This window comes from Panthera leo, chromosome D1 (genome assembly GCF_018350215.1).
Source record: "Panthera leo isolate Ple1 chromosome D1, P.leo_Ple1_pat1.1, whole genome shotgun sequence".
Taxonomy (NCBI): Eukaryota; Metazoa; Chordata; class Mammalia; order Carnivora; family Felidae; genus Panthera; species Panthera leo.
Window position 1 is genome coordinate 65769946 of NC_056688.1, and position 219843 is coordinate 65989788.

Consider the following 219843-nt stretch of genomic DNA (forward strand, 5'->3'; position numbering starts at 1 on the left):
CAGGCTGGAGAAGGCTATGGGGAAACAGAATCCTCCTGGGTCTCAGGTGGGTGCATGATGCCTGAAGGGCTCTCCCACCCTCCCTTCCTTCTTTCCTGCTCTGCCTGGTCACAGCATGGGTGCAGAGGGCTCCCTTAGGGAGGATTGGGAAGGAGGAAGCTGAAGTTTCAGGTAAGGCAGCCCCTTCTGTGGACTCCTTTCCACCACGGCCCCCTTGAGGAGGAGTGAGAACCAGGAAGGACAGGTGAGTCTCATCTGAGCTGACTAACGTCCAGCTCAGCCAGCCCTTGATGTCCCCAAGACATCCACCCACCGCAGTGAAAGATGGTAGGACTCACTGCCATTCATAACCCATGTCCACAATGCTGGGAAAGAAAAACCAAGTTCAATTTACCAAAATATCTGTATTATCTATAAAAATTGAACTCTAATGAGTCACTGCTACTGGAGGCAGCGATATCCGACTATGTTGGCTGCATAGGCAGATGGCTGCGTCCCAGCAGCCCACAGGCAGATCATGGCACTGAGTGGCACGTGGCCCGGCTCATTTGTAAGGCCTCAAGAACCTGGACACTTTGGAACGTAGCAATCGGATGAAAGATCTTGGGAACATCTCTCGGGATTCCTGGGCTGTGTACTTGAAATAGTTCTGGGGGTGGGCCAGGACATCAAACAGAGCTTTGATCAGCTTCTTATCCTAAAAAGAACACAAGTTTTGTTACTGGGCCAAAATACTTAAACATTCCAACATTTTGCCAATGGAACTATAATGTCCCAGTGTTGGACAGTAGGTTGCTGAGCTGAGAAACACTTAGTGAAAATTGTTTCCTCTGATTTTTATCTCTTTTCCAGTATTTATTTTCCCAAAGTATCTACAAAAAACATGGGTTACCTTTGTAAAGGAAAGGGTAATATATAAAAAATGGTTTTCCTTTTCTAAACCAGATGAGATGCAACACTGGAATCTGGGGAATATTTACAGGGTTGGTGAGATGGCAAGTGTCTGATAAGTACTTATAAGCATCTAAAATTTGGTGGACTTTAGGCTTGAAGGATAAACAAGGAGTCAATGATATTCAGTTATTTGGAGAGTGAACATGGAACCATGATTTGCCACTGGCCTGGATTTAGAGTAAGCAAGTTTCCCACTGTTCCTCCACGCATTTCCAAATTTAAAAAAAAAAAAAATACAGTTTCACTTGACAACACCGAAGAAAGCCATCTGAATATTTGTTTTAATTAAGTCTGGTGAAGATATAAAACTGACCTCAGCCCAGAGCAGGCTTGGTGTCTGAAAGGTGGCAACATGGAGCAAAAGGAAAACCTTCCTCCAGTGGTGCCTGGGAGCTCCATGGGTGACTGCAGCATCCCCCTTCACTATGTACCTACCTTAAGTATTTCCTGATGGTTCTCAGATGCATAGAGCCTGCCATCTCGAACTATATCTTCAATGAGCTCCTGATAGTCCTCTGTTGGAATAAAGGACATGATTGACATTCATGGGATTTAGTTATTTCCAAACTCACTCTTTCTTTCATTTTTAAATAAGGTTCTGAGAAATGCCTCTTCTGCAGCTGCTATCAGAACAGTGACCGCTGTGATACTGAGAAGGTGATCAGAAGAGAACTTCCACAGACTCCCACATCCTCTCACCTACCAGCCTCTGCACCCACCTCTTCTGTTCCATCTTCCCTTGGATGAACCCTCTGTGCATCCAGTCAACACCCTTCCTCCACTTTTTCCACTGGCTCCATCTTCTCTCACCAAGTCAAGGGCATTGTTCCAGCACTTCTGCCCTTTCTTTCCTACATGATGACATTTTCTCTCTCTATTGGGCCTTCCCCATCAGCATGTAAACATGTTATTATGTCTGCAATCCCAAAAAAGTCCCCGCCTTGACCTCATTTCTCCCTCAGCTTCCATCCTACATTTTTTCCCTCTTTATTGCAAAACTACTCAAAAGAATTGTCAACACTCACTGTCTCTAGTCACCCCTCCTCCTCGATCCACTTCTTCACTCAGCTTCCGGGATACCATGCTTTCAGGTTTTCCTCCTACCTCACTGGTCACTTTGTCTGAAGTTCCTTTGCTGTTCTTCCTCCTCTCCCTGACCTCTTACTATGGGAGGGTTGTAGGGCTCAGAGCTTGGTTCTCATCTCTTCCATCTATACTTGCTCTCTGGTGAGCTCACCAGCCTCAGGGCTTTTCTCTTCTTCTCTACTTTTCTCCCTTCTGTCCTCCCTTTTTTCTCTCTGCCCTTGTATTATGTAAAACAATCAAGCTTCTTAGTACCAAGCAAGACTCTTCTTTCCTTTTTTCGTCTTTTTTTTTTTTTTTTTTTTTGGAGGGGATGGGGAGAATTTCATTGGTTAAAGAGGGAAGAAAGCTATGTTCATTTTCTTATTAGTTAATTTTTGGTGTTGATGTACATAGTAAATGCAGTGCACACAACGTAAGCTGTCTCCAAATCTAAATCCCCACCTTTCAAAGTCTAGCCTACTTCCTAGTCATAATTCAAACCAAGCACATGCAAAACACAATCTTTTCCAAATTCCAGGCTGAAAAGAATGCCTCTTTGTATGCATATCATGTACAAACAAAACCAAACAAATCATAAGAACATCACTGGAACTATGTGGAAAGAGTGCTTGAAAAAGTTTCTCCTAGTCAAGTGGTGATTAATGAACATTTATTAACTATTGTATGGTTCTCATGATTACTAATTTAATATAGGTTCAACCTCACTGGTGCTCTATTCATGTGGTATCTTCCTTCTTATTCTTCTACTTTAGTGAATATCAAATATGAGTAAGAGTACATGTTTATCTTGAATTCCTTTGTTGCAGAGTCTCTTCCTCAGAGAACTAGCTCCTCTTGATGATGGGTGTTCACCACTAGGAGGACCAGTTGCTGTGCCATGTCCTAGTGTAAGAGAGAACTGAAGCACTATTTGCCACCACACCAAATACTCCCAGACTGCTGTCTTTTTTAAATGTTTACTTATTTATTTTGAGAGAGAGTGTACAAGCTGGGGAGGGGCAGAGAGAGAGGGAGACAGAGTATCCGAAGCAGGCTCTGCGCTGTCAGCACGGAGCCTGATGCAGGGCCCGAACTCATGAACCATGAGATCGTTACCTGAGCCACCCAGGCACCCCAGACTGCTGTCTTTTAAAAACATTCCCTCCACTATCAAGAACTACCATGTTTTATCCCTTGCTACAACTGTCATGAGAAAAGCAGTCAAGAGTCATAGGTAAGAACTCAGACCCTGGAGTCCCAAAGATCTCTGCCACTTTGTCCTCCTGACCTCAGGCCAGTTAGTCTAAGTTAATCTCTAAGCCTGAGTGGTCTTGTCCATAGAATCAGGAAAGAATCGTGTCTATGGCAATTATGAGGGCTGTGCGGTGTCAAAGGCACTCAGCACATGCCTGGTACTCAGTACACGTACTCAGCGCAAGTTAGCTGGGACTACAGTTCTCCCCGTCCTCCAGTGGTCAGCAAGCCACTCTGTAGCAGCCTCACTTGCCCCTTCTAAATGTGATTTCTATTCTTCCGGGCTTGGAAACCAGCTATCAAGCTTGTCTGAAATATATGTTCAAAAAAAAAAAAAAAAAAGATGAAATAAGCTCTGAGTAAAGACCTAAAAGGCTTCTATATTACTAACACAGCAATTTTCAACTAGTATCTGCTGTGACATGTGTAAGACACACTCTCATGGGCCTCAGCAGCTTTATGTGTAATTTCCCTGGTTCAAGCTACAACTCTTTATTTGAGAAAATGAAAAAAAAAAAAAAAAGGTGTTTTCATGCATCACAAAGGTAGAGTTGAGAACAGCCAAGCAAAAAGATGTGAGCTTTAGTGATATTTATTCTGGAGTCTCCGTGTCTTTTTTGGTTCTTTCACTGATTCCAGATTGGGGGTAGGGGGGCTGTTGGTTGTTTGCTTTCAGGTAGATGAGGTGTTCTGTCTCTTTCAGCAGAGCCACATGGGAGGCATTTGTGTCCACCTAGGGCTCTGATCCTAAGAGCCCTTATCAGGAGGGATTTGGCATGGTTTCAGGCACAGAGTTGATAATCCTGGATTTGGAACATGTTATAAATGTGAAATGCTTTTATAAAATCCATAGAATACTATCTGTCCAAAACATCTACTGTCAACACTTGTGTAAAAACCTTCAATGGCTCATGGCTCCCTGTAAGATTAGGTCCACCCTTCTGAGTTTAGCACTCCAGGCCCTTCACCACCCAACTCCACATGCTTCTAATCTTATCTCTCACTGCTAAGCCCCATGCACCCTACCGACTGACCAAATCAGGCCATTAATCAGTCCCCATACATGCCAGGTACTCTATCCTTTGGCCTAGATCATTCTCTCTAACTAATGTTCTTCCCATTATTAAAAAAAACACAAAACAAAACAAAACAAAACAAAACACACACACACACACACACACACACACAACTCATATGTTCTTTCAAGGCCCAAATCTCTTGAGATTTTGCTGTATTCTTTCCAGTGCATTTTGTATTTTAAGTAAATATTTATCAACCAAGTCCCAGACCCAGGTAGGCCCCCAGGGCTCACAGGGGGCACCCCTTCACCTAACAAGAAGCAAATGAAACCAGAGAAGTCATCTGATTTGCCCAAAATTACACAGCAAATTAGTAGCAGAGACAGGACCAGAACTTGGGTCTTTCTCCCCTGCTCCTCAGGATTCCATGTAATAAAAGTCACAGTCATAATTAGCTAGTATTTACTGAGTATTTACTATGTGCCTGGCACTGCACCAAGTCCTTTGTGGATTATCACATTTAACTGCCATGTTAGATCTAATGATTATCCTCATTTACACATTAAGAACATGAGACTTAGAGATGGTAAGTAACATACACAAAGTCACTGAAGAGATTAGGTCGAGGCTGGCCCATATGCTTCCCCACCAAGCCATGCTCACTTTTACTTATTTTCTAAAACATCTTTTCATCCCTGTAGTCAGTGTCCCCAAATGCTTGTTTAAAATTTGACACATGTGAGTCAGCAGTGTCCTTTCTCCTTATTCCACCTGCCTTTCTGAGCACATGTGCTTGTCAGCAATCTACCAGCTGGCCCAGAAGTTGGTTCTCCTGAAAGCAGAGAAGCTCCTTGGGCGTGATGCAGCCCAAGCTTCACAGCGCTTACCGTCGTATGTCACATACGGGACCTGGAACCCTCTGGCGCTGTTCCCTTCATTGGACTTAAACTGAATCCACAGCTTCTTTGACCTGGAGGTGAAGGCGATGGGGCGTTCATAGGTCTGACAGGTTTCGTATGTTGTCACAGAATTCGATGAAGCTGCCAAGGGAAGTTAGAGAGGGCAGGGTTCAGGACTCATCCTGAGCAGCAGACAATGAACACTCATCGTTTCAAATGAAAACACCGTAAAACAAGTTATGCTCCAGAGCTCTTTGGGCTCAGCTCATAAGAGCCAAAGTCCTGGGAATTGACTGGACTCCACTGGTGATTGCAAGCCCCCAGAGAAGGCTAACTGAAACGCCCATGGCTAGGCAAACAGCAGCAGCCCAGGCTGCGGTGCTCACTGCAGGGGCTAAGGAGAGGCCGTCTAATTCCAGAGCTACCTGCTGTCATCCAGCAATAACCACCCCCAATCCCCGCATGCTTCCAGAGACTAGGTGGTGCACTATGCACTTCATGGACTTTATCTCACTTAATCCTCTGAAAGTCACAGGAAGTCGGTGCCGTTGTTAACTCATTTACAGAGTTTAAGCATTTGCCCAGGGTCACAGAGCCAGTGTGTGAATAGGTCAGGATTCAAACCCACACCTGACTTCAGACACTGTAACCACTAATAAGAGTGGCAAACACAGTGGCTCCATGTGTCATTATTATTCTAAGTGCTTTATGTACATGAAGTCATTTACTCCTCATGATAACCCTATGAGGTAGCAACTATTATCATCCCCATTTTAGCAGATGAGAAAAAGGAGTTGCAGAAAGAATCAGAATGTATGTCCAAGATCACGGAACTAACAAAAGGTGAAGCTGGGTTCAGGTCTACGCAGTCTGGCTGCTGAGCTCACTCACTACACTGCCTTGAAGTTGTGTTGCTGGCAGTGTCCCTTAATGGGCACTGGGTCATGCATCAGGATAGGAGGAGGGTCCCTCCTGGCTGGACTATGACTTTAGCCTCGGTCAGTCCCAAAGCCACGAGTGGCTTCCCACAGTGAGACAACGGTCTGGGGCCTGGCTTCCATGAGCTTCATTGGCTCTGTGTGATGTTGTGGAAGAGGGTCCCCGGCAAGCCCGGGGAGGGGGAGACTGACCTGCAGAATCACTACCTCTGGGATTCAGCAAGAGGCCTCAAGGTGGGTTTGTCTAAATTTTGTTTCTTGGCAAACACTATAAACTCATGTCCCATCTCTGTTCTAATACAGAGGTGACACTAGCCTTGCTGCTCACATTTAAAGCTGGGGAGCATGCCAGCAGGCTTCCACGCTAGCCTTAGAGGGGAGGGGAGAGAGGGGACGCACAGGTTTTCCGCATCACCAGGTAGTCTCCACAGTCATCTTCTATGGGCAGGAAGATCTCAGGGACCACAATCAAGATTCGGCGCTTGGGCGGCGGGTTGATGGTCCATGTACACTCCGTGTTGGCTGGGTAATTGCCTGGGTAGTTTGGGGATTCAATGTATCCGGTGAAATCTCCCAGCTCCCCTCCACATCTTCTGTCTGGAAGAGGAAATGCCATGAGTTATGAAGGCACAGCATTTTCATCATTCTGTCATGGCCACCAGCAGCTCAATTGAGGAGAACCACTGCATCCTCTTGCCATTGAGGAATGGCACCATCCCAGGAATTAATGTGTCCTGTAATGCCTACGGTCGCCCGTGGGAGCCTAACTACACTAACTCCCCACACAGAGCTCACCCCACTGAGTTCCCCTCTGAGTTACCATTTTCTCTTTAACTTGAAGGTGCTCAAGATCAGAGGAAGGCATTCATGAAACAAAGGATGAATTTGGTTTTCAATATTTTGCTTACAAAGTCTAGGTGCCAGGGGAACCCATGACATAGAATTTCTAGGTCTTTAAAAATAGGGAGAACAGAGCTGACTGCTAACTAGAGGATATGTGACCCTTTCCTAGAGACCTTAATGAATTTATGATAGCCATATTCTTTCTCTTTTCTTTCTGGTCAAGACCACATTTTACTTTTGGTGCAGAAGAAAATTCCAATTAGGTCTCAGTCAATATGGGGCTTGCTGGATACTCACCTCTGGGAGCAAAGATCAGGAGCACTCGCGTGTGCACACACACACACACACACACACACAGCCCTCAGCCATTGAATCTCCATTCATCCAATAAATGTTAGCAAAAGCTCTGGGAGTTCAGAAATGAGAAAGACACAGTCCTTGCCCTCAAGGGGCTTATTGTATAAAACTGTCAGGTGCACCTGTGCGGGAGAGGATGTTGAAGGCACTATTTTTTTCCTCTCTAATTGTAACTGGCAATTATTTTTTTTAATGTTTATTTATTTTTGAGAGAGAAAGTGTGAGTGGGGGAGGGGCAGAGAGAGAAGGAGACAGAAGATCCTAAAGCAGGTTCCATGCTGTAGGCAGAGAGACCGATGTGGGACTTGGATCCATGAACCATGAGATCATGACCTGAGCCAAAGTTGGATACTCAACCAACTGAGCCACCCAGGTGCCCTGTAACTGTGAATTATTATTCCCACTAAAAAAATTTCTTCTTGGAAGGGGGTGGAGTGGGGAGAGCCATGGAGTTGAGAAGGACTCAACTTCAAGTCTGAAGGACAGCCTGAAGATCCGTGCCATGTGGCTCCTAAGGGCCAATGAAGGGTTGGGGATGGGAGGACAAGGAAACAGATTTCATCTGGGTACAGGGAAGAATTTTCCAACACTGTGAACTTCAATCCCAAACTCCTCCAGTTTGGGAAGGCCTCCTTGCTCCCCTACACCACTGTGTTAATGACAATGAGTCAGCTGAGATTCACTTCTGACCTTTAGTAGAGAATTTTACATAATGGTTAAAAACCAACCAACCAGCTAAATATACAACAAGTCCTTGAATGATCTGCTCCCCATTCCTACAGGACACAAATAAAATTCCTTTGTGTGGCATTCAAGGCTTCCCTTCCTGCTCTGCCTCAGATTCCACTCAGACATTCCATGATCCAGGTCCAGGGGGTCTCTTAAAAAGCCTTTCATTTTTCCGAGTGTGTGTTTCCTTCCAGCTGTGGTCTTGGGTATAAAGCTCTTTCTCCTGCTCTCCCCCCACCCTCTCCATCAAAACCTTCTCATGCCTTCCAGAAGCCTTCCCTCATCTCTCTAGGCAGAGTTAATTGCTCTTTCCTCTTCAATCCTACAACCTGTGCTGCCTGCAGGGCAAGGGACTTATTCTGCTTGGAGGGTCTCGCATATGACAGGTCCTCAAACAATGTTTGCTGAACTGAAACTCTGTGGGAGGAAATTTCAGCGAGCATAGCCTGTCAATGTGCCCAGAGAAGTAGCCAGGATCAACACAAGTAAGTACCTGAGAGCCAAGCCTGGCTCTCCTTCGGTGCTGACCTGCAGTGCCTGAGCTGGGTTAACCGTGTCCTCATGGTTCTCAAGGCACCTGGGACCGCTGCACCAACCCCCCTAGTCCCAGGTGGACCCAGGCACCTCCCTCTTGGTCAAGACTGTGAAAGCCTTAGAGAGACCTACCTTTACATTGAGTTATGTTTGTGGAGCCATCAAAGTCAGTGGTAGTATTTCCTGGGCAAGAAACACAATTATTTTTTCCAAATTCAGGTTGATATGTTCCTGCTGGGCAACGAATACATCGGTGAGTGGTGGTGTTGTAGAAATGTCCAGGTGAACATTGAACTGTGGGGTCGGGGGAGGGTGGAGAAAATGAAAAAAAAATTGTGTTTTCATCAACAGTCACATAAAAGTTTTCACAGTTGGTGAAATAAATTTGTATGCCCAAATGAAGTACTGCTTTCCTACTAATCTGGGGCTAATCAACACTTAATTCCCTAAATAGCCAGCTTGGGTGGGACCTGTGACTCACAACACTGAGCAAAATACAAAGGGAACAAAGTATGGGTGTATCTTCACAGAGTTTACAGTCCATGCAGAGTCAGGCATAAATGAGCACAGCCTGAGTTCTCATGCAAAGCACGCTTGTGAGCTGTGAGAGTGCTTAACTGATGCCAGGTCCTGGGAGAGGTGGCAGTGGGTCTCTGGGGAAGGGCAGGACCTATATGGGAGGGGGGCCAGGGGAGGGCGCTGAGAGGTAGGAAGGCTGGAAAGAAGGAGCCAAGAACCTGTTGCATAAAACCTGTTCACTTCTCCCAGACCAGTCAGCCCTGTCTGAAGGGGGCCAGGTGGCTGGGGGAGACCACATCTAGGGAGTTCCCATGCTCCTTGTATATCCTGCAGGAGTGGATGGTGCTGGGACCTGACCTCTCAGCTACTGGGACACCACACAAGGCACCTCTGGGCTGGGCTTGATAGGAGCTTTACCAGACGCCCACGGTTCTCAAAAGGGAAATTCAGCTCTGGAAAAAAGCAAGCTGCGAAGTCCTCACCTCTGGTTTCACAGTCCTGGAAGGAAGTGGCTCCCAGATGTTTGGTAGGGAGGCCTCCTCCACAGGGGAAGCAGGAAGTACGGCCGGCCTCAGGCTGGAATGTGCCCAGGGCACAGAGCTGACAGGGTGCAAAACCATCTGCAGAATATTCACCGGGTTGGCACAGACCTGGGGAAACCAATGACCCTAAGTGAGCAAGGCCCCCTGGGCAGACCCTTTCCCATCTCTCTGTAGATGAGCTCAGAACTTGGTGAGACCTATTGCCCTATGCTGACCTGAGCTCCCACCTCTGTGAGAGGAGCCCTCTCCTGCCCTGCCACTGACCCTGAGTAGGTGGCATGTGAGTGCTTGATGTTTACACACAGAGCTACAAAGCATGGTGCCAAGATGGAGACCAAGGAGCCAAGTGTTAACTGCTTCCAAAGTTGGGATGAGGCCTGCATTTGCTTAAGGCTTAGGACTACACAGTGCCCAGATAGCCCCTGCAGTGCAGGAGCCCCCAGAGAGGGTTCTCTGCTCTGGAATCAATCTGGTAATCTGTCCCAGAAGTACACTCTTACCCAGCTGCTACATCCTAGTGATATAAAGACTCTTCTGGTCATGAAAGAAAGAGTCTCCCTGTTTTATCAATTATATACACTAAGTTACATCTTACACTAGAGTGTGCCCTGGACTTCCCCTACTAAATCCAACCAATCGAATCCACATTGATAGAGGGACCCAGTGGGTCTTTAAGCACCAGAGGGACTTTAAGCACCTTACTTTATTATTTTTTAAGTTTATGGCAAGAAGCACAGCCATAAACCAAAGGATTTCTAAAAGCACATGTTCCTTAGGAATTAGCTTGTCATTGCCAAGGTATTATGAAAATCTGTTGACTCTTGTACTGCTGATCTCTCCCTTATTAATTTTCACAGTCTTCTTTCTACCTATAAGTTCTAGATATAATGACATTTAATGAACACACACCCAGGGGAAGAGTCTGGAATCTGTCAGACCTATGTTCTGATGCCAGATCCTCCACTCTTTGGCTGTGTGACCTTCAGTGAGTTACCTGACCCTCATAAAGTTGTTGTAGTGATACAACAAGCAGAGGACTAATTCATGTAATATACTTTGCCTATGCCTGGCATAGGTAAGTACTCAATACATGTTAGCAATTATTATTATTATAATTACTACTAACATTATTATTATAAATATATCTTAATAAGGTCACATACAAGTATAAATAGATGCTCCAAAGTGCTTCCTTATCAACCCACAGTTGGTCCTAGGATTTCATAACAGGCCAAAGATATGGTAGGAGTCACGCAGTTAGTCTGAGGCTCTGATTTTTAAACCCTTTGAAAGATCCCACAGTTGAGTCGGGAGTCATGTAGGTGGGAACTAAAGCTGGCTCTGGGAGTCACTGGGAGGAGAGGCAGGGGCCACCTGCTCTCCACCACAGACATCACCTACAAACTACCGTGTCAGATCACACCTTCTATGTGAGCCCACAGAGCGTCAATACAGCTGGCCACTTAATCAAAAATCAAATATCAAATTATTTTATTAATAAAATAAATAGGAAATAAGCCCACAAAAATCTAAATCAACCTGGCTCTAGAGTTAACATAAGAGACATGAAAAACTCTTCACAGAGTTTTAACAAAGTCACCAAATGGTTACTCCTTAAAAATCAATACGGTATGAATTTGAGACCAAAACTGGACAAACAGTGAGAACCACTTTCTCCACTGTAACAGTACACACTGAGAGATCATTCAGGTGTCAAGGTATATTTATTTACAGTGAGTAAAGTGTGCATTAGCAACGCTTACACCTTCTTTTCTGACAATGCCTTCTATCAACTTTTCATTTATTTGTCCAAGTGAGCATCACCCCAGCATGTGTTGGGCACCAAGGTAGGCACTCGAGCCAAAGATAAACCCAATGTGGTCCCTGCCCATAGGAAGCCCATGGTGCACTGAAACGTTACTTAACACCTTCCATCTAAGCAATATTGGAGACCGGAGGAATAAGAAGGAGCAGATGGAACCCTTACCTCCACATTCAGATATATTCCAAGCTTCTGGAGTCTTCAGGGCTCCTGGATTTTCTGGTCTTGGGCACGGTTCACATGTGATTTGTCCTTCCTCATTTTGGAAGGTTCCATTTGGACATAAAATGCAGCGTTCTTGTGCTCCATCATAATATGTCCCAGCCCTGCAACTGACTAGCCAAAGTGGGAAATGATCTGGTCAGTGAGGGGACAGAGGCCAAGGAAGGAAGAGTGCTAGAGATAACAGTAAACAGATGGCATTGACCCCACACTCCTTCATACAAACCCCTGAATACAGAATGTGTGCCACCTTTGGGTTTTCTGTGCACACCCCTCTGCCATGATCTCTATGGCCCACTGTTAGAGGTGTTTACAGGTTTTTTCTCCATAGACCATGAACTCCTTGGAAGCAGGGATCACAGTGGTCTTAATTACCTTTGAGCACAAGCACTTGATGACTTTTGCTGTTTCACAGAGCTGTCAGAAGGATTATAAAGTGAAAATCATTCACTGAACATAGGCCTAGCGCTAAAGGAATAGAAACGAGGGTGCTATTAATTCTGGCTGATGGCATCCCTGAAGGCTTCCTAGAGGCCACATCTGTGTGCGACATTAAAGGATGAATAGGATCTCCCCAGGAAGAAAAGGGGGCAGGTCATAAAAGGTCATGCTTGACATATAGGAAGAGAGGGAAGAAAGGAAGCTTAGGATAGATTTTAAAAATTCTTGAATGCCAGGCATTTGGATTTTATTATTCAGGTAGAGGAACCATTGAAACATTCACTCTCTGGTGGCTGTGAGGAGGGTGATCTCAAAAGTCTTACCAATAAGCTCTCCAACATAGCACACTTCATGTTTGTAATCAAATTAATATATTATAAAGAGGAAACCATGGTAAATGTCTCCTGAAAGACTAAACTACAAGGAAATTAATAAACTATGCTTCTGACTTTATTTCTTGTATTAGTAGTTATTAAATATAGATTTATATCTTATTTTAGAATATAAATATAAAATAAATATGCTTAATTGGGTTCTTTAATATCATAGTCAAACATCATCACAACCATCAAAATAGCCTTTCTAATGGCTAACATTTACTAAGTACTTAATATCTCCTGTTAACCATGCCCAAATCTTTACGTACATTATCTCATATCCCCCAAAACAACCCTATAGGGGTGCCTGGCTGGCTCAGTCAGTAAAGCATGTGACTTTTGATCTCAGGGTCATGAGTTTAAGCTCCATTTTGGGCATGGAGCCTACTTAAAAACAAACAAACAAACAAACAAACAAACAAACACAACCCTTAGGATCTAACAACCCTAAGGAGTTAGGTACTATTTTTAACTACATTTTACAGAAATAGAGACTTAAGGACGTGAAATAATTTGGCCAAGCTCCCACAGCTAGTCTGTGAAATACACCTACAGTGAGATTAAGAATCTTGGATTTAAGGGGAAGAAAGTTCTCTAACAAAAGTGCAGAATCATAATTCAAGACTTTCCCAAGGATTCTCTATGTGGCATTAGGGGAGCTTGACTAGAATAAACATATTCTCTCTCTCTTTTTTTTAAATTTATTTATTTATTTTGAGGGATGATGGTGGAAAGAGAGCACAAGGGAGGAGCAGAGAGAGAAGGAAAGAGAGAGAATCCCAAGCAGCCTCTTTGCGGTCAGCACAGAGCCCAATTCAGGGCTCGAAACCACAAACCATGAGATCATGACCTGAGCTGAAACCAAGACTCAGACATTTAACCAACCGAGCCACCCAGGCCCCCCTCTCTTTTTTAATGTTGACTTATTTTTGTGAGAGACAGAAGGGGAGAGAGAGGGAGAGACAGAGAGTGCACACACAAATGAGCATGAGTGGGAGGAGGTGCAGAGAGAGAGGGAGACAGAGAATCTGAAGCAGACTCCAAGCTGTCAGTGCAAAGCCCAGTATGGGGCTTGAACCTATCAACCATGAGATCATGACCTGAGGTGAAGTTGGATGCTCAACCGACTGAGCTACCTAGGCACCTCAACACATTCTCTTTTCTACTGAAGCTGCTAAGAAATAGAAAACAAAATGTCACATGATAAAATTAGCTATCATATCTCTTCAATGTCTGTGAGGAGGAATATCTGTTTTCATGCAATTTTCATTTATACTTTTAGGGTTAAACATGGCAAGGCTCTCTATTACCATTAATAAAAACGTCTTTTCATTATTCACTTCAAAATCTAAAAAAGAAAAAAAAAAACCCAAACAAGGTTTTTTCTAAATCATAATAAGCCAAAATATAACATATTTCAAATATTATTTCTACAATGAAATTTCATCAATCAATAAAGTATACTCTAAATTCAAATTTTTAATACTTTTTTATATTGTTTGGATTGCCTTTTATAACATTCATAGTATCATTTTATTTAATTTTATCATATTTTTTTAAAAATTGAAAGTGAACCAAGCTCTCTTGCTTTCCTGGTAAATGTTATAATGAGTCTAATGTACAGATATGCGGCCGACAGAGTCTATAATTCCAGACCTAATTCTCGAATAGGAGAACCACTGGATAGTGGCTTCCATAATGACTCTGGTTTCAGTTCATCTCCCATGAAAAGTGGTGCTGGATTATGTACTAGGAATTCCTGACTTCTTATCCTGTGTCCCTCCTGACTGACCTAGGATGGGCCTACAGCAGGCCAGTAAGTGAGAGAGTAATTCCTTCATGGCTCTACCAAGTCAACTGTCATGAAGTCTGGCAGAAAGTAAATAAAACCCGGGCTGTCTGTCCGGATTCCCTCCAGCCAAGTCATTTCCATTTCTGTAACATGCATGTGCCTAGAGGGATAGTACCAGACGGCGGCAATGATTTCAAAGCCCCAAGAATCATAACTTTGAGTCAGATCAGCACAGTCTGTTCCATCATAGTTGCCCTGGTGGATAACGGATCCCTTCCATGGATGGACAGGAATGGCTCTTGTTCTCACTGGAATGAGTAACTGGATGGGCTCCTGCTGCTCTGGGTTTCCACTCTTCCTCAGAACAATTTAAACCCCCCAAAGCCTTTTCAAGATTACATTTTGAGAAGCCTCACAATGTCCCACATCTGTTGCAATTTTCCAACTGAGCAAAGGGCTGAGAAATGGCCCCTTGGGCTGCCCTGCAGAAAAGAGGGCACTGGTTCTTTTTTCTCCCAGTGAAAGGCCTGCTTCACACAAACAAACTCATATTGTCACTCACAGTTTCCATTTTCCTTCCAGAAAGACCTACAGAAATAATTCCTGCCAAGCACCTTCCAAATTAATTTGTTTCTTTCACAAGGGAAAAATGAGCTAAACAGTAAAAAGTGATGCTGAATGTCATGAAGAGATGCCTGAAAACAGCTTTTTGCAAATGTGCTGAAGATCTGGCCTAAAGAGGCCTCAATCACGCGTTCCAGTTGGTTCTCTTTTCTCCTCCAGCAGCCAGCTTGTTTTGCTGCCCCAGACAAAGGAGTCAATTGCCCCCAGAACACTTCACGATCACAGCAAAGCTTTTGTGTGTCTTCAGTGACCATTAAAATCCCATTCTCAAATCCCACACAGCTGTTTTCTCCCTCTATTAAAAAAAAAAAAAATACAAGAAAGCTTTTCTGATGCAAAAAGGAGAGACCAGCAGGGACCAGGATTAATGGCGACAAAGAGACCTGAAGGCTCACCCTCTTTTCAACACTATGGCCTTTGAGTATTTCAGGCTATGGACAAACACTATGGTCTCTCTGTGGTGAAGATGGTGAACCTAATAAAAGAGGTCACTCTCTAGCATCTGACTTGTTTTCTTACGAGGCACGCCTTGACTTCTGAAGGAAAGCCACAAGCTGCCCACGCCGGCCGATTCCCAGGGTGTTCTGGAGCTGCTGCTTTGTCACAGCTCAGAGGCTAAGACAATGCTGTGGCCTTGGGATTCTGGTTTGAAGCTCTTTTAAAGGAGCTGTTCAGAATAACAGGAAAGAGCACCCCTTCAGGCTGAGAGGCTGAGCTGCCACACCCATCCAGGTTTCTGGTGTGTGCTCAGGTTTGCTGTTTGAAAACGTTCTTAGAGTTGGGGCAGAGAGATGAGTGCAGCTGACACCTTCCTGAGGGGGCGGGGGGGGGGGGGGTTCCCCAAGGCATGCTGTGTTCTCTTCCTGCCTAGTCAACTGGGGCTGAGATGTCACTTCCTTCAGAGGGCCTCTTTTGCCCTGGATTTAAATATTTCCCCAAAGATTTGCCCTTTGCCCTCTTTTGTTTTAATGTTGGTGGCTATCCTTGGGATTTCATCTGTTGTCCCTGTGAAAATTCATTACTTCAGTTAAATGCTTAGCATTAATGATGTGCTAAGCACTGTTCTAAACAGAACTGGAGATATAGCAGAGAAGACAGATAAGGTCCTGCCCTCAAGGGGCTCTCATTCTAGTGGAGAATAGGGACAATAAGTAAGCAAATAAATAAATATATAGTAGAATGCTACCTAGAGGTAAGCATGAATGGAGGAAAGTGCAACAGGGTAAGAAGGTAGGAGAGTGGTGGAGTGGGGGTTGTATATATGTTGTCTTAAAGAGCATCCAGGCTTTCCTCTCTGAACAGAGACCAGACTGAAATGAAGGAAATGGCCTTGTGATGGGATTGCCTAATGGAAAAAAAAAAAAAAAAAGCCAGTGTAGCAGGAACACAGTGAAAGGGTCAGGGTGATAGGAGAGGAATTCTAAAAAGCAAGCAAGGGCCAGATTACATAGGTTCTTGAAGGTCACGGTAAGAAAATTAGATCTTACACAAGGTATATTGGAGGCTTCGCATAGGGGAGCCACATGATCTGACTTATGTTTTAACAGATCGTATGGCTGCTATGTGGAGAACACACTGAGTCAGGCAAGGGTAGGAAAACGAGTCAGAGCCTGTCACAATAGACTGGGCCCAGGATGATAGTGACTTGGAATAGAGCGGTAATGATGGAGGAAGACAAAACTATGTAGATCCAGGATATAATCTGAAAGCAGATATGATAAGATTTGCTAATGGATTGGATGAGAAGCATGAAAGAATGAGAGAGGTCAAGAAGACTGTGAGGTTTTCAATTTGAGCAATGAGGTAAATAGAAGTGCTATTTGCTGAGATGAGGGAGAAGCAGGTTTTACTTGGGAGGGAGGGAGGGAGTAGGATAAAATGTTTTGTGGAGTTTAAGATGTCTGTTGGCCATGCAAGTATTGATATTGAGAAGGCATTGGTTTTACTATTGGTCTCCAAGGTAGCATATTACACCTCGGGGTTTACAAAATGATCCACTGGGTGCAGACAAAGCATTTTCCCATCTATGCCTATTAATTTTTACCTAAAAAAAAAAAATAAGAAATAAAGAAAGGTTCACTGGTTTAGTGTAGGGTATAAGATTGGTCCCACAGTCTGTCCACATCTCCATGAGTCAGAGACACATGGGAAGTAACAAGGTCTCCAAGGAAAGGGAAAAACAGGCATCCACAGCTCTGAAGGTGGGAAGGTACTGACTGCTTTGCTTCTTTTCAAAGTATTGAGAATTACAGTTTGCCTAGTTGAATAGATCATTTGATTATATTATCCAGTTTCAGCCAAGCTAACTGGCACAAAATAGAGAGCAGCTTCATACAATCATACAGAAACCCTGGACTGAGCAGGTATGGGTAAACAGCAGGGAAGAGCCAGGTGGACATGCCTTTCACTACCGAACTAGTTCTCTGTCAAACATCAAGAGATGGAAACAGTAATGATTTCATCAGACCTGACAAGAGTTGAGCCAAAACACTGGCAACTCACAAAAAGACTATTTGAAAGATGGCTTTATAACCACTACTGTTAGCAATGAACCTTTCCAAATTATAAATATGGTACCTTAAGATGCTGGCCAGTTATTTTTAAATTTTGTTTACTTAATCTGTAACTCATTCTTCTATCTTTTATGATAGGCATAATATGTTAGCCAATAGTATAAGTATGTGACTTTTACACAAACATTCATAAATTCAAAAATATTTCACTGTGTGTGTGTGTGTGTGTGTGTGTGTGTGTGTGTGTGGTGAAGACCATTGAACACACCTGAGATAAAGAAGTCCATAATTCAAAAGAGAGGTTAGAGCTGGAGAGGGCAGTTTGGCAGTCACCAGCACATGGTGGTATTTAAAGATCTGGCAGCGAATGAGGTCATGTAGGAGAGTGTGAAGATACAAGATGGGGGACAGAGGACTGAGCCTTGGGATATCTGATGTTTAGAGATCAAAAATTAGGGGAGAAGCAACATGTAAAATAAAAAAGGAGCAGCCATTGAGGTGGGAGGAGAGCCAGAAGAGTGTGGTGTCTGAAACTCAGGAGAAGAGAGTGCTTCCAGGAGGAGGGAGTGGAAATAAGTACCTGGATGAGAGTTGGCAACTGGAATTGGTAACATAAAAGTGGTTCAAAAAGCGTCATAGTGCTTTTCTTGGGAAAAGCAGTTTCAGTAGAGGGGTTGGGAACAAAAACCAGACTGACTAGAGTTGAGGAGAAAATGGGAGGGGAGGACGCAAAGACAGCAAGTTTAGATAACTTTTTCAAGGCGTTTGGCTCTCTGGGGGTGGGGGGGGGGGTGGTCAAAGAAATGAGGCAGTATTTGGAGAGAGGCATGAAGTCAAAGGAGGGTTTGTTTGGTTTTTCCGACAAGAGATAGGTTTGTGTGCTGTTGGAAATGATCTAGCAGAGAGGAAGAATTCTGAGACGAGGGGTCACTGGGGACAATAACAGAAGCAATGTTTTTGAGAAGGTGAAAGCAAATGGGCTCCAGAGCCCAACTGGAGAAGCTGACCTTGGCAGGAGCATGGGATATTCATCCATTTTTACAGGAAGTGGGTCAGAGTATGTGTGAACAGATGCAGGACAGGAGGGCTGGTCTGTACATGATAAGATAAAGTTATTTTCCTAGCCTCCCAGAAGCTCATGGACATCACTGCCTGGAAGTCTTGCTGCAACTCAAATTTAACTTGCTCAAAGGGAATGCTTCTCTTCCCCTCCCTGCCCAGTCCTTCCTACCCCTCTGGCTTTGCTCTTTATAAATGGCATCTCTACTCCCCCAGGCACCAAGACTCCAACCCTTGCAATCCCACACGTAGTTATTATTCCAGACCTATTTCCTCCCTGCCCCATCAGTCAGCTGCAGCATTCTGCGGCTGTGTCTTTTGTCCATCTGCTAATCCTCACCTCTGTGGAAGTAGGGTCCTTTGATCCTCACCATCTCCTATCTAGAGATGAATAACCTCCCAACTACTTCCCTTGCCTTCTGTTCCTCCCTGCTTCAGCCCTGTCACAGCATAAAGTCATGCTAAAGTACTTCTCGGACTGCTTCCCTCCCTGACTCCAAAACCTCCTTGACTTGACTCCCAGCACTCCTCTTAGCATCTTTGATTCAGAACTCAGCCTTTAGTCTCCTTTTCTGAGTTTTCTTTCTTTCTCATGCTCTCTCAAGAGCCTATTTTTTTCTGCTTTTCTTATAAATCTTTTCTGATTATTTCTTCCCCAGTGATCACATTCATCCAGCCACTCAACCAACCCACAGGCTTTTTCTTCGTGCCTCCTTGCATATGCAACGGGGCTGGGTGAGATTAAGGACCTATGCGAATGAAATGAAGGATCAAGGCCAAGTCAGAAACCTCTGAGCTCACACTGACTTTTCCTCTTCTCAATCCCTAATCCAATTTATTACCAAATGTTACTCACATTTCCTGCTAAGTATTTCTAGAATCCATCGCTTCTTTTCTACTCCATCTAGTGCCTTCATGTTCTCAACGTCTCTCATGCAAAGCATTCAAAGCCTCCCAAGTTGGGTTTTCTGCCTCTGATCCTGACTCTCAATGCAGTAAAAGAAATCTTTCTAAAATACAAGTATGACCTGGACATTCCCTGATTACAAGCACTCTAATGGTACCTTGTCACCTAGATATAAAGTCAAGGCTCCTTAGCAACATATTCAAGATCTCTCATGACCTGCATGCTTTTCCCACTAGCCTAGCTACCCACCACATCCTACCTTGTGCTCTTGGTTTGGTAATACTGAGGTGTCAACCACCCCCAGGGGCACATCTTGCTCAGTCTCATTCCCCAGTGCTACTCCTCTGCCAGAATACTCCTCCCCATTTACACGTCCTCTGTGCCTCCTTTAAAACTCAGTGAAGGCTTCTCTTTGGGGAAGGCTTCTCTAACTCTTCCCTGGGAGGCCTAAGGGTGACTTGAGGGATTGTGTCTTATTTATCCAGGCCTCCTCAGCACCCACTGCAGAGCTGGCCCATTGTGGGTTCTCTATATGAGTGCTATAAGAGTTAGAGAATCACACGACACAGGCTGTACCCGGAAATGAGAGCATTCACACTGAGAGAGGAACACAGGCTCTTGAGACAGATCTGGATTTGAACCCTGGCTCTGCCACATTGGCAAAACTCCTTACCTCCCTATGTCTTAGTTTCCTTATCTGTAAAAAAGGCATGATGCAAATAGACTTGCAATGAGGACTGAAGGACATAATATATGTAAAGTGCTTAGCACAGTGCCAAACACATTGTAAGTGCTCAATAAATGTCAACATTTTGCCAAATTCTGTTTTTTAAACTCTTTTAATGAAAAGAATTTCCTACTACTTGTTGGGATGAGCACTGGGTGTTTGTATGTAAGCGATGAACCATGGGAATCTACCCCAAAAACAAAGAGCACACTTTACACACTGTACGTTAGCCAATTTGACAACAAATTATATTAAAAAAATAAATAAATAAAAAATAAAAGAATTTCCTACCAAGTCTGTGTGATAAGTATTGGTCTAATATTGGTCCATATTGCTAATATAAGCTTTATAATTTCCATGATTTAAAACAGATACGAAAATTTCTGCGTGTTCAATTCCAAATAATTTCTCAATTCTGAAATAATTAATAAGAAAATGTCTGGCTCATTCCTGCCTCAGGCCATTTGCACTTGGTGATCCCTCCTCAGCCAGAACTTCCGTTGCCCCCATCAGAGCTTTACAAGGCCAGCTCCTTCTCATTTAGGTCTTAGATCAAATGTCACCTGCTCTGAAAGCCTTCTTGAACAACTGTGGAGAGTAATCCCTCCTCCCTTCTGTCCTCTGTATTATTATCTTCATAGCATTTTTAACTTCTGAAATTATTTTTTTCTTTACTTTTTTATTGTCCATGTCCTTCTGTTAGAATGTGAACTTCATAACAGCAAGCTCCTCACCCATTATGTTCACTGCTTCATCCTAAGTTCAGAGTGGTATCTCAATAAATATTGCTTGAATTAATTTTTCTCAATTGCTGCAGAGGAAAGTTACTGCTGTTGAAAGTTGAATTAAACCTTCTCAGTTTCTCTCAAGAACTCAGGCACAAAATTATTCCCAGTTTTCCAGTTGCCTGGATTGTGTCTTCTAAAAATTTCAGCAAGTTTTCAGAATAATCAAATATAAAAATATATATTTTGGCAAGTGTATTCCTTAAATAATTCATCCTTTATAAAAGGATAAATGGCTATGAAAGAAAAATAGAAATCCATGTCATCTTTATTTTTTCTTTAGGTATAAAGGGCTTTGTGAATTTTATGGAGCTTAAGGAATTTGTTCCTCAGAGAATGTAATCACTATTTTTTTTTGACATCAAGCTAGAATTGATAACAGATGGTACAAAGGTCACCTGCAGCAGACTGTCCCCAAAGTTCTTAAATGCCAAATGAATGAGACCTTTCTATGCAAACATAAGTACAATAAATAAAGTGTGTTATGGGTCAGAAGTGATTATGTTCTTTGATGTAACTTAGGACTTTAACACTTATTTTTTAAGTGATATTGGAAAAGCAACAATTTGGTGGAAAAATAGGCAAAGAATGCAGATATTCCCAGAAGAAGAAATCCAAATGGCCACAGACGTATGATAGCATACTCAGTTTCACTAATAATCTAAGAAAAACAAGTTAAACTTGGTAGAAGTAGACTTCTATGACATTTCAAACCTACAGGCCACGTGCACAAAAAAGGATATTCACTGCAGCATTTTTTGTTGTTAAAAAAATTAGGAACAACTTAATTAAATGTTCACCAATGTGGGTATGGTTAATAAATACTAGTATCTTAGAACAAATACAGACTAGGAAGCTTTAAAAGAAATAAACTTAGCTCCTCTATTAGCATGGAAGGATGTTCATGATCTACTCTTTTTAGAAACAACCCAGCACTATTCAAATTGTATTGATACATTTTTTTAAAAATGTTTTTTTCATACATCAGCCTATAGCTGCCAGTTATCCTTTTAAGACATGAGTCAGAAACCCTGTTACTCCTCTGCTTAAAACTTTTTGCTGATTTTGTTTCTCACTCAGAGTCAGAGTCAGAGCCCTCACCCAGATTTCCATCCCCACCTGGTCTGGCCCTTGGCTACTGCTCTGACATCCTCCCTTTACCCTCCCTCCCCCACCTATCTTCCTGGCCTGCTTTCCCTTACCTTGGGGTTTCAGTACTTGCTGTTTCCTTGATCTGGGACTCTTCCCCCAGATATTCCCATAGGTTGCTTCTTCCATCTCTAACATCTCTGTCCAAATGACACTTTGCAACAACCACAGTCCCTGACCATAGTCTACATTAGGGGAGAGTATGTTCCTCCTCAGCCCTCCCCCTTCCCTGCCACTTTCTATTCCACTTCCCTGCTTACCCTTCATACCCTTATCACCATCCACTACACCATGTATTTCCTTCTTTATTTGTTTGTGGTCTGTCTTCCTCTTCCAGAATTGTAAATGCTAGGAAGGCTAAGATTTTTGCCTTTTTGTGTCATTACTGGATTCCCAGCTCCTAGAATAGTACCTGACACACAGTAGGTGCTCAATAAATATTTACTAAATAAATAAAATTTCATTTTTATATGTATATAACAACAGATATAGAAAAATACATAGCAGCCTGTTGACAGGAATTCTTTCCCAAGAGTAGGATTAGGAGAGCTTTTACTCTTACTGTATACATTTCTGTACCACTTGAAACGTACACTAATTTGGTAATGGAAAACTAAATAAAAAATATTTTAAAGGAAAAATGTAATGGTTCCATATGTCCTCCCAGTGACTCAAAATGTTTTTGGGAGCTCCTTTCTGCTGACATTGAAAGTAATTTCCAAAAAGAACTACCCTAGGCATGTCTCCACTGTATATACCATCCAGAGTTCAGAAAATACCAGTAAGCTTGGGATTTATGATGTTCAAATAGTCCAGGAATATAAGGAACATACGACAAGCTCCCCCGTCCCCCCTCACTCACTCCCTGCCCCTTTGCCCATGGCATGTGTCTTCTGGGTAAAAAAAAAAAAAAACACCTTTCTAATTAACATATGCAGCCCCTTCTTATACACACTTTCTCCCTTCACCAAGGAAGAAATTTCACTGATAATTCTTTGTGCTGTTTTCTCTACATGGTAAAATCTTCAACACTGCTGTCAGGGTGAACCTGATTTGGTTCCATGTGGGCTACAAAATTCATCCATTGCTAGAGGGAGCTCTTGAGACAAGACACATTGCCTCTCAACAACAAATTCAACCTAACTTAGCATGACAAGCATCTCAGGACACATTAATACACACAACGGCGACATAAACCCCGTACCAAGTGTCTTTCACAAGTTGTCATGGTCCTGAGGCCTCTGTTTAAGTAACTCTTGATCCTCGTTCTTGAGCCTTTTCCATGGGAGCACAGCCATGGTAGTATTAGTAATACTTTAGTTTTTCCTGATTTCTTCACTGGCCACAAAGCTCCTGGCAAGCCCATAAGGCCTCCTCTACCAGGATAGCAAATGGGGAAAGGGGATGCAATTTAGCTCTCAGAGGCCAGCAGGAAGACTGGTCTGCCTGTCCCTGACAGTTTCTGCAACTCACTCCGTAAAGTAGGGCAGCAACAGCCAACTCTCATCACCATTTTGGTATGGAAACAAACTTCTAGAATTTTAAATGAGAACAAACCAACCAGCTGGGTTGTTTCTTAATTTTTTTTTTCTTTTTAAAAGAGTTAGCTAGAATCAAACTCAAGACTATTTGAAAACCAGCCCCTGGTGGACAATTACACTTGATTTTATACTTGATTTTTACTTCATTTTGAGAAAGCAACAGAGTTGGGGTTATTGCCCACAACTCTTCTGAATGAGTGCCCTGGGCTCAGCTTTGCTTCTTGAAAAACACTGGCTTATTACTCCTTAGCACAAGCCTCATTTCTAGGGTTTTGTGATTCTAATGCCACTTGAGAAAGGACAGCAATTTTTCTGGAGGGGTCTGGTTATCAAAATGCACCTTACTTGAGACCAGACCACAGGCTTGGAGTCAGACCATCAGTGTGGTCTAGAGCCAAAGAACCTGGCCTTCTGAGCTCCAGATTGTTCCTCTGTTCAATGGAGATAATAAGACCTACCTGGTAAGATGACTGGGTTAAAGGAGATACTACAGATACCGCGCTTAACGTCGTACTTGTGTCAGATGAAAACTCAGTAAATCATTACCATGATTATTATAATGTGAGACTATAAAGTGATTACCTATAAAGCTAGACTCTCACATTATTGCCCAAAACAGCTCCTCTCCACCAACAAATCTCAAGACCGACCACCCTTAAACCTCCTGCCTAGAACTTCATCAGGGAAATAGAATTGGCGTAGTTCAAATGCCGGGACTCAAACTTAATTCTGAAACACTCACACAGACACACCCATATATGGAACTGACACTACTAGGAGCCTTGGGCTGAAGCTCAGGGATCTCATTAGGCTGCCAAGTGCCCCCCCCTCCAGGCTTGCCTCTGCACAAAACTATGGTCAGGAGATTGTTCATTGCCAACACTGTTCATTGCCAACATCAGTCGAGCCAGAGGGAGACAATGGGGAACTGACAGTGGAGCGTGCAGAAGGCTCAAGGGTGCCTTACACCTATAGTCCTGCCTCTTGCCCGGGACCACAAGGCTCTGAAGATCATCATCGCTCAGACCCTTTAAGGTCAGCACTCCCTCTTGTCATCAACCCTACCTCTTCCTTTCCATCCTTCAATCCAGCATTTATTAAGTGCCCACCAACAAGCCAGACACTGTGCCAAGTGCTGGGGAGCTCCTGGTCCAGCAGGTACATCAGACACCAACATATAGATCCCAAGTAAGAGTGGTGTCTAGGGTGTTCTCTGGAGTGAGTCCAGAGAGGGAGAATAGGCCACACTTTGGGTTACCCTGAGTCTTCATGGAGATCCAAACAATTCCTTTAGCGAGAAGGTCCTGGCCAGCAGGTCACTCACCACATTGGTGTCCTGCATGGCCCTGGCCCACTCTGCAGGACTCTACTCGGTGTTCAGATGTTCTGGGAGACTTTTTTGCCACTTCAAGGTCCATGCCCGAGAGCTGGAGGTGAAACTGCTCCCTGTGGGCAGCCTTCCGGAGTGCGCGGATGGCTTTCCGGAGCCGCTTCTCAGTTCGCTTTACGATGCAGCTCAGGTCACAGGAAGCTACGGGAATGAGAGGGACAGCAGTGGGGAAGGAGGTCAGGCTGCAGGATATGAGGATGTCCAGACACCCGCTGCAGGACCCACCAACACCCGCTGTTCCCTGTGGACAGAGTGGGGGGACACCTGGGGCTGGGCACCTAGCAGGCTGGGCAGCATTTGATTCCAACAGAAATTTGTTGACCAAAACCGAAGCTTTGAGTTTTTATGGAGCAGGTTAAATCATGAGGTTCCAAACCAATTCAGTCTAGTTTGGGAGTGAAAAAAATCAAAAAACAAAAAACAGGAGATACTTCAGTGGTTGCAGTACTTTTTTCCCCCAAGAATGATGAAAAGTGAAAGGCAAAAGAGTCAGGAGCAAGCTGTGAGCAGCCTGACACCAAAGACTGTGTTCAAACCAACCTGTCACCTCCTTTTGGTTAGTTTCAAGTTCAAACTCAACAGTGATAAACATTTCCTTAGTGGCGCTTGGTCGGCCAGGGGCTCCTGGGACTTGCTTGCCAGAGCTGCATGTAAGGTTTGCGTAGCGGAAGCTCTCTTTTACTGAGCTGTGCTTCTCTGTATGAAGAAACAAAATTATCGGAAGCCAGATCCTGGCAAAGCACTCAGTTGAACATTCGCTAGAGCTCAGTAAACATTTCATTAAAACAACTCTCAAGGGACTAAGTGATTAACTCCAGATGCCAAGACGTTGCAGCTAGGAGCACGATGACATTTTAAATTCAAAGAGCCAATATTGCCTCCTATATAACTTAACAATTTAGCCCTTGAAAATTATTTGCATGGGTGAATGCTAGATGTTTCTGACTGACCAGCCACATTTGTGGAAGACAGGACACCAGGGTCGCCTTGCATTCCTAACTGACAGTCTGCTAAGGTGTGCTCGTGTTCTCACAGTTGGTTTCCTTAGAGCTGGACTGTGATGTACCAAGCAGGGGCTGAGGCTTCAAATAGGGAACGAGCATAAAAGTAGAAAGAAAACCAACTCCTGCTTTCAGGCAAACTGACCTTGGAGTAATTCTAACCTGAAGGGGAAGCTGGAAAGCACATTAACAGTGAGGTCTCATTTTGAAATAACCAGGAGCAATATACGGCACAAAGCATCTAGAGAACCAAACAATATCATGAAGGCATCTAGGGTGGGAGGGAAAGTGTTGTGTAAGGCAAGGCTCTGCACATCCTTATTCCAGACTCTGGCCATCTCTCCTCCTCCCCTCCCATGGCTTCCAGTGTATATTTTAACTAATGGCTGTTAACCCAAACCACATTATCATCCACACAACTGATTTGTCTGATTTTTAAAGTTTTAATGTTTATTTATTTTTGAGAGTGAGAGAGAGAGAGACAGAGCACAAGTGGGGGAGGGGCAGGGAGAGAGGGAGACAGAATCCAAAGCAGGCTCCAGACTCCGAGCCCAACATGGGGCTCGAACTCACCAACCGTGAGTGACCTGAGCTGAAGTCGGAGGCTTAACTGACTGAGCCACCCAGGTGCCCCTGATTTATCTATATTTTAAACTCTTACTTTACTCAACTGATGTATCATCTGTATCATATTTTTCTTCAACACTACAAGGATGTTCAAAGCAATGGGTGATCAGGAGCCAAAGGAAGGAGGAGGCAGATTAATTCTCCCTCACACCTAAATTTCCCCTAAAAATCCATCTTACCTTTTCAAAAGGCTAACTTCAAATCTCAAACTAAACAGTCATTTTGAATATTTTTCTCCTTCAATTTTCCCAAATCTATATTTTAAACTTTTTATTTTGAAATAAGTTTAGATTTACAGATAAATTGCTCAGATAGAACTGAGAGTTCCCGTATACACTTGGTTGTTTCCCCTAATGCTAACATCTTACATTAACATGTATATTTATCAACACTAAGAAATTAACATAGTATAATACCATTAAAGAAACTAAAGACCAAGTCTCTTTTAAAATAATGCTTTTTCCCTCTGATCTAAAAGTATAAATGCTCACTGTGGAGAATTTGGAAAATGAAAAAAAAAAAATTAAAAATTAAAATCTCCTGCATCCTCCCACCTAGTTATTACTACTACTGATGAAATGGTGAGTTTCCCTTCTTTTCCATCTAGTCACACTTTTTCTTACATAGTTTGGGTTGTTTAGATACACAAAATCTTACTCTCCCCTTCTCCATCTTAGCATTTTATTACAAGAACATTTTCCTATGTCATTAAACATTCTTTGGAAACACATAATTAATAGCTGCATAATATCCCATCAAATGGGGGCACCTAGGTGGCTCAGTCGGTTAATTGACTGATCTCAGTTTCAGCTCAGGTTATGATCTCATGGTTCATGAGATCGAGCCCCGTGCTGTCAGCACAGAGCCTGCTTGGGATTCTCTCTCTCCCTCTCTCTCTGCCCCTCCCCTGCTCACATGCACGCATGCACACCTGCACTCTCTCTCAAAAGTAAACAAATAAACTTAAAAAAAAATCCCATCAAATGGAGGTACCAAAATTAATCTCAATTAGTTTCTTAAAAAAAAACTGGCAAAAGTGACTACAGTGAGCTTTGTTCATTTATATGATTTATTAGAGGTAAACTAAGGAAAGAAGCATCTCTAATCCATGAATCCTGATTTTTTTTTAATCTCTAAAATTATTCTATGAAATAATACTGGAAATGTGAGCTGCGGAAGGAGTGTTGCGTTCTGTTCTCTAAAAGGTCAGTTCTACTTGGATGGTGTTTGTTCTGCTGAAGTTAATGGAGTCACTGCCTCCAAAGACTGGATCCAGCAGGAAAGCTGGATATTACATCTTAGTTCATCAAAGATTATCCTGAGCCAAACCTCTTTCATTTCTTTGGCTTATATTCCAAGTGACTCTAAGATCTAGAAAATTTAACCCAATATGATCACAAATTGACAATGCATCTTAAAGTCCTTATTGATTCCTGTGAACTCATATGTTACCCCAGAGCTTTACCATCTGTACCTGGCAAAGGAAACCCTGAAGTATAACTCCAGAACTATACAGAGGTGCTAGGTTAGCTCCTCTTCCTCCTGCGAAGAGAGTCCTTGCAGATTCTGGACTGTTCAATCCCATCTGAAGGGCTCGGCTTGTTACAGGCCCTTTTCCCAACATGCAGGCAAGCTCCCTGCACCAGCCATCTGATTCCATACCTGGTAGTGCTGGCCGCAGACCCTCGGGAAACCGCTCAGCCTTTTTCAAACTACACTTGCCTTCATTTAGTTTAAAGGTTACACTTGTCCTGATGGTGGCGACATCTTCAGAAAGAAACAAGTGAGAGATGTTATCTTCAGAGACAAAGGAATGGAAATACCTGGTGGGTAGTGGCAAGCTATCCGTAGGCTATACACTGCACACCCTGAGCTCCTCTCTTACCCTGAGACCACAAAAGATTTGGATCATGGAGTGCCCGTTACCCTGAGGCTGCGGACACCAGGAGCCTCCTAAGAGTTACACTTATCCCTTCATCTGAAGTGAATCCTGTGTTCGAATATAATAAAGAGAGAACCTAAAACAACCTGAACGCTGAGATGAACCATGAAGTCACTTTTATGCCTTCCCAAGAAAGAAGACCAGAATCTCCTAGTTCAAATTTAAACAAGACTGCTGATGGAAATGGTGAAGGGCAGATTCTCCTGGATAAGTCTTTCCTGGGAGGACAAGGTTGAGGGAGCAGACAGGGATGGCACTCACTAAATGTGGCTAGGATGTTCAGGGTCTGGGGAAAGTGACAGTCCCACTTTTAGGGCCTCTTGTGCAAAATTCTGCTCTCCCTCCCACAATCAGTCTTAATCATATGTCAAGTTCTAGAACCAAAGACCAGGATTCATGCTTTAGCTCTTTGACTTATGATGAGAACTTAAGCAAGTTACTAAAGCTCCCTAAGCCTCAGTTTCCTCATTTGTAAAACAGACAAAATTGGGGTACTTACATGAGGATTATGTAATCCTTATGAGGATTAAATGAGATAATAAAAAAATAAAGTTTATCCTACTGTCTGGCACAAAGTAAGAACTGAATGACTATTAACTATTTGCTTGCCCATCCTGGGGGTGGCATAAATTTCCAAGTGCCCATCACTGAGGGATTTGGTGAAACAGACCATGATATCTGTTCTGACTGGGTCCAAATGTTAGGCAAGAGAGGCAGTGAAGGATGATGCTTACGACTCTAGATCTAGACTTCTGGTTAAAATCCTGGCTCCACTATTTCCTATCTGAGTCACATTGGGTATATCATTTCACCTCTCTGAACCTCAGTTTCTTCATCTGGTTAATGAGGATAATAGCAAAATTGCGCCGAGGGTTGCAGTGTGGATTAGATCAGATAATACATGTAATACAGAGGCTGGTATGTTTTAACTGCTCAATAAATATATTCGAGTATTCTTACCAGCTAGCTCTGCTCATGTATGTAATACAGACATCAGGAACTATTTGCTCATTCAGATATTCTCATGACATAATCATAGAGATATCTAAATCAAGGAGGACAAGGCTACTTAAAAGCTTTAAATTTCATTCTTTGTCTTTTGACAAACGAGAAAGTGTTCAGGCCTTTTTCTCTGGAGAGAATCCTTGCGCCCCATCATGCCCATGCCTATCTCTACCAACTCCATGTGCTCCAGGCACACATTGCTTTCTGGGCCTTTCAGGTGCTCTGGGGTACAGGGAGTTTGGGAGACCCGAATCTCCAGATCTCAGAGTTCTGTGCACCTCTGCCCAAGATGACAACCCACCAGGGCTGAACACAGAGCATCCTAGCACACGGTGGACAGTCAGTAAGTATTTGTTACACAGTGAGTCAGTTTTCAGGCACAAAGGCTGTGGGCAAGAACATCCTGTAACGCACTCACAGCAATGAGGAGATTAAGAGAAAAGAAAATAAAGCCAGCGCCCAGAACTGCACCTCAAGAATGAAGCCCATTTAACACAGTGAACCCCAGAGAGAACACGCAGATTTGGTAATTACCCCCGAAAGCAGAGTCATTGGATTTTTGCTGTTTGCTCCTGAGAGAAGAGGAAGAGCCGCAGGTGACAGAGTAGGCCTCTTGCAGTCCTGACAGACAGAATGTGGGTTGTCAACATGAAAGCAAGGTTACGGTCTCTCCTGGTAGCAGCTAAAATCACCCCCCACCTCCCATTCCACGTGGACCACTAGACAAATGCTCAGCATATGGGTGTCAAGGCATGGGCCTCTGGTGGTCAAGGGGCAGCTGGTCAAACACCTGGAAATCCTTTGAGGGTGTTTAACACCTAAAGGCCAGGAAGGCCTGGTTCTGGCATGAGGACTTGCCCCAGGGACTGAGACCCACTCACCTGAAGAGAGGTGAATGCCAGAGTGACATCTGAGGAAGCATCTGTCTCCTCCACCACTCCTACCGCAATGCAGGGACACATGGGGTGATACATTAGTGGGCAGGACCCCCTTCACTTCTAGACAGGACAAAAAGCAGACACTTATAGAAAGAGAAGGACACTTCCAGGCATGATAAAGGCAGCTGAGTTCCAGACATCCAAGGCCCCAAGAAAAGAAGGTGGAACTGATACCCAGCACAGAACACAAGACACAGGGTGCCATGTCCCTCCAAGGTAAGGAAGCCACTTGTGTGCTATTTTTTTCCATGCAGAAAAACAACCAGAAAAACAGAAGTGCTCCAACCTACACAGAAGCACAGAAGGAAACACCAAAGAGCCTGTAAAGTATCTCCTGTTTTTGAACTATTTAAAGAATGGCTGCTGCCACTGAGGGGAGAAGAATCAGTGAAGGGATGGTCAAGTGCACTCCGGGCCCAGTTGGACATGGGAGAGAGCTGCCAGTGGCAGTGTGAGCCCGCTGACTGTGAGCCTCGGTACCCCTTACCCACACAGTCTTTTTTATTCCAGTGGAGCTTGTATGCAGAGTGGCATCGGCATTCATAGCTGCCCACAGTGTTCACACAGACCTGCTGACAGCCTCCATTGTTGACGCTGCACTCGTTGGTGTCTGTGGAACAAAACACTCTCCTGTCACAGCAGCCCATGGATGACCGGGCTGGTGCTGTCCCTCCCTTGAGGAAGTCACATGGTTGAACTCACTAAGCAAAGGGAAGGTGCTAACTGCCTTCAGGATGTGCACCTGGCACCAGCAGACCCCACTCCCCACTCAGTGGATTTCCTGGCATAGGCCTCGCCAGGATGGTCTCAAGTTCCGTTCTTGACCAAACATTTTCCCCATTCAGGATACTCAGAAGGGCGGCACACTCTACTTTCAGATGTCCAAGCTCAAGCACTGCATAGCCCATCCTCCTGGGCTACATACCAAGGGAGATAGAATTAGGATTCTTCACTTGACAGTTCATATTCAGTAGGTGGAATATAGAAAAGGAAAATGACTTGCACTAATTCCCATCAACCTGAGACTGAGTCTAGGTTGGAAGGTGGTCCATCAAAAACCCAGACACACATCCATATTCAGGGAATATTTTCTTGAATATATTCTTGGTGGACTGGAAAAGTACATTTTTAGCCATGCCAAGGATGTATCGAAAAGAAGAGAGACAATACTATCTATACCAAATCCCACTACGCTCCATTCTTATTATGTATAGAACACAAGGATTGGGCAGGAAGTATTTAGGCCAGTAGTTCCCAAATATTCGGATACTCAGTAATACCTTTAAGAAGCCCAAGTCATTCAGAATTGTGGGGGGAGTCATTTGATGTCAAATCTTATTTATGCCATAATCTACACGAGAATAAGGACAAATGACATCAGAACATGCTGCTACATGGGCACAGCACAGAGAGATCAAGTTGACGGTCCCACTCCCAGCTCAAAGACCTGTCCAAAGACTAGCTCCAAGCTTTAAAAAGGCTTTTCAGCTAGCTCCTGTGCACAGCAAAGCTGTGGAATTGGTTGGTGCCCTCTCTGAGGACTGTGACTTTCCTATCCACTGGGAAGTTCCAACAGACAGGATATCAGCTCCTGAGAGACCCTTCCACTGAATACAACTATGTCAATAAAGTCAACAAAGAATTCACAGTTGATTAGCTCACTTCTTCTCTCTGCTCCATTTCACACTCAACACGTTAAAGGGATCAGTGTGATAGATTTCCCTTAGCAGATGTTTCCCTTGAGTTGATGAAGTCACTACGACTATACAGGGACTAAAACATCCCATTCACTCCCCAATATAGGAAAATTGACCCTGATCTGGAGAAACCTTGGGAGCTAGGCCTCCCCTGCAGGCCCAGGTTCACCTGACTCTAGAGGGACATTCTGCTCACCTCCACAGTGGGTGAAGCCATAGAGGGTGTACCCTCTGTTGCAAGCACATGCGAATGTGCCAGGGTGGTTGATGCAGCTGTGGTCACAGGTCCTATCCAAAGAGCATTCATCCACATCTGTAATTGTCAAAGGGAGAGGGGAGCTGAAACCAACTCTGAGGGATGAGTGGAAAGAGCATTTGTAATTCCACCTATTGACTGACAACAAAAACAACATAAACAGAATTTTAAAAGTATCAGTTCTCTTGCTCACTTGTGTTTAGACAATGTTGGGCAGCCTACAATAAGTATACTCAGAACCAGAATCCTTATTTCCAAATTCTGTTGCAAACTGCACTCGTCTTTAGGCTCAGTTGGTCTTTCTCACATGCCTATTTGCAAAGCTGAGTAATTTAAAATATTTAAATGAAGCTAAATGAGACAGCATACCTTAAAAGGGTTTGTAAACTATAAGGTGCAACCCATACATTATTGTTGTTATGTTACTATTGGTAAAACAGCAGTACTAATTATATAAGCTCTAGCAAATTGAAAGGAGAAAACAGCTGGGTTGGAGATAAATCTGGTTCCTGTCTTTCCAGAATTAGTCTTCTGGCCCCAGGAGTCCAATTTATCCTCGGTTTTAATGTCCTCTGCACTAAAAGAATGCATGAACACAAACATCCTCAGTGAGTTTCTATTGCAGACACGAAAATTTGGTGTTTAAGCTCCAAACTGGATCCTCTTGGCCAATCCCTTGGCTTTGTTCTTCTGCCATGGTTCAGCCCCACAAGGCCCCTCCTGTCCTGGTTCAATGTGGAGGCACTGCTGGCTTCAGCTGAGGTCCTGGAAACTAGCCTCAGGAGGCTGCCTTTGTCGATTTAATCATCTCTTCTTCCCTGGTCTGGTCTTCACATCTTTCCTGTAGACTAGAATTTCAGTGCTTCATTTCCTCAACTCTTTGGAGGGTTTTTTTTTAAATAGAGTTACGACTTGTGTCTCCAAATGGATAAACCAGGACCAGTACAGAACTCAGTGGAAGCCAATTAGCCCAGAGCTAGATCTCTTTTTCAACACCAAATGTGCCACAAGAAACTATGTTAATAAAAACCAAACATTTGGAAGGAACTGGAGGAATGAAAAGATGAAATTAGAAAGGGCAAATTCTTACAAAATCTCTTCATCATTTGCTTTTCCCAGAAATCTTGGCAATTTCCTCAGTAAATTTGTTCTGTGAAAATATTTGTTCTGATCAGTGAAAAATAGGAAAAAAATCCATTTCTTCCCTAGTAATTGATGTCACTCTCTGAATTCTGTGATTAACATCAACCAGTTGTTGGGAATGTGGACTTGTTCAGTAGCTGGCTTTGGCTGCGCATGATGGGCTGTTGCTTTGCCAAAAATAATGAGATCACTTTTCTAATTCCTTTTTAATGTGTTTACACAGCTTAAACAGTATTTCTTGCCCTATACATTAGGAAACATTATGTGCAACATCAAATTTGCTTTCCAAGTCAAGTAGAAGAAAGCCATGCAATACTCATCTAGAATGATCTTGCTGAATTTAAAGAGGGCTATACTTGAACTGCCTGACAAATTATGTATTAGGAGGAAAAAAAAAAAAAAACAAGAGAGAAACCTAATTCATACCATAAGGCTAAAAGAAGGTAATGTTCCATTTTTATTACCTAAAGTGAAATCAGATATTATTTTCTGATTTTAGTTTAATTCTGGGATTTCTAACAAAATAAGTTAGGCTGTTCTTATTTCCAGAAATGGAACAAGAATACATGACAGCACATCTTTCCTGAAAGCTGCTTCCTATATATCCATAGGGCATAAAAGGTGCTCATCTGAAACTAGATATGATGTTTCTCACCCAACAAAGCTTACTCCCATCGGTAAGAGTTATTAATATCAACAACTGCTCCCCAAAGATGCTCCCTTACCACACCTCTTGTGTGGGAGGAAAGCATGTAAGAGGGGGTCTGCAATCCTGCCCGAGGACCCACCAGCCTTGCCTCCACTCAATTCCCCTTCCCTCTCCACCGTTCCTCTCCCCAAGCACCAAAGGCTGGTCATTAAAACAAGGGCTATAAGGAAGAGATCAACTGGTACATGACCTTGATTATGGGTTGACCCCAACTTTTCGCTAGGAAAAGGTAAGGTATGTTAACTCAATCTATATACTTTTTCCACCAAGTTTTATTACAAAATCCTCAAAATTAAAGGAAATTTTTAGAAAAGAAAAATTCCTCATAATCTCAACACCCTAATGCAACCCTGTTTACACTCTGTGATCCATTCCATTTCTAGCAGCCAGCTCTGCTGTAATCACACCAGATGGATTCTTTAAGGTGTTCTCTAATCGTTAATACTTGTGAGCTACATTGGTGTTTTTACTCTACCAACAGATGAAATAAGTGAAGCATGGACTGGAGGTTGGATTAATGACTCCATCAAGAAGCCCAATGAGCCAGTCTCTGCCAAAGTGGGGTTTCGTCTTCTCTGCTCCAACCAGCGGGCATTGCACAGCACAGCTATGTTTCAGCACATACCTTGGCAAGACTTCTCATCTGTTAATAACTTAAATCCCTTTCTGCAGCTGCAGTCAAAACTGCCCACGGTGTTTTTGCAGAAATGATCGCAACCTCCATTGCGGGTCTGGCACTCATCAATATCTGTAACAGGTAAGCATCGGCAAATCAGAGAGCGATACTTGCCTGGTTTTCCACAAATCCCTGAAGTGCTATTGTGTGCGTGCTTCATTACTCTCTGAAACAAAAACAGACCCATAAAAGCGTTTAAGGATGTTTGCTGATGTTTTTAATCTTACACATGTTTTCTAGTCTGGCTTAACTGATTTGGAAAGACAAGTGTCTTGTCCCCTTGAGAACTCTGACTTGTGCTACCCTGGACTAGCATTAAGGACACATATTATGGGAAAGAATGGTGATGTCCTATTATAGTTTCATTCTTGCCCTGCTCTCTCAAGATAAGATGGCTCCCTTGGGCATACTTTCCATTCCAATTTAATGCTTCAATTTATAAGGAATTAGAACATTTGCTTTGGCAAATTACACAACAATCAAGTAGTCTCAATGCTTTTAAATGATTCCTGATACTCAAATTAATCTTATCTTCTCTCAGTTTCATCTGGTAACTGGTTGTCTACTTTTTATCATGTTAAAGAACTAAGCCTTTGTACTCTTGCCCATGAAATGCTAGCAGGTCACTGAGGTATCTATTCATTAGTAAAAGATAATTTTATAGTTATTCATTATGTTCTCTGGATAATAATCTTGGCTGTTATTTATAAATAGTCTCTAGATTGTTATTTATAAGATGTTGATATTATCACCTGCAAATGAATGTTTTCTTGAGCTTCTGCCTTTTTCTAATAAGGCCCTACCTGAAATGTGTCATCTGATGCTTGCTGAAGCTGACCTTCTCAATAGTTAGTGTAATTAAGTTGGTTCTAATTAAGCTTACTCAATTATAACCTTCCACTAGTCCAGGGAAGAAAAGCTTCGATCAATATGAATCATAAGCAAATCCGGAATCACTCAGGAGATATGGAGGGGAAGAGCTTCCTTCATCCCCATACATTAGCAGCATGGAGAGGCACAGGCTACCTTTACAAGTCTTCCCATCCAACTGGAGGGTGAATCCAACGGGACAACTGCAATGAACACCTGTTGAAGTATCCTTACAGGTGCGATCACAGCCTCCATTGTTGACAGCACACGTTTCTGACAAGGAGGTAAGAAAAAGACAGTTAGCTTGCTAAAGAAATGCTGATACAGCTGGGAGGAAAGGATATCGCTGCAGTATTAATAACTGGCAAAGTTCATGAAATCCAAGAAGCATGGTGGGGTACTCACAGTTGTATCCCAAGTCTCTACCACCTGCAGGTGAGCTAAAGAGACAGCAGGTGCAGCTCCTCTCTCCCATCTAAATAAGTGACATCTCCCAAAGAAGCTTGATACAAGGCTAACAATGTCTCTCTCGCCAACTTGCTGAGCCTTCCCAATCCCCCACTGGCAGATTTGAAGCCACTAAAATTTCCTATTGATCCACAGCCAGTGACCTGCTAAGCGTGGCTACATCTGGCAAGCTAGATGTGAATGCAGAACAGGGCAAAGGGGGATGTCCCTTCCTCGATCCTGAACCCTCTCCCTTCAATATAAGTAATAGGAGAAGCAAGAGAGGGCAAGCTTCCCCTACCCCAACTATTCCCTTGCTGCAGAAGGGAAGTCATTGGACTTCATCCCTGCAACTGCCAATTAACTCAGATTAGAAGTTTACCTTTCGCTGAAAGGAGAAAGACCTGTCAGAAGTACATGAAAAAATCAGCCAAAGTTCTTAAGTCACAACTAAAGAGATGGGGAACAACAAGCAAATGTCCTTCTAGTTTCACTTACTGCTTTTACTTCCATAGCTACCTCACTGTAGAGCCTTGGGGGGAGAAGCTTAGTTCTAATTAAATAGGACAGTAGAATAGGTATATCTGTTTCCTCTCAAAACCTAACATGAGAGTAAATAGATTTTTTTCAAGTATAAATCCTTGGGGCACCAGGCTGGCTCAGCTGGTTAAGCATCCAACTCTCAATATCAGCTTGAGTTGTGATCTTGCAGTGGTGAGATCAAGCCCTGCAAAGAGCCTGGTGTTGGGCTCTGCACTGTCAGTGAGAAGCCTGCTTGGAATTCTCCCTGTCTCTGTCCCTGTCTCTGTCTCTCTCTCTCTCTCACACACACACACATACACACAACAAACAAAAAATAATAAAGTATAAATCCTTAAAAACTGGTGTAAAAGAGTATGGAGATTCCTCTAAAAGTTAAAAATAGAACTCCCCTACAATCCAGTAACCACACTACTGGATATTTACCCAAAAAATACAAAAACACTAATTCAATGGGACACATACACCCCATGTTTCTGGCAGCATTATTTACAATAGCCAAATTATGGAAACAGCCCAAGTGTCCATCAGTTGATGAATGAATGAATAAAGAAAACATGATACACACACACACACACACACACACACACACACACACACACACACACACTGGAATATTATTCAGCCATAAAAAAGAATTAAATCCTGCCATTTGCAACAACACAGATGGAGTTACAATACTCTATACTCCGAAGACACTTAAATTTTTTTTTATGCTAAGCTAAATAAGTCAGAGAAAGACAAATACCATATGAGTTCACTCATATGTGGAATTTAAGAAAGAAAACAAATGAGCAAAGGACAAAAAGAGAGAGACAAACCAAAAAACAGATTCCTAACTACAGAGAACAATGGATGGTAACCAGAGGAGAGGTAGGTGGGTGGATACGTGAAACAGGTGATGGGGATTAAGGAGTGCACTTGTGATGGGCACCAGGTGTTGTATGGAAGTGCCGAGTCACTATATTGTACACCTGAAACTAATATTACACTGTATGTTAACTAGACTGAAATTAAAAATTTTTTAAAGTACAAATCCTTAAGGACAAAGAAAATGGAAGCCAAGACAATATAAACATCCTGGAAGTGGCATATCAGTGGAGGAGCAGTAATGGGCACAGCAGAAAGATAAACCCTAGTGGTCTGCAGAGGGGGTGCCAACAGGTGGTAAGCTCATATGAGCCACAGAACCCCAGAAAGGCCTGGGAATTGGAGATACGAAGTTACTCTAGAGGCGGAGGCGAGGAAGGAGCTAAAAATAGGAAGATTGATTATAAGTCTGTGAAAGAAACAGATAAACCCTCAGATCCCCTCCTAAATTTCACAGCCAGGTGACTCCCCCTTCCCTATTCGGGCTACAACAGAGAAATTTATCCTCTGGAGAAGTGGGACCAGAGAAGTACTGGGCTCCAGGGAACCAGGAATAGCAGAGAGGGAGGAAGAGACACTGTTAGGTAAAAATCTATACCCTGAAAAGAGAGATCTCAAAGTCTTACCACCACCACCATCATCCCAGCTCTGGGAACACTGACAGGCAAGACTATGCTTGGCAGGAGACTGAACTGGCCTGCCCAAGTGAAAAGACGTATAGATATTAGCATTTGAAGATCTCCAGATGAAATGGCTAAGTCACTGCCTAGTCATCCAAGTATAAAGCCTACCAACTGATAGAATATCCAATTGGCTTTTTAGTATTTCACTATTAAATATGAAAACTCAACCTAGAATCACCAGACAGTTCAAGAAGGCCTTTAAAATTAAACAAATGCACCAAATCAAACAAACAAGGAAGAGGGAACTTGGAAGAAACAAAGCTAATACAGGGGGAAAAAAATAAAAGTTTTAAAAATCTTGTAATTAATTTCCTCAGAGAGATAAGAAAAGCATTCATGAAACATGAATATGTACCTACAACAAAAGACCAAAGTAAAATTCTTGAAAAATTACAGTATGAAAACAGAAATTTAAAAAGAAATCCTGGAGAGGATTAGAAGAAAAAAATGGAAAATCTCCTAGAAATAGAACAAAAATTTAAGAAAAGAGAAGAAAATTAGAGGAGTTAAACAGCCAACTAACACAAGTTCCAGAGAGAAAGAACAGAGAATACGGAGTGAAGAAAATTATCAAAGAAAAAATATAAGGAACTGTCTCAGAACTAAAGGACTCAAATATCCATATTGAAAAGGCCAACTGAGTGGCCTTCAGCATAACAGGTGGGAAAAGTCCCATAGTGAGGGTCATTATTGTGAAATTTCACATCAACAGGGACAAGGATAAGACCCTGAAAACATCCAGACAGAAGCTTTCATAGATTCCATTCAAAGGATCAAAAATAAAAATGACTTTAGATTTCTTAAAACAACACTGAATGCCTGAAAAAAATAGAGCACTCACTACTCACAACTCGGAATTCTATACTGAGCTAAATTCTCAATAAAAGGAGAGTAGAAAGGCATTCTCAGGCGTGGAAGGCTTTTAAAAACCTATACCTACCCGTGTAAACTAACAAAAGAGAAGACATGAGGTCTACTGACACAGGAGCATGGTGAAGGGCATTCCCAGGCTGGTGCTAATGGGAAGGCCCAGAGGAGAAGTGTACAGCCAGCCTGAAGAATCAGGCCCCTCTACGGCAGGGAAGCCTCATAAGACACTTTAAAAACATTTTTTTAATGTTTATTTATTTATTTTGAGCGGGGAAGGGGCAGAGACAGAGGGAAAGAGAGAATCCCAAACAGGCTCCGCTCCATCAGCACAGAGCCCAACGTGGGGCTCAATCTCACAAACCGCGAGATCAGGACCTGAGCTGAAATCAAGAGTCAGAAGCTTAACTGTTTGAGCCACTCAGGCACCCCCGGAAGATACTTTTTAAGAAGGAAATGGAGGTGTTGTATGGAAACCAATTTGACAATAAATTTCATATACTGAAAAAAATAAAATAAAATAAAAAGAAGAAAATGGAATTGATAAGACAATTGTTGTATTTGAACACATTGAAAGGGTTTTAGAACTCTGCCTGAAATTTGCAAAAGAACTGCTAAGAGGTACTTAGAAAACTAAGCAGAGAAAATAATAATCATAGCACATTACATGGTTCAGGTGAATCATATTTAGATATTCATAATCACAATGATGTAAATACATAATATTGATTTAAATAGTGATAAAACCACATTAAGGGTATGGGAGAGGGAGTGTATGCATTAGGGGAGAGGGCAGAAGAGAGCTAAAACTTGTTGTGTCCTGGAATAGGAAGTCAAAGTAAATATCTAAAACTGACACAACAAGAAATAAGTGTATAATGTCACAATATACGTGGGAAAAAGAGAAATAACTATATATACTTTTCAGAAATATGGTGGAGGGCAAGTTAGAAGAAGAAACAACTAGGAGAAATGAAAATTGTTGCCTTTGTCAAATGGGATGAGGGAAAGGGAAGTTTTGAGGCAAGGAAATGATGTATTTCATTACATGCCTAATAGCACTGATTAAAGTTTTTAAGGTTTTTTATACTACTCGTATGCAGTATTTTAATTCAACGCAATTAAATATAATTTTAATAGGGTAGAAAAGAGCTCAGAAATGTCACCTGCCTGGTGGCCAATGTCTGCTCAATATATTACCTGTTAAATATAGAAGCTATCAAAAAACTGGTTTTGTTTAGGTCAAGCCAAGCTTTCTCCAGAATAATAATGTGCCAGAGGATCTGATTGCTACCCACACAGCCACTGCCTCTACTTCTGTTCCCGTCTCCAGCTCTGCTGGCAGATCTGCTGGCAGACCTTCTTATATCCCACAGCCAAGTGCCACTCTTCTCCATTCATCTCTTTTGCCATTACCATGGGCTGAAGTCAGAGAGAAGATGACTCGGCTGACAAAAACCCAGACAAATCACCATGCTAAGCTAGGGGCTGCCTGCCCAAAGTGCCTCCCTGGTCAGTCAGTTACTCAGAAGGACAGGAACTGACATTCACTGACCACCCACTAAGTCCCAGGCATTGGACTATGGCCACTTTTGCATATTATTATCATAACTGAGCTTCCTGATAACCCTAAGAGGTAGGTTTTATTATATCCGTTTCAAAGAAAGACCAGGAGACCGAGGCGCAGGGGGATTTGCCCGAGTCTCACAGCCAGTTGGGGGCAGCGCTAGGAGGCTAACTTGCTTGTTCTGATTGCTGGGCCGGTGCCCTTCCCACAATTCTAGAGTCCTTGGATGGTGACTAAGTAACAGCAGTGGGTGAAGAACAGACACAATGTGGCTTGACAGGAGCTGCTGACCCAGGTCCAGCTGGTCTGGGGGTGTAGGGGCCCTGATGTAATAAGTTAGGCCCAGGTTCAGGCCTGATGTAATAAGTTAAGGGAAAGGGACAGGACAGTGGCCAAGGAAGAGGTTGCAGTGCCTACCCATGAGCAGCCGCCGTTTCACCCGTTTATCACTGTCCACCACTGATGTGGCATTGCTCTCTGTCACCTCCAGGGCAGCGTCCTCTTGCTCTATAAGAGACGCAAAACAGCACAGTTCTCAGACTGAATGAATCAGATTATTCATCCCCTGCACAACCCCTTCTGCCGAAACCCCAGACACGAGAACAATGTAAGATGTGCCACTCTGTTCCCTCAATAAAAACGTGTTGTAAAGAGGCTCTGCGGGAAACACAGTATGTTGAATGGCTGCAGAGCCTTAGTAAACATTAAATATGGAAAAGATTTTTGAAGCATATTGCAGTGACCAAAGAGACACTAGGGAATGTAAGCTTCAGATTCACTCCAGTACCCTCAGTCCAGGACAAAAAGAACCTGGGGCCTGGGAACCTCTAAAATGGAGCTAGCAAAGGACAGACCATGAAGTACAGGATAGCATCCCAACAGAAATAGGCAACAGGGGCTTCTGCTGACCATAAGGGCCACTGTGTCATCACAAATGGCTAGCTTTAACTTCATGTCGCCCTGGACCTTTAGGATGTATTGTCCCAGTCTCCAGAGTACCATCTTCAGGAGCCCCCCTAGTCTAGGAGAAGAGAAAGGGCTTTCCATGGTGGCACAGGGAGAGAGGGGACACCCTCCCAGGACTAGACTACTCCCACCACCACATGTAAAGCATCACAGAACCCATCTGGAGGCAAATGCTCTGGAAATACCCTGAATCTGGTGCTAAACACCATTAACAGTTAGGTTCAGTTTTGGGGTTAGGGGTGGGCAGGCTGGGGCAGACCCTCACCAAGTGTAGGGGTCACTCACCGAGGCAGCTCCTTCCATCTGTGTGCATCTTGTACCCTGGGTGGCAGCTACACTCCGGGCCTTCGGTCGTGTCCTCGCAGGAGTGCTGGCACCCACCATTCCCATGGTTACAGGTCACTAAGAGGAAACCCAAGCAACACACTGAGCACTGACTTTTCCACAACCAGGGATGGGTTTGCTTCAGAAGATCTCTGCTTGTCATTCAGCAAGCTTTGAACACCTAGTGTGTGCTAGGCACTGCACATAAAAGAAGTAACCCTGACTCAGAGCCAGACGCTGTCTACGTAAACAGATAGTCACAGTATGAATTCAAGAAATGCTGGGGCACCTGGGTGGCTCAGTAGGTTAAGCATCTTGACTCTTGATTTCAGCTCAGGTCACAATCTCGCAGTTCGTGAGTTCGAGACCCACATCGGGGTCTCCATTGTCAGTGCAGAGCCCACTGGAGATTCTCTCTCTTTCCCTTTCTCTCTGCCCCTCCCCTGCTCTCTCTTTCTCTCTCTCAAAATAAATAAATAAACTTAAAAAAAAACATTAAAAAAAAGAAATGCTGAATGACAGATTTGAGCAGTTATACAGGAAAATGGCAACAGGAAGGTAAGAGAGATTATCACTATTCCAGGGGAATTATGCCAAAAGATTCTAGACTACTGCTTTGTTCTATCAGGAGAAGTTTTGCATATTAATACAGCTATACTGGGGCTTTAGAAAATGTTCTAGCACTTTACTCTGGAAGAAACAGATAATACTTATTTGTACAAATACGTTAGAATCTCTCTCATCAGATTCTATCTAGATTAGTTAGAAGGGAGGGAATGTAGAGGAAATGATGACTGCACATATTTAATGCAACATTAACCAACGATTACGAAGACTGTATGAACTCACTGATGATAAGCCAAAAAAAAAGCCAACTCAAAATGATCTATCATCAAACTGAACTGTGGTTACCTCTGGCAAGAGAAATGGGAAAGGGAAGGTTATAGATTTTCTTTACACACTTAGGGCTGTTGAAATTCTTACATAAGCATTTCTAATGTTTCCAATGTGAAAGAACGAAATACATATTTGTGACGTGAGAAAGAAACTGTTCTGTGGTCACAGTGGTGTAAAAATTGCGTATGTCTGAGAACAACTAAATGGGAATATGGAAAAAGTGAAGGGACATGAGGGAAGAGCAAAAAACAAAACAAAACAAAAAAACGGTGAAACAGCTGGTTATGTGGTGGAATTCTTCTGTTTTTCGTTTTGTTCTTTCCTCAAATGTGATTATAATAATATTTGAGGAAGTGACATCTCAAGAATATTTTAAAATTTAAATTCCAGGTATTCTACTAGCCCCTGAAAAACTGAACTGCCAAAGAGTCGCACTCCACAGGTGAGTCTCCTCTAGAGACGTGGGTCCTCCTTGTGAAGGCACCTAGTGGAGCCACTTGGTTCAGCCCACTAGAAGCTTGCAGGGACAGCCTCACTTTTAGGAGTCCTAAGAGTCTGTCAGAATCTATTTCTGGTGGTGGCACCAGCCCTGGTTTGGCAGGTTTCAGAGCTGCACTCTGCTTTGTGATGGAGACAATGGAGAAAAGTCTCTCACCAGAGAAACTACCTCCTCATCTCTTAACCACTCAGGTCGACTCACTGTAAACAACCATCCCCCGCAAACTGCAGGGGAATTATAGAAAGTCCATGGCTTTGGGAAGAGTTGCTAAAGGAAAACCATCCGTGTCTCCTCTGGCATAGATAGTGGTTTAGGAACACCTTTAATGGCAGGTTGTTTCCTATTACCAGTGGAGTTTCATTATTGTGTTTCATCGTTGTATGGCAGCTATGTCCAGACTGGGTACACCATTGATCCATCCATTCATAAATAAATATGTAGTGAGCACATCCTGTGGTAGGCACCAGGGGAAGACTAAGAGGCAAAAATAAGACAAGGTCCCTGACTGTGGGGGCTCACAGCTGGGGAGACAGACACATAAATACACAATTCAAGCCTGGTGTCGTGTGCTATAATTGAGGAATCAACAGTGCTGTGGGAGCCAAAATACAAAATGGCTGCCCAGTCTGTCAGGGCTTCTGGGGAAGTCTAGCAAAGTGCTAAAGAGCCTTCGAGCTAGATCGACACCCAAATCCTAATTGGCCATGTGCTCCCTGTGTGACCTTGTTGCTTTACCTTCTCCATAATTTTCTCAACTAAAAATGAGGATAATAATACTTAGCTCATAGGGTGGTGATATTAAGAATTCAATGGAATTGGTACATCTTTGGACAAGACTTTGCACACAGTAAATGTTCCCCAAAAGTAGCTATTATCCTTATCATTATTAGGCGTTAGGCAGAATATTAAAAACTGAGTGAGAATTCACCAAGCCAGGTGAGGAGGAGGGCTTGGAGAAGGCTTGGAGGCATGAAAGAACATGGGCTGTTCTCCAGCAGGCAAATAGGTCGGTGTTTGGGAAAAGGAGGTGGATGTGGCTTGTACAAGAAGCAGGACCAGGTAGCAAAGAGCTGTGATTGCCAGATGACAACATTTGGTTTCATTCTGTGGGAACAGGGAGACTGGCCCCCAACATTCACAGTCCTCACTCCCAAATTTTATTTCCTTCTGATTGGTTCCCTTAAAAAGTATAATTTCCTTTCCCTATCAGAGACTACCCTTGTGCAGCAAACTTAGTCCTCAGTGAAGGTCAGTATCTTAAGATGGCTGCCTTTCCTGATGTGATTGCTCCACCATGAGGTGGCATTTCTGATCCTGGGCTGCTGAAGACAACCTGTGGAGTAGGATGGTTCCCAGCACAGGCGTGTGCCAGTCTGTACTTACGGATGCAGTCTCTCTGATTCTTGGCCAGCTCAAAACCTGGCCTGCACTCACAGGCGACGCTGCCCTTCGGGGCCTCCTTGCAGATGTGACCACAGCCGTGATTCTGATTCATGCAGCTCAGACCCTCTGCAAAACAGCAGCATGCAGCCAGTGAGCAGGCTGTAGGCACAGTCCTGAGCCCCAGGGGCACTGCAAAAGGCTGGGGAGAGGGGGGACCTGCCTGCCTGGGTCTCCATCGGCCCCACATTTTAAACAAACATGTCATCCAAATCCAGTCAGGTCAATTAACAGAGACATAAAAAATTTTTATCTCACCCAAGAGATACAAAGTCTGAAGTCTCCTAGAGGTAGGAGCCTTCCTAGTACACTGAAAAGAAAGCACAAGAGCTCTCTGGGGGGTGTGGAACCACAGCCTGCAGACCCCGGGAACTGCTACCTAGACTCTCACCTCTGCTAGGTTGTTACCCATGCTGACCAAGGATACAAAGAGGGGACAATCTCTCTAAGGAAATCTGCAGAGACGAAGATTCCCAACTTGTTCACATACTCTTGAAGATGATTTTCTGAAAATGTCAACTCCCCTCTCTACCCCAACCAAATCCACACTTTGGAGGGGACTCTGACTACTAGCTTCTGGCATCAGCATGTGAACACCAGCCCAGGGGCCTCTCTTCTGTGACCACCCTCACCTAGTCCCTGGGCCCTCCCTCAGCAGGTTCAGAGCATAGCAACAACACAACAGAGAGAACAGAAAGAGACCTCACACATGTGCTGTAAAATCCTTTCCAGGTATACTATCATTTCCATTAGGTCCAATCTTGTGGTAACAGAGCTGGGAAGAAGATTCTTTTCCTGGCTAGTTTAATATGCATTTAAATGATGGGGTCATAACATAGTGTATATCTTTGTGGTTTGCCAGAATCCTGCCTCTTCTCAAAACCAATTCTTTGAGACCCTGCTACCTGCCAGAACTCTGGAGGAACTCTCATCACACCCAAGAGTATTCTCAAAACCTCTGCTCAGTTTGTACTGCATTATTATATTAAATACATGCCCATGTGATGCTTCTTTGCCTCTGTACAATAAGTGTCTTTGAGAGTAGGTTTTTTTGTTTTCAACCAACAAGACACTCTCTAACACTAGAAGTAGAAATTTAAAAAAAGTTTTTAACGTTTATTTATTATTGAGAGTCAGAGAGAGACCGAACATGAGCATGGGAGGGGAAGAGACAGGGGGAGACACAGAATCTGAAGCAGGCTCCAGGCCATCAGCACAGAGCCCGACACGGGACTTGAACTCACAAACTGCGAGATCATGACCTGAGCCGAAGTCAGATGCTTAACTGACTGAGCCACCCAGGCACCCCAAAGTAGCACTGTTTTAAACATGAGTACAAAAAGTTTTCATTCAACTTCTCTAGGATCCTACACTGTTCTGTATTGTCCCCCTAAAATCTTTTGACTTAATTAGAATCAGTTGGTCCTAATTAAGTCAAAAGTCACTTCTCGCTAATTCTCGCCATAGAGTCGTTGATCTATGCTTAACTGGAATAGCTGATTTAATACAAACAGATGTCATTCCTATTCCAAAAGACAGCGTAACTGTTAATACATCCCATATTCTCTTAAAGCCATTTTGTTTTTTATCTGACAGTTACAAGCTGTTTGAACTCCAGCACTCAGTCTGCTGGAAGTTGCTGAGATTCATTCACCCATGCCAAGGCTGCTGTCAGTTAACACAGAATGGGGCTTGTACTAGATCAGAGCAAAGCTCTCTCTTAGTTCTGGCTGGTGATTTTTGGAAATGTTATTTGCTCCCAATACTGAGACAGCACAGGAGGTGAGAGCTGTCTCCAGAAGCAGCGCCCTGTCCTCCTAGGAAGGCCCAGCAAGAATTACATTTGCTCGTGGATCAACAGAGCATTTGGAATGACAGGCACCAGGAGTACCAGGGCTAAACATAACAGTGCCCAAGAAAAGGAAGCAGGAATACCTGCAAAGTACGCTCCCCAAACAGGTCAGCTGCTGCTTCTCTTCACTCTGTTTTCAAGTCTAAGACATTTGCAAAGTGACCTTTACCACCTCAGAGGAGCAATTCACTTACACAAGAAATATTTCATAAGAATTGACTGTAAAAAGAAAGAAAGAAAGAAAGAAAGAAAGAAAGAAAGAAAGAAAGAAAGAAAGAAAGGATTGACTGTGTCAGATGCCATGGGGATACACAAAAAGTTGCCCCCCATGTCCTATCATATCAAGCCAGACCTAAACTTACCAGGAGGTAATAGAGGTTAAAATGACTCTGGAAATGCTGGGGACTTTTCAAAAGGTGCCCCCCAAGCTGTTCATAGTATCCTGACACACACAAAAAAATGCCACTGCTAGGGGAAGCAGATGGGTCTGGTCCCAACTGGGAGGCCCAGCCAAGATTCTGGCTCCCCCCAGAAATTGGGCTGGCAGTCATGTTTAGGGTTGTTTAGTTTACCGGGAGTGAAATAGCTCGCAAAAACATTAGAAATAGCCTATTGCGGTGGTCCCCAGCTCAGAGTCTCCCTGAAGAATATTTCTGGAAACTGAATTAATATATGCCTTGTGAACAGAGCAAGAAATGTTCTACCAAAGACAGACACAGGCCCTGTTGAGAGCACAGCCCCTTCCTCACTACCCTGACACCTTCCCCCTACTCTGCAAGGGCAGCGATGCAAGCATCGAAAAATATTCTCAGACCAGACAAAACAAAAGAGGAATGCTCATTTTGAGAGCCTGAGCACCCATGAATGGGGACAAAGGCCAGCCGGGTCAGTATGTCTCTCTCCAGCCTACCCCCATTACATGGGTGAAAACACACAGTCTCTTTATCAGAGCTTTGGGGTCTCTAAGAAGAATAATTTTAAAAAATCAATAGCTTAAGCTTTCCCTCAGAATCATCTATTATGATCCCCTAAATTGAAGAACATTTAGTAAATAATTATTAAAAGTAACCACAACACTAGAAAATACTAGCTTGTAATGTCACCTTCTTTTAACCAATTTTGGAGTATCAACAATGGGTTTTAAAGTCCATTTTAATAACAGGTTCTAAGGGTTTCATGTGCACATCAAGAAGGAAATCCTAAAGGAACACTGTTTACAGACTGATCTATTTGAAGAGTTAAAACCCTAGGATGGACAGGGTCTCAGTTACAGACTGCTATAATCTGTTGGCTTACACTGCCCTGAATTCACCAAGCAATCAGGTTGAAACACCACGGAAAATCACAGAGAGCACACTTAGACCACAACTCAAATTCTTGGATTTTGGCTTTAGCTCCAGACAAATAAGTTCATTTTAAATACTCTTCAGGGAATCCAAGAATGTCTGAATTGTTAAAAATTTAGAAAACACAGATTGCAAAAAGGGACTGCTTTTGTATTTACTTCTGTTATGAAGAGCCTGTGTCTGTAATCAGTCTGGAGGTCTCGCCAGAGGGGAGAAAGGGGCTGAGCTACTGCTTTGGAAGTGCAAGAGTAAGAGATAATCTTAATCACCGTGAACTGCTTTGTGACTGGGTAGGATCCATACTGTGTTCAAGCAATGGCGTGACCTACAGGTCCCCACCCCATTCCCCACCACCTGTAGGGAAAGCCGAGTGACTTCCCAGGAAGCAGCTTTGAGCAACCAAAGAGGAGGTGCCCAGAGATCCAGATCGCTTTTAACTGCTGGAGTCTTAATCCTGCCTATTCCCAGATGTGGGGCTCACAGAAAAGTCCAGAGCACCTACCAGGAGCTTTAAACCCAACTGTTCCTCTATCAAGTGCCATGCTTGCATGAGATAAGAGATCTGCTGGATTAGAACCAGTATTTGTCCATCCCACCCAAACCCTGAGAACTAGCAGGCTCAGGATGATAAGACCCCTCAAACCCACTGGCCCATGACCATTCTTCTTACTACCCAAACAGGCTTCCTAAGTCAGGTACAAGGAAGGAGCCATCATTCTTGGAAAATGAGGCAGAAATCATCCTCCAAAAAGACACCCTTGGAAAGTCACAAGAACCATGATTTAACAATAAATCTACAAATGTGTGATGAAATAGTAGAAGAACTTGAAATCACCTCATTCTTAAGTTATGAGAATGAACAAGCAGCACCACATGCCAAAAGGAGTTAATAGTCTAATGTTTAGAGCATTTCCCTCAAAAACAGACTCAGGCAACCCCAGGAGAAATACAGCCACCAAAATGTGGTTCTTTGGCTTAAGAAAGTGCAGAGAATTAAAAACATGTCATTCAGTTAAAAGTGGCTGACTGGCCACGTGTTCCTAATGCCTCTCCCTCCTAAGAATCCACTGAACTAATAGAGGAATTAAAAAAAAGTATAGGCCCAAAGCAAAGAGAACAAAAGGGAGGCCATCAGAAGAGTTGTCTACAAATTTATGAAGGAATCATAAGCAGCCACACAGGAAAACCACAGCATAGAAAGCCCACTTGTAGGGAGGGGGTCCTAGAACGCCAGAGGCTCAGGGTTCAAAAATGGGAAACACAGGGAAGGCCAGTTCTGGGTCTGCAAGTCCTTATAAAAAGGCTCCAGCCCCTCCCTGCCCACCCAGAGCTCAGAGCAGGCTCGCACTTGGGGCTGTGGTTTGCAGCACCGTTTTGAAAAACTTGGCAGATTGTCCATTACATTCTTCCTGAGACACCTAGTCATGTTTGAAATGTTCTCTATTTAAAGATTAGAATCAGGAATGTGAGAGTTTAAAGAGCTCTCAGAGCTCACCCAGCCCAACCCACTTATTTTGCCAGGTGAGGAAGTGGAAGCTAAAACAGCTTGCCCAGGGTTCACCCAGTAGCAGGGTCTAGATTCATCCACAAGCCTCCAGAATGTCTATACTCTGTACTTCCCCTCTAAACTCACTCGGGGTGAGGGGTTTCCTTGCCCCCTGCACCCTTCCCCCCCAGGCCCACAGCAGAGCAGAGGCACCTTCGGAGCGGTGAATGCATGTATGCTGATTGTCACTCAGGAAAAATCCCTCCTTGCAGCGGCACTCATAGCTCCCCATGACGTTGACACAGGTGTGCTGGCAGCCGCCATTGTTCTCCAGGCACTCGTCCACATCTGGAGGGAGAGGAGGATTAGCCTTTGCTTTTGTGACTGTTTCAAATGCCCACCCCTCCCAGCATCTCAGGACACCCGCTAAGCAGAGATGAGGTCCCTCTTCCTTCCCTGCATCACAGAAACTCTCAGAATTGACGTTAGCAGGGACCCAAGACCACAAAGTTCTGGGGCTCACTTAAGCAGGCCCTCCACATGAATACAAGATAATATATTCAGTAAATATTTATTGAACACCTTCTCTTTCCAAAGTATGGTGCTAGAGGGGACAGTAAAACACAGATAAGTAGGATCAAATTCTTTTGCTCTAGGAGCATGGCCTTCAGCAAAGGGAAAGAGACAAACGTACAAGTAATTGTGAGATACAGTAAAAGGTGGTACAAGGGAAAAAGAGGCCACCTGGTTGTGGGGTATCAGGTTGGGTTTTATGGAAAAGCTGATGGAAGATGGGCCCTACAGGATGTCTTCAGTTCTAAATCAGGAGAAGGGACTCTGGACAAAAGAAAGAGTATGAGCATAGCACAAATGCTGGGGAGCATGGAGCATGTTCAGATAAGGGTGAGTCATTTGTTTGGCTGGAGCATGGGTACATGCAGGGAAGTTATAGGAGATAAAGCTGGGAATAGATTGGGTCACTCTGTGGAGGACCTTGAATACCTGTCTCTTAATCTAAGAGGCAGTTGGAACCACTGTAGCAAGGGTGGCATGGCCAGACCCTGGAGTTAGGAAGAATAAGGTGATAGCCAAGGGTAGGACACAAGGAAGGAGAAGAATCAAAAGCCTGGCTTCACATGTAAACCTGAAATAGCCTCAGCTGGTGCTAGTCGGGGACAGGGCCTGGGGCCTGGCTGAGGGGATGCCTAGGAAGGAAAAAACAGAAGCACTGTGGGCAAGGTGCCTGCAGGGTGGAAAGCCACATGGGCATCGGGTAGGGTGGCCAAGAAACATGGTGAAGACCAGAGCTGGGTAGGGAAATTGGGATGGGGATGTGGTTGACCCCCACCACGGTAGGGAGGTGATATATGTGAGATGCTGACATTCAGGCCCTGGTCCAGTAGCAGAGGGAAACCTGAGTCTGGTGTTGTAAAGACACCTCTGAAAGTCATTTACTTGTGGTGGCCTTATAAAGTGGTGGATGTAGATAAGAAAGCCCCAGGCAGGAGTGTGGGAAGGGACAGAAGGGTTGCAGAGAGCACATAGCCAGAGGTAGAATTCGGGAGAATACCAGCAGCAGGAGGTAGGTGAGACAGCAGAAGCCCCAGAAGAGGAGCCATCAGAAAGACAGAAAGGGGGTGAATCTTCCTCTATCTGTCTTTCTGTGCCCCCCAGGATGGAGTTAGGGGACTTTCCTTCCACTGTGTCATAAATTACTCTGTGCATGGCTCTACCAATACACTTACCATAGTGTATTCTCAAAATCTTCTTTTTTTTGATTTGTACCTTTGACCCCTCAAAATATTTTACCTATCCATCTCCACTAGACTGTGAACTCCGTGAGGACAGAGACCTTTGTTTTATTTAGCATAGCCCTGGAACTTCAGGTGCACATTAATTGTTCAATGCATGAACAAAAAAGCAGGAGAGCACAGCATCACTAGAGCCAAATAAGAGGAAACTTCCAGAAAAATCTCAGACATGACAAAGACTCAAGGAGAAGGCTGATATAAAAGCAATTTATTTCTCTAGCCTGATTTCCCATGTGCCTATCATTAGCTTCTGGGCACATCCATAACAAGAAAATTCACATTTAAATATCTGTTATCTGGTTTCAAGCTTCTGATCTTACAGTCATGCATCCTCCCACACTACCAGGCAGATGCCTTTCTAAACTGATGGGACCCGAGCCATCCCCTTAAGCCTAACAAACTTGCCCTTCTCTATGCCAAAGGGTGAAGGGAGCACATTCCAAAGGATGAGCTACTCTGGAACACACCTGGCCAAGGTGTTCCATGGTGAGGACTCATGGTGGGCTGGAGAGATCTGTTTCCCTGAACACCAAATCCTGGATTGGTTTTGAGTAAAGGTGTGCTCCCCTCTGAGCCATCACCCACCGACCGTCCATTTAACCCACTATTCCTTTCTCCAAAGCAATTAGAAATGTGCCATTGAGTGACACACTCTGACTGAATTAATACAAAAGTGTGTGTGTTCACATGCACAAAGAGGTATCACTAGCCTGGCGAGTTTCTCTAGACTGCAAAACAGTGGTTCTCCACCCTGGCTGCATGTTAGCATCCAGATGCTTGGACCCCACCTCCTGAGACACTGACATAACTAGTCTTGGATGAGACTTAGGCAGTGGTGTTGTTTTAAACTTCTCCAGTGATTCTAACGTGCAGCCAGAGTTGAGAACCACGGCCCCCACACTGAATAGCTACAATGCACTCCCAGACACTCAAAAAATGGAAACCGAATTCAGGCAGGTGAGCTATGTGGAAAAGCTACATTTCATTTTTCAAACTCAGTGGCATTCAGGATCTTGGAGAAGTCTGGGTTTGGTGCCAGATGTAAGTAGTATTTGTACTGTGTATATTCTGGTATATTGTAGCTAGTATGTGGTAAGGGGCTGAGGAGAGGCAAGGGGTCATCCCAGAGAACACAGGAAAGTGCTGCTCCTGAAAAGTTCTGGCTCTGAGCTTCCTTGTCACAAAATGCTTCAACCCTTTCAAGTCTAAATGGCAGAGAAATCTCTGTATCTGCTGGTCCTGCTCTTCTAACTATATCACTTTATTTCTCATGGCTTCCTTTAAAGAATCGTTTGCCCCTTTGGATACACTCAGTGGATACTCAGGATCTTTCTGTCAGGAAAATCCTTGCTACCAAGTCCACAAAGAGACCCCAAAGAGGGGGAATGGAGAGAGGCTGCTGAAATATCTGTGTTAGCAGACAAGGCAAGGAAAAGACTCCTGGGCTGAGGATTTCTGAACTGGCCTTTCCTCAAAACCACCTGACCCAACGCTGGCCCAGGTGCTTAAACTCTGCATAGTTTGGCCTGTTGCTCTTAAGAATCTTACACATTCCCCCAAGCACAACTTGGGGTTTAGGCAAAACTGTAATGACTAGATCTGCCATTAGATATAAATTCCCAAAATGCCACTTTTGGCAAACCAAAAGGACATGTGAGATTTACCCCAGATAATGGTAAAAAAACAAAGCCAAACCCTCCAAACATACTGCATGCTTCCCAAAATATTACACACTGAAAGTGACTTCATATTTTGTTCAGTTTTTAATTAATCTCAATTGATTATTGTTGTCATGATGGTCTCTCTAGTGTCTTTTTGAGGCCTGGCTGCCCTAGACAGTCTGCAAAGGGGTTAGTGAGCCCCCAGCCCTCAATCAAATCTTCCTGACAGCTACAGGCTTTGAAGGCCAAGTGGTCTGACCCAAAGACTGACCTCTCACACAGAGCACAAATAGGAAGGGACAGAATCTATTTCAGGATGGGGTTCCAGGTGACAGTGAAGCGGGATAAACATCATACAAGGATTGATTCCCAGAATCAAAAGACTTTGGAAAGACTTTCCTTCTCTACCACTCAAAAAACAAGTTCTGTCTGTACTTATCTATGCTGATCTCAAAGCATTTAATCAAGTGGCCATTCCCCCTGTACTATAAGGGAGCATCTCAGTAGCTGTCCACTCTGTGTCAGGACCTGGTTCAAGTTACTCCTTGGTCGGCCAAGCAGATATCAGCAGGTTAACTGCATAAAAGGTCATCAGCATCAAAGGACCCTGATGCCATCTGTGTCCCATGATGTCCTCCTGCACATCTGATAACACCAGCCTTAAAATGCAAACAGACCATGAATACCTTTCTGCCAAGTGTGCTACATCCTCTAAGACTATTCCACACCCAGTCCCATCCAGTTGCTTGCTATTTCTGAATTCTGTTTATTCCTGGCATAAGCAACGAATGTAAACAATGCTCTTTGCAGTCCGTAACTCAGGAACTAAAACTCCGACAGATGTTTCTGTTTTGTGGGATAATAGGATGATGTTAATGGAAGGTTTCTGTTTGAACTCCTTTGCCTTTCAAGAAAAAAGGAGGTGGGGTTACCTGGCTGAAATCCAATCACATATTTAGAATTTTCAGAATAAGTAGTTTTACCTAATTCTAGAATAGAGATACTTACAGCATTAAATCAAAGATCTTACAGGTGACAAGTCAATGCTAGAAGGTCAATACGTAGTCACAATGATGTTGTCCATATCCTTAGACTAATGGAGAATTTACATTATGAATGATTACATATAAACCAAAGCACTTTACCTGGTTTTCTCTCAGGGACTATGATTTTGAGGGGGGCAGAAAACACAAGTCTCTGATCGCCTTTTTGTTTTCATGAGTATGTTTTCATCAAAGGAAAGAAAAGGGTGGGGTGCCGGAGGGTAGGTAGAGTAGAATTGCGATTTCCAACTGTTTTCCTTACCAAGACAATTATGACCATCATGAGCCAACATGAAGCCATCAAAACAAGTACAGCGATAATTGCCTGGAATATTCAAACAGTCATGGACACAGCCTCCGTTGAATTCATTTTCACATTCATCAATGTCTGAGGAATAAAACAGAAGTAAGCCAGACAGGTGGCATCTCTTTAGTATGGAGATATAATGTATTTACCTTCCAACCAGCCATCCCACTTCTAGGACTCTATCCTCAAGATACATCTCCAACAACAGGAAAATAAATATGCACAAGGTAATTCACTGCAGTACTGTTTGTAATCACAAAATACTAGAAACAACCAAAATGCCCATACATAGGAGAGAGTATTTGAAGAACTACGGTACATTTATTCGATCCAATACTGTGCAGCTGTTAAAAATTAATTAATTAAAAAAATAAAGAATGAGAAAGATTTCTATGAACTGATTTAGGGTGATTTCTAGGATATACTACTAAGTTAAAAAATCAAAATGTGGGAGAGTACCCGTAGTTTATTATCAGGGAAAAAAAATAAGGGAATATGAAAAAACATACACATGAAATTCCAGCATGTTTTTTGACAGAACTTGACAAGCTTATCCAATTTATATAGAAATGCAAAAGACTCAGAAGAACCAAAACAATTTTGAAGAAGGAGAACAGATTTGGAGGACTTTCACTTACCAAAAATCTATAGTTATCAAGACAGTGTGATACAGGCATAAAGAAAAACAGATCAATGGAACAGAATAGAGTCCAGAAATAAACCATTATATTTATGGTCACTTGATTTTAGATAAGAGTGCTTTAGCACTCTTGTCTAATTTGTTGGGACAAATGATCGTCTTGTCCAATTTGTTGGGAGAAATGATAGTCTTTTCAACAAATGGTGCTTAGACAATATCCATCAGCAAAAGATGAATTTGGACCCTTACCTCATATCTCCACAAAAATCAACTCAAAATGGATCAGAGACCCAAATATAAGAGCTTAAACTATAAAACTTTAAAGAGAAAACATAAAACTTTTATGAGAAAATCTTGAGACCTTGGATTAGGTAAAGATTTCTTAGATACAACACCAAACACACAATTCATAAATTTTAAAATTAATAAGTTGGACTTTATCAAAATTTACAACTTTCATACTTATGAAAATAAAGACAAGCCACAGTTTGGTGGAAAATATTTGCAAATCACATACGTTATAAAGGACTTACAAAGGACTCTTACAACAAAGAAGACAAACAATCCAATTTTCGAATGGGCAAAGATTTGAATAGACATGTCACCCAAAGATGATATACAAATGGGTAAAAAAGCATATGAAAAGACGGCCGACATCATTAATTATTAGGGGAATTCAAATTAAAACTGCAGTGAGATACCATTTCACACTCACAGGAACAGTTATGATAAAAAAAAGACAGACAATAGGGGAGGCTGGGTGGCTCAGTCAGTTAAACAAGTGACTGACTTCGGCTCAGGTCAGGATCTCACAGTTCATGAGTTTGAGCCCTGCATGGATCGGGCCCTGTGCTGTCAGTGCCAAGCCCACTTCAGATCCTTCTCTGGCCTGCCTCCACTTGGGCTCTCTCTCTCTCTCTCTCTTTCAAAAATAAATAAATAGTTATTTTTTAAAAAGACAGACAATAGGATGTGGAGAAATGGGAACCGTTATATACTGCTGATGTCAATGTAAGATGGCACCACTTTGGACACAGTATAGCCGTTTCTTAAAAGGTTAAACATAGGGGCGCCTGGGTGGCGCAGTCGGTTAAGCGTCCGACTTCAGCCAGGTCACGATCTCGCGGTCCGTGAGTTCGAGCCCCGCGTCAGGCTCTGGGCTGATGGCTCGGAGCCTGGAGCCTGTTTCCGATTCTGTGTCTCCCTCTCTCTCTGCCCCTCCCCTGTTCATGCTCTGTCTCTCTCTGTCCCAAAAATAAATAAAAAACGTTGGAAAAAAAATTTAAAAAAAAAAAAAAAAAAGGTTAAACATAAATTTACCATGTGTGATCTAGAAAGTTCACTCCTAGGTATATATTCAAGAGAAATGAAAAATTATGTCCATAACAAAGACTTTGCAGGTAAATGTTCATAGCAACATAGCCCAAAAGTAGAAACAAGCCAAATGTCCATCAACCAGTGAATGGATAAACAAAATATAGTATGTCCATACAACAGAATGCTAGTTAACAATTAAAAAATAAAATAAAATGCCAGTACAGGCTACAACATGGATGAACCTCAAAAACATGCTGGGTGAGGGGCGTCTAGGTAGCTCAGTCGGTTAAGCAGCCAACTTCGGCTCAGGTCGTGATCTTGTGGTTCACAAGTTCGAGCCCCACGTTGGGCTCTGTGCTGACAGCTTGGAGCCTGGAGCCTGCTTCAGATTCCGTGTTTCTGTCTCTCTCTGCCCCTCCCCTACTCACGCTCTGTCTCTCTCTCTCAAAAATAAATTAAAAAATAACATTTAAAAAAAAATTTTTTTTAAGAAACCAAAACCAAAAGACCACATGTTGTATGATTCTATTTATATGAAATATCCAGAAAGGCCAATCTATAGAGACAGAAAGTAGACTAGAGGCTGCCTGGAGCTGGGGCTGGGAATAAGGATTAACTGTACCTGGGCATAAGGGATCTTACTGAGACAAGGGAAATGTTTGAAAAGTGGATTATGTGATGGCTGCACAACTCAGCTAATTTACTCAAAATCATTGATTTTTATACTTATTTAGAATTGGTGTCTTTTATGGTATACAAATTAGAATTCACTAAAGTAGTTAAAAGGAAAATTACACATTTGCTGCAAAAGAAATGTAGGAGGCAGGAGAATAAATCAGAAACTAAAAAAGATTGGTAATCAATCCATGGTATGTGGGAAAAGGATGAAAAGAAGGAATGAGGGGCACCTGGGTGGCTCAGTCGGTTTAAGCATTAGACTCTTGATTTTGGTTCAGGTCACAATCTCACAATTTGTGAGATTGAGCCCCACGTCTGGCTCTGCCCCGACAGTCCCTCCCCTGCTCTCTCTCTGCCCTTCTCCTGCTCACATGCATGGTCTCTTTCTCTGTCTTTCAAAATAAATAAATAAATAAACATTAAAAAAGAGAGAGAGAGGAGGAATGAGGAACAGAGGAACAAGAATAGGGAGAAGGAGTAATACTTCTCTGAGTGTGCCTTTTAATTTAATTTAATTTTATTTTATTCTATTTTATGTTTAAAGTTTATTTAAACTTTAAATAGAGAGAAAGAGAGAGAGAGAGAGAGAGAGAGAGAGAGAGAGAGAGAATCTCAAGCAGACTACACACTGTCAGCACAGAGCCCAATGTGGGGCTTAATGACACAAACTGTGAGATCATGACCTGAACCAAGACCAAGAGTCAGACGCTTAACCGACTGAGCCACCCAGGCGCCCCTGAGTATGCTTTTTTATATAGTTTTGACTCTCAGCACCATAGTGATACATGGATGAATACATACATATATACATAAGTAAATACATATCTTCTTATGTACATACATATATAAACTAGTATACAGAGGTGGGGGAAGAACACATAAAAAATAGGATACAAACAGAAACAAATGAACTCAACTGTATTACAAATGAATAACAACCACACTGAAAGAAATGTAGAAAAAAAAAGTACTAACCAAGTGACTTTGAAAACCAATATATTAACTGAATGTTGTAAGGCTAAAAATAAAGATAGCTACAAACAGATACTGTACTCTCGTAAATCTGTTTTACTTGCAAGGCTATAGATTAATAGTGTTGTAAATTATTTATGTGTATACTTGGATTCAACAAACAAGTAACTATCTTGCAGATAATGAGAGCCACCTTTCTCACTGTTGGAAAAAGAAGTTATGAATAACCAAAGAGGGAGATTCAATGAATCTTGTGGCATTGTTTTGGAATCCAAAGCATCATCAGTGTAAGTCATTGTTTTTAATATATATACAAATGGATAAATATAAGCAATAAATATAGATAAATGTGTATATGTGGGTTAGAATACATACATATGTTTCCTAGTTCTGTCCAGTGAGATAGCCTAGGAGCAGTGACATCCCAGTAACAGTAAGAACACCAAGCATTCAGATCTTGGTTGCTATATACCATTTTCCAATAAAAGAAACCAGGGCTCCTTAAAGAAGTGGTTGGTTCCAGGGCTGGGATGGGAAAATACAAGATGAGTCTGTGGTATCTTATGGTACCAGAAAACAAAGAACTGTCCCCAAAAAGGATGGGGGCATGTCAAAAGGACACAGGAAACAATGTGAAGGAGCTCTCAATGGCTAAAGCTGAAACAATTTGAGCCCAAAATAAATAACTATACATATAATTAAATATCTACCAGTCCATACTGGCATAAATACATAAATCAATGCATAAATAAATGGGGGAGAAGCAACAAGTCTTCCTTACAGAAGAATCTCAGTTAATAGATGTATATGGAATGAGGGAAATACAAAATTACCAATTATTACATCATAGTAATAATTGTTGCAGACAAGATCCACAGTTGGATGCCAAAATCAGTGGGCAAAGACTTGAGAAGAGGGGCTCCTGGGTGGCTCAGTTGGCTAAGCTCAGCTCAGATCATGATCTCATGGTTTGTAGGTTGGGGCCCTGCATCAGGTTCTGCTCTGACAGCTCAGAGCTTGGAGCCTACTTCAGATTCTGTGTCTCCCTCTCACTCTGCCCCTCCCCTGCTTGCTCTCTGTCTCTCTGTCTCTCAAAAATAAACATTTTTTTAAAAAGATTAAAAAAAAAAAAGACTTGAGAAGTAACAGAATATTAGCACAGGATGAATGTATCTACCTTAAGATGTGTGTTATTGCAAAAAGAAAAAATAGTAATTTTGCAACAGAGAAACCCAGGATGCACCATCTTTTTTTTTTTTTTAATAATTTATTGCCAAGTTAGCTAATACACAGTGTATACAGTGTGCTCTTGGCTTCAGGAGCAGATTCCCATGCAGATGGGAGCTTCAGGCTTCAGGAGCAGATTCATCACTTACATACGGCACCCAGTGCTCATCCCAACAAGTGCTCTCCTCAATGCCTATCACCCATTTTCCCTGCCCTCCCCACCCATCAACCCTCAGTTTGTTCTCTGTATTTAAGAGTCTCTTATGGTTTGCCTCCATCTCTGTTTGTAACTTTTTTTCCCCTCAGGATGCACCATCTTAACCAGGTGATCAAGGTTAATATCACCAGTAGGGGGACATATTAACATCATGTGTCTCCTCCCCATGTAATACAGTAAAAAGTATATAATAGCACTTCCATAGTAGACTTGACAAAAGCTTCTTTTACTTTTTACTTTTACTTTGTGTATTACTACAAATGCATAACCTTAATTTTATTGTGAGGAAACACAGGACATTCACTTATTGTGTCAATTCCTACCATATCAATTCTTATAATGAAAAAACATAACTTCATATGTATTCAAAAGTATTACAGGCATTTAAAAGATCAAATCCCTCTAGGGGCTCCTGGGTTGCTCAGTTGGTTAAGCATCAGACTCTTGATTTCTGCTCAGGTCGCGATCTCATGGTTTGTGAGACTGAGCCCTGAGAGAGTCCTGAGATCAAGCCCTTCAAACAGTCCCTGGTAGGGTGCAGTGCTGACAGCAGGGAGCTTGCTTGGGATTCTTTCTCCCTCTCTCTCTTTCCCTCCCCGACTCATGGCATGCTCTCTCACTCTCTCTTTCAAAATAAATAAATAAACTTAAAAATAAATAAGTAAAAGATACTATTTCATACATTTTCTGTATTGTTTGACTTTTATACCAATAATATATATTATCATTTTAGAGCCAATTTAAATATATAAAAGCAACAATTCCAGTCAATCATTTTAGTTATTTTAAGCTAAATAGTAGGCTTTTCAGCTATAAACTGTCAGCAATTCAATTCCATGTGTCATACGTCAAGCCCAACAGCTAAGAATAAGGAAATTCCTGCCACTTGTCATTCAACATCATTTACTAAATATGTATTCTAACTCAAAGAAACCATAGCACAGTTTCTGCCCATCTCCACCCCCAGAGAGTATACAGTGACTGGAAAACCAGTGAAAGAGTGAACATTTTTTCCCCCAAGCAGGGTACCAACATGTGTGAATTCCAGTACTGTAAATAGAATATTTAATACAGTGAGAGTGTGGTATGGAGGAACCTGCAGAGAGATGTCTCAGGGAGAGGTAGTCTTTCGGTGAGAGATGGCTGCCTATCTCTGGGAAAACACAAACTTGAAGAAACACAAGGGCTTTAAGGATAGACTACCAACCCCATTTGCTACGAACCTGACCAGGAGCACGTCTCCTCTGATAGGAGAGGCAAGTTTTGCTCCTCATGCACAAAGTATAAATATCAGGATTTATCACCAAAGAAGGACATCAGGAAGCTGAGTGAATACAGGAGATATGGGTCCAGGGACAGAGATAGGGTAAACATCTGACTTTCTTTCACTTTTCTTTTAACTGTGTTATTATGGCCACAAGCCCCCCTCTCAATCCCCAGGGGCCTCAGGGTCTCACATCTGAGCGATAGGAATGTCAGAGCTCCCCTGAAGAGCCCTGCCAGTTCCAACATGCCATGATTTCCATCCCCAGGAATAGCCTCCTCCTTTCAGTACCCAGTCTCTGGCTAGTTCTGAATTCCAGAATTCATGACACTGGCCCAGAACACAGGATGACAGAGATCAGACTTTAGGCTCAAAGATCTGGAACTCCAAGGGCTCAAGGTATCCCTCTGCCTACATCTTTCCAGGGTGAACATGCAGCTTCAAATAAGGCTGGCGCTTGGTGTACCTCTAAAGTTTGGGAGGTCACAACGCCAGCCTGAAGCCAAGAACAAGATGGAGCCTCCAGAGCCAGCAGTGGAGGGAAAGACTCCTGCACTCAGACTCCTGGGCGAGGGTGTAAACTGCCCCAGGGAGGCGCAGGATCAGCCCTTCCCTGGCAGGCACAGCTCTCCTGATTGGGGCTTTCTGCTCCCAAACTGATAGGCACCAAAAATACTAAAGCACCTCTTTTCTTTTTCACAAGCCAGACAAAAGGACATTTCGGAACCACATAAAACTGTATGATCAGCTCTAGGAAAGACCTGATGTTCCTAGTGCTTTAAGGGTCTGAAATGGATTTTGGGGGTGGGTGGTATGACCTGGGGGGACAGAGGAGCAGCACTTTTACCAACATGAGTGGTCATTACAAGTGCTGAGGAGGTAGGGAGCTTCACCCGCTGGCCCACTCACCACAGGTACCCCAGTCACTTACCCTCACACTGCCTGCCATCCCCTCGGTAGCCAGGCTTGCAGGAGCACTTGTAGGAGGTGAGTGTATTCTGACAGAGGGCATTGGTGTGGCAGTCATCTAGCCCTTGGGCACACTCGTCCACATCTGCAAAAGAGCATAGCAAGCACTTGGTATGGTGCCCCAAGCCCTCTGTGATCTGGCCTTGGTCCTCTGGTAGCTTCACCTCCCACCAGAAACCCCCCTTCACTCCTCATCAGCTAAACTCTTTGGGAACCCTGGGATGAACCATACCACTTCCAGGCTCCTTTCCCAGGCACAGCCTGTTCCCTTTGACTAGACTACACCCCCCCACACACACACACTCTTTCACTCACCTTCTCCAAGAAGCCTACCATGATCCCCCAGTGTAGGTGGGTGTCCTCCACGACCTGCTCCCATATTTATCTCCTTTCATAACACATATCACACAGAATTGTCACTCTCTGTTTTCCTGCCTGTCCTCCCCTCTAAATGGTGTCTTGATTACAGACTGAGTGGGTGTCCCTGATGCCAAGCACAGTGCCTGGCACATGAGTAGGCAATAACAAATGCCTGTTGAAGGAAAGACCAGGTTGGCAACAAAACAAAACAAAACACTGTGAAAACCAGGCAGTGTCAGCTTTCTCAGGGTTTGGGGGATGGGGGAGTAGCTTGCCCTGGGCTCTGACCACACCATCCCCAGCCCTCAGATGGAGGTGCAAAGTGGGAATGGTTCCCACACCCCATCAACCAGCTGCTCACCCTCTCAACCTGGAAACCGGCCTTGGTGGAAGTATTTCCTGGGTTGATACCACTCCAGGATGTTAATTAAAAACAAAAGTTTTGAAAATATTACGAGTCCTGTTAATGCAGAACGTCCAGAGTACTTTTCTCTGGCAGCAGAAAACAAAACAAAACGAAACAAAACAAAAAACCCAGGTTTGTTGCGGCTTACGGGGTATTCCCGGATGGATCCTCAACCGGCAGAAAACTCTCCGGAGCCAACCCTGAAGCCGGCCGAACTTCCCGGCCCCAGAAGAAAAGCAGGAGCAAAGCTGCCGAGACCTCACGGACGTACCCCGCCCGGGGCCCTCAGTTTCCCCATCTACACAATGAGGAGCCGGACCCCGGTGACTCTGGTGCCCTCCGTCTTTCTCAGCGGGTGAGAGACTGACTACCAGGCGCTCTCCAGGGACCCCGGGCGGCGGGACCGGGCTGGGAACTGTCATTAGCCCCGTGTCCGAGGCCGGGCCGCAGCACTCAGGCCCTGGGCCTCTAGCCCAAGCGGTGGTGGTTCCGTGGCCTGGCCCGCGGGTGAGGCCCCAGGGGAGCGGGGGCCACGCGGAGCTTCCGCAGCCGAGCCCGGGGCGGGCCAGCGCGGCGCGACCCCACCAGGGGACCCGGGACCCCTTCCCGCCGCCGGCTCCGCATGCCCCTGCCAGGTGCGTGCCCGAGGCTCCGGAGGTGCGGACACTCACCCTCAGGCGGCCCTGGGGCGCGGCTCCGGCCGGGCGGGACGGCCGCGGTCAGCAGCAGCGGCAGCAGCAGCGGCAGCAGCGCCCTGGCCGTCCCGGGGCAGCCGCGGCCCAAGACCCCCATGGATGGCGCGGCGGCTGCGGGCAGAGGCGGCGAGCGTGGCGGCGGCTCCGGGAGGTGTGTGCGGGCGCCCTGCCCGCCGCGCTCTGACACCCCCGGCCCGGCCCCGCCCGGCCCCCGAGCCCCGGCCTCATTTTCACACGGTCCTCCCCGGGCCGGGGCGGGCGGCGCGGGGGGCAGTGCCTCCCCTCCAGTCCCCCTCCCTTCCCCCTCCGGGCTCGGGGTGGAGGGGGCGCGGCCGTGGTGGCCGGAGGGCGGCTGTCAGCGTCCCCAGTGCAGGCCCCGTCGCCAAACCCGCTGCTCCTGCACCCCCGCTGCTCCGTTCCAGCCCTCAGAGCCTCGTGCTCTGCCTGTTTGCAGTGCCCTACAACTTGACCCAGTCCCTCTTTGTGAGGACAAATAGCACTCTGGCCTGAAATATTCAGACGGGAGGCTCCCAGAAAGTGACCTGTGTAGCTCAGAATCCTATACTCCCTGAACTCCAAGGCCACCTGTAGGGCTTTCCCACCTCTCCACTTGGGGTGAGTAATGTGGTTGGACCCTCAGGAGATTCAGGGGAGACAACCCCAGCTTCCCCACTCACCTTCACACACACTCTGCACCCTTCTCCATTCTGTCCAGCCCAAGCCTCCTGTGATCCCCAGCCCCAGGCAGTGTCCCACCTGTCCCACTGAGGCACTTGCTTAGACTGTGCCTCTCTGGTGCACTAATGGGCCAGGAATCACAGCAGAAGATGCTCATCTCACTGAACACTAGTTCAACGTGTATGTACAGGGCAGCCAAAACGTGAAGGGAAAGGGGGCTAGAGGTCAAAGGTGAGCACCAAGGACAAGAAACCACCAATTTTGCCTGAGGCACAGATGGTATCTATGACCACCTGAACTCATAATGTCAGATTGGGCCAGCTGCAGATGCAGGTGGCAAATGTGAGCTGGCCCTCCAAGCAAGACAGTCCTGACAAGGGAACCCATGTATACAGGGACTTCCCATACCCCCCTTGCCATGGATGACAGAGCCCACTACACTCAGCATCACTCCAGGAACAAATGCAGCTACAATTTCGAGATGCAAGAAAATACTGAGTGGTTTTAATCAGAGCTCCTCTTTATCCAATTTTCTCCTGTAAATATACATACGTACATACATACATACATACATACATACATACATACCTATGTGTATGTGTGTATATATTTACAGGAGAAAATTCAATAATGAATATATATGAATAGTGTATATATAGATCTATCTATTCACACACACAAACACACCTTTGGTAATCAGAAAAAAAATAAACATCACAAAAAATACCCACCTAACTCATGCACAAAAACATGTCTTCCTGGGGTCCATGCCCTTCCCAGAGCTCTCCACTCTGTAGCACTACACCCCAACTGCGGCCCCTGTCCTTCCCATGCCCATGGGCCTAGGTGAAGACTGCCTCTTTGGGCCTTCATTGTTAGTGCTGCTGCCTGATGAAGAATCTGAGAAAATAACTTTTCTGTGGTTGTTTTTCTTTTGACCTTTTCATCCCCAGTGAAGGCAGGCAGGTTGCATCCCTCTTTCTGTCTTTGCCCCTCCCTCCTATCCCCTTTTGTTTGGTACCGAGAGACACTCCGCTATTTTTAGTCATAAGGATGGTTTTTACACATTTGTAAATCTTCACTTAGTGAAATGTTCCCTCCGCCTTTGTCTTTGTGTCCTTAATGGTAGCCATAAATTACCGCTTTCTTTTCTCTTCGCTGCATCAGGCTTCATTGCTTTTGAAATGATCAAAGTTATTTTCTTTTAAAATCCAACTAGAAACTGCCCATTGTGTGGCACAGACCTCTTTAGCTCCAGTCAAAGCATAGAAATACATAAAGCTGCCCATTAAACTCTATGGGAGCCTCCTCCAGCCCCTTGTGCCTGGTAAAGAAATAAGACATGTGCTGTTCTTTCCCTTCACCATTTCCCCAAGTTTATGTTTCAGGAAGAATACAAATTAATTATGATAAGACCCAGTGTTTTGCTTAAGAGGGTCAGTTTTGTCATGTTTCCTGGAAAAGTTCACCACTGGCGCAAATCTCAAAAAATGTTCTGAATCCTATTTTGTTTGCCCCGACTTCCACACAAATGTGCTTTCAGCTGGTTGGCTCCCAGACTCCTGGGCAACCTTTCTGACACTTCAGATTAAAGTCAGTATGGTTTACAACTGGAAATTTCCATAGGGGAAAGGCTCCAGGGGAAATTTGTGTTCAAATGTCAATGTTTTCAGTGTTCCAATGTCAGGAGGGACTTGGTGAGCCCTGCACTAGCTGCCATCTGCCCTCTATTGTCCAGCTGAGGTCTCCACAAACTTCTCTGAGAGGCCACAGCCACTGTCCCTAGACTGAGGCTGTATCTCCCTCCTCCTCTCCTTCTCCCTTGCCTCAGGCTGAGAGGCCAGTGAACAAGACCTGAGAGGGAAGATAGCCCCAATCAGCCCATCTCACCCGTGTGGGCTTCTAGCACAGAAAGACTGTGGAGACAGAAGACCCTGGGTGCCTCTGCACCATGTATGGCTAGGTTAAACTCTGTATTCACCGGACCCCTTTCAATGCCCATCTTTTTTTATTTCTCAGCAGCTTTTGGAAACTCTTTTTGGAAACTCCTTTTCCCTGGATTTTTATCACAGCAGGCCAAGCTCCTGATTTTTCTCCTACCTCTCAGGAAATGCCTTCTCAATCAACTTTCTGGGATCCTCTTTCTACATCCCCTTTCTGAAAGTTCACCCATTCCCTTGTTTCCATCACAGAAATCTCCAGCTTGGATCTCTTCCCATAACATCAGTTCCATGTATCCAATTGCTTACTAGATACCTCCACCTTGATCTCACATAGGTCTCTCAGATTCAAGATGTTCAAAAAAGAGCTCATCTTCTGCCTCAAACCTGCTCCTTCCTAAGTGCTCCCTCTCTCAGAGAAGGGTGCTGCCATTCTGCCAACACCAAGTCAGAGACCTGGCGGTCATCCTAGACTCCATTCCCTCCCTACTACATGCAAACAACCGTGTCAAGTCTATCTTCTTATCATCTCTCAGAACCATCCTCTCCCTCCATGCAAGCCTCCAGAACTCAGGGCCTCATCATCCCTCACCTGGTCTATTACTCATAGTCTGTGGTTCCTTACTAGTCTGTCTACAATCTCACCCATCTTCCATAGGGGATGCCAGAGTAAAATGTAAATTTCACCCCACTGTTTCCAGTCATCCTCAGGCTAAAGTCAAAACTCCCTTGATGCAACCACCCTGGAGAACTGTTGGGTGGTAGCTACTAAGACAAAAACGTGCCTACACACTTCTAGGTATATACCCAAGAGAAATGAGTACACATGTTCACCAAAAGACATGTACAAGAATGTTCACAATAGCTATAGTCACACTAGCACAAAACTGGAAATAACCCCAATGGCCGTCAACTAGAAAATGCATTAGCAGATTGCTGGATATTCATTCAATGGAATACTATGGAGCAATAAAATGAACATAGTCTCAGACGTTCAACAACACAGAGATATCTCATGACCATCACACTGAGTAAAAGAAGCCAAACACAAAAGGCTAAAATTGTACAAGTCCACTTCTCTGAAGTTTAAGAACAGACAGAACTAATTAACAGCAACTGAGGCCAGAATAGTAGTTCCCTCTGAGGATGGGGATTGACTGGGAAAGGCATGAAGGAAACTTCTGGAATGCTGGAAATGTTTTAGGTCTTGATCTGGGTGGTGGTTGTATGGATTTATATACATATGTAAAAATTGAGATGTTGGCTTAAGCTTAATGCACTTTACTGTGTTTTACCTAAGTAAGCTGAAACAAGAACTGCCTAGTCCAAGACTTTTATGATCTGATCCCATTCTACTTTCCAGCTTCTCTCCTATCATTCTCTCACAGGCTATGCGCTCCAGAGACATCAAACTACTTATACCAGTAGTTTATCATTTTTCTTCCATACATCTTTTCTTTTGCCCACACTCTTCCCTTGGCCTAAAAAACATGGAAGTGGGTCTCAAATATTTAGGGGTGCCTGAGTGGCTCAGTCAGTTAAGCATCTGACTTCAGCTCAGGTCATGATCTCACAGTTCATGAGTTCAAGCCCTGCATTGGGCTCTCTGCTGTCAGCATGGAGCCCGCTTCAGATCCTCTGTCCCTCCTCTCTCTCTCTCTGCCCCTCCCCTGCTCACATGTGTGCACGCACTCTCTCCCTCTCTCAAACATAAACAAAAATAAAACTTTAAAAACTAAATATTTAGCGAATGAAATGATACATCTTATCCAGTAATATGAATATTACTATACCTCAGAGAAAAAGGTGTTTGCTGAGATGTCCCCCCAAAAGCAATGAGGTATGGATGAAAGTTCCGAAGTCTGCAGGTTAGCAGTTCCTAAGAATTAATGCTAAAAGGAAAACCTATCTGTTCTTGTTCACCTGTTAATTTCTCCTCCATGGATGGCTTTCACATCTCCTGAAAAACTTTTTCAATATGTCTGAGCTGGATGTGAGGTAGCAAATGTTTCTAGTTGCCTACTCATCCCCATCTGCTCCTTTCTCTTTCCTAACAGTTAGTCATCCCTTCCTAAGGCAGGCCACGTTCCTGAGGGAAGCTGCCCCATCCTCAACTTCAGGCTCTGGACTTGGCTGAGACAGTATCTTTCATTCTATCCCCCTTGCAACAGTCATGGGTTCAGGAATAAGCATATGACAGCACTCTAATCAGTCCCTTTGCTTGAAAGGCTGGAATGGAAGTGTTCTCTTTTCTTCCGGGGATGTGGTTGCAGTGAGTGAGAAACTGTAGTAGCCATCTTGGTACCAACCTGAAGAGGGTAAACCAAGGGAAACACTAGAGCCAACCCAGAGGCACTCCCCATCTCAGGGTCTCTAGTTCTATGTGCCAGTGCACATTCTTATTGTTTGAATTGGGCCTGTTTCTTTGTTTTCAAATTGTGGTAAAATATATGCAACATAAAATTTACCATTTTAACCATTTTTAAGTGTACAATTTAGCAGCATTGTGCAACTATCACCACCATCCACATTCAGATCTTTTCTCATCTGCAAAACTGAAACTGTTCCCATTATACAATAACTGCTCATCCCCCTACCCCAACCCACCCCAGCTCCTGGCAACCACAATTCCACTTTCTGTTTCTATGAATTTGACTACTCCAAGTTTCCTTATATGAATGGAATCATGCATTACATGTGGCTGGCTGGTTTCACCAAGCATAAAGTCTTCAAGGTTCATCTATACTGTAGCCTGTGTCAGAATTTCCTTTTTTGTTTTTTAAAGTAAATGCACAATTTTTTAAAGTTTATTTATTTATTTTTGAGAGAGAAAGTGTGTGTGCACATGTGCGTGCAAGTGGGGGAGGAGCAAAGAGAAAGAGGGAGAGAATCCCAAGCAGGCTCTGCACAGCAGCATGGAGCCTGATGTGGGGCTCGAACTCACGAACTGTGAGAACATGACCTGAGCTGAAATCAAGAGTCAGGATGCTTAACCGACTGAGCCACCCAGGTCTCCCTTTCCTCTCTTTTAAAGTCTGAATAATATGCCACTGTATGTGTATTTCACATTGTGTTTATTCACTCATCAGTGGGTTGCTTCCACCCTTTGGCTATTGTGAATAATATGATTATGAGTATGGGTGTACAAGTATCTTTTTATGTCTCTGCTTTCAATTCTTCTGAGTATATATCCAGAAGTGGAATTGTTGGATCATAATAGCAATTCTATTTTTAATTTTTTTAAGAACTTCAATACTGTTTACCATATCAGCTACACCATTTTTCATTCCCACCAGCAACGCACAAGAATTCCAATTTCTCCATATCCTCACCAAAACTTACAGTCTGTTTTGTTTTAATTTTTTTTAATGTTTATTCATTTTTGAGGGAGAGAGAAAGAGTGTGAGCAGGGGAGGGGCACAGAGAGAGGGAGACACAGAACTTGAAGCAACTCCAGGCTCTGCATTGTCAGCACAGAGCCAGATGTGGGGCTCGAACCCACAAACCATGAGGTCATGACAGGAGCCAAAGTCAGCTGCTTAACAGACTGAGCCACCCAGGCACCCCTGTTTTGTTTTGTTTGGTTTTGTTTGGTTTTGTTTGGTTTGGTTTGGTTTTAAATAATAGCCATCCTAATGGATGTGAAGGGGTAGTTCACTGGGGTTTTTTTTAAATTAGGTTTTCTGTTATTTACAGCCCCCAAATATTCCTATTCAGTTCCATATAAGCCTCCACTGGGAAACTTTGGCTGAGTAGCAGGTGATCCTCTCAATGAAGTGGAAGAAAGATAGTTGGGTAGAATTGAATCCTCTTAGGAGCCTAAGAGATAAATGATTATTTTATTTACAAGGTTGATGTTATCTTGGTGTAAATGCCAGGACTCCATTTATTTTTTTCAATGGTTCTAAAAACCACATCAACATTCTCTTTTGCTTACAGAGGGTTACAAATCCTTCCAGTAAATACTTACTTAAAAATGATAATACTTAACATTTGAGTGAATACAAAATGTCAGATGCTATTCTAAGTACTTCATGTGCATTAGCTCATTTTATCCTCATAGAAACTCTGTGAAGTGGATATCACCATTATCTTTATTTTACAGATGTAGAATTTGAAGTGAAGAGAGGTTAAGTAACTTGCTAGAAAGTGGCAGATCAGGACGCAATGCCAAAATGTCTGCCATCAGATCCTTCTTCACCACTGCTCTGTACAGCCCACATGTGCCAGGCATTGTGTTAGGCATTATACAAGACACAAAGATGAGTCAGAGGCAAACCCTGCCCTCAAAGACCTAAAAGTCCATTCTCAATACCTCTTCCAAAATACACAGTGACAATTCCTGCTTATGGGGCACCTGGGTGGCTCAGTAGGTTAAGTGTCTGACTTCAGCTCAGGTCATGATCTCACAATTTGTGAATCTGACGCCCTCATCGGGCTCTGTGCTGAAGCTCAGAGCCTGGAGCCTAATTCAGATTCTTTGTCTTCTTCTCTCTCTGCACCTCTCCCACTTGCACTGTCTCTCTAGCTCTCAAATAAACATTAAAAAAAAAATTTTTTTTAATCTTTAGTGAAATCAACTAGAAAAAATAAATTAGAGGTATAAAAATTAGAAGAGAGGCATATTGTAGGAAATATAATTGTATATCTAGAAAATCTATGAAAATCAACTGAAAAACTGCTACAAGCAATAAGAAATGCAGTAAACTAGTAAGGAACAACATCAATATACAGAAATCAAGTTTTCTCAATATAAATGATGTGATAGAAAACTACCCTATTTATAATAACAACAACAAAAAATTAAATACCTTGAATGAATACAGAAAGAAATATTCAAGCCTATGTGAAGAAAAAATTTTAAATACTACTAAAACACCATCCAAAAGAAAACTTGAACAAGTAGAAATATAACATGCTATTGGACAGGAATACTTGACATCATAAAAATGTCAGTTTTCTATAACTTAATTAAAACTTTTAGTGTAATCCAAGAGGTTTTTTTTTTAACTAGATAAATTGATTCTAAAGTTTACACAGAAAAATAAAAGAGCAGGGGCGCCTGGGTGGCTCGGTCGGTTAAGCGTCCGACTTCGGCTCAGGTCATGATCTCACGGTCCGTGAGTTCGAGCCCCACATCGGGCTCTGTGCTGACAGCTCAGAGCCTGGAGCCTGTTTCAGATTCTGTGTTTCCCTCTCTCTCTGCCCCTCCCCTGTTCATGCTCTGTCTCTCTCTGTCTCAAAAATAAATAAACGTTAAAAAAAAATTAAAAAAAAAAAAAAAAAAAAAAGAAAAATAAAAGAGCAAGAATAATGAAAAAGTGTGAAAAAGAAGAGCAATGGTGGGAAAGGTGGATCCATACTACCACATATTAAAAGATGTTACGAAACTCAGTAAGCAGACAGTGTAATGTTCGCATAAACAGAGATGGAGTGCTAATGGAGTCGGATATAATATCCAGAAATAGCCACAAAATTATACACAGATACAATATAATAAAGCTGACATCTCATTGGAGAAAATATACACCACTAAATAAGTGGTATTGGGACAAATGAGTAGCCACTTAGACAAAAATGAGGTCGAATCCATTCCTCATGTCTCCCTGAGTTAATTTCAAATGCATAAAAGACTTAACTTTTCTAAAAATTCCAAAAGTACAGAAAGAAAAATGGGAAAATACCTTCATCGGAAAGTCTATCACCCAAAATCCAGAAACCATAAAAGATTAAGAAGTTCAACCATTCAGGGGCACCTTCGTGGCTCAGTTGATTAAGCGTCCAACTCTAGATCTCCACTCACGTCATGATCTCACAGTTCAGGGGATCAAGCCCTGCGTTGGGCTCTGCGCTGGCAGCCGAAGCCTGCTGGGGATTCTCTCTCTCCCTCTTTCTCTGCCCCTCCCCAACTTGTGCTCACTTTCTCTCTCTCTCAAAATAAATAAACTTTTAAAAAGGTTCAACCTTCCAAAAATATACTCTGATTTTTTTAATGTTTATTTATTTGAGAGAGAGAGCGGGAGCATGAGTGGGGAGGGGCAGGCAGGGCAGGAGAGAGAGAATCCCAAGCAGGTTCCACGCTGCCAGCACAGAGCCCAACACAGGGCTTGATCTCACCAACCATGAGATCACAACCTGAGCCAAGGTTAAGAGCGGATGCTTGGGGTGCCTGGGTGGCTCAGTCGGTTATGCACCCGACTTCAGCTCAGGTTATGATCTCCCGGTTCTTGAGTTCAAGCCTGCATCGGGCTCTGTGCTGACAGCTCAGAGCCTGGAGCCTGCTTCCGATTCTGTGTCTCCCTTTCTCTCTGCCTGTTCCCTGGTCGCACTCTGTATCTCTCTCTCTCTCCCCAAAATAAATAAAAACTAAAAAAAAAAAAAAGTCGCTTAAACCGACTGAGCCACCCAGGCACTCCACTCTGATGTTTTAAAAACATTATAATTAAGGTCAAAAAATCAATAATAAACTGGGAGAAATATCTTCATATCAGGTCACAAAGGAGTAATATCCCTCATACATAAAGAGCCATTAGATATCAATAAGACCAGAAGTCCAAAAGGAAATAGGCAAAGGATATGAATTAAAAGAAATATAAGTGAATCTTAAACATATGAAACAAGAATCCAAAGTTTGATTATACACTCTCCTTGCAAGACTAGGGAAATGGGTATTTCAAACATTAGTGGTAAGAGTGTATATGGACATAAATTCTACAAAAAGCAATCTTAAAATATTGATTTAAATAAATACATGTATATATAATATGGATTGACTCTCATGTCTAAGAAAATGACATCTGGACAAAGCCATTCATTATAGCCTGTTTGTGGCAGCAAAAGATTAGAAGCAACTCAAATGTCCATCAATAAGTGGCTGGAAATAGAAATTATGTGACATCCATAAAATAGAACATTATGCAGCTGCAGAAAGGAATGAGGAAGCTCTATACATTTTAATAGGGTTTTTTTTAATGTTTGTTTTTTGAGAGAGAGATAGAATGCAAGCAGGGGAGGCACAAAGAGAGAGGGAGACAGAATCGGAAGCAGGCTCCAGGCTCTGAGCTGTCAGTACAGACCCGGATGCAGGGTTTGAACCCACAAGCCGTGAGATGATGACCCGAGCCAAAGTCAGATGCTTAACCAACTGAGCCACCCAGGAACCCCCATTTTAACAGTTTTAATACGGAAAGATCTCCAAAATATACTTTTTTTTTTTAAAGTAGGTTCCACACCCAGTGTGGAGCCCAACACAGGCTTGAACTCACCACCCTGAGATCAAGACCTGACCTGAGATCAAGAGTTGGGCACTTAACCAACTGAGCCACTCAGGAGCCCCTGCAAGATATACTTTTAAATGAGAAAAACAGGGGCACCTGGGTGCCTCTGTTGGTGGAGCATCAGATTTGGTTCAGGTCATGATCTCACTGCTTGTGAGTTCAAGCTCCACATCAAGCTTGCTACTGTCAGCACAGAGCCCACTTTCAATTTTCTGACTCCTCTCTTTGCCCCTTCCCCACTTACACTCTCTCTCTCAAAAAAAAAATAAATAAATCTTAAAAAAAAATAAATGAGAAAAACAAAGTGCAGAATAATGTAGATATTCTGCCACCTTCTGTGTAAAGGAAGAAGAAAAACAAGAATCTGTATTTGTATTTGTTTACATATACATAAAGAATCTAGAAAGATATACAAGAAATTAAGGAAATGGCTGGATAGATGGAGGTGGAGGATGGGAGGGAGGTTTCCAGTGATTATCTCTTTATATGTTTAGGTTATTGAGTCATGTGACTATATTGCCATAGAAGAAGAAGGAAAAGAAGAACTAGAGTGGAGGTGGTTTTTATTATCATGACCACCAAAGTAACTGAAAATTGAATGAAGTCTAGATCCCAACAATTTTTGAAAATCATGAAAATTTTCAGTGTGAAGTTTGTTTGTAGTCCATTTTCAGCCATAAAGTATAAGTGAATTTTTCCTGCTGCCCTAGAATTGTTGACACCTGACTATGGTAAGTTATCATCCTGGACCAATTTAGGTGAAAGAGGCAACAGGTAACATTTTTTTTAATTCTTGTGCAACATTGCTAACTATTGCCCAAAGCCTGTGGGAAGAGAATGGGAAATCAAAATACACACACACACACACACACACACACACACAAAACTGGTCAGTCTTTAAAATTATCATATAAGATTACTGATATTAGAGATACTATTATCCTTTTAAATGAGCTCTTAGAGCCCATTAATAATAAAGTAATATGTCAAAGTGTGACCTAGGATTCCTTGCAATTACCTGCTTATCCATTCTGCAATTTCCTTGCAGAAAACTAACAATGCCCTTTCATTTATTACTAAGTCAACACAAGCAAGTTTGTCAATTATTTATTTTATTTTTTAAGTTCATTTATTTATTTATTTATTTTGAGAGACAGAGAGAGAGAGATGGAAGGGGCAGAGAGAGAGGGAGAGAGAGAATCCCAAGCAGGCTCCCACTGCCAGTGCAGAGCTCCACACTGGGCTCGAACCCATGAGGTCATGAACTGAGCTGAAATCAAGAGTTGGCCACTTAACCAACTAAGCCACCCAGGCGCCCCAATTATTTCTTATTTCTAAAACAGTATTCATGCCAATATTCAAGAAAAAAAGAAAAGAAAAAAATAGAGTTCATATATCGTATATCAAAAACTGGGGCAGCATATGTAATAGAAGAAACAGGGACTTACAGTTAGGTAAATACATTTGTAGAAAAAGTAGCCCTTATTTCTGTCTTGCTACCATGACACCAAAGGGATGATGATGAAGTTTCTACAATGAACATGTATTACTTTTATAATTAAGAAGACAGCTCAGGTCATGATCTCTTAGTTCGTGAGTTCAAGCCTGCATCAGGCTCTGCGCTGATAACTCAGAGCCTGGAGCCTGCTTCTGATTCTGTCTCTGTCTCTCTCTGCCCCACCCCCACTCGCGCTCTGCCTCTCTCTCTCTCTCAAAAATAAACATTAAAAAAATTTTTAAAAAAAAGAAGAGAGAAGATTTTTTCTAATGTAAATTAGTATAGGTTGAGTGTGCAGACAGCCCTGAATGTTAATTCTGATCCTGTCATTATTATCTGTGAGATCTTGGTCAGAGTCTCAGTTTTCCAATAGACAAACTATAGATACCTGCTTTGCTGGGTCAAAGTTACGGATGACACTGTGTTTGTGAAGCGCTGAGTACAGGTTCTGGCACAGAGTGGGCACACAGTGAAAGAGAGTCTCATCCCCCACACACCCAGTAGAGGTAAGACCCATGGAAGCAAAGGCTGGCTGGTACCATATTCCTAAGTTCTTCTATTTGGGCTATTCTATGACTAATGCAAAGCACAGGTACTTGCCCCTGCCTGTTGCAAGAAACCTGATTATGAATCCATACCCGTGGCATGAATGTAATTAGGAAACTTGGAATTTCTGGAGATAAGCTAGCTCTGTTCAGATCCCAGAGGGTGTTTCGCTTTTTCGTGCTAATGAGGTTTCAATGCAGGAAACTGAATGGCTCTAAAATTACCTAATATAGAGAACTGAGAACTCATGAAATGCTTGGAAAAGCAAGAGGGCTAGGCTTCAGGGATGATTCCCAAAGACACCAGAACTCATCTGCAGGGAAGCCACCATTTCTGCACAACCAGGGCAAACCTCAAGAACTCTCCAAGTAGCTGTGAATTCAGATACCTGAGCTTGAACTCTGTCACTTGTTATCTATGTAACTTTGGGCAAGTTACTTAACCTCTCAAGAATCAAGATAACGAAGTTGCCATCATAGTATCTGCTTCTCAACACCTATGGAATTATTTCTACAACTTTGTTTATGAGCGAAAACAAATAAAGCCAAAAGCTAATGGAAAATAGCCTCTGTCTCACTCCTACTTTTCAAATCTCGCATGAGTACATTTCACTAGCAGAATATAGGTCACATCCAGGACCCTAGCTGCAAGGGAGCCTAGAAGAGCTGTTTATGCTGGTTTGTTTTTTGGGGTTTTTTTTTTTTAGCTTGGCAGACTATGCAGTGCTGGAAGGAATACTAGAGGGACTTGGAAGTCAGTGCTGACGACCAAATAAACAAATCTATCACAGAAAGAGTTATTTAGTTCCTACTAAACTGGGGCAACTTCTGTCAATAGGGGGATCCAAAAGTAGTCAAGGCCAAAGCTCATTGTGCTCACTGGAAAATGTAGCAAGACATTTTTTTGGTTGTCTCTCAAGCCTCCATAACCCATTATCTACTCCTAACAACGCACAGATTTTCATTCATTCATTTCGTTCAGGTATCCATCCACCTCTCCCCTAAGTAACTCATGTGCTTTGGAAAACTGACCCAAATTCCATCTCCAGGAGTTGGCCCTAATTGGTTTATATAAATTAGCACATTCCATCTTCTTGGCCACAGTCATTGGTACAAGGACTAGTCTCTCCCAAAAAAATGATTTAAATTTCACATTCCCTCTCCACACAGGATCCAAGTGGTGAGAGTAAAATTTACAATTCATTGTTTTCAACTATAGATTTCTTTGCTGTTTCTTGTTCATCTTCATCCATTCCTACATCCATTTCTTCTTCTTCTTCATCTTGTTCTGTGTCTTCTGTTGTGTCTTCTGTATATACATAGAAAATGAAATATTATTCAGCCCTAAGAAACAAGAAGATCCTGCAATTTGTGACAACATTGATAAACCTGGAGGACATTATGCTAAGTGAAATAAGCCAGATAAAGAAATAAAAATACTATGTGATCCCACTTGTATATAGAATCTAAAAAGCTTATATAGTATCAAAGTATATATAGTATATATAGTTAAAAAGTATATATAGAAGTAGAGAGTAAAATGGTAGGTTACCAGGGGAAGGTGCATGGAAGAAATGGAGAGATGGTTAAAGAGTACAGAGTTACAGTTATGTAGGATGAATTAGTCTAAAGATCTAATGTACAGCATGATGGTTATAGTTGACAACACTGTATTTTATACTGGAAATTTGCTAACAGAGTAGAATTCAGGTGCTGTCACCACACACACAAAACTCAAAATTTTCTGTTTATCAAAATTCACCATTAACAGAATAAAGGTAAATCACAGAAGGGAAGAAGATATTGCAATATCTATTAATAACTAATTGGTCATATCCAGAATATACAAAGAACCATTACAAGTCAATAAGAAAAAGAGAGACAAATCAATTTTTAAAAATGAGCAAGAAACTTGAACAGGCACTTCATCAGAAAGGATAGCCAAGTAGCCAAAACACAAATGAAAATGTACTCAATATCATCAGTCATTTTAGGAATGCAAATTAAAACCACAATAAGATACCACTGTACTCCTATCAGAATGGCTAAAAATAAAAGAAGATTGACAATATTAAGCGTTATCTAGTATGCACAGCAAGGAGAGTACTCCCACCCTGATGGTGGAGTGAAAATTGATACAATCACTCTGGAAGAGTTTGACACATGTAGCCTACCAGCAATTCCCCTTCTGCATATATATATATAAATCCATATCCAGTAGAAATATATGCACATTTTCACTCAGAGACTTTAAAGGAACTTCCTTAGCACCATTATTCATAGTAACCAAATCCTGGGAACAGCCCAAGTGACCATCAATAGCAGAATGGATAAATAACTTCATACTACATAGTGTACTGTTACTATCAGCAATTAAAATGAATGAACTTCAGCTACATTAAGAAAAAAAAAAAGAAGATAACCCTCACAAAGTTAATGTTGAACAAAAGAAACCATACACAAAAGAAGAGGACACATTGTATGATTCCATTTGTCATCAGTTAAAGAATAGGCCAGCAGTTCTCAAAGAGCTGTCCCAGCTCAGCAGCATCAGCATCATCTGGTAACTTGTTAGGAGGGAAAACTCTCCACCTTCAGTACACACTGAATCAGAAATTCTGAGGATGAGTTCCAGAAATCTGTTTTAACAAATCTTCCAGCTGATTCTCACGTACACTGCAGTTTGAAAACCACCGGAAACAATAAAATTGATCTATGGTGTTAGAAGTTAGGATAGTGATTGCTTGAGGGTGTGGAGAGGAGGGAGGGCCATGTGAGGATTGAGAGCAGCAGTAATGTTGCATTCCTTGGCCTGGGTGGGAGTTACACAAGTGTTTTCAGTTTCAGTGGTGGTAATTTGCTGATCCAAATGCACACTTGTGATCTGTGCACATTGTCATTTGTGTGTTATATTTCATTTACAAAACCTACTAAGTGTTACATGATAAAACTGAGGAAATCTTCCCCAAAACAAAGACAAAATGATGGGAAAATGAGTGAGTAGGAAGATGAGGTACAGGGCATATAGTATCTCAATAACAGACATTCCAGAAAGAGAAAACAGAAAAAGAAGAGGAGGAAAACATCCAAGGAATAATTTAAGAAAATTCCCTGGAGGGGCAACTGGGTGGCTCAGTCAGTTAAGCGCCCAACTTTTGCTCAGGTCATGATCTTGCAGTTCGTGGGTTCGAGCCCTTTGTTGGGCTCTGTGTTGACAGCTCAGAGCCTGGAGCCTGATTTGGACTCTGTATGTGTGTGTCTCTCTCTCTGCCCCTCCCCTGCTAACACTCTGTCTTTGTCTCTCAAAAATAAGTAAACATTAAAAAAAGAAAAGAGAAAGAAAGAAAAAGAAAAAGAAAATTCCTGGAAATGAAGCCCATTAATCCAAATTAATTGAAAGGGCCTATTAAGTGCCTAATAATGGATGAAAACACACACACACCTAGGCAAATTTCATCATCAGAAATAAAAAAAAAGACGCCACAAGCTCCCAGAAGGAAAACACAGGTCACATACAAAGGGTCAGTCGTCAGAATGGCTTTGGACTTCTGAGTAGTGACCCTGGAAATTAGAAGGCACGAGGGAATGCATCTTAAATTAAGAAAAAGTATTTCCAAGCTAGAAGTCTATATTTTTCCAAACTAGGAATCTGTAAGAACAGAATAACATTTTCATACATGTAAGATCTCAGAAAATGTACAGCTGATTGCTTCCTAGGGATGTTACCGAAAGAGATGTTCCACTAAAACAAGGGAATAAACTAAAGAAAAGGAAGGCATAGGACCCAGGAAGACAGAATATTTAATACCGGAGAGTACAATAACCACAGCCTCTATACAGTGAGGCTGAGTGTATACAGTATACAGTGAGATGCCCTGCAGCCAGGATGATGGTGAGAGGAGACCTCAGGATGACAGTGGGCCCCAGGCAGTCACCAGTCCAGCCTGGAGCAGGTCCAAGGATCCAGGAGAGACTTCTTTAAGAAGACAGGGATGCACTGAACATCCTGGTGCAAACTAATGCATTAAGAGGAGATTTTTGACAACTAGCTAAGGGTTCAAGGTTAAATTAGTGGTTAACGCAAGGATGCTAAACAAAGAAACTCTGGAGGAACCACTTGTAAGGACCACTCTAGCCCCAGAGCTCCCATAACACCAGTCAAGGCTGAGCTCATATCTTCTCTCTCTCCCAAATCCCCAATTTATCTTCTTCCTCTCTATACACAGGTGTTGATCCTAAGGGTACTTTCCCTAATAAATATCCTACACACTAAGCTCCGTCTCACAGTTTGCTTTCTGGACACACCAACCTACAATGCAAGACAACTCCAGAGTAAAGAAAATTTGGGGAGGGAAGGACAATCATCATATTTTACTATACTATGCATCTATCAATAAAATTTATATAACGATAATAATGTAAACTTTACCTATTGATCTACCCAAAACTACCATATCATTTTATCAAGAGAATAGGAGAATGGGGAAATGTGCATATGACTTGGAAGTATAGGAGGAAAGAGATAAATCCCCAATTTCTGTAGCAAAAAATCATAGCAACCTATCAAGAAATAAAACCTAAGATAAAAAAATCAATAAGAGCAATTGTAGGCAGTTATTTAGAACCACAGGGGTAAATACCAAAATAATTGGCTAAAAAGGAGATGCAAGTGGTTACATTTGCTCCCAGGCAGAGGGAGAGTAGGTAAGGGATTGACTGCTATTTTTCATAGCAAATTTTATAGAATTAGTTGGTTCTTCAAACTTTGAGCATGTCTAACTATCATAAAAACACAGCTAAAATTGTGGATAAAAAGGAATCCTTGTGCACTTTGCACTTTTAGTGGGAATGCAAACTGGTGAAGCCACTCTGGAAAACAGTATGGAGGGTCCTCAAAAACTTAAAAATAGAATTATCATATGATCCATAATTCCACTACTGAATATTTACCCAATGAAAACAAAAACACTAATTCAAAAGATACATACACCCTTATGTTTATTATAGCATTATTTACAATAACCAATATATGGAAGCAAACCAAGTGTTCATCCATAAATGAATGGATATAGAAGTGGTACATATATACACACACAGTGGAATACTACTCAGCCATGAAAAGAATGAAATCCTGTCATTTGCAACAACATAGACAGATCTAGAGAGTATTATGCTAAGTGAAATAAGCCAGAGAAAGACAAATACCATATGATTTCACTCATATGTGGAATTTAAGAAACAAAACAAAGAAAAAAAAAGAAAAAAACCTTTTTTTTCTTTTTTTGAGAGAGAATGCTGAGTGTGGAACTTGACCTGGAGCTTGATCCCACAACCATGAGATCATGACTTGAGCCGAAATAAAGAGTCAGACGCTTAACCGACTGAGCCACCCAGGTGCTCCTAGACTCTTAAGCATACAGAACAAACTGGTGGATGCCAGGGGTGGGTGGGGGGATGGGTGAAATAGGTGAAGGGGATTAAGAGTACACTTATTGTGATGAGCACTGAGTTATGTACAGAATTATTGAATCACTATATTGAATACCTGAAACCAATACAGCACCGTATGTTAATTATACTTGAATTTTAAAAATTTTAAATAAAATAAGGGGCACCTGGGTGGCTCAGTCAGTTGAGCAGCTGACTTCAGCTCAGGTCATGATCTCACAGCTCATGATTTCGAGCCCCATGTCGGGCTCTGTACTGACAGCTCAGAGCCTAAAGCCCGCTTCAGATTGTGTCTCCGTCTCTCTGCCTCCCCATTGCCCCTGCTCACACTCTGTCTCTCTCTCTCAAAAATAAAAAAATAAACATTTAAAAAGAAACTTTAAAAAAAATTTTTAATAAATAAAATGGATGAAAATAAAACACATGTAGCTAAAATCAAAATATCAAGACTTGGGGCGCCTGGGTGGCGCAGCCGGTTAAGCGACCGACTTCAGCCAGGTCACGATCTCACGATCTCGCGGTCTGTGAGTTCGAGCCCCGCGTCAGGCTCTGGGCTGATGGCTCGGAGCCTGGAGCCTGTTTCCGATTCTGTGTCTCCCTCTCTCTCTGCCCCTCCCCCGTTCATGCTCTGTCTCTCTCTGTCCCAAAAATAAATAAAAAAAAAAAAAAAATATCAAGACTTGACTGTGTGATCAGGTATGTCAACTATGGTATCTCCATACAAGATACCTAGAAATGATGCCAAGATGAATATTATTGAAATGGAAGGATGTTAAGTGGTAAAAGCAGACTTCAAGATGACATGCACAGATATCTCCCATCTCTGTATCCCCAAGTCTTCTGGCTTCACAGGATTACCCTTTAACATTTAAATAAAAATGGCTGAGGGGCACCTGGGTGGCTCAGTTCGTTGGGCAACCGACTCTTGATTTCAGCTCAGGTCATCTCACAGTTCATGGGATCAAGCCCCACATTGGGCTCTGCACTGACAGCACAGAGCCTGCTTGGGATTCTCTCTCCCCCACACTCTCTCTGCCTCTCCCCCACTCACACTCTCTTTCAAAATAAACAAACATTTAACAAATGGCTGAAATCTTCATCCTATATACTGAGGAAAGTATATAGCAAATATACTTAAATGTAAGCAAATATATATAAGCAAATTCTGATGCCTTCCCCCAACACTAGTGCAAACATCCAGGTGCTTAGTTCTTATGTTTACTACGATTTCCTCTTCCTGCCACTCTCAGTTACCGTGGCATCCCACTTTCTGCAGCTGCTCCCTTTTCTATGTCCCTAGTAAACAAATATGGAACACTGACCCTTTTCCTTGATTTCCCCAAAGACTGTCTTACATGAGGCACTGCTGAGGGGGCTAAAGTTCTACATGGCACAGAAGACAACTTAAAATCAGCAGGAGGGGGGCACCTGGGTGGCTCAGTTGGTTAAGCATCCAACTGAGGCTCAGGTCATGATCTCACGGCTTGTGGTTTAAGCCCCACATCGAGTTTTGCACTGACAGTGCAGAGCCTGCATCAGATTCTCTGTCTCCCTCTCTCTCTGCCACTCCCCTGCTCATGCTCTCACTCTCTCTCTAAAATAAACATTAATATCAGCAGGAGGATTCCTGTTCCTACATGTCCTGGCTGACCCTGCTTCTTGGGGATTCTCACTGGACATTCTTCTCCCATCCCTGCCTTTCACCAAGTGGCTGGAACCCTCTCTAGAGGTCCTTACCTGCTACCAAACTACCAAATCTTTCAAGTCCTTTGTTTTCTTATACAGAGTATGAGGCCTCCTTTGAGGAATCTACTTTTCCCAGCAGAAAAATCTTGACCTTTCATATGCACAAGATGATCAAGAACCCTTTTGGGGTGCTTGGGTGGCTCAGTAGGTTAAATGTCTGACGCTTGATTTTGGCTCAGGTCATGATTCCAGGGCTGTGGGATCAAGCCCCTAATCAGGCTCCACGCTGCTTGAGATTCTCTCCCCCTCTGCCCTTCCCCTGCTTGCACACATGCTCTTTCAAAAATAAAATAAAATCTTAAAAAAAAAAAAAAAAAAAGAACTCTTTTAAGAGTCATTTCCTCCAACCTGAAAAAGCAGCCAGAGCCAGTTCTTCTGTTTGTCTTCCCATTACATGCGTAATGACTGTGCATTTTCTATAATAACTTTATGTATCATTTTGTAATTGTTTTGCAGGCTGAGCAAACTTCACAACGAGGTGAGCTACTGTGGTGGGCTGCGCTCACTCAATTCCAACTCTCACCACTATTGCCTCCAATCCTCAAAACTGAAACAAGAGGCACGAATTATTTTCTATAGGAGAGATACCACAGAAGTCAGGAGTTCAGCCCATGAGTAAGTATAAATGTCAAGTCCCATGACTGCAGCAACCACCCACAACTCCATGCCAGGCTGAGAAGACGCTCATTAGCGCAGTGTGGAATGTGGAGGCCAAGGGAGGTCCAGAGTTCCATAAGGCTGCTGAGCGCAGCGTGAACAGGTCAGCAACAGAACTCCAAGGACACATTTGGCCTGTGCAAACAAGCTGAGACCTTGTCCCAGGGGACCATGATGCCTTCCCCTTTCCTCTCTATTGATATCATCTGCCCAGGCCTGGCTCAGATGCTGTTCCCTTCCCTGGAAGCCTTCCCTGAAAGTCCTCTCTCTCACTAGCTCTGGTACAGCTGTGTGTCAAGTTAGTCCACCTTCCCCACAGTTTCCTCATCTGTAAAATGGGGGATAACAATATTTGTGAGAATCAAAGGAAAAATACTTATAAAGTAGTTAGAATGGTGCTTGTTTCAGGAATTAGTACTCCATAAGGTTAGTGAGCATCATCATCATCATCATTATTATTGTCACTATGTCCACAGACTTTGTCCTTGACCAAGGCATCTTACAAGCATATGTGGGAAGCTCTCCAGGCCCAGGGCAGGGCCTGGTATGATTTATCTCTATTCATCACATCCAGCCCAGGTGCCAGCACAGAACTTGTGCTCAATGCCGACTTGATTAAAACTTTGCAGAGAAGAAATAGGCCAACTAAGAAACTACACATGGGCATTACCTGCCCTGAAACCCAATTTGAATTAATTTTTGTATGTGATGCAAGGTAGGCATCCAACTTTATTCCTTTGCATGTAGATATCATTGTCTCAGCACCATTTGTTGAGACTATTCTTTTCCCATTGAATTATCTTGGCACTCTTGTCAAAAATAATTGACTGTGAATGTTAAGGATTTATTTCTGGACTCAATTCTACTTCACTGATCTACATGTCTGTCCTTCTGCCAATACCACACTGTCTTGATTACTGTGGTTTTGTAGTAAGTTTTAAAATTGGGAAGTGTGAGTTCTTCAACTTTGTTCTTCTTTTTCAAGCTTGTTTTGGCTATTTTGGATCCCTTGAATTTCCATATGAATTTTAGAATCAGTGTATCAATTCCTGCAAAGTCAAATGGAATACTGATAGAAACTGCAGCGAACTATATAGGTCAATTTAGGGAGTACTGCCATCTTACCAATATTGTCTTCCAATCCATGAATGTGGATTTCATTCTATTTACTTAGGTCTTCATTAATTTCCTTCAGTGATGTTTGGTAGTTTTCAGAGTATGTGATTTCTTTCATTAAAGATTCCTAAGTATTTTATTCTTTTTGGTACTATTGAACATAAAATTGTGTTAATTTAATTATCAGTTTGTTTATTGCTCCTTTATAGAAATATAACTTGTTTTTGTATATTGATCCTATATCTTGAAACCTTACTAAGCTCATTTATTAGTTCTAATAGCTTTTAGTAGACTCCTTAGGATTTTCTAAATACAAGATCATGTCATCTGCAGATATAGTTTTACTTCTTCGTTTCCAATTTGGAAGCATTTTGTTTAGTCTTCTTGCCTAATTGCTAGTGACTTGTTTTGGAAAACCATTTACTTGCTAGGTCTTTTAATCTTCAGCACACACCAGTAACAGGAGGTTAATGTGCTCATTTTACATATGAAGAAACTGAGAACAGGAAGGCACTCTACTTGAGTTTGTGGGACCCACAGTATTTTAAGACTGCAACATAGCTGCTTCAGCTTCCTAGATTAAAGTCTGCATTTGGGATTCAGCAACCTTATTCTTTTTTTTTTTTTTTTTTTTAATATATGAAATTTATTGTCAAATTGGTTTCCATACAACACCCAGTGCTCATCCCAAAAGGTGCCCTCCTCAATACCCATCACCCACCCTCCCCTCCCTCCCACCCCCCATCAACCCTCAGTTTGTTCTCAGCTTTTAAGAGTCTCGTATGCTTTGGCTCTCTCCCACTCTAACCTCATTTTTTTTTTTTCCTTCCCCTCCGCCATGGGTTTCTGTTAAGTTTCTCAGGATCCACATAAGAGTGAAAACATATGGTATTTGTCTTTCTCTGTATGGCTTATTTCACTTAGCATCACACTCTCCAATTCCATCCACGTTGCTACAAAGGGCCATATTTCATTCTTTCTCATTGCCATGTAGTACTCCATTGTGTATATAAACCACAATTTCTTTATCCATTCATCAGTTGATGGACATTTAGGCTTTTTTCACAATTTGGCTATTGTTGATAGTGCTGCTATAAACATTGGGGTACAAGTTCCCCTGTTCATCATCAGCAACCTTATTCTAAATAAAGAAATATCTAAGAGAATCACCTTTGTGAATTCAGTAAATTGAAATATGTTGCAAATAAAACCAAGCACCAATGTAATTCAAACTTCTGGTTGCTTTTTGCTACAAAACTGTATAAATCCATGTTGTCTCATCATGCTAGAGGGTTAAGCTTTGCAAACTGCACAATTAGGTGAGCAACTGTGGTGGGCTAAGGTCATGCAACTCCAGTTCTCACCAGTGTTTTCTCCAATTCCCAAAACTGAAATAAAGAGGCACAAACATAAGACCAGGAAGCTTTTACAAAGTCTTACAAGATCTTACTTAAAGGTTTCTTTATTAGGAGGCCTAACCCTGGGGCACCTGGATGGCTCAGTCAGTTGAGCGACCAACTTCAGCTCAGGTCATGATCTCACAGTTTGTGAGTTTGAGCCTTGCATTAGGCTCTATGCTGACAGCTCAGAGCCTGAAGCCTGCTTTGGATTCTGTGCCTCTGTTTCTCTGCCCCTCCCCTGCTTGCACTCTTTCTCTCTCAAAAAAAATAAATAAATAAACTTTAAAATAATAGTAATAATAAATAAACATTTTTTTAAAAAAAGAATAAGACCTATCCCTAATGTGTTCAATGTTTTTGGTTCTCAGTTGTAACATCAATGGGAACAGCAACATTTTGGAAAGTAGAACATTAAGATTCAAAGAGTTGTCTGGCCCAGGACTGCCCACAGAGGAAGGGAAGGTATTGTTTGCCCCCAAAGCCAGAACTTACCAAAGATGGAGCCGGAGATTAGGAACCAAGAGTTGGACCAAGATGAAAAGTAACATACAGTTTGATCAGTTTGGTCTAGGAATGGCTCTTGGTCAAGCACTGAGGTCAGCAATCAAGCAATTGAAACCAACCTTTCAGCAATTAATCCTGTAGTTCCAAGGTTGCCATGCAGCTCGAGTTAAAGGTCAGACCCTACAATAAGCCTCTTTCGGAAGTTGAGATCACTGCAACCCCAGTCTGAGGACAAAAGCAGAAATGTTCAGGGCCTGCCTTACCCTGGAGGAAACAGTAGCATGAGGGAAAGGCAGGGAGGAACCTCAAATTCCAAGGATTCTCGAGTGCTCAGCCAGCCCCACCTCCCTCAGAATCAATATGAGCAAAAGAAGTTCAAAAGAGCTTCAGGGTGTCCCATGGGTGACTGGGTCAGTAAGCACGGATATACACACCAACCCATACATTTTAATTTGGCTAAAAGCACAAGTCTGCACAGTGAACTGAAGTGTAGACTATGCATGCCTAAGGCCTAGGAGATACCCTTGACAACTCTTCTTTCTCAGCCTGTACCCAATCCATCACCAGGTCCTTTCAGTCTTGCCTCTGAAGCAACTCTAGACTCCCTTCCCTTTAATTCCACCATTCCTAGTCCAAGCTTCCATCATCTCCCCTTTGGCCACTAACTGGGATCCTCACATCCCTTCCTCAAAATGAAAATCTGGACATGTCACCCACCTCCAGGAAACTTTTGCATGACTTCTCAGAGCACAAATAGTAAACATAGAAGTCCTTCAGGTGGTCTCCATAGCCCTGCATAGCTGGGCTCCCGCTCTCTCTCAGCCTCAGCCCCACCACACTCCCCATTATCTTCTGCTCCAGTTGTGCAAGCCAGCCTTTGGAATTGTACGCTCTATGCTCCTTCCCAGCACAGACAGTTGGTATAACGTTGCTTCGTCTACCTAGACAGTCTTCCCTTCCTCCCCACTTGCCCAGTCAATTTCAACCTTCAACCTCAGGGAAGTCCTCCTGACCTCACTGAGTAGGCCAAATCCCCTAGGTTCTCATAGCACTGGGTGTCTTCATAGAATTTATCACAGTTGCAACTTAACATTTGAGTGACTTTTTAAAAATTGATATCTATCTTTGTTAGACTACAAACTCCATAAAGGCAAGAACCGTATTTATTAAAAAAAAATTTCAATGCAAAATTTAATGATGGGAATGCAAGCTGGTGCAGCCACTCTGGAAAACAGTATGGAGGTTCCTCAAAAAACTAAAAATAGAACTACCCTACAACCGAGCAACTTCACTACTAGGCATTTATCCAAGGGATACAGGTGTGCTGTTTCAAAGGGACAAATGCACCCCCATGCTTATAGCAGCACTATCAACAATAGCCAAAGGATGGAAAGAGTCCAAATGTCCATTGATGGATGAATGGATAAAGAAGATGTGGTGTGTATGTGTGTGTGTGTGTGTGTGTGTGTGTGTGTGTGTATACACATACACATACATACATACATACAATGGAGTACTCCTCGGCAATCAAAAGGAATGAAATCTTGCCATTTGCAACTATGTGGATGGAACTGGAGGGTATTATGCTAAGTGAAATTAGTCAAAGACAAAAATCATATGACTTCACTCATATGAGGACTTTAAGAGGCAAAACAGATGAACATATGAAAAGGGCAACAAAAATAATATAAAAACAGGGAGGGGGACAAAAGAGAAGAGACTCATAAATATGGAGAACAAACTGAGGGTTACGGGAAGGGTTGTGGGAGGGGGCATGGGCTAAATGGGTAAGGGGCATTAAGGAATCTACTCTTGAAATCATTGTTGCACTATATGCTAACTAATTTGGATGTAAATTTTAAAAAATTAAAAATGAAATTAAAAAAAATATTTAATGAGTGTCTGTGTACTTCATCCAGCTTCAACAATTAGAAAGTATCACAAAGTAGGCCCCTGGGATTCTGGAGCAAAACCATGCCATGTGCAACAGAGAATTATATACCTTTTGTGAAACAGCTCTTGGCACATGACTGGGCCCTGGTTTAGATGAAATGCTTGACCATGAGCATCAAGTGACAATACATCAAGAACTTCCCATTATGAACTGGGTTCTACCAAACCATAAAGTCGGGTAGTTCACTGTAAATGGAATAGTAGTTCACTGAAAAATGGACATGGTAACCAAGCTTGATTAGCTGATGGTCAGCTTCGTATGTGGGTGGAAAATAGAAATGGATAGTGGCTACATGACAATCACATTCAGGGACTGCCTTGAAAGACAGTGGGAAGCAAAGAAAAGCAAGGGGAAATCTTCCCAACGAGCAGAGCTGCAAACGGTACACTTGGTTATGGAAAGAGGGTTATATACAGGAGACTACATGTACATTCCTTAGCAGTGGCCAACGGTCTAGCTGACTAGTCAGGGGACTGGAAGAAAAACATCAAGAAGACTGGAGACAAGAAGGTCTGGGGAATAGGCATGTGGCTGGACATTTAGGAGTAGGCACAAAGTATGAAGATTTTTGTATCACACGTCAGTACACACCAGAGAGCATCTACCACCAAAAAGAACAACTGAGTAGATTAAATGACTCAGCCACTTTGTCATTGGCCATCCTGGAACTGGCACAACAGGCATATGAATGGAGTTGGTTATAGTGGCAGAGATGGAGGTCACACATAGGCGCAACAGCACAGACTCCCATGTTCCAAAACTAATCTAGCTACTGCTGTCTCTGCATGTCCAATCTGCCAGCAAAAGAGACCAATGCTCAGCCCAGATACAGCACTATTCCTTGAGGAAACCAGCCAGCCACTTGTTGGTAAATCAACTACATCAGGCCCCTTCCATTCTGGGAGGGCCAGCACTTCCTCTTCACAGGGATAGAGATATATTCTGGGAATAGGTTTGCTTTTTCTGTCCATAGAATCTCAGCCAGCACCAATATCCAAAAGCTTAGAGAATACCTAATCCTCAGGTACGGAATTCCATCCAGCATAGCATCCGACCAGCATACTCATTAGACAGTAAAGGAAGTTAGGGAGTGGGCCATAGCATTAAGTCATATATACCATACAGGTCATATAATACACTGCACCATCCAGATTCTGTCAATCTCAAAGAGAGCTGGAAGGGCCTACTGAAGGCACAAGTGAAGCAGTGGCTTCGATCATCTGAGGCAATAATCTGTAAGAATGGGGTGCCATCTTTCAGAATCTAGTATTTGCATTACATCAGAGACTTTTATGTGGGGCTAAGTCCCTAAGGAAAAATACTCAAGTCTAGGAACCAAGAGGCAGAAGAAAGAGTGACCACACTTACCATTACTTCCGAGGACTCACTGAAGGACATTGTGCCTTGTATATCTGCAAGTTACATATAAGTTCTGCAAAGATGGAAGTAATGGTCCCCAGAGGAGTCACAATCTTGTCAGGGGACACAGAGCTATTCTGTAGGTCCCAGTGCATTGAACAAGTGTCAGCTGCCACCATGGTACTTCGGACTTCTTGCAGCAGAAGACAAGAGACACCATCTTGGCAGAAACCATTGGGCCTGAACAACAGGAGGTGGCAGGGCTGTCTTTATACATTAGGGATGGGTAAAATACATGTGAAACCCAGAGAAATTGCTTCATAAATAACTGATTTGAATCCTGGGACAGAAAATGTACAAGATGAGCCTAGGTCATCTTGAAATTTCAGAAAGCAACTGCCAGAGTCATGTCAACCAACTCAGGAGGCAATTTGAAGAGGCTCCCAACAGGCAAGACGGGACAATAAAGATAGTAAGTGCAATGGAATGAAACCCATGAAATACACTTAAGTCTGTGAGTTCACAAAATTATTTTTAAAAAATAGCCACCTTCTGGGGCACCTGGGTTGCTCAGTTAGTTAAGCATCAGACTTTGGCTCAGGTCATGATCTTGCAGTTCATGAGTTCGAGCCCCACGTGGGATTCTCTCTCTCTCCCCTCTCTCTTCCTGCCCCTTCCCACTTGTGCTCTCTCAAAATAAATAAATAAACTTAAAAAGAAAAGTCACCTTCCAGGGTGCCTGGTGGCTCAGTCAGTGAAGCGTCCAACTCTTGATTTTAGCTCAGGTCATGATCTCATGGTTCATGGGATTGAGTCCTGTGTTGGGTGCTGCACTGACAGCATGGAGTCCGCTTGGGATTCTTTGTCTCTCTCCCTCTCTGCCCCTCCCCTGCTTGTTCTCTCTCTATCAAAAGAAATAAACTTTTTTAAAAAACCCTAAAAAATAATAATTAAAAAAATAGCCACCTTCTGATGATAGCAGGGAACCAGTCCACTACATTATCTTAAAAGTTAATAAAAAGAAAGAATTAAGTAAGTAAGCACTTACCCCACCTTTCCTATACACTCTACTGAGAAATCAAATACATGAAGGGCAGCATCTCCTTATAAAATTATTCCACCTAATAAATGAAACAAAATGATAGATTAGAATATCCCCATGTTGCAACCCCCCAGGGAATTACTTACAGGATGACAGCTGCTAATATCAAAAAAAGGGAACACTGGGGCACCTCGGTGGCTCAGTCAGTTGAGCATTTGATTCTTGATTTCAGCTCAGGTCATGATCCCAAGGTAGTGGGATCGAGTCCAGGGCTCCACAGTGAGCATGGAGCCTGCTTAAGATTCTCTCTCTCCCCTTCTGCCCCTCTCCCTGGCTGATACCCTCATTCTTTCTCTCTAAAATAAGAAAATAAGAAGAAATTTAAAAAGTGAACACCAGATATGACATGCTTTCTGATGAATGAGTATACCACCACCTATAGGGTCTCATCAAAGGGATCAAACCTGAGGCAAATCAGGTCCCTGGATCTAGCCGCTGATTCACAGGAAATGCAGAGAATGAAGGAGCACATTGAACTGAACCACCAGCATGAAATTAGCAAAATTCAAGCTGTGGGACTACATATCAAATAGCCCAGGTTCTTCCAGAGACAAACTGTAAGGAAAATAAAGGGGTAGAGGGGACCCCTTCGATTAAAAGAGACTTTAAAGATGTATCAAGTTAAAAACCAGTATGACTGCTATAGCATGTAGGGGTGTACACTTGAGTTACACAACAATAAACTTCAGGAAGTGGTTATTATAAAGGTCAAGAAGTTGGAAGGAAGGAGTGAGCTGAGACTGGGAACAAGGAGGACTCCAGGAAGGCTGATAAAGCTCTATTCTTGACCTGGGTGGTGGTTACAAGGGTGCTCACTCTGCAATAATTCACTGAGCTCATTTGTGTGCTTGTTTATTTATCAGTCTCTAAAATCTTAGAATCTGAGAAGCAATGAATTAGAGCAGGTGCAAATGCCGAAGCAGGCAGCACTTGAACTGAATGCATTGATCTACCCAGAGCTACTGGAGAGGCAATTGACTCAAGCATCCTTGAAATACTGAGCTACTGAACACGTCTGCTCTCTTCAATCACACATCATTTCAAAAAGGATTTGCAGATTATAAAACAAAATACAGTAGAAAGTGAGACATTCACAGCAGAATCAGCTGTTAGAAGGAATAGAGAGATAGATGGTCCCAGAAGAGTCTTGATTATAAAACATGATTCATACTCACTCTCTCAGCAATGACTGCTGGAAAAGGTGTTGCTCCTGCACTGTTTTGGCTGCCCGAGGCCACTAGCACCCTCCACTAAAGCACATATCCAAGTGCTGGGTGCTGTACACCCACCATACAGAACCATGAATGACTGGATAGTTCTATAAGTTAGACTCATCCCCACATACAGTGTCATCTACCTTTGACTAGCATGAGCACCTAAAAACTGGAAGACAAAGAAGTACTCCTAGGTTGCCTAAAAGAGACTCCCTCCCCTTATCCCCTAAGATGCAGGGACCTATTGTGGGTGAGTCTGTTGTGTGTTGTAATTTTTCAGGTCACACACTGCACCGGAGATACACAGTTGTCATGCCTCAACCCAGCAGTTGTGCTCTGACCACAGGTGTCCTCACGTCACACAGGAGGGCTGAAAGTGGCAGAAATATTCTTCACAGGTGGAAGTGTGCACTGGGAACGCCACATGCAGGTGACACGGCTCTGGTTTTTGGGTCAGCAGCATGTGGTCTTTCATTCAGCCCACATCTACTGAGCACAAGCAAAGTTCAAGGCTGTGGGATACTGTCAGCCTTTTCCTTGTCTCCTACTTTGTGGGTGTGGAGCCCCCAGATCTGCTCCCCTCCCCATCTCAGACTTGACTCTAGCACTAGACTTCCCCAAACTTTTTAATCTCCATGCCTTTGCTCACACTGTTCTGTCTATATTCAACATCCACTCCTTCTGACAATCCCCTACCCTGAGCACAACTCATCATGGTCAATACCCTCCCTGGTGTCATACTCCCCCACAGCACTTGCCTCTGAGTTCCTTGAGGACAGGGGGTCTGGGTCTCAGGAACGACAACAGGGTTTGATACAATAGGGTAGTAAGAACAACCAATATTCATCTAGCACTTACTACACATTTGACCCTGTTCCAGACATATGTATAGTCAACTAGTAACCACAACTCTAGTAGATGCAGGCACTATTATTATCATCATTCCCATTTTACAGATGGGAGTAAATGGAAGTTCAGGAATTAAGTAACTTGTTCTAGGACACATTAGCAGTGCAGGGATTTAACTGAAGGACTTTTGGCTCCATAGTCTGTCATCTTAACCACTGCCAATGAATTCATTTATTCCACAGATACTTACTGGGTACTTACTATGTGCCAGTTGCTACTTTGTGTCCTTCCCTCATAAAACTAACATTTAGAATTAGCAAATAATTAGTACAATGATTGTAGGTGTTCACAAGGAAAATAAAGCAGAATAAGGGGATAAAAGTGACTGATGGGATCTGTTAGTATTTTAGAGTGGTCGGGATGGGTCTCTCTGAGGACATCTGAGCAGAGACCTGAATCAAGCAAAGTAGTTGTCAGTGGAAAAGCCACAAGCTTGGAGACAGTTCTGGTAACTGCAAACTATTTATTGGATGTGTGGCCTTGGGCAAGTAAGTATACTTCTCTGACACTCAATTTCCTCACTTATAAACCAGCAATAATCTATACTTGCCTTACAGAGTTGTGAGGAAAAGGGGTAAGTCTGTGTGTAAAACACCTAGCTTAAGGTCATCTCTGGCCTAGGCCCACAACAGACATACATTCAGTGAGTTCCATGCTGCCCCTCTTGTCCAGCCAGGAATCTCCCTTCCCACTCCAGAAATGCTGCCTACCTCCCCAACTTCCAAAACACTGGACTCCCATGGCCCGTTCACACCACCTGCTGGCAGGATATTGCACTGCAGCTGTCCTCAAAACCAGTCCCTTTCCTCATCTCTTCAAAGGCCTTAGGTAGGCACTCACCACCACCAGCCAGTCACCAGGGATGGAGATGAAGGACAGACTTGCTCTGGCCCCTCCAGGAGCTCACAGCCTAGGGAGGTAGGCCCAACATGAAAGCAGCAATGATAATCCAGATAGGAGGTGCCAGCATCTAAGCAACTACAGGAACACAATGACGGAATGATTAACTGCGCCCAGGGAAGATTAGGGAAGGCTTCATAGTGTGTGACTCCCAAAGTGACCTTGAACAATGAACAGGAAGTAGGCACCAGGGGAGACATTCCAGGCAGAGAGAATAGTACAGGCAAAATCACGGAAGCATAAAAGAGGATATGAACTGGTTTGAGCCCACTACCTACCTGACCATGCTACATTTCTGGAACTTCCTGCAAAAGCAGCTTGGTTGAAGAATAAAACTGAAGGAAGCTGGTTTCCAGGACTCTCATAAAGCTCTACCACCTATCATCCTGGGAAAAACAAATCCTTCTCTCAAGAAAAACCTTCCCCCCCCCCCCCCCCCCCCCGAGGGCAGATACGGTCTCATGTGCCTTATGTTTCCACCCCTGGTCTTCCTTACCCTTCAAGAAACACCCACCCTTGTCTCAGTCAAGTGACAACCTTTGAAACCTTGGCCAGGTCTTTCCCCCTCTGTGCCTCAGCCTCCTCCTCTGTGGAGTGGGAAAATAACCCTTATTTGCATCCTTCTCAAACAGCCATTTAAGTTGACAACTATGAAAGCTCATGGTGCTGCAGTGGGAAGGACCCAGACCCAGGAGATGCCAGGTCCTGAGGGGCACCCTGGGCAGCTGCGGAGGGAGGAGCTCGCACTGGTCCTCTCACACAGACCAAACCGTAGCCCCCCACCACCCATTGCTCATAAACCCCCATTAAAGTCAGGGATCCATGCAGTTTTGTTTCAGGTGTTTTATTAAGTGGGCCATACTGTAGCTGGTTTCTAGGTTGCAAAACAACATAAATTTAACAATAATAACATAGCCAGTTAGACTGTGACAAGCTTTTTCCTTCTTTAAAAAAAAAGAAAAGAAAAGAAAAAGAAAGACTTAAAACACACAATGGAGGGTTAAATAAATAGGAAAAAAAAGAAAAAGAAACCCTGTTAAGACATGCTTATGTTTACTTCTGTGCAGCTGTGTGCCAAGAGGAAGCATGATCTTCTGCATGATGGTGCATCCCGGCATGTCTCCGTTCCAAATAATACTGACAGAAACAGAAAAGATGTGGGACTGACTCATCAGTGCTTACAGAGGCACTGCTAAAAATCCCTTTGATTGGAGCTTGGGGCTTCCCACCCAGCACACCTGTGTGTGGCCGGTGAAAGCCAAATATCCGTAACAATGTTAATCTAGAAAACATTAGTTTAAAAACAATGTGGAATGGCCTCATGACCAGCGCAGTGAGGAAGCAGAACTGCCCCGCCCGCGACGCAGGCTCAGTCTGGGGAGGCCGCAGGCTCCCAGCAGCGGCCACGGCGAGGGAGGGCACCAGCTTCAAAATAAGCGGCACCAACCTCGTCTCCCTCTCCCTATCACTCTTTCACATGAAAGTGTGTAAAAAGCAAATCAGCAAATAAACTCTAAAATAGATTATTTATTCCAAAAATCCTCTACTTTTCTTTTTACAGTGAGTGTACATCTCCTCTCCGTCTCCTGCTCAACTCGCTTAAATCCCTTTGGGTAGAAGGGTCAGAGCTGCAGGGTGAGTCTCTCTCGGTCCTACTGCTAGCTGGTGCTGGGAGGTCAGATGTCGATGCCCTTGACAAGGGACGTCTCCAGCGTGATGTTGAACTCCTGCAATGTCTGCAGCACGCGGATCAAGGAATTGACAAGTGTGTGGTCTTTGATGAGCGCCACATCTTCATACATGTGTGCGGTGATGGGACAGTCGGCCAGCAGGGCAATCCAGTGGTGTAGGAGGTGATCTCTGGCAGAGAAGGGTCAGTCCAGATGGGTCAGAAGGGAAGTGGAAGGGAGACAGTTAGTACAAGGCCAAGGAGGAAACTTGCTCCATCACTCCTTGAACAAAGTCTAAAGCTGGAGAAGTGGATAGCTTCCCCAACCCCCTTTCCCTCCCCTAATAGCTCTTGGCAAAGAGGCCTTACATCGCTTTAAAAGGCTCCTATTAGGGACTACTCAGTCCCAGGGACAACAACCCAATCTGAGCCAAATCAACCCAGTTACCTGCCACGAGGCCCACACCTCCTCTCCTGTCTCCCCCTGCCTCCCTAGACCAGCCCACCACCAACCAGACTCCAGGACCAATCAACACCACCTCCTCCATCTCAACAGCCCATCTGTCCCAGAGCACTACTCCTCCCCAGAGCTATCACCACCAGGAATAATCCTAAGAGCTCACATCCACATAGCATTTGGCATGTGCCAGACACTGTTTTAAGAGATTTAACCTTCATAACAACCCTGTGATATGAGGTAGGTGCTATTAGTGCTATTACTAGCCCCACTTTATAGATGAAGAAATTGACAAAGGTTAAATAGCTTGTCCAAGTTCATATGGCTAGGAAATGGCTGATCTGAGAATATGAACCTAGTGAATCTGGTTCCAGAGTCCGTTTTTAAGTACAACGCCAACTCCCTCTCTTCCCTGGCCCAAATAAACTACTGCCTTAAATTTATTTGGTTTTCACACCCTCATGTCACCCACTGGAATAGTCCCTAACAATCTTATCCACTCTGATGCATACCACCCATGGTATCAAATTCATATCATTTCAGTCGCCTGTTTAAACAACTCTGTTCTGATATGGAAGGGTTCCCTGTCCCAGCTCCCCAAGGCCCCCATCCTTTCAACTGTTTCCTACAACTGCCCTTCCCAAGTTTACCTGTTATTTCCTAACCCCACACTCTTTGCTTCCTTTAGGGCCTCTCTGCTAGTTCTGTCTGCTTCAAACTCTCTCCCCACTTCTACCCTTCCATTAAGGCTCAACTCAAATACCACCTCCTCCCCTCTCTGATCTTTCTCCTCTACAGTTTCAGCATACCTTATGAATGCTCCTTTTGGGACTCTCACAACCTTCTGCCTTATACTGTACTTAATTAGGACAAGTAAGCTTCTAAATGGTAGGGACCATGTTTTATTCAGCTCATTCCCACTGTCTTCCATCAGGCCTGGAACATTTGAATGGTTGTTGGAAGGAATGACTAGATATACTCTACTTCAAATTTCACCAGTGGGATGGTTTTATTCCTTCCCATCAAAATGGGCCTCCACCCAGTTACACACACCCTCATTGCCACCCCTACACATCCCCACACATAGGCTTGGTACATGAAGGAAATTAAGGGTTTCCAAGGTCTCACCTGTTGGGCGGCATCTGGTCATTAGCTGCTCCCACCCCCTGCACCACACTAGGCTCCCAGCACCACCTCCAAGGTGGCGCCGTGCACTCTGGGCCATGAGGCTGCAGTACCTGGCTCCCAAGCACACCAGCATCTGAAACTTGCCGTCCTTGCCAATGTTCCGGGGAGTATTATTGATTGCAGTGACAAATCGGCAGAAGTTCCGGGCCCTTGTATGCCAGTTTTCCTCAGGGACAAGTTCGTTCTGCTCCAAAGTCTCATAATAGGTTTGTGCTTTTTCTGTGAAGAGCAGAAAAGTTTGCCAGTGACAAAGGCTCTCAAAACCAACCCATCCATGACTGCCCTGCAGGCCACTAGCCATGGGCCTCTCCATGTTGGTGCTAGGTAACTTAATGTGAGTAACATGAACGTTTTGACATCATTGGTCACATTTCAAAATGTAAAGTCCCTGTTCTTAGGTTTTAAATTTCTTTATGTGGCCCTTGATAGAAAATGGTCCTTTCTCTACTCTGAAGATAAAAAAGAAAAAAAAAAAGAAAAAAGAAACCCTTAAGGGAGAAACTTCTTGTATAAAAATTCTTCAAGTGGGTACAACACAGTGTTTGGGCTCCAAATGCTATCAACTGGCCTTTTGGACCTACAAGGAGAAAGTGTGAGGACTGAGTAACTTCAAGAAAAGTCAAGGCAAACAAACAACAGATCTAATTTGAGAGTCACCTGGTTGGGCTTCTGCCTCTCAGATTCCAGCGTTCAGCACCCACATTATGTTGGTGAGTTCCCATGTCTCTGCATGCTTTCCCACCCTCAGACCCTGGTCCAACTCACCCAAGAAATCCCAAATGAAGACATTTTTGAAGAGCCGGGGGGATTTAAATCCATGTTGGAAAGCCTGTTCCAGGGCCGAGACAAGGCCACATTCTCCACAGAGCAACAGCGTCAGACTGCCTCGCTATGGAAGGAAACAGGAGAGAGTGCCAGGCTTGCCTCAGCCAAACTGCCTTCCCACCACTGCTTCCCCAAACCCATAGCCCACAGCTGGGAGGGCAGCAAAAGATAGGCTGGGATCCTGTCTATTTCCCCCAGTACCCGGCACAGTGAATGACACAGAGCAGCTGTCAGTGAATAGCTAATGAACAGATGATGGATCTGGGTCCTCAGAAGTGGGACAAAGCCAGAGTGACCTCCGTTCAGCGAGGCTCAGACAAATCCAGAAGAAGACAGGAATACACACTGTTCATGAGGGGCCCAGGGACTCTGTTGGGTCATCAGTGTATAGTGAAAACAGGGTAACCTAAGGCAGAGGCCCCTGAGGAAACAATCTGCTCAATGTCAAACTGAGACACACACTCTAGACTCTGCGTTGCCCATAGTACATGGCCCTGGAAAAAGATCATTCTCTTTTATTCAATATAAAGCCCAGGTTTGGAGGGCAGAAAGGCTCACCTCTTTCTCAGGCTTATGGAAGTGCTTCACAATTCCATTGACTGCCTCCCCGATGGACTCCTGGATCTGCCCAGTGTTCAGCTCTGATAAAAATCAAGAAGACATCCCTAACCAATCTCAGAGGCTAATAGTGCTTAGCTGACTGAGCACAAGACTGAGGACATAGGAAGGGCTCATGGGAGAAGCAGGACACTGGGAAGCTGGACCCTGGAAACAGTGGCTCTTGCCTATCCAACTTTGCTAAGCTAGCCCTTCCTAAAATCTTGGGGGGAAAGCAAAAGCTAATACCTTAGAGTTCCGTCTCTAAAAGATACAGGTAAAGTTTATTTCCCATTTTACCCTGGAATCTTTGGCAACCAAAAGAGGTCCACAACTTGTCTGCGAGGCCCAGGAATCATGAAGGACAAGGCCAGAAAGTAGATCCCTCTCCTTTCTAGAATCACAAACAAAATGGTACAGAGGACCAGGGCAGGCTGTATGAACTCTCCCTTCTCCTTCCAGACCTCTAAGAAGTGTGACACCCCCTGAGCCTGACACACACACACTGATTCTTGAGAGGAAGGTGACAAATGCCTAAGGCTACTTTGCTAGAACAGCTGGTTCCTGAGGCAGCTGCATAGGCTGGGATCTGGACACCCATATCAGGGCTTCCAGAGATGTGCCCACATCCCCCACCTGGGTAGCACAAGGGCCCAGCCCTCCTCCCACTTACTGGGCTTGTTGTTGGGTGAGATGGTAACGAGCCTCCGGATGACACTAGGGGACTGCTGCAGGGGCGGGGTCCGGCACGGTCTCTCATCCACCTCAGGCTGGGACGTGAGCAGCTCCCCAACCAGGACCCGCTCCAGGCTCCCGTCGTCTATGCCCTTTCCCAACCACCGGCCACATGGGAACCTAAAGGTCAGGCAATGGCCTGTCAGAGCTGCCAGTTCCTCCAGTGTCCCTTCTCCTTGCTGCTCAGCAAAAGCCATCAAAAAGCCAAACCTTGGAGACAGGCTCTGAAACCAGGCTAGGGATCCCTCAAGACCCTGCCCATTCATCCCACTGTGCATCATCGAGAAGCCACCTGAATGATGGGTGGCCTGGAACCTGTGTACAGCAACATCATATATCTTTGCTTGGAAATCTCTCCTAATTCTTTTCAGGCACGTAAGACAGGGCCAAACAGGAAGTTACCTCAGTCCACCACAACCTAAAGAGTCTTCTTGAGAACTCTACATACCCACAGATCAAACACAGCCCCTGGCACCTGGCAGTACACCTTGCCCCACTATCTTAGATATCTTAGCCGAGGGAACACTTACTTGTAGGTATGTCCTGTGATCTCATTCCTGACCATCACATATTCCACCAACCATTTGGCATACAGTCCAGAGTTGTCATGGCCTATCTGTACCGTAGTGAGCTTCCCCAAGTTCTGGCACTGTGAAAGAACAGTCAGATAAAGAAGGTGCGTAGGTCAAGAAAATAAGAGAAAAGAAAGGCATTGCTCAGAGGCACAGATCTGACTGGTTGCCTGCAATCTGGCCCCTCAGCATCTGCAGAGGAAGAACTCATGGCTCCACCTACCACTAAGGCTGGTAGTACAGCACTGTCTCATGAGGGGGAAATGACTGAGAAAGAAGGTGCTACTACCTAGAGGAAGAATATGGCCTAAGAGCAGAAGCAGTCTGAGATTCAGAGCTGTCTGTGACACAGGCTCAGCAACTGAAAGAATTCTTGGGGATTTCTCAATACACCGTGGGCAGGGAGACACGCAAGTCCAGATGAGTAAGTGCCTTCCAGCCAGAGACCACTTAGACAGGGTGGGCTCCCTCGTCCTTGGGCCAATCCTTGACTCCGGCCTCTGATCATCTCAGGACAGGTCAACTGTGTTGATGCATAATACCATAAGGGCAAGACCATCATAAAACCCTGCAGAAAACTTCTGTAGGCAGCTGTTACAAACTCAGATCCCCACTGAGCCTAGGGTTGTGGTCCCTGGATAACACATACCTCAAAAGTCATCTCTAACACGTTCCTGGGAATCTGCAGGATCTGTGTTTCACCCAGTTCTCCAGAGATGCAGATCCATGGGTTGGCGGTGAACATGGAGCCTCCCAGCTTCTTGCTTGGTACAATCAGGATATGGTACGGGATCACTGTTTTGGGGAAGCCACAAAGGCATTGAGAAGGATCAGGAATCCCTCCCATACCTGAAAGGGCCCTGACCTGTCCAGGTGTGCTGGCATAACTGTGGCCCCTATTGTACTGGCCCCAGCGGAGCTGGGAGCAGCAGGTCCCAGGACCTAATCTCTGGCTGGCTTAGAATATTAGCCAATCCTACCCTCAGTCTCACTCCTCTTAGGGTTACTACCCAAACATCAAAGATCCAAACCCATCTTCAGGCCCAGAGCTAAGTGAACTTGTTCCCTAAATAGTATCACCAACTCCATGTTGTATTGAATTGCTTTGGAGAGCACTTTTCAGTCTATAACCTCATGAACTCTAATAACAATCTCCAGAGAGGCCATACCGGTCTTACAATGCCTTTTCTGAGGTACCGAAAGGGAAATCGTTCCCCTGAATCTCCTAAGCTCCAGTACAGTGTTGTTTCTCCTGTAGCCTATAAACCCTCATCTCTGAGAGGGAGGATGGGTGTCATGTAGAAACAAGATTCCACACTGCTGAAGCTGCTGAGTCACTGGCCACACAATGAGCCATGGGGCAAATTCAGAGACTACCCCCTACTGAACAGGGCATCCTGGCACCAAAGAAAGGTAAGGCTTCAAGGCCCTTCCTTAGACCATACTGAACCCTCTTCCTCACTCTGTAAACAGAGACTTAGGCCCACAGCAGAGATCAACTCTGCTCACAGAAATATAATGAGTTAGGACACAGCAAGGCCTGGACCCAAATCTCCCACCACAACCTAGATTTTTTTCTGCTACTTCAGGAAGAGTTGTCTTTCCCTGTGGGCTGGTCTGAAACCCAGGATGCTGAATGATTCCCTCAGCCCAAAACAAAAGGGAGATTTCTTTACAGGTGTACAAACAGGGCAGTGAACTTCACCAACCGCCCAACTCCACTCCACCTTCATTGCCTTAGGTCCCCAGAGCAGTACTAGGACAACAGTAACAACACGATGGCCAAAAAGACTGAACTTCCCAGTTAAGAACAAGAATAAGAAGCTTTGGAGAAAAAACAACCTCCAAGGAGGGCTAATGCACCTCTCTGCCACAGAAGCAAAAGGCAAGTAGAAAGTGCAAGTGGCAATCTTCTTTCTTTAAAAAGGGGACAGTGAGTTAGCCTCCAGCAAGCTCATGAAGATTGGCATTGAGAAGGCTAGTTGGGGAACACAGGGCTACTCACGGATAGTTGTGAAGACATTGGTGAAGCAAAAGTAATCAACGGCATTGAAAGAGAGGAGGTGATAGAGGAACTGCTCCTTCTCGTCGTCACAGCGCAGGAAGGCATAGCGCTTGTACAACTTTCTGTCGGAGAGGAGGCAATACATCAGTCCCCCAGCCAAAAGGAGGGGAAAGAGACTAGAATTACTCAGTTCTGGAAGGAGACAGCTAAGGGAAGAGTAAGATGTCAAGCTTCAAGTTCCTTAGAGCCACCTAAAAAATGGAACAAAGCCGGCTTCTCCATTGAAATGAGGGCTAGAGGGAAAGTGGCTGAAACTACAGCAGGAACAATAAAAACCAAACTCTACCCGTGTCTAAGGGTTGATGCTACTATAATGCGGTGTCAGAGGTCATGGGACCTCCTTTCCTAAACTGGGGGCTGGAACTATCACCCCTCAGGGATGACACAGGCCTTCTCAGGCTTCTAGCTAAGGCATCACTAGCTAGTGTGTGCTGTGGGAATAGCAATGGCAGAAGGTCTGTGACTGCCATTCATTACCAGAGCCAGCCTCACACCCTCAGCAGACCTAAGACCCCTGAGTCAGAACACTGTTCTGAATGTGAATGTAAGCACAGGACAGTTTCAGAGTTAATAAAGGGAATAACCCAGGTCACAGGCAAGGAAGAGCTGCACACATCATGTCCTTCCCCTCTTTTCAAATTTTCTCCTATCCCCATCCCCATCCTCACTTATTTATCAAAGGCCAACTCCTTTGCCTGACATTGTAGACACTTTGCAACAGTAATGATACCTTCCCCAAATAGAGGGGACATAAATAGCCATGTGCACAGGCCTTCAGCACAGAGAAACACACAGAGAATCCAAGAAGGTAACCATCTTGGCTGCCAAGACTGCAATCACCATGGCCAAAGAGGTAGAGATTTAGTAAACCTGTGAGGTTCTATTTATAAGGCACACCCAAGAGATTAATTCACCAGCCAGGGCCTACTATATGCAGGTGCTGGAGAGAGAAACACCTATCCTCAAATACAGTCCAGGTGAATAAATTAGGTAAAGGCCATGGTATAACACTGCCCATAATGAGGTGCAAGTGAAAGGCTCTCTCTGGGAATTTAAAGAGCAATAAGCTTCAGTGGTCCTAGAAAAGGAGAGGCCTAAAGGACAGCATGAATTTAGACAGGTGTTGCAGAAGAAAGAGGACGGGGTGTGAAAACCAGTTTGGCTGGAGTTGAGGACCCAGGGAGGTGATCAGTTAGCAATGAGGCTGAAAGGTTAGGCCACAGTCAAATGAAGAAAGACTCTAAATATTCAGGCTAAAGAGTTTGCAACTTGCCCTACAAGTAGTCAGTTTTGGCAATTTACCTTAGAAGTAGAAAGCCACAACCAGTTTCAGAAAATTTCATTTTAGTGTAGCTGAGGGGTGAAAGGGCATATGAGTAAAACTAAGACAGCAGCACCAGATAAGAAAACAGGTGGAGGCAGAAGTTAAGGACCTGAAATGTGCATGTGGAAGGTAAAGCAAAGCAAGGAGTCAAACTAGACACCAAATTTCAAAGCAGGTTCAGAGAGAAGAGTGGTGACATTAACAAAAAAAATTTGAAAGGTGGTTATGGTGAAGACTCTGTGGAACTTGGTTTTGTTCTCTCTGAGCTAAAGGTAAGATATCTGAATGGAAATAAATGCAGGACTGGAGCTCAGAAGAAAAGTCAAAGCTTGAGCTTCAGATGTGGAAGTCACCGGATAGGTAACAGAAGTCATGAGAATAGGTGAGATCACTAAGTGAGAGAAAAAGCGTGAAAAGAATGTGTGTGCATGCAGAGAACTGGGGAATGTGGAAGCCAACACCCTGGAAAGAGTAGGGGGAGAAAAAGAACAGGATGATATAAGGTCACGGCAGTCATGCAAAGTGAGTGTCAAGGTAGAGCAGCTACCACACAGCATCACTGTAGGGAGGTCAAGGAGAAACCACGTGAGCTCACTGTATAGGAGCTAACTTTTCCCCCTAAACTATACAGCTCCCTTATCCTGCCTCAACCTTACCCCCTTCTCCAAGCTGTCAACAGTGTTGGAGGCTACCTGGAAATCGCAGAGTCAGGACCATTGTATCAAGATACACTCTCCAAGGCTACCTCCTCCTGTCTGTGCAGTTATGCACACATTTTATGTGCCCAATTTAATACCTTCTAGGTGCTAGGCAGCATGTTCATTCATGCCCTCAATGAAAGCAAATTGTAATAAGCAGCAAGCAACTAGATAATAATACAGCCCATCAGTGGTGAAGCAGGTTTGAACAAATACTGTGACAAATGCTATGGGTGCCTGGAGGAAGAAGAGACCAAGTCTCTGGAGCATCTAGGCAAACTCTGGCAAAGAAAACTTCCGACCAGGCCCTGAAAGGACTAAAGACATCCTGAGAAGGGTGAGTGGTATGATTATGATGTGGCTAAAACTTTAAGTAGACTGAAGAGAAAGATAAGAGAGAACAGAATACGGAGAAGGAGTAAGCAGGTTTTGATGAAAGGCCCCTTTTTTCTCCCCATACCCCATCCAAAATACAATCTGTGGCAGCAAAACTCATTTTCCATTCACTGGAGCAGCACTGGGGCCAGGATATCAGATGGAAAGTTTCTAGGACTGAGTAACTTCTGAGCTTATTTCCTCTAATAGGGCTATGGTTTAAAGAAACCAAAATTTAAAAAAGAAAGAAAAAGAAGAGAAGAGAAGAGAAGAGAAGAGAAGAGAAGAGAAGAGAAAAGAGAAAGAGAAAGAAAAATTAGCCTCCTGACCAAAGTCTGTGCCTTATTTGCTATTGCCTAGGCCTTTAAGATCAAACATACCCTAGACCTATACACTGCCCCAGACTTCACAAAGTTCTTATGCTTGACCCCCTCTCAGATGCCTCTCTGTCCTCCTGATGATGATGTCCACACTGGCCAGCAGGAAAGACTTGCTGCCCTGTCCTGCTACACTGATTTTTTTCTTTTTTTTTAACCACGCACAATTGTCCCCAGAAGCTGGATTTCAAACATGTCCATTCCAAATTCCACACTTACATGTTCACTTGTTCTCTTTTAATTTTTCTCCCAATCTCCAAATTTTATTCCTAAACCCTTATGTATCTATAGGCAATCACATTTAAGTGCTTTAATGGGGCGCCTGGGTGGCTCAGTCAGTTAAGCGTCTGACTTCATCTCAGGTCATGATCTCATTGTTCTTGAGTTCAAGCCCCCGCATCAGGCACTATGCTGACAGCTCAGATCCAGGAGCCTGCTTTGGATTCTGTGTCTCCCCTCTCTCTCTGCCCTTCTTCTGCTTGTGTTCTGTCTCCTTCTCTCTCAAAAATAAACATTAAAAAAAATTTTTTTTTAATTTTTAAGTTCTGTAAGAATTGCTGTTTTAAACTCTAACCTATCAAAGTTTTAAACCTAATTCTTGCTTGTTATTTATACACAATAAACAATCTAAAAATTTTTATTTTCACTTTGAATAAAAATAGATTCTGCAGGTTTAATCAACTGGCTACACTAAATTTCACCAAGGTCCACTCCTCTGCTTTATCATCCTTGGAGAAGTCAAATAATAAAGGACACCATGAAAAGATGTCTACGGAAATGTTAAACAAAAGTGCCCAACAGGCTTGCCAATGAAGAAAGAGCCAAACATAGAAAAAGGTAGAGAGGTGGTAGTCCAAGAGGCAGAGAAGGACAGCCCTCCTTCCTGCTCCTCCCCTGGTAACTAGGGTACAGAAAGTATACAAGGAATATCAAATCCAGAGAAGGGAACTGTAGGCTAATGGCCCCTGCGAGTGTGAGTGTGATGGAATCTCTCCCCTTCCTCTTTCTAGGTGGAAAGCGTGGAGGGAGAGGGTCTAGGAAGGTTAACTGAAAGCCCTTTTGAGCTCTAGGGAGACTCAGACAGGGTGGAAAGAGAAAGAGCAAGGACTTGGGCTGGCCCTGAGCTCAGGAGAGAACAAAACAGATAAGGGGAGCTCTTAGAAGTTTTCTTTTCATTCTCTAATCCTTTCCTCCCTAGGACAGGAAAGAGACCAAAAAATGCCCTGTGCCTAAGAGGTATACAAATCACCTGGGTGCAGTAAGGAGAAGGGAGCCCCAAAACTCTCAAGTACCCAATAAGGACCCCATCCTTCTCATTATCTCTTTAAGAAAGCTATTTGAGGACATGCAGATTAAAAAAGGTAGGAAGAACAAACACAGAATTTTCCCTCTATAGATAAAGAGGGAGAAGAGGAAAAGCTACAAAACCTTCATATGCAATTTGAGTTCAGCTGAATACAACAGAAATGATGTAGTGAATAATCTCCCTTCCCACACAAGAGTTTCCAATCTCTCCCCACCATTCCTGGGAGCCTGGTTCTAATCTAGGTGGAATGGCCTTACTTGGTGAGCTCATGGTCTGAGAGAAGCTGCTTCAGGTGTCTGGAAAGTAACTTTTTTTCCATTGACAATCGCACCCACGCTCTAGCCTTTCCCACATCAGTCTTGATTTCCCCGATGTTCTGGATGTGCCTGAAGGGAGAATAGAAAAAAGGAGATGGGGAGTGGGGTAGAAAATGAACTGACTACTAATACCTCCCCTGTAAAGTCAAGGAAGCCTGGTGAGAGCCCATCTCTCTTGTTCTCTAAATCCTCAGCTTCCATGTAGCTTTGCAGATAGGCTCACTACAATTTGGGGGGCTGAGGGGGAATAACACAGTTCTCAAAAAGCCAAGCTAACCCTGGAACCCTAAGGTCTTGTGATAACTCTGGTATAATTCGCCAAAACTGTCAGGAAACCCAACTGCTTGTATAGCTCTACAACAGCATCATGAAGCACAAGACCAATAAGGAGGGCTTCCTGGTTAACAGAGAGGCTATAGAAGCCCAAGTCACTGAGACCCTGCTATTTAAAGTAGATACCTGGGGTGCCCGGGTGGCTCAGTCCGACTCCAGCTCAGGTCATGATCTCATCGTTCATGAGTTTGAGCCCCACATCGGGCTCTGTGCTGACAGTTCAGAGCCTGGAGCCTGTTTTGGATTCTGTGTCTCCCTCTCTCTGTATTCTATCCCCACTCACACTCTGTCTCTCCCTCTCTCAAAAGTAAATAAAGATTTAAAAAAATTTTTTTAATTAAAAAAAAATAAAGTAGACACCTAAGGAGTAACTGAAAACAGGCTTTTAGTGGTTTATTATATATGAACCCAGACTGACCTCATATCCTGAATGAGGGAGACTCGCAGGGGAGACATGACTGAGCTGGCATCAGACTTCCTCCGTTCTGAATCAAGAAGTATTCCTAGAACAAAAAAGTTGTTCATGTCTCAAGAGATAGGATTATCCAAAGAGCTGATTACCCAAATTTGTACAGGAAATGGTTACTTTGGTAACACTTAGCATTTCATGAATATTTATTAAGTACCTACTAGGTATCAGATGTTATACTCTTAACCCGTATTATCTCATTTAACCCTCTAAAGTTAGATAGCCAAGGAAAGTATCACAGAGAAGGGAACTGATTCAGAGAACACTGCTTTGCCTCAGTCACCAAGTGGCAAAATCAGGACTGGAGGGAACACAGATCTTCTGGCTCCTAATCCAGCATGTTCTCATCACTAACCTTTGGAAGCACTATTTCCATTTGGAGCTACTACTCATGTACTTGGTCTTGCCTCAAAATGGGCTACAAAAGAGCCAAGCAAGTGCGTAAAGAACATGTTCCAGAATGCTTAGGATCTCTAGATACAAGCATACCTCATTCTATTATGCTTTGCTTTATTGTGCTTCACAGATACTGTGTTTTTTGCACATTGAAGGTCTGTGGCAACGCTGTGTCAAGCAAGTCTACTGGCACCATTTTTATTATCACTATTGTTATTTAATGTTTTTATTTATTTTTAAAAGAGAAAGGGAGAGAGCGGGGGAGGGGCAGGAAGAGATGGGGACAGAGGATCCTAAGCAAGCTCTGTGCTGACAGCAGAGTACCTGATGTGGGGCTCAAACTTGTGAACCATGAGATCATGACCTGAGCCAAAGTCGGGTGCTTAACCGACTGAGCCACCCAGGCACCACTATTATTATTATTTTAGAGAGAGAGAGAGCACATGAGCGGGAAAGAGGGGCAGAGGGAGAGAGAGAATCCCAAGTAGGCTCCATGCTTAGTGCAGAACCCGACACAGGGCTCAATCCCACAACCCTGGGATCATGACCTGAGCCAAAATCAAGAGACTCAAGACACTCAACCAACTGAGCCACCCAGTTGCCCTGGCACCATTTTTCTAACAGCATTTGCTCACTTCATGTCTTTGTGTCACACTCTGGTAATTCTCACAATATGTCAAAATTTTTCATTGTCATTATATTTGTCATGGTGATCTGTGATCCATGACTATGACTTGCTGATAGCTCCAACTGATGGTTAGCATTGTTTTTAGCTATATTTTTAAATCAAGGTATATACATTTTTTAGACATGTTATTGCACACTTAACAGACTTCAGGGTAGCATTAATATAACTTTTATATGCAATGGGAAACCAAATAATTCACCTGACTCACTTCCTTATAATATTCAGTTTTTTTGTGGTACTCTAGAACCAAACCCACAATATTTCTGAGGTATGATTGTATATTTATATCCATATGTCTGGTCCAATACATAAAACATAGTATCTTCATCATTTAACTGTTGAGAATTTTTGGCTATATAGTCTATCCCTCAGCAGTAACTTCTATAGCCTTCCTGAGAAGAATTTTTGTTCTAATATCCAGAGAATAGATGAAAGAACTCCTTATCAAGCTGCTTAGGAAGCTCTTGTACCTGGTTTCCAGCCAACTATTCTCCCCACTTTCAGTGCTAGCTGAAGTCAATTAGCTCAAGAGGAAAGAAACCACGGAATTCATGCCTATCTCTTTACTTCCATTTGAACTGATCTTTACCATTAGGATAAGAATACCCAAGAAAAGTAAACAAACTTCCTGGCAGAGAGAAGAAAATGAAGGATGATGCAAAGGGGAGATGTTGCCAAGAAGTAAAGGAAGGAGGAGTATTGTCTTGGAAGGGGCACTACAGAATGAACACCAGACCAGGAGACAAGAGGCCTGGCTCCTAATCTGGCCTCTTCCATGAATACCCTGTGTGATCCTGAATAAATTCATTTCCTCCTGGATCCCGGTTTCCTCCTCTTGTAAAATAAAGGGGCTGGACTAAATAATCTCTGGGGTCCCTGCCAACTCTAATATTTTTATTAAATTAGAAATGGAAAAAGAAGCGTTAAGGGATCATTCACATCAGGCCTTGACTCTGAGGAACTCCAAGGTAGAACACATTGACAAACAGGCTCTCTTAACTGATAGATCATCTCAATGCCCATTTCAGAGAAATAAAACAAAAAACTATGAAGACAACCTATTCCAAACACAGGACACCAGAACACACAAATTCACTGAAAACCTAAATTCATTTAAACACTGGCCTTGGGCGCCTGGGTGGCTCAGTCGGTTAAGCGGCCGACTTTGGCTCAGGTCATGATCTCGCAGTCCGTGAGTTCTAGCCCCACGTCGGGCTCTGTGCTGACAGCTCAGAGCCTGAAGCCTGCTTCAGATTCTGTGTCTCCTTCTCTCTGACCCTCCCCTGTTCATGCTCTGTCTCTCCCTGTCTCAAAAACAAATAAACGTTAAAAAAAAAAAAAATTTATAAACACTGGCTTTTTGCTGATATAAGTCACCTATCTCACTCATCAAAAGGGTGTAGAGACAGGGACGCCTGGCTGGCTCAGTCAGTAGAGCATGCGACTCTCGATCTTAGGGTCACGAGTTTAAGCATCATGTTGGATGTAGATTTTACTCAAAAAAAAAAAAAAAAAAAAGTATAGAAACACATCATGAAAGCAAACCCCACTGCTTTGGCACACTCTGTGGTCAGAGAGCCAAGTAGCTTAATATTTAAAAAAGAAAACATTTCAGACAAAGGCTTCATTGACCTGGAATAGTCTACCGCAGATGATCACTCCAGTGGGAGATGGGAAAATGGATGAAGGGGACTCTCCCCAATGCTACAGAGACCAACTTACCTGAGGTACTGAGGCTTCCTGATGTGAGTTTTCTCTGCCGGTTTTCCTGATAATGTAACAGGTGGGACCACAAGGCTGATTTCCCCTGGAACCAACACAAGGGAGAAGAAACTCCTGTCAGTTAAAAAAAATTTTCTCTAATATTTATTTTTAAGAGAGAGAGAGAGAGAGAGAGAGAACGCATGAGCGGGCGAGGAGCAAAGAGAGGGAGACATAGAATCCAAAGCAGGCTCCAGGCTCTGAGCTCTCAGCACAGAGCCCAACGTGGGGCTCGAACCCATGAACTGTGAGACCATGACCCGAACGAAGTTGGGTGCTGAACCGACTGAGCCACCCAGGTGCCCCGAAACTCCTGTCAGTTTAGATTTCAGAGGCTAAGGCATCCAGTGAACAGAGTCATAGATAAAACATATAGATATGGGCTTTTAGTAAAAAATATCTGTATTATGTCTTATCTTGATGTACACCTAGTGCAACATATACAAATATATCCCCCTACTAAAATGCAGAGGAAATATAAAGAAGAATGGAAGAGAGAAAAGAGAAGTGGCCCACCACTTGAAACAGGAAGGAGGACATGGCCACACAGAATCTGTGAATGGGCCAGTTTATAAGAAAGAAAAAAGCAAATAACCTATCAACTTCTGAGTTGGTTAAAGGCCAGCTTGGGTAGAGCATGATGGCTTTTGTACATAGGAGCTAATACCCAGTCTATAAGATTCCATGACAACTCCTGAGTTTCCTTAAATATTTAAAGGCATTATTGTCTTTAGTGTAGGCTGAGGAGAAGCTGTCACTAAGATGAAGATTTACTCTTGAAGGTAAAGTTGAAGAAGGCTGAAGGTACTTAACTACAGTCAGTGTAACAGAACCTTAGCATTTGGAAATGTAAGAGTTGCAGTTTAAACTAAGACATGTAGCAATTTGTCATTTTACCAAGGCACAGATTTGATTAGCATTTGCAAGCCTGATGTGAGGGAGCAATTTACCTAGGTGGTGAGTGAGCCCAGCTGGCCATCCAGTAACTGTTTTGTCTTTTTCTAGCCCTCCTGCAGTACACAGTGACCCTTGTATGTGACTTAAAAAAAAAACTTTACATCAGATTCATGGTAAATGTTTCTATATAGCTGACATAATATAAATGTAGTATTATGTTTGTTTTAGTAGAATTTATTATAATAATTTTATAAATGACTTTAGTTCTGTATTTTAAAGAATAGTAATAATAGAAGTTACCATGTCTTGAGGCTTGCTATAAACTAAGTACTACATTAAATGTTCAAAATATATTTTATTCAATGCTCTCAACAATACTACAAGATAGGTAGCTCTATCCTCATTTTCTTTAGAAAAGGTCAAATTGGGGATCAAAGATTAAGTAACATGTAAAAGATCACAGAGCTAGTAAGCAGAGTGTTGGGATTCAAGCTTCAATCTATCTAATATCAGAACCACTGCTATCAATAATGATGCTATACAGACTGTCTAAAAGAGATTTAACTTTTGAAGTTATACTTTCTGAAGAAAGTTTTATGCTCTCAAATGAATGCGAGGATTTTAAGGTCTCAAGATTTGTCCCTTGAGAATACTGAGTATTTATTTTGTTTCCATCCACCAACTTGATCTATCTTAGGAGAAAAAAGCAAGCATTTGAATGGAAGAAAAACCCTCATCTATAAATCAGCAACTTGTTGACATAAACTTGCTGTATGTTTGGATATCCTACAAGATTTAACCAGCTTTAAAAAAAAAGAAAAGAAAAAAGATTTAGACAGCTTAAAACAAAACCCAATAATCATCATGGCATTTTTTTTAAAAACACAAGTTAAAACTAGAAATGACTATTTTTTTATTCATCAAAAAAACAAATATTTGGGGAAAAAATAATGTTTAACAACATCAGTGAGACTTACAACCCCTATACACTAACTGGTATATTAATACAATAAATATGAAAGACAATGCAAGAGCTTAAAATACTCACACTCTTTGATTTAATAATTCAACTTCTAGAAATCCATCCACTTATCCACCAAAACCATTAAAGTAGGCTCCTGAAAGGGACTTTGACTTGTCACTCGTATCTCAGAATCTAGGAAGACCAGGAAGGCAGCCTCCCTTAACAGAATTGTGTGAATGTGACACACACTAAATATAGCTGGTCACCAGAGAGGCAATGATACTGAAGAGCCAAAGGCTAGAGCAACACCAGGCTGCCATGCCAGGAGGATGCCCTGGCTCACAGTGATTTTACTCATGAGGAGGGAGAGCAAAGGCAGGAGTGAGAGAGCAGCAGCTGGGCTGACGGGTCTTTCTAGTTCAGGAGACATGGATTATTCTTTTTCCTCTTTTGAAGAGGCTGATTGAGACTGCAAGGTTCAATTTAGCCTAACCACCCATTTGGGGTAGTTATATAGAGATAGCAAGATCTAAGTAGTACCAGATTCTCCAGGGATGTCATATATATGGAAGGTACGAAACAACCCCTTCTCACTTATCCCAAGGGCAGCAGTTACAAAACCAGTATGAAAAACCAAACCTCACCTCTTATTGTCAGAAGAATATACTAGAGAAGGATACACATCTCCTTGAAAAATGTCACTGAAAGCCAAAGAGAGCTGTGAAGATAACAGAGCTTAAGAGGACTTGCTGAAGGCAGCCCTGCATGTAGACAGTCGTATGGCTAATAACAAAATTTAGAAAGCTAGCAGCAAAACCTGCTGTTTGGATTCCCTCTACTTTCTAAGTAGATAAAATAGGTAATTGATCAGTAAGGTGCCCTCAGAAGGGGGCAGTAAAATCACCTTCTGAGAGTAAATTTGGTCACTGCAAGACCATGCATAATCTGCATGATGGAGACCAGGTAACCAGGTTATAGCTTTTGGATTAGGACATAACCAAAGAATGTCTCAACAGGAGAGAAGCGCTCTACACACAAGCTAGCAAAGTAGAGGCCTAAGGAGGACATGCTGTAGAAACCCAACATAGATAGTCTTGGTCAATCCTCAGCTGAACATCCATGTGTCTTTGAGGGTATAAATGACCTGCCAAAAAAGCACATACCCTTGCTTCCCTCTGGTGACACTGTTAGTGCTTTATTTCTAGCACTCCAAATGCAGACTTCAGAACAAAATGGGACCTCAACTGAAAAGTCCCCATTATTTTGAACTAGTTTCTCACTAAACAAATAGCCCCTATCCATCCAAACTGAGAAGGGAATCAAATTGGCTCCAAAAGATATTCCTTATACTATGGGAATTTTTGCAGAATATGGCTACAAAGCCTCAGAGGACAGGTTTAGAACATGGTATGGTATTAGTTCTTAAACTGCAGGAGAAGTCTCACTAATGCTCTAGAAATTTTTATGGCAAATATTAAAAAGTTTTGGTGGCATATGTTTTACCAAAAAGCTGAAGAGCTCAACTATAGTGCCAGGCTCGCTCAACTTCAAGGAAATTGATAAAATGATTATTTATATTCTATTCATTTGTTATAAAGAAAAGTAAAGAAACAAATTCTTCATGTAGAACTTAGCATAATAGCTTTCATATGTTATATACCTACCACACGCCAGGTTATTTGTATTATATCTAATTATCATAACCCTCAAAGGTAGACTTGATTAACTCTGTAGTATTGATAAAAAAAATGAAACTCAAAAATCACAAGTTACTGGAAGTCAGCCAGTGGAGCTAAGATTCAAAAATCCCAGGCCTCCTGACTCCAAAGCCCATGGTGTTGCTGTTATACTACAGGAATCTCAAAATTTTAGGAATTTGGTGATGCACAATTTTTAGCATTTAAAAAATTTTATAATCACATTATTGTTTATAATATTAAAAAATCAGAAATAATCTAAATGACCAGTAATAAAGGATTGATTCAAATATGGAAAATGTATACAGTGGATACAGTAACTAAAACTGAGATCTGAGAAGAGTAATGACCATAAACATTTACAAAGCATCTCCCACATTCCAGGCTGAGTTCAGTGCTTGACATGAACTATCTTAAATCCTCACAAGAATCCTATGGAGGTGGGTACTTTAAAAATTCCATCATATATAGGAAGAAACAGAAGCCTGGAAAAGCTACATATCTTGATCAGTCTTATAAAGTTATTAACTGGGAATCAAACCCATGTCTATCTGATTCCTAGTTTGAACTCTTAAACATTACAGTATCACCTAAAAATTAGATAAGGACACAGAAAAAATATTCTGAGGTTAAAAAAAGAAAAAGCAAGTTACAAAACATTATGTACAGTAGGATCCCATCTAGATTTTTGTAAAAACAGTTTTACTGAGATATAATTCACGTTACCGTAAAATTCACACGTATAAAGTTATACAATTTTCTGTAAAAAAAAAAAAAATCCAGCTTTTAGTACATTCACAGAGTTGTGCAACCATCACCACTACCTAATTTTAGAACACTGTCATCACCCAAAAAGAATTATCAGTCACTCCCTATTCCTCCTTCCCTCCTGCCTCTGGCATCTCCTAATCTACTTTCTGACTACGAATTTGTCTATTCTGGACATTTTATATAAACAGGATCATACAATATGTGGTCTTTTGTGACTGGCTTCTTTCACTTAGTATGTTGAACCATCTATCATCCTTCATTCCTTTTACTACTGAATTAAATTCCATTGTACAGACATACCACATTTAGTGTATCTATTCATCAACTGATGGACATTTGAATTGTTCTACTTCTGGTCTATTAGGAATAAGGCTGCTATGAACATTTGAGTACATGTTTTTATATGGACGTCATATTTCCATTTCTCTTGAGTACACAGCTAGAAGTGAACTTGCTGTGTCATATGATAACACCATGTTTAACATTTTGAGGAACTGCCAGACTATGTTCCAAAGTGGCTGCACCATTCTACATTCCCACCAGCAATGTGTGAAGGTTCTAATTTGTCCACATCCTTACTAAACTTGTTTTGTCTGTCTTTTTTTTAGTTATCCTAGCGGATGTGAAAAGGTATCTCACTGTAGTTGGATTTTTAAATATACACTGTATATGGGTATATGTGCATAGAAAAATGTCTTGAAGAACAGATGTAGTAAACTGTCTCTATACCCATAACAATGACAACTCCAGAAGGGCAGAGATCTTGGTCTGTTTTGTTCACTTAGGTATCTCAAGTGCCTACAACAGTGCCGGACACCGTTGGCTCTCAAAAAAATAGTGCAACATACTTACATATATTTTCTAATTTATCCATATTAAAACTGCTTTTGAAAAGATTTCAAGTTCTTTTCAAATTTAAAAATGTATAAAAATAAAAGTTGTCCATCTTAACCAAATATTCATTGTAGAGTATTCTGAAATAAGGAAATTCTCTGGTATTCAGCAGTAAAAATCAAACTTACTGTCATTCAGTCCTTTCTCAAATCTTTAGATAGTTAAGCTATCTGCATATAAAAGAAATGTTAATGACAGACCTTTTTCCACTGGGAATGTACAGTGAAGGACCTTTAGAGGACATCTGGTACTTAGGAGTTCCAAGTTCTCTCTTTTGTGTTCCATTTCCAGACTAGGGACAGATGCCAAAAAGGATCTATCAATTTGGCCTTCAGCTCTATTCACAAAAAGGAAGATGCCACTCTAAAAATGTCTTCACAAACACACAGGTTTATGAAGCAAATTAAAAAAAAAAAAAAATAGCTTGGATCATATTTATTTACTTATTAGTTTGTTTAGCTATTTCAAGTCTCACTCCACCATGCCATGCACCATTCTTCAAAGCCAGCCAGCTGGAGAAGTATGGGAAAGCTAGTAAGTGAAAACAGAAAGACAGTTTGCTCAGCAGGGAGAGTCTACACATTCCTTACCTGCTTTACTTGTAGTCCATGACTCCAGATCCTCTCTAGGAGGTCACAAAGGCTGGCAATCAAGGTGTTCTCCTCCACCCCTGTGATGTTCACCTCCCCGTGCCCTAGCTCCACAGCCTCTCGGCCCATTTTCTCCACCAGCATCCTCTTGGTCTACAAGGAATCAGTCAGCAGGATTAGATAACCCAGTGAGCAGGATCATATGCAACTAGAGAGGGTTGTGGCCACCTGCACAGCACATCTGCTGGGCTGGGAAGGACAAGATGAACAAGACCAAGAGACACAGTATATTTATTCTCCACCATGTACGTCAGGTTATGGTACATTCTTTAAAAGTTTAGTTATGGGGCACCTGGGTAGCTCAGTTGGTTAAGCATCCAACTCCTGATTTTGACTCAGGTCATGATCTCACAGTTCAGGAGATCGAGCGCCAGGTTGGGCTCTGCACTGACAGCACAGATCCTGCTTGGGATTCTCTCTTCCTCTCACAGTAAATAAATAAATATATATATTTTTAAAGTTTAGTTTCAAAGATAAGAAAACAGCAATCACTGTATGATCCTGGGCCTACTTCTTCTTTCTGTGATGTCCTCACTCTGGATTCAGTTTTTTCATTTATGAACTGAAAAAAGTTAAATAAAATTGGTCATGCTCACTTCTGAGATTCTCTGATTCTCATTGTTTAACTGATCTTACCAAACAAACCTTCAAGTATTTAATGCTAGAAATACATCTGAAGTACCTGTCAAAGGGATCAAAAATTAAGGACAAATGATTTACTTTTAAGTAAAATTTCCAAATGCTTATTATAAAAAAAACAAAAAACACACACTGTGTAATGATCATTGTAACCTTTATTACTGTGTACCAGGCACTGTATTAAGCACTACAACTCTATGAGTAAGTATTATTATTGTTCCCAATTTACTAATAAGGAAACTGAGGTCAGAGAACTTAAGGAACTTGCCAAAATCACACAGCAAAGAAAGAGAAGATCTGGCCTCTGAATCTAACTCCGCATGAATACTGAGTTCAAGTCCTTAACTAACACTTATTTAGTTATGTTATAAATTTGTGACATACAAAAATCTAAAGAACAGGAAGAAAATCACCCCTAATTCTGCCTTTCAGAAGCAACAATCCTTAATACTTTGGCATATTTCTTTCCAGTGTTGTTATTTTTAATACTTTTTCTGTAAAATATATCTCATATACCTGTATTATGTGTGTGTGTATATGCATGCATGTGTATGTGTGTTATATATCACACACACTATTACAACCATCACCCAAATTAAGAAATGAAACACTGCCCATCCATATCTTTGAAGCGTTCCATGTGTCCTCTCTCATCACCTCCCCACTCTGGAAGTGCCTACCATCCTGACCTACACAACAGAACTATACAGAAAAGCAAAGAAATGCTTATCACCTATATTTGCATTGCTAAACAATGTAGTTTAGTTTTGCCTATATGTTTTCTTTTGTGATCTGCTTTTTCATTAAACTTTGTTTGTAAAATTCACACGCATTGATGGGTATAGCTGTTGTCCATTTCCATCACTGTATAGCATTCCAACATATGAATATACTCACAATTTATTTATTAATTCTCTTACTGATTAGCATTTGGATTGTTTCCTGTTTGGGGATACTACAAAGAATGTTGTAAACTACTTGTACATACCTCCTGGGTTATACTGTTCTCTAGGGAAAAGATCTAGGAGAAGAATACTAGATAATGTTACACCGTTTTCCAAAGTGGTCACACTAATTTATACATCCAACAGTATGAGAACTGTTGCTCCACATGCTAACCAACATTTGGCACTGCTAGACGAATTATGTACATTTTTCTCTGCATGTTAACATCTCTGAAATTGGGATGTATTTCATAGTCATTGTGGACCAGACAGTGGACATAAGAAAGGTGTCACTGGCTAGGCAGGCACCTCAAAACTTGAGAATAAATGTCCTCAACTTGGAAAACAAAACTCAGAGACAAGAGAAAAGGCTTCTTTCAAGAAAGGCGGCATCACCTATGCTCTTAATAGCAGAGAAGACAACATTGTATGGAAAATAATGGATACCAATGGCTCAGAGTGAGCTGATAGAAGCTGTTTTTTTAAATACCTGAATTCAAAATATCAGTACTGATATATCCATCTAATTTGTGACTGTAATAACGTCTTCTGTAAAAGAAAGTATATTTGATTTCATTCTATAAATGACCACCATTAACAAACTGAAGATGCAGGAAAATCTTTTTTCTACTGATGAATAAACAAGATGTAGTAGAGACCAAGCTAGTTGAATTGTCCTAAAAAGTATGGTACACCGACTTGGTTGAAAGGCTATTTTTATTAGAAACTACATTCATAACTAAAACATTAAAAACTAAGAATGATTATATTTTAATCCAACAATCCTTCTTCTGAGTATATATCCCAAAGAACTGAAATCAGAATCTCAAAGAGGTATCTGTACCTTATGATCATTGCCACATTATTCACAATAGCCAAGATATGGAAACAATTCAAGTGCTCAAGAATGAAATCCTGCCATTTGCAGCAACCTGGATGAACCAGGAGGACATTATGCTAAGTGAAACAGGCCAGTCACAAAAAGACAAATACTACATGATTCTACTTATATGAGGTATCTAAAATAGTCAAACTCACTATTTGACTGTAGGTATAAAATTTCTGTAGGTATAAAATTTCAGTATGTGAGATGAGTAAATTTTAGAGGTCTGCTGCACAACATAGCATCTATTATTTTTTTTGATTCCAGTATAGTTAACAGTATTATATTAATTTCAGGTGTGCAGTATAGTGATTCAACAATTCTACACATTACTCAGTGCTTGCTCATCATGGTAAGTATACTCTTAATTCACTTCACCTGTTTCACCCGTTCCCCCCACCCACCTTCCCTCTGGTAACCACCAGTTTGTTCTCCATAGTTATGAGTCTGTTTTTTGGTTTGTCTTTTTTCTTTGTTCGTTTCTTTCTTAAGTTCAACATATGAGTGAAATCATATGGTATTTGTCTTTCTCTGACTTCTTTCACTTAGCATTATACCCTCTAGATCCATTCATGTTATTGCAAATGGCAAGATTTCATTCTTTTTTATGGCTGAGTAATATTCTAGTGTGTGTGTGTGTGTGTGTGTGTGTGTGTGTGTATGTGTGTGTGTGTGTGTGTATACACACACACCATTTCCTTATCCATTCATCTATTAATGAACCTTTGGGCTGCTTCCATAATTTGGCTATTGTAAATAATGCAGCTATGAACATAGAGGTACATAAATCTTTTCGAATGAGTATGTTTTGAGTAAGTACCCAGTAGTACAATTGCTGGATTATAGGGTAATTCTATTTTTAACTTTTTGAGGAACTTCCATACTGTTTTCCACAGTGGCTGCACCAGTTTGCATTCCCACCAAGAGGGCATGAGGGTTCCTTTTTTTCCACATCCTTGCCAACACTTGGGTGTTTCTTGAGTTTTTTATTTTAGCCATTCTGACAGGTATGAGGTGATATCTCATTGTGGTTTTGATTTGTATTTCCCTGATGATGAGTGATGTTGAGCATCTTTTCATATGTCTGTTGGCCATCTGTATGTTTTCTTTGGAAAAATGTCTGTTTATGCCTTCTGCCCATTTTTAATTGAATTATTTGTTTTATTGGTGTTGAGTTGTATATGTTCTTTACATATTCTAGCCCTGTATCAGACGTCATTTGCAAATTATCTTCTCCCATTCAGTATGTTGTTACCTTTCAGTTTTGTTAACTGTTTCCTTTATTGTACAGAAGATTTTTATTTTGATGTAGTCCCAATAGTATTTTTGCTTTTGTTTCCCTTGCTTCAAGAAATATATCTAGAAAGATGTTGCTATGGCCAATGCCAGAGAAATTTCTGCCTGTGCTCTCTTTCAGTTTTATGGTTTCAGGTTTCACATTTTGATACTTAATCCATTTTGAGTTCATTTTTGTGTATAGTGTAAGAAAGTAGTCTAGTTTCATTCTTTTGCATATAGCTGTCCAATTTTCCCAGTAGCATTTGTTGAAGAGACTTTTTCCCATTGCATATTCATGCCTCCTTTGTCAAAGATTAGTTGACCATATAGTCATGGGTTTATTTCTGGGCTCTCTATTCTGTTCCATTTACCTATGTGTCTATTTTTTTAACACAGTACCTATTATTAACAATAGATTATTGGGCACTTCACAATATGTTAAGAGACAGATCTCGCGTTAAGTATACTTACCCACAGAAACAAACAAAAACCAAAAAAATAACACAAGGAAATTTTTGGAAATGATAGATACGTTTAGCATCTTGACTATGGTTGATATTATCATGGGTGTATACGTATGTCCAAACTTGTCAAAATGTATACATTAAAATATGTGTGTAATTTTTTTGTGTATCAAGTATACCTCAAAAAAAGCTTTAAAAAATTACTGTCTGTAGAATTGAGAAAAATATGCCAACAACACACTTTGGCCTGGCACACAGTAGGCACTCAGTCAATTCTTGTATCTAAATAATGAGACCACTTCTATCAAATTAAAACAGAGAGGCAAAAACATTTTCGTGTGTGTAAGACTAATCTGTTGAAGACAATTCAACTATAAGGATTTTATATAAATAGTATAAGATGTCTAAAATTGAAAACTATATCTATCTTTCAGTTTTAAAAAATATATGTTAATATCAATCAAAGTGTGCTTGCTCTCTGTTAATGGTATATTTATTTAAAGCAAATACACCTAATTCTAAGTTAACAGAATCTCAACATCAGTAGTATCCCATTATATTAACAATATTTTTAAAGCCAAGAAAGAGTGATCAGGGCCAAGATGTGTCTCCCCGTGGCTCCCAAGGGAAACAACACACACACACACACACACACACACACACACACACACACACACACACAAAACCATGGCTCACCTTGTTGCGGCACTCCTTCAGCAGGCCCTCTACAAACTTCCAGTTGGTTTGAGCAATCACTGACGGGGAGAGGTTGGACAATTTGGGCTGGCGGATGGTGCTGCCCATATTTCTGGCTTCCTGGATGTACTTCTACAGCAAACGGAAAAATCAAAAGCTCTTTGTGTCTACGCACACAAACCATGGGTGACCAGTACTAATGAGAGCCTGAAGAGGGCACTATTATCACCTGCACTTTCTTATTGTCTCTTTCCTATGCTCAAAGTTGGGAGTGGCAAGTTTAAAACACAACTCTTGCAGCAAAGAGAAAAACAGACAACATGAGTTCTGTTTTCTTTGATGTAAGGCATTCCATGAGTACTGTAATTACCTTTGCTTTAATGATAGAAGAGGTAAAAAAAAAAAAAAACACACATGGTTAACACAGAGCTAACACATGGCTGCAACATGTATAGTTCAATGTACAAACCCACCCAAATTTCAGAGTACTACTGAGAAAATCATTTTCTCCAACAAGCTGAGAGGAATTTAACTCCTCTGCCCATTTCAAAGGTATCTACCCTTACTATCATAAAGTATAGCCTTGCTAAATTAGAGCCTAGAAAAGAAGACTGCACATTTAATAGAAGACTGCACATTTAAAATAATAACTGCATTTTCCACTTTCCTACAATGTGCTGGTGATTTTCCATATACTATTTTTTTAAGTTTATTTATTTATTTTGAGAGAGAGAGAACAGGGGACGGGCAGAGAGACAGAGGGAGACAGAGAAAATCCCAAGCAGGCTCTGCGCTGCCAGTGCAGAGACCAACACGGGGCTCAAACTCACAAATGATGAGATCATGACCTGAGCCGAAATCAAGAGTCCAATGCTTAACCAACTGAGCCACCCAGAGGCCCCACTACTGACATCCTCTCAGTATCTCAAGTTCACAACCAATATTTTTACCCCAGACTTTATTCCAGTAGTACAATTGTGTCCATTCTACCTTCTGGTCCCTCAATCTGCTCCTACTACCAACCCCCAAGGTTAGGCTTCAATTCTCTCACCTGGACTACCTGCCTCCTAGTTTGTTACCTACCTCCTGTACCTCCTTACTCCAAAATATTCAGCCTACAGCCTCCATTACAAGACAAATACCAAGTGTTTGATCCTGCATTTATTTCTTCCACTTGACTGCTCTTTGTCTCTCAAAACCCTATCATCCTCCCAGACTTAAAGAGATGATGGCTCCATCAGTCTTGTTTGAATAATACCCCAGGTAGAACTGACCTCTGCTTTCTCTAATCAGTGATCAAACACTGACTTGCCTCTCATAGGATCCTTCCAAAAGACTATTCTACTAAAGTTATTTGTGTATCTGACTTTGTTCCCTAATAAACTGGTATCCCTGAGGACAAGCCTATCTCCTTCTCATCTTTATATTTCAAAGTGCTTATTACAACGATTGGACCAAGTAAACATGCTCAATAAACACTGTTGAAAGAATATGGAGGTGAGATGGAAGACCCAGGGGACACTTCTAAAATAACACCAATACTCAACACTTCATTTCCACCCTCATACAAACAAAAACTCTAAGCACAAGGATGCCTGCGTGGCTCAGTCGGTTGAGCCCCTGACTCTTGATTTTGGCTCAGGTCATGATTTCACAGTTTGTGAGATCCAGCCCTGTGCTGGGCTCTGCACTACCAGTGCAGAGCCTGCCTGGGTTTCTCTCTCTCCCTCCCCATCTTTTTCTGCCCCTCCCCCCACCCAAAAGAAACCAATAAACATTAAAAAAAAAAAAATGCTAAGCACAATCATATCCTATAAATCAGCAGTTAAAAATTCATAGCCAGGGTTGCCTGGGTGACTTAGTCAGTTAAGCGTCCAACACTTGATTTCGGTTCAAAACATAATCTCACAGTTCGTGAGTTCAAGCCCCACATAGGGCTCTGCACTGAGCACAGAGCCTGCTTGGGATTCTGTCTCCCACTCTCTGCCCTCCCCCAACCCCCTTTCTCTCAAAAATAAATAAACATTTTTTAAAAATTCATTGCCATACCTTGCAATTCTAATTTATTCCTTTAAAAAACAGCAAAGACAAAATAGTATTTATTTTCCAATTCACTGAGGTGTCAGACTAATATGAAAACAATATGCTTTAATAGGTTTTAAATGTATAAAATGCAAATTGCAGGTTCTTTTCTCAAAGAGAAGTTCCTGAAATAGGTTTCTGAAGGTGAAGCCCCATTTTTACAACTTCTCTGCAACTAAGGCAGGGTCTCCATCCTGAGGTTTAGAAGTAGAAACTTCACTGGGAACGAGTTATAGTAGAGCTGAGAAACTCAGCTGGTAAACTCAAGTCAATTCAGGAATCCCGAATCCCCAGGCACCTAATGATAACATTCCTCTCTTTTGCTTCTCTAAGAAAAAAAGTCAAGATTATTGGTTTTAGGGGTGCCTGGATGGCTCAGTCGGTTAAGCGACCAACTTTGGCTCAGGTCGATCTTGGTCCGTGAGTTTGAGCCTCCTGTCGTGCTCTATGCTGACAACTCAGAGCCTGTAGCCTGCTTCAGATTCTGTGCCTCTCTCTCTCTGCCCCCCTCACACGCTCACTCTCTCTCTCAAAAAATGAATAAACATTTAAAAAAATTTTAAAGAAAAGATTATCTGTTTTAAATTAATACACAAAAAATAGAAGAAAAGTCCTCCATACCCATTTCAGAAATTCACAGCATTAACCCAAGTTCAGCTTTTCTTCCTTCTCACTTTAATAGAATTAACTTTTTTCTACCATATTACACACACACACACACACAAAGTCTCACAAATTTTAAAAGAATTTCTTCCAAATCTCAGACTCTTATCTTCTGAGTTTTCCTGTCACACTCCCCAGGGAGCATATGCATGACTGAGTACTGAAAGGACAGTGAAAGCCTGGACATTACTCCTGATAGGGCTGCAAACAGGGCCTGGCTCAGAGAGAGGACCTACTAGCGGTCACTTGCAAAACATCATATATCCTAGATTTGTCATAACCAAGGCCCAGTATCAGGTATCGGGAACTAACCCTAGTATTAACCCATCTTTATGGGAGAGATCACTACTAAGACATTTGAATCAGATCAGAGGTCATGAAAATGGGAAAGAGAAGTAGAGTGTAGAATAGTCAAGAGCCACTGTTTGTCACCCTTAAGATGTCTTACCTCTCTCTGGTCATTATCTAAACGCAGGTGTTCTGTGTGCTGCTTCTGCCTATCTTTCCGCCTCCACTGAGCAGGGGCATTCCTTTTTGTCCACCTGACAGAATCCAAGCAGGCAATTATGAACATTGCACTAAGAAAATAAGGTCAGGTTACTGATAAGAGAGAACATGAATGTCTAGGGAATAACTCTGGGCATAGGAAAAATACCTAACAGTGAACAGAGATAGCTCAGAGACCTTGAGGAAAAGTAGCTGAGAGCTCAGTGACTGGGCAAGAAAGAGAAAACTCCCCAGGGGAACATAGACATATCTCTCTTAAAACACATGCAAAAACTTCACATGCAGACCCAAAACTATACTCCTTCTCTGTCTGGGCTTTGACACACTCATCTCCAAAAGTAACTAAAAAAGAGCAACCCCACTAAGGTATCTACTTTTGGTTCAGACTCCAATTATTTCAACCACCACTTATTAAAGACACAATGCTAGCTAGCTAGGTGTGGTATGGGATTTAGTTGAGAGATGACTGCAAGCTATCTGTAGTCTGGCTTTTTGTAGCTTCTGGGCATGTGGAGCTATCCCAATTTGCAGAGTAGAGACAGGAATGAATTATACTTTGTCACCTGTATTCTTGTTCAAACAAATGAACAACCTGGATGGTCTGTGTCATCTTCATATTTGCTTTACAAAATTCCAGGGATCTTCCACAAGCTCAGGCCCTGATATGGGAGAACCCTCATCACTGTGGTTAGGGAGCTGGATCAGAGAATCCCTGGGGTTGACTCACTTGTTGCTGGCTGGCCCAGTGGAAAGCACATCAGACTGCAATTTAGGGAAAAAGCCTGGCTCATATTTCCCTTGTCCAATCTTCATATCAAGTAAGTGGGGGTGAATCGCAGTATGGTCAATTTTTGCCAGACGCAGTTCAATTGCTTTCTCTGAATGAGAACAACAAAAAATAAGTCAAACATTTTCTAAAATATACCATATTCTGAACCATAAGTTTCAATACATTTAAGATAATTTGAATCATACAATTATGTCCTCTAACCACAATAATCAAAAATAGCATCTTGAAACTAAATAGCATGCTTCTATATAACTCATGGGTTAAAAAAGAAACCAAAAGAGAAAGTTTGAAACTGAAGAAATACGAAAACACAAAATATCAGAATACGTAATTAAAATATTACTTGAGAGGAGATTTACAGCAATAAATGTCTATTTTAGAAAAGAAAGTTCTCAAAACTACTGACCTCAGCTTCTACCTTAAGAAACCAGAAAAGGACATGGACATTAAATCCAGAGTAAATACAAGAAAGGAAACAATAAAGGCCAGAGTAAAGTCAATGAAAGAGAAGAGAGAGAAAATTAATAAATCCAAACAATGGTTCTTTTAGATCAGTAAAACTAATGTAAAATGTTGGACTAATTAGCATAAAAAGAAAAAGACACAAATTAACAGTGTCAGGAATGAGAGAGGTAACATTGTTACAGATTCTATAGATATTAACAACAGAATATTACAAATAATTTAATGTCAACAAATTTAACAATAGGTTAAATGGAGAAATTCCTAGAAAAACACAAACCACAAAAGCTCACTCAAGAAGAAATAGATAATCTGAATAGCCCTATATATGTTTTAAAAATTGAATTTGCTGCTGCTCGGGATTCTCTCTCTTCCTCTCTCTCTGCCCCTCCTTCTCTATCTCTCTCTCTCAAAATAAATAAATAAACATTTCTTAAAAATCTTGTGGCAACTCGGTGGCTCAATCAGTTGAGCATCCACCTCCTGATTTCAGCTCAGGTCTGATCTCACATTTTGTGAGATCAAGCCCCACACTGGGCTCTGTGCTGACAGTATGGAGCCTGCTTGGGATTCTCTTTCTCCCTCTATCTGCCCCTCCCCTGTTTGTGCTCTCTCTCCCTGAATGAATAAACAATAAATAAATAAATAAATAAATAAATACATACATACATACATACATACATACATAAATACATAAATAAATAAATAAATAAACAAACACAAACAAACAAACAAACAAATAGCTTTATAAAGCCTTCCCACAAAAAAACTCCGGGTCCAGATGACTTCAGTGATGAATTCTACCAAATCTCTAAAGAAGAAATAATCCAAGAAACTGAAGAGAAGAAAAATAATAGTTCCCAACTTATTCTTGGAAGCCAGCATTATCCTGATACAAAATCAGACCGAGACATGTACCAATAGCCCTCATGAACACAGATGCAAAAATTCTATAAACAAGTTTTTGGTAAATCTAATCCAATAATATACAAAAAGGATAATATGTCATGACCAAATACAGTTTCTCTCAGGAATGTAAGTTGATTTACATATTCAAAAATCAATGCATATCACTCACCAAATTAAAAAACCAATTCTAATAACCATATAATTACCTCAATAGGTGCACAAAAAGCATCTGACAACATACAACATCCACTTCTGATAAAAACTCTCAGCAAACTAGTAACAGAAGCAAACACCAACCAATAAAAGATATCCCTTGAAAAACTTACAGCTAACATCATACTTAACAGCGAATACTTTCCCTCCAAATCAAGAATAGACAACACTGCCCATTATCACCATATCGGTCTCACACTATAGTAAAGGTTCTAGCCAGTGCAATAAGACAAGATAAACAAATAAAAGGCATCTGGATTGGAAAGGAAAAAGTAAAACTATCATTATTTGCAGGCAATATTATCTATATATAAAATTAGCTAGATGTACAGAAAGCAATTAGAAAAAAGTATGGTATGGTTGCAAGGCACACATCAACATACAAAACTCTATTGTATTTCTATATATTTGCAATGAACAATGAGAAATTAAAATTTTACAATACCATTTAAAATAACATCTCAAAAAATGACATACTTAAAAGATAAATCTGACAAAAGATATGCAAAACTTGCACACCGAAAACTATATAAGACTCTTGAAAGAAACTAAAGGTCTAAATAAATGGAGAGGTATGCTGTGTTCATGGAACATAAGACTCAGTAATGTTAAGACATCAATTCTCCCTAAACTGGTCTACAGATTCAAGGCAATTTCAATAGAAAGAAAGAAAGAAAGAAAGAAAGAAAGAAAGAAAGAGAGAGAGAGGAAGAAAGAAAGAAAGAAAGAAAGAAAGAAAGAAAGAAAGAAAGAAAGAAAGGAAGAAAAATGGAAAGAATGAATTTGGATCCTTAGCTTACACTATCTAAAAAAATTAACTTGAAGTAGATTATAGGGGTGGCTTGGGTGGACCAGTTGGTTAAGTGTTCAACTCTTGATTTTGGCTTGGGTCATGAACTCCCAGTTCGTGTGATCAAGCCCCACACTGGGCTCCATGTTGAGAGCTTGGAGCCTGCTTGAGATCATCTCTCTACCTCGGTCTCTGCCCAACCCCTGCTCATGCTCTCTCTCTCAAAATAAATAAACTTAAAACAAAACAAAACAAGAAATGGATCATAGACCTAAATATAAAGCCTGAAAATAGAAAACTCCTAGAAAGAAATACAGAGGGGAAAAAAAATCTGTGGGGCACCTGGGTAGCTCAGTCAGTTAAGCATCCGACTCTTGGTTTCCACTCAGATCATGATCTCACAGTTTGTGAGATGGAGCCCTGCCCTGGGCTCTGCACTGAGGTCATGAAGCCTGCTTGGGATTCTCTCTCCCTCCCTCTTTGACTCTCCCATATGCGCATGCGAACATGCACAATCTCTCTCTCTCAAAATAAACACTAAAAAAAAAAAAAAAAGATCTGTGACCTTGGATAGGCAAAAATTTCTTACATATAATAGCAAAAGTATAATCCTTTTTTTAAATGTTTGTTTGAGAGTCAGAGTGTGTGAGTAGGGAAGGTCAGAGAGAGAGGAAAGAAAGAATCCCAAGCAGGCAACACATTGTCAGTGCAGAGCCCAATGTGAGCCTCGATCTCATGAATCATGAGATTATGACCTGAGCTAAAATCAACAGTTGGATACTTAACCAACTGAGCTACCCAGGGACCCCATTCTTTTTTTTAAGATTTCTCTTAAAGTTTATTTATTTATTTTGAGAGAGACAAAGAGTCCGAGTCAGGAAGGGGCAGAGAGAGAGGCAGAATCCCAAGCAGGTTCCATGTAGTCAGTGCACAGTGCCCAACTTAGGGCTTGAACTCATGGAACTATGAGATCATGACCTAAGCCAAAATCAAGAGTCAGAGGCTTAACTGAATGAGCCACCAAGGTGCCCCTAAGATTTTATTTTTTTTTTTCAATGTATGAAATTTATTGTCAAACTGGTTTCCATACAACACCCAGTGCTCATCCCAAAAGGTGCCCTCCTCAATACCCACCACCCACCCTCCCCTCCCTCCCACCCCCCATCAACACTCAGTTTGTTCTCAGTTTTTAAGAGTCTCTTATGCTTTGGCTCTCTCCCACTCTAACCTCTTTTTTTTTTTTTTCCTTCCCCTCCCCCATGGGTTTCTGTTAAGTTTCTCAGGATCCACATAAGAGTGAAAACATATGGTATCTGTCTTTCTCTGTATGGCTTATTTCACTTAGCATCACACTCTCCAGTTCCATCCACGTTGCTACAAAGGGCCACATTTCGTTCTTTCTCATTGCCATGTAGTACTCCATTGTGTATATAAACCACAATTTCTTTATCCATTCATCAGTTGATGGACATTTAGGCTCTTTCCATAATTTGGCTATTGTTGAGAGTGCTGCTATAAACATTGGGGTACACGTGCCCCTATGCATCAGTACTCCTGTATCCCTTGGGTAAATTCCTAGCAGTGCTACTGCTGGGTCATAGGGTAGGTCTATTTTTAATTTTCTGAGGAACCTCCACACTGCTTTCCAGAGAGGCTGCACCAATTTGCATTCCCACCAACAGTGCAAGAGGGTTCCCGTTTCTCCACATCCTCTCCAGCATCTATAGTCTCCTGATTTGTTCATTTTGGCCACTCTGACTGGCGTGAGGTGATATCTGAGTGTGGTTTGGATTTGTATTTCCCTGATAAGGAGCAACGTTGAGCATCTTTTCATGTGCCTGTTGGCCATCCGGATGTCTTCTTTAGAGAAGTGTCTATTCATGTTTTCTGCCCATTTCTTCACTGCGTTATTTGTTTTTCGGGTGTGGAGTTTGGTGAGCTCTTTATAGATTTTGGATACTAGCCCTTTGTCCGATATGTCATTTGCAAATATCTTTTCCCATTCCGTTGGTTGCCTTTTAGTTTTGTTGGTTGTTTCCTTTGCTGTGCAGAAGCTTTTTATCTTCATAAGGTCCCAGTAATTCATTTTTGCTTTTAATTCCCTTGCCTTTGGGGATGTGTCGAGTAAGAGATTGCTACGGCTGAGGTCAGAGAAGTCTTTTCCTGCTTTCTCCTCTAGGGTTTTGATGGTTTCCTGTCTCACATTCAGGTCCTTTATCCATTTTGAGTTTATTTTTGTGAATAGGGTGAGAAAGTGGTCTAGTTTCAACCTTCTGCATGTTGCTGTCCAGTTCTCCCAGCACCATTTGTTAAAGAGACTGTCTTTTTTCCATTGGATGTTCTTTCCTGCTTTGTCGAAGATGAGTTGGCCATACGTTTGTGGTTCTAGTTCTGGGGTTTCTATTCTATTCCATTGGTCTATGTGTCTGTTTTTGTGCCAATACCATGCTGTCTTAATGATGACAGCTTTGTAGTAGAGGCTAAAGTCTGGGATTGTGATGCCTCCTGCTTTGGTGTTCTTCTTCAAAATTACCTAAGATTTTATTTTTAAGTATTCTCTACACACAAGGTGGGGCTTGAACTCATAACCCTGAGATCAAGAGTTACATGCTCTATCAACTGAGCCAACCAGGCGTCTCATTTATTTTTTTAAAGATTTGATCCATTTTTTCTTAAAACGATAAATCAGGCCTCATCAACATTTTAAAAGCACTGTTTTTCTTAAACACTGCTCTTCAGAAAACAGTAAAGAGAATGAAAAGACAAGCCACAGAGTAGGGGAAATATTTGCAAATTATGTATCTGATAAGGTACTTGTATGAAGAATGTATAAAAAACTTGGAAAATTCAACAATAAGAAAACAACCTCCAAAAAGGGGAGAAATATTTAAATAAGCATTTCACCAGAAAAGATGAATGAATGAATGAATGCCAAATAAGCAGACCAAGAGATGTTCAACATCATTAATCATCAGGAAGACCCAAATCAACACATTCTAATAGGTTTGTAGTGCTATCTCATTGTGGTGTCACAATGTGACATTGTGGTGTCACAATGAGATATCACTACAAACCTATTAGAAGGGTTAAAATTGAAAAGACTGACCATAAAAAAATGTTAGCAACAATGTAGAGGAACTATAATTCTTATGCACTGCTAGCAGGAATATAAAATGTGCTGTGAAAGACAATTTGTCAGTTTCTTTTTTTTTTTTTAATTTTTTTTTAACGTTTATTTTATTTTTGAAACAGAGAGAGACAGAGCATGAACGGGGGAGGGGCAGAGAGAGAGGGAGACACAGAATCGGAAGCAGGCTCCAGGCTCTGAGCCATCAGCCCAGAGCCCGACGCGGAGCTCGAACTCATGGACCGTGAGATCGTGACCTGAGTTGAAGTTGGACGCTTAACCGACTGAGCCACCCAGGCGCCCCAATTTGTCAGTTTCTTTAAAAAAGTCAACATACAGGGGCACCTGGGTGACTCATTTGGTTGAGCGTCCGACTTCAGCTCAGGTCATGATCTCACTGTTCGTGAGTTTGAGCCCCATGCCGGGCTCTGTGCTGACAGCTGCCCCTCCCCCACTGGCACCCTGTCATACATGATCTAGTCACTCCACTCCTAGGTATTTATTCAAGGGAAAAGAAAACATGTAAAACAAAACAAAACAAAACAAAACAAAACAAAAACTGTTCATAGCCCAAACGTCCACCAACAGGAAAAGAAATAAATTGCAGTAATATCCATATAATGGAATACTACTCAGCAATAAACAGAATATAAATGAACTTCAAAGTAATTATGCTGATTACAAGAAGCAAGACAAAAAAGAAAAGAAAGAAAGAAAACAATGTATGATTCCATTTATATAAAATTCCAGGGGCTCCTGGGTGGCTCAGTCAGTTAAGTGTCCGACTCTTGATTTTGGCTCAGGTCATGATCTCAGGGTTGTGTAGTATTTCAGGGTTGTAAGACCAAGCCCTGCATCAGGCTAAGTGATGGGTGTGGAGCCTGCTTAAGATTCTATCTCTCCCTATCTCTCACTGCCCCTCCCCATTTCTCTCTCAAAAAAAAAAAAAAAAGAAAGAAAGAAAGAAAAAAAGTGCCAGGTGCTACTCTAGGCCCTGCAGATATAGTGGTGAATCAAAGGAATGTCTTTATCTATAAAATTAGTGGGTGAGTAGAATTGATTGCCATCAAGATCCCCCTATTTTAGTTATTTATTTAATTTAAATCTGACCTAGTTAACATATAGTATAATAATGACTTCAGGAATAGAATTTAGTGATTGATCACTTACATGTAACACCCAGTGCTATCCCAACAAGTGTCCACCTTAATGCCCCTTGCCCATTTAGCCCATCCCCCCACACAACACCCCTCCAGCAACCTTCAGTTTGTTCTCCATATGTAAGAGTCTCTTATGGTTTATCTCCCTCTCTGTTTTTGTATTATTTTTACTTCCTTTCCCTTATATTCATCTGTTTTATATCTCATATGTGGAATTTATATTATATGATATATATATATGTCATATGATATTTGTCTTTCTCTAATTTCTCTTAGATTAATACTTTCTAGTTCCATCCACATTGTTGCAAATGGCAAGAGTTCATCCTTTTTGATCACCAAGTAATATTCCACTATATATATATATATATATATATATATATATATATATATATATATATATACACCACATCTTCTTTATCCATTCATCAGTCAACAGACATGTGGGCTTTTTCCATACTTTGGCTACTGTCAATAGCACTGTTATAAACACTGGGGTGCATGGGCCCCTTCAAAAGAGCACTCTTGTATCCTCTGGATAAATACCTAGTAGTAAAATTGCTGGGTTGTAGGGTAGTTCTATTTTTAATTTTTTGAGGAACCTCCATACTGTTTTCCAGAGTGCTGCTGCACCAGTTTGCATTCCCACCAGCACTGCAGAAGGGTTCCCCTTTCTCCACATCCTTGCCAACATCTGCCATTGCCTGAGTTGTTAATGTTAGCCATTCTGACAAGTATGGTATCCCATTGTGGTTTTGATATGTATTTCCCTGATGATCAGTGATGTTGAGCATTTTTTCATGTGTCTGTTAGCCATCTGGATATCTTCTTTGGAGAAGTGTCTATTCATGTCTTTTGCTCACTTCTTCACTGGGTCATTTGTTTTTTGGGTGCTGAGTTTGATAAGTTCTTTATAGGTCTTGGATACTAACCCTTTACCCTATGTCATTTGCAAATATCTTCTCCTATTCCATCGGTTGCCTTTTAGTTTTGCTGATTGTTTCCGTTGCTGTGCAGAAGCTTTTTATCTTGATGAGGTCCCAATAGTTCATTTTTGCTTTTGTTTCCCTTACCTCCAGAGACATGTCAAGTAAGAAGTTGCTGAGGCTAAGGTCAAAGAGGGTGTTTCCTGTCTTCTCCCCTAGGATTTTGATGGCTTCCTGTCTTACATTTAGATCTTTCATCCATTTTGAGTTTATTTTTGTGTATGGTGTAAGAAAGTGGTCCAGGTTCATTCTTCTGCATGTTGCTGTCCAGTTTTCCCAACACAATTTCTTCCATTGGATATTCTTTCCCGCTTTGTCAAAAATTAGCTGACCATGTAGTTATGGGATCATTTCTAGGTTCTCTATTCTGTTCCACTGATTGATGTGTCTGTTTTTGTGCCAGCAGCATACTGTCTTGATGATTACAGCTTTGTAATACAGCTTGAAGTCCAGAATTACGATGCCTCCAGCCTTGGTTTTCTTTTTCAGGACTGCTTTGGTTATTCGGGGTCTTTTCTGGTTCCATACAAATTTAGGATTCTTTGTTCTATCTCTGCGAAGAATGCTAGTATTATTTTGATAGAAATTGCATTGAATATGTAGATTGCTTTGGGTAGATTGACATTTTTACAATATTTGTTCTTCCTATTCAGGAGCATGGAATGTTTCTCCTTTTTTGTGTGTGTCTTCTTCAATTTCTTTCATAAGCTTTCTATAGTTTTCAGTGCATAGATTTTTCACCTTTTTGGTTAAGTTTATTCTATGTATTTTATGGGTTTTGAAGCAATTGTAAATGGGACTGATTCCTTGATTTCTCTTTCTGCTGCTTCATTAATGGTGTATAGAAATGCAACCAATTTCTGTACAGATTTTATTATCCTACAACGTTGCTGAATTCATGGATCAGTTCTAGCAGCTTTTTGGTGGAATCTTTTGGGTTTTCCATATAGAGTATCATGTCATCTGCAAAGAGTGAAAGTTTGACTTCCTCCCTGCCAATTTGGATGCCTTTCATTTCTTTGTGTTTTCTGATTGCTGAGGCTAGGACTTCCAATACTATGTTGAGTAACAGTGGAGAGAGTGGACATCCCTGTCATGTTCCTGACCTTAGGGGGAAAGCTCTCAGTTTTTCTCCAACAAGGATGATATTAATGGTGGGTCTTTTGTATATGGCTTTTATGATCGTGAGTTATGATCCTTCTATCCCTACTTTCTTGAGGGTTTTTATCAAGAAAGGATGCTGTATTTTGTCAAATGCTTTCTCTCCATGTACTAAGAGGATCACGTGGTTCTTATCCTTTCTTTTATTAATGTGATGTATCACATTGATTGATTTGCAAATACTGAACCAGCCCTACATCCCAAGAATAAACCCCACTGATCACAGTGAACAATTCTTTTAATGCATTGTTGGATCTAATTTGCTAGTATCTGGTTGAGAATTTTTGCATCCATGTTCATCAGGGAAATTGGCTCTGTACCTCTCCTTTTTAGTGGGGTTTTTGTCTGATCTTAGAATAAAGGTAATGTTGGCCTCGTAGAGTGAGTATGGAAGCTTTCCTTCCATTTCTATTTTTTGGAACAGCTTCAAAAGAATAGGTGTTAACTCTTCTTTAAATGTTTGGTAAAATTCCCCTGGAAAACCCTCCAGCCCTGGACTTTTGTTTGTTTGGAGATTTTTAATTACTGATTCAATTTCTTTACTGGTTATGGGTCTGTTCAAAATTTCTATTTCCTCCTGTTTCAGTTTTGGTAGTTTATGTTTAGTAGTTTATGTTTGGTAGTTATGTTTAGTTTTGTCCATTTCTTTCAGATTGCCCAATTTATTGGCATATAATTCCTCATAATACTCTCTCATTATTGTTTGTATTTCTGTGGTGTTGGCTATATCTCTCCTCTTTCGTTTGTAATTTTACTTATTTGGGTCCTTTCCTTTTTCTTTTTGACCAATCTGGATAGGGGTTTATCAATTCTGTTAATTCTTTCCAAGAATTAACAAGCTGCTGGTTTCATTGATGTGTTCTACCAAGGTTTTGTTTATTTTTTAAATTTCAATATCATTGATTTCTGCTCCAATCTTTATTTCCCTTCTTCTGGTTGTAGGCTTTATTTGCTGTTCTTTTTCTACCTCTTTTAGGTTTAAGGTTAGGTTGTGTATTTGAGACCTTTCTTCCCTCTTTAGGAAGGCCTGGATTGCTATATGCTTCCCTCTTATGACTGTCTTTGCTGCATCCCAGAGGTTTTGAGCTGTCATGTTTTCATTTTCATTGGTTTCCATGTACTTTTTAATTTCCTCTTTAATTTCTTGGCTAACCATTCATTTTTTAGAAGTATGTTCTTTAATCTCCAAGTATTCAGGGTCTTTCCAATTTTTTTCCTGTGGTTGATTTTGAGTTTCATAGTGTTGTGGTCTGAAAATATGCAATGTATGATCTCTATTTTTTTTGTACTTGTTGAGGGCTGATTTGTGTCCCAGTACGTGATCTATTCTGGAGAATGTTCCAAGTGCACTCAAAAAGAATGTGTATTCTGTTGCTTTAGGATGAAATGTTCTGAAAGTGTCTTAAGTCCATCCGGTCCAGTATGTCATTCAAACCCATCGTTTCCTTGTTGATTTTCTGCTTAGATTATCTGTCCATTACTTTAAGTTGGGTGTTGAAGTCCTTACTATTATGGTATTATTATCAATGAGTTTCTTTATGTTTGTGATTAACTGACTTACATATTTGGGTGCTTCCACTTTGGGGGCATAAATGTTTACAATTGTTAAGCCTTCTTGATGGACAGACCTCTTAATTATAATATAATGCCCTTCTTCATCCGTTGTCACAGGCTTTATTTTAAAATCTAGCTTGTCTTGGGGCGCCTGAGTGGCTCAGTCGGTTAAGCGTCCAACTTTGGCTCAGGTCATGATCTAACGGTTTGTGAGTTCGAGCCCTGCATCTGGCTCTGGGCTGACAGCTCAGAGCCTGAAGCCCACTTCAGATTCTGTGTCTCCCTCTGTCCGCCCCTCTGCTGTTTGCACTCTCTCGCATTGTCTCAAAAATAAATAAACATTAAAAAACATTTTTTTAATAAAAATAAAAAAATAAAATCTAGCTTGTCTGATATAAGTATGGCTATTCTGCCTTTCTTTTGGTGACCATTAGCATGATAGATGGTTCTACATCCCCTTACCTTTTTAAAAACATTTTTAATGTTTATTTATGTTTAAGAGAGAGAGAGCATGAGTGCACAAGGGGCAGAGAGAGAGAGGAAGACCCCAAATCTGAAGCAGGCTCCAGGCTCCAAGCTGTCAGCACAGAGCCCAATGCGAGGCTTGAACTCAGGAACCATGAGATCATGACCTGAGCTGAAGTCGGACGCTTAACCGACTGAGCCACCCAGGCACCCCGTATCCCCTTGCTTTCGATCTGCAGGTGCCTTTAAGTCTAAAATGGGTCTCTTGTAAGCAGCATATAGATGGGCTTGGTTTTCTTATCCATTCTGATACCCTGTCTTTTGACTGGAGCATTTAGTACATTGACATTTAGAGTGAGTACTGAAATATACAAATTTAGTGCCATTGTGTTGCCTGTAGAGTTGAAGTTTCTGGTGATGTTCTCTGGTCCTTCTAGTCTTTGTTGCTTTTTGGTCTTTTTGGGTTTTTTTTGCCTTTTCTCCACTCAGAGAGTCCCCCTTAAAATTCCTTGCAGGGCTGATTTAATCATCATGAACTCCTTTAGTTTTTGTTTGTCTGGGAAACTCTTTATCGCTCTATTTTGTTTTGGGGTTTTTTTTTAATTTTTTTTTTAAATGTTTATTTATTTTTTAGAGAGAGAGACAGAGTGCAAGCCAGGGAGGAGCAGTGGGAGGAAGACACACAATCCGAAACAGGTTCCAGGCTCTGAGCTGTCAGCACAGAGCCCAACGCAAGGCTCAAACCCACAGACTGGGAGATCATGACCTGAGCCAAAGTCATACACTCAACTGACTAAGCCACCCGGGCGCCCTTTTATCGCTCTATTTTGAATGATAGCATTGCTGGATAAAGAATTCTTGGCTATATATTTTTCCAATTCAGCACATTGAATATATCTTGCCACTCATTTCTGGCCTGCCAAGTTTCTGTGGATAGGTCTGCTGTGAATCTGATCTGTCTTCCCTTATAGGTTAAGGACTTTTGTTTTCCCTTGCTGCTTTCTTAAATTCTTTCCTTGCCTGTGTATTTTGTGAATTTGACTATATGCCTTGCTGATGGCAGGTTTTTGCTGAATCTAATGGGAGTTATCTGTGCTTCTTGGATTTTGACATCTGTGTCCTTCCCCAGATTAAGAACGTTTTCCACTATAATTTGCTCACATAACCTTCTGACCCTTTTTTTCTCTCTTCATCTTCTGGGACTCCTATGATTCAGATGTTATTCCTTTTTAATGTGTCACTGAGTTCTCTAAGTCTTGTATCATGCTCTTTTCCCTTTGTTTCCCTTTTTGTTTCATTATTCTCCATAATTTTGTCTTCTATATTGTTGATTTGCTACTCTGCTTTATCTATCCTTGGCATCATGGCATCCACTTGAGATTGCATCTCACTTATAGCATTTTTAATTTTGTCCTGATGATTTTATTTCTTTTATCTCTGCAGAAAGGGATTCTATGCTTTTTTTCAACCCCAAGTAGTATTCTTATTATCGTGGTTCTAAATTCTAGTTCAGATATATCTGTGTTGAGTAAGCCCCTGGCTGTTATTTCTTCCTGTTCTTTCTTTAGGGGTGAATTCCTTCATTTTATAATTTTAGAGGAAGAAAAAAAATTAACAAAATTAAAATTAAAAAATTAAAAACAAAACAAAAAAATCAAATAAAGGAAGCTAGATCCTCAGTGTATTTTGGGCTGCTTGTTGAAGGAAGCTTGACAGAATAGAGAAAAAAGGGAAAGAAAGAAAAAAGGTAAGAAAAAATTTCAAAAGTAAAAATATATATATAATGAAATAGATTAAATGAAATAGAATTTAAAAAATTTAATTAAAAATGTAGTAAAATTTTTTTAATTTTAATTTTCAAAAAAGAAAATAAATTTTTTTCTTTCTGTTTCTAAGAAAAAAAAGAAAAATTTAAACAAAGACAGAAGCAAAGAAAAAACAGCACAAATAAATGAACCAGCAAACAGAATGAAACCCGAATGAAGTTATATCCAGTTTCCTCTAAAACTCAAACTATGAAGCACTCTATAGTCCATACACTAAGCAGGCAGAGAGATTTGTGCTGGTCTTCTAGGGGATGTGCTTAGAGGGTGCAGCTGGGCAGGGCGTGGTGTAACGGCTCCATTCTCCAGTAGATAGCGCTGCTTAGCTTACTGGGATTGATCAGTGTGGCGCACATGCACTTGCATGCACCTGAGAGATGGAAATGGCTTCACCCAGCTCCCTAGTCTCTGGCACAGGAACTCTGCACTCTCACCAACCTGTGATCAAGCACCCTTCCTTTTTCTCAGGCCTCTGTCCACTCCCCACCTTTACCCTGTCCATGTCCAAGCCATCAGCTTGCCAAGCAGCACCTCCCTCCAGAGTTTTACCTCAGATGGGGATGCATTTCAAACCCCTCATTTCAGAGACCCCTACAACTTGGGGAGGGTCTCACTGAGCAATGGCTGGGTGCCGGCTTGCCCCAGAGAACGTTTGTGCGATCATACGGCAGCAAGGTTCAGAGATTATGGCAAATCACAACAAACAGCTGGCACCAGGTTTCACCACATGCTGGTGTCTTTGTCCCAATACCAGCAAATGTGACTGCTCTCCGGGGTCCACTGGGACCTTTGCCTGTGTGGAGGCTGTATGGAGTGAAAGCCAAATGCTCTACACATATGGGAACCACTTCTTCCGCTGTGGCAAATGGACCCCTCAGACCCCAGTGCCTGCTCCTGGGGATTCACCTGCTTCCTCACCAGAACACTGCCGGGCACTGACCTCCAGAATTTCAGACTCTGTACTCCACTGTTTATAGAATCCTAATGGTATTGAAACCCTCTCCTTTCTCTCCGTCAATGGTTCTGGGGAACAGATTTCTTGTTCAGTCCCCTGCAAGTGCTTTCACTCTTTCTCTCTCTTTCTCTCCAACTACTTTCAGGGGAGTGCTTTTCTCTCATGATCCCAAATTGTCGCACTCTCCCCATTGCTCTTTCTCTGCCCTCTCTCCGCAAAAACAGCTTCCTACCTTCCACAGCTTTTCTCTCCCCCAGTTCACCTCTCCGCACTGGGAACTTGCTGCGTTCTGTGGCTCAAGTTATGCAGATTGTTGTGTTAATCCTCAGATCAATTTCCTAGGTGTGCAAAATGGTTTGGTGCGATCTAGCTGTGTTTCAGGGACAAGAAAACCTGAGTCTCCATGCTGCTCTGCCATCTTCCCGTTTCCTCCCCTTTTAAAAATATTTATTTATTTTTGGGAGAGCACAAGCAGGGGAGGGGCAAATAGAGGGGGACAGATGATTCAAAGCAGGCTCCATGCTGACAGGCTGACAGCAGCAAGTCTGATGCGGGACTTGAACTCACGAACCGTGAGATCATGACCTGAGCCAAAGTCAGACGCTCAACCGAGTCACCCAGGTGCCCCAAGATCCCTTTTAAATGTAGCATTTTAAAGGATCTCCAAAAATATCCCCTTATTTATGTGTTTACCATTTTCCAATAAGCCTGCTTCAAGATGCTAAAGTGTAAGATGGAATGAGGTGACTGAACTAGTCCTCCAGGCTAGAGATCTGAGGCCAGTGGCAAGAACCCTGCTCTAGAATGTTTAGAGTACAGCGGCACCTGGGTGGCTCAGTCAGTTAAGCATCTGACTTCAGCTCAGGTCAGGATCTCATGGTCCATGAGTTCAAGCCCTGTGTTGGGCTCTGTGTTGACAGCTCAGAGCCTGGAACCTGCTTTAGATTCTGTCTCTCCCTCTCTCTGCCTCTCACCTGCTCACGCCTATCTCTCTCTCTCTCTCTCTCTCTCTCTCTCACAAATAAACAAACATTAAAAAAAAGTTTAGACTATTTGGAGTACATAGAGTTGCCTAAGGGTCTGTGACACCAATTTTGCTGAAATTAATCATATGAATGAGGGTTAGTTGACTCTCCTTCCATATTCCATGAGAATAGACACAAGTCCTGGTCACAACTGAGACCAGAGTAATTCAAATCAGCATGCTTCAGTGTTTGGTGTTCAACAAATGGATTAGAGATGGGCTGAGAACTGACTGCCTAGACACTTGTGACAGATGGGCAAGGCCTCAAGTGACTAGAGCTGCTAGCTCCATAGCCTCTAGCTATAAGCAAACTTCTCCCTTTATTCCAGTGAGTCATATACAAATATTATCATTTTCAAAGGTAGCAAAATATGAAAAGATCAGGAAGTCCTGATTTAAGCTGATGGCCTGGGAGATGTTTCTCTAAACGTTTCCACATTCTTGTAAAAATCTGTCAAGCTTCCCAGGACCAAAACCTTAAGCAGGGTTCAGGAATATGAAGCCTGATGTGTTCCAGAAAGCAAGAATGATTGTGTTAGAGCAGTCCACTTGCATAGGCAACATGTCCTCATTAGCCAAGAGGACTGTCATCTTAATGAAAGGCTTAGAACAAGAGCTACAAGGTAAAGACAGAAGGCTAGAGAATGTAAGGTTGATGAAGGCAGGACTTTGTCCAAATTGTCACCAGTTTTATCTTCAAAACCTAGAGAAATGCCAGGCACATTCATTCACTCAGTAAATATTTGCTGAGCACTTACCATATGTTGAACGTGCAATAGGTATTATGCAATTTGTTAAGTAAATGAACAAAATACACAAAAAGGCTACAACAAGGACACTCAACAACCCACAAAGAAGTGAACACATGACTTAATCTGATACCTCAGATGAGACTATTTTCTACCTAAACTGATCTAGACAGGGACTCTGAACAAAAAAGTCTTTTCAATCATGCATGTAGCAAACAACTTTTAACATCTATATGTGCTAGCAGATTAGGGGTAAGAAAATGAGTAAATAATCTCTGCTCTCAAACTGTTCCCATAATAGCTCAAATGAATAGAGATTATAGAGAAGAGGCAACAACAAAGCACCACAGGAGCACTGAGGAGGAATTCACTGACTCAGTCTGAGGTCATCAGAGAAGGCTCCACAGAGGAAGAGACATTTCAGCTAAGGCACACCAACTAGTGTCTAATCACAACTCATTCACTGCTTCTTTCTCGCTAATACAGCCCCGATATCATTCAGGGTAATATTACACCCAGTTCAATACTCACTTTCACAGCCTCCCTTGCACTTAAGGATGGTCATAGAACATGGTTGTAGCCTATGAGACAACAGAAGTTGTTGGGAATTTCTGGGAAAGCTTTTGTTTTCTGATACAAGAGGGAAAATACCGCTGGCATCAACCTTCCCCTCTTCTTGCCCTGAATGTAAACATAGAAAGCCTCTTGTAACCATGAGGCAACAAGTATGAATATAAAAGTCAATATGCTATGGATAACTGAGTAAAAAGTAGAATCTCAGTTCTTGATTACATTGTTGAGCAACTGAGCTAACACCAGAAACCACCAATTCTGCACTCCTTGCTAATTTGAGAGAAATAACCCCCATCTGTCTAACCCAAAGTTGATTAGATTCTCTATTACAGCAGGACCCATTCCTAACTGACACAGTGTTAAAGGAGACGTTTGCCAGGCAAAACAAAAGGAAAGAGTATTTCAGGCAATGGGAATAATTTATGTAAAGCAGAAAAAGGGAAAGAAGTTGGCATATTTAGAAACAGGGACACTTTAGTGACATAATCCAAGAGGAGAGTACAGCAACAAGAAGGCCTCACCTGCTTCATCCACAGTGGTACACTTCTGGTACATGGATGTACGAAGAGTAGGTGTCCGAACATTCAACAGCCTGATTTTGTCTACTCGAGAATCAAATACACGGAGTACAGGGTCTTTATCATCATCATCATGACACATGATTTTGTTGTCAATGAAAGAAGCAAACATCTGGGTCTCTAGGAATCTTGAGAGGAAGGGCAGATATGGCTCAGGCTGGTCTGACAGAAAAGATGCCTGATTGGACCAAAAGGAAACACACAGTCATTGACAGCCTTGACCAGCAAAGGCAACACACCGAAGGGATCCAGTAGGTTAAATTTTTTCTCAAGTTTCCTAGGTCTTTATGAAAAGCAAACAGCAAAATCTCTTCATTTATTTTAACACTCATATAATTTCAGATATCCTGAAATTTTGACACACTAGCTCAAACTTACTCAGGTGACCTACTGTGGCAACCAATCTTCCCAGAATCCTGATGTTCAACCTGCACGTGCACCTTAACCTAAGAGAGCTCTGTTTCCAGCATATATGTATAATGAAAGAAAAACTCATCTTCAGTTAAATCTTCAAGAGGGTCTGGCATATTCTCATTTCTCACCACCTCGCCAGCAGGATTACTCACTTTATCAAAGTTTTGCATCTGCTCCCTGTTGGTAAACCAGGACTCCTTATCCTGGCTGGGCTGAATAACAAACACCTCATAATCTGCAAACATCTGAGTGAAACGATTTGCAAAAACTTCCCGGATCTGAATGTTTAGCTGGTAAATCCTCAGTTCTTCCTCATCACATTGAACCTTCAGGTCCTTATTGCTGCTGGGGTCTTCACGTACTTCCAGCTACCAAAAATCAAACAACAGTTGAAAATATAAGCTTTTCCTTTATCCTCCCCAAAATGCAACTCATCCGTTCCACCCCCACCCCCCTTCCAGTGGTCACTTACTTCACAGCAAATGGAGAAAAGAAACAAAAGAGAAAAATATCAGAAGGAAAAAAAGAAAGAGATTCTGACATGCAGAAGAGAAAAATGAGGGTGTTCCACTTGCAGGTACCCAGGAACTTAATGAAAATAGAGATTAAGATTACAGGCAGAGAGAGATTCAGCAATAAAAGAAAAGCTGCTACTTATCTTGAGGGTCAGAGAAAGGAGGGAATCTGGGAAGTCAATGAGAAAATGATAATGCAAAGCAACAGAGTAAGACTCTGGCTCTCCCTTCATCTCTTTGATTTTCTCCCCCACATCACTCTCCTTATCTTTCTCCCTAAGAACTTTTCCTTACTGTGTCCAACCTCTCTAAATATTTCCCTGCTCCTCTTTAGCCACAATTTAAAAAAAAACAAAAAACAAAAAGTCTGCTCTACTACCTAAATAGAACAGGAAAATGAAATGTTTCACACTTCACTAAAAAAAAAAAAAAAAAAAAAGCCAAAGTGATTACATTGTCCCATTTGCTTATACATAATTTATAAAAATAATTTAACAGTGAGAATGGAGGAGGGTGAAGAGATGAGTAAAAAACTACAGAAAGCTGACAGTCTCATCAAAGTCAAGAAATGAAAAACTAACTTCATCCCCAAAAGAGCATAGGACTAACATTCAAGAGTGATGAGGGAGCTAGGGGCAGGCTGAGAGCAAAATGTAGGCTAACAACATTCCCCACCCCCCAAGTGGGACATGTATATATAATATTTCTTGGACACTCCAAGCTACCCCAAAACAGGAAAGGACAAAAAACCGAAATGGTTAAACTGATAAGAGTCTCCACCAGTTTACCAGAAAAAGGCAATCCCATCATAGCCTAAAGTCTAAGAACTCCCAACTGTCTTAATGTTAATGCTTTGCTAGAGGGAAAAACAACCTTAGCTTGACAATAGTAGGCCTCCAGTACGTGTTTAGCATGTAAAAGTCTCTTTGGAAACTCCTATCTCCTCCCCTCCCCCCTCCATAAACCGGTCACCCTACACACACACACACACACACACACACACACACACACACACACACACACACACACACACTTATAGTACAGCTCTTTCTGCTCACAGGTCCTGTCCCCGTGCTTTAATAAAATCACTTTTTTGTACCAAAGACATCTTCAAGAATTCTGTCCTGGCTGATAGCTCTGGACCACCCCACCATTACCCCAAAATTTAATCATAAGGCACCCAGTGTGTGGGGCGATGAGTCTTTTCATCTGGACTCTGAGTTTTGGTGTAAATTTGGTGAGCCCTTTCTCTTTTCCTCCTTTACTCTCATGGTCTTTTGGAACACTTTCATGTTGGCTGCAATCCTCTAGCCTGTGGCTACTCTATGGGGTAGCCTGCCTTCTGACTGTTAAGTTAGTACCCTGGCTGGAATGGTAATAAGACCCAGAAACTTGATGCCCTCTCTTTATTCCTGTCCTTATACAAAGTTGTCTCTCTTGGGCACAGGACAGCCACCTAAATCACCAAGATGGCTACCAATCTTAAGACTCCCGTGTGAAGTTCCCTCCTCAAGGTCTCTGGTCCAACAGCTTCTGGCCTTGAGATCTCCACTGGCCAAAACCAGTACCCAAATGAATTAAAACCCTACCGGGGACCATTTCCTAAGGAAGTTGGCTATAAAGACTGTGTGTGTTGGAACCTTACTAAGATCATAATAGATTTCTATCTGTGCTGCTTTCCATCAATGTCCTCTATCAACTACTACTTAAATTACAAAATTGGGGAATTCCCCCTTGTAAAACTTTTCCAGTGTTTTCCATGGGTTACAAAATGGTGGTTTCTTGGCCTTCTCAGCAAGGCAAACTTGGTCCAAACGCCAGGCACCCATCTGTAGCCTAGGATGCAAAGTGCAAGCAGGGGGACGCTAGCATCCCTCCTTCAGGAGCCCTTAATCGACTGATTGGTGGTCATAGTGATTTCGTTCGAGGGACACTTGGGGTTGCTTTGACACCAGGAACCTCTGACATATCCTGCGCATGGGATACCACCCAGGAATCAGGGGGATTCTCAGGGGTAATGGACCTTCTTTCTACTTTCTCTCTACTTTTCTGTCTAGGAACAGGGGAGCTTCTCCTCAGTCCCCAAGGACTCTCTCTTGGGATGCCTTTTAACCCAGTGGAAATAATTTGGTTTGCAAAATGTAGAAAAGAACTGATCTCCTATAACACTGCATGGCCTTAGTAAACAGGGCAAATGGATGGAGGTACCCTAGGTCCAGGCCTTCATGGCTCTACCCGGACCCAAGAGCCTCTTGCACAATGTGTTTGGTCAGTAACCAGGCCAGTAAACTCCCTCCTGATATACTGGATGATAACTGTCTAAACGGGCCTCCTCCTGATAGTACCCAGGTTGCTGGAGGAAACACAGGCCATCCCTGACAAAGGGGATGCTCTTTCTCTTTTTATTTTTAATTTTTTTAATGTTTATTTATTTTTGAGAGAGAGACAGAGACAGAGACAGAGTACAAGCAGGGAGGGACAGAGAGAGAGTGAAACACAGAATCCAAGGCAGGTTCCAGGCTCCAAGCTGTCAGTACACAGCCCAACGCAAGGCTTGAACCCACGAACCATGAGATCATGACCTGAGGCAAAGTCAGACGCTTAACTGACTAACCCACCCAGGCGCCCTGGGATGCTCTTTCTCTTAAGTGGACACATATGAAACAACTCAGCGTTTATTTAAACTAATTTAAGTGTGCTGGTTTAATTAAAATAGACATGTCTTCAGAGTTATCAGCATTAAATATGAAACTTGTATTCTACCAAGGTTTACTAAAGGTCAAATAAGCTCATGTTATCTCTGTTGCAATTTGTTAGCAAAAAGATGACTTAAAATGATGGTTAATTTTGTCTGTTTCAAAGTTTTCATGGGTAATTGTTAAGAGCTTTCAAAGTCTTTGGTAACCTGAAACTTTGAAGTTTTGCTTGCACAATAAACGAGATTAAATTCATTGGACATCTAGGTCTTTTCCAAATAGGATAGAGTGCTAAAACTTTGATTACTGAACATAGGTTTGTGCTTTTAACTCCTTATTGCAGAGAAACTAAGGCTATTTGGGTCTATTGGAAAACATGCTTTGTGCTTAACTGGTTCATGAATTTGCCCTCTAAAGAACTCTGGTGTAATGGTTTATGATTGGTTACTAAGTTTTCATTGGAGACTAAGGTTTCCAAGAGTTAAAATTCTGCTAAATGTACTTAAGACTGATGGAAATAAGAAAAGCCAACTCCATATGTAGGTAAGTAGGAGATAATATAAAAAATATATAAGGAATGGAAATATATTTTTTGTTGAAGGTAAAAGAAAATAATTTTGTCCTAAATGAGATTGGTTGGAGAGAAATGGCTTGGGACAAAATTTGAAGGCAAAGGAAAGCTGTAGAAGGTTCATGAAGGAAAATCTTGAAAAGGAATTTATGTGTAGTCAGGATGGACTAAGGTTGAGATTAATATAGTTTAAAAGTACACTGGGGGGCACCCTAGTGGCTCAATCAGTTGAGCATCCAACTTCAGCTCAGGTCATAGTCTCACAGTTCATGGGTTCGAGCCCCGAGTTGGGCTCAGTGTTGACAGCTCAGAGCCTGGAGCCTGCTTCGGATTCTGTCTCTCTCTCTCTCTCTCTCTCTCTCTCTCTCTCTGTCCCTTCCCCTACTCATGCTCTGTCTCTCTCTCAAAAATAAACATTAAAAAAAAATAAAAATTTTTTAAAAACTTAAAAAGTACACTGGTATAAGGTTGAAATTCTGTTTTTCTCTCTTTTCAAAAGACAAAGTTTTCTTAGATTGTTGATCTGCTCTCATTAAGAAAATGTAAACAAAGGTTACATTAGGTGATATTACGTTTCATCTTTATCAGGTCTTTGATTACTTAAAATTGCTCATATTAAAGGAGCTAGGTTTTGCTAACAACTGTATAATACTACCTATTTGCCTTTAGGATTTCTTATTGCCAGCTTGGGTAAAGAAATAAGATTTGTAATGATCTGTAATCCTATTTAGGATGTGCTTTATAACTTTCTAAATTTTAACAAACTTCCCAGGATTTAAAGGGTAAATGAAGTCTTTTTGACCAATTAGGCCTTTCTATTTTATATGCTAAGTTACTTGGAAAAGCATTGTCAAATAATGGTTAACCTTAGGTTGTATTGCATGTGTAAATGCTATAACTGCTCAAATATATATGAAATTCCTAAAGTTTTAATGCTTTATCACTTGATATTCTGATTATTGAAATGTGTTACAGAAATAACCGAATTTCCTTGTCAACTGCATCATAATGAACTCTCATCAGATCTTTAACAATGTCCATTTCTGATATTTTGTCACTTATAATTGTTCTTATTCTCTCACAAAACTGCTTCATCTTCAAGGAGATTCATAAAAGGGACTTTTAGAACAAATATTTGACATCTTTAAGATTAATACTAACATGGGTAAGAACTTCCAGAACTAAAAACTGCATTCAAACTGAACAAGAATTAGGAACATGGGACTAAATAAACTAAAGAAGATTATAGTTTTTGTGATTCGTTCGAAATATTGCTGGTTCTCTAATGTTTGCTCTTCCAGATTAAGTAAACTTCCTTTTGAGATATGTATAACATATCTCAAACATAGAGATGTCATAAAGTATTCATTTGTATACAATTGAATACAATATTCAATTGTATTCATTTGTATCTCCTTTTGAGATATGTATAACATATCTCAAACATAGAGATGTCATAAAGTATTCATTTGTAAACTGAAGCATTTATCTTTTCTCTCTACCTAAACCCTCTGAAATTAAAAACCTCTCAGTATTCTTTCTTTCATGGCAATTACAATTGTTTGCATAAGTTCAATAGGAATCTGTTCATCTTGTAACAGGACACCACTGGAAATACTGGTTATTTTACCAAGGCTTTAACTAGAATGTCCTATTTGAATGACATGCATAGACTCAGATATGACCCTAAAGCTTTAAGGAACCAAGGTTGAACTTATGAAACAGAACGATAACGCCCCTTGGAAATGTTGGCCTGACACCTTGTTTACAGAGTTCCCAACAGCCTTACCACGTGAGTAAAGAATGTCACTTCCTGACAGGTGCAGGAACCTCAGGATATCTTGGGGACCTTGTGAAGAGGAATTCTCCCAAATCTACAGGTATTGCAGGCATGTCTGATGGCAAGTACTTCACTTGGCTTCTGGCCTAGAGAGGCAACTAAAAGTTCAATCTGGAGATTTCTTATAAAAAGGCTCCAGCAAAACAAACTGTAAAAGATCCTTATGATCAATTGCTATTCTTGCTGAGTTTATGTAAATAATTAGGCCAAGTTTGTTAAAACTGAACTTGTACTACAAACAAAGTCTTGATTTGGCTGTTTCTGGAAATGAAGGTTTTTTGAGAGAAAAACGATGTTTCAATAACGCACCGTTATGGATGTTAAATTCTAGTTCTGATGGTCTTTAAATGTTTGTTGTTTGCCTAAACTAGACAACTTGAGGTAAAATTCAGAAAAACTGTCACAATAGCACAGGTATGGACAATCTCCTTGCTTGTCATTCTGTGAGAAAAAAGACCCCATGGACATATTATTTAAACAACTGGAAAATGGGATGGATTCCCTCAACAACTACATATAAAAAGACTTTTCTCACTGTAAACCTATCAATAGATAAAGACTATAGTATTTTACCAAATTATTCACTTGAGGCCAGGTTAATTCATAAACCTCTAAATATTGCAAAACATATCCTTTCCAAACCCAATCTGACAGTTACTAGAAACCCACCCCATATAAATCCAAAAGACCTGGTTTAGTTAAAGGATTAAAAGTCTAATACAGCAGGGGGCTTAACTCCAAAATGAAAAGGCCCCTATTGGGTCATATTATATACTCCCAATGCAGTAAAATTAGAGAGGCATTCTTCATAGGTTCCCATATCTAAATAAAATCTATACCCCCTTTACAGGGAATCAATAAGGAAACTAATGTGCCTTCTTATTCCTGTGAACCTGTGGAAAAGCTCAAATTTCTCTTATGATGGTTGTACCTTCCTTTTACATTCTCCTTTCCCCAATTTCTACTAACAATTCCTTCTTACAATGAGCCGTTCAAAAGGATCACCACAGACATGTGAGTTACAAACCAGAAAGACCAATTGGATTCCTGCTGCCTGTTCCCACTCCCATCTGAGGATGGTTCAAGTCTCACATCTAAAAATCTCACTGGCAGCACTGGCAGACACAGGGTTTGTAATGTGCTCTAACCATTAACCTGTATTTTTCTTGTTTCTATAAAAGTACATCTTATTAATTACCTAATTGCTTACTACACAAGAGTCTATAGGATGGCTGTTTACCACCTACTACACAGTTAAAGCCTTAAATGACTCTCAAAATAACATTATATTAAATACTAAAATAACTCAAATGCCTAAAACAGTTCTACAAAACAGGATGGCATTTAGATGTTTTAATTGCTGCACAAGGTAGAACTTATACTTTCATAAAAACAAAATGCTGGGGTGCCTGGGTGGCTCAGTCAGTTAAGCATCCGACTTCAGTTCAGGTCATGATCTCACAGTTCGTGAGTTCAAGCCCCACATCGGGCTCTGTGCTGACAGCTCAGAGCCTTAAGCTTGCTTCTGATTCTGTGTCTCCCTCTCTCTCTGCCCCTCCCCTACTCGCATTCTCTCTCTCTCAAAAATGAATAAACATTAAAAAAATTAAAAACAAAACAAAATGCTGTGTATACATTCCAAATTACCACAAAAATATTTCTGGATTTCTAACTGACATGAATACTCAAATTGGTGCTTTAAACATCCCTCTCTTTCCTTTAATGATTGGTTAAACTCTTGGACTGGATGATTTCTGTCAGCTACCAAAGGACTTTCATTTGGGCCAATCTTTCTAGTTATTCTAATTATGTTTTGCTATTTTCTCCCATGCCTCTCTGCCTGGTGCCAAGACTCCATCACTGCAATAACTTCAAGCTAACAGATGATCCTTTCTACTCAAGGAGGTTCATACATGTTGCCCACGTTGGATTCAGCTGCCTCTATGTTTTTGTAACCCTCCCTACATGTTCCCCAAGTGACCAATATTGACCCATACAGGTAGGGACAACTCTACGCCCCTACTCAACAGGAAGAAGCTACAGAAGATAAGGCCTTCCACCTTCAGCAACCTTAAAGATGTAATGGTCAAAATTGTTCAGGGGGGATATGATGAGGGAGTGTCAGGCAAGCTGAGGGCAAAATACAGGCTGGTACCACCACCACCGCCCCCCACCACCCAAGGTGGAATATGTGTGATATTCCTCAGACACTCCTGGCTACCCAAGAACAAAGGAAAGGGTTTTAAGTGCTTGCCATGGTAATGTGGGAAATTAAGGCAAATGAAAAATTAAATTCCTTTACTGCCTACAGCCCATTGACAAGTCCTTGAGACTGGCATAGTGACCTCCCTCTAAGAACTCAGCTGCCTCAAGGATGAAACTCTGCTGGGGTGTAAAAGACAACTTTGGCTTAACATTATCCCAATCTCAAGGATCCTGTAAATCTACTTACTTTATCTCAACTGCCCCAAGATATATGCCAGCAATCATACTCCAAGCTTCTGACCCCTCAATATACATCTGAAGGGTCTCATGACTGAGGTTTTATTAAATGGTAACAAATGGTATTTCCCTCACAACAGCTAGGCCCTCAAGTTCCTGGAAACCTTGCTTCCAAAATTCCTTGGAGACTTACTCTATCCCTGACCCCCTTCCAACCTGATGATACATAATGAGTTACCCATCATGACCCCAGTGCAGCTCTTCCTGCCCACAAGTCCTGTCCCTGTGTTTTAATAAAATCACCATTTTGCACCAATGATGCCTTCAAGAATTCTTTCTTGGTTGTCAGCTCCAGACCCCATGAACCCCCCATCACCCTCAAAACTTCATCAAGAGGACCAGGATCTAGCCTCAGCTAAGCCACTTACCAGGCATTTAATCTTGGGCCACTCAGGCTCTCTAAGCCTTGGTTTCTTGAGCTATAAAGGAGTTAACAATATCTGCCCTGTATGCTATAGGTTGCCATGAAATTCACAGGGCAATGGATTTTAAAGAGGTCTGAACACAAAGATTACCACTGTCATCCCTCCAAGTCACTCTGCTGTCGTGTTCACAAAGAATGACAGTAGGCTCTCCTTGATGTCCAGGTGAGAAGCTACCCAAATTTAGATCTATATAGCATTTACTAAGATAATATATGCAAGAGCTAAATCCAGTCTCCCACACAAGAGCATTCTTTCACTGCTCGAAAATAAGCCTTGCCCTGAACTAGGTGCTTTCTCATCTCACACTTTATTTCAGCAGGACAGCCCCCTAGCACAGACCAAGCCTGTCACAAACTCATATACAGCATCTTACCTTTTCCAGACTCACACCAGTCCTCTTAACCAAGGCTTGCAGCCGGGCAATAGTTTCATTCTCCTTGAGGAGCTCGTAGGAATGCAAAGGGGAGCCTGCGATGTTCCCATTCCTCTTGTCAGAGACAAGCTCAGAGGCCCGAAGCCTCTTCAGCTTGGAGGCACTCTCGCTGCAATGAAGGTTTCCTTCAGGGGGAATGCCAAATGCCATGAGAATCTCAGAGACTTCCTGGACAAATTCCAATTTGTTGGGAAACTGAGGCAGGTCCTCTGGCAGCTCAATGAAGTGGTTGTCAATGTCCACAAAGCAGAGGTTAGCCTGGCAGTCAAAACAGGATGAGTATGAACAACTCCAGAGCATTAAGAAGAAGCTTCAGAAAGGATAATGAACAGGAGAGGGAAGAGGAAATATTTGAAATAGGCATATATGAGATATGATATAAAGAAGGTGGGGCTCAGGAAGGAAATAGACCTAGGTTCCAATCTTCCCCTGCCACTTTCTAGGGAAAGTTACTTAATCTTCTGATTCTGTCTCCTCAGTTACAAATGTTATAAAGAGATAAAAACACTTATCTTAGAGAGGGGTAGGGATTCTGTGATGACACAGATGTTGAGCATCTAGTGCAAAATCCACACATACAGTAAATGCTCATAAAATGTTTGATGAATTCATGAATTCTTATAATAGTAAAAAGAACACCAGGAGTGAGTCAAAAAGTCTAGGTTCCATATCTCACTCCATCACTATCTCCTTTTATGACCCTGAGCATACCATCATCCTTTTCTGAGCCTTAGTCCTGATTTGTAAGATTTGGTGGCTGCTCTTACTGATTTCTGTGATTCCTTCTGGTTTTAAGGTTGCTTTTGAGAGGACCTACAGAGACAGCACTCATACACTGCTAGTGAGGTAGGTAATCTAGATTAACATAGAACAGTTTGGTAATAGCCATCTATCCTCATTTTATAGACAAAACTGACATAAAGAGGTTAAGTAACTTGTTCAAAGTCACACAGCTAGTAAGTAGTAGAACTGAGATCTAAACTCCTCTAGCCTGACTTCAGACATACACTCAAGCTCTTAACCATCCACCCTTCTCCTTAGAGGTCTTACGCGTTTCTTATTCAATTTAACTTAAATATATTATAGTTCCTATTCCCGTTGGAATTTCTTTGTAGCAATACATTAGAAAAGGCTTTTTAAAAAATATTTATCTCGGGATGCCTGGTGGTTCAGTTGGCTGAGCGTCTGACTTCGGCTTAGGTCATGATCTTGCGGTTCCTGAGTTTGAGCCCCCCATCAGGCTCTCTGCTGTTAGCACGGAGCCCATTTTGAATCCTTTGTCCCCCTCTCCCTGCCCTTCACCTGCTGGTGCTCTCACACACTCTCTCTCTCAGAAATAAACATTAAATATATATATATATATATTTATCTTATAACCATGAACCTGTCTAGCTAGCCAAGACAACTATTATTTCCTCCACTGCAGTGTTTAAATGCTTAAGAGTATTTCTGTTTTGTTCATAACAGAAATGATAATATTACCTATACCATAAATTTGAGGATTATGAGACAATAAATGTTGAGATTTATAGCTAGGCTCAAAGTACATAACAAATGCCAATTAACATTGTTATCACTGTGGAATAACTTCAATCAATGGATATCATAACAATATTACTAGGTAGAAAAATTCCATATTGAAAAGATGCTAATAATGCCCCTACTTATTTGTAAGTTTAATGTAATTTTTTTCAAAATCCCAGATTTTTGTTTTAAAAGGAGTGTCTGATGAACTGATTCTGAATTTTGCCTGAAAAAATAAAACAGCCAAGAAAATTTTAAGAAAACACTTGCCTTACTGGATTCTAATATAAACATAAAACAGTAATCTGTTGGAAAAAGAGAATCTTGGGGTACCTGGGTGGCTCAGTCAGTTAAGCGTCTGACTTCGGCTCAGGTCATGATCTCACAGTTCGTGAGTTCGAGCCCCGCGTCGGGTCCTGTGCTGACAGCTCAGAGCCTGGAGCCTGCTTCAGACTCTGTGTTTCCCTCTCTCTTTCTGCCCCTTCCCCACTCACGTTCTCTCTCCAAAATAAATAAACATTAAAAAAAAAAAAAAATGAGAATCTTGAACAGACCCATTTATTGTGGATGGATTGTTGAATAAATGTTTCAGGGACAATGGCTGTACATTTAGAAATGTTAAAATAGAATACCATACTCAAAAATAAATTTAAGATTGAAGCTTTAAATATAAAAAACAGGGGTGCCTATGTGGCTCAGTTGGTTAAGTGTCCAACTTTGACCCAGGTCTTGCTCTCACAGTTTGTGAGTTTGAACCCTGTGTCAGGCTCTGTGCTGAGAGCTCAGAGCCTGGAGCCTGCTTCAGATTCTGTGTCTCCCTCTCTCTCTGCCCCTTTCCCACTCACGTTCTGTCTCTCTCTTTCAAAAATAAATAAACACTTAAAAATAATAAAAAAAAAAAGCTACCTTATTTTCTCAAAAAGAGTATCTTTTAGAGATACAAACTGAATATATTTCAATAACATAATAATGCTGTGTGAGATCTGTTTCAAAATAATCAAGTAAGGTGAGTGGGGAGGAGGAGGGTAGAGAAAGAAAAGTGGCCATGAGTTGATGATTGTCATAAAACAATGGATGCTAGTCCCTTTACTCTTACACGTGTTCAACATTTTCCATTAAAAAAGTTAAAAAAAGTTAAATAAACCCACAAGGCGCGCCTGGGTGGCTCAGTCGGTTGGGTGTCCGACTTCAGCTCAGGTCATGATCCCGCAGTCCGTGAGTTTGGGCCCCGCGTCAGGCTCTGTGCTGACAGCTCAGAGCCTGGAGCCTGCTTTAAATTCTGGGTCTCCCTCTCTCTCTGCCCCTCCCCTACTCATGCTCTGTCTGTCTGTCTGTCTCTCTCTCTCTCTCTCTGTCAAAAATAAATAAACAAACATTAAAAAAAATTAAATAAACCCACAAAAGCATTAAAAGAAACTATAAAAAGTTACTATTCTATCTTAAGGTGGAATGGGCTTCCTAAACTTTATATAGAGCTAAAAACAAAGGTAAATACTGCCATAAAAAAATTAAAAGATAAGCAATCTAGGAAACAGTAATTGTTATGTATAACATGTAAAAGGTTAATAACCAAAGAAATCATTAAGATAAAAATAAATTCACCCAACTGAAAAGTAGAAATTGGTTATGGAAGGCAAACACAGAAGAACTTTCTTTCACCTGATTAACATCAAATATATGAAAAGATGTTCAATTTTGCTAATAATCTAAGAAATAAAAACAAAATACTTTTCATCTACTGTGCTGACAAAAGATTTACAAGATTTATAATGTCCAATGCCAGCCAAATAACAGGAAAACAAACATCTCAAACACTGTTATTACGAATGTAAACTGGCAGCACCTGGGTGGCTCAATGAGTGAAGCATCCAACTTCGGCTCAGGCCATGATCTCGCAGTTCTTGAGTTCGAGCCCCACATCAGGCTCTGTGCTGACAGCTCAAGAGCCTGGAGCCTGCTTTGGATTCTGTGTCTCCCTCTCTCTCTCTGCCCCTGCCCTGCTCTCATTCTGTCTCTCTCTCAAAAATAAACATTAAAAAAAACTTAAAAAACAAACCAAAAAAAAGGAATGTAAATGGAAAACTTTCTGAGGACAATCTTAAAGACATTCTTTTCCTGCCCAATCCAAGAACTAGAAAATTACCAGATACTTTATCTATCTAATCCTCCCCAATACCATCCCCAACCTATACATTCCCATTCCCCAGGTAACCACTATCCAGAATTCTCTATTACCTTTTTGGCTTTTGTTTTATAATTTATATATGCCTTTAAGTTTTTGCTTGTTTTTTAAATATATGAAAAGATTACACTCCTTAAGGAATGTTATGGCACTACTTTTCTTCACTCAACAGGAGGTTACTAAAATTCAGCCATTTTGTTGTATGTAGCTATGTTATTCATTTTCACTCTTATATAATATTCCACACTATGTGGATATAACACAATTTATTTATCAATTTTCCCAATGAAGGGCATTTAAGTTCTTTCCTGTTTACTGCTTTGGCATTTTTACACGTTTTCTTGGACACGGATGCAAGATCTTCTCTTGGGTATACCCTAGGAATGGAACTGCTGTGTGGTAAGCTATGCAAATGTTCAACTTTATAAAATAAGGCCTAGCTGTGTCCAAAGTGGTTATAACAGTTTATATTTTTACCAGCAATCTAAAGTGATCCTATTGATCCAAATCCTTCCAAAACTTGGTATCATCATATTTCCTAATTTTGCCACTGATTTGGGTGCATTTAATTTACACTTCTCTGGTTGCTAGTGAAAAAATGTGTATTTTTTGTGCAATACCTGTTCATGTCTTTAACCCATTTTTCTACTGGGTTGCTTATCATTTTACTGGTTTGTACAAGTTCTTTACAATCTCCTAATGCTGACTTTTGTAGGTTATATATGTTACACGTATCTTCTAGTTTTTATCATATCTTTTTATTTTAAGATGTCTTTCTCTTAATTTAAAAAATCAAATTTATCAATCTTTTTTTTAATTTTTTATTTTTTATTTTTTGAGAAAGAGAGTGGGAGAGAGGGGCAGAAGCGGGGGGTGGAGAGAGAATCTCAAGCAGGGTCCACACTCAATGCAGAACCCAGTGACGGGCACAATCTCAAAACCCTTGGATCATGACCTGAGTTGAAATCAAGAGTCAGACACTCAACCAACTGAGCCACCTAGGCTCCCTTCAATCTTTTATTTTATGGATAGTGCTTTCTGTATCTTGTTTATAAAGTCCCTACTCAGAGGTTAGAAATACATTTATTAATATTATCTTTAGAAGATTTTAAACTTTTGCTTGTGACATTTATCACTTCTTAATCCATCTCAAGTTGATTTTTGTTACAGTAGAATGTGGGGATCCTTTTTTATTTTTTCTCCTTATGGACAAGCAATTTTTCCAGCTCCATTATTAAAATGGATGGCACCTCTATGTTATATCAAAGTGCCGATCCATTGATCCTTCTATTTTTCCCCATACCAATAAGTCTTGCATCCTAAAAGAAGAGGCAGGAGGGTAACATAAGTCTAGCTAAATACAACTATTCCACAAGCTCTCAATCTATTAAAACTGCATGTTTTAACATGTCCATGCATAAACATCTGCTGGGTGCATGACTATTCAATTTACCAATCTATAATCAAAAAGGAGAACTTCTGGGGTCCCTGAGTGGCTCAGTCAGTAAACGTCCAGACTCTTGGTTTCGACTCAGGTCATATCTCACAGTTAATGGATTCAAGCCTAATGTCTTGGCTCCACACTAAAGCAGAGCCTGCTTGTGATTTTCCCTCCCTCTCTCAGCCCCTCCCCGGCTTGCTCTTTCTCTCTTTCAAAATAAATAAAGTTAAAAAAGAGAGAGAGAGAACTTTCTCTTATCTAAGATACAAAGATTAAAAGAAGAATCACTTTAAAATTCACTTTTTGTAATTCCTCCACTGAATAACAAGTTTGAGCCCTGCCTAGAAAAAGGGCCAGTGAGTGTTTAACACCTAAAAATTGGCTTTTTGTTTTTCCTGTTAAGATTTTAAAATTATAAGGGTGACTGGGTGACTCAGCAGACTACGCGTCTACTTCGGCTCAGGTCAGGATCTTGTGGTTTACCAATTTGAGTCCCGTGTTGGGCTCTGTGCTGACAGCTCAGAGCCTGGAGCCTGCTTCAGATTCCTTGTCTCCCTCTCTATCTGCCCCTCCCCGACACATGCTCTGTCTCTCTCTCAAAAAAATAATAAAACATTTTTTTAAAAAAGATTTATTTAAAATTATAAATGCTTTCACATCAAGCCATTAAAAAAGATAGTAAAACAATTAAATCTAGTCATGAAGATCACCTGCCTCATAAGCCCCGTCAGAATAAAGCTCTGTAACCCACCACAGGCAAACAATGCAATCATTTACCCCACTGGTTCTCCTCTTTTTATAGAAAAAAAGCATTTTGTTCAATTGGAAACACAGAAGCATCTAAAAATAACTGCATCCACTCAACAATGCTTGGTTGGCTTTTCTCCCACTGATGTGAGCCAAATACAGAATGTCTGTAAAGAATTTTATGAACTCCACATGCTATGTCCCTATATTATAGATACACTCCTCGTAGGAGGTAGCTAGAGGAGAGAATACAACTCAGGCACACTTTAGAGATGGGCTAGATTAGATAGGCACCTCTGAGTAGACACCAGTATAGCCATTCTTTGCAGTGTTGGGCTGAAGAAGGTAGGAATGAAAAGGTAAAGTGAAATAGGACGTCATTCAAATACTAAACTCATACATAGCCTCACACTGTTTCCTCACAGCACACTGAGGGCTCTGGCAAACAGAAGTAATTTGCAAACCTACCTCAAACTCCTCATGCACCCCTTTCCTCAGCTAAGAGGGCAAGTCCTACAAAACAGCTTGAGGGACAAGAAGCCTAAAAGAGGCACTGAACCCACATGATCAGTTTTCCTCAGTTAATTAACCTCCTGTGTTGTTTGGAAGAAGCCATGAGAAGACCTAGCTGCTCTGGGTAATAACCACATGGATCCCCCAAATCCCAGAAAGTCTCCCAAATCTTTTCCTGCAGGAGGTCACAATGCCCCTTCCCACCCTGAGTTCCCAACACCAAATCACAGCCAGCCTCACCTCTAGTCTATCTCCATGTTATTCACTGAGAGGGAGGAGCTCAACACACACACATTATTGGGAAAAAAGCTATTGAAGGAGTGTCCTGAGAAAGGAGAAAAACCATGAGGAAAGATGGACCCAAGACATAAAGAAGTAACACACACACACCCTTTATTCTAATATCCTCTGCCTGCTTCCCCTGACATATGGATGACATGACTCCTTCCTGGACTCACACAACAGCACCCAAAAGAGAAGCACAGGACAAAGAATGCCTCACAAAGGCAGCTCAGCACTTTCCCTTGCTCAGGGACAACTGAACTCATGTGTTGGTATAAAAAGAAACAAAGGGTTTTTTCACAGACTTCTGATGCCCCAAGATGAGGCAGCGACTCATGAATTCTGATTTAGGGATCCAGGAAATGTACAGTCTCCATCCCTCTGGAGAAAGTCCCTTTTATAAATCAAGCTTGCTCCACTACCCTGATGATGCGCCCTTGCACAGGCCCCTTAGTTCGGCCTCAAAGTCCCTCCAGCAGTGTAAAGATACCTCAGGATGTCCACCAAAATGTTAAAAGTAGTTATCTCTGGGTGAAAAAATTCGAAGTAATTTTTACTTTATTCTTTTTTTAAAAGGAAGGTTTTTTCAGTGTTTATTTAGAGAGAGGGAGGGAGGGAGGAAGGGAGGGAGGGAGAGTAAGCTCACAAGTGTGAGCGGGGGAGGGGCAGAGAAACAAGAGGAGAGAGAAATAATTCAAAGCAGGCTCCACGATCAGCAGGGATCTCATGACCACCAAGATCACAACCTAAGCCAATATCAAGAGTTGGATGCCTAACCGACTGAGCCACCCAATAAAGCCACCCTTTATTCTTCATAGGGGCACTGTTAGAATTTTTTACTATAAACATATCATTCGGGGTGCCTGGGTGGCTAAGTCGATTAAGCATCTAACTTCAGCTCAGGTCATGATCTCACAGTTCGTGAGTCTGAGCCCCACATCAGGCTCTGTGCTGACAGCTCAGAGCCTGGAGCCTGCTTCCGGTTCTGTGTCTCCCTCTCTCTGCCTCTCCCCTGTTCACACTCTCTCTCAAAAATAAACACTAAAAACAAATTTTTTTTAATATATCATTTATGGGGCACCTGGCTGGCTCAGTCCATAGAGCATGTGACTCTTAATCTCCAACTTTATAAGTTTGAGTCCCATGTTGGGTGTATGGACTACCTAAAAATAAAATCTTAAAAAAAAACAAAAACAAAAACAAAAAACCACCATATATCATTTGTGAGACATCCCCAAGTTGTCTTACTATAACTGTGTATCATTTGTGAGACATCCCAAAGTTGTCTTTCAGAGATATTATTTATTAGTCTTCATTCATTATGTATACCTTTCATGGTGCTTTACTCCATGAGAAAGTCAGTTCTCCCCAACTTAAAGTTCCCCATGGGGAACTATCCAGGCTCAGATATTCTACAGGTTATCTGCTAAAAATCAAGGTAAATATCCAGCTACCAAATACCCCACACAAATATGTCACCCTCAGAGGGCCAGTCTGGATGAAGTGGGACTCTGAAATCCTAGAACTACTTATTAAGTATGCACAGGTATTCCACATGCCTCCCTTTCCCAAGCAGACCACAAGGAAAGGCAAAGGATGTAGCAATGATGGGGAATACTGCAAAAGTGGAAGCAGCAGCAACATCAGAACAGAGTGAACTTTTGGGTTTCTCAAACAACACTTGGTTTCTCAGTCTCACCGAATCCCCCAGTTAAGAAAATTGCTGCGCTCCTAGCAGCCTCTTCATATACCCATATACATGAGGCACCCAAAAAATGATGCTGAGGGATCCCACAGGGAACAGAACTTGCCCCAAACATATGTCAAGTTGGTGCCAAAGATAAAAATAAAACTGAGAAAAGTGGCTTCTTGCCTAGAGTCCTACTCATTAGACTGGTAGGTAGCACACCTCTTTAGGTTTCCCACCTTCTACCATTTTTTGTTCTTATTCTTATTTTGACTTTACAAAATTATAATTAGGTTTACTATGAAGAGGTGTCAATTTAAATTATGCCTTTGTTTAAACCATCAGGAAGGAGCACCTGGGTGGCTCAGTTAAGCATCCTAACCAACTCTCAATTTCAGCTCAGGTCATGATCTCATGGTTCAGGGGTTCGAGCCCCACATTGGGCTCTCTGTTAACAGTGCAGAGCCTGCTCAGGTTTCTCTCTCTCTCTCTCTGTCTCTGTCTCTCTCTCTCTCTCTGCCTCTCCCCTACTGGAGAGCATGCTCTCTCTCTCAAAATAAATAAATAAACTTAAAAAAATAAAACAAAGCAAACAGAAACTCCCCAATCTCCAATCTTCGATAACTACTCTTCATGTGTATTTACCAGTAAAACAGACAAACATACATAAAAACCTAATACCCCAACTCAATGATTTTCTCTATCATTTAGATCTTTTCTTCCTTAATCAATCTTGTCCTACTCCAAACAACACAAAGCTCTATAAAACCAAAGAAGCAAAGGGGGTGGAAACAGAAGAAGCTACGAGGAAGACATTTTGATTGTAAAACCAAAGGAGAGAGAAAAAAAAGAGATGCATTTGACTATAATTTAAATATTACAGGTGTGATCTAATTATCAGGGTTTCATCAGGGATGCTGCCCAGACATGCCCAACGACATGAATGAAGCTCAGAAACAAGCCCGTGAGACTGTTCTCTTCTTTGGAGGTCTCCTTACTAATACTAATATTACTCAATTATGCAAAAATCTCCCTCCAAAAACATTTTGATGAAGTGAGGAAATAAAGCCATGTTAACACCAGTGTATGTATCCTCCAAAGTCTTGTTCCCAGGCCTTTCTAATGACTGAGAAATTCAGTGTACGAAAGCCCTTTCCCCAAGTAGTTTCATACCAGCCACAAAAGGACATAAAAAGGTAGACCAGTTCTATGGATAATTCCAGAAAAATAAGGGGCGCCTGGGTGGCTCAGTCAGTTGAGCATCCGACTTCAGCTCAGGTCATGATCTCACAGTTTGTGAGTTCGAGCCCCACGTCGGGCTCTGTGCTTGACAGCTCAAAGCCTGCTTCAGATTCTGTGGCTCTCTCTCTCTCTCTCGCTCTCTCTGCCCCTCCTCTGCTCACATACACACACTCTCTCTCTCTCAAAAATAAATAAACATTAAAAAAAGAAAAAAAAGAAAAAAAAAAGAAAACAATCTTATTTTAATCATGCTTTAAGTATATTTTAGAATAAAGTAGAAAATAAACAAGTAAATACATATTTTTAATTAATTCTTTGGTATTTGAAACAATAGGAAAGAGGAGGAGACCATCCTCATAGCAAGAGAGGAAAAGCATCCTCTCAAGGTCTTCCTTATCTTGAAAGGAAAGTTTTCAAAGCTGGTTCAGCACCACAAGAATCACTATGATCAGGTCAACTATTACATATAAACTTGGCCTATAAAAGAAACTCACTGATTTATTAATACTTGGTGTAATGAAGTAATTATGAAATTATATTATGTGGGATTTCCTTAAAATAATAAGGGAATGAGAGGTATAGAATTAAAATGCAATTTAGGGGCACCTGGGTGGCTCAGTCAGTTGAGTGGCTGACTCATGATTTGGGCTCAGGTCACGATCCTGGCATCATGGGATCAAGCCACACTCAGCATGGAGCCTGCTTAAGATTCTTTCTTTCTTTCTTTCTTTCTTTCTTTCTTTCTTTCTTTCTCTCCCTGCCCTTCTCCCCACTCAAGCTCTGTCTCTCTCTAAAATAAAAAATTTCTTAAATATAATTTAATATGTATAACTGCTGAAGCTAGGTGGTAAGAACACAAGAATTCATTATGCATTGTGTATATTTAAAAGTTTTACATAATAAAATGATTTTCTAATAAATGTCTTGAAAAGTATGTAAAATACTGGCTTGAAAAACTACATATGGAGTGCCTGGGTGGCCTGGTCGGTTAAACATCCGACTCTTGATTTTGGCTCAGGTCATGATCTCACAGTTTGTGAGACGGAGCCCTATGTCGGGCTCTGTGCCAACAGCATGGAGCCTGCTTAGGATTCTCTTTCTCCGTCTCGCTCTGCCCCTCCCCCACTGGCGCACATGTGCACTCTCTCTCAAAATAAAAATAAACTTAAAAAAAAAAAGAAAAACTGCAAATGAAAAAGGCAATTCATGATAGTATAAACACAGGGATTACAATGTATGTATGCCATATAATAAAGATGACAAGTGTTTCTGGAACAACATAAACTAAGCTAAATGTTCATCATTTTTACTTATTTCCTGGAAAGTAATTTATGTTCCTCAAAATAAAATAAAATAAACTTGGTGACACCACCCTGGGCTCATCCCAAAGCCATCCTCCCTCCAATCCTGGATTGGGACCAAAGGCACCAGCACTCAAGCTCCGCATTCCTCTTACCTCTTGAGGCAGCTCCAGCTTTGACCGGTCATCCAAGCCATTGGAATGCAAGCCCATCAGGTATGGAACAGGAGCATCTAAAAAATGTAGGAGAGAAGCCGGGAGAATAGGGACATAGACATGCTGCCACTGGAAAGGAAACATGAGAGCTGTAATTGTCTCCGCCACAGTCATCAGTCTCTGGTAATCTAGGTAAAAACAAAAAACAAAAAACAAACCAGTCAAAAACAAAGCACCTGCTTGCCAAATAACAAGTTAAAAACTTCAATACAATTTCACATTTAGAAACAGTCAGGATAAACTTCAGCAAGGGTATGCTCAGAGTGTGATTCCCTTGTGGGTACCAGAAAGACAACCCAGAGACCTCAGTGGACCACAAGCTGAAATTTAACCCTCACATACAGGTTCTCACAAGTGATAAAATTTAGTGTGGAAATACAGTAGAAATCCTAAATACCACCTTGCTCCAAATACTAAACCAGAATGTTAAGTAGATTCTCTTAAGTAGAAAGGGGTTGGGGAACTGGAACAACAAAAAAAAAGGGTCTTCATTCAGCATGGAAGCCAAAACAGGCTCTTTTACCACTCAGATATGTCTGCAGCCTATAAGGAACTAATGTGAGCTCTGCCTTCAAGATCAAGACCAAAGAACCACACAGCATGCAGCAGCTGGTTTTCTACACTAGCCAAGTCTGTCTTTCACCTGGAACTTTTCCTCAATGGGAACAGCACAAATATGTCATTTTAACAGATCAATGAAAAGCTTCCCGAGGATATGAAAGACTCAAAACATTGACTTTCAGGCCTCAAAACTCTTAACTCTAGGTCAGGGATCTTAGTTTGGGAGGAAAGGCTTGTGTTCAAAGTTTTGCTTTCCTTTAGAACACAATTTCTGGGCATGTTTTACAAAACAATAAGTAATAAATACACTGGCAAAGCCAATAAAATGGACAGTTACAAGTAAAATTTTAAAAATTATTCTTCACAGGGGCACCTGGGAGGCTCAGTCAGTTGGGCAGCCGACTTCGGCCCAGGTCATGATCCCATGCTTCATTGGTTAGAGCCCCGCACTGGGCTCTGTGCTGACGGCTCGGAGTCTGCTTTGGATTCTGTGTCTCCCTCTCTCTCTGCCCTTCCCCCACTCGCACTCTGTCCCTATTTCTCTCAAAAATAAATAAACATTAAAAAAACTTTTTTTTAAATTACTCTTCACAAATGGTAAAATGGTTTCAGGCATTTAAGGACAAAGCAGGAACATAAATTTTAAAATCATGAGTAATATCCTTTGGAATGGTTGATTTCAAATGAGCTTTCATTAGGGTTAAAGTGGTTTCATATACTAAAAACCCACCCCATCATTTAAACAAATCACAGCTTGGTTCATAAAAGAGTTATAAGTAACAAAAAGCTTTCCAGAAAATGAGGAAGGTTGAGTAAAAATGAACAAAAGCTGATATGTACCAACTATGTAGAAGTTCAGTAAAGTACCCTACATTTGCTCACTAATAAAGCTTTGAAAGCTGCCTATCACCTTACTCTCAGCTAAGCAAAAAAGAGCATGACCTACAAATAGTCTTTTAACTAGTAATGCAAATAAATAGAGATTAATGACTAAAATTTCATTATGTTGAACATTTTAAAGGTACTACAGGAAAATGCCTCATATGCTTCTTTGGGGAAACTAAGGCACTTGACAAATGAGTGATATAACCAATCAGTGCATAAAAGTAAACTCAGAGATTTGATCATCAATTAAAAAAAAAATGGTTTAGCAGAAGGACAAAAGAACATGAGCTTCTCATATTCACTAAAGATCAGGGCAAACTAATAAGAGTTCAAGGAGAGAGTCTGTCTCATTTTTCATTGTGCCCACACAAAGCATGGTCATTCCTGTATTAAAAACTATTTAGTAAAAGGGTGCCTAAGTGGTTTAGTCGGTTAAGCACCCGACTTTGGCTCAGGTCATGATCTCACAGTTTGTGAGTTCAAGCCCCAGGCCAGGCTCTGTGCTAACAGCTCAGAGCCTGGAGACTGCGTCAAATTCTGTCTGCCTCTCTCTCTGCCCCTCCCCCACTTATGTTCTGTATCTCAAAAATAAATATTGAAAAAAATTTTTTTTTAATATTTAGTAAATAAACTTTTTTTAAAAAAACTTTGTGAAGATTCTCCACCTCATTCAAGCAACAACAAAAACATTTCCCAAATTAAAAAAAATAAAAAGCAATCTTTGAAGAATTAAATTAGGTTTTATATAAATAATATAAATAATTTCAGAAAAAGTATTTAGTCCCACATGAAAGTAAACAAAAACTGAGTAACAAAATTTACACCATTGCAAGCTCTATCTTCAGTCTCTTCTTCACCTGATACCCCAATTCCATGGGACACCATACAACTTACTATTTTATCTTTCTGCTGAGATTCTTCTGCTCAATGACTACTCCAACAATCATTATTTTTTTAATGTTTATTTATTTTTGAGAGAAAGAACGTGAGCAGGAGAGGTGAAGTGAGAGAGGGGGATAGAGGATCCAAAGCAGGCTCCACCCTGTCAGCACATAGCCCAGTGTGGGGCTAGAACCCAGGAACCACGAGACTGCAACCTGAGCCAAAGTCAGACGCTCAACCAACTGAGCCACCCAGGCACCCCAATAATCATTATTAAGACAAATTCTCATGATTCTCCAGATGAGACTTCAATTCTTATATTCTTCTACATGTGAATGTCTGTAAATAATCTACTCAAGAGCAACAATCTTGAGAATCTCAGACATCCTAAGAATTTATTTTAAAATTCAAAATTAAGATGAATCAAAAGAATGTAAAAGCGTGGGAGAAAACCTTCAAGTGGTATTTAAAGCTGGTTTAGTCTTACTACTATGTCTGAACACTGGCTCTCAAACACGTATTCTGAATAAATATTCATTGAAATATCCCACCCCCATTTTCAGTGTGTGTACACACACACACACACACACACACACACACACTTCTGAATCTTAGGGGGTGGGGGGCAGAGGTACCAGAGGTCTTTTTAATCATGAGAAAACCAAACAACTTCCTCCTTCCTTTACCCAAAGTCAGTAAAGCAGGTGTTTTATGTGGCTGGCATTTCTGGCATGTCTGCTCAGGGACAGTAACATCTCACAGAAGGCCAACAGACAGTCTAAGTAAAGGAGTCCCAAAAATGCCTCTGTCATGAGACTTCCTGGCACTGGACTACTATGTATGGTTCCTAGCTGCAGTGTCTGGGAACATCTGCTCTATAACCATAACACAGAGCATGCTAGAGTCTGAAGAAAGAGGCCTTCTCTGCTCCATCAAAGCAAGTTTTTCAGTATCACAGAAATCTAGTTCTGGTTTTTCCCTACTCTTCAGGATAAATGTAATCTAGCATCTAAAAGTCAGACCACTTATTTTTGTAAGAGTGGATAACTTTATTTGCTTCAGATTGAAATCTCTGAAGAATTCCTTGTGATGCACTTGAAATTATGGGATTCTTAGAAACAAAACACTTTTTGAGGTCAGACATAATCTCCTCTCAAGACTAAGCTGCTTTCCATTTATGTGGCTTAACTTTATTGATACTAGAAACGTGGAATTGTACGGCCTTTCTGGTCTATGTGAGTTCTGAGTTTCTTTTTCTCTCTATATTTATATTTTAAAAAGCAACATTCCACCTGAAGGATGGCCTAGCAAACAATACCTCAGGGTTCCAGTAATCTGTGGTACCCACACTAGGATGCTGACCTCCAAGAGCTGTATGCAATAGCAAAAACCCGTTTGTGTACACAGCACAAATGATCAAATCAGCACTTCCTTTGCCATTGCCTGTGTCTGTGCTCATCATTCCAAGAAGGCAAAACCAATAAATAGGATGCAGCTGAAGGTCATGTGCATCCAAACCATTTCAAACAATCAAATCAACTGGAAACACTTCAGCTCTAGACAACTGTGTTCTCTTATGGCTCCCCTAACATTAACTGAGCAATTAATTTTAACAAAAAGAGGTAATAATGCAAAGCATAGTGGGATTACAATGACCACTGCTTCGTGGTGAGGAAGGAGGGAGGAATCTGCTTGTCTTTATGACTTGTCTCTGTGCAGAGAAAGATAATAGCTTTGGGAACACTCTACAGATAAGTCCACTCCTAAACAATCTACAGGGCAAGTCCTGCACATTAGAAACCAAATCATAAACTGCCCTTGCATACTCACACTTCTGTGAAAACTATATGAACAAGGATGTTTCTTGTGTATTCTTTCTTCTTAGGAAATAAACTAATCTCTATGTCCAATATCTCCAAGATCCATTATTAAAGAAAGTGCAAAACAATGATTAGCATGCTCCCATTTGTGTTGTTTCTAAAAAGCATATATGCATGATTATGTCTGGAAGGAAACAGGAGACAGTGGTAATCTCTCTAAAGGATAACCAGGGGTACACTTCATTATATAACCTTTAGCAATGTGTTAAAATTCCTATCACATAACTGAAAAGCTTTTTTCTAAGTTTTAATATACCATATTTAAAACATATACATATGTATATTAAATTTTAGCATCAATTTTTAATATACCATACATGTATCATAATGTATATGTATACTTTAAAGAACATTACAATTAATACATATGTACTCAACACTTAACATAAAAATAGTTAATTGCTTAAAAAAATCTAGGGGGGTGGAAGGCACTAAGAAATTAAGAAGTCACTTCATAGAAATAGAATTCTAGGTGAAAAAGGGAAATTTTCAACGTTCTTTGCCTTGTTTGCCCATACATTATTTATTTGTTTTTTAAAAACTACTTATTTATGGGGCACCTGGGTGGCTCGGTTGGTTAAACATATGATTCTTAATCTTGGCTCAGGTCATGATCTCAGTTTGTGAGATCGAACCCCGTGTCAGGCTCTGCGCTGGTGGCACGGAGCCTGCTTAGGATTCTCTCTCTCTCTCTCTCTCTCTCTCTCTCTCTGCCCCTCCACCGCTCTTTCTCACACACACACACATGCACTCTCTCTGTCGCTCAAAATAAATAAATAAATAAATAAATAAATAAATAAATAAATAAATAGACATTTTTAAAAAACTATTATTTTCACTAGGGATATACAAGAAACTTGATCTCTTGCTAGCACCGGTGGGAGAGAGGAAAGGAGAGTTCATTGTATTCCCTTTGGAATTGTTTTGATTGTATGCCTTAAGCAGCATGCATTACTTTTGCAATAAAAACTAATGTATGCTTATCAAAAATCAGTTACATTTGTTACAAGACTTATCTGCGCTAGTTCAACTAGCGCACATAACGTATCTGTGTACACAGATAAATTATATAATTTAACCAAATATTATGTAAATAAATGGTGAAATGAGGACAAAAAAAAGAATTTTCTCTGAAAACAAAATTAAATGCTTTAAAAAGACTGAATAATGCAAAGTGGCTAAAAAATACTATAATTGAATTAGGCATATCATGAGGCAATTAAGCACAAAAAACTAGGGAAAACTACAAAAATCTACAGGTAGTCTCCATTCCAGTTCTTTTGTAGAGTTCATTAAGTTCTCACTCCCCTTTAAAAAAAAATGTATCTGGAAAACCTAGTTAATGAATTATAGGTGTGGTTTATGCAAGAAAAACAGTGCAGACATTTGATTAGTGGACCCATAATCCAAGGAAATAGCTAGACCCTTCATCAAAAGACTAGTGACTATACAATCATGTTTTACACTAAAATACAATGTTTAATGGATATATGTATCATTTTTAGGATTCTCAGACTGGAATGACTTTTCCAATTATCCAATCTACTACCCTACTAACTCAGATAAAAAACTTCTGCTCTATGTACAATTTTGCCCCAACCAGTGAATAATATGCTATTAAAGGGGCACCTGGGTAGCTCAGTCAGTTAAGTGCCCAACTCTTGATTTTGGCTCAGGTCATGATCTCGCAGTTCGTGACATCAAGCTCCATGTCAGGCTTGGCGATGACAGCATGGATTCTGCTTGGGATTCGCTCTCCCCCGTGTCTTCCCCTCCCCAGCTTGTGCTGTCTGTCTCCCTCTCTCTCAAAATAAATAAATAAACATTTAAATATTTTTTTAAAAATAAGTTATTTTAAAAAGCTATATATGGACCAAAGAACAAATATCCAGGAGTAGGTAAAATGATCTGTACAAGTTAAAAATTCCTAAAAATGTCACTTCAGTCACCCAGTGGATTATATTTTGAGATTCTTACAATTTTGCCTGCATTCTTTTTCCTTAAGTAATGCTTATTTTCTATTCAGAAGGCAGGACAAGCAGCAGTCAAAACTAACTGAGTGGTGATGACATGTTTTTGGAAGTCCAGAGTGATTTTCATCTACCTAAGGCCTTTGAATCATAAATAAAAACTATTTCAAGAAATCCAACCTGAATTGTTTAAAGTACTCTATTAATACAGAACATAACCTACAGCCAATAGAAGGCCACTGCATTTTATGGTCAGCCATGCTCAACAATGTCCAGGAATTTTTTGGAAAAAGCTTTTTCTTGACCTTACTGTAAACATGACTTTGGATCCTGAATTCCATTTGATTCTATACACAAATCTTCTAAACTGCCTTCAAACCTCTTTAAAATTCTTATTATGGATACAATAACCCATATTCTTGGAAAATAAGAAGAAACTCTGATGGAAAAATGTCACCTTTCATATTTCTGGTTTTAATCCTCCTTTTTCCACCTCTATAACATTCGCACTTCATTACAGGTATCTACGCTACTGAATAAAATAAAAATCGGGGCGCCTGGGTGGCGCAGTCGGTTAAGCGTCCGACTTCAGCCAGGTCACGATCTCGCGGTCCGTGAGTTTGAGCCCCGCGTCAGGCTCTGGGCTGATGGCTCGGAGCCTGGAGCCTGTTTCCGATTCTGTGTCTCCCTCTCTCTCTGCCCCTCCCCCGTTCATGCTCTGTCTCTCTCTGTCCCAAAAATAAATTAAAAAACGTTGAAAAAAAAAAAAAAATTTAAAAAAAAAAAAAAATAAAAATCTAGGGCGCCTGGGTGGTTCACTCAGTCAGTTAAGCATCCGACTTCAGCTCAGGTCATGATCTCGAGCTTTGTGCATTCAAGCCTCACATCTGGCTCTGTGCTGACAGTTCTGAGCCTGGAGCCTGCTTCAAATTCTCCCTCTTTCTCTCTGCCCCTCCCCTGCTTGTACTCTGTCTCTCTCAAAAATAAGTAAATAAACATTAAATATATATATATATATATATATATATATATATATATACACATATATATATATGTAAAATAAGATAAAATAAAATAAAAATCTATGAGCCCATATAATAATAAACAAAGGAGAATGAATGTTATTCCCTATAGTAAAATGCCAACCAATAAATATAGATGTAGCTAGAAAAATCACCATTTTGTAACCATCATGGTAATAACTAATTCAGATTAGAATCATTAATGGATGTTAAATCTACTGGGCAAACTTCAAAGTGGAGTAGTATGCTTACATTGCTTCAAATTAACTCCCCACAAAGTACTTATTAATTACAAAGGGAAAAAGGATAACTTTCCAGTTAAGAAACTTGGCAGGGGCGCCCGGGCAGCTCAGTCAGTGAAGCATCCGACTTCAGCTCAGGTCATGATCTCATGGTTCGTGGGTTCTAGCCCTGTGTCGGGCTCTGTGCTGACAGCCCGGAGCCTGCTTTGGATTCTGTCGCCCTCTCTCTCTGCCCCTCCTCTCCACTTGTGCTATGTCTCTGTCTCTCAAAAATAAATAAATGTTAAAAGAAAAAAAAGAAAGAAAGAAACTTGGCAGACATAACCTTAACCAAGTGATCAAATGAACATTACCAAAGATGGGCAAACTGACATCAAGTGCCTCCTGATATAACGCACTGAGAAAATCACAACATCACTTTTGTGTATTACAGCCAAAAGTTATATAACCTGAGTCTAATCATGAAGAAACATCAGACAAACCCAAATTGAGGGACATTCTACAGAATGCCTTGCTACTCTTCAAAAATGTCCATGTCATGAAAGACATGAAGAAGTAACAAGTAAATGTAATGCATGTTACTCAACTAGATCCTGGATCAGGAATTAAAAAAAAAAAAAAAAAAATTATCAAAGCAGACATTATTGGACAATGGTAGAACCTGAATAACAATATTGTAACAATGTTATGTTTCCTAAATGTGATAATCAGACTATGGTTATGTAAGAAAATGTTCCTGTTCTTATGAAATGAAAGCTGAAGCATTTAGGAGTCAAGGGCCATGGTGTCTGCAATGATTCTCAATGGTTCAGTTATGTGCACACATATACAGAGAGAGAATGATAAAACAAATGTGGCCAAATGTTAACAATTGGTGAATTGTGGGAGAGCATACAAGAGTTCTTTGAACACTTCTTGCAACTCTTCCATAGCTGGAAACTACTTCAAAATAAAAAGTCAAAAAACTTAAAACCTACAATGACTATGCACTCAGAGTAACAAAGTCCTTATGAGACTATAAAATCTAGGGGCACCTGGGTGGCTCAGTCGGTTGGGTGTCCGACTTCAGCTCAGCTCATGATCTTACAGCTCGTGAGTTTGAGCCCCATGTCGGGCTCTGTGCTGACAGCTCAGAGCCTGGATGGAGCCTGCTTCGGTTTCTGTGTCTCCCTCTCTCTCTCTACCCTCCTCTGCTCATGCTCTGTCTCTCTCTGTCTCAAAAATAAACAAACATGAAAAAAATTAAAAAAAAAAAAATCTAGGCTGCTGTTAAGTCTCTAATATCTGCTTCTATATCCCTGCTCTCTCACTCCATTCCATCCACACAATTTTCTCACTGTTCTTGAACATAACAAGCACATTCTTGTCTCAAAACCTTTATATGTCCTGTGCCCTTTGCTTAGAATATTTTTCTTACAGATATGACATGGGTCACTCGGAAAAGGCTTGAACTAATCACTCTGTTAAAATTGGAACTTCCCTTCTCCAAATACCATCCTCTTTCCTGTTTTACTTTTCTCCACAGACCTTATTAACACCTTACACACTATAAACTTTATTTATTTATATAATCACCTCTTCTTCCCCACTAAAATATCAGTTCCATTATAGGAAGGGTTTTTATCTGTTTTGTCCATCACTGTGTCTCTAGACCCTGAAACAATGCCTGGCACACACTAGGCTCTCAATAAATAAGTACTGAATGAATACATTTTATGTTACTCTTCTGGTTCATTTAATAAACATCTGTTTCCTTCTGATCTACTTTACTGTTTTGTCCAAATCTGCTGCTCACATTCAGTTCACTTCTCATTTATAAAAAACAATTCAGTTATAACAAACAACAGAAAGAAGCAGCAACACATTCTCCTTTTAGCAAATATATTTTTTTTCAAATATATGAAGGATCATTGTTTGTGAATCCTCAGTTTTACTGTCAGGCTGTGGAAGGGGCAGAAATAACTCTGCAGAATGTTGGAAAGTCAGCTTCCCAGAACCATCACCTCCTACCCCTCTTTTCAGCATCAACTAGAAGGGATGTCAGAAAGCAGGAATCCCCTCCTAGACTGAAGTGTCCAGCAAAAGGCCATGGTGATGATAGCCAAGTAAAAACTGTGACCCTCTTGTGTTCTATCGGTTTTCCATCTACCACCTACCTGCAAAAGATCTGAGTTTCGCTCAAATTTTAACAGCCCTGGACCTTTACCATCAGTGCCACTGCATTTGATACGGAAAGAAGGGAGGCCCTATGCAGGGAGAGAACTCTAGTAAGCACTGACTTACGCTGTGAGTAGAGCAGGATTTGAAACTCCAGAAGAGCACAAGTAAAAAGCTGAAACACATTTTCCACCCCAAGCAGTTCAAAGACCTCTCTGACAGGAAAGTCAAATAAGGGAAGCTCATTAGTACTTGGTCTCTGGCAGATTATTGGCCCATAAACTCCAGAAAATTTCAAGGACCGGCCAGGAGGTGGAAGTGGCACCTCATAGAGTACATTGTATATGTAGCTCTCAAGGGGCAGTGGAGGGGGCTGAGGTGAAGTGACTGCCTGGTGAAGTTGTTCCAGCACACTCCGGCATGCTTTCATAAAGGACATGGGTGTTATGAGGCAAATGCACTTAGAGACGTAGAGCGTGTCCCGGCTAATGTCATAGGAGTTGAAGCGCTGAAGCTTAGTCCCAGGAGTGCCTTCACCATCGTCCATGCCACTGTCATCTTGGCCATCAGCAGACGGAGAATGTAGGATATCATACTCAGCATTATGCATGTGGTAGAGGGTCTGCATTGCACTGCAGATCTGTTTGCTAGTCACCTCCTCATAAAATGTGAGGGCAAACCCAAATGTCCGAGAGCCATCCTCCCTTGTGATAATAAAGGCATGGAACTGGGGCTCCCTGGGATCAGCCTGGGTCTTGAATGCCAGCCCTTTGGGCATGCATAGCTGCAAAAGACAACAAGGAAACAAGTGGTGAGAACTCACTGTTGGTCCTCTTCAGAATACCATCGCTATTGATTTACTCACAGAGTACCTATTATGCTAGGTGTTTGAGAGATCAAGATTAATACAGGAAAAGATCTGTCCTCAAGATCGTCAATTCTAAGACGTGCAAGTAAATAAAATTACAATGCGGTTATCAGGGCTATCCAGAAACAAAGTGCTAGGGTAACACAGAATGGACAACTCAACCCAAAAACATCAGAAAAGGCTTGTTGATGAGGTTATGTTAGAATTCATGAGGTAGACAAGGGAGAGAAGGGTATTTCAGGGACAGGGAGAAAATGCCCAAAGATAAGGAGGTAAGAGAAAGCTTGGAGAATTTAAGTAGGTGGTTAAGCATGACAGCATTTATTGGGAAAGGATGCTAGAAATATACCTAAAAACTAGACAGATAAAATTTTGCACCTAAAAATAAACATAAAGTTTTAGATTCTTATCAGCTCACAAAATTCTGCCATCAAGAGAACCTTCTCTTTTCACAGAAAAAAGGGAGCATTGCACATAAAGGAGATGACATAATCAGGATAAAGATGCAGTTTTTTTCACTTTAACTCAGATGGGTTATATAAAGAAACTTGGATAGCTAATCAACTGACCTACATCAATTGGTCCCCATTTTCCAGGCTTACAAAAACCAGGCTATACAAATGATCTACCAGCAGCCTGGGTTAACAAATAAAAGGATATAACATATAACCTTATGGTATATCCATTACCTTTGGACTTGACTTCCCAAAACCTAGATGTTTCTAGAATACAGCATGTCAAAAATAAAATAAGCACTGAACCAGGAGTCAAAAAACTTGAGGTTAATACTCAGTTTCTTCATCTGTTAAATGAAGATAATACAGTCTACTCTGCCTACTTCACAGGGTTATTATGTGCATCAAACAAGATCATCCTCTAAAAAAGTACAGAAAGCTATTAAGAATTAATATAGGCAGTACAAAGATGTGATGAAAAGCATAGCACTGGAACCAGACTATGGCATAGTGATCAAATTGTAGCTCAACTGCTTCTTAGTCATGTGACTTTAAACACATCACTCTTTGGATCTTAGTTTCTTCATGTATAAATGTGTGTGTGTGTGTGTGTGTGTGTGTGTGTGTGTGTGTGTATTTAATATCATCTACGTAAGGGGTATTATGAAGATTACGTGAGTTAATTCATGTAAAATGCTTATCACACTGCCTAGCACAAGGTGAATACTCAATAAAAGTTAGATTATTCACAGTAGTATTCTTCTACATGAGATTTAAAATGTTGTCCTATCTAAAATTATGATGAAACAAAATACCCATTTCTGCAGTATCACTCAGACATATATACAACCCAGATTGAGAGAAAACTGCTTTAAATCGGACTCACTGTGCAATCTCAATGCTATAAGCAACCAGGAGCTCAGTACCACAAAGTTCAATGACCCAGTACTATGTATTTGTCTGACAAAACAGAAACACACTGTGACTTTTCAGTGTATTTCATACATCCTGAATATCTGATTTGTTGATCAAAATGTAGAATCATAAATAATAATCATATAACCCCTTCTTCAAAAGTTCCTGGTAGTTAGTGGAATCACTGCTACCACAGCCTGGACTCACAATTCCACTATAAATTACTTTGTAAATTACTTCATACTTGTAGCTAACAAATACTAACCATTCCCACTGCATCTTGGTCAAAGGGATTCCATTCTACATTCTCAGGGTATCGGGCAAGGACCTTGGACTTGAATGTTCGTCTCAGTGGTGTCTGCTCAAAATTTTCTCCTGCAAGAAAAAGAATGAAGCAAATCATCTCTACAAAGTCCCTTGAAATCACAATGTTATGAATGTCTGAGCTTGGTAGTCCAGCAAGGTACAGAAGTAAAGGCAAAGGGGTTAGGTTAGTATGCCAACCATCTAAGAACAGGAAAGGTATTAAAGTCATTAGGTAAGCAAGAAGCTGAAAAGGTTTAGCATGGTTAATACTGGACACAACTAACTATCTTTTCTTTTCTTGAAAATGAATTATTACTACAAACCCAACGGTTAACCTTCCTGGGAGAGTGGAGAAAGTGCAAGGAATGAGAAAAGGATTATATCCATCCTTTTTTCCCCCCAAAAAAAACACAATTTAGTTTGCTTTAAGTCAACTGATAACATAGAAGCATAAATGATTTTAAATTCAGAATCAAGTATGCATTTCTATGATCTCAGAAAAAAAACACAAAGGGACTAAAAGATTCAAGAACATTAAGAAAGCAGATTTCAGGGTAAATCTAATGAGCCATTTTGTCAATTCAGAATCATTTGAGATTCTGAAATTCTCCTTTGTTCCTCCTTTCCCCCTAAAAACAGAGTATACTGAAATAAAGAACATTAAAGTGAAAAAAGGAAGAACCAAAGAACCCACCACCTAGAGGGACACAAATATGAAAAACCTACTGGTCAAAAAAGGCACAAGAAAGTTAGAAGGTCAAAGGGTACAAAAATGCCACTGTAGAGACATATGTAAGAGCCACCAGAAAGCTTTGGGTGTTCTCAATTTTGTTTTGTTTTTACCTTCAGTCGTACTGGAAATGAAAGGGCTGGCACCATCCCTGGCTTTAGAAGCCTGTATGTACTGGCATAATGCTATATGATAAATGAAATAACAGAGTATTACAATAAAGCAATGTTATTCAAACTTTTTTGACCATGACTCCAGTATGAAACAAGCTTCACATCATGGAGCAATAAATACATACATGATGCGTGCATATAAATTTGCCTAAAACAAATTTCGCAAAATAATACTTACCTTACTTTGTGGGATGCCCTCTCATAATTTCTACTCTATATCATTAAAACCAAATATACTAATTGCAGACCTACTAACACAATGCATAGTTTGAAAAAACATTACAATACAGCATAATAAGATGAAGCGCTCAACAGATATAAAATTACTATAAAGTCACTGGTACTTTATCCAAAAGTATCCTGTCCCAAATACTGCTTTTCCAAAGGAGTTAAGGAGTAGGGGGCAAATTAAATGCACCTAAATATTTCAAATAAATAAATTTAGTAGGACTCATGGAAAAATATGTGGAAAACATGATCAAAAACAATTCAATTGAATTCTATACCTGTTTATTGAGTAATTATGTCATACAAGGGCCCGAGGTACTGTGGGAGATAGCAATGAACCAAATCAAGTACCCATCCTCAGGACCTTATACTCTTAACTGTATAGGAAAAAGAACATACACAAATAACCACTTCACAGAGAGGTTACTATCTGGCAGGCTCCAGATTTTTAGTCTATGTGGTCCAACCATTCAGAGCACGCTTGTACAGGACCCTGTTTACATGTTCTAGTTGATAATATAAATTCTATTCCAACTACAGTTTTTCTAAGTTGGTTTGGAACCCAAAGGACCTGGTGATTAAGGAAGACATATTGTCCACAAACACAGGGCTGGGATAAATGTAAAGTCAGATAGTCCTTCACTCTAAATCATCCCAGAGGCATCTCAAGTTTCTAAAGAATTTATAACAATTCTGAGGTGCCTGTTCCAGAAATTAATAATGATTCCAGTCAGAAAGTTATCACTTTTATAACTAAAACCTTCACTTCCACTTTCTCTCAGGTTTTGTCCATCATCAGAAGTCCACTTATTCATAACTTTCAACTTCTGACAAGACTCAACCTTCCTTCTATTAATAAAGCCAGTAGCGCAATTTCAATACTTCCCATTTCCTGATCCTTCTTCCAAACTTAGTTTTCTGAAGCTCTTCTCCAGCAAATTTCATCTCTCAAAATACATCTGGTAATCTTCACTAAAGAAGAGTGGCAAAATCAGCAGGCAGCTGGTAACAGTGGTAGTAACAAAGCCCTATAGCTATATACAGCTAATCTCAAGCTTTCAGTAATACCTGCGAAGAGCCTACCATGGCAAGCCTGCACTTACTGTACAAAAAAATTAAACAGCAAGCAGCTGACATAATGATCTTGTCTATAGTCTGAGAGTCTCAGAATGTTTATTTAAACTATATTCAGTTCTAAGAAGATAACTATGTCTTTCTTCTAAGCTTCATTACTTTTAGTTGTCAGTTTGCTCATTTCTTCCTTACTAGGCCAGAAAATCCCCTCACTAAAAACCACAAAATATTTGAACATAAACAGGAATTAGGGCAGTTACCACTGTCCCTAATGAAAGCCTTTAGAGAAAGATATTTTTCTAAGATGGCTGTGTCCCTTAAGACATGATGAACATTCAAAGGATGGAACAGGGGACTATTTTAAACAGCAGAGAAATGAAGCCAGAGGTAAAAATGATGAGCTGACCTGGAGTACAAAGAGGAGGAAGAAGCTAAGAATCACAAGGAGAAATGGTCTTCAGATCCTCTGTCCCCACCACCTCTCTACCTCCTGCCCCTGCTTCAAACAAGCTAAGTAAAAATTTCTTGTTAAAGAGTCAGGTTCTGAGTAAAGGCACCAAAGAGAGTGCCAATCTTAGACATAAGTCTTTCTGCATATTAGACTGGACCAGTATCAGGAGCCTAGTGTTTTCACTGCAGGGGGAAAGGGGATGTATAAAGAGGTATGAGAGCCCTGAGATCAAATTATGTTTATTACAGAACCCTATGAAGAGCATCAGAAAAGTTGCAGGGTAAGAGGATTCACAAACCTAAGATATTTTTATTAAAACAATTCAGTCTTTCATAATATACTGAGGGATGAGTTTTGAGAATAAGCGGCAAGGAGTTAATGCCACAGAAACACCTACATACCCCACCTCCTGAAACCTGTACATATGTCACAGGTCCCTTAAATCCTCAATTATTCAGACCTTTGGAAATTCAAACAATATTAGGAATAAGATATCACAACCACAACCGTCCTATTGTCCTGAAACCTAACTACTTATTTGCCCAACACATACAGAGTCCACAAATGTCAGCAATTCTGGACACCAAGAACTTAGGCCCATTTCTAACAGCAACTTAAAAATTAGTCAACTAGGTATAGATCTATCTTTGTGAATCTGTCCCTGGGGAAGTACAATTCAAATAAATCATAACAGGTTTTTTTTTTTTAAGACTGCACGCCTTACAAGGACTTCTATTAGGTTCTTTGTTTACTTGTTCTGCTTTGACCAAGTCAGAAACAAACTGACATTTGTATTGCTATTAGCCTGTTGGTACTAGGTTGATTTGAATAACCCTAAATGTAGGATGCTTACAAATGAGAAGCTTCAAAGGAGCCCCTAAACTCTGAAATTATTTACAAAATTTTGTATGAAAATATGTGCATTCTTCTCAAGAGAAAACACAATTTTCATCAGATTCTCAAAGGGTTCCATGACCCAAAAAAATCAGAAACCACAGCTCCAAGTGTTTCTATTTGGGGCAGGAAACATTTGACCACTTACAGATTAACCTAAATGGGTAGGTTTACATACAGTCTAAAATAAAATATATTCACTACTAAATAACTGCTTTCTGGGTTGATGTTGACTCAAAATAGGACATTATTTTCTCCTTTTTTTATCATAAGAAGACTATGGATGCAAATTTCTCTCTCTTTAAATATACACATATATGTGAACAAGTTAAAAAAATATTATCTTCAAAACTTCTGTCTGAAGTCATCTGAAAGATCATCAGAAAATGTCCACCAAGTTTCAATCTGTGGGGAAAGCAACAGTTTTGAAATGGTAGAGCAGATATGAAAAGGCATGTCCCAAACAACAACGTGAGAAAGACCCAATACAGTCAAATCTCCATCTGGTTTATGTTAAATTACACAAAACTTCTCCAGAACACAGTGTTAGCTTAAATTCAAGCAAAATAAAAGTAACCATCAGTTCCTAGGAGAGTGTCTACAGGACACATTTGTTATACCTACATCTTGGATTATATATACCAAATAAAAGGAGTATTTCAATTTCTAAACCTAACAGTAATCAGAGTTGACATACACTTAAGAAACTTTCCATAAAATTTGAAGTTTGAAAAAAAAAGAGAAAACAGAGCAAGAGCTAAGGGCATTTTTGTATCTCATCCCTTAAAAGAGATGGGAAAGATAATACAAATATCTGTGAAACTACAACTGAAAAAAGATGACTCTGTCAACAGAATAATTAATATCTAGCATGATGGAGGTTCTGCTTCCAGTCATAGAAGAGTAGCTCCTATGAGACCAAATCTCTTGCAGATAACTATGAACACTAGACAGAAAATTAAAAAAACAACTACTTGAAGATACTAGGGAACAAAAGGCAGGCAGATCATGAGGGAAAGAGAGGGTCAAAATTTGGAAGAAGGTAATGACACCAAGTGTCCCTTCTTATAGCTTTTGGCTGGGCAGGTCCCAGTCTGTGTCATGAAAGATGGCTAAAATTCAGATAAAACTTCACAGTCTTACTAGCTTCACAAACCAGAAGACAAACTGTAAAGCAACCAACATAGAGAAGTGAGGGAGGGAAATTCCAAAGAGAACCCGAAGAAGGTGCCTCAAACTGTGTATAAATTCTGCTGAAATCTCTGGCTAATCCCTGAACTATGCATGCATGGAACAGACCTCAGGCAACCAAGTTAGGGCTAAAAGAACTGAACTGAGATTTAAACTGCCATTCACTGCAGGGGACAAAACAAACAAAATTCAGTGTTCTTTGGAGGAAGGTAATGGAATCCAGACTGTCTACAACATGTCATACTCAATAACAAGGACACAACCCAACGAAACTATTCAGCATATAAAGAAATAGAAAAAAAAAAAAAAAGAGAGAGAGAAAGAAAGAAAGAAAGAAAGAAAGAAAGAAAGAAAGAAGAAAAATTGACCCATTCTCAAAAGAAGAGTCAGTCAACAGGAACTGATCCTGACTTGATCCAAATACTGGGATTAACAGACAAGGATTTGAAAACAGCTATGATCATAATAAATGAACAAACAGTAGATCTCAACAGCAAAAATAGACTATAATTCAGAAGATGGGCTTAACAATCTGCCGATTGGAGATGCAGAAGAGTTAGTGAACTTAAAAAGAGCAAAAGAAAGTATCCAATCTGAAAAACAAAGAGAAAAAAAGATTAAGGAGAAAAGGAGAGTGGAGGAGAGGACCCCAGAGATCTCTGGGGCAACAAGCCTGATATACATATAATTGAAGCCCCGGAAAAAAAGGAGAGCAAATGAGGTTTTAAAAGAAGTTTTTTTAATTGAAGAAATAATAATCAAAAATTTCCCAAATTGGGTAAAAGACATAGATTTACAGATTCAAAAAGCTCAGTGGATTCCAAGCAGGATACATACCAAGAAAATAAAAACTGTACATCACAAACTTTAAAGAAAGAAAGAAAGAAAGAAAGAAAGAAAGAAAGAAAGAAAGAAAGAAAGAAAGAAAGAAGAAAAATATTAAGGAGAAAATCTTGAAAGGAGACAGAGAAAAATGATACATTAAGGAAAAGAAATGATTGAAATTACCATGGCTTTCTTACCAGAAACAATAGAGATCAGAAGACCTGGAACACCATCATACAAGTACTGAAACAAACAAATAAAAACCTGTCAACCCAGAATTCTATTAGCAGAAAAAAATCTTTCAAAAATGAAGGAAAAATCAAAACATTTTCAAGTAAAACAAAACTAAGAGAATTCACTGCTACCATGCAGTGTACTGCTACAAGAAAAGCCCATCCCAGTAAGTTATATATGATTCCACATACATAACATTTTGAAATTACATTTTAGAAATGAAGAACACATTGGTGATTGCCAAAGGTCAGAAATGGGGAGTAGGGGGTTTCTATAAAAGGGCAACCCACAAGAATCCTTGTGGTGATGGAATTATTCTGTGTCTTGAGTATAGTAATGTCAATATCCTGGTTGTGAGAGCATCCAATAGCATTGCAAGATGTTACTACTTGGTAGAGGGTAGAGAGTTGTCTCTGTATTATTTCTTACAACTGCATATGAATCTAAAATTACCTCAAATAAAAAGTTTAATGTCTTTAAAAACTACATTCTTTAATTTAAAAAAAAATTTTTAGGGGTGCCTGGGTGGCTTAGTCAGTTAAGCGTCTGACTTCGGCTCAGGTCATGATCTCCTGATTCGTGGGTTCCAGCCCCATGTTGGTCTCTGTGCTGACAGCTCTGAGCCTAGAGCCTGCTTCAGATTCTGTCTCCCTCTCTTTCTGCCCCTCCCCTGATCGCACTCTGTCTCTGTCTTTCAACAAGAAATAAATGTTAAAAATTTTTCAAAAAAAAAATTTTTTTTAGGGACGCTTGAGTGGCTGAGTTGGTTAAACACCCGACTTCAGCTCAGGTCATGATCTCATGGTTTGTGGGTTCAAGCCCCACGTCAGGCTCTGTGCTGACAGTTGGGAGTCTTGAGCCTACTTCGGTCTGTCTGTCTCTGTCTCTGCCTCTGTCTCTCTCTCTGCCCTCCCCCGCTTGGGCTCCCTCTCTCTCTCTCTCATAAAATAAAAAAACTTTTAATGATTTTAACAACCTGTCAAGGTTTTAAAGCAGAGGCTTCAAGCAATACAATTCAAGCATTCAAAGCTATACCTTGGACTGAACTCTTCAAAGACAGCTGAACTCTATCTTTCCCTCCAGGCCCAAAACAGAAGTGTCACATGGGCTGCCTCATCTCACCACATCCACACCAATCCTATAAGGTCTAATTCACATTATCTACAGCAAGAGTAGTAGAATTTTTTTCCTCTGGGAATGGATACAACCAGGTTATTATGCCTTCATTTGCATACTGGCATTCTAGGATGTCCTAAAACTGATCCTTTTGGTGACAATGGTGACCAATTCAGGGCCACTCGTGCTATAAAGTTTACTCTCCGCACTAAAAGATGTCACTATATTTTTCCTGTTAGAAACATTTCTAAAACAGACCGCCCATGAAAATTGTATTACTACCAACCTACACTTGGTTTCTCGTGCATGTTGAAAAACCAGCTTGTGTTTCACCTTTAATTCACTTGCTGCCTCAGCATTCTCCTTGTCTTCCAGATAATTTTCTGAACGCCTGTAAATCAGAAATCGTTTCCTGCCATCTTTGACTAATGGGACACAGTGCAGTAAGAGAAGGGAATGCAAATTTCTACCTAAACAAAAATTAACATTGCTATTCCTTTTAGATGGCCATTTCATTACTATCAGCACTTTTTAAATGGAGATAGCTTAAAAAACACAGTAAGGGGGCGCCTGGGTGGCTCAGTCTGTTAAGCATCTGACTTTTGATTTTGGCTCAGGTCATGATCTCACAATTTGAGAGATTGAGCCCTGTGCTGAGCCCTGCATTGAGCTCTGTGCTGAGCATGGAGCCTGCCTGGGATTATCTCTCTCCCCTTCTCTCTTTGCCCCTCCTCCGCTCACCTGCATGCACTCTTTTTCTCTCTCAAAATAAATAAACATTTAAAAAAAAACACAGTAAGACTAGGTATGTTTTGGTAGCTACAGAAAACCATTTAACACTATACTCATCGCTCTCCCTCACGTCTTCTACATATGAAATTGAGGCAAATTTACAGCTTCTGCAGCAGAAAGAGGGTAACTGCTCCTTGAAGAGACAGGCTGTACCCTGGCCCACATGACCAGGTGACTTGTGCTCAAGAGTCAGACATTTACAAATACCCAAAATGCAGGGAGTGAGCTGCCCCCCACTTTGGACACACCACAAGGACACTTCTAAGGCAATAACCCAGAAAAGCTGCTCACCAGGCTTTTCAATAAAAGCAACAGAAACCATCTGTTACCCCTTTGTGTTCCCCTTGAGGTACATTTGTTCACTTTCTTTCTCAACATATTTTCTTTGTCAGATAACTTTCGATTTAGGTATACAGCCATTACTTTTTTTGATGCTTTGCCTCCTGCTTGACATCTTCCAGGCACCATACTTAGTCCAACTCCTGCATCTAATATTTCTAAAATGGCTGAACTTCTCAGGTACCCAGTTTTGTTTTTTTTTTTAAGTTTATTTTTTTATTTTGAGAGAAAATGAGAGAGAGAGAGAGAGAGAGAGAGAGAGAACAGGGGAGGGGCAGAGAGAGAGGGAGACACAGAATCCCAAGCAGGATCCCAAGCAGGCTCCATGCTCAGCACAGAGCCCAAAGCGGGGCTTGAACTGTGAGATTATGACGAGCCAAAATCAAGAGTCAGTTACCCAACCAACTGAGCCACCTAGGAGCCCCTGATGTACCCAGTTTTAACAAGAGTCTGAGGTTTAAAAAAAAAAAAAAAAAAAAAACAAGAGTCAGAGGTTTGAGAACCGAATCAGACAGGACTGCTCCAAACAACAGGTAGGACAAGACTTTGGTAACAAGGTGTCAAGTATAGGCATTGCCTCCCTTTTAGCCCAGCCAAAAACCCTACAGGGCACACATCCATTGGGCTAACATCTGTAACTTAGATAATCTGTTCTGTTTTGTATGGGAAGCAACAAGCTATCAAATTTATGGTCTTTCAGAGCAGTCTAACCAACCACTCTTGTGAGCTGGATATACATATACTGTACTGAATTACATACAGTACATACTATACTGAATTACTAAAATAGAGTAAGAACTCCCAGAGGCTATACATATGCTATAGGCACTTTTCTCTAAAAGCTAGCCCCTCCAGTAAAACAGGCTTAGGCAAACCCAGTGAACTGGGATCTCTAAGTAAGAAATGGCAGAGGACAAATATGAGCAATCTTCATGCTCTCCTTAACACCAAATTTTAAACTAATCAGCCTAAATTAACTGTAAGCAACTAACCCAGAACGCAGGAGACAGAGTTAAGATCCCACCTTGGCTACTCACTAGTTGTGTGACCTAAACAATTTACTGAGTCTTGTGGGTCTCACTTTCCTCACCTAAAAGATAAAGAAGTAGAGGACGAGTTGTTGATCTATAAAGGTTTTTCTAGCTTCATCATTTCATGACTTAATGACTGTTGGGCCTCAAGTCTGACCCAGCATGGAAATTGTCCCCTTTGAATTATGAGAAGGCATGCTTTAGTTCTCCCTCTGCTGCCTCTCTCCCCAAAACCCCATGAGAACAACATAAGGGTAGGGGTCAGGGTGGCATAGCCACAGAATGAAAATGAAGGTGAGAGCAGCAAAATTTTAGAAGCTGAAAAGGAGATGGATGAGTGGTTCCTGACAACAGACTAGAGAAAGCTAAGATATAATACAACCTCCAAAAAGCTCAGGAACTTGTAGCATCAGGCACTTATGGAAGTAGGGATAAAAATGGAACTAAAACAGAAGGACTGGTTGAAAGTCTATTGAAGATGGCATCAGCTCATGAAGATATAAATTGTTTTAGAACTGTAAAATGGAACATTATTCAGCCATTAAAAAGAATGAAGTACTGTTAGATGCTACAATACAAATGAACCTTGAAAACATTATGCTAAGTGAAAGAAGCCAGACACAAAATGCTACATATTGTATTACTCTATTTATATGAAATATTCAGAATAGCCATACATAGAAACAGAAAGTGGCTGCCAGGGGACTAATTGCTAATAGGTGTGCAGTTTGTTTGGGATGACAGAAATGTTCTGGAACTAGATAGTGGTGATGGCTGCAAAACACAGTGAGTAAACTAAAAACCACTGAAGTGTACATTTTAAGATGGTTTATTTATGTTACACGAATTATACCTCAATTTTTTTTAAATAAAAGAACTAGACCCCACCCTACTCCCATACTACTCCCACAAGGGATAAATGAAATGAGTGAGGTCTCAGTCAAAACGGGTGATGGTGGTCACAGGTACAGACTTCCAGTCATGAAATAAATAAGTCCTGGGGCTGTAGTGTACAGCATGGTCACTATAGTTAACAATACGATATTGTATATTTGAAAGTTGCTAAGAGAGTAGACCTTACAAGTTCTTATCACAAGAAAAAAAAAATGTAACTATGTGGTGACAGATGTTAACCAAACTTACTGTGATAATCATTTGCCATATATATACATATATCAAAAATCGTTATGTTGTACACCTAAAACTAATACAATATTATATGTCAATTATATATCAATTGAAAAATAAAAACAAATTTTAAAGAATGGGTATCTATACTTGGGATTATATTCGAGGCATCAAGCATCAACATCTGGGAAACCACGAGCACAGCTGAGAGCAAGGGTATCATTCTAAAAACAGAAAAATAAGAAAAATCTTACATACTGAATGTTGAGACTTCCCAGTGCTCTTCCACTATTTGGCTCTCACAAAGTTGACGGCTAGAATTACTCCCTTGAGGCAGAGATTTAGAGGAACGTTTTATGTGAATCTGACGAGCCCAAGAAAAAAGACCAAGAGATACTCATACTACAGGGAAGAAACTATGCAGCCAGATCATTCTATAGTGAACCTCAGTAACCAATGCCCCACTATTATAAACATCAAGCTTCCAATCAGCTTCTTGGTGCATTATTCTTAAGGGTAAATGGATAGCCAGAGAATCATGAGATATATGGGGAAAGGCTCTAAGATTAAAGAAAGACACCTCAAAAAAAAAAAAAAAAAGAAAAAAAAAAGAAAGACACCTCTTGCCAATCAATCAATGCAACTTTGAGAAAATAGAAAATTATGCAGAAAAAAAAAGCTTCAAAAATTACTATCTGGGGCACGTGGGTGGCTCAATCTGTTATGCGTCCAACTTCAGCTCAGGTCATGATCTAAAGGCTCATGGGTTCAAGCTCTGCATTGGGCTCTGTGCCGACAGCTCAGAGCCTGGAGCCTGCACAGAATCTATTCTGTGTCTCCCTCTATCTCTGCCCCTCCACTGCTCTAGCGCTCTATCTCTCTCAAAAAACAAAATAAACATTTAAAAAAAAAAAAAAAAAAAAGGACTATCTTCGGGCCTAGAAGCAACAACTCCCGAGTGACAAGCACAGCTAGCACCCAGATCTTGGTTTCTAATACTATTCACCAATAAAAAGAACCAGGATTGCTTAAAGAAATGGTTCCTTCTTTAACTGGAGCAGGAAATACATGGGAGGAGCCTGGAGTATTTTGGAGTGTCAAAAAGCAAGGAAGTACTCAAAAAAAAACCCATGGTGATGAGGACACATCAAAGAGCCAACTAAAAGATTCCCAATGGCCAAGTCTAGGATAATCTGACCAAAACAAACACACTGAATTATAACCCAAAGTATAAAATAAATATCCATGAGTCCATACTAATAGCAATAAATGATTAAATAAGTAAATAGGGGGACAACAGACAAATTTCCTATACAGAAGAACACCAAACAATTTACATAGATACTCTGATCTCAAAGAGGTGTTATTTTCCTCCCTTAAGTATGGGCTGCTCATAGGAAAAAAAGAGTAACTTTATATTGGAGAAACCTGACAACACTACCAGATGATCAAGATTAAAATCAACAGTGATGTTGGGGGCACCTGGGTGGCTCAGTCAGTTAAGCATCCAACTTCGGCTCAGGTCATGATCTCACGATTGGTGAGTTTGAGTCCAGCATCAGGCTCTGTGCTGACAGCTAGGAGCCTGGAACCTGCTTCAGATTCTGTGTCTCCCACTCTCTCTGCCCCTCCCCGGCTCATGCACTCGCTCTCTCTCTCTCTCTCTCTCTCAAAAATACATAAACATTAAAAAAAAAATTAAACATTAACAGTGATGTCATGTTGCTAATATGCATGTATTCTTGATGTAATATGATGAGAATGGCACTTTACCTCTGTAATCTTCATCTCAAAAAACCATAGCCTCAATCTAATCATGAGAAAAACATCACACATATCCTGATCGACATTCTACAAATCTGCTAACCAATATTCTTCAAAATTGCCAGTCATCAAAAAGAAGGAAAGTCTAAGAAAGTGTACTACTAAAGGAGTGTAAGGAGGCATAACAACTCATCGCAATGCGGTATCTTGAATGGAATCCTGGAACAGAAAGAAAGAGTATTATGCAAAAAACTAAGAAAATCTGAATAAAGTATGGAGTCAGTCCAAGAAGTCTACTATCCAAATAGGACTACTCCATAAAGAGAAAAGAGAGAAAATAAAAGGGAAGATATTATCAATAATTCAACAAAACTTCTCCAGAAATAAAGGGCATGAATTCCCAAAATGAAAGTGGTCTCCAAAGATCTAACACAGTAAATGAAAACAGACTCACACTTCAGTAAGTAATAACAATAATAATAATAATGTATCAAAAGTGGTTCATTATTTGTGACAAAGGTACCATCGACTGTAAGATGTGACTACTAGGGGAAACTGGGTATGGGAGTGTATGGGAACTCCCTGTACTATTTTCACAACTTTTCTGTAAAACTGAAACCATTCTAAAATTAAAATGTTACTGAAAAGGTTTTAAAAATTATATCCCATATAAATAAAATGTCCAGAATAAGCAAATCCATAGAGACAGAAGGTAGAGTTGTAGTTGCCTGCAATGGGGGGCTATGGAGTAACTTTATGGTATGTAAACTATATCTCAATAAAATTGTGTAAAATAAAAAGACAACAATAAGTTTATGGAAATTAAAGAGGTGCTCTGCCAAAACTAGAATCAACCAGGGAAGATGTACATACAGGATGCAGGAAGCTGGATCCATCACAAGAGAGTGGCAAAGGATAACTCCAAGATAAAGTAAAGGAACATCCCAAGCTGTTCGCTGTGCAACAGGCCTAGAGAGCCAATATATCAAACAACCCAGGTTGATGGAGCTAGGGCAAGAATCCATAGCTTGTATCAGATTCTCAAAGAGATTTTTGAACCAAAACTTCCATAAACCACTGCTTTAAAGATATCCATAATAAGTCCCACCCAAAGGACAAACTACAAGACTCTTATTTTCTTTCTTTTTAAAAAAAAAATGTTTATTTGAGGGGGGGGGGGGCGGGGGAGGGGGAGGCAGAGAGAGAGAGGAAGGACAGAGGATCCAAAGCAGGCAGAGAGCCAGATGCAGGGCTCAAACTCCCGAACCACAAGATCATGACCTGAGCCAAGGTCAGATGCTTAACCGACTGAGCCACCCAGGCACCCCAAGACTCCTATTAAAAAAACAACAAACAAAGAAAAAAAACAAGAATCTTTCAGATACTGCAAATCTCAAAGAGAAGAAATGTAGAGAGTAATGAAGCAGATCAACACAGTTTTCCTGATTGCATATCATCGGGTAGGAATTTTAAAAAAGAAAGGAAATAGAGGCACAGTTAAAGCCTAGTGAATATGACTCCAGATGAAACGTGATACCTTATTCTACAGAGCTTATAAAATCCTGAAGTGAGAGGTGGTTTTTTTTATAATTTATGTCCTACCTACCTCAAAAAATAAGACATATAAGAAAAACTATACAAAAAATTTTAAATCACAACATTTTTAAAGCAAAGAAACATGTTCGTAAGCACCTATGGCATAACTTAAAAATTGCAAATGACAGCTTTCTTGAAATATATATATTTTTAAGAAATTCAACACAGAAAAAATTATAGAAATGAATACACAAAATATTAAATGTTGTTACATGACTTCTGAAAAGTAAAAATATGTGTGACTGCTATTTTTTCCTTATACTTTTCTGTATTTTCTGAACTTCCTACTATGAACATGTATAATCTCTATGACAAAGAGATGACACTAAAAAATATAAATAATTTTTTTTTTATGAGAGACAGAGTGAGCAGGGGAAGGGCAGAAAGAGAATCCTAAGCAGGATCCATGCCCAGCACAGAGCCTGATCTCACAACTATGAGATCATGACATGACCTGAGCCGAAATTAAAGTCAGACGCATATATATATATATATATATATATATATATATATAGATACATATATACATATATATACGTATATGTATATACATATACATATAGATACATATATATATATACACACATATACATATATATACGTATATGTATATACATATACATATATATACACGTATATGTATATACCTGTATATATATGTATACACATAATATACATATATATATATATATATATATATATATAGAAACCACTTTCACAAATATTATTTCATTAAGATTCATTACAACCCTAAAAGAGATTTTACAGATAAGTAAACTGGCTCAGAGATAATAAATCACCCAACAAGTAGGACACAAAATGGGATTAGAAACCTCTCCGGACACCCTTGTCTAATACTCTTTTCACCTACTACTCTAATATTCTTTTCACCTACTACACCAGAGTGGATATCTCTTAGAACTTTAGAATTTAAAGGAGTTAAGAAGTACAGTTTTGGTGTAAGGAACACTCTAAGAGTATAGATGAAGTAATCTTCATCAAGAAGTCTAAAAACCATAAAATCACAAATTCTCTACTGTAATACAGAGTAGTATACTCAACCCACAGGTCATGAGAGGGTTCCTCCCTAACTAAAATCAACCCAAAATCTCCTGGATCCTTTCACTGCACCAAGCAATATCAATCTCTAAGCTGCCCTACTCTCTGGCAGTTAGGACCCTCTAGCAGATGGCCCCTCAGAGCCTTTCCTTGCTCCTGGAATGGCAGAGATCCAGGAAGAGTGACAAATGAGGCTAAAATGGTAGGAGGTGGAGAGTGGAGAATGGGGGAGGAGACAACCTGCCAGTAAGAGAGCTTACTGAAACAACAACAAAAAAAAAAAAAAAGAGAGAGAGATAGCGCGTGCTTACTGAGAGGAAAACACAGACATGAGGCTAGAGCCTTCTATCAGTCCTTGGAAGAAAACTAAAACTAAAAGCCACCACTGTTGTCAAACCTTTAGGTGAAAAGCCACCACAGCTTCTTAGAAAGAGTCTAAAGAGCAAACTATGTCAATTCTTTCTCTCCACCTTCTCAATGTCCAGCATCTTCTTTCTCTCTCACGCTCTCTTGTCTGCACAAACTCTGAAAATGAGTTAGATCAACACTTAGATCAACAACTGTACAAACACAGAACCCCCTTTTTCTGGAAAATCAGTAGGTCTACTAAATGCTAAGCTGAGGATCCTAGCAGAATGACTAACAGAGTAGCAATTTTCCTGCAACTGAGTTATTGATTAGGCAACAGAGACAGCGAATAGTCTTCAAGCTATTACAGTCAAATACCATCATCTCTCCATTTCCCCCCACTATTCTTTTTTCATACTATCTATCTGATACATCCTTGTTGCTTTAGTTGTTCACTCTAGCCTCCATTACTGTCCTCTGAATGGCATATTTCTAGCCAAACAGGATGACTCCATAGTGCCTAAACATGCCCAGCAGTTCCTTGTTCATCTACCTTTTACCCATCTCCATTCATATCCTACCCATATCCTCTAGGTCTAAGTCCTTCCTATCCTTCAAAACTGTATTCAAATGTCACCTTTATTATGCAGCTTTCCCTGATCACTGCCAACATACGCAACTGTTCTCCCTATTTAAATGGCAGTATTGTACCAAACTATGAATTCACTAAAGGCAAGATTACAGTTAATTCATTTCCATCCTTCAACTGGTTTCCAATGAAAGCTCAATTCTTGTGAACAGAACAAATTATTCTTTTTTTCCAGCCTGTTAATATGCCTTAAAACTTTGGTATGGGAGTCAGAGAATCAAACATTGAAAAAGGTTCAAACCAACAAAACGACACCTTTGACAGAAGCTCAACCAAACTAGCATGACATCATAAAAGCTTAAAAAAAAAAAAAAATCCATGCCCTTTAATCTGCTGCTATATCCCACCAAAAAGAAACCAGAAAAAAAACTAGCACCCACTAACGTAGCACCCCAATAACACTTTTTTAAAAAAGCAATTTCTCAGGGCACCTGGGTGGCTCAGTTGGTTAAGAGTCAGACTCTTGGTTTCTGCTCAGATCATGAACTCACGGTTCCATGAGTTCAAGCCCTGCATCGGGCTCTGTGCTGACAGCTAGGAGCCTGCTTGAGATTTCTCTCTCTCTCTCTCTCTCTCTCTCTCTCTCTCAGCCCCTCCCCCCCTCGTGCTGTCTCTGTCTCTCTCAAAATAAATAAGTAAACTTTTAAAAAAACTTTTGAAAAAGCAATTTCTCATAGTAGAGCTATTTACAAGAAAAAGAAGAGCAAATGTATAACAAGAGCAAAGTGCAATACATCAACACAATGGAATACAATCCAACCATTAAAACAACACACAGAGTAAAAGAAAGAAAATGAAAAACATTTATTAATTACAGCTGAGTTAAGAAATCTGGCTACAGGGGCACCTGGGTGGTTCAGTCAGTTGAGCGTCTGACTCTTGATTTCAGCTTGGGTCATGATCCCAGGGTCATGGTATCGAGCCCACTTCGGGCTCCGTGCTGAGTGTAAAGCCTACCTGGCATTCTCTCTCTCTTCCCCTGCCCCTCCCCCTCTTGCACTCTTTCTCTCTCTCTAAAAAGAAGAAAAAAAAATCTAAATATAAACAAGGTTGATCAAAAATTTTAAAGCCAATGGCTCCCACCTAGAGGTCCAAAAAGGAAATAGTAAGTATGGGGGGTATCATTTTTAATATTTCAAAAAGCTGTATTGGAATATATGTGAAAATATTACATAAACTAACTAAAAGGTCAAATTTCTTTGCCTTTGGCTAGAAGTATATTAATCCCAAGTTGTACTTCTAAATAGCACAAGGCAATCAGAAATTGTAACTGCCAGAGTGCCTGGGTGGCTCAGTTGGTTAAGCGTCCCATTTCAGCTCAGGTCATGATCTCAAGTTCATGAGTTCAAGCCCCACATGGGGCTCTCTGCCGTCAGCACAGAGCTCTCTTTGGATCCTCTGTCCCCCAGCTCTCTCTCTGCCCCTCCCCTGCTCATGCTAGCACGCATGCACGCGCTCTCTCTCTCAAAAATAAAAATAAACATGAAAAAAAAAGTTATAACTACCAATAATATATCTGATTGAGAATTTTTAAAAATCTAATTGTAATTTTATAAACACAGAGGGGTTTTTAGAGGACAAAACCTTCCTCTAACTTTTTATTATGAAAAGTACGATGAATTACCATGTATCCATCACTTGGTTTCAACAATGATCAATGCATGTCCAAATTTATTTTACATCTATACTCCCTCATACCAAATTATTTTAAAGCAAATCTAGACATATCATTTTATCTATATTTAAGCATGTGTCTCTAAAAGACCTTTTTTCCTTTTAAGATAACCATAATATGATGATGAATACATTAATGCCAAATCTCTAGTCAGTGTTGAAATTTCCTTGGTTATCTCATACATGTTTGAAACTAGCTTTTAAAAAAAATCACTGAATAAGGGTGCCTGGGTGGCTCAGTCAGCTCAGCGTCTGACTCTCAATTTTGGCTCAGGTCATCATCTCACAGTTCGTAAGTTCGAGCCCCACATCAGGCTCTGTGCTGACAGTGTGACGCCTGCTTGGATGAAGCCTGCTTGGGATTCTGTCTCCCGCTCTGTCTCTCCCCCACTTGCTCTCTCTCTCTCAAAATAAAAATAAACTTTAAAAAAATCACTGAATGGATATAAAGAAAAATACTGTATCATGGTCTTTAATAGAAAAAAAATTGTTTACAGGAATTTTTTTTTATAAAGTTAAGAGCATGAGGAGAAAAAGTCAATTTCCCTATATAAACAAACCACAAACAAATTAAAGAAACTTTAGATCTGGGATAAAATAAGAGAATAGGGATGGTTAGAAGTAGACATGATTTTCAAAATATTTAACTATCAGTACAGTGTGGGCACCAACCAATGAGAACAAACGCTAGCCATACACATATGGTATATAGTCTAGATATCAACCCTAGATAGAGCCCTGACTAAAGAACGAGAAGAGAAGCCTGAAGAACGTGTTTCCCATACTGAAATTCAACCCTACCTGCAGTGGAACAATAAGCTACAACCACATCAGTCACAACCTAAATTATCCCAAGGTCTTGATAAATACATCTTCTTGGCACAGCTATTAACTCCTGGATCACTATAGATGCAACTATTTATCCTTGAATCTATCATTTAAACTAGGCAAAGAAAGAATTCTCTTAAGCAAATAGCATGGTAAAGTGGAAAAAGGTCTTGATTCTAGCATAACCTAGACCATCGGCTGCCTGTCTCTAAAAGTTAAAACCATAATATCTGGCAATGATAACTGGGAATGTTAATACAGTTCAATCTACTGCTTGTAGGTCATAGCTTTTCTGATAAGTTCTGTTAGCTTGCTAAAGAATGTAAAAGACAGTCCTGTGTGCTTATTTAGAATCCTTTTATAAACACGGGGTCATCCCGTGACCATTTTAAAGTAAACCTAAAACAACATACTTGAAGGAAGGAAATGAGAGAGCTACTGAAGTAAGAAAGAAAGCCTGGAATTCATCCTGGTTCAATACCATCAATTGAGCCTTATGCAAATCTTCTCTTCCTAGGCTCCAATTTCTCCACCTTCCATAAGGCACCTCCTGCCAACTTTCCAGTCTTACCTCCTACCTACCCCCTCTTTCCCTCTATAGATATTATCCACACCAACTCACTTGTAGTTCCTAAAATTTGGCACGCTTTATCATGTCTTCATTCTTTTGTAATGCTGTTCTCTGCCTAGAATGACCTTCAAACCCTTCTTCGCCTGACTGGCCAATCTACATTTATTCAAGTGACTGCTATCAAAATCTAAGGTATTCCAAAAATGTTGCCAATTCTGCAGCTCCAAGTTCTTCTGAAACTTCTCTGTGGGAGCTATTGTCAGAGCCATTTTACTGGTCATAAACAAATCTCCTTTGAATGTAACATGGTTTTCAGTTCCCTCACTACCCTAGCTCCTAGAACTAGAATCTAGGTGTGTGGTCTAACGGATGTCATTTAAAATAGGACTATCCATTTTCTCTTTTTTGACAATCTCTCTCCATTAACACAAGCTAAAATCACAACTTTTGCCATAAATCAAAGTTGCAGCCAACCAAAAGCCTTACATTTTAGTGTTGCTATTTAAGGGTTAAATTGTAGTGTAGGGCTAACCTGTAGCCTTAAGAAATAACAACTTTGTTTTAACACTGTAGATTAAGAGATAACAGCCTTGCCCTATCAATCAAGGGAACACAAGTTCAAGGAAAATCATCTGGATTAGTATTTGATTGGATTGGGGCAAGGGCATGTCTGAACTGTTTCCACCCCCATCTGGGAACTATTTCTTTGTTCTGTTCCCAGGTGATGATAAGACGCTGTGGTCGGCTATAAAAACTCTGTACCCCGGCTGTTCGAGACCACACTCTGGTCAAGAGTGTAGGTCCCAATCGGTTGGCCTTGCCTCTCATTGTAATAAATTTTGTTGTGACTGTCATTGGTGCCCGTATCATTCTGTTTCAGGAGTCATGTGGATGTAACAGCTATTAAGTCACATTTTTTTTTTTTTTTTTTAGAAAATCTTCTTTTTATACTGCTACTTTTGTATCACCTGCTTCATCATACAGCTCAAATCTCTCTCCTACTCCATGTATATCCTAATCATTCCCATCAAAACATCCCTGAATCCAGGTCATGATCTCACAGCTCGTGGGATTGAGCCCCACATCAGGCTCTGTGCTGACAGCATGGAGCCTGCTTGGGATTCTTTCTCTCCCTCTCTCTCTCAAAATAAAAATCTCTCACAGCCCCTCCCCTGTGCGCGTGCGCTCTCTCTCAAAATAAAAATAAACATTAAAAAAAATTTTTTATAAATCCCTGAATCCAAAAATGGTGGTGAAATATTCCCCACTTCTACCAGTCTACTCCCTTAAAGAAAATGTGATTGATCTGACCTAACATGTTCCTAGGGGCCCCTTAAGGGCTCTTAATAATGAGTTTCCTAGGGCAGCTGGGTGGTTCAACTGGTTAATCGACCAACTCCTGATTTTGGCTCAGATCATGATTTCATGGTTCGTTGAGTTCAAGCCCCACTGTCAGTGCAGAGCCTGCTTGGGATTCTCTCTCTCTCTCTCTCTCTCTCTCTCTCTCTACCCCCCCCTCCCTCCCTCCCTCCATACCCAACCCACCCCCCACCCCCCTCCTGTGCTCTCTCTCCTGCTCCCTCTTAAAATAAGTAAAATAAACTTAAAAAAAATAATAATCATCAGTTTCCTTTTCTAAATTCACATACTACATCCTTAATAAGCCATTCTAGATTTTGACTAGAAATGTCAAGCTCTTACCTCCTGAGTCTTGAAAATATGTCCTTTTGTGGTAATTCCATATTCCTTAGATGTTACTGACAGCAACTAAATGATCTCATCCCAAAACTCTTTCTGAACTCTGGGGTATAATTTGTTTGGGTCTAGAGACTTGAATTCATTCACAGGAATTAAATGCTCCAATATAAACGCTTAATGATCTCAGGTTTCAGTCTCCTCTCAGTAACTCAGTTCTATCCTTTCCAATCTATAGATAATTTACCATGACAATGCAGGGAGGAGCTTCTGGGACCATTTCATTTCAGTCCTGGGATTTTTGGTTTTTTCAAATGTGGTTATCTGGGATTTCACATTTAGAGTACTACCTAGCATAAAATACCCTTCTTGAAGAAATACTTAGCACAATGAACATTTCTTTTTGTTTGTTTCTTTTTAGGTTCTTCAAAACAAATCCATAAAACTGTGAGAGGAAGCAGAGATGCTAATTATAACAGTTCTTTTTACCACAGCAGCAAAAACTGAACTAGCCAATCTATTACAAAATAAGGCTAAAGAAGAATTCTAAAAATGAATACACCTCTGCTACCACAGAGACAAGAAAATGTGTAGCCAAAAATTTAAATTCTTCCTCAAGGTGGAAAATATCTCCATAACTCATCAATATTATCAACCTACAAATATTTACTGAATGTGCAAGACATTTAAAACAATTCACCCAAAACCTCACATCTTACACCCTCCCACCAAATTCAAGCTATAAATATAAGCACAGAGTAATGTTTTCTCCATTCAGCCACCATGGGATAGAGAATTTGTCTACCCCACACTCAGCCGTTCTACTACGTTACTACATTATTCCATGCTCGAACAATTTATTAATCTTGACTGAGTTCCTACTATGTACACAGCTCTAAGCTAAATGCTATAGAGACATAAAAATTTATCATTAAAAACCAACACCTCCTGGAATTCATGAAGACATGTGAACAAATCTGTATCTCCTTCTCTGGGTAAACAGGACTTACTAATCTACAGAAGCCTCTCTTCCAGATGAAGCTAGGAAGGTACTACAGTATATCCTGTGATATAAACACTATGATTGGTAAAGGAAACAAGACTTTAAACACAGGCAAATCTAGATTCAAATACTAGTTGCATACCCTGATGAATTTTTTTTTTTTTTTTTTTTTTTTTTTTTTTTTTTTTTTTTTTTTGGGACAGAGAGAGACAGAGCATGAACGGGGGAGGGTCAGAGAGAGAGGGAGACACAGAATCGGAAACAGGCTCCAGGCTCCGAGCCATCAGCCCAGAGCCCGACGCGGGGCTCGAACTCACGGACCGCGAGATCGTGACCTGGCTGAAGTCGGACGCTTAACCGACTGCGCCACCCAGGCGCCCCTCCCTGATGAATTTTAAGTAACCTGCCCAAGCTCTTTCTTCAATAAATCTGTTTCCTCATCTTTAGCACAGGGATAATAATACCTTGATAGGCCCATTAAGGGACTAAGTGAGTTAACATATGTAAAGGGACATACTTGTAAAGAGCACAAGAGCTACCCAACAAATATTAGCTCCTTTCCTCCCAAAAGGACAGCCATACATGCAAGAATCGCCTCTAAATCTTTAACCATGAAAATGACACAAAATGCCTTGGAAATTCCCAAATTCTTCCCAAGAAGGAAGCCTCTTCTGCATAAAAGTGACAACATATATCGTGTATCTGCCCAAAGCAGAGTTCAGAGCAGCAAACATGGCTGTACCAAGAACACTAACATATCCCTAAGTCCAAATTCCAACCCACAGTTTATAATAAAGGACCACCTCCTCACTTCCTCTAGAGTGTACAAGGAGATTTAAGAATCTCCTGTCAGGTTACCCTCAATAACAAAAGTGAGTTCTCTTTACCCTTCAGACCTCTACCTCTTATAGTAATATTCATTTTTCTTTTTTTTTTTTTTTTTTTCAGTTTCCTAAGCACTAAAATTTTACCAGTTGGTACTAAATCAAAGCACAAAGACACGCATTTGTTTTACTAAACTGCTATTAAAAGCACTGTATTGGTCATATCAAAGCCTTGTTGTACCACAGGCCCAGCTGTGAGAGCAATGGAAATGTTTCTCTTCCATTGTGCAGAATATTGAAAAGTGGTGCATATGCGCATGCGCGCATGAGCAGGGTAAGAGCGTTTTTTCAGGCAGTACAGAGTAGTGTCACAGCATAGTGATTAAGAGGGTTAGCTCTGAGACTGCAAATCTAAATGTGAAAGACAGAACAATAAAGCTTTTAGTAGGAAACACAGAACATCTTTGTGACTTTGCAACAGCAAAAATATCTTAAACAGAAAATGCAATAAACATAAAGAGAGAAAACTGATAAATTGGATTATATTATAACTAAAAACTTTTGTTCCTCAAAAGCCACCATTAAGAGAATGAAAATGAAACACAGAGATTAGAAGGAGATATTTTCAGAGGCGCCTGGGTGGCTCAGTTGGTTGAGTGTCAGACTCTTGATTTTGGTTCAGGTCATATCTCAGGGTCATGGAATCAAGCAAAGCGTGGAGCCTGCTGGAGATTCTCTCCCCCACCCCAACCCCTACCCCTTCCCCTGCTCTAGCTCTCTCTCGCTCTAAAAAAGTAAAAATATTTTTAAAAGGAAATATTTTCAGTACATGTAACTGTGACATGGGACACAAAAGACTCTTATCTAAAACATATAGGGGCCCCTGGGTGGCTCTCTCAGTTGAGCATCTGACTTCGGCCAGAGTCATGTTCTTGCAGTTTGTAAGTTCAAGCCTGACATCAGCTCTCTGCTGTCAGTGCACAGCCTGCTTCAGATCCTCTGTCTCCCTCTCTTTCTGTCTCTCCCCTACTTGTGCATGCACTCTCTCTCAAAAATAAATAAACATTTAAAAAAATAATAAAACATATAAAGAATTGATCCATTAGATCAATAAGAAAAAAAAAAAAAAAAGACCGCCTGAAAGAAAAATGGCCAAAGACGGATACTTCTAAAAAGAGGGAATACAAATAAATGTCTGACAGGGCACCTGCCTGGTTCAGTCAGTAGAACATAAGACTCTTGATCTCAGGATTGTGAGTTCAAGCCCCACAATGGGCATGAAGCCTACTTTAAAAAAACAAAAAACAAATGTCTGATAAACTTTTGAGAGGTGCTCAGCTTTAATAGTCATCCAGGAAATGCAAATTTAAGTAATGCAATACCACTACACAACCACCAGAATGGCTAAAATAAAAAGGAAGGAAAATACCAAGTATTGATGAGAACAGGGAGCAACTTACTGCACTGCAGGAGAGATTGTAAAGTGGTACAACCACTGTGGAAAACAGTATGGCAGTACATGTACTTACTAAAGCTGAACATATACCTATGACCCAACAATTTCACTCCTAGGTAAACATGCAAAAGAACAAAGGGAATGTTCACAAAAAAGCCACATACAGCAATGTTCATAATATAACACTATTGTAATACTCAAAATCTAGAAACTACCCACAGTGTCATCAACAGTAGAACTGAGAGATAAAGTGTGATACAGGTACATAATGGAAAACTATACAGCAGTAAGAATCTAAAACTACTTACAACAATATGAATGAATCTCTCAAACATAATGTGCAAAAGAATCCAAACACAAAATAGCACAGCTTTGGATTACATTTATATAAATTACAGACAGGCAAAACTAATCAATCCTGTTAGAAGTCACGTTACCCTTGGTAGGTGAAAGAGCAAATACTGACTGACAAGGGCACAGGAAGGATTTTGGGGTACTGGAAACACAGGTATGATCTGTTTGTGAAAATACATCACAGTGTGCACTTTGATATGTGCACTTTACTGCATTATATATTGATTTCAATAACATTCTGACAGATTTGAGTTTGAATCCCAGTCTTTCCATCTGTTAGCTGAATAGTCTTACGTAAGTTATTTAACCATATTGTGCATCAGTGTCCTCACATATAAAATGGGAATAACAGGGGCGCCTGGGTGGCTCAGTCGGTTAAGCGTCCAACTTCGGCTCAGGTCATGATCTCACAGTAGGTTCGAGCCCTGCATTGGGCTCTGCACTGACAGCTCAGAGCCTGGAGCCTACTTCCGATTCTGTGTCTCCCTCTCTCTCTGCCCCTCCCCCACTCGCACTCTGTCTCTGTCTCTTGAAAATAAATAAATGTTTAAAAAAATTTTTTAATGGGAATAACAGAACTTACCACATGTGGTTGCTAATAGGCCCAAATGAGATAATGTATGTAGTACTATTACCCTATCTCCACTTTGCATCCATGTCAAAATTATATAGAAAGTTAATGGGGCACCTGGGTGGCTCAGTCGGTTAAGCCTCCGACTTCAGCTCAGGTCACGATCTCACGGTCCGTGAGTTCGAGACCCGCATCGGGCTCTGGGCTGATGGCTCAGAGCCTGGAGCCTGCTTCCGATTCTGTGTCTCCCTCTCTCTCTGCCCCTCCCCTGTTCATGCTCTGTCTCTCTCTGTCTCAAAAATAAATAAACGTTAAAAAAAAAAAAAAATTAAAAAAAAAAAAAAAAAAAGAAAGTTAAGTGATGCAAGGGTGCCTGGGTGACTCAGTTAAGTGTCCAACTCTTTCTCGATTTCAGCTCAGGTCATGATCTCACAAGTTCATGGGATCTCACAGTTTATGGGATTGAGCATACTGGGCTCAGTGCTGACAGCACAGAACCTGCTTGGGATTCTCTCTCTGTTCCTCTCTCATTCACGCTCTCTCCCCCTCTCTCTCTCTCAAAATAAATACATAAACTTTTTTTTTAAAAAAGAGCAATAAGATACTCAAGATCTGTATAAAGTAATACAGTGTAAAATTATTTATAAAAAGTATAAATCACCCAAGTGCCAAATAATCATTAAAAATTCTAGTTTATAGAGTGTATTACGCTAAGCAAAATAAGTCAGTCAGAGAAAGACAAATACATGATTTCACTCATATGTGGAATTTAAGAAACAAAACTGATGAACTGAGGGGGAAAGGTAAGCAAAAATAAGATAAAAAAAGAGGGAGACAAGCCACAAGAGACTCTTAAATACAGAGAACAAACTGAGTGTTGCTGGTCGGGTGTTGGGTGGGGGTAAGGGCTAAATGGGAGATGGCACTAAGGAGGGCACTTGTTGGAATGAGCACTGGGTGTTATGTGTAAATGACAAATTACTAAATTATATTCCCGAAATCATTATTATACTATTTTAACTAACTTGGATTTAAATTAAAAACAAATTCTACAGTTCACCCGTACTTTGGAATTAAATAACATTTAAAATCGTATATATGAAGAATATTTAATGGCATGAGAATATTTTTATTTTTTTATTTTTATTTAAAAAGAAAATTTTTTTTTAACGTTTATTTATTTTTGAGACAGAGAGAGACAGAGTGTGAACAGGGGAGGGGCAGAGAGAGAGGGAGACACAGAATCTGAAACAGGCTCCAGGCTCTGAGCTGTCAGCACAGAGCCTGACGCGGAGCTCGAACTCACAGACCGTGAGATCATGACCTGAGCCGAAGTCGGACGCTTAACCGACTGAGCCACCCAGGCACCCCAAGAACATTTTTAATTAAGACATTTTTAATCACCATGGGAAAATTATGGACATATAATTCAAAAGGCAGTATATACACAATTGCACTTCTCTTATGACCCCAATTTATAAATACATACTAGTGTACATATATATTTTTCACTGCAAGCATTTTTCAAGTTTTGATTTATTTCCTGACAAAATATTCCTAATACACAGTTTCCACAAATGAATGAAAAAAAGATAATCAACACAATGGAAATATGAACAAAAGACCTGAACAGGTAATTCCTAGAATATACAAAGGTACATGAAATATATGAAAAGATGCTCAGCCTCACAAATAATTACATTCAGATTAAAACACGATATTTTCCTCCTAGCAGAATGGAAACATTTTAGAAAAACCAGAACATTTTATTACAGATGTAGAGAAACTGGAATCTTAAAAAGTGGCGGTGAGAGATCGCGAGTGGGGAAAGGGCAGAGAGAGGAGACAGAGAATCCCAAGCAGGCTCCACTCACTGTAAGCACAGAGCCCGATGTGGGGCTGGATCTAACTGTGAGATCATGATCTGAGCCGAAACCAAGTGTCAGATCTTTAACTGACTCCTGGTGAGCCCTGCTTCTCTCTCTCTCCCTCCCTCCCTCTCTCTCTCTCACTCTCTCTCTCTCTCTCTCCCTCTGCCCCTCGTAGAGTTCTCTTTCTCTCTGTCCCTTGCTCACTTGTGCCCTCTCTCTCAAAAATAATTAATTAATTAAATTTGAAATATTCCATAGATTTATATATTGATGTAGGAAATTCCCCAATGCAGGGCTTGAACTCACAACCCAGAGATCAAGGTCTGAGCTGAGATCAAGAGTCAGAGGCTTAACCAACTGAACCACCCAGATGTTCCTGACGTGGGATATTTTAAGATGTTATTTATAAATACATTACATGTTATAATTTGAAATAAATACCCTTTTTACTTCAGTTTGTCTGAATGAGTTTCTGCTCTTTAGAATTAACTCTTCACTGGGATCAATAAAATTTCAAGAGAATACTTCATATTGAGAAATAACTCATGACAACATTAATTAAAAAAAATCAAAACACAAAATTTTACATTTCACTTTATCACAATATGTAAAAGTATATATACATACACCCACACATAGTAAAAACTAGAAAGAATTGATCTGGGTGATGGTTATACACATGCATACACATATAAAAATATATCAAGCTATATACTTAGGATCTGTGTTTAAGTTATACTGCAATAAAAATGTTTAAAACTAGAAGGAACTACATAAAGACATCAAAATACTAACAGCTTAAATCTGGATAGAAGAATTATGAGTCACTTATTTCTATACCTTTCTAAAATTTTTAAATTCCCTATAAGAAATATGTATTTTAAACTCAGTTTTATTTTTAGATAGACAAAAATACCATGATCTTCAAACATGTTTTTTCTAACCCTCAGATTCTATAATTTATGTACAGGTCCACAAGTGTTTTTGCACAAATGAATAAATCAGAGACCATGTTTTTTTTCGGGGTCACACCAGAGCTAAGCCCTCGGTAGTAAATTTTGCAAGATATAAACGACAAAGCTAGAGAACAGAACTTGTTCACTCTCCAGAGCCCCAAGGACACACCACAATCTGCTTCTCTCTTAAGGAACTGACCTTTTCTGCAGTTAAGTGGTTTACATTCCTGACTCCTCAGAAGACTATTAGCTCAAAGACAGCAATTGTACCTCACAGCTATGCAAACAAGTGTCCCATCACTAAGTTGGTCTTTCAGTAAGAGAAAGGTTTGTGGTAGCGGACTTTGGAGACAGGGAAAAAACAGGCTTCCAATTCTTGCTATATAATTCTTGCACATTATTTAAATTCTCTGCACTTTACGTCCCAAATCTATAAAATGGGGATAATGCCCTCTCACACCTGGCATTGAAGTGTACTCAATAAACAATAGATACTTATTAATTTAATTATCATCTATTATAACAAGGATGAAATGCTACTCTAACCCCACTTTCTTCCTGTGTTCCCTATGACCTACAGTGTCCTTGTCAGTGGGATGGCAGGCTAAGACTAGCACAAACGTAGATAGAACAAAGCTAACTGGTCCTTATGGAAACTGACTCAATGACCTTGGCCTCATTAAATGCACCACACTCATAACCAACTGAGCTAAGGAGCCCACAGAACTGGATCAGCAGACCAACAATCCTTCACAAAACACTAAATACCTTCCTAAAAGATAAAACCGTAAGTGCTTAAATACTACTTTCCACACAATAGAAATGCTGGGGAAAGAATGTGTTTCATATAGATGTTGTGAAAAAATTGGGCTAGGAGGGGCACCTGGGTGGCTGTTATTTAAGTGTCTGATTTCGGCTCAGGTCACGATCTTATGATTCCTGGGTTCGAGCCCCACACGGGGCTCTGTACTGACGGTTTGGAGCCTGCTTGGGGTTCTCTCTCTCTCCCTCTCTCTCTCTCTCTCTGCCCCTCTCCCACTCATGCTTTTTTCTCTCTCTCAAAATAAATAAGTAAACTTTAAAAAAATGGCCTAGGAGAAGAATATTAAACAACTCTAACAATGAAGGGATTAAATACTATTTGGACATATAGAACTTCAGAGTTAGCAAATTTAATGGATGTCAGTTTAGCAGTTGATATTTCTAGATATTTGTTTTGGTTTTCCCCAACAAGAGATTGTGATCCTAAGTCAAAAGAACTGGTTAAACAAATTAAAACCAGATTCATTTAAAAAAAAAAAAAAAAAATCAGGTTCATCTTAACTATTATAAAATTTAGCTTAAAAAAAATTTTTTAATGTTTATTTATTTTTTGAGAGAGAGACAGTGCAAGCAGAGGAAGGGCAGAGAGAGAGGAAGACACAGAACCAAAAGCAAGTTCCAGGCTCTAAGCTGTCAACGAAGACTCACATGGGGCTCGAACCACGAACCATGAGATCATGACCTAAGCTGAAGTCAGACACTTAACCAACTGAGCCACCCAAGTGCCCCTAAAATTCAGCTTTATAAATTAAAATTTATAAAACAATGGGAATGCAGTACAAAATGTCTCTTCCATCACCATCTTACTGCTACACCTGACTTTGGCCCTGGACTTTTTGAGTATGGGAAAACAATCAATACTATTCCTCTCTTCTACTGACCTCCACATTTCTTCACTTACTCAGCACTTAGAAAAGTTGTGGAAGCTTGGCTTGAATGCTAAAAGTTAAGTCCTATGCTTTATGTCAGGAAAAAAATGGAGAGGCGGCACCTGGTGGTTCAGTCAGCTAAGCATCTGACTTCTACTCAGGTCACAATCTCACGGTTTGTGGGTTCGAGCCCAGCATCAGGCTCTGTGCTGACAGCTCAGAGCCTGAAGCCTGCTTCAGATTCTGTGTCTCCCTCTCTCTCTGCCCCTTCCCTGCTCATGATCACTCTCTCGCTCTCAAAAATCAATAAACATTAAAAAAAAATCTGAATAGGCAGCCTCTATCATTTCATAATTAATAGAGCAAATCTTTTATCAAGCAACTATTATGTATAAGCACTGTCTTCTAAGAAATTTGTCTAGCTGACTCTCAGACAAAAGGAATTTGTAACATAGCTCTGTAATATTTTGTTTTGTTTGTTTATTTGTTTTGTTTATTTTGTTTATTTTTTTAAATTTCTATTTATTTATTTTGAGAGACAGAACACAAGCAGGGGAAGGACAGAGAGAGAGGAAGAATCCCAAGCAGGATCCACACCATCAGTGCAGAGTCTGACATGGGGCTTGAACTCACAAACTATAAGATCATGACCTGAGCCAAAAGCAAAAGTCTGACGCTTAACCAATTGAGCCACCCCAGTGCCCCAATATAACATTGCTCTGTAATGTTTTTTTATAATGACCTATAGTTTTTAGAATCAGCAAAAAAAAATAAGAAGAAATTTTTTAATGGTCATTGCCAAATAAAGACTTTGGGAAAAACAAGAAGAGACACCTAACTCACCTAAAATAAAATCTCTAGTTTCCTTCAACAATCTAACAATAATATCTATCTTCACAACTAGGCTAAAACAGGGTTGGGGGGCCATTATTTTAAAAGTACAAAAGCAAAAAGAGGAAAAGGGCATCAGAGACAACACAATGGGGAAAAGAACCAAATCCTTTGACATTCCTGGAAAGTAATTCTAAAGTATGATAATAAAAATGCATGTAATTTGTTATAAATTGGTTTTATTCACTTATGTTATAAATCATGGCTTATGATTATTATTTCTAAATCATCTCCTCATCTCTTCCTGCCTTTAAGAATTCTGAAACTTTCTTTGTTGTATCCCATCATACTCTTTCATTATACAGAATATGATAAACCGGGGCATGTAGGTGGCTCAGTTGGTTAAGTGTCCAACTCTTGGTTTTAGCTCAGGTCATGATCTCACGGTTCATGGGTTTGAGCCCCGCATCGGGCTATGCCCTGGCAGCACGGAGCCTGCTTGGGATTCTCTCTCTCCCTCTCTCTCTGCCCCTCCTCCACCCATGCTGTGTCTGTTTCTCTCAAAATAAATAAACTTAAAAAAAAAGCAGGGTGGGGGGCACTTGGGTGGCTCAGTCAGTTAAACATCAGACTCTGGCTTAGGTCATGATCTCACAGTTCATGGGTTCGAGCCCGGCATCAGGCTCTGTGCTGACAGCTCAGAGCCTGGAGCCTGCTTCAGATTCTGTGTCTCCCTCTCTCTGCCTTTCCCATGCTCTCACTCTCTCTCTCAAAAACAAAATAAACAATATAAATAAATAAAGAATGAATGAATGAATGAATGTGGTAAACCAAAAGTCACAGCCAGCACACAAACTACAACCACAAAATATACAAACTGCAGCCTCTACTGAGGGATTTCTGTGGCTAACAGATGCAAACCTTTTTTTTTTTTTTTTTTCAAAGAAAAGAAACCTCAGACAAAGAAGCATTAAACATCCTGAAATAGCCACACGAAAAAAGGGAGCTTCTTAGAAATAAAGCCTTGGTAACTACTTGATCTATGAAAAACATTTTCAGAACTGATTAAGAGTGGGGTAGACTTGAAAAAATATATATATAACAACCAGCCTTAACTACAATTCAGAAAATGAGTGACCTGATTCTTCTTCTGACAGAGCTCCTCTACTGCAGTGTGGGCTGGGGACTGAATTAAAGAGGCCAAATCATATAAAACTCTTGCTATTCAATGATTAAGCCATTGCTTCAGTTTTCCCAAATCTATGACTCAAAACAATAATCTCATCAATGGTGTGACAGGAGACAGAAGACCTGGATTCTAATAGTTCTTTCCAACTTGTTGGGTAACAATGGACCAAAATTTTTTTTTCGAGTGGCGCTGAAAAAATTAAAAAACTACTTAAAAGTACACTGCAAAACTATGAAGTCACTTGCAAATATTAATCATTACCATCTGCCACAAGTGGTGGCTAGACTATCTCTGATTTCTAGCTCTGACTTTTTAAATTCTATGACCAATATTAATGAATGCATGCTCATTTTTTAGTGTGTTGTGCCAACTAGAAATAGTTTAGAAGTCAAGGAATCCCACACTCACAGAGGAATGAAGCTTAACAAGAGGAACCTCCAAAGACCTTCTCCCTATTGAGGCCTCTCAGCACTCCATGAAACTCTATTTTAGACTAACTCAGCTAGCGGTCCCTGGTGGCTCAGTTGGTTAAGCATCCAACTCTTGGTTTTGGCTCAGGTCAAAATGTCAGTTCATGAACTCAAGCCCTATATCAGGCTCTGCACTGGTGGTGTGGAACCTGCTTGGGATTCTCTCCCTCTCCTTCTCCCTCTCCCCCTCCCCTGCTTGCTCTATCTCTCTCAAAATAAATAAATAAACTTAAAAAAAAAAAAAATAGACTAACCCAGTTAGTTCAGCCCATACAGTAGATAACAAACAGATGGCCTAGCAAAAGTCTGACCCGACTTACCCATCACACTAATGAACAAAAAAATATTACTAACCTGGCTCTCTTTAATAGGAAACTATGACAGATTCCATGGATCACCATCAAGCAAATATCTTAAGTATAATATCTGAGAAACCTGATAATCTAAACTATACCTATACCTGTTTCCATCTTACTTCATGGAGTCATATCTGAACCTCTGGGAGCATACTGAAAATGGCTTGAGTGCTGGCATATGCTCTCATTTTCTACCATAATAAGACTCTGTCACTCCTAAATTTACAGTTCAGGACTCCATATACTCCAAACTAAAATCAGTCATCACAGAACATCTGGAACACAGACATATGTCCAATATCTGCCTCACTTAGTAACTTTTGAGAACTAGGGGCACCTGGGTGGCTCAGTCAGTTGAGCATCCAACTTCAGCTGAGGTCATGATCTCACAGTTCGTGGGTTTGAGCCCAAGTCAGTCTCTGTGCTGACAACTGGGAGCCTGGAGCCTGCTGCACATTCTGTGTCTCCCTCTCTCTCTGTCCCTTCCCCACTCATGCTGTCTCTCTCTCAAAAATAAACAAACATTAAAAAAATTTTTTTAGTTAACTTTTGAGAACTCAGCTTAAAATCTAACAATAAAAGCCTATGTGTAAGCACTAAATTCCCTAAGAAGTTACCACCAGCTTCTAAAAAGTAAGTCTTTCACTCTTTTGCTGGATCCTATGCCATATCCAGCAGGTTCCCTCATGTGTACCTAGGTTTCTGAGAGACTTGTAAGACCTCTTGACAGTAATTCATATCCAGGGATAGCAACAGGGAATTAAGGAGCCAAGTCCAAGAATTCCGTCTGCCAGAGTCAGCCAGAAAACAAGCTTACAAAAGACATAAAACTGGAAATGGGTGTTGCCAAAGGACGCCTTAGGCAAAGAAAACTATTTCTAATCTAGGAAGGAAGAAAGGACCAAGCAGAGTCTAAGAGAATTTGGTTTAAGCACCAAACACTGTGACTCAGGATTTCCTTCTAAGAAGAGAAGAGTAAGGCTCTAATGCCATTCAAGCAAAATCCACTTACTTTCAGTGTGATCCTCCACACCTGAGGGAGTGCAAAGTGAGGTTCTGTTTAAAAATATACAGTCTTGGGGCACCTGGGTGGCTCAGTCGGTTGAGCCTCCGACTTTGGCTCAGGTCATGATCTCGCGGTTTGTTGAGTTCGAGCCCCGCGTCGGGCTCTGTGCTGACAGCTCGGAGCCTGGAGCCTGTTTCAGATTCTGTGTCTCCCTCTCTCTCTGACCCTCTCTGCTCATGCTCTGTCTCTCTCTCTCTGTCAAAGATAAATAAACATTTAAAAAAATTAAAAGAAAAATATACAGTCTCTACAACTAAATTTAGCATGTAATTTTAAACTGCCTTGGACTGCTCTGCTTTCTGTGTGTTAGTCTCTTCTCTTCACCTCTCCTTTATTCTACTTTAAAAAAGGAAATACATGACTAACTTAGGAAATCTCTTGTTATAGCAACCTTGACCTCTGTAAGTTATCAAAGATGCCTAAGGTAAGCTATCAGGATTTGAGTTTTGCTTCAGTTAGGAGTCTGGGATTCAGAGCAGAGAACCCTTTATACAATGACCATAAGAGAATCTGCACAGAATTGACAGACTGGTAGAGGGAAATAAAAATAAAATAAAAATTAGTTTGAGGCACCTGGGTGGCTCAATCGGTTAGGCTTCTGACTTCGGCTCAGGTCATGATCTCATGGTCCGTGAGTCCCACAATGGGCTCTGTGCTGACAGCTCAGAGCCTAGAACCTGCTTTGGATTCTATGTCTCCCTCTCTTTCTGCCTCTCCCCTGCTCACGCTCTGTCTCTCTTTCCTTCAAAAATAAATAAACCTTAAAAAAAAAAACTCGGGGCTGCCTGGGTGGCTCAGTCGGTTGAGCATCTGACTTCGGCTCAGGTCATGATCTCACAGCTCGAGAGTTCAAGCCCGTGTCGGGCTCTGTGCTGTCAGCTCAGAGCCTGGAGCCTGCTTCAGATTCTGTGTCTCCCTCTCTGTCTGCTCCTGACCCACTCATATTCTGTCTCTGTCTCTCTCAAAAATAAACATTAAAAATAAATAAATAAATAAATAAATAAATACCTCTAGATGGTTTTTAAATAAATAAATAAATAAGTAAGTAAGTAAAAATTAAAAAAATAAAAAATAAATAACTCGTATTGGCTCTCTGTTTGAACCTGGCTCATCAAACTTTTTACAGCCACTTCATCTCTGGAAAGAAATAGCCTTTTTTTTTTTTTTTTTTTTTTTAATATAAGATATCCTTCTTAGCCAGCATGCATATATAAATCAAAACTACAATGAGGTATCTTCACACCCACCAGGATGCCCATAATCAAAAATAAAGATAATAAGTGTTGGTGAAGACATGGAGAAAGTAGAATCTTCATACACTGCTAGTGGGAATGTAAACTGGTATAGTTGGTCTGGAAACCAGTCTGGCAATTTCTCAAAAGGTTAAACAGATGCCGTATGACCCAACAATTCCACTCACAGGTATATACCCAAGAGAAATGCAAATATATGTCCACACAAAAACAAGTACACAAATGTGGGGCACTTGGATGGCTTAGTTGGTAGAGCATATAACTCTTGATCTCAGAGTTGTGAGTTCAAGCCCCACACTGGGTGTGGGCCCTACTGAAATTAATTAATTAAAAAAAAATTTATACAAATGTTCACAGCATTATTCATAGTGATCAAAAACTATAAACAACTCAAATGCCCATCAACTGATGGATAAATAAAACATGGTATATTCATACAGCAGGATATTATTCAGCCATAAAAAGAAATAACATACCAATACATGCTACAACATGGATTAACCTTAAAAATGTACTAAATGAAAAAAGCCAGTCACAGAAGACCATATATGACTTCATTTATATGAAATGCCCAGAATAGGCAAATCTATAGATACCAAAAGTAGATTAGTGGTTGGCTAGGACTGAGAGAGAGTTGGAAGGAAATGGGGAGTGACTGTTAATGGGTATGGGCCTTGGGTGGGGAGGAGCACCAGTGATAAATAACTGACTACATTCATGATTGAGCAACTCTGTGAATATACTAAAAAATTACTCAATTATATATATATATATTTTTTTTTTAAGTTTAAGTAATCTCTACATCCAACATGAAGCTCAAACTCCCGACCCAGAGATGAAGAGCTGCATGCACTTCCAACTGAGCCAGCCAGGGATCCCTCAGTTGTACACTTTAAATAAGTGAATTATGTGGTAGATGAATTATATCTCAATGAAGTTGTTTATATATATGTTAAGGAGAGAGAACATATGCATACAAGTCATAAAACAAAACAAATGGAGCAAAATGTTAATCAGTGAATCTGGAAAAAGGATATGTTGAGATCTTTCTACTATTCATGTGAATGTTCAGTGTGAAATTATATGAAAAGAAAAAGCTAAAAAAAATAAGATATCTCTCATGAGAATCACACACAGTATTCTTTCTTAACATAAAACAGAAACCAGGGCACCTGGGTGGCTCAGTCGGTTGAGCGTCTGACTTCAGCTCAGGTCATGATCTCGTGGTCTGTGAGTTCGAGCCCTACATCGGGCTCTGTGCTGACAGCTCAGAGCCTGGAGCCTGCTTCGGATTCTGTGTCTCCCTCTCTCTCTGCCCCTACCCCACTCATGCTCTGTCTCTCTCTCTCTCTCTCTCTCTGTCAAAAATAAATAAACATTAAAAAAAAAAAATGAAACAGAAACCTGTACTAGAAAAACTGACATAATGTCTGCTCCTGCCCCTGCCAAACAAATATTTTACTTGTCTTTTTATTTGTCCCCTCTACTCAATGGATTGCTTCAAAGCATCACTCAAGTAGCAGAAAAGAAGAATGAAATGTGGCAAGGGAGAAAAATATTCTTTCTCAGGTCCTCAGTTTCTTCATCTGTAAAATCATAAGGTTATATAATCTCTTGAAGAGTGCTTCCATGTTTGACATGCCATGATTCTTAATGTTCTAAATTCATTGCTCAATATGGTTAAGGAGGAGTATGATCTCACCAGGCCTCTGACCTTCCTAGTCAGTAAACATTTTTTCCTCTCTTCAAACGGTGACATTAAGAGATGATTTCAGTGTATTCTCAGTGTTCTAAATAGGCTCATACAGGATACTGGCCAGTCTCATTTCTATATTCCCAAGCCCTTCTCCTCAATTCTTGGCAGGATACTGGCCAGTCTCATTTCTATATTCCCAAGCCCTTCTCAATTCTTGGCAAAGTCCTTTGCTCAGAGCCTGGGACAACTGGAGTAGTGGATGCAAGAACCAAGAAAACTTACATCTCAACGCTGGGCACAGGTAGTTCAGAGGAACTTAAAAAAGGTAAAAAACAGGTCGCAAGTATTCTGGAATCTTAATTCTCACTCAGAAACAGGGAAAGTAAACTCAGGAATCCTATCTCATGGTAAGCCTTCTCCTGCAGTCAGTGGTGGTGACCATAAGAAGAAAAGGGAGAAACAAAGATGCCCAGGACACCCATCCATCAAAGGATAAGAGTGGGAATGGACTCTACTGCCATCTGCCTCCCCACTTAGGCTGGGCCAACAGTAATGAGAACATAGATTGAAAGCAATTCTTACAGATTTGCTTATCTATCCGACAAGCTCAAAAAGCCAACAAGCAGATACTATTTCCTAAAGTTGGCTAGACTTAGAATTCATTCATTGATTACCTTCCTCTCTTCACAACCCAAAATACTTCCTCAACTAACCAGAAAGAAAACAATTTTCTTACCTTCCTCAGTTCCCTGCACAACAAGTAACTAAATGACTTGCCTAAATACTTAAATCTGCAAAAAAGGGGAAGAGGTGACAGGGAGAGACTCCTATAAAATCCAATGATTTGAGTTTATATTCAACACAGCAAGCTCTATGGTTATTGTTGCAACCAGAGATTGAATCTAAGCTCTCTGCTTATTGTTGCAACCAGAGAATGAATCTTAATCCTTCTCCACAAAACTAAGGAACACTGAATGTCTTTGATTTGCTTGTTCAGGATTCACTTTTTTAAAAGCATAGAAGCTATGTGAGGTATAGAACTTAATTTGCCTGGAGAGAATATAGACTCCTCATACCTCCCTAAAGAACCTGGGTACAGTTCACAATTTACTATAGTTTCACTTACTATGACATCATCAGTTTGGGAGCTATAAGGCTCGCTAAGGAGAGAAAATACACCCTGGAGAGTCTCAATACTGACCTGCATAGAGCTATTTGTATTCTGTTTTATTTTATTCAGATTCCCTCTGGGTAGTCCAGATTCCCCTACCAACTCACCAGAAATGAAATGAAGGAAAAAAGAAATCCTTCAATCAGTGCCTATTCGAACAAAGGCCACCTACTGAATAAATGGTCTTGGCATTCCACTACTGCAACCACATTTAAAAAGACAAATACCCTTCCTTCACACATTTTATACAATTGATCGCCTTTTCTTTATTCTCCCAAGCTTTCACAGGGACATAATTTTAGCTTGCTGAAAAAACAGATAATTAACAGATATTCGCTAAAAGAAAAGTAACGTTTTTGAGGGTCTACTTGATGAGATGCTTTTTATTTACTTTACCTGTTTTATACATGAAGATGCCAGCAGTTACCTAAATTGCCGCTAGTCACCAAGATAGCCAATGTATTGCAGAGGGGGAATGATTAACCGCAAAATCCATGCTCTAACAAATCACTTCCCGGCTTCATTCTTATGCTTTATCATTTGCAAACCATTCTCTTTATTTTCTAAAATCAAGTTTCTATATAATTTAATAGTCACTGAAAAGCACAGTATAAAAATAACACTTGTTTATTCCACCACTTTAAAGTTTCTTTCACTGGAGACAACTTTGTTATTTTTATTCTTTCTCAACATGTTTGCGTTTTCTAAAGACCCAGCCAGGCAGAGATGCAGCTTAGTGTAAGGAGCACTGAACCAAAAGTCAGCCAATTAAGTAACAGGATGTAGGCTCTACTGTCCTTCCTGGGGCTCATTTTCCTCTCTGAGGTCCCTCCCCACTCCAACATCATGAACTGAATTCCAACAACTACATCATAAAGTCAAAAATTTAATAAATACGAAACAGAGATGAAAAATTAGCATCTTTATTATAAGAATTTAAAGACCTAAAAGAGTGAACTTGAAACACTAAAGCAACCCCAACAAAAGGCCTAGTATTAACGGCATTACTGCTTCATGATATTCTTTTCCATCTGCTATAAATTTGAGAAAATAATATTTGTTTTGACCTTGATAAAAGTCATCAATTTATCATGTTTTTTAAAAGATGATCTATTTTTGTCACTTGAAGTATGCACCTAATTTTTTTTTTTTTTCATAAGAAACATAGAAATTTTTCTGGTGACAAAAATAAACAAACGGGTGCCTGGGTGGCTCAGTCAGTTGAGCCTCCAACGTTGGCTCAGGTCATGATCTCACTGTTGGTGAGTTCGAGCCCCTCATCAGGCTCTGTGCTCACATCTCAGAACCTGGAGCCTGCTTCAGATTCTGTGTCTTCCTCTCTCTCTGCCCCTCCCCCGCTCGTGTTCTGTCTCTCTCAAAAATAAATAACATAAAAAAAATGTTTTAATTAAAAAAAATTAAAAAATAAACCAACAACCCTGTCCCATTATCTCTGAAACAAAGTAAAATTAGTCAACAGCATAATCTCAGGAAACTTAAGTGAATACATCATGACAGAGCACTGGAAAGGGGGTATCCCCTCTCAAGTCAGGATGACAACAACAAACCTCCACTCACATGACACCTACAAACTGGACACTCCAGACAAAAACTTTTTCAAAACTGTTGCAATTCAAAGGCTCCAATGACAGTGCAGTGGAATTCATGGGGATTTTACAATTATGACATTCTTCTGCAATTCTTACCAAATCTGATCTGGGCCCCATCTTCGCTCCCCTACCACTTCCTCTTTGAAAGATGACTTGAGAAGCCTAACGACCCAACCCAGACTCTCCCACTAGGTTGCTGCGCTTTTATTCACAAATGACACTGATCTCATAAAAGGCCACCAATTACTTTTCATAAAAAGAGGCACAGCCTCGGGGTAGAGGACCTTCTAGAACTAAGAGAGTTCTTACCCTTCTTCGTGTGGCTCAACTTCACTTCATGGCTCAACTTTACTTCATGTCCTATCAAACAGGGGGCCCATCCCAGGGCTGGTTTTGAGGAACTGGCTTCTTGGGAAGGGGCCAGAAAAACTCACCAAGTTTCTGTTTTGCTCTCCTTGGTTTTTTTAAAAGTCTGGGTAGAATTTACTTGCACTAATCGTGAAATACCTTCTTCCCTCACCTAACGGGTGTTCGAGAACAAGCTTACCTTTATCTTGTACTAAGTCACTCTACCTTCACCAGACAGATCACACAACGCTTCCCTCTCCTCCTCGTCCCCTACTACAGGACAACGCGCAGAGAAGCAGAGGGGCCGTTCGGACACCTCGCGGCTCAAAGCCTCTAACCTCGCTTCCCCACCTCCAGCCCGATGCCCCCTTCCTCCGCGCCAGCCGTGGGTCCTGCGGACCGGCCCTCGCCCAGATCCCGGGACAAAGCGGGGAGGTTTCCTCGAGGGTCCCGGGCCGCAGTGGGCGCAGGGAGGCAGCACGGGGCTCCGCGCGCACTCACCCGACAGCTCGTCCGGCTCCAGCCCGGTCTCGGTGTCCAGCCCGCAGATGACAAAGTAGTCGGCGAAACGACTGGGCGCCGAGCCCCCTCCGCCGCCGCCGCCGCCGCTCATGGCGCCGGGGCCGAGCCGGGCCGGGCCGTGCGGAGTGCGGAGCCCCCGCACCAGGGCGCCCGCCCGTCCGCCCTCAGGCTGCCCCTCCCGCCGCCGCCGCTACCGCGGCTCGGGCCGCCGCCCCCGGCCCTGGCCCGGTCCCCGCGGCCGCCGCGGCTGCCGTGACGGGTCAGGGGGGCACCGGGCCGCCCCGCGCCGCATCCTGGACGCCTTCCTCTCTGCGCCGCCGCCGCTGCCGCCCGCCGAGAGCTCCGCGACCCGAGCGAGCTTGGAGAAGGGCGGAAAGCGCTGAGGAGAGAGCCCCCACCGCGACCCCCTCCCGCCGCGCCTGCGCAGGCGCCGTCGGGGAGGGGGGCGGGAGCCTGGCGGAAAGGATGACGTGATGCTCTTCGGGCCCGGAGGGCGGCAGCTTCCCAGGCGGCAGCCGCAGCGCCGCCGGCCACTGCCGGGTCGCCGGCAACCGCTACCTTCTACAGGCTGCGACTCCTTTTGAGAGGATAAGGAGGTGAGGGATGAGTGGGCGCATCCTGCAGAGCCGAGAGCCTGGCCCACGTTCTGTCCCCCCACCTCTTCCTCCTACTTGGCGGTCCAGACGTCTCCTCCTTAACCGGCCCTGTCACAGGAATGGGGTCGCAAGACTGAGCTCAACACCCCACCTGGTCCCATCTCCAGACTAGACCTAGACCCCAGATAGCGTCTTCTCCCTGCCCCTGCTCCCTGGCTTCCGTGCCCTGCCCTTTCCTCGGGCAGGAGAGCTGAAGATGCCCCCTCTTGGTGGAGATGGATCAGCCAGTCCAGTATTTACCCTTGTTTTACAAATGGGGAAAACTAAGGCTCAGAAAGAAGCAAAGACTTCCCCCCAACTTTATATAGAGTCTAAGAGACAAAACCCGGACTAGAATCCTGGGCTCGCTGCCAGCTCCCAACTCCCTCACCCACCACCTCATCCAGGCCTTTTCCCATGCACCAGGCTGTTCTCATCTCTCTCCTAGGGCCTCCAGAGGCCCCAGCCACTTAGGAGCTCCCTTTCTACTTATGAGAAATCTCAGATCCATCTCTGAGCTGGTCCTCCTGAGAAAAAGTGGGGGATGAGGAGGAGAGAAACTTGCTTCTTGCTCCTTGTCTTGGGACCCTCTGATTTGGTTCCCGTAGAAGGTAGGCAGGAAACTGGAGATCAGAAGCCAGGAAGGTAATATAGTATCTTGGTTACCACCATGGGCTCTAGAAACAGAATGCTCAGATTTGAATCCTGTCTTTGTCATTTACTCTGTGACCTTGGGCACTCTCCAGGTGCCAGCCATCATGTTTTTGTGAAGATTACATAAGATAAATGTGCAAACAGGTAAAATGGTCATAATAGTGCCTGGAACATGAAAAGCACTCCATAATTATTATAAATTATTATTCCAGCAAAAGGTTTGATCTGGCAGGCTGCTACTAAGAACTCTGGAAGGCAGCTGGTTTCCCCAAGGACTAACCCTGGGCTCTCTCCTGGGTTCTCTCCTGGGTACTTCTCTCAAGCATTGGTTGCCTTGGGGAGGGTGGCCTGGAGGTCACAACCAACATCACTGGGAACCATAGCACCTGCCCCTCCCTGTATGTAACCTGGCTGAACTGAGGGGACAAAAAGTGGGGAGGAGAAAGTAGCTTCACAAAGTTTATTCAGGATGATATGAATAATCCTCCCCCATCCTGTATGTTGGAGACACAGACAGTAGAGGGGGATTAGGGAGCTAAATAATTACAAGGCATCTGGGCATCTCCCCAGGTTGGGAGATGGTCAGGGAAGGTTTCCAGAAGGAGGTATAATGTGACCTGAGTTCCAGAGGATCAAAAGGAACTTCTCAGGTAAAAAGGGAGAGAAAGAAGATGTTTCAGGAAGCATGGGCAACAACAGGGAGTGACAGATTAAAATGGTACATTCAGGCAACAGCAAGTAATTCATTTTAATGGGAAATGGAGAATTAAAGGGGGATGAAACCAGGGAAAGAGAAGAGGGACAGAGCAGGAAAGTCTTCAAATGCCAGGCTAGAGAATTTACTCTGTGAAGTGTGTGTGAGGAATGGTAACTTAGAGGAATTTAAGCTGAAGAATGACAAGATCTGACTGACATCTTAAAATGATTACTGAGGGCGATATGGAAAAAGACTTGAAAAAAAGCTTAAATGTCCTCAGTTTAAAAGTCCAGAGACTTTTGGGGCTCCTGGATGGTTCAGTTGGTTAGGAGTTGGTGAGTTGGTCAGTTTGAGCCCCGCGTCAAGCTCTGTGCTGACAGTTCAGAGCCTGGAGCCTGCTTCGGATTCTGTGTCTCCCTCTCTCTCTGCCCCTTCCCAGCTTGCGTGCTCTCTCTAGTCCAGAGACTTTTTATCCAATGCATCCAAGACAATCAGGTGCTGGGAGATCTCTCACACCAAGTCAACTCATAAAACACAAATTCAAAACAAAACCCCAACTGTATTAATTTGCCTTGGGAAATGTAACTGCTCAGAGGCCCAGAATACTCAATTGTAAAGTGATCTCCTTCCCAATAGGAAATATGTTTGGCAGAGTGATTGCTTCTATTGAGAGTCAGAGAGAAAACAAAGCTGGATGTTCTTTAGATTTAGTGTTTAAATCCCCACTCCTGCTTTTACTAGCTGTGTGAACTGAGGCACATCAATTAACCTCTCTGGAGTAAGAATAATCATTCTTAACCTTTTTCACAAGATTGATTTGAAGATTATTAAATTAATTTTTAAAAATCAATGAAAAAAGAAATTTCAGATATCTGGGACATAATACATTCTTAATAAGTAGCATTCCAGGGCACCCATTTCATAATGAAGGACATTAGAGAGAGCAAGTGAACATGTAAGGGAAGGTAATTCCAGGAAAGGGCAGGAGGCAGAAGTGTGCCTGGAGTGTTCAAGGAGCTATAAGAAGCCTAAGGTGGCTGGGAAGGGTTGGGGTGGGAAGAGCGGTAGAAGATGGTAAAAGTTGTGGAGTTACCTTGTAGCTCAAAAAATCATGTTTCCCCTTAACACAGTGTGTGGCATTGTCCCTAGGAAACAACTGTCTGCTCATGGCAACATTTCCCAGTCCCACTTGCATCTAGATGTGGCCATGTGACTAGTTCTTACCAATGGAATATGTGCAGGAATTTATGTGTGTCACTGCTGGGTCAGTGTATTTAAGAAGTAAATGAGGCTTCAGTCTCTCTTGTAGGCTTTTCACCAGCTAGAAGAATTCTGAGGTTCTAAGGAAAGGTGAAACAGAAGACAGAAGGAGCCTAGATCTCTGAATCAAGCATGTAGAGGAAAGGCTCCAGAACAAAAATCAACTTGAGATGTATTAAGAAGTTATAAATGTCATGAACAAAAGTTTAAATCTTCTAAAGATAATATTAACAAATACATTTCTAACCTCTGGGTAGGGACTTTGTAAACAAGTTACAGAAAGCACTATCCATAATATAAAAGATTGAGGGGCACCTGGGTGGCTCAGTCAGTTGAGTATCTGACTCCTGATTTCTACTCAGGTCATGATCCCAGGGTTGTGGGATCGAGCCCCTTGTTGGGCTCTGCACTGAGCATGGAGACTGCTTGTGATTCTCTCTCTCCCTCTGCCCCTCTCCCCCACTCACGTTCTCTCCAAATAAATAAACTTTATATATATCTCCAAGGCACTGTTTTAAGCACTTTATGTATATTAACTCTGCCTAGAACTTGTCCCTGAACTCAAGATTTGTATATCTAACTGACTTCTAAACATCTCAGTTTGGAGGTCTAAAAGGCATTTCATATTCCAAATTGTATTTCTGATTTGTCTCCATGATGCTGCCCCTTCCACACTCTTTCCCCATATAAGCAAATGGAAACCCCATTCTTTCAGCTCATGCAAAAACCTTACACTCATTCTTGATTTCTCTCTCTCTCTCTCTCTCTCTCTCCACACACACATTAGAAAGTTCTCTTAGTTACAGAAAATAATGATTAAAGCATAGCACAATGCTTTCTAACTTATAATCCCTTTAAAATTGTCTGGCTCAGAAAATTATAAAAGGAAACTGAAAAAAGAACAAGCTACTGAAAGTGTGAAACATTCTGGTTATATGAAATCCAAAAAATTACTAAGCATATTTCAAAAATACTTTGGAACTTTATAAGTTACCTCTACTTTTAATGAATGTTGCTAGATAATGATATCAATAGTGGAAAAACTGGGAAATAAAAACAAATTCACATTGAATAAAACACAATGATATATACAATGAGTGTAATAAATCCCTCATTTTAATATAAAAAATATACCATTTTTATTAATAAATCAGTTCTTTTTGCTTGATATATATCTATTTAATAATTTATTTTTTTAGGTAAGTTCTGTGCCCAATATGGGGCTTGAACTCATGACCCCAAAATCAGAGTCACATGCTCTACTGACTGAACTAGCCAGGCACACCTCAACAAGTATTTTAAACTAGTTTGAAGGGTGGGAATGCAAGCTGGTGCAGCCACTCTGGAGAACAGTATGGAGGTTCCTCAAAAAACTAAAAACAGAACTACCCTACGACCCAGCAATTGCACTACTAGGCATTTATCCAAGGGATACAGGTGTGCTGTTTCGAAGGGACACATGTACCCGCATGTTTATAGCAGCACTATCAACAATAGCCAAAGTATGGAAAGATAGATGGATATTGGTTAAAGAAGATGTGATATATATATATATATGTGTATATATATATATATATATATATACACATATATATATATATATATATATATACATATATACTACTCGGCAATCAAAAAGAAGGAAATCTTGCCATTTGCAACTACGTGGATGGAACTGGAGGGTATTATGCTAAGTGAAATTAGTCAGAGAAAGACAAAAATCATATGATTTCACTCATATGAGGACTTTAAGAGACAAAACAGATGAACATAGAGAAGGGAAATAAAAATAATATAAAAACAGGGAGGGGGACAAAACAGAAGAGACTCATAAATATGGAGAACAAACTGAGGGTTACTGGAGGGGTTGTGGGAGGGGGGACGGGCTAAATGGGTAAGGAGAATTAAGGAATCTACTCCTGAAATCATTGTTTCACTATATGCTAACTAATTTGGATGTAATTAAAAAATAAAAAAATACTTTAAAAAATTTTCTAAAAGTAAAAAATTTTTAAAAAAGAGAATTCCTGCAAAAAAAAAAAAAACAGTTTGAAGGGACACCAAATTATTTGCCTTTTTATTACTCCCTTGAATGTTGGCTCTGCCCTGAAGGAATGTAGGAACAGCAGGGCTGTACCTTGTGAGCCTGTAGCCTGAAAAAGCAATAGCAAAGTAAAGGGGAAGGAGGATATGATCACAACAGATCAGCCCAACAGCAGAGCCAAACCCTGCTTTGAAGGATGGAATGAGGTCATTGGTGTATCTTGGATCATATATATGATGGATCATATTTAGATAGATAGAGAGATAAGTAAATATATATATCATAGTATGTAGCAACAAAAACAAAACCAATGTGTAACAATCCAAATATCCAGCTATAGGGGACAAGTCAAAGAAACTACAGTTTGTGCAAAAAATTGAAGTATTTTCTAAAACAAAAAAATAAAAAGAAGGAAAGATAAAAAAAGGAGACACATTGTGTACTGATGTGGAAAAATATCCAAGATACACTGTTAATGTAAAAAGCAAGTGCAAAACAGTGTGTATAATAGCTAAAATGTGAAAGCAACCCAAATGTCCATCCATGAATGAATGGCTAGCTGAAATGTAGTATATATACACAATGGAATATTTTTCAGCCTTAAAAAGAAGGAAAAGAAGACACATGCTACAACATGGATGAACTTTGAGGACATTACACTAGATGAAATAAGCCTGTCACAAAAAGACAAATACTATATGATTCCACTTACTTGAGTTACCTAGACTAGTCAAAATCCTAGGGACTTGAAAGTAGAATGGTGGTTGCCAGGGGAGAGAAGAATGAGTGAGAAGTCATTATTGAATGGGTATAGAGTTCCCATTTTGCAAGATGAAAAGAGTTTTAGAGATGGACGGTGGTGATGGTTACACATTATAAATGTACTTAATACCACTGAACTGTACACTTAAACATTATTAATATGGTAAATTTTATGTTACGTACATTTATTTTGCCACAAATTTTTAAATTGAGAAAAATCCCACATTTGGAAAAATAATGGAATTTCAAGGTAACTCATCTTTATTTAGTTAGTTGTTCTGAACTTACTTCCTGGACACTAGTTTTTAAAAATGAAAAAGTAAGTGTGCCTGGGTGGCTCAGTCAGTTGAGCATCTGACTTCAGCTCAGGTCATGATCTCGCAGCTCATGGGTTTGAGCCCTGTGTCGGGCTCTGTGCTGACAGCTCGGAGCCTGGGGCCTGCTTCAGATTCTGTGTCTCCCCTCTCTCTCTGACCCTTACACACTCGCGTTTATTTTTGAGAGAGAAAGAGAGACAGAGTATGAG

General features: G+C 41.1%; 2 protein-coding genes across 5 annotated transcripts; both read right to left on the reverse strand.

The window, feature by feature from the left end:
* Positions 1-375: 375 nt before the first annotated feature.
* SCUBE2 (signal peptide, CUB domain and EGF like domain containing 2) lies at positions 376-63381 on the reverse strand. Of its 2 annotated transcripts, XM_042905341.1 has the most exons (23): positions 63194-63381; positions 61719-61841; positions 54428-54553; positions 49864-49998; positions 44910-45035; positions 42092-42208; positions 41258-41347; positions 36023-36139; positions 34946-35068; positions 32409-32525; positions 31003-31125; positions 30459-30575; positions 30112-30198; positions 28293-28397; positions 25543-25698; positions 24937-25143; positions 11641-11811; positions 9594-9761; positions 8725-8886; positions 6529-6726; positions 5180-5332; positions 1390-1469; positions 376-697 (listed from the first exon to the last, which is right to left on the reverse strand). In XM_042905341.1, exons 1-23 carry the CDS (start codon positions 63312-63314, stop codon positions 545-547), a joined length of 3075 nt encoding a protein of 1024 aa, XP_042761275.1. In that variant the 5' UTR covers positions 63315-63381; the 3' UTR covers positions 376-544. The 2 variants fall into 2 exon arrangements, with proteins under 2 accessions (XP_042761275.1, XP_042761276.1); XM_042905342.1 differs by lacking the exons at positions 25543-25698; positions 28293-28397; positions 30112-30198; positions 30459-30575 and having other exon boundaries at positions 380-697; positions 63194-63379.
* Positions 63382-94292: 30911 nt separating this feature from the next.
* Positions 94293-213418, reverse strand: DENND5A (DENN domain containing 5A). Of its 3 annotated transcripts, XM_042904571.1 has the most exons (24): positions 213245-213412; positions 174481-174552; positions 173597-173706; positions 171220-171877; positions 161435-161622; positions 150301-150618; positions 141531-141746; positions 140908-141142; positions 140345-140494; positions 124373-124523; positions 123587-123680; positions 120394-120525; positions 115430-115582; positions 109578-109662; positions 106721-106805; positions 105910-106038; positions 101513-101634; positions 100157-100302; positions 99466-99584; positions 98874-99055; positions 98162-98244; positions 97544-97667; positions 96829-96997; positions 94293-95324 (listed from the first exon to the last, which is right to left on the reverse strand). In XM_042904571.1, the coding sequence occupies exons 1-24, from the start codon at positions 213354-213356 to the stop codon at positions 95141-95143; spliced, it is 4017 nt and encodes a 1338-aa protein (XP_042760505.1). In that variant the 5' UTR covers positions 213357-213412; the 3' UTR covers positions 94293-95140. The 3 variants fall into 3 exon arrangements, with proteins under 3 accessions (XP_042760505.1, XP_042760503.1, XP_042760504.1); XM_042904569.1 differs by lacking the exon at positions 140345-140494 and having other exon boundaries at positions 213245-213409; XM_042904570.1 differs by lacking the exons at positions 94293-95324; positions 96829-96997; positions 97544-97667; ... (7 more) ...; positions 109578-109662; positions 140345-140494 and adding an exon at positions 114198-115176 and having other exon boundaries at positions 213245-213418.
* Positions 213419-219843: the final 6425 nt, after the last annotated feature.

Coding starts and splice junctions, on each gene's coding strand:
- SCUBE2 (XM_042905341.1), bottom strand. CDS start 63,314: ATGGGGGTCTTGGGCCGCGGCTGCCCCGGGACGGCCAGGGCGCTGCTG. Junction 11,812..24,936: donor CCATGCAGGACACCAATGTG/GTGAGTGACCTG, acceptor CACTTTGGCTAG/TCAGTTGCAGGGCTGGGACA. Junction 6,727..8,724: donor AAACATAACTCAATGTAAAG/GTAGGTCTCTCT, acceptor TTCCTCTTCCAG/ACAGAAGATGTGGAGGGGAG.
- DENND5A (XM_042904571.1), bottom strand. CDS start 213,356: ATGAGCGGCGGCGGCGGCGGCGGAGGGGGCTCGGCGCCCAGTCGTTTC. Junction 173,707..174,480: donor CATTTCCAGTACGACTGAAG/GTAAAAACAAAA, acceptor TTTTTCTTGCAG/GAGAAAATTTTGAGCAGACA. Junction 123,681..124,372: donor ACTGGGCCAGCCAGCAACAA/GTGAGTCAACCC, acceptor GGATTCTGTCAG/GTGGACAAAAAGGAATGCCC.